The following is a 234,287-nucleotide window of genomic DNA, read 5'->3' as shown; positions in this document are numbered from 1 at the left end:
TGGCCGGCGTTCCTCAAGTAGGGACTTCCTGACTGGCTGGTTCCGAGTCAGGACGGGAGGGAGAGCCCGGGGGAGGGAGGGGAGGGAGTTGTGCTGCGGGCCTCGTGGACACCCGGCTGGGTTTGCTTTCCGTGGCTTGGGTGTGGGTTTGCGGGGGCATCGCCGGGTGCTGCGGGAACCTTGGTCCTCGTCCTTTGGCAGGTGAAAGCCACACATTCATATGGGGGGGTGGGGGGGGGAGAGGAACCCGGAGAAAAGAGGACGCGAGCCCCAAAACGCCATCCTCCGTCCGCCCCATCCGCAGCGTCACAAGCTTCGAGAGGGGGCGCGCAGAGAGGAGGAAAGGGAAGGCAGCCCTCAACTCCAAGGCGGGAAAAGCAGAATTACCTTCTCTCAAGAACTGTAAACATCCGATGGGGACACCCACACCCGGATGATACAAGCTGACCCACAGACAGATGCTCTACAGACATCACCGTGAGGGCCAGGATTTGCCCTTTACGCACGTCCGATGTGTCAGCGAAACGCTACGTTTCAAAATTGTTTATCCTCTCTCTGTGACTCACAGTCGGGTGCTGACTAAGCCCCTCTTGCTATAGACTATGTTAACCCTCGAGCTTTCTGTTAATGTTTACATTGTTGTGTCATTTTCTTTTAATTGAAACTCACGCTCACCACCTTTCCTATTTCTAGCTTTTGCTTTACCGTGATTTCATCTTAACTGTTCTTCCAATTGGAAAACTTCCTGAACATGATTTCATTGAGTGAAAAGTCCACACCTTTATGCAAACCGGTAGGTAGCATTCTTTGACCTTCTGCTTCTTGAACTGTTGCTCTCAGTCCTTTGTCCACATCGCTTCTGGTCCCACCCAATCTGAAGCAATGGTGGTTATTTAAGCACCTAGTGGATGCTGTAGGGAAAACAGATCGATATAAACCAGTCTCTGACTTCACACGACCGACAGTCTACTCCCAAGACTGATACAGAAACAAGATATTATGTAACCAAAAGAAACTTCATGTTACTGAATTGAAACAAATGTTCCGTGCCTGCCAGGGGCAAAGTTCTCTTCTTTACCCTCAAAGGAAGTTAAGGTCTTGGAGACAGAGGCAGATACAAGGGGAAGGATGAACTAGGAGAAGGGCCCGATCACTGCGGGGTTGCGAGTGTCAGAGAAAACTTTAAGGGCGGGGGTACTTGAGCAGCGGTTAAAGGAACTCTGATACTGGTCAGAAGTCTTTAGATGGAAGGGTCATCTTAGAGGTCATTTAGTTCATTCTCTCGCCCTACATAGGAAGGCTCACACAACCACAGAGAGTTTGGTGTTTTTTTTTTAAATTTTTTAATGTTTATTTATTTTGAGAGACACAGCATGTGCAAGGGAGAGGCAGAGAGAGAGGGAGACAGAATCTGAAGCAGGCTCCAGGCTCTAAGCTGTCAGCACAGAGCCGGATGCAGGGGCTCCAACCCATGAACTGTGAGATCATCACCTGAGCTGAAGTGGGACCCCCTAACCCACTGAGCCACCCAGGTGCCCCAACCTCAGAGAGTTTATACATCCTCTGTTTAAACTCTAAATAAAAATTCTCGAGGCAAACCATCCTGCTTTTTTGCACAGCTCTTAACTGTTAAAATATCCTTTCTGGGGGCACATGGGTGGCTCAGTCAGTTGAGCATCCAACTTCTGATTTCAGCTCAGGTCATGATCTCATGGTTGTGAGATCAAGCCCAAGTCGGGCTCCGTGGGGCTCCTCGGCGCTCCGTAGGACTCCACGCTGAGCATGGAACCTGCTTTAGATGCTCTCTCTCTCTCCTGCTGCCCTTACCGCCCCTCATAAAAAATATGTATATATACTTTCTGGAATCTGCTTGCTGGTAACTTCCAGCCTCTACTCTCTGGTGTTACGCAAAATAATGTCATTATTCTTTGCCAATGACAGCTCTTCCTTCAAGTATTTTAATATACTTATTATGAGCCTCCTAAGTCTTTCCTTCTCCAAGCTAAACATCATTAAACCCTTCAAGAGTCTTCATATGGCATGGTTTCACAATCTTCCGCCCCCCCCCCCCCCCCCCGCCAGGCACGGGAGAAACCATCTCTCCATGAGATAGACAGATCTCAGTTCAAATCTGGTCCCCCAGTTTCTAGCTAGTCCTTGGCCAGCTCACATCCCTCTGAAACTTTCTGCATCCAGAAGGTAGTTCTGATCACAATAATACCTTACAGCAAAAACAAGGGTTAAATAATATAACACACACAATATGCTAAGCACAGCACCTGGTCCATTTTAAGCACTGGGGTGATGGCTATTTCCATCACGTGTACTTACAGCATAAGAATGCATTCACAAAATATAATAGCCATATTACACCACTGAGTTAGTTACAGCCAACTTGTGGCAAAGTCAAACCCACAAGGCTTTTCTTTCTTTCTTTTTTTTACATAGATAATAACTTCTGTTGTCATAAGCTCATCTACATTTTCCTAACATTCAGGCTTTAACCAACCTTTATTTTTTTATTTTAATTTTATTTATTTATTTTTAAATTTACATCCCAGTTAGTTAGCATATAGTGCAACAAAGATTTCAGGAGTAGATTCCTTAATGCCCCTTATCCATTTAGCCCATCTCCCCTCCCGCAACTCCTCCAGTAACCCTCTGTTTGTTCTCCATATTCGAGTCTCTTCTGTTTTGTCCCCCTCCCAGTTTTTATATTATTTTTGCTTCTCTTCCCTTGTGTTCATCTGTTCTGTGTCTTAAAGTCCTCATATGAGTGAAATCATATGATTTTTGTCTTTCTCTGACTGACTAATTTCACTTAGCATAATACCCTCCAATTCCATCCACGTCATTGCAAATGGCAAGATTTCTTTGTTTCTTTTTTTTTTTAATTTTTTTCCCACGTTTTAATTTATTTTGGGGACAGAGAGAGACAGAGCATGAACGGAGGAGGGGCAGAGAGAGAGGGAGACACAGAATCGGAAACAGGCTCCAGGCTCCGAGCCATCAGCCCAGAGCCTGACGCGGGGCTCGAACTCACGGACCGTGAGATCGTGACCTGGCTGAAGTCGGACACTTAACCAACTGAGCCACCCAGGCGCCCCTTTTTTTAAATTTTTTTTTAACATTTATTCATTTTTGAAAGTCAGAGAGAGACAGAGCGAGAACGGGGGAGGGGCAGAGAGAGAGGGAGACACAGAAACAGAAGCAGGCTCCAGGCTCCGAGCTGTCAGCCTAGAGCCCAACGCGGGGCTCGAACTCACAGACCGTGAGATCATGACCTGAGCTGAAGTCCGACACTTAACCGACTGAGCCACCCAGGCACCCCAAAATTTCTTTCTTTTTGATTGCCGAGTAATACTCCAGTGTGTGTGTGTGTGTGTGTGTGTGTGTGTGTGTGTGTGTATACCACGTCTTCTTTTTTTTAATTTTTTTTAACGTTTATTTTATTTTATTTTTTTTTTAATTTTTTTTTTCCACGTTCATTTATTTTGGGGACAGAGAGAGACAGAGCATGAACGGGGGAGGGGCAGAGAGAGAGGGAGACACAGAATCGGAAACAGGCTCCAGGCTCCGAGCCATCAGCCCAGAGCCTGACGCGGGGCTCGAACTCCCGGACCGCGAGATCATGACCTGGCTGAAGTCGGACGCTCAACCGACTGCACCACCCAGGCGCCCCTAACGTTTATTTATTTTTGAGACAGAGAGAGACAGAGCATGAACGGGGGAGGGTCAGAGAGAGAGGGAGACACAGAATCTGAAACAGGCTCCGGGCTCTGAGCCGTCAGCACAGAGCCCGATGCGGGGCTCGAACTCACAGACCGCGAGATCATGACCTGAGACGAAGTCGGCCGCCTAACCGACTGAGCCACCCAGGCGCCCCAACGTCTTCTTTATCCATTCATCCGTCGATGGACATTTGGGCTCCTTCCATTCTTTGGCTATTGTCGATAGTGCTACAAGCCTTTATTTTCCATTGGACTACTATTAAGTCAGGTCTCTCACATCCTGTACTTGTTCAGTTGTTTCTTTTTTCTTTTATGTTTTCTTTTATTTATGAGGAGGGGAAGGGCAGAGAGGGAGACACAGAATCCGAAGCAGGCTCCAGTCTCCGAGCTGTCAGCACAGAGCCTGACGCAGGACTCAAACTCACAAACTGTGAGATCGTGACCTGAGCCGAAGTCAGACGCTTAACCAACTGAGCCAACCAGGCGCCCCAACAGTTGTTTCTTAACTATAGTACATTTGCATTTAACCTCATTCAAGTTCATATTTTTTTGTTTTGAAAATGAAATATTCATATATACAAAAGTATACATGAAATAATGTTAATGGTTAATGTTAATTGGAAAAAAGGAAATACAAATAGTATGCATCCCAGTTATTTCTACACAAAATATTTGTGTATACAAGTATAAAGCATGAACGTAATATTACGGCATGCGAATGATTTTTTATTCTCCATATATTTATTTTTCTCATAAAATTGCTTATATAAACAAGTTTATAAATCTCATTGTCATTGACATTTGTTTCTGTTTTTTAATTTTCAATTTTATTTTTTTATTTGAGAAAGAGAGCTGGGAGAGGTCAGAGGGAGAGAAAAAGAGAGAGAGAGAGAAAATCTTAAGCAGGCTCCACACTCAGTGTAGAGCCTGACACGGGCTCGATCCTATGACCCTGGGATCATGACCTGAGCTGAAATCAAGAGTCAGACACTCAACCGACTGACCCACCCAGACGCCCTGACATTTGATTCTTATAGTCTCTTTAAAAAGGAACGGATTTGTAAATGTCAGGCTGGTGAGTTTGCCTGCAAAGTTGAAAACTGGAAGGGATTATTAAACGTAAATCTTGATTGTGTCATCCAATATATTAGCAATTGCAACTGAATTTGTGTTCTATGCGAGTTTCATAAACATGCTTTCTGTGGCCTAACCCAGTAGGTTAATAAAAAAATACTGAACAAGGACAGAGTTGAAAACGGAATCCTGAAGTGACCTCTTTCCAAGCTGGCACTGTTAGCATTCTAGGTATTGATATTCCCAAATGTTCCTGCTGAGAGACACCGTGTTTCTGCCATGTATTTGTCTAATGGCTACCTTGAATTTTATAACAAATCCTGTTAGTCATTTTGCTTTAGTCTCTAGGAAGACCAAATCCAAATTGGCAATTCAAGTCCAAAAACCGATACGCATTCCTGACTCCATCTGACTTCATCGGACTATCCTGAGTATGCTCTCCCATTTTCCCTTTACCTTGACATATTTTTTGAAAAATCTTTTATCCAGGGGCACTTGGGTGGCTCAATCCGTGCAGCCTCCGACTCTTGATTTCCGCACAGGTCGTGATCTCACGGTTCGGGAATTCAATCCCTGCCTTGGGCTCTGTGCTGGCAGTGTGGAGCCTGCTTGGGATTCTCTCTCTCTGCCCCTCCCCTGCTCATTCTCTCTCTCTCTCTCTCTCTCTCTCTCTCTCTCTCTCAATAAATAAAAATAAAAGCTTTAAAAAACTAAAACTAAAATAAAATACTTTGTGTCCATTTTGAAATGTCGGGTTCATGCACGTACAACAAACATGCCATGGTAGGTACTGTGACATGCTTCCCTGCAGGAATAAGGATTTCCGGCCCCACTTGTTGGCCTCTGGGAGTTACCTCCACTAAAGAGAGGCACCTAGGCCGAAGGCACACCCGCTTCCCGGGGTCCCCTCTATCCAAGGACTGATCCCCGTGTGTCATTCCTGGGCCACCTTGAAAGAAGTTTCAATGGAGCAGCGGGGTGGCCAATAAAACGTGCATGCAGTGACTAAGGAGAGAATGTCAATTGAGGAAATAGAGACAGTGGCTACAGACAGGTCAACTGAGATTCTGCTGAGAGGGCAGCAGAGAAAAGAAGCAGCAGCTGGAGGGCTGTGGGAGGAAGGCAGAGTAAGTACTTTGCATGGAAACACTGTATGCTAATGGCAATGATCGAGCAGAAAGAAAAACTCAGCGCCGTGTGAGAAAGAGGGGACAGCGGCACTTCCGAGTTCTTGAGGAGAGAGGGGATGGGACCCAGGGTTCAAGGTGGGTATTAAAAAGGAACAGAGCCAAGCATCCTCCGTGACAAGAGGGAAGTGATTGGTACAGCTGGTCGTCCGTTACTCGTCTGCGGGAAGATGATGGAAATTCCGTCTGACTTGTGTTCTCAGTTCAGTAGGAGGCAAAGTCATTAGCAACAAATGCACAGGGAGAAAGGAAGGTTCGGGGATCTAACTAGTGGGGGGACCTCCCGTGCAGGTAGCACCCTTGCAAGCATGGTGAGCCTTCCTAGAACCTGCCAGGCTTTCTGTGAGAAGTGTGGCAAGCGCCAGCCCACAAAGTGACACAGGACAAGACAGGCAAAAGATCCTCTGTAGGCTCAGGGCAAGCGGCATAATGACAGGAAGCAGGCTGGCCACAGTGGGCAGACTAAGATCATTTTCCAGTAAAAGGCTGTAAAAGCACGAAGCAGCTTGCATTGAGGTTTGAAGGTGTTGAGACCAGATGCAGGTCTAAGAGAATGCTGGCTGTTAAGGGACACAAGCATTTCGAGGGCGCCTGAGTGGCTCAGTCAGTTAAGCATCAGCCTCTTGGTTTTAGCTCAGGTCGTGATCTCACCGTTCATGGGTTCGAGCCCCTTGTCAAGCTCCCAGCTAACAGTGGGGAGCCTGCTTTGGATTCTCTCTGCTCCTCCCCTGCTTGCTCTCTACACCACCCCCCCCCCACCTCTCTCTCTCCCTCTCTCTCTCAAAATAAATAAATAAAAACATTTAAAAAAAGATGTGAACATTTTGAACTGTGAGGAGATAAGAGGAAGGGCCCTGTGGTCCAGTTCCAATCCTCATATTTTGTTTTATTCTGAAGACAGTAGAATCTTGTGTTAAAAAAATAAATAAAAATTAATCAATTAATTAATTAAAGATATTTTTTAAAAAAATGGGGCACCTGGGTGGCTCAATGAGTTGGGCGTCTGACTTTGGCTCGGGTCACGATCTCACTGTTCATGGGTTCGAGCCCCGCGTCGGGCTCTGTGCTGACAGCTCGGAGCCTGGAGCCTGCTTCGGATTCCGTGTCTCCCTCTCTCTCAGCCCTTCCCCTGCTCGTGCTTGCTCGCTCTCCCAAAAATAAATAAACATTAAAAAAATTAAAAAATACAGGGTGGGGAGAAGTGGAGACAGGAACTGAACACACACTAGGAAAGTGTATCGGGACGAGTGAGCTGTGTCAACTGCCTACTAGATATTTCGGACACAAATTTAAAGAGAGATCCTTCACACAGGTGTGAGTTTTACCCCAGCTGTTTGACTGCAGGGAAGGAGTAAGCCGTTGGGTTTGACGATAGTTGGGTTTTTCCTAAGCAAGCGGATGGAGACAACAGCAAGGATGCAGAAGGGGTTTCCATCTCTTACAAGTTCTTACTAGTTCTGTGTCCTTCCAAGCCTTCCTTTTGCGAACATAAGCAATTACACATAAGTAAGCAAATAAATAAGTAAATGTGTGGATATACACACACAAACGCATGTCCATATTATCTTGCTTTTTTTCTTTCAAGATTTTGTTTAAATTCAAGTTAGTTAACACACAACGAAAAGCCTTTTTTCAAAGAGAGGGCACGCGCTCACTGCGTGCGCATCCCTGGAAATTGGCGGGGGGAGGGGCAAGCTTCCGCAGATTCACGCTCAGGGTGGCGCCCAACCTGGGGCTCAATCTCATGACCCTGAGATCACGACTTGAGCCGAAATCAAGAGTCAGACGCTCAACTGAGCTACTTTTTTTTTTTTTAACACAAAAGATAGCATAGTACCTTTTTTCCCACTTAACAATGAATTCTGGGAGATCCCGAGTACACAGCTTCCTGGTTCTTTTTTGCAGTTCCATAATATTCTGTTGTTTGCTTATAATGTTGCTGATCTAGCCAGTTTTCACTAAGAGACCCTTAGATTACTTTCAGTCTTTTGCTAACATAAGTAATGAAATGAATAAACATGTACCCGTATCATTTCACATGGGTGGAAGCTTATTTCCAGAAAGCTTCCAGAAATGTGAGTGCTGGGTCAAAGGGTATATGCAGATACTGACAAAGAGCCCTCCCATAGAGTGTGTACCAATTTGTATGTACGTAATCTATTTTTTCAATCTTCATTTTATTTTTTTAAAAGTTTATTCATTTAAAAAAATTTTTTTTTAACATTTATTTTTGAGACAGAGAGAGACAGAGCATGAACAGGGGAGGGGCAGAGAGAGAGGGAGACACAGAATCGAAAACAGGCTCCAGGCTCTGAGCCATCAGCCCAGAGCCCGACGCGGGGCTCGAACTCACGGACCGCGAGATCGGGACCTGGGCTGAAGACAGACGTCTAACTGACTGAGCCACCCAGGCGCCCCAAAAGTTTATTCATTTTTGAGAGAGAGAGAGAGAGAGAGAGCAGGGAAGGGACAGAGAGAGGGGGACAGAGGATCCCAAGCGGGCTCTGGTGCTGACAGCAGTGAGCCCCTTGTGGGGCTCAGACTCACGACCTTGAGATCATGACCTGAGCTGAGGTCTGATGTTCAACAGACTGAGCCACCCAGGTGCCCCAACATAACTATTAGCATATCTGTTCTCCCATAGTCTTGCAAAAGAGTGTTTTCTCAGACATTTGAATATTGGCTAAACTGATCAATGTAGGGGCGCCTGGGTGGCTCAGTCGGTTAAGCAGCTGACTTCGGCTCAGGTCATGATCTCGCGGTCCGTGAGTTCAAGCCCCGTGTCAGGCTCTGGGCTGACGGCTCAGAGCCTGGAGCCTGTTTCAGATTCTGCCTCCCTCTCTCTGACCCTCCCCCGTTCATGCTCTGTCTCTCTCTGTCTCAAAAATAAATAAACGTTAAAAAAAATAAAATAAACTGATCAATGTAAATTGAAGTACAATCTACATTAGTGCATTTACCTGATTAATGTAAAATGAGTTTAGTTTTTTTGTGTCATTTTTAGTGTCTTTTCAAAATTTTATTTATTTACATATTTTGAGAGAGAAAGAGAGTGCGAGCAGCGTAGGGGCAGAGCCAGATGTGGGCTTGAACTCAGGAACCGTGAGATCATGACATGAAGGGAAATCAAGAGTCAGAGGCTTAACCCACTGGGCCACCCAGGTGCCCTGTGTGTCTTTTTTTTTTTAAAGAGAGACATTTTGGGGATGCCTGGGTGGCTCCGTCGGTTAGGCGTCGGACTTCAGCTCAGGTGATAACTTTGAGCCCCGCATCAGGCTCTGTGCTGTTAGTTCAGAGCCTGGAGCCTGCTTCAGATTCTGTGTCTCCCTCTCTTTCTGGCCCTTCCTGACTCGTGCTCTGTCTCTCTCTATCGAAAAATGAATAAACGTTTAAAAAAATTTTAAGAGAGACATTTTAAGGGAGACATTCTATCTTTTTAAAAAAAGATTCTATCTTATTAAAATTAGAATAACTTATTAAAAAATTAGAATAACATTCTATCTTATTAAAAAAATCTTTTTTTTTTTAATTTATATCCAAATTAGTTAGCATATAGTGCAACAATGATTTCAGGAGTAGATTCCTTAGTGCCCCTTCCCCATTTAGCCCCTCCCCCCTCCCACCACCCCTCCCGTAACCCTCAGTTTGTTCTCTGTCTTTAAGTCTCTTATGTTTTGTCCCCCTCCCTGTTGTTATGTTATTTTTGCCTCCCTTCCCTTCTGTTCATCTGCTTTGTATCTTAAATTACACATATGAGTGAAGTCATATGATATTTGTCCTTCTCTAATTTCCCTTAGCGTAATAGCCTCCAGTTCCATCCACGTAGTTGCAAATGGCAAGATTCCATTCTTTTTGATTGTCGAGTAATGCTCCGTTGTATGTATATACCACATCTTCTTTATCCACTCATCCATCGGTGGACATTTGGGCTCTTTCCATACTTCAGTTATTCTTGATGGTGCTGCTATAAACCTGGGGGTGCATGTGTCCCTTCGAAACAGCACACCTGGATCCCGTGGATAAATGCCTAGTAGTGCAATTGCTGGGTCGTAGGGTAGCTCTATTTTTAATTTTTTTGAGGAACCTCCATGCTGTTTCCAGAGGGGCTCCACGGGTTTGCCTTCCCACCAGCAGTGCAAAAGAGATCCTCTCTCTCCGCATCCTCGCCAGCATCTGTTGTGGGAGAGACAATCTTAAGCAGCCTGCGAGCCCAGCGTGGAGCCCAATGCGGACTCCATCTCAAAACCTTGAGATCAGGACCTGAGCCGAAATCAAGAGTTGGACGCCTCACCGACCGAACCCCAGCCACCCCGGAGTTTAGTGTAACTTGTGTATCTCAAAGTGAGCATCCTCATAACTTCAAGAGTCCTGTGTATTCTGTGAGCTCTTCATTTGTTTTTCATTTCTCTTCATATGTTTCGCTCATTTTTTATTGGAGTAATTGTCTTTTTCTTATCCATTTGTAAGGGCTCTTTATATAGTCAGGAATTAGACCTTTGTGTACACACTGAGTTGAATTTCCCCCCAGGTGGCTGCTTGTCTTTTGACTTGATTTCTGTGATGTTTGCCTGTCTTGGCCATGCAGGCAGAAGGCTTTTGATTGCTTGTGTTGTTTGTTTGTTTCTTTTTGTTTTTGAGAGAGAGAGAGAAAGAGAGAAGAGAGCACGTTTCTTGGGCTCCTCACTGGGCGTGGAGCCTGCTTAAGAGTCTCTCTTTCCCTCTCCTGCCCCTCCCCCACTCTCAAAAAAAAAAAAGTCACATGCTCCACGACTCAGCCAGCCAGGCGCCCATGGACTTGAGCTTGAGCTTTCTTGATAAGTTTATCCCTGGTTCTGCAAAGGAACGGTGATAGCAATGACCCATGCGTAGAACCTACTGCATTAGGAGGAATACAAAGGCATGAGGACATTAATAAATAGCAAAATGTTGGTAAGGTCGATGAATTGGATGACTTGGTAGGTTGAGGAACATGGTGACAAATAGGAATAGGAATAGGAAGCAGAGTGAATGAGTGGGAAGGACGTCCCTCTGGATAATCTGACGACACAGTTTTCCCGACTCATGTTCTCTTTGGGGTCTCTAGCAATGAGCTTAACTTATGTTTTCTTTCAGTTTTAAAATCTGCTTTCCTAGAGTCCACTTCTTTTTTTTTCTTTAATTTTTTAATGTTTATTGATGTTTTGAGAGAGAGAGAGAGAGACAGAGTGTGAGTGGGGGAGGGGCAGAGAGAGAGAGGGAGACACAGGGTCCAAAGCAGGCTCCAGGCTCCGAGCTGTCAGCACAGAGCCCCACGCGGGGCTCGAACTCACAGACCAGGAGATCATGACCTGAGCTGAAGTCGGACGCTGAACCGACTGAGCCACCCGGGGGCCCCTTCCTGTAGGGAAGCTGGTATACTTGCACTGATATGAAACAAAACAGACTTTGAAACTAGATGAAGGGGACATAATGAGAAAGGAATCCAATCAGGAGGAAGCGTTACAGTTCTAACTGTGTACAATCTAATACCACAGTCTCCAAATATACAAAGTAGAGGTGACAGAACTAAAGGGGAAATAGACAAATCGCTATCATAGTGACAGATTTCAACATACCTCTGTAAGAAGCTGAGAGTACCAGTAGACAAGAAAATTCTAGAGACATAAATAGATTTGAACAATCTATTAATTAATAATTAATTAATAAGTATAATTATAATTAAAAAATTGGACCTAACGGACATAGAGAGCACTGCACTCCCAAACTGCAGGATATACCCTCTTTTTTTGCAAATAATTTTTAACGTTTATTTATTTTTGAGACAGAGAGAGACAGAGCATGAACGGGGGAGGGGCAGAGAGAGAGGGAGACGCAGAATCCGAAACAGGCTCCAGGCTCTGAGCTGTCAGCACAGAGCCCGACGCGGGGCTCGAACTCACGGACTGCGAGATCGTGACCTGAGCCGAAGTCGGCCGCCTAACCGACTGAGCCACCCAGGCGCCCCTGCAAATAATTTTTAAAAATGTATTTGTTTATTGAGAGAGAGGGAGAGAGACAGGATCCCAAGCGGGCCCCACCCTGTCAGCACAGAGCCCAACGCGGGGCTTGAACCCACGAACCGTGAGATCATGACCTGAGCCAAAACCAAGTGTCGGGTGAGCCACCCACGTGCCCCTGTACCCTCTTTTCAAGCGTTCATGGAACATCTACAAAAATTGACCATACAGTTGGCCATAAAGCCAGTCACAACAGAGTTTAAGTTTGTGCATGCAGTGTGTGTTTTCTGAGCACAGGGGTGGTAAAATGATTGTGTTCACTTTGCAGAAATCCATCCAGTTACACGCTTATGAAGTCTGGCTGTTCTATTAAACATATTTTCTTTTTAATATGACATACTTTCCCACAGCCTGTCACACGTTCCCTTCCATCAAGTTTCAAAATACCTATGCAATTTTATTTACCTTCTTGTGTTTGTTATTCATATATATATCCAAACCTTCTACATGGCAGGTACTTTACATGTGTTGTCATTAAAAAAAAAATTTTTTTTAATGCTTATTTAATTCTGAGGCAGAGAAGGAAAGAATGCAAGCAGGGGAAGGGCAGAGACAGAGGGAGACACAGAATCCGAAGCAGGCTCCAGGCTCTGAGCTGTCAGCACAGAGCCCGATGCGGGGCTCGAACCCACGAGCTGTGAGATCGTGACCTGAGCCGAAGTCAGACCAGAGCCACCCAGGTGCCCCTACATATGTTATCTTAAACTTCCACAACCGGGGACCCGGGTGGCTCAGCCAGTTGAGCATCTGACTTCGGCTCAGGTCATAATCTCACGGTTTGAGTTCGAGCCCCGCATCAGGCTCACTACTGTCAGCGCAGGACCCGCTTTGGATCCTCCGTCTCCCTCTCTCCTTGCCCCTCCCCCGCTCACAGGCTCCCTCGAAAATAAACATTAAATAAATAAATAAACTTCCACGACTATCCAGAGACGTGTTCTTTTTTTTTTTTTAATTTTTTTTTTCAACGTTTACAGAGAGAGACAGAGCATGAACGGGAGAGGGGCAGAAAGAGAGGCAGACACAGAATCGGAAACAGGCTCCAGGCTCTGAGCCATCAGCCCAGAGCCCGACGCGGGGCTCGAACTCACGGACCGCGAGATCGTGACCTGAGCTGAAGTCGGACGCTTAACCGACTGCGCCACCCAGGCGCCCCTAAAGAGACGTTTCTAACCCCCATTTTTACAGATAAAGAAAGTGAGGGTTGGAATAGTTAAAAAGTAGCTAGTGGTGACCCCTATTTAGCCTTTCCTTTTTACAGAACAACGTGCTACCCTTCAGGAGTATTAGTCCCAACTTTCTCCCCTTGCATTTTTCCCTCTGAGAGTTACTCAATACCTCAGGAAAAATTCCACGTTTATGGAAGTACCTCCTACGAACCAGGTGCTGGTTGGATTGTTGGCCACACAAAAATGGAGTCGACATAAGCAAAGAGCCATCCATGCAAGTTATCACACAGCATGAGAAGTGTGTGCCTCCTCCCTGTCCTCCTGGTCTCAGGGCCTTTGTGGAATTCAGTGATACAATATCATCTCTTATTTTCCTCCCTCCTCCTTTAGTTTTAAAGCCCTCTGGATGAGGACAGCAAGTGTCCTGCCAAATACATTCTTCTAATTCTTGTGAAATTCAAAGTAATCACAAAAGAGCCTGGAAGCTTCCCAAACAGGGGAAATGGTGAGCAGGCGCCACCACGGTGAGGAGGGAGTAGAGGCTGCTTAGTCCCCTAAAAACACCCAGCCTGGTGGGGGCAGGTGCTGAAGAGGAAGTTTGGAAAGGCAGGGTGACGCCAGATCTAGGCTACAGATTGCTCAGCAGGCCGGGCCACGATGCGTGCCCGAGCCAGTAGGCAACAAGGACTTCTTGCAAAATTATCGACTCTCGCTGATAAGATAAAATGTTATTCTTTTAATTTTTTAAATTTTGTTAATGTTTATTTATTTATTGGGGGGGGGGGGGGAGGGTAAGAGAGAGAGGAAGACAGAATCCGAAGCAGGGTCCAGGCTCTGAGCTGTCAGCACAGAGCCCGACGCGGGGCTCGAACCCACGAGCCGTGAGATAGGACCTGGGCCAAAGTTGGACGGTCAACTGACTGAGCCACCCAGGCGCCCCCTTTTAATTTTTAAAAAAATTTCAGGGGCACCTGGGTGGCTCAGTCAGGTGAGCGACCGACTTCAGCTCAGGTCATGACCTCATGGCTCGTGAGTTGGAGCGCCACACGGGCTTTTGCTGCTGTCAACACGGGGCCCACTTCTGATCCTCTGTCCCCCTCTCTCGCCTCTCTCCTACTTGCATGCATGCACGCTCTCTCTCTCACTCAAAAATAAAAGATACAAACATTACAAATTTTTTAAAGAATTTATTTATTTTTAGTTATTTATTTTATATTAGAGAGAGAGAGAGAGAGAGAGAAAGTGCACCAGTGGGGTAGAGGGGAAGAGAGAGAATCTGAAGCAGAATTCAAGCTCAGCCCGACACGGTGCTTGATCCCACAACCCTGGCATCACGACCTGAGCCGAAATCAGGAGTCAGACGCTCAGCCGATTGAGCCACCCAGTTGCCACTAAAAGATTTTATTTTTAAATGAAAAATAGTCAGTTGGGCGACTGAGTTCACTCAGGTCATGATCTCACAGATCGTGAGATCGAGCCCCCTGTCAGGCTCTGTGCTGACAGCTCAGAGCCTGGAGCCTGCTTCGGATTCTGTGTCTCCTCTCTCTCTGCCCCTCTCCCACTCACGTTCCGTCTGTCTCCTTCAAAGATAAACATTAACAAAAAAATAAAAAATAAAAAAAAAAGATTTTATTTTTAAGCAATCTCTACACCCAAAGTGGGACTTGAACTCACAATCCTGGGATCAAGAGCCACATGGTCTTGAAGCTGAGCCACAGCCACACACCCCAAGGAACCAATTGTTGTTGTTTTGTTGTTTTAAGTAAGCTGCACACCCAACATGGGGCTTGAACTCCTCACCCTGAGATCAGGAAGTCGCATGCCCTACTGACTGAGCCAGCTGGGCACCCAAAAATGTTATTTTAAGGGAGGAGCCCAGTGGAGTCTGGAAAGGAAGGCAGAAGGCAAGGGGACAGACAGCTGGTCCGCTCGAGCTCCCGGCCTCACCTGTTGAAATAGTTAGCTATGAGGAAAGGGAAGAATTTAAAAAAAAACAAAAACAAACAAAAAAAAAAACCAAAAAACTTTTAATGTTTTTTGTTGTTTTTTTTTAATTTTTTTTTTCAACGTTTATTTATTTTTGGGACAGAGAGAGACAGAGCATGAACGGGGGAGGGGCAGAGAGAGAGGGAGACACAGAATCGGAAACAGGCTCCAGGCTCCGAGCCATCAGCCCAGAGCCTGACGCGGGGCTCGAACTCACGGACCGCGAGATCGTGACCTGGCTGAAGTCGGACGCTTAACCGACTGCGCCACCCAGGTGCCCCCCTTTTAATGTTTTTTAAATTTATTTTTGAGAGAAAGAGACACAGAACGAGCTGGGGAGGGGCAGAGAGAGAGAGAGGGAGACACAGAATCCAAAGCAGGCTCCAGGCTCCAGGCTCTGAGCTGTCAGCACAGAGCCTGACTCGAGGCTCAAACCCACGAACCATGAGATCATGACCTGAGTGGAAGTCGGATGCTCAACCGACTGAGCCACGCAGGCGCCCCTGAAAGGGAAGAATTTCAAAGGGCAAAGGAATGGGTTGGAACAGCCTTATCAAGTTTATGAACCAAACAGTTAATGAGGGAGAAAGAGGAAAGATCTCTTCATGATGACCAAGCCAGGGGGCATGGTCGGTCATGGAGAGCAGGCCAGTTTACTTCCGGGGCCCTCTCTGACCCTCACCAGCTAAACTGAAGAAAGCAAATAATGTAGGTTGGCAGGCTGGGAAGGAAGCTAAAACACTAGTTTACGGTGATAGAAGATAGACAATGGTGCCTACAAAAAGATTAAGGATGGAACTGACTGCAAAGGGGCCCCAGAAAAACCTCGGGGATGTCAGTGTTCTAGATCTTATCAGGGTGGTTGTTACGAGTGAGCATACGCTTGCCAAAACTCAATGAACTGAACATTTAAGAACTGTGCATTTTATTGGAGGTAAATTATGCTTCAAAAAAAAAAAAAAAAAGAAGAAAGAAAGAAAGAAATGCTATAATCAAATTACAATATTTGAGGAGGCAAAAAAAGAACACTAGAACAGTTGAGAGTCAAACAAGGAGGGAAATTAGACCCCAGGAAAACCTTCCAAGCAGTCTGAAAAGCAAAGGGAGGTGGGTGTTTGAGAGAAGAAATGGCAGGGACGATTTGCCAGAACTTAGCCCAGACTCACATGTTTCGATTGTATCTGTAGACCCAACGCTGTCCAGCTAAGTGCAGACAGAAATGAACTGTAGTTGGGGCACCTGGGTGACTCAGTCGGTTGAGCATCCGACTCCCACTCAGGTCACGATCTCATGGTTCATGGGTTCGGGCCTCGAGTCGGGCTCTGTGCTGACAGCTCAGAGCCTGGAGCCTGCTTCGGATTCTGTGTCTCCCTCTCTCTTCTTTGCCCCTCCCCCGCTGGTGCGCTGTCTGTCTCTGTCTCTCAAAAATAAGTAAACGTTAATGAAAGAAAGAAAAGAGAAAAGAAAAAAAGAACTGAGGAAGGAAGGTAGGAAGGAAGGAGTGGAGGGAAGGGAAGGGAAGGGAAGGGAAGGGAAGGAAGGAAGGAAGGAAGGAAGGAAGGAAGGAAGGAAGGAAAGAAGGAAGGAAGGAAGGAAGGAACTGTGGTTAGCTCAGGGAGAATGGGAGAGCCATGACAGAGAAGCTGGAGAACCCAGACGAACAGATTTTGTGGAGGTGCACGGTAGGCTGTGACATGAGACACAGAAGGGCTGGGTACAGCCCAGGAGGTAGAAGGGGAGAGAAAAGGAGGGAGAGGAAGGCAAGGAATGCAGGGATTTGAAGGCGTTTCTCCAGAAACTTGAAAAATCAGAAAATTGGGTCCAACTTCCTCTTCCACCAATAAAGGAACAGAATTGTATTCTTTATTTTTTTTTAAGATTGTATCTTTTTTCATTTAAAAAAATTGTTTATTTAAATATAATTTATTGTTGGGGCGCCTGGGTGGTGCAGTCGGTTAAGCGTCCGACTTCAGCCAGGTCACGATCTCGCGGTCCGTGAGTTCGAGCCCCGCGTCGGGCTCTGGGCTGATGGCTCAGAGCCTGGAGCCTGTTTCCGATTCTGTGTCTCCCTCTCTCTCTGCCCCTCCCCCGTTCATGCTCTGTCTCTGTCCCAAAAATAAATAAACGTTGAAAAAAAAATTTTTTTTAAATAAAAATAAAAAAAATAAATATAATTTATTGTCAAATTGGCATCCGTGCAACACCCAGTGCTCATCCCAACAGGTGCCCTCCTCGGTGCCCATCCCCCACTTTCCCGTCTCCCCCCCCCCCCACCATCCACCCTCGGTTTTTCAGTATTTAAGAGTCTCTTAGGGTTTGCCTCCCTTCCTCACTGTAACTAAATATGTTTATTTATTCTGAGAGAGAGAGAGAGAGCACAAGCGAGCGAGCACAGGGGAGGGGCAGAGAGAGAATCCCAAGCAGGCTCTGAGCTGTCAGCACGGAGCTCGATGTGGGGCTCAAACTCACCAACCAGGAGATCATAACCTGAGCCGAAATCCAGAAATGGATGCTTAATCAACCGAGCCATCCAGGCGCTCCTCTTAAGTTTTCATTTATTTTTTTCAGGAATCATCCTGCCCAACGTGGGGCTCAGACTCGCAACCCCAAGATCAAGAGTTGTAGGCTCTACCGACTAAGCCAGCCGGGCGCCTCAAGGAATAAAATTTTAAGACAGCAAACTTAGGAAGTCAGAACCCTGATATGTAAATATTTGAAAGGTCTGGAAGGATATGCATCAAACTATGCCCCGCACCAGAGGGAAGGTACATACACGCTGTGTTGAGTTTTGTCAGCAAGTGTGTGTTTCCTTAACCAATTAAATTTTGTTCAATCCAGCGTGGGATCAAAGGACGGTGTTGCTAGAAGCCGGGGCCTGTCTTTGGTGTAACCTCACACTTGTAACCTGTGTTTGACACCCCTGTAGGCATGAAGGGTGACATCTGTTCAGTCCCTCACTGCCTGGAGCTGCCCTTTCCTTTCCTCAACCCAGTGACGAAGCCTGAGGGAGGGCAGGTGGGGGCTGGGGACCCGAAGGGCAGGGGCAGGGGCGGGCAAACTATGGCCATCAAGAACTAGATAGTTAAAATGTTAGGACTGGAAGAACATAGAGTCCCTGTCACAACAATGCCGCCTTTTTACACAAAAGCAGTCACAGACAACGTGGAAAAAACAGTCATGGCAGCAAGGCCAAGCCAAGCCCCAGTCGGCTGCCCTCTGGAGCAGTGGTTCTGGCCCCTGACTGCACATTAGAATCACTTGGGGTGGGGGGTTGTGAGGGGGGGGGGGGGGGAGAGGGGCGCCTGGGTGGCTCAGTCGTTTGAGCATCCGACTCTTGATTTCAGTTTGGGCCATGATCCCAGCGTCGCGGGATCCAGCCCCATATTAAACAACACTTAAAAAATCACTTCGGGGGCTCATAAAACCACCACTCCCCAGGTCTCACCCCCAAGATTCCAAATCTGGAAGGGGACCCACACCTTTTTTTTTTCTTTGTTTTTTTTTAGGTACCAACTGATTCTGATGTGCATCCTGAGCTGAAAACAATTGTTCCAGGAGAATCATCCCCTCGGGAAACTGCAGGGGGTTGGGAGGTTGGGGTGGGGACAGAGGATGCTGGAGACGGACCCAGGGCTGAAGTGAAGTCTAGATTAAGCCTGGGAGTGTTCGCAGTGCACCCGACAAACTAAGTGCTTCCAGTGCTTCGAGTAAACGGTCTTTATTTGATGCTTTTGCGCGCAGGGCACTGTAAGCAGTGCGCAAGCTGGGGAGTCAGACCCTCCACCACCCGCAGTTACGGTGGCCGCGGGGGCCGTCAGTAAGCCACCTTCTACCTAACCTTCTTTCTGGAACCATTCTCTATAGGCCCCTGCGTAGTTGCGAGCCCTGTGGAGACAAAAGGGGGAGGGGGTGAGGGAAGGACAGGCCCGGGAGGCAGTCCCCAGTCACCCCCAGCCGGCGATGCACGCCTCCCCCATACCCGGTGTATCCAAGGCCCTGGGCCAGCTGCGTGGCCTGCAAACCCCGCTTGCCCATCTGGCAGAAGAAAATGAGATTCTCATCGTCCCGCTTCGGCTTCTCGGCGGAGTACAAAGCCTGGAAAGCGGCGGGCTCCATTTGCAGGGCACTTTCCAGCTCAGACACTGGGAAGAGTCGAGGGGACAGAATGGGAAGCCGGCGGCTGGCGATCTCAGGTTCACACCGGGCCCGGCAGGACTGGCTCCTGCGGCCCGAGCGCGTCTCCGGAGCGCCCCCACACCACACCCGGTGACCACGCCACACCCCAACCTCAAGGACAGGGCAGGCCCGCCCGCGCACGAAGGCGGCCGCACACAGCTGAACGGGGGCCACCTCCCCTGCGGCGAGGAGGAGCGGCGGGCGGGCGCCGGGCCTCGGGGAGGTCAAGCGCGGAGCAGCGGGTCCGCCCCTTCCTCGCCGCCTGCGATCCGCTCAAACTGGAAGGGCCGGTCGCGCTGCCAGGATCCGCCTCCCACCAGCGCTTCTCCAGGAAGTCGGGAGGTGGGTGGGTGGGGGCGGCTTAAGGTAAGGCGGGACCCCCGCAGCCGTGCCTCCCCTACGCCGCCCTAGACGCCCCTCCTGCACGGCCTCTAGGCCACCCGCGCGGGCGTCCCCTCGGCCCCCTACCCGGGATGTTGAGCGCCCCCGGGATGGTCCCCGCTGCCGCCTCCTCCCGAGATCTCACATCGATGAGCCGGGCCCGGCCCGAGGCCAGGAGCGAACGCAGTTCAGGGAGCGAGACCGTGGGCGCTGAGGAGGGAGGCACGAGAGCCTGGAGCGGAGCGCGGCGCCCCAGCCCGGGAACGGGAGCGGGAGCGGGAGCGTGCGGACCTCCGCGCCCCCCGCCGCCGCGCCTCCTCCCGGGGGCTCCGCGCGCTCCCGGGGGTCGGGGCGAGGCCCCGCGTCTCCCCGCAGGTACCTCCGGCCATGGCGCGCGCCGCGACGGCGAGCTGCAGGAATGCGGCCCCGGGCCGCCCCCTCCGTGCCCGCAGCATCTCCCCCGCCTCCCGGAGCCGGGACCGGAACCGGAAGCGAAGGCACCGCCTCCCGAACTGCCCCCTCGGCACCTGTTCGCGCGCGGTACAGCTGATACCCGCGCTGGCCCGAGATTCTTGCGACTGCCCGGCGCGGACGGTCAGGCTTGGCCCCCACCGGGACTCAGAGTCATGAACACGGGAGTGGCACCCCACCCTAACCTGGGCCGACCAGCCCTTCCTGGGCAAAGTGCAATGTGCCCCCCCCCTCCCTTCCGCCCTGGGGCCCACAAAAAGGAAAACCAGGAGAGAAATGTGGCTCTGAACATTTTATCTTTAAAAAAAAAAAAAAAAAAACAAGAAAAGAAAAGAAAGTAAAAGAAAAACCGTCCCCACAAGGGGGAAGGCCCCAAGTGGGCCCCTGTCTGTTGTTCTCCCCGGCTCCAGAGACTTCTGCATAGGCCTTAGATGCTTGCCGGCCAGTCTCCTCTTCCTGGGGGGCAGCGGCCGCTGCTAAGCATCCTTTTCCCCACTTCTTGCTAAAGCCTGTTCCCCAGAGTCCTCAGGTGCACATCTGAGCTCCAGGGTGAGGAAGAACCAGTGGAAGAGAGCGCCAGAGTCCTGGGGCAGGCCAGAGCATCACTCGTTAGCGGACCCTCTGCTGGCACTCTAAGCGAGCACGGGGCAAGCTCCCCCCACCCCCGGTTCTGTGTGTCCAGTATCCAGCATGGAGACAGCACATGCATGCGCAAGAGGGGCACAAGGGCCCAGGGGCTGCATGGCGCGCGGCTGGGCAAGGCTGTCCGCGCCCGCCCACGCGTGTGTTTCACACCACTGCAGGCTGCTCGATCACAGGGCCTCGGTTCAAAGCCACGCCTTCTGACTCCCCCTGGTCCCACGCCAGAAGTGGGCAGTGAAGGAAAGGGGCACGGGGTTGGCCTGCTGCTCCTGGGCTATCTGTAGTTCTCAGAAAGGGGCTGTAGGGCCCGAAGCCCCGGAGTCCCCATAGTTAGTTGCTGTCGTTCTTAATGACGACCTCTACTCCGTGGTGTCGCAACTGAGCTCGAAGCAGCAGGTTCTTGTTTTTGAGATCTTCCACCTGACGCGGAAAGGAGGCGATGAGGAGAGTAAGTCGAAAAGTTGGCACTTTTCTGACCTTCTTCAGGCATCCACTAGTGAGGGGAAGAGGATGAGGCCCGCTCTATGGAAACCAAAGGAGGGAGTCCCAAACTGGCTCAGGGGCCCTGGAGTCGAGGAGGGCTGTACGGAGGACAGGGGTCTGACCTGCTGTCGAAGCACATCATTGTCCAGCTGCAGCTGGTCAAGCCCTTGCAGTTCCTCAGACAACCGGTGGTTACTCTGTCGAAGCTCCTGGATATAATCACAGGCTTTGGAGAGAATCCCACCTTTACTCTGCAAGAAGAAGCCAACAAAATGAGGACTAAGGTGCTCCCTGCCTGGCCTTCCTAAAGCACACACACCCCCTGGGCCTCGTTCTCCCCTAAGGACGGTGGCGTAACCTTTCACAAGGACACGGGGAACCTCAGAGAGAGAGAAGCACGGGTTCCTGCCACGTGTGCCCTCTCCACCATTTCTGCAGACGATACCAGGAGACAGAACCCAGGCGTCCGGCCCACTCCCGGGGCCCTCCCGTGACCTGGCCAGACTTGGTGCTCTCCATGGAGCAGTCTGGGATGATCTTGGACAGCTGCACGATCCAATTGTTGATCTTGTCTCGGCGGCGGCGCTCGACTGTGGGGCAGACCGGAGGTCAAGGTGACTCTGTGAGAGCCCCCCCCCCCCCCACCGGCCCTGTCCAACTCCCCAAGCTCTCTCGCTCAGACACCACGCCGTCCCCAATGCCATCTAGCAGTACCCACCTTCGTTATGCTGAGCCCTGCGTTTCTCATCCCGAGTGGTCCGCGGAGCTTCTGACTTCCTGACGACAGAGCCCAGGGCGGCCAGGGTAAGGGAAGGACGAGAGAGAAGATTGGAGGTGGGGTTAGGGGACGACACAGGAGTTGGCGGGGATCAAGAACACCACGGCAGCCGAGAAGAACCAGGGGTCACTCACGGGGAATAAGGGTGAGTCCTTGGGGCAATGGAGCGCTGGCTTCCTCCCTGCAACACTTCTTGTGGCGACATCATCACAAAGAATTGGCCTGTGAAGATGCGGGGTCGGTTCTGTCAGGACGTGGGACCAGGAACCTCATGGAGCTCTGAGGCCAAGGCCCTAGGATCCTCTAAGAAGGACACACTTCCTCCTGCTGGAAGGGCAGCCCCAGACTCACTGCCTGCCCGGGTCTTAGCGATCGTTAAGGGGTCATGAGGAAAGGCCCCCTGACCCCAGCCTTGTCCCTCCAGCCGCACCCTCACACGTCTCACCGGTGCCGGGAGGGGTCGCCTGCCCCAGCAGTGCCTCTGAGCCCTGCGTCGTGACAACCGCGGCCGCGCTCCCCGAGGTGGTACCCGCGGCCCCATCGCCCACGGCAGTGCTGGGGAAGTAAGTGTAGTGCGTCTCGGCAGCTGTCCCCTCGGCGTCAACCGTATCGTCACTGGTGAATGCACCCTGGATCACCGCCTGGGAAAGGGAACATGAGAACAAAGTTCAACGACAGTCAGGTACTTCCCACCGAACTACTCGCTGTACAGCTCCTATCCCCGAGAGGAAGGAGGGAGAAATATCGAGAAAGGGAGAACCTAGCACCTGGGGACAAAGCAGCCCCGGGTGCCTCACCGCCCCCAGCCCCAGCCCATGGGCTCAGCTTCATTTTCCTCCGCGGAGCTCTGGGGCCCCCTCCCCAGCCCGTACCCTGGTACCTGGGTCATGGACTGAGTGGCAGGATAGCCACTGATGGCGCCAGTCCCCTCAGTCTGGCCATCCAGCTGCCCCTCAGACACCTGGATCACCCTGTACATCACCTAGAAGCAGGAGGAAAGGGAAGCGGTGGGGAGGGAGAGAGAGCAGGAGAGTAAATGTTGGGGACCCCAGGACCCTCATAAAGCTTCTCTCAGATAATGCCCCAAAACAAGAGTGCGTCAGAGACAGAGAGTCAGCCACTCTCCCCTCTTTCCCCAGAAGTTTCAGCCCCCCCCACCCCCAATCCCTACTCCAAACCTCATCCTCCAAGCCCCTCCCCACCCCGCAGGGGTCCACACCTTCGCCCCACCCCCACCTCCAAGCCAGGTCTCCCCCTGAGGGTTCGATTACCTCCCTCAACCCCAACCCCAGGTAACACCTGCAGGCGCCTGGCCCCCTCCCTTACCTGGCCCCCATTCTCAGTTCGGAAGACGTACTTGACGTTGGGGTCAGGGAAGGTGGCAGCTGACTGGATGCTGGCAATGGCCACGCTGGTGGGGTCCTCCCCAGTTGCCACCGCTCCTGAATTAAAAGAGCGAAGGAAAACTCTGCGAGGTATGGACTTTCTCCCTCTGTTCCACGAAGGACAAGGGTGCACGGGAGGTGCGCCTTCAGGGGGGGGGGTGGGGGGGGTGGGGAGGGGTCACGATGGGCTCTGGGTCTCAGGTCTGTTTCTACCACTCACCTTCCTGAATCTGCACTGTCCCCTCTTCCGCTTCAGCTGTTTTCTGCTGCCTGTTTGTGATAGGGGTGGGGGTGGGGGGGGTGGGGGAATAAGGCAGGAAGTGAATAAAAAGCTCACTGACCCAGTTCCATGTGGCTCCCAAACTCCCATGGCCTTCCCAACAGATGCCGGGTTAGGTTAGAATAACAATCTAACTGGTATTTACTGAGTGTTTATTGTGTGTGCATAGCACTGAACTCAGCACTGAACACGCGTTATTTTAGCTCACACGAAGAACAGCACGATGAGCTAAGCAGCGTCACTTGCGTTTTGTAGATGGGGAGCCAGATCACAACACTAGCAGGTGACGGAGCTGAAACCGGAATCTAGGTCTGCCTGACTCCAGAGCCAGTGCTCTCAGCCGTTCTGCGTCCTCCCCGGCCTCCCACCTCCCGCCCCAGACCCTACCTCTTCCTCACTCACCCCTTCATCTCTCTGTAAGGGGGCACATCCAAGGAACTGGTCCTTCTTTGGAAGCCTTTGTATCTCCCGCCTCACAGGCCAGAGTGTTAAGTCCTGGGAGAAATCAGGGAGTTTGCGGTGAGGCCAAGAAACTGAACAGCCTGTTTCAAGAAGCCGGGCTCCATGAAGACTCAGCCAGGAACAAAGTGCAGTCACCTACAGGGGACAGTTTCCTCCGTTCTGATGCTGAGAGGTGGGCTACAGTACTTGAAAAAGTAACTCTACAGGGGCGCCTGGGTGGCGCAGTCGGTTAAGCGTCCGACTTCAGCCAGGTCACGATCTCGCGGTCCGTGAGTTCGAGCCCCGCATCAGGCTCTGGGCTGATGGCTCAGAGCCTGGAGCCTGTTTCGGATTCTGTGTCTCCCTCTCTCTCTGCCCCTCCCCCGTTCCTGCTCTGTCTCTCTCTGTCCCAAAAATAAATAAATGTTGAAAAAAAAAATTAAAAAAAAAAAAAAAAAGAAAAAGTAACTCTACAAATAGTGCTCCTCGGCCCTCCACGATCACTCCAAGTCATGTGGGCACTGGTGCTTCTTCCCGCTTCTCAGCCACACACCGTACCAAGAAATTTCTGTTTTCAAATCTAGGAAGGGGACACCCGAAACCCACGGCTATTGGCAAACCTCCCTGAACCATAAAGAACATCCGTGGCCCCTGGGCCTCATTCTGCTGAGCCCCTTGGCCTCTTCTTTTGGGGTGTCCAGATTTGTGTCATCTGCTAAAGACCCCAGAGTCCAAGTGTGTCATCTACAAGCCCCTTCTATTTTCTTCACCAAGCCTTCCCGTGGAACAACAGGGTTGCTAAAATGTTGCCATGACAACTCCAAATCAACTGAATCCCAGCAAGAAGGGGGAAGAAAAAAAAAAAAAAAAACCACTCCAGGCTCAAGGTTCGGGAAGGAGAGACAATGGAAAAGGAACTCATTTGCAAGGTGCCCGCCTTAGGACCCTGACACCCGGCCGGAGGGCAGGAAACACAAAGAGCGGAGAAGACAAATGTCTCCAGAAAGATACAGCTACACGTACAAAACGACAAAACGATCCCCGCACGAGAGGGTAAGCTTTTTGGTCAAAGGTCCCCCAAACCTCTCCTATCCAAGGGAAATCTTCAGCGGATGATTGAAAAGCCCGCATCGAAGGAAAGTATTGACCGAAAAGAGAAGAAAAACAACCAACCAACCAAACAAACAAAAACAAAGGGCGAAGAAAAAAAAAAGAAGAACCGAAAGCGAAAGTGTCCGGAGGAAGCAGCGCAGCGAGAAGATCCCAGTCCCTAAGGCGAAGTGGGACCAGGGTTTCGGGACCACCTACCTGTCCATCCTCAAACCTACGGAGGAAGTGCCCCTCCGAGGCTTGCTGCGCTGACTGCAGGAGGAGGCGATGGAAGAGACGGCAGGGCACAGGAGGCGTCTCTATCGCCCACAGCTGTCAGCCAGGGGCAGCCTCGGAGGACACCCAGCAACGGGGTCAGGCCGCTTATTCAAATCTTAGTTGGACATCCGGAAGCATTTCCTGAGCATTAGGGGATGCGACACGGAAACGCGGACGGGATGTTGTGGCGTGCACGCTCGGGCCAGCAGGGCCCAGCAAGAGCCCCTGCTACGTCTGGACACAAAGGGGAGAACGACCAGGTCCCGAAAGAAGTCGGGCGCCCGACCTTGCCCGAGAACGCGGCGCGTCCCTGCAGGCCCCGCAGCCAGCAGGCGCGAGCCCGCGAGCCCGGGAGCCCGCGAGCCCGGGCGGCCGCCGCGCTCCCTCGGCGGCCCGGCGCTGCGCTCGGCGGCCCGGAAAGGGCGCGGGGCTCGGCGGGCCCGCGGTCCCGGCCCCGCGGCAGGCAGCGCAGGAGGGCGGGGACGCGCGCGCTCGGGGGCGGGGAGTGCGCTCGGCCCACAAAGGGGGGCGGGAGAGAAAGAACCGGGCTCGGCCCCCTCCCGCAAAACAAAGGCTTCCTCCCCGGGAGGTCCGCCACCTGAAAACGGGAACAAAATCCACGCTGCCCTGCCCGCCGGCCCACCCAGCCCCTAGACTCCCGGCTCGCGTCCCGTCCCGAACTCACCGGCCAAGGCCGCCTCAGCCGCCGATCTCCCCCGACCGTGTTCTCCCTCTCCGGACTCGGAGAGCTCCATGGACGGCTGCTCATGCGCACTCCCGGCCTGCGGCCATGTTGCTGAGGGGCGGAAGTGTCTCTCTCTCGACCCGCCCAGGCTCTGAGCGGCCCCACTTCCGGTCGTTCCCGCTTGAGGAAAGAAGCGGTTGCGTGGGGGTGTCGCCGGGGCGTAGAAGAAGTCACTTCCTGGGGTCCGGGGAGAGTAACACTGGAGTATTTGTGGCGTTCGGCAAGAACGGAAGAAAGACGACTGATGCGTGCTTCCATCTTTCTGCTGGACAAGGCGTTTTAGGGGCAGAAGGGAGGGAGGTTGGCTTAGATCAAGGGAGAGACGTCGGACGGAGGCGCCATCTTTAACAAGGGCTACTTGGGAGGCCATCTTGGGTCGGGACGCTTTTTTGCTGTCCACTGGAGACGAAGATAGATTTGGGTATATTCCTTTGTAGTAGCGTCAGCAGTTGCTCACCCAAAGACCGCCCCCCCCCCCCCGAACTTCCAGTTTTTGTGAGGCCCTCCGTTTCTGTGAGAGGGATCTTGGTTCCCATTCCTTCTTGGTTAAGACCTACTCTTAATGGATTTGGAGCAGTGTGGTGTGATCAGAAGAGTTTAGCCTCTGGAGCCAGACAAACTCGGATCTCAAACCTGCCTCTGCCGCTTCTTACCGCTGAGAACATTGGCAAGCCTTTTGACTTAATTAGCCTCAGTTCTCTCATCTGTAAAATGGAGACACCAATACCAAACTTACCGAATCGTTATACGGACTAAGTAAAATCAAGGGTATAGATGTTACGCTCGTAGAATACCTCGCCTTTACTGGTAGATCATGAGCATTATGTAAATAGAAGTTTCTCTTCCCCATTTCCTGACCACCATGAACCCAGCTCTAGTTTCTAGCCACAGGTCTCCATGACAACAACTGAGGAAGAGCACCCTAACAACAACAGCAAGAAGACATCTTGCCAAATATGAAAATGTAATACCCGTCACCTAAGACTCTAGTTAAAAAAAACAAAACAAAAAAAAAAAAAACCACGAGGCTTCACACTGTGTAGGTATAAAAGTACAACTTTTATTCTGAGGTTGCTTCTTACTAGGATGGAACATATGGCCCCAGCCTGTCTGGAGAAGCAGTCCCAGGGCCTGAGTTATGCTATTCCCCTTCCTTGAAATAGGAGGAAGTTATTCCAAAGGAAAAAGGAGAAGCCAGGGAGGTCTGCAGAAGATCTCTCTTCCTAAAGGCGACTGGAGGCAGAGGGTGGGGATGCTGGAGAGGGAGCCAGTCCCTCCAACACACTTTGAGGACTTCAGAGAGCTTCCTTGACATGGTCCTCCTAATCTGGAGCTAGGAGAGTCAGGAGGTACCCAAGGGTCCAAGAGCAGAATAAGGATGGGCAACTCAGAAGTGTGGATGTGTGATAGCCTCTGACCTGGCCCCACCCTCCCCTCCTCCACCCTGGGCTTCCATGAAGGGAAGTACACAGCCCCAGAGGAGGCAGGAACTTAGCTGGAGTTCCCTCTTCATTCTTCACTTTGAGAAACCTCTTAAGTTTTCTGCCTACTCTTTGTTCCCTTTGACCAATGACCCCGCTCCTTGGTAACAGGATCTCGGTGACTTTCTTGGGAATATCCTAAGGGATAAGTGCTTTGTGTCTGAGACAAGCTCAAGTAAACCAACGGAGGCAATGCTTCCCATAGTGGAAAAGAGAAGCTGGAGGGTCAAAGCCTATGGTGCTGGACACTCCAGCTGCTCAGGCTGCAGGAGAAACAGCCGGTCTGGGAATCTGGAGATTCAAGACAACTTACTGTCCCCTTTGCCCAGCACTGTGGTCCTACTCACAGTCCCTCACCTCTCCCAGGGTTGGGCTGTGTTTCAAACGCATATGATCGGCGCTGGGGGGACAGAAGAGGGTCGGGGGGCTGGGGTTCCCTGGGGGGCAGACTAAGCCGACTCCGGTGTCCAGACCCTTCTGTGTCTTCGGGTGGGAGCTCCAGGCAGCTAAGTGGCCGAGAATAGGCAGGGATCACACTACACGGGGAGGTTCTGGGGATGAGGCTGTAGTCCCCACCCCCTGTACAGGTCTGGGTCCGCCGAACTCCCTGAGCCTCAGTCCTCTGGCGGTCCCGGGCCAGGGCCACAGCAGCATCAAAAGAAAGACTGCCCCCATTCCTCCAAGAGGAACGGGAGGCTCGGGACCCCCAAGCCCTTTCCCCAGGAGTCCCATCAAGCCGGCCAGGCCTCGGGCATGGGTTTGCAGGTGCCACGTGGATCTTGCTACACATCGCACTAGGCATCTTGGCAAATTGTGGTTTGGGGGGCACCACAGGCACAGAGCGGACCTGTTGGACCTGAACCAGGCTGGAAGCCAGGCGCATGCCCACACCACCAGCTGAGCCAAGAGGACAGGGACACAGGTTGCAGCCCTCTGGACCGAGCGGCCCCTCGGGCTCCATCTCCTGTGGCCGGGGTGGCTGCGGGACCGCCTGTTCTGCCTCAGAGGACTGGGGGCTGCCCTCTTCGGCACTGCCAACCGCCAGGGGCTCTGCGTGTGACCCTTCAGGAAGGGCGTCCTTCTCTACACGGTCACCTCCAGCACTCTGGTCTCCCTCACGCTCCCCGTCCCCACTCTCCTGTTCCTTGCTGACCTTCCCTGCTCCTTCAGCTGCTGCTTCAGGGCTTCTGCCGTCTTCACCACCTCCTTGGGCTTCTCTTGCCCCTTGGTTCTCAGGCCCCTTCTGTCCTTTGGCCTCGTCCTCTCTGCCTCCGTCAGCCTCTTGTCTGTGTACAGCTTCCCGGCTCCCCTCGGCAACTTGGGTTTCCTGGGCCCCGCACTCCGGGTCCCTTCTGGCTTGTACCTGGGCTTCCTCTCCTTCCTCAGCCTCTTCCCCTCTCTCCTTGCTTTCTTTCTCCTCGTCTTTACCCTGCTCTCCTCCTGTTCCCACCGCACACTTAGCTTCCTCCATACTGCCCTCCTCCTGCTGACCACGGGACTCCTCTCCCTTGGCCTCTGGCTCTTCCCCACCCCCTTCCTTCACACTGACCATCATCTCCTGGCTTTCCCCAGCCTTCTCTCCTTCCTCACCTGCTTCTCCATCCTCCACCTCGCTCTCCGGACTCCCCTCAGCCTCCTCTGGGACGTCCCATCTGCCTTCAGGCTCAGCCTCCCTGTCCTCCCCACCTTCCCGGCATGCCTGCTCTCCCTCAGCCTGCCCTGGAGCCCCCTGTCCCCTGCATCCTGCTGCCTCTTCTTCCAGGCTCCCTGGACCCTCCCAGTTTGGGTGTTTGGGCCCCAGAAGGGGACTTAGGTCATCGTAGGCACTCAGGAAGACTTCCTCCCCACTCTCCTCTTCTCCTTCAGGCCCGGGGCCCGCAGAGTCCGGGGAACAGCAGCTGGGAGCCAGGACAAACTGTGCCTCATCCAGAGACAGGTCATCCAGGGGCGGCTCCACAGAGAACTCCTCCACCTGCGGGCATAGCACCGTGGCTCAGGACCAGGGGGCCCTGTCCGCCCTCTGGCCTCCCCAGCACCCCCAAACCCAGCACAGCTCCTTCTTACCTGAGGCCCGACTCTCAGGAGCTCCTCTAGGTAGCCCATCCCAGGGTCGTCCTCCCCAGGGGAGAAGGCTGCTCCTGCAGTTCCTGCCTTGGCCACCTCCCCATCTTCCACCCCCACCCACTCGGGCTCTGAGCTGCTTGAGTCCTCTAGGAAGGAGAAGGAATCCTGCACCTCCTGGGACAGGCAGTCCTCCAGGGCAGGGGCCACGTCCGCCGGGCCACGGTCAGCCGGGGGCCCTGCGGCCGAACTTGCCTCCAGCTTCTCATCTGTTGAGAGAAAGGTAGTCCCAGGAACACACAGGTCAAGACCAGCCTTGACCCTTTACAAAATGGATCTTCCTAGCATTGCTACCGTATCGGGACCAACGCCCCCGGCATAGATTTGGCCTGTGGCCAATGCTTTCAGACCAGCATCCCTACCTACTGGCTTATCGCTCCCGCCAGGTGCCAGGCACCATCCCGTACGTTTTACAGTGCGCTGTCTTATTTTGTCCCCCCACGACACAGCCCCGTAACGTAGGGTATTTACGCCCATTTGACACATGAGGAAAGCGAGACCCAGAGAGGTCTGTCCAAGGTCACGCAAACAGTGAGTGGCACGGCCCAATTTTGAACGCAAGCCTACTTAACTCTGTAGCCCGAGTCCTTCCCCGCTGCCCTGTGCTGCCTCAATGCTTCTCCTCAGTGACACTTCAGAACCTCTGAACTAACTCAACGGCAAATAGCTTAACCTAGGTCTCCAGTCCCACCGCTGTGACGGAAGCACAGCAACAATGACGGCGTCATAAGCTCGCAAAAGAAGAAAACAAGCGAATGCCTGCAAAGTCCTTAACGCAGCACATGGCAAGCGGTAAACCTTCAATACATGTTAACGATTAGTGTTAATCCTATATTATCACCAGCATCTATTATACAGCCCCGCCTTGTACTCCGTGATCACTACTGTCTGAGTCTGACCCGGACTCCCAGTCTCGGGTACATCAGTGATCTGAAGACTGCCGGGGGTCCTCTCTCTGCGGATCTCACAGAACCTGATAATATTACTGGATTCCCCACCCCCCCCCCCCCCAACCCGGAAGTCAGGGAGGCAGCCGAAGGAGACCACCCAGAGCCTGAGGACTGAGGCGTCTGCCATTTTCAGGACAGATACCTGGCATCAGAGCTTCAGCCTGGAATTCTAGTCCCTTCTCCCAGGCCTGGGAGATCCCCGGGGCCTCACCTGGGGGGCCGGGGCCGGGGCCGGGGCCAGGCCCCGGGCCGGAGGCAGGGCTTGGCCGGGGCTGTAGGGCGGGGCACTCAAGGCCTCGGGTGAGCCTGGCCAAGGAGACGTTGGAGATGATGTTTGGGGGCACGTTGAGGATGGAGGTGATGTGCAGTGGGAGGTTGACGTTGTAGGGGTCCGAGATGTGGACTCCAGCACAGCGCTCTGCTCGGCTGCTGCTCCCAGCGCGGATCCCCGACCGGCCGGCCCGCGGCGTGCCAGGCTCAGAGTTGGTGCCGCCCAGCGCCTCCGGCTCCCGCTCCCGGTCACCCTCCGCCGCCTCCCCGGAGTCATTCTCCAAGCTGTCCTGCAGCAACGCGCTCGGCTGGGGATGGCTGGGTCCCGCCAGCCCCTCCGGCTCTGTGCGGGAGAGAGCGCAGGGCGGCAAAGGGGCCCGGACACCTCAGGAAGGCTCTGGAGAGCGGGCCCTGCTTTCTCAAGCCTGAGAGTTAGGACAGCCTGGAAGGCACCAGCCCGGCTTCCCTTGGCCACCGCTGCGAACCTCCCACAGTGACACTTACGTAGGAACTCCGCCCCCCCCCCCCCCCCCGCCCCGTCCCTCCGGCCGTCCCTGTCCCCTCCCACAAACCCACACCCCACTCTCTCCCCCTTTGTACGCTCATTTGAACACACCTGTTGATCAGATAATCAACTCACTATTGCAAACCCAACATCGGGTACTGTGGCTGGTGTATAATAAGCACTCATTACGTGTATATTTTTCTTTGAAATTAGCGAGCACACAGCCACGTGTACAGACACACAAGCACGCAGCAGTGCACACACAATGGTCTGTCTCATCCATAACACTGCTATTCCCTTGCAGAGACACCCACACACGCACACGCAGGTGTTCACCAGCCTCTGCATGCACGCGCGCACACACGCACGCACACACACACCACGTGCACACCTGTACTCACCATCACTGACCCCAGCCGCAGCACTCAGTGAGTCCATGCTCTTGGCTGGCCGCAAAGTCCCCTTATCGGATTTGTCCTCTGCAAGACATGAATGTTTGTAGGGCCAGGGTCCTGCTCGCCTTCAGCAGAGCACCCCCCCCCTCCCGCCACTACGTCCCTCCAGACTCACCTCTGTCCTCAGCACCCCGCGGAAGTTTACGCTTGGTCTCATGGCCAGAGCGACCCAGATTGAAGATAGATTTCCACTTCCTGACCTTCAGAGACCCTTTCCTCCTGGAAGGAATGGAGAAATCATTGGGGTTGGAGCCTGGCGGTCAATGTCGGGGAGGAGGGCCAGGAAGGAGACCTTACTTGTGCTCCGCAATTTCAATGATAGTGTGGTAGGGCCGTATCTGCGGGGGTCCATCACCAGCCTGCAGGTTGCTAGGCAGATTGTAGGGCAGGGACCTGGGCATAAGGTCCTCGGGGCTGCCTGATGCCCGGGCCCCTGGAAGTGATCGCCATCCACTCTCCATTTCACCACCTAGGGAAAGAAGAGGAATTGGCCGGCCAAGAACAGAGATGACAGGGCGCCTGGCTGGCTCAGTCGGTTGAGCATCCGACTTCGGCTCAGGTCATGAGCTCACGGTTCGTGAGTTTGAGCCCCACCTCGGGCTCTGTGCTGACAGCTTGGAGCCTGGAGCCTGCCTTGGACTCTGTGTCTCCCTCTCTCTCTGCCTCTCCCCTGCTCACACTCTGTCTCGCTCTCTCGCTCTCAAAAATAAATAAATATTAAAATTTTTTAAATAATAAATAATTATAATAAATAATAAAATAAACATTTTTTTAAAAAGAGTTGAAAGAGGGCCTCAGCTCCCTGTAGAACCCTCCCACCCACCAACTAACCGCCAGGCTAAGGATATACTCAGAGGTCTTGGGAGACAGACCCTCTGTGTCTGGGCTCTTCAAGAGGGTGTCCTCGGGGACAAGGGTCAGGAGATCCCAGCACACCGGCCAGGTGGGCTGGGGTAGGAATGATCGGTCACTGGCCCCGAGAGCCAGGATGGTGATTAGAAGGTCAGGCTATGCAGGAGAGGTTTGCTCAAGGACAGACTAGGTCATCACCTCTCCAGGATCTTCTCCACGTGACCACAGCTGTGAGTCTCAGCTGTCTCATCTGCAAAATGGGGAGACTGAACGAGGTGGCCTCTGAGGCCCTCTGTGACCCTGATGTGACTCCCCAGACAGACTGTGGTGGTGTGGTGGCTGGGAGGGACACTCACTGGAAAGGGCAGCGCCCCCAAAGAGCTGGTCCACATGCGTGAGGATAAACTCGACCACGATGGACTGCACCCGCACCTCCATGAAGGCTGCTGTCCCATTGAAGCCCGAGGCCTCTATGTCCTTAGACCTGTGGAGACGTGGAGTTATTCCCCTCCAGCCCCACCACACTTCCCCGTCTGAATTCTCCCTAAAAATACCCCCACCCCCCTCCCCTGCGTGCCCTTAACCTCGTCCCCACCTCTTAAACCACATGCGTGATTCAAGCCTCAAATGCCTTCCTTCAGGAAGCCCTCTGGGAATTCACTCCCGTCAGAATTCATCTCTAACCTTTGCACGCGAGGGTGCCTCGTTATAATGACTCTCAGGACTTCTCATAGTCTGCCTTACACCACGGGGGGTGATATACAGGCCAGATCTCCACTAGACCGCGAGACGTTTGCTCGACACACCTTCAACAAGGACTCTGAGCTCGGGGACACGGCACCAGAAGACACAAGGCCTCGTGTCCAGTGGGTAAGCCCCGTCCCGCTCAACGTAATTGCGAAACCCCCTGTTTCTCACCCGGCTCTAGGAGGCCCCACCCCCCCTCCCCAGGGCACCCCCACAGCCACGCCCATTCCTGGGGCAGCCTCTGGGGGCTGGGCTCTGCCAGGACCTCCCCCCCCCCAGGCCGCTCGCACATGTGCCCACCTCAGCAGGTTGGGGGCCCACACGATGGCCAGGTTGCGGGCGTGCATGTTGGTCTGAGCACTGAACGAGGCCATGTGTACCAAGTGCCGCGTGAGGAACTCCAGGGTCCTGCAGAAGGGGGGCATTGTGGGCCGGGGGTCACACAGGGGACGCCCAGGGCCGGGGTCGGATTGAGGTCTGGGAGCCGGAAGGGAAGAGACAAATCGAGGCCCCAGGGTTGCGTGGGGCGTGGGGCGGCCCTCTGGGGGGGGAGGAACCCCACACACCTGTAGTTTGGGAGAGGGAGTTCTCCAAGCACCTCGAGGATCTTGATCAGACGCTCCGGCTCCAACTGCACTGCCACGGCCTCCTGGTGGGGAGGAAGGTTCAAGAACCGGGTCAGCCGGCCCGCACCGCCCTTGCTTACTCCTCGGAAACGGCCTGTGCTGCACCCCACCCCATCCCCCAGCCCAGCTCTTCGGAAGCCACGTGATGAGCAGACAGAGCCCAGAGCTCGGGGCCCACGGCACCTGCTGCTGGGTCTCAGCCCTGCCACCCCATAGCTCTGTGACCTCGAGCAACTCCCTGCCGCTCTGCCTTGGCCTCCTCCCCCGGTGCTGCTCCGGTACAGGAATACCTCCGTGGTCCCTCCCTGCGGGTGTTCCAGGGGCCGTGGAGTTACTCCGAGGTGCCCAGGGAGGCCTGCGCCCACGCGGTCCGGCCGGCGTGGGCTGAACTGCGTGGGCCGCTGCTCCCGGCTCCTACAACCCTATCTGCTCGACAAAATGCAACTCACTGTTTAAACGCTACTGAACTCAAGAGAGCATTTTTGTCCTGCGTTCCCTCACTCAAAAGCTGTCCAGCATCCAGTCCGCTGGTGGAGGCGCGCTCCGGGACAAGTTTTGACTTCTAAGAAGGGTTGTCCTTCTCTCCCATGGAGGGAAGCTCTGGCCCAGGTGATTTCCCAGGGCCCTCTGCTCTCCACCTGGGTTCTACGTCCCCCAGCCTCATCCCTGCACCGTGCGTGAGCCGCAGGCCCCAAGGGAAAGAGGGGAGGCGAAGAGAAGAGGGGGGAGATTGGCGGGGGGGGGGTCTTTTCCTTTTCACGTGGTCTCTGTCATTCGGGATCGCCAGCACTCTGTCCGGCCGTGAACACCCACTTGGGACATCGGCGCCAGGACGATCACCCCTCAGCCTCGTCTTCTCCCCCCCCCCTCCCCCCGGCCTCTCAACTCACAGCAAACTTGTCATAGAGCCGGTAAGTGAGCAGAGGGTCTGGAAGTTCCCTGAAGTAGGCCTTTAACAGGGAAGAGACACAATGGATGTCCTGCAGGTAAACATCTCTCCGCAGGTCCGGCTTCCGCTCTGCCTCAAACTCCTGCCTGGGGAGGTGCGGAGCGTGAGGAGTGGGGGAAGGGGGGTGGGGGGGGCAGTGGGAGAGGCGGGGGCTGTGCGGGTGGGTCCGGGCAGGGTCAGCGGTCAGCAGGCTCGGGACTTGGGAGGAGGACGTTGGGGCGTGTGTGTCCGTGAGGCAGCAGACGCAGGTGCACCTGTCGCGGTGGCCGGGGGGTGTGCAGGAGGCCGGGTGGGTAGGGAAAGGGACCCGTGCGTGCGGGCACAGGGAGACGCGTCGGGGATGGAGCCGCGGGGGGGGGGGGGGGGAGCGGCAAGGCAGGGGGGCGTCCGAGCCAGTGAGGGCGCAGGGGTGAGCCTGCACGTGCTTCTGGGCTCGTGGAAAGGTGGAGGGGACGCAGATCTTGGAAGGAAACGTAAGTGTAACTCTTCGAGGTTACAGCCCACAGACTCTCAGATAAGACGTCCAAAAGCACAAGCGGCCAAAGGACAAACAGGTACACAGAGCGTCACGTGACAAACTTTTGGGCGTCAGAGGACAGTGTCACGAAAGCCAGGACAACCCACAGAATGGAAGAAAACATGTGCGAAGCACAGATTTGCTGGAGCGTTTAGTATCTGGACCGTGTGAAGAAGTCTTACAGCTCAAAGGAAACAAATAACCCAATTTAAAAACGAGCGAGGCGGGGAGGTGGGGGGAGGGGTGGCCGGGTGGCTCAGTCAGCTGAGCATCTGACTGTTGATTTCGGCTCAGGGCGTGATCTCACGGTTTCGTGAGTTCAAGCCCTGCATCCGGGTTTGCGCACTGACCGCAGAGCCTGCTTTGGATTCTCTCTCTCTCTTCCTCTCTCTCTGCCCCTCCCCGACTTGGGCTCTCTCTCTCTCTCTCTCAAAAAGTAAATGGATAAACTTAAAAAAACAACAACAACACGAGCAAGGGAGGGGCGCCTGAGTGGCTCAGTCGGTTAAGCAACTGACTTCAGCTCGCGTCAGGATCTCACAGCTCGGCTGGTAAGTTCGAGCCCCGCGGCGGGCTCTGGGCTGACGGCTCAGAGCCTGGAACCTGCTTCGGATGCTGTGCCTCCCTCTCTCTGCCCCTCCCCTGCTCACACTTTGTCTCTCTGTCTCTCTCTCTCTCTCAAACATAACTAAGCCTCAAAAAAAATTAAAAAGATCTACAAGGGAGTGAGAAGCACACAAGATGTCCGGCGTCATTGGCCGTTAGGGAAGATGCGAACCCAGGTGAAACATGACTTCGCATCCGCTGGGATGGCCGGCGGGACGCGGGGAAATTGGAGCGCTCGTGCCCGGCTGCTGGGGGTGTGAACTGACGCCCGGCCACGGAAAACGGTCCGGCCGCTCCTTAAAAAGTTCGACATGCGACCCAGCAAGCCCGCTCCCACGTGTCTACCGCAGAGAACTGAAGCCGCCCGTCGGCACCAATACCGGTGGGCGAACGTTCGCGGCCGCGCTGTTCCTCGCAGCCAAGAGGCGCACTGTCCATCGGTTGACGTACAGATGAACCAAATGCGGGCGAGCCGGAAACGGAGATGAAGTAGCGGCAGGTGTGACAACGTGCACGAGCCCCTGCAGACCCGCCACGTAAAGAAGCCAGACGCAAAAGGGTACGTAATACGGTTCCGTTTGTATGAAACGTCCAGAACGGGCGAGCCCGCGGAGCCAGGTGGTGGACCCGTGGCTGCCAGAGGCTGCGGGAAAGGGGAAATGTGGAGCGACTGCTTTGGGGGTTGATGAATGTTCTGGAATGAGTGGTGATGGGGGCATGCCTGGCCTTGTGAATATACTAAAAATCGCTGAGTCGTACGTATTTACTTTTAGTGTTATTTTTTTTTGTTTATTTAGTTTTGAGAGAGAGAGAGAGAGAGCGCGGGGGAGGGGCAGAGAGAGAGGGAGACACCGAATCGGAAGCAGGCTCCAGGCTCCGAGCTGTCAGCACAGAGCCCGAGGCGGGGCTTGAACCCACAGACCGTGAGATCATGACCTGAGCCAGCGTCGGTCGCTCAACCCACTGAGCACCCCCCAGGCGCCCTTGCGTCATACATGTTTAAATAGTGAGTTTTATGGTGTATGAATTATATCCAATTTTTTAAAACTGGGTGAGCGTATATGGGAGTGGAGACATGCACCTCCTGAGGAGACTCCAGAGTCCACGCTTCCTTCTCCCCGCTTCCCTCGCCCCTCCTGGCCCACGGAGCCCTCCCCTCCCTGCCTGACTCACCGGAGCTTCTGGATGTTGGAGGAGACCCCCGAGAGGCGGTAGATCCCATCTACTACCCCGTATTCCTCCACGAACTCTGCACAGCTCCTCAGCACCTGTGGCACTGGGGACACAGACGACACAGAGAAGAGAGATCAGCAGGTCTGGGAGGACAGAGACCGCAGGGGATCTGAGAAATGGAAGCATCGGGGACGGGGGGTTGGGGAGACTGAAGGCAGAGCTCGCGGAATAGCCACCTGTCGCAAGGAGTCTCAGAGGGCCTCAGCCCCCGGTCTCTCCGTCCATTGGGTCCAGAGCCTCTGCGAAAATCCCCCAGGTGAGGGGGGAGCACACTGCCTGTCCAGACCGCCCACTCCTGCTAGAAAGTTCTGCCTTTTGTTGAGCTGAAATCTGTCTCTCTCTAATTACTAGCTGCTACCCCAGAATCTTCGAAGGGGCAGCAGTCTGCTTGGAAGGAGACTCGGAGTAAAAGGACAGGTCTTGAAAGTGCATTTATTTAGGGGCGCCCGGGGGGCTCAGTCAATGAAGGGTCTGACCCCGGATTTCGGCCCGGGTCACGATCTCACATTTCGTGAGTTCGAGCCCCACATCGAGCTCTGTGCCGACAGCGTGGAGCCCTCTTGGGATTCTCTCTCTCCCCCCTCTCTCTGCCCCTCCCCTGCTCTCTCTCTCTCTCTCTCTCTCTCAAAGGAAATACCTAAACTTAAAAAAACAAGGAAAGTACATTTATTTAACACTCTATAGAAAATGAAGGAGCATGAATTGTCCGGACCCACAAGGCGCAGGGCTGACGGGGACTGTTGTCAAGCCAGGAGGCCAGCGCGTGCGTGGTAGGTCTGTCGTAGGAAGGCGCACAAGATGGCGGCAAACCTGCACACAGGTCGGTGCAGGAGAGAAGCAGCGATGTGCCAAGCTCTGTGCATTAGGTGTCCTAGTCCCCATTCTGCAGAGGGTCAGAGAAGTAACGAGTGCCCAGTATTACCAGCTAGCGCCAGGATTCCCATCCAGGGGTGCCAAAAGTTGGGTTCTCTTCCCCACCCTGGGCCCCCTCCCCTGTTGCCAGACCGTAAGCTCCTGAAGGACAAGATCTAAGTGCGACCGGCTCTGTGTGTGTGTGTGTGTGTGTGTGTGTGTGCACCCTCTCTGAGGCCCAAACAGAATGTTACTGATTTTGACATCCCTCATGTTTTCTTTTTTCTTTTTTTATGTTTATTTATTTTTGAGAGAGAGAGAGAGAGAGAGAGAGAGAGACAGAGCATGAGCAGGGGAGGGGCAGAGAGAGAGGGAGACACAGAATGGGAAGCAGGCTCCAGGCTCTGAGCTGTCAGCACAGAGCCTGACGCGGGGCTCGAACTCACGGACCGAGAGATCATGACCTGAGTCAAAGTCGGACGTTTAACCGACTGAGCCCCCCCAGGCGCCCCAACATCCCTCATGTTTTCTGACATGATGTCTCAGACTCGGGAAACCTCCCAATGCCCTGTGTGAAACCCTGTCTCCAGAAGGCCGTGTATTTCTCTTGCGAAAGCTTTCCCTGCCTTAAATCGTCTGCTCCATAAACACTTTGCTTCAGCCCAGTCGTCACTGCTCGGCCTACAGATGGAGGATAAAATAGAAACCCCTCAGCCTGGTGCATAAGGCCCTGCAAAGGCCGGGCCCAGCTGCTCTCCCAGCCTCGGCTCCGGTTGCCTCTCCGACAAGCCCTAGGATCCGGCTCTTGGCTGCTCCGTGATCACGCCTTGGCCCCGTAACTCGTGTCGTTCCCTTGCCCGGAAATACCCTTCCCTCTGTCTTTGACGGGTGAACTCCGATGCGTTCGCCAAAACACGCCTCAAAGATCACCTCCAACTCTGAGCCCCTTGCTTGTATCTGTATCGTGGCCCTTACCACACTTCATTATCACTACTTTCCTTTGGGTCTCCACCTCTGAAAACCAGTGACATGTTCCCCAGCATCTAGCACGGTGTGGAAACAGCAGGTGCTCAATAGTGGTGTATTGACAACTCGGCGAAGAAAGCCATCAGGTATGAGGATGACTAACATCCCCTGGAGGTTGAACTAGAGAATATTGCCCAAGACAAAACACTAAATTCGATTCACCAAGACTTTCCAGAGAAATCCCTCTCCCGTGTCAGTGTCACGAAAAGCTGTCTCTCCTCAGCCATCTGGTTTTTTTTTTTTTCCTTCTGGGCTTTATGAGTCTTAGACCTGATTATGTTCACCTCTTTAGTTACCAGGAAGCTCAGAGCCCACATCTAGAAACCATATAGAATCACCCGATACGCGCTTCTATGTTTTTGGGGGCGCCTGGGTGGCACAGTCGGTTAAGTGTCCGACTTCAGCCAGGTCACGATCTCGCGGTCCGTGAGTTCGAGCCCCGCGTCGGGCTCTGGGCTGATGGCTCGGAGCCTGGAGCCTGTTTCCGATTCTGTGTCTCCCTCTCTCTCTGCCCCTCCCCCGTTCATGCTCTGTCTCTCTCTGTCCCAAAAATAAATAAACGTTGAAAAAAAAATTATTTATTCTATGTTTTTGTAAAGTGTTAGCTTTTGGAATCATCCATGCCAAGTTCTTGGTGGGATGAAGTAATTAATTAGAGAAATATAGAATGAAGGAAATAATCAATAAACCCATTATTCACTATTGTAAACCCTCCTCATGTGACCTGGTGTCCACACCCTTTGTCCCCCACCCCCACCCCAGAGCCAGGACTTGGGTGAGACAAGGAAGGCGCAGGTGCGGAATTTACGGAAGCACCCATTCCTAGAGCTGTGCAAGTGCCATCTGTGCACAAACACGACCTTCAGAAGAGTATGGAACTCTTGATCTCGGGGTCATAAGTTCGAGCCCCACATTGAGAGTACTAAAAAAATTAATAAGTAAACTTTTTAAAAAAGGAAAGGAGGGAGGGAGAGAGAGAGGAAAGAAGGAAGGAAGGAAGGAAGGAAGGAAGGAAGAGGGAGGGAGGGAAGGAGGGAGGGAGGGAAGGAAGGAAGGAGGGAAAAAAGGAAGGTAGGAAGAAGGGAAGGAAGGAGGAAAGGAAGGAAGGAGGGAAAGAAGGAAGGACAGAAGAAGGAAGGAAGCAAGGATGGAAGAAGGAAGGAAGGAAGAAAGGAAGGAAGGTAGGAAGGAAGGAAGAGGGAGGGAGGGAAGGAAGGAAGGAAGGAGGGAAGCAAGGAAGGAAGGAAGGAAGGAAGGGGGAGGGAAAAAGAAAGGGGCATTCTGGGTGCTGTGGTGGCCCTAGGTCAAGGTCTTCCTTAAATTTTGCGCCTTGGTCACCTCTCTTGCCTCACCTTAGTCCTGGCCCTACAGTTCACCATCCATCCTTCCACGACCTGTGCCCATTTGCCAGGGCCCCCTGACCTCAGGTTCCCAGCACTGAAGAAATGGGGTGAACCCTCCTCAGGTGCCTAGTGCCACACCAACTCTCTTGGCCGCCATGTTACTCCATTGACTCATAGTCCGCTGTCACCCAAGGCCTAGGTCCTTTTCACATGAACTGCATCCAAGCCAGATCCTCCCCATCCTGCCCTTCTCTGTTGATTCTGAATCTCCAGAAAAGGCCCTTAAAGAAGGTATTAGAGAGCCTAAGGAGTCAGAGCCACGGAGGAGGTGGGTCATGGAGATGAAAGGAGAGATAACAGGCCGAGAGACGGGGTGGGGCAGGGGGAGCGTCAAGGAAATAGAGATCAGAGCCATGGCATCAGAGACGAAAGTAAGAGACAGGGCTGAGGTGATGGAGTCAAGGGCTGGAGACATCGGGGAATGGAGGTGGGGTCCGGGAGGAGGGCCCAGAATTTAGAGACTTCGAGGACCAGAAATGCTACCTGACCAGGGTAGCAAAGAGATAAACGTTAGGAAAAGAAAGAACTCAGTAGAGGTAGGGCTTGGGGAAGGAAGAGATGGCCCCCGGGGCAAGGAGCTGGGAGAGGGTGCTGAGACGGAGTGAAGACAGATGGAGAAAAACCAAGATCCTCAGGGAGGATAAATGAAGCAGAAACACAGACCGTGAGTCTTGGGTTGAAGAGAGAAGCCATCACCAGCCTCTCTCTGACCTTTCACTGTCCACCTGTCTGTGCCCAGGGAAGGGGTGGATAGGGAGAGGTGCCCCAGATCACTCCACCCTTGGGCTCAGGTGAGGTGCTGGGGAAGGGAAGGGGGTGTTCCTCTCCTCCTCTGGGTCTCACTAGGACCAGGCCCCAGCAACCTTCCAGAGAACATGCCCCTCACCTGCTGGGAATGCAGACAGGCCAGGAGGGGTATACAGGAGTGGGGTCTGGGCCGGCTGGGGGTTCCATGTTTCAACATGGTGCTGGCGGGGGCCACGGGGAAGGGCAGCCCCAGGATGAGGAGACTGAACTGAGGGTTTGCAGAGAACTGGAAGCACATCAGCCCCATTGGATCACGTGGCCCTTGCTTGGCCCAGAAGTCATCATTCTCAAGAGGAATCCCTTGTAAAGGAGTCAGCCCTGTGCTGGCAGTCAGGCTCTTCACGGTGAGAAGAGAAAGGCAGAGCAAAGCCTTTGGGACTTCAGCTCTTTAAGACTCGCTGAGGCCCTGGGTTTCCCTGAACGAAGGGAGGCCGGTGGGGATGGGGGCCCCTGGGGGAGGAGAAAAGGGGAAGGAGGTGTCTGGGGATGAGGGGGCGGGGCTACGAGCAGGAAATGAGCCGGGAACCACCATCACCCTCCCGGACTGAAGGCACCACAACCCAGAGCGGAGAAGAGGAAATGACAGATTGGGGTGGGGTAGGGTGGGGGGGTGCAAATCGTGCCCTTCTCTGGGAGGAGCTCGGAGGGGCACAAACAAGCTGGGCTGGGCCGCCGGGATACCTGTGTTCAATTTCAAATCAAGGCGAAGTTTGTGAGTGGCCATTCCATGCGGGGATGAGCCCGGAGTGGGCCCCCGTCCTCCTGGCTTCTGAGCCCCTCCAGGGAACTCAGGGAGGCAGCCGACAGGCCCCACACCCACCTCCTTGCACCCTGCACCCCTGCCCTCCGACCAGCCTCGGGGCATCTCTCTGACCCTTCCCGCAGCCCACATTTCAGCCGCTTCTGCCCTCGCCCCTCCACTCCCAACCCAAACCCGCTCCTCCTTTGCACAGGGAGAGTCACAGAGACTGGCAGAGGGAGATGCCAACCCACACCCTCACCTGCGGCCCGGCAAGGCTGCAGAGGGCCCCGAGCCCTGCGACCACGGCCCCGGGGTGCTCTCCTCCAGCCAGGAAACCCCCGTGCGCCCCAGCGCCACCCTCAAACTCTCCTGGCACACTTCTGTCCCCTTTCATTCAGACCCAAGGCCCGTCCATGGGCCCTTTCGCCATTCGTCCCCTGGCCCTGGCCCTGGCCCTGGCCCGCCGCCTCCCGTCCCCAGCAGTGATGCCTTCCCCTCTCTCTTGCCTACGCCTCTCGGTCTCCCAGCTCTCCGGCCTCCCCACCCACAGGTAGTTACACAAGGGGGCTCCCCTGTCTCCTCTGCCGCCGAGCAACATTTCCTGCCGCGCCTGCTTGACAGCCGCCTGGGCGCTGACCCCGAGCCACTGCCCCTTCGCCACGGGCACCTGGGAGCTGCCTCCGTCCCTGAGGCTGGACCGGGCTGGAGAGGCTGCGGGCCCCCCACCCAACAGCAGCCCTGAGCCACCTCCTTACCCTCCTGGCCGGAACGCTGCAGCTGCTCCTGTAAGTCGCACCCAAACACCCTCTCCTTGGAGCTGCCCTTCTTCTTCCCTTTCTGCCGAGACTTCATGGCTGGAGCCCCCAGGTCCTGGCCCAGCCACCTCTCTGCCCCCCAAGACCTTTGCCCTACCGGTCCCCCATAGGATCCCAAGCCAGTCTTCGGGCTTGGCCCGGCCCCAGGGGGCAGGGCTCCGAACCAGGGCGGGGTGGAGGGTGGCCTGGGCCACGGGCCGCAGCTCGCGCCTCTGGGGGCCCCGGCCACACGGAAGCGGCCGTGGAAGAGGAAGGCGCCAGGACCCTGGCAAGAAGCTGTGTCTCGTGGCCCAGGCTGGCACTCGCCCCTCCGGCCCTGCTCAGCCCTGGGGGAGCAGGAAGCCGTGTGGCTCCTCAAACCCGCTTCCTGTTAGAGCATCTTTGCAACCACAGGGCCTGGGGTGGGGGAGGCAGCCGACATTCACATCCTCAACCCAGCGCTGGGACTTCACTCATTGGTCAAGGGGAGGTGATGTCAGAGCCCCGGGGTGGGGTGGCGGCGCCTGGGGCGTGAGCAGGTGCCTGACACCCTCGGAGATCAGAATTCGGGGTTCCGAGGCGGAGACAGGGGGCCGGCCTGAGAGCGAGGTGGCCCAGGGCCGTGCGGAGCCCCCAGGAGGATGCCAGGCTGGGCCCCTGGCGGGCCTGTGACGAGTCACATTACCTCGCCGAGCCTGTTTCCACACATGTGACAAGGAAGGGGGTGAACTAGGTGATCTCTAATCCTTCCAGCTCTTTCCACGGAACTCATTGGAGGGCCAGCTTCTTTGTCTGGAAAGAGCGTGCACAGCATTCTGCCTCCCAGGCCCATTTTGGTGACGCTGGGGCACGACACAGGATTGACAACAGGGCGCACAAGGGCGCCGGCTGTCCCAGAAGGACCCGGGGACTCTGGGAGACGGCAGAGGGCCTGGCGGGGACACGTCTTTCCCCTTTACCTCCCAGCCACAGACACGCTCTCTCCTGCCCTACTCGGGGCCGCAGGGAGGACGATGCAGAGGGAGAATCGAGTTGTTCAAGGCTTACACAGCTCAGGGGCAAGACAGGAACCAGGCAGAACAGCTTTTATCTGTTTATTTAAAAACAGAATATCATTTTATATACAAATATGCACATATTTACACAAAATGTACACACTAGGACCCCAGATCTTTGGGCTCCACATCCAAAGTCCTGAGCTGGCCAGGGAGCAGGGGGTGAAATCCAGCTGTTTTCGGGCCAAGTGGGGTTTGGGTACAAAATCTTGGCATTCTGGCCGAGTGTGTTTCGGGTGGGCAAGGCAGCGGTGGACCGTATCTAACCCCAGCACCCCCCACACACACACTGCCAAAAGAGCCCCAAGCTAGTGACCCAGAGTTCCCTGGGGGAAAGGAGACATTCTTGCCTCCAGCGGCAGCTTTGCCCCACCTGACCCCCCCCTCCCCTGGTCTGTAATCACGACCCTTCCTCCCTCACACCACCTGTGAACCAGGAGCCCTTGTCACCCAGTCCCCGCACCCCCCCCCAAGGGACCACAAACAACTGGGGACGCAACTAAGAAAAAAGACGCAGTAGGGAAGGGACCGGGGAGCCTCTAGGGCCAGGGACCCCACCCTGTCCTCCTGCAGCCCCTGACCGAGGGGCTCACACCGTTGACTCAGACTCCACAACTCCAGGCTCCCTCCCAAGAGGCTGCCTAAATTAAAGTGTCTTAGCAGGAACACCTTTCAGAACCATGGGCGTTGGCCCCCTGCTGGGGTCTGAGCACAGTCTCTCGGGAGGGAGGTGGCTGACCAGTGGCTGACTCCCAGGGTTGTCGGCTAATCATACTCCAAGCCGTCCAAGCAATAACAAACATCCAGAGGCAGCACAAATTTTCTTTCAAAGACAATTTGAAAGAAATTCAAATTTTTGTGTCTCGTATTAAAGTATTCGGAGCAGTATTCCCTACAGAAACTCCCCCAACAGGTCTATTTATAGAAAATAGGCAGGTGCAGCAGGGCCCAGAGGCCACCAGAGGCCACCAGAGGGCCAGGGGCTTCTTCCTGAACAGGGTTAGCCTGGCAGGCCCCTGAGCTGGCCGTTCACACTTGCCCCCGCTGGCTTTCAAGTGGAGGGAGCCCAGCTCCCCAACTCAGAGGAGGCCAGAATCCAGCTCCGGCCTGTGCACCTGGGTCTGGCCCACCGTCTCCACCTCTCGCCTCCAACCTCTGCGTCATTAATACTGCTCTGGGGTCCGAGGAGATAACCTGTGCTTACGGGTAGAGGTCACGCAGCCACACGACGCGCCAGCAAACCCACCGCAGTTCACTTGGACGCTGACATGAAGCACGGGCACATCACCCCCGCACACGCACAAGGTCAGCGAACGCTCACACATGCACACGGTGATCTGCGTGCATGCACACACACACACACACACACACACACACAACAGGGAAGGACTCAACCAGCAGAGCCCCCCCCCCACCTTGGTCGAACAGAGGGGCTGGAGGAAAAGGTAGAGCAGTCGGGATGGGGAGCATCTTCCTGAAGAAATAGGGTGTTTAGAGAGCCCCCTCTCCCCGAACAGAAATCCCCAGGTCAGCAGAAGGAGCCAGGCTTAGGGGACGGAGGCAGGCCTGGGTCAGACCAGATGCCCCCGCCCATTGATGTAGATGCCATTGCCCGTGGGTTTGGCCCGCAGGGTCCCGTTCTCTTGGACGAAATGGTTCATGGCCTGTTTGATGCCTTCGTCCCGATCTTCCTCCTCCTCTGCCCGCCCGGAGCCTGGAGACAGCAGTTCAGTCTGGGTTTCAATCTCCCTCACCGTGGTCAACGTCGAGTAACTACGGCCCTCCGGCTCTTCGCTCTGGACGCCAAGGGCAGAGGGCAAGTCAGGACCCGAGGCAGGGGAGCCAGACGGGAGGGGGGCCGGGTGGGGAGCCGTAGGGTCAGAGGTCAGGGGCTCAGACACGGGGGCCAGGAATGAGCGTCAGGCGCGGAGGGGGGGGGAGGAGAGCCACAGGTGAACAAAGGCACAGCCGAGGTGCCGGCCCGAGACAGAGGGTCTGGTGAGGGGCGGCTGGCGCGCCACATCCCTGAGCAGGAGAGGGGCCTGAGGACAGTGGTGGGGACGCCGGTGGGGCCGGGGGGCCTCACCATCACAGAGCAGCTACTGTTGTCCTTGAGACTATCGGGGTGGCCCTCGGCTCTCAGCCCTACACTCTCCTCCGGCTGTGGGGCCCGGACACGGGGGAGGAGTCAGAACAGGGCTCAGCCTCCTCCGTCATCACCTCTCCCCCCACCCGACCTGTCCACCTGTCTGCCTGTCTGCTCTCCCTGACGCCCGTCCTCGCCCCCCCACCCGGCCCCACCCTGGAGCCAGGGCTGACGGCGGCTTCCCCGAGCAGCCCCCAGGGCCAGTGCTAAAGGGGGGCCAGGTGGACCCAGAGTGGACCCCAAAACAGCCCTACCCCCAGCCCAGGCCGCGAGTCAGTGGCCAGACCTGGCCGAGGGCTGTCTGTCCTCCTGGTCTGCAGAAGGGCCCCCCGAGCCCCCCTTCCCCCCACCTCTCTTCCCCACCCTTCCCCTCCCCCAACCCGCTCCCAGATGCACCCGACCTTGGCACATACCTGGCTCCTGGGGTCCGAGTGATGGGAGTGCAGCCTCCGGATGGAGTTCTCCCGGGTCAGGGTCAGCTCCTCCTCACTGGGAAAGACACGCCCTTGTTAGGAGCTGAGGGTACTGGTGGCTCCCAAGGTGGGCAGGCCGAGAGCCTATGTGAGCCGGGGCTGGAGGGTGTGGGGGCTGTGCTGTCCCCCCCCTCCCCCCCAGTGTGAGTGAGTGGCTGCAGAGCGAGCGTGAGCCCCGCTAGGGTGTGTGTGCTTGGGGATACCCGGGCACGTGGATCTGGGCCTCCCTCCCCACTCAGCTGTGGCCCCAGCGCCCCTGGCTCCCCGAAGGACCCTGCCCAGCTCCGGTCCATGATCTCCCCAGCCGTCAGCACCCCCGCCCGCCTCCCCTCTCTCCTGGGTGCCGGGGGCCCCCACCTCCCGCTCCGCCCGGCCGGCTTTGCCCCCAGCTTAGCTCCGCCCCCCCGAGCGGCCACGACTCACTATTTCTGGGTCATCTGCTGAGCCTTGCGCCGGTGGTACCGGGACATGAGCACCACCACCACCACCAGCAGGAGGAACAAGAGTGCGGCGATCACGCCCACCACCACCACTGAGGCCGACACCAGGTTCACCTGCTTCCCGGGGGCCTCCTGCGGGTCTGCGGGAGACAGGCCTCGGTCTGGGGTGGCTGCCCACACCCCCGCCCTCCCCAACCCTGCCCCCGGGTCCTCCCAACACCCCCCCCAAACCACCCCCTCAGCCTGACCCTCTGCAAAATACACGCGGTCCAGACCCCCCCCCCCCCGCCCCCGCCCCCAGCTCACCCTCTCTGTCTGTCACCGTTGCCCCTCCGGGCTCTCGGCCGGGCCCCCCCGCCCCGTGTCTGCCCCGGTGCTCACCAAGGATGTCCACAGTGACCCGGGAATCCCTCGAAGAGAGCTCGTTGCTGACGTGGCACACGTAGATGCCGCTGTGCTCGGGGGTCAGCGGAGGAAAGCCCAGAGTGTCCCCTTCCGCTCGCACCCCGCTGGGCAGAGGCCCGTCCAACCTGGACGACAGGGAGGCTGCGGCGGCCCGAGGCTGCCCCCACCCAACGTGCCCGGGCAGCTCTCCCCTCCCGCCCCCGTGACGTCACCCGAGCCGCTGGCTGTTCCCACGGTGCCCCTCCCTCCCCCGGGCAGGTCTGGGCAGAGGCCCCTGCTCCCTGCCGCCCAGGCTGACCCGGGCACCCCCCCCCACACACACACGTCACCCGGCACTGGGTACCAGGTAGACACGGTATGAGGTCCACACCGCAGGACACCCCGTCCCTCTCTGGGCTCAGACGGACTGGGAGAGTGTGACCGCACGCCCCCACACCCACGACATTGCGTGGCAGGGGACCTGAACGGAGCCCGGGGCACGCACGAGGCCACACGCACGGTTCATCCGCTCATGTGTGAGAATGTGCCTGTCGGGGGCTCACACACGTGTGCACCTGACCCCTCCCCAACCTCCTGGACACCTGAGACCCGGGAAAAAGCCAAGGAACCGGCAGAGGCGGGCGGCTGGCACTTCTAAGGTGCTTACAAGGGTCTTACAAGATCACAGCAGTGCCTTTTTGTCCTCTCCGCCTCACGTAAACATATAAAACATTAATATTTAAATCTCACGCTATGTCTCGCGTGTGAAGAGTTAGGGGGAAAAGTCAAGGACTTACTAGCTTGTTCCCTCCCAACGACCGCGTGCATCGTGGGCCCCCGGGTGCAAGCCAATCATGATATTTGGTGGCCACGCGTATTCTTGAGTGGGCCTGAACACGTGCCCCACTTTATCCGGGGTCCAGAATATACTGTCCCAGCCCCTAATGAGGACACGGTAGCCCTGCGAGGGAAGGACCCTGGCCGCAAGCGAGGCCCTCCCCCCGGGCCAGGCCCTTACCGTGTCCAGTTGTACGAGGGAGAAGGGTATCCCTCGCTCAGGCACTTGAGGGTAGCCCCTTCTCTGCCCACCTGCCACAGCTTTTGGTCTTCGAGGCCCCTCACAGAGGCCTCGGTGAGGACTGGAGTGGGAGGAGGGAGGAGGAAGAAGGGGAATGAGGCTTTCCATCATCTGCTCCTCCAGGGGCCCCCTGCTCGGGCCCCACCCTACCCTTCTCTGTCCTTCTCATCTGCTTCCAAACCCAGCCCAGCCCAGCCTGGCCGCCGGGTCCTGGCCCCCCGGCTCCCGTGTGGGGCTCTGAGCTCAGAGCCCACTGTGGTTTGTCTGGGCAACGAGCCTAGAAGTCCCTCGGCAAAGAGTCACGCTTTTTCGGAATCCCCTGTGGTCCCCGGCATAGTGCTAGTCACGGAACAGGTGTTCTGTCAATGCTCCCTGATTCTCCAAAGACGTAACGACCCTACTTGTCTGTACATTTCCTTGACAAACATTTGTCGCGGGCCTACTTGGCGCCAAATGCTGGGTTCGTGGGAATAGAAAACAGCCCTGTGCCCGGAGAGGCTCTGAGCTTAGTGCTGGGAAAACGGTATCTGCTGCGGACTGAGGACCATTCAAGCACTCGGCGTGGTGTGAGATGCTTCGAGTTCATGGTTTCTAATTCCCATCGGAACCCTGTAAAGTTCGTATAATTATACGCCTGCTGCGGAGGAAAATGAAGACGGACAAGATTGACTAACAGCCGGTGCACGGCAGAAATAGGGCTTGTCCGACCAGAACCAGGGTCAAGCTGTGGGGCCCGAAGCTGTCTCTCTTCGTGTGCGTCACAAAGTGCTTTCAAGTCTGCGTTTATACCGGATTCTCCCAATAACCTTGTGGCATAGGACAACCCCCTTGGTAAACAGGACACCAAAGGCCAGAGAGGTCTGAGTGATCTGTCAAGGTCATCCGGGACGTCCTCCTGGTCTTCTACCTTTGCACTAGGGGTCTCCCGGCCACACAAGGCCGCCTTTCACGATCCAGCCTGGCCAGACTGGTGAGTCTCTACCCAAGATCCGAGTACTCACAGGCCACTTGGAGGATGTGGGTGATCCTTTGGTCCTGCAGCAGGCCCGGATGGGACACCACGCAGGTGAGTGGCTGCCCATTCATGCTGCGGCTGGGCACCAGGTGGAACTCCGAAGTGACAGCAGCTGAGCGGGAGTGCTTGAAGGAGCGGCTGGTCGCGGTGCCCTTGACCTCTGTGTCCCAGGTCACGCTGGGGGCTGGGCTGCCCTCTGCTGTGCAGGAGGCTGCCAGCGTCAGGCCCTGGCCTTCTTCTAGAGCCGGACCAGGGTTCAGGGAGGGCAGGGGAGGCACTGCAGGGGGGGAGGAGGCAGGGGTCACGGTCTGCACACCCGTCAGGAGGCCCTGGCCCGTCCCAGCTCGGTCTTGCAAGGAAACATTTTCAGGCCCTGTTCGTTGTCTTATCTCACCAACGCGGACACCACCAGATGAGTGGTAGGCTTTCAGCTTTCTCCATTTTGATTTTTAAAATTTTTTTGACAATGAGCAGGGATCATTTTTTAATAAGAAATGATGAAGTAAATAAAGAGCTGACCAGACAACATCTCTGTCCTAATAATAATAGCCAGCACTTAGTGAGCACTTATTATGTGCCGGGTATCGTGCTAAACACTCGATCGATGTTATCTCATTAATCCTGCCGGCCTTCGGGCCAGCGAGGTGGGCATCCCTACCCCTGTTTTACAAGTCAGGACACCGGCGCGTTGGGGAGGTTAGAGGATTTGTCCCAGATGGTCAGCTGTTGGAGGATGGGGCCCAGATTCACACTCAGGATTTTCACCCCCCCCCAAGGCTAGTGTTACTAAGTTCCACGCAGATAAAGGGAAACTGAAGAAGGTTCTTTATTCCTATCTTCTTGACACGAACAGCTCAAGCACAAAATGCAAAAGCCTTAAGTAGACCATAGGTCTAGGGCATCCATCGACCACAAGAGCCCACAGCGCAAAATGGTGGTTTAAAAGAAAGGTGGGGGCGCCTGGCTGGCTCAGTCGGTTAAGCGTCTGACTTGGGCTCAGGTCACGATCTCACTGTCCGTGAGTCCGAGCCCCGCGTCGGGCTCTGTGCTGACCGCTCAGAACCTGGATCCTGTTTCCGATTCTGTGTCTCCCTCTCTCTCTGACCCTCCCCCGTTCATGCTCTGTCTCTCCCTGTCTCAAAAATAAATAAAACGTTGGAAAAAAAAATTAAAAAAAAAAAAAAAAGAAAGGTGATGGTGAGGGGCGCCTGGGTGCCTGAGTTGGTTGAGCGTCTGCCTCTTGACTTTGGCTCAGGTCATGATCTCACGGTCTGAGATCGAGCCCCACATCAGGCTCTACCCTGACGGTGCAGAGCCTGCTTGCTTGGGACTCTCTGTCTCCTCTCTCTGCCCCTCCCAGGCTGATGCACGCGCTCTCTCTCTCTCTCTCTCAAAATAAACAAATAAACTTAAGGTGATTGTGATCTCCAGCCACATTCACTGAAGGTCCAGACCAGGAAAGGTATGAGCCCCACTGGTCAGGCACAGCCATGCCCGTTGGGGGCTGGGTCCCCGTGGTCCATATCTCGGCCCCACATTTTAAAACCATGGATGGCCAGGGAGGCTGCAAAGGAGTGCCTTTGGTAGAACCACTGCGGGAACTAGTAAGTGTAGCTTCCAGAAGAGGAGACTGGGGGCTGGGGTGGGCGTGGGGAATGGCAAAGGTCCTCAGCTCTTTGAAAGGCTCGCGGACAGAGGCGAGAATGAGCCTGTGCCACCTTGCTTCGGAGGGCGACAGCGACCAGGGAGGGTGGTGCAAGTCAACAGAAGAATGTTCTATTACGTGGACTCTTCCCCCAGGCTGACCGCTGTGTGCGTGGCAAGCTGCTGAGGTCACTCGGAGGGAATTTCTGGATTGGGTGGGAGGATGGACTGCGCCGGGCTCCCTCACCCCTACGGGACGCCACCTCTTACTCCCGCTCGCCCGCTGCCCCACGCCTCTCGGCTCCCCCCACCCCTGCTCTCGCCTGCGAAGCCGCCGGCGAGGGCCTGGTGGCCCTGTGCGCCCCGCACCCCACTTACCCAGCACGCGGAGCCGCAGCCGCGTCTGGAAGCTGCCTGCGGGGAAGGTGCTGACGCGACACTCGTACTCGCCCTCGTCGGCCTGCACCGCGTTGCGCAGGAGCACGGCGCCGTCCAGGGGGCTGCGTGGAGGCGGCGGCTGCTCCACGCGGCCCTCGTAGGCCGCGCTCACGTGCAGCCCGTACTTGGAGTGCAGCAGCGCGAGCTCCCGGGCGCCCTCGCCCGCGTCCACCCGAGCCCACGCCACCTGCCCCACCTGCTCGCCGGGCTCCCCTCGATAGAAGCAGGGCAGCTTGGCGTCCTGGCCCAGCACCACGGTCACCGGGTCCGAGGTCTCCAGCTCGCCCGCCCGGCAGCGGCCTGCAGGGGGCAGAGAGGAGCAGCCTAGATTAGGGGCGCGGCGGGAGCGGGGGGGGGGGGGGGGGGGGGGGAGCACTTCCTGATGCAGACGCGGGGGGGGGGGGGAGGAGGCCACCGGAACTCCTGGAGCACTTTCTGCTTGCCAAGCGCGTTCAGTCCATTACCTCATTAGATCCACACAGCATTCCCGAGGTGGGCGTTATTATCGCCATTTGACAGATGAGGAAACTGAGGCCCAGAGAGAGGAAGTGACTTGCCTAAGGCCACGGGGACGCCGGGTGGGAGAGCCACACCCTCTCCCAGCCCAGGAGTGTGTCCTGAGCCACCGAGGGGAGAGGCGGGAGGCTGCAGCTGGAGAGAGCCAGCCTCCGCCCTCAGGGAGTTCCCAGTCCTCTCACGGAAATGGGTTTTGGGCGCAGAGGCCGGAGAAGCCCTGGGCAAACTTTCACAGAAGGTTCAACCCACCAAGGAGGGGGCGGGGGCGGGGGCGAAAGTGAACGCTTTCAGGAAGTGTGGCCAGGAGACGAGGCAGGGATGGAAAGCAGCTGGCGGCCGGGATGGGGCACGTAGGGGGCGAAGGGGCCCTTCGGAACATTCTTTTCATGGCTTCAAGATGACCGATCTGGATTCCCAGAGAGCAGGCCTTCTCTGTGGGAGGAATGGCCGCAACGGAGGCTCAGAGACAGGAATGACAAGTCACTGAAGACAGAAAGGCCCCCAGGTCAGAAGCCCAGAGAGATGAGGTCAGGGCAGACACCCAGCGACAGGGTCAGAACGGTGGCGAGCGACCCGGAATCAGAGGGGCAGAGACGGGGACCAGCAGGGAAGGGCGAGCGTTCTGTGCATCGACAAGGACAGCACGCAGCACCCAGGGGCATCTATCGGGTCACCTCGTTTTCAAAGAAGGATCCCTTTCCTGTCTTGTCCTCATGGAACCTGAGGTCTGGAGACACATTTTGTGGACGTGTGTGGAAAGGCGTGACGGTCTCTGAGTTAGTGCTCAGGGGTGTGTTGCAGGCCACTTGGGGGATGGGACAGTCACCGTGGACCCGAGTCCTGCGGGAGGGCCTCGTGCATGAGCTGGGTAGGACCAGGAGGGGGAGACCCCGGAAAGGGATTCCAGGGGAGGGACCCGGAGGGGTGGAGAGGCTGGCTGGCTCAGGAAGCAGGGCGGAAAGAACGCACCTAAGGCAGGCGGTGTGCGTCCAACAGGACAGGTACGCGTGCTTGGGCCTTGCACACCAGGGGAAGGAACTCATGGGGAGCCATCACTGCGGCAAGAGGCCAGTGGCTGTGTGCCCTCCGGCTGGAAAGCAGGGAGACTGAAGCCCCGAGACTCTCTAGGAACCCCTCACGCTGTGGGACAGGGAGGAGGGGACAGTCCTGGAGGACCCTCGGCAGGATTTGATCACTGACCAGAGAGAGAGAGAGAGAAAAGAGAGGCCGGGCAAAGACAACTCCTACCGGTTCCAGGATGAGTGACGTAGGAGGGGGGGCGGGGCCTGGGGAAACTCATGGTCCAGGAGGAATAAATAAATTCGTGGAATAAGGCATGTGAAACGCAGGGCTGGGGGCAGAGGGAGGGTTCTCTCTGGGAAGCCAAGAGCTCTCTGCCTTGGGATGTATGTATATCCAGCAACTCCCCGCAGCGCGCAGCCCCTGCCTCTGGCCACACATGCCTGGCTCACCCGGGCCCCTCCCGGGAGGCGCTCCTCCCGGTGTCTGGAGGGATGACTCCTACTCAGCCTTAGACTCCGCTTAGACAACGCTTCCTCCGCCACCCCACCCCCACCTCAGGCAGAATGAGGGGCCCTCGCTCCCTCCTGCCCTAGCGCCCTGCTCTGACCTCACCACCGTACTGTATCCCCCCTGGATTGCGTTTGGGCGCTTCCCGTCTGCCTGTCCCGCCGGACGGAGCTGCCCAAGAGAAGAAGCTGGGTCTCACATCACATAGGGAAACACGGTTTTCTGACTTAGGGCTCAGTGGCAGGTGGTCTGCCCTCTTGGCACGTAAGGGGACCTCGATGAATGTTTATTGAATGAATTGAATGCTTATTGAATGAATGTTAATGAATGAATGAATGAGAGAGAGAGAGAGAGAGAGACAGGGAGAAGAAGGAAAAGGTAGAGCGAGCAGGAATGAACCTTGGGCTGGGCTGGGCAGACAGGGAGGGGGTTGGCATGGCAGCCCGGGGTGGAGGCAGGCTGGGCTGGCTACCCGGGTTCGATGCCAGAGGGAACAGCTCTGACCGCGCACGGGGAGAAGGCCGGGGCTGGACGGGGCGGTTATGGAGGGAGGAAGTGGTCCACTCGGGTGGACCAGAGGGCTCCGGGGAGGCTGAGCATAGGCCAGAGGAAGGGGGTCCCGTGACTCTGTGAGCAGGGGCGGAGGGAGGGAGGGTGCTGTCGGGAGCTGGGAGGACCCGAACGGGACGGGACAGACCTGCAGGGCCAGATACCGGGGCCCTGACCTGCCTAAGCTGGTGTCGGTCCCACCCAGCCCGGCCTGGGAGTCCGGCTCACCACCCGCACCCCTCCTTGGCAGGGAGCAGGGCTGCCAGGGAAGGGCTGGAGGTGGGCTGGAGATGGGGGCTCAGCCCCCAGCACATCCTCTGCTTCAAGCACTGGTTTCCACAGGCACAGGGGTCACAAGCCCTGCTCCGCTGGGACACTCAGACCCTTCTACGGGACACCGTCGGATGGCGTATTTCCCATCCCTATCCCTATGCTTGCCAACCATCCGGCCCCTCTCCACAACGCATCGCCCACATTTTCCCCAACATACGTCTCCCTTAGGGCGCAACAGACCATATGCCTGCATCGCGGTCCTCTGCGTCCCTCCCCGTAAGTCCAAGATCCCCACCGCCGAGCAACAAGGCCACGCTTCGCAGGATGAAGAACCCAGCAAAACAGCAGAGCCCTTTCAGGACCTCTCCCACAGCCCCACATTGTCCTAAGTCCCCTATTCACCAGGAGCATCACAACTTCGGGCAACAGCCCCTCACACTTCACACACACACACACACACACACACACAGGGGCTGTGACAGAAGGAGGAGAGAACTTGGGCTCTAGAATCCCCATCCTGGACTAAACTGGACCCAGAAGCCCAGACTCCCAGGCCAGGGCAGGCCGGCCCTGCCTCCTACCTCTCTCCCCCACCCAGTGCCCGCCTGGCGTCAGCATGATGATGTCACCAGAGCGAAGGAGACACGCCGCCCGCCTGGTGAGGTCACCCCGCGGGCATGTAGTTGCCAGGCCGGGCCAAGCCCACGGACCCTTCTGCTTCGAACTGTTCGCCGAGGCTGGTGGACTCTCCTGGCTGGGCACTCCTCCCTCTGACCGTCCCCACCCCTCCTCCCGGGAGCACAGGACGCTGGTCAGGAGCCCTGGTGATTCAGATGCCGCCACAGAGCAGCAGGCCCAGCCACAGCCGCCACCAGCCACCACCTTGCGCAAGGAAAGAACAGGCCCAACTGGCCAGACGGGATCCCTGCCCTCGGCCTCCCCCACCCCTGGCCAGGCCCCCACGGGCCTCTTTGGGGCCCTGCCCTCTGTGTACCCCGCCCGCTCCCAGACAGGCCCTCCATTCCTGGTCTGGGTTGGCTGCCTGGGTCCCAGCTTTCCTCTGTGTGGGGGGCCTGGCCTTCGATCTCAGGAGGGGAAACTGAGGCTAGCAGCTGCAGATAACAGCGTCGTTGGGGAAGGAGGCTTTCCTTTGTGAGGGGCCTTTCTCCCTCAGTATCCCTGCATCTAGGGGTCCTGGCGACGAGTCTGTGCATGGGTCTTTTGCGTGTGAATGTCTGATGACTTTGGGAGAGGGCCTGGCGGGGTGTAAGTGAGGCCGACTGCTTGCTGAACTTGGGGGTGTTTTGCACTTCTAAGCGCTCACGTGTTATCGTTAGGAAGGTGTCTGTGCTCGCCTGCCTCCAGAGACAAGAGCCGCGGAGTGGTCTGTGTGCAAGCGTGTGTGCGGACACTGTTCCGTGTGCGTGTGTGCACACTGTTCCGTGTGTGTGTGTGTGTGCGTGTGCGCGTGCGCGCTCCCGTCCCACGGGACTCTGAACACAGGGTAAATGTTTTGATGCTGGTCCTTCCTGGCTTCCACGTGTCTGTCTGTCTTAGCTGCCCGTGGTCTGGGGTGGGTTGGCTCTGCCCCTTCGCCTCTGTGGCCCATCTGGAGCGGAGCCAGGCACCCCTCCCCACCTCACCCCAGACTTGAGGGCAGATTCATCTCAGGCGGAGGTACCCAGAGATGAGGTCACTGCCCCTCCAGGTGATGGGAAACTGCCGTCAAGGACTCCTCAGCAGAGCAAAACAGAGGCTCACCCTCCCCTGGCTCCTCAGGCTCCTGCTAGAAGGACTCCCCCCCCTCCCCCGACCCCCAACCACCTCCCTCGGCCCCCCAGGAGGCCTCTCCCTGGGAATCTCTGTCAGGCCTCTGCTGCTGCCACCACCAGAAAAACCAGCTCTAGCTCCGGGCCTGGGGTGAGGGTTGTCTGGTGTGGGTTTGGTGGGAAGGGAAGGGGGGGGGGGGGACTCCTGCTTAGGGCTAGGGGGAGGGGTCCAAGCGGTCCAGGGGCTCAGGCTCCTTTGTTAACTCTTGCCTCCCCTCGCCCCACAGTGGCAGCCTCTACCAGACAGAGCTGGAATGGGTGGGAGTGTTTGGGGTAAGAAAGAACCTGGGAGGAGCCCTGAAGCCCCCCATTCAAGACAGGTGACATCAACCACCCAGCAAGCCCTTTTTTCTTCCACCCTTCCTCCCATAACCTTGGCCTTGGAGGTGCTAAGGAGCCTGGAAAACCAGGAGACTCTCCGTCTGCCTTCATCCACGTCCCTCACTTGGCCCCCATCGTCCTAAGCCCCCCAGCTTAGTGACAGCTTCCCAACCCGGGCAAAGTGCCCACCCACAGATTAGTGTCTGGGGAGGGGGGCCACACCAATCACAAAGGCAGCTGAGAACAATGGGGGGAGGACAGGCCTTGAGGCAGCCCGGCTCTGGCCCAGACACAGCTCCCAGCACAGATAAGTCCCCTAAACCCCCCCGGAGCCAGAGTCTGAGCCCGGCTGAGTCACCACAACAGCCACACTGTGGGTGGGAGACCTAGAATTCAGCTTCTCCCAAACTCCTGAGATCTTAGCCACCCCGCACCCCTAAATCCTGCCAGCCACCTCCCCCCAAAGTGGGGGCCAGCTCTGCCCCACCCCAAATCAACCCAGCTCTCAGGACACCAGTTACAAAGGCAAGCGAGGAGGGGGTGGCCAGAAAACTCTGGGAAAAGTTCCTGGGGCCAGAGGCTCCCCGTCCCAGCGAGAGAGAGAGAGAGAGAGAGAGAGAGAGAGAGAGAGATGATCCAAACCACCTCCTTCACAGCCCTCCTCTACCAGGCTTGGTGGCCCGGCCCCAGTTCTGAACTTGACCTTCGCGTGCGGTTTTAGATTCAGCCCCTAGGCTCCTGTCCTCCCTTCCCTCCTGACTCAGCTCCCCACCCCACCCCCAGCTTTCTACTCTGCTAGCCTTTGGTCAGTGCTAGAGTAAGCTTTGGAGGCCGGAAAGCCCAGGCAGTCTCTCCTCCCGAGGCCTAGCTCTCTACAGTGGCTGTCCTCCTCAGTCTGGAGGACTCCAGGGCCCCGAGATGATGCTCCAGAAGCTGGGACGGTGTGCTGTGCCACAAACTCCTCACCACCATCTCTGTAGCCGGGGTCCTCTGAGCCCAGCCCCTGCGAAACACCCGGGTGGGACCAAGGTCACTGGGGCCACGGGGCTTCCCTTGTGATTCTCCTAGTCCCCGCTACCTTGGGTGGGGAAGCTAGCTTCCCTGTCTGGCTTCCCTGGGGTAGGGTAGGTCCTGCAGGAAAGGGCCTGCCCCCCTCTGTAAACAGGAACAGAAAAGCAGGGATGGGGGCCCCTCCCTTTCTAGGAAATTAACCTCAGGTAGAAAGCCGATCCTAATCCTTGGAGGGCACAGAATTCAGGGCAACCCCCCCTCCCCCAACACTCTGGCCCTACAGGACCCGATTGGGTCCAGACAAAGAGCTAGAAACTAGCATCCCACTGGAGGGGTGTCTGTAGATTTGAGTCCGTCGGCTGCAGGACAGGAGATGGAGGGAGTAGGGAGGGGACCTTACCCGGAAATTCATCCCATTAAGGAGAGACAAAGAACTGTGGTGTCAGGCACCTCCCAAGCCTGGGCTCCTCTCCCTGTCAGGGGTGGGGCAGGGCCCTGGGGCTCAGAGCTCTAATGGCCCAGGAGTTGGGGAGGGGGGGGCACTGATTTGCAGCAGGGCAGGGGCGGAAGGCAGCATCCGGCATAAAGCTACCTTGGTCCCCACTGAGAGATGGACCAGGACCCTTCCCCCCGCCATCACCGCAGCCAGACTGACCGCCTCTTCCTGCACCCAGCACCCCCCTTCGGGCAGCGGCTGGACAGGCACACCGCCACAGGACTGCAGAGCTGGAAGGCCCATAGAGATCCCGGGGTCCCACCTCGTGGGCTGCCGAAGTCTACGTTCTTAGTTGCCAAAGGTCACCTAGCAAATGGAGACCAGAAATGGGGCCACAACGCAAGCCTCCTGACTCCCAGCCCAAAGCTCTTTCGGAGGCAAGACCTCCGGCATTCTGGGGGCTTCCACAGAGAGGAGCCAGAAGGGGGGGCGGCAGTGGATGTGGTCGTCAGGCTGGGAACCTGGGGCCCGCGCTGCAGGCCTCAGAGCACCCTCCAGCTCTGTGCAGGTCCTCGCAGCCATGGGGGTGGGGGTGCTCACCGGGCCCCAGTTACCCCGGATAATTCTGGAGTTAGGGTGCCCCCGTAGCCATGGCACCTGTCCATCGGGCATTGGGCAAGGTTGGGGTGATGCCCTGACTGCAGGAGGTCTCCTCTCCCCTTCCCTGGGCTTCTCTTAGAACAGCCTCACGTCCTGGAAAAAGAAGGCGGGACCACGTCCTGTTTGCCACCACATCTCCAGCATTTAGTCCCCTGGCTGTGCCCCGTGCACACTCAGACCTACTAGCCTTTAACAGAGTGGAGGCTGGGAGACCCGGACAGCCGCCCTGGTCTTGCTGCTCACACTGAGTCGTCTTGAGACGTCGCTTGCCCAATGTGGGATAGCTGTCTGTAAAATGAGGCAGTTAGAGCGGTGGCCTCTCTGACCCTTTCTTGCCATGTCCTGAGACATTGTGGCTCCATTCTTCAAGGGTGGCCAGGTCCCCCAGAAAAGCGGCTGCCGAGTTCTCTGGCCCCAGCGACCAGACCCCACCCTCTGGGCCTGAGCAAGTGAGGAGGGTTGTCTGGAAGATGGGAGTTAAGGCAGGGGTGGAAAGCACAGGGGTTGGAGCTCAGGACCCTGTGACTGGAGACTGGCCGATGCCCTTGCATCCCCCCTCCACTATAAGATCAGACAGGAGCAGTGCCCCCCCACCCCGCCCCCCATCTGTGCCTCATGCTCCTGACAGCTTCAGCTGGTGACGGAGAAGGAATCCCTGCCAGGCCCTGCTGGACAATGACACTTCCTTGCTCCCGGGCCTACCCACACAGGGCTCTGTCTTCCCAGGACAAAGATTCCTCAGTTGCTCATTACTCTGGAAAGAGCCTAGGGAATCCCACTGTGGTGTCACTGTGCATACACATGCTTAGACACACGCACACACACGCACACACACACGCATTCTGTCCCCCACTCTGGAGATTGTCAATTCCTGTAATTTACATCTATTACATACACATTAGACAGGAGTGACAGAAGGCATCCAGTTGAGAAAATGAGGGGACAGGGAATAAAGAAAAGGAGACCACACCCTATCTAGAAGATACTCTACCCTAGACCTCCCCTCATCTAAGCATCACCGCCCCCATTAAATAGTGTCTCCAGGGAAAGAGCGGGGCCCGAGTGAAGGCGCCCCAGCTCCCCCCTTGTCTCCCAGCAGGTGCTCCAAAGCCGGTGCTGTAGGACCTCATAAAAAGAAGGGAACAGAAGGGCCCTGTCCACGGTCTGGGCATCAGGCTCCCCGCACCCTGATGACTGCTGACACCAGCTCCGCCCTGAGTCAGCCCAGCTCCAGTCAGCACTTCTGGAGCCCCGGGAGCTGGCGAAGGAGCCTCCAGGAAACCCTGGGGTGAGAGGGCCCCCCACCTGTGCCACCTCCCTGCCCCACCTGCACTGGGTCGACACGTCCACTCCCCGGGCTGAAGCAAGGCTGTGGCAGAGGCGGTCAGGGCCCCCAGACGCAGGGCTGTGGCCTGGGGCTGGAAGAGGGCGCAAAGGGAAAGAGTGAGGCTGGCCCTTCTGGGGGAGCCATCGGCAGTGGGGGGGTGGGGGTGGGAGAGAGAGATTGGTTGCTCAGTCCAGAGTCAAAGGGAAGAGAATGTTTAGGTGTGCGTGTGTCCGTGTGTGCGCGTGCGTGTGCGTGTCTGTGCTGGCTCGGGCTCAGAAGCAAGGGTCCCGATGGTTCGGGCAAGTCCTACCTGGAAACGATAGCAGCAGCAGCAGCAGCAGCAGCAAGGCCTCGGGTCCCCGCATCTTGGCTCCCAGGGACAGGGGCATCGGTGGAAAGGCAGAGCCGCCCAGTGTTTCTGACGGTCCCCTGAGTTCTCCCTGGGAGCCGGCTCTAGAGCTGGGTAGGGCGCGGCCCGGAAGGCAGGAAATCGCGGAGTCCTCAGGCACTGCCTCGCCTGCCTATCCCTCCGGGGTCTCTGCTGGGGACCCAGCCCTCCTCTACCCGCCCAGCTCCGGCTACCCCCGAAAAGCCGTGATCGGGAGCTCCGAGCTCCCCCAGAGCTGCTTCCCACGCCGTGGCCAACGACGACGGCAGAAACCTGGGAACCTGCTCAGCAGGTCAGAACAGGTGCGTCTCCGGGGGTTGGGCCTGGCACAAAGACGTACCAGCCACCGCCCCCACGGCCTGGGCTAGCTAATGGGCGCCAGGGAGGGAGGGCAGGAGGGAAGGACCCGGCGGTGGTGGTGGTGGTGGCGGGGGGGGGGGGGGGGGGGGGGATCCCATCGTCAGCTCCAGGCTTCACCGGGCAGTGTGGCAGGGGCTGGGGAGGGAGAGGCAGGGTGCGGGGGGCGGGGCAGGAAAAGGCTCAAAGAGGGAGGCACCAGGCCAGGAGGAACAGGGGCAAGGCCCTTGTGGGTGGGAAGGAGCCCGAGCATCCCACACCCCAGCCGGCCTCGCTGCCTCCCGGGGGCCTTGCCAAGTTCCCCAGTCTCCTGCAGGGGCTCGGCTTTGAAGCTGAGAACCAGAGAAGGGCCAGAACTGGGAAGTACAGGACTGGCCCATATACCTCTTGCTTTAGGTGAGAACAGAGGCCCAGGGAGGGGAACGGCCTTGGAGGACACACAGCTTAGGTAAGAACACGGTTTTCTCAGACGTCTGTATCCTCAGACAGGAGGCTGGTTCCAAGACGCCCGAGAAGGAGCTTAAGTGACACGGTCCCCAATGCCACCGTATATAGAAGCTGATGGACTGACCAGGAAATGAGCCCCACGGGTTCCTGCCCTCCCTCGCTGGATCCTCTCTCCACTTCAAGGCCTCCTCGTCACCTGGCCAGGAGTCCCCAAAGTGCACCAGCCCAACACTCCATGGTCATTTTACCCTCTTATCCCACGGGCATGGGACAAGACCACATGTCTGGACTTTGCAAGGTCAAGCTCGATTTCAAATACTCTGCCCCTGTATCCCTGTAAGTTTATTCCTACCTGTAAGCCCCTGGGATTCCATTCCGGATGCACACAATATAACCACCAAGTGACACAAGACCTTCCTGGCCAATGTGGGATAGCTAGAGGACGGGGGGCAGGCTCTGAACTCCCCGAAAACTGAGTGACGAGGAGCCACAAGCTCACTGTCAGACTGGGGCTAAAAAAAAAAAAAAAAAAAAAAAAAGAAATACTGAGCTAAACGTGAGGAAAGAAAAAAAAAAAAAAATATATATATATATAGGTTACAATTTGCAGCAGGACCCTTTTGTCTGGCCGGAGGCAGGAAGCGGGGTTCAAGGGGAATAAGGGAGGGTCACTTTGCTTAGACTGTGCTCTCCACACCCCACGCCCCCAACTCTGTCACAATCTTATTCATCTTTCAAAGCTGCCCTCACAGGCCACGTCTCCCGTGGGGCTTTCTCAGCGCCTCCCACCCAAAATGAATCTTCCTCTGTCCTTCCCCAGCCTCTGCTAGTCCCTTTATTATAGCCTGTGCGCCCATAATTTGTGCACATCTTATCTCCTTGACTAAATGTAAGCTTCGGTTTCAAGAAACATGCATTGGAGCCTGCTGCGTGCCAGGGATTCGGTTAAACGTGTGAAACCGGGGGCCAGGACGGGCAGCTGTAGTCTGTGAGCTCCTGGAAAGTCAGGCCTGGTTTTTTTTTGTTTTTTTTTTTTTAATTTTTTTTTCAACGTTTATTTATTTTTGGGACAGAGAGAGACAGAGCATGAACGGGGGAGGGGCAGAGAGAGAGGGAGACACAGAATCGGAAGCAGGCTCCAGGCTCTGAGCCATCAGCCCAGAGTCTGACCCGGGGCTCGAACTCACGGACCGCGAGATCGTGACCTGGCTGAAGTCGGATGCTTAACCGACTGCGCCACCCAGGCGCCCCGAGTCAGGCCTGTTTTATAACCTTTGTCGCAGTCGCCCAGGCCCGCACGGGACACACTTCTGTCGAGGGCGTGCGTTTGTGAATGAATGGATGTCAGTGTGGAAAGGGTGGTCAGGGAGGGCCAGGGAAGGGGACACCCCGACTCTCCCGAACCTGAGCCGTCACCCGGACTCTAACCCTGGCCTCAGGACCATGGCCCCAACTCTTGGCAGTGACCTTGGTAGTGACCCCTTCTTCAAGGGCTATTTCCGGCAGGCCCCCCTCAAGGGCCAGGCCAGATGCCAAAACTCCCCAGCTCCTCTCCACCTCCACCTTGGCAAACCCCTTCCCCTCTTTAGGACTCAGGTCCCCACCTGTGCCAGGGGAAGCGGCCTCACCCCGATGCTGCTTTGAGATGCAGTGTCGCAGGGGTGGGGTAGGGCCAGGGGCTATGGGAGGGGGGAGCATCCTGTATTATAATTATAATTATCACACCTCGGATCCTATCGCTCGGTTTCCTTCCCACGGATTCACCCCTCCTGGTCCCGGAAACCACCAGAGAAACTGAGGCATGGGGGGGGGGGGCAGGGGGGACAGCAGTGGGTTTCCGGTTCTGGTTCCCGCATCTCCTCAGCCTTCCCATGCACCATACGCCCCCAACCCCGCCACAGTGCAACCAGTCAGGGAGTGTGTGAGCCCCTCCTCCACTCACCCCCAGCTCCAGCCATGTGGAGAGCTGACGGGAGGCGGGACTTGCCCGAGGCGTCGCTGGGGCCCGAGGACCCAAGGTGGTCCAGCCAGGCCTCTGCTTGAAGTCGAAGTGTTGCCCCCGCCTCGCCAAACAAATATCCGTCGCCAAATCTCTCTGCTCCCTGGGCCATCTTGCGTGTCTCACCAGGGCCATGCGCTTGGGGGACAAGCCCTCATACGCAGGCCTTCCTGTCCCTCTTTGGGGATGAGTCCTGCGGAAGGCAGATTCTAGGGCTGGGGCTGGAAGAAAATCCTGGCTGCGGAAGCCTTTCTAGGCCAGTGCCTGGTTTCCTGCCCTCCGTTCTTTGCTCCCCATCGAACCCCCATTCCCCTCATGCCTCCCCCCCTCCCTTCCCCCTACCACCTTCTGGGCCCGAAGAATGGGAACAGTTCAAGCCGCGGTGGCATCGTTAACGCGCGTACGTGTCTGAGCGGCGTCACCGGGCCTGCCTGCCTCAGTTCAATTACGGACACTTAGCGAGCACCGCTGAGCACCAGGCTCCAGGGAGGGGACGGGGCCGCAGAACACACGGCCCCTGCCCACCGCGAGCCCCTCCGCTGGGGGAGGGGGCCGCGTCGGCCGGCAGACGCCACGTCCCGCCACCGTGCGTTCCCTTCGCGTCCTCCTGCACGTGCCGCCTCCAGGCTCAGGGCTGTTTCCGCGAGCGGAGCTGCGGATGCTTGCCGTCCTGTGGCCGGGCACCCGCTTGCAACTCCTGTCTGTCCCCGCGGCAGGCTGCACACCTAGGCCAAACCGGTCGGGGTGGGTCGTGCTGAAAGTTTTGTTTGTGTCAGTGGGACTGGGAGGTGAGTCAGGGAGGGACGAGGAGGGGTGGGGTGGGGTGGCGAGGTGAGTGAGAGCGAGGGTCAGGCTGAGCGAGGGGGAGGAGGAGCGGACACGGCGGTGGCGGGGGGGGGGGGGGGGGGGGAGAACCTTGGGCTTTGGGAGAGACGGGGTAGTCCAATCAGAGTGGACGGAGTCGGAGGCACGAGGGTGGACGGCGTGTCTGCGACCCAGTCCTGCCCGGCTGTGTGGCCCTGCGCGGCACCAAGCTGCTTCCCATGCGCTCGTCGCCTTGGCTTCTGCAGTTTGCACAGAGAGGCTTTGGGGGCGCTGACCGACACTGTGGCAGAGGATTCCCGACACGGGGTTCGATTCCGTCCCCCGGGACCGCGGCTCCTTCAGGTAGAGGCTTCAAGCTCACTTCTGCCCCTTCCGGGGCTGCCCCCCTCACACAGAGGGTCCCGCACAGAGGAGGGGTTCCCGGAGCTTTGCCGCCACGGAGACACCCCTTCGCCCCCCACCCCTGCAGCCGGAGCTTCGCTGTGCCCACTGTTAGGATGGTGGCACCCAGTTTTCCGGAAGGTTTCATCTAAACGTTCCATCTGGCACGTGCTCTGCTGTTCCCATTCGCCCCGTTCTGCAGGCCCAGGGATCCCGGGTACCCAGCCCCGGGCCTTCAACGACAACCACACTTCTGGTGCCTCACAACATCCCTCGGAGCCCAGGGGGCTGGGTTTGTTTGCCGCTAAAGAGGTCTAAAGCTGGGGTGACCCACCCAGGGGCGACGGCTCAGCTAGAGGCGCGCCCGTGGGCCCCGTTTCTCAGTAGGCCTCCGCGTGCACAGCCCCGCCTGCTGGCTGTCACCCCCTGGACCCCCCAAGCGTCTGCAAATACACGACCGTGAACTCCGGGACCTCGAGCATGGGGTAGGAGACAGATGCCCTTATTCTTTGACCCCCTGTCTCTGGATGGGCTGGCCCTTTTAGAAGGCTCTAGAAGTGGGTGCTGGCAGGTCTAGGACAAGAGTCGGAGCCCTCACGGAGAGCAGAGTCTTTGGAGCAGCAGCGAGAGATGTAGCAGCAAAGGAGGAAGTAGGAGCAAAGGCAGGCAGGATCCTGAGAGCGCGGACCCCAAGCGGTGCTCCCCATGCATCCTCCCAGTCTCCATCCCAACCGAGGAGGCTCCTCCCGGGAAGCCTGGCTGCCGGGAATCATGGGGGGAGCTCCCCAGGGGACAGACGGGTACCTTCAGGTGCTCCCAGCCTTTGGGGCTTCTGCTCCCCTCCAAACAGCGGCCTGGATGCCCAGGGCAGGGTGCCTGTCCAAACCAGACAGCCACCTCCCGCCATCAGCCTGAGCCCCTGTCACCACCCGGCGCAGCTGCCCCAGGGGAAAGCAAGCCTCCAGAGGCCCTGCCATCAAGTGTCCGCCTCGGACCAGGCGCTGGGGGCGGCAGGACGGCTGCAGAGCGGAAAATGGCCCCGCGAATCCAGGAGACCAGAAGGCCCAGCGCGGGGAGAAGCCTGGAAGGGCTGGGAGCTTCGAGAAGAGTGGAGAAGCCCCTGAGGGGAAAGGGGGATGTTCTCGAGGGGACACAGGAGCAGAGAGGGGCCAAAGCTGACAGAGCACGGGGGCCAAGGGGGAGCGAGGCACGGGGGGGTGGGGAGGGGGGAACGGGGAGGAGCTGGGGACTCCCCGTAATTTGAGGGCACATCTTCTTTTGAAGTTTGTTGGCATAATCTTCCTTCTGTGTGGCCTGGGAACATTCACCTGTCCGTCTTGTAAATCCAAGCTCCCTCCTCCTCTCCCCTCCAAGACCCAGGTGGCCTCAGACCTGCGGCCCGGCCTGTTTCCATGGCCAGCACTCAGCAGCCGCGTGGCTGCCCTGGTCAGAGGCCAGGACGCGTCACAGCCGTCGAGGGGCCCAGTCCCGGGCGCCCAGGTTCCGTCTTGGTCTGCGCCCCCCACCCCTCCCCGGCCCCCAGGAAGCAGGGGCCAGGACTTCCGGTTTCCGGCCGCCCTGGGGCAGCACAACTCGTTCTTGGCCTTGCTCCCACCACACTTGGGAGACCTGGACTCTATCCTGCGTCGGTTTTCAGCCCCACACACAGCGAGGTCGGGAGCTTGAGAAGTCCCGGGAGACAGAGGTGCAAGCCGAGCAGGCCCCCCACTCCCCTGCTGGGCATTCCCCGCCCCCCACAACCCCCGCACACCCCAAGATGCACGCGTGCCTTCCCCTTGCAGGCACCCCTAAGTGACTGCCCTCCAGCATCACCCCGAAGCCTTTTTGAACCCCAGTTGCTCCTTCATTTCTAGAAGTGGCATAAAAAAAGGACTAGGGATCAGGAAACAGAGCGCGAGTTCCTTCCTGCGACAGTTTGCAAGATCAGGTCCATAAAGGAAAGGTTAGAGGAGTAAAGACCGGAATCTGTCTCCGTTTGCCTGTCAGCTTCCCTCCCTGGGCCTAGGCCTCCACCCTCCAAGGTCTCCTGTGGGGAAATCCTACTCCCTGAAAAGGCCCCGGACATCGAAGCTCCCTCAGGTCCTCGTTAGTCATCAATATACCCTCTGACTGTGCCCAGGGACCCCACACTGAGTGTACAGTCTAGAGCACAGCCAAAGGGGAGAAGCCTGGTCACTCCTGGAAGGTTCCAAAGCTCCTTGAAGGAAAGTCAGATGGTTGCCTCTGTTCAGCGAGGGGCGGGGGGGGGGGGGGGGGGGAGCAGGGAGGGGCGGGAAGAGCAGACTTGGAAATGGTGACAGATCTCAAGGCACAGTGAGACCAGGTAGAAACCTGGAGAAAGAAAGGAGTCGGGGCAGAAACACACACACACACACACACACACACACACACACACACACACACACACGGAACAACGGAGGGGCGTAATTCAGAGACAAAGACACTGAGACAAGGCCTGAAGCAGAGACACAAAGACCCTAAAGAGAAGTTTCTGAATGCCTAGGTGTCCTTATCTACCTCAGTTTCAGCCACTCAACAGTGGGACCCAACGACGTTTCCTCTTCAATACCGCCAAGTCCCTTAAATATTCAAAATTTGGGGGGCACCTGGGTGACTCAGTCAGTTAAGCGTCCGACTTCAGCTCAGGTTCATGATCTCATGGTTCGTGAGTTCGAGCCCCGCATCAGGCTCTCTGCTGTCAGCACAGAACCTGCTTCAGATCCTCTGTCCCCACCCTCTCTCTCTCCAAAATAAACATTTAATTTTTTTTTTCAAAAATTCAAGATATTCCCCATCCTTACCCCATCTCTCCACCATTCTCCAGTTAGACTGATGCCGCCCCCCACCCCGTCTGCTGACAGGTCCACCTTCTCTCAAACCCGTTCCAGCTCATGTCACAGTTACAATCGGATGAGCTCTCAAGATCTGACCTCTTGCGGTCTCTTTTCCCGGCCATTCCTCTGCCTTTCTGTTTATCCGTGTCCTTATTCTCGCTGATCTGAGAGCAAAGCACCAGAATTTGGGCCAGGGAAGCAGGGAGCCAGGAAGACAACTGGCCAGAGGGAGCTGTGGGAAAAAATGTAGAAAGGTCAGAGGACAGTAGAAGAGGCAGTGCGGGCCGGCCTGAAGGGTGGCACAGCCTGGGACACATCGGCAGAAGGAACTGAGCAAGTCCTGAGCGGGCGGTTGTGTCCTGAACAATGCTGAGAACCAGGGATGGCTCCAGGGCCAGACTGAATTTAAGGGAAGGAGAAAAGAGTTTTCTGAAGACAGATTGGGTACAGATTTGGGGCTGGGACAGACATCTGAGACTGGGAAGCTGGGCAGTGGGCATCCTTGTACCGGAAATGGCCAACTGGGACCAAACTCATGGGATCGTGTCAGGACTGTGAGACTTTCAGAATGATCTGCCCTAACCCCCAGCCCTGGACAGGCATTGTCCCTGGATATTATTAGCAGGTGAAAGCAGGTCCAGAAAAGGAGGGGCCCTTCTGGCTGCCCTTCTCCTGTTCTCTCAAAGTCCTTTGTCAGGCCTACCCTTCACTTTATCCTAATGCCCCTTCAGCTTCTGGATCACTGACAGGGTCATCATAGACCACTTTAGATGCTGCTCTGGGTATAAAATAAGTCATACAAAGGCAGACTGGCTTGTGTTTTTTCTTTTCTTTCTGTCTTTTCTTTCTTCCTTCCTTCCTCCATCCCTGGCTCCCTCCTTTCCTTCCTTCCCTCTTTCTTTCCTCCCTCCCTCCCTCCCTTCCTCCCTTCCTTCCTCCCTCCCTCCCTCCCACCCTCCTCTCTCTCTTTCTTTCCCCTAGACTCTTTTCTACCTCCTCCAAACCATGGACTTGGTTCAGACTAACCAAAGGAGGTGGGAGTCCTGAGCAGCCCCTCCCCTGGGTCTATGTCTGGAACAGCAGTGGCTAAATACCTCAAGCTTCTAGATGGCCCTGGAGGGGGTACCACCAAGGAGGATGTGGGGTTCAGGCTCTACATCCAAGCGAAATGCAAACCGCTGAGGGCTCAGAGCCAGGGTGGAAGCTGAGGGAAGGAACACAAAGCTGTGAGAGAGAAGCTGGAAAGGCCCCTGGGGTGGGGAGTTCCCGGCTCTACCCAGGAGAGGCAGAAAATGACTCTGGCAAGGGGCGCCTGGCGGGCTCAGTCAGTAGCATGTGACTCTTGATCTTGGGGTTGTTAAGTTCAAACCCCACCTTGGATGTAGAGATTACTTAAAAATAAAATCTTTGGAGGCGCCTGGGTGGCTCAATCGATTAAGCATCTGACTTTTGATTTTGGCTCAGGTCATGATCTCACGGTTTGTGTGTTCGAGCCCAACGGTTGGGCTCCACGCAGGGCATGGAGACTGCTTAAGATTCTCTCCCTCCCTCTCCCTCTACTCCTCCCCTGCTCTGGAGTGCACGCTCTCTCTCTCTAATAAAGAAAGAAAAAAGAAAGAAGGAAGGAAGGAAGGAAGGAAGGAAGGAAGGAAGGAAGGAAAAGAAAAGAAAAAAAGAAAGAAAGAAAGAAAGAAAGAAAAAGAAAGAAAGAAAGAAAAAGAAAGAAAGAAAGAAAGAAAGAAAGAAAGAAAGAAAGAAAAGGAAGGAAGGAAGGAAGGAAGGAAGGAAGGAAGGAAGGAAGTTAAATTAAATTAAATCTTTGGGAAAGAAAAAAAGAAAAGGAGTCTGGCAAAATGGACATATAGGCCCACAAGGCTTAAGTGAAATGACCACCCCGCCCCCCTCATCCCAGGCAACTCCTTGCCTAAGTCCTAGCTGGTTGGAGGCTAGCCAGTCAGAGCAGTCTTAGGGAGAAGGCTGGCTTTCAGATTTCAGTCGGGGATGTTAGCAGTTGGGGATTTTCTAGAGATTTCGTTACCATGATCTGGCAAAACTGAGGATCATCTCCGCCAGACTCAAGGAAAGCTGGAATTGGGGGGGACGAGGACTTTCGAATCTCTTACTGGTTCTCGGCTTCAAGGACAAATGGGAAACGGGTCTGGTAACCTTCCAGTCTCTCCGCGCCTTCCCGCACATACTGTCGCCATGCTGTGTGCTCAGAGGACGTGTGCTCAGAGGACGCGCACCATCAGACCCGTGAATCACAGGTCCTCCCCGCCCGCAGTCCTGGTCTCCCTCGTGCCTCCATTTCTGGGGCGTGAAGGGGAACGAGCTGATGTGTGGAGACCACAGGCGACAATAGCAGCCATCACCCGCATTTGCAGCCCAGGGCTGGGGACACACGTCCGGTTTCTGTGCTGGGAGCAGAAATCTGTCTGCATTGGCTCCTGGGGCCCAAACTGCTCAGCTTGGATCTGGGCCCCTTGGTCCCTCACCGGGTCCTGGAGGGACAGAGTCAGGAGGAAGGGCAGGGGACCTGGCTGGAATTAAAGGGAGATACCAGGGAGTAACAGATGCTTGTTTTTCTGTTCTTCTCCCCCCTCCCCCACTACGCCTCCTCCAGCTTCCAGGGCTGGGCAGCTGCTGGCCTGGATCTTCTCGGGAGAAACTCCCTGCCCTTAACCTCGAGTTCCAGATGCCACAGCACCTCAGTTTCCTTGCGAGCCTATGAGGCGAGCTGAAATAAGGAATTATTCTTCCCGGGACACCGTAGTGGAAAGTTCTCCAAGTTTCAGGCATTCCCCCTCACCCCCAACCCAACCCCGCCTCCCAACGCGCGCGCGCGTACACACACACACACACACACACATACACGCACACGCACACGCACACGCACGCGCGGTGTGCCCTGACAGCAGGCTCTACCACCCTCTAGTGGCCAGAACAGAAAGGACGCTCCCAACCCAGCCAACCGGGATCTTCAGCCTCTAGCAGGGAAAGTCGTCTGCAAGACGCCTGAGACAGAAAACCCACAGCACAGTTTATAAATGAGAAAGCTGAGGGTGCCCGCGGTCACCCCGAGAGTCAGGGGCACGGCTGGGACCAGAACCCAAGTCTCCTGACTCCCACTTTCACGCCCCCTCTTCCCCTCCCCCAGACTCATCCCGGGGGAGGACAGGTGCAATTGGAAAAGGGTGTCCCTCGTCGCCCCCCGCAGAGCCACGCCTGCACCTCAAATCAGCTCGCCGCTTTGATAACGGGGGTCCGTCTGAGGACCTGGCCGCCCTCTGACAGTCTTTCAGGATTCTTCTGGACTTCGCGCAGCTCCCGTCGCCGCGGTGACAACACCGTCCCTTCCCGCAGCTAGCCGGGTCTCCCGGTCTCCACGGTAACCGGTGCTTTGCGACCTTCGGTTTGCAGCCGGTCGCGCTGCCAGTGCGGCAGTGGTTGCTGGGCGACGGCGGCGCGTGGCAGGGACCCGGGCGGTTCCTGGGGGGCAGGCGGGGGGAGGGGTCATGGCGCTCGCGGGGTCCCCGGGGGGCGCGGGCTGGACCTGGCGGCCGGTGGCCCGGGACGCGCTCCTGGCGCGGGCCTTCCATTCCTGCACTGAGCTGCGGGGACGCTTCTACCTGGTGGGGGGCCTCCCGGCCGGAGGGGCGACGGAGCCGAGCGGCGACACGGTGGTCTTCGACCCGGCGGGGGGCCAGGCCGTACGGCTGGGGGCCCGGGGCGGCCCGCGGCGCAGCCACCACGACGCGGCGCCGGTGGGCGGGCGCTGGCTCTGCGTGGTGGGCGGCTGGGACGGGTCGCGCCGCGTGGCCACCGTAGCCGCGCTGGACACGGAGCGCGGAGCGTGGGAGGCGTGGAGCGCGGCCCCCGGCAGCCGCCCCCCCGCCGGCCTCAGCAGCCACACCTGCACCCGCGTCTCCGACCGCGAGCTGCGGGTGGCGGGCCGGGAGGGCGGGACCCGCACCCAGCGTCGCTACGGCAGCGTCTACACGCTACGGCTGGACCCCGGCGCCCGCACCTACAGGTATGGCACCCCGGGCCCCGCACCGTCCCCCGTCCCTTCATCTGTGCTCTGGAAAAGCGCAGGGGAACAGAATCGCAGGCACCCCGGCCACAGCCGCACCCCGGCACCCGCCTCCCCCCGCACCCACCGTGACTACGATGGCGAGCTCGCTCTCTGCCGGTGCTGCCCTCTCTCTCATCCGACCGCAGCTCGGTCCCTGCCTCCTTTCCATGCTTGGCACCACAGAAAGGGACTGGGGAAAGGGCAGTACAGCGCTTGTATTTTCCAGAAAACCCAACTCGGGCCCGAACTGCTGCATATCCACAGCTATAAGGAAGAGGGCTGTCACACAGCCTCACGCTCGGGTCACTGCGCTGCCCTGCTCCAAACTCCCGGGCCCCGCCCAGGCCATCAGCTCCTGCTCTTTGGGGGCTGCAACTCGGCTGAACCAGAAGTGGCCGGGCACTGGAGTCCCGGGAAGCTTGGGGTACCTGTCGACTCACAACTTGTTAGGGTGGAAAGGGGCAAAAACTGTGAGGCCCAAATCCCTCCAGCCAACACCCCTTCTTTCTCCCGCAAGGAGGAACCACCTGCTGCCCCCCATCTGAGGGAGCAGCTTGCCAGGCTTGTGAGCACTGGGCGGGGGTCCCGGCAGGGGCCCCGGGGCCTGCGGCATCACTCGTGTTCCGTGGTGGGGCCCTTTGCCGTGCTGTTTGGCGGAGAAACTCTGACCAGAGCCAGAGACACCATCTGCAATGACCTGTACATCTATGACACCCGTGAGGGCCGGCTGGTTGAGGGGGGGAAGAGGGTGGGGAGAAGGTGGGAAGGCGAGGAGGAGCCCCATGGTGCCAAAACGGTACCGCCTCAAAAAGCAGCCTCTGCTCTTCCCCGACAGGCAGCTCTCCTCCTTCGTGGTTCCACTTCCCCTGCGCAGACCAAGGGCTGAAGCGCGTGGGCCATCGCACCTGCCTTTGGAACGACCAGCTTTACCTGGTTGGGGGTTTCGGTGAGGATGGCAGGACGCCTTGTCCACAGGTTTGCATCCTGGACCTTTCTGTCTAAAGAATATGCCAAGACACATCGCCAAGCCCCCGTTTTGTTGCAAACTCGCAGCGCGTTACCACCAGAGCGATCTGCCTCATTTCACCTGCTTATTAAATTTCAATCTGAGAGTCAACATTTGTCTCTGAGTCTTTTGGGGGGGGGGGGTGGGGGAGGCAGTGAATAAGGAGATACATCTTTATTTGCAAGGGAAAGGATAAAATATGGGGCCTCCTCTGAAACTGTGAACCATTAGCCTGATGGAGCCAAACCCCACAGATCATGGGCTTTTTTCCATGCCTCATGCAGATCCCGCCCCTAATATTGGGAGAAAGCTTGAGGCTGGAGCTGAGCATTCTGACCAAAACATTTAATTAACAAAAAAATATTACAATAGCAGAGAAAATAATAATAATAACAATAAAGAGAAATCAGAAGAAGTGGGAGTCAGGGTAGAAAAAAAAACGCAAAGGCCTTGGTCCCTAGGAGACCAACACTCCGGCTGAGGTGGACTTGGCCCCAGCCCCTTCGGAGTTTTCCTTGGCTGCTGGCTTGTCATCTTCCCCCATGAGACGAATGTTGTGCTTTTCCCGGAACTCATTTAATTCTCTTCCCTTTGCCTGAAGCTGCTGTGTAAGTGTCTCAATGATCTTCTGTATCTAGAGGGCCAGCGATAGGATTACATGAGGATTTCAGGAACCACCTTCCCCTACCTGGGATGGACTATAGTTGGGGGACGGGAAGGAGAGAGGACACCTGTAACCTCACCTCTTAGCAAGTATTAATAGTAGAGCCGAGAGCCTAAAAGTATGCCTTTCTCAAACACAACGGCGTATGAGCTTTAATGTACGTTAAGAACCACTTGGGCTGTTTATTTTTAAAATGCCACTCCGTGGGGCGGCTGGCTGCCTCGGTCAGTAGAGCATGTGACTCTTGCTCGTGGGATTGTGGGTTCGAGCCCTACGTTGGGCGTGGAGAGGACTTTAAAAAAAAAAAAAAAAAGGATGCCACCCCATAGGCCCCCTAGCCAGTTGTTCTGAATCAGTGGGTCCAGGCAGCTGCATTTTGGGTCAGGCCTCCAGGTGACCTGGAGGCAGGTGTCCCCGGACCACACTGTGAGAGACCCTGCTCTCACGGCCGCCTCTCCCCCTTGGGAGAGCCAGGCTTGTGAGCCAGGTCACAGAGTGCCGGGGAAGGGGCCGCCAGCCAGCAGTCCCTCCCGTGTGAGGAGTTAGACTTTGCACAGCATAAAAAGCACAGGCTAACAGGCTACGTGTGCCGTCTTCAACATGGGTGCCACCCACTTCCTCCACCACGCTCCCCCAGTCCCGGCCTCCCTTCCCTCGCCCCTCGGCGCCCAGAGCTTGTCCGCAGGGACTCCCGCTCACCTGCTCCTTGTTGCTCTCCAGGGCCGGCAACACCTCCTTGACCGTCCGCTCCACCAGCACGCCTCCAACCATGCGGTAGCACTTGCGGGCTTCGTCCACCTCCTTCAGGGTGTCTATCACCAGGCTGGGGTGGGAGGACAAGGCCGCTCGGGGAATCCAGCCCCGCTCCACGGCGGCCCGCCCTTACAACGTGGCCCGCCCGCCCCTCCTGTCTGCGCCTCCCCAGCGCCCTCACCTGTGCTCATTCAACTCCATCTCTAGCTCGGCTGCCTTGGATGCCAGACCCCGCTGTTCCTGTCGAAGGCGGTTGAAGCCAGCAATAACCTTAGAAGGTGAGAAAGAGTTAAGTGAGAGAGGAGACAGCGGGCACGGCAGAGGGTCAAGACACAACACAGGAGGGCGAGCTTTGGACGCCTCCCTTAGAAAAGGCGTAGAACCCACGTCTGCCATTCCGACCTTCAGTCTGTCGGGAAGCCATTCACCCTGCACTGAGAGCCTGCACTGTGTGAGAGAGAGCTCTGCTAGTCCCTCTCGCAGCTTCCCGTGTGGTGAGGAATAGGCATGCGTAATTCAGGATGGGGTGGAGAGCTACTGGGGCACCTGCAGAGAGGCTTAGACTTGCAGGTAAAGAAGCCTGTTCGGAAAGACTCTGTAGCGAGTTAACTCCTGTTTGGACCTGCCCAGCCGGCATTCTTCCCACAGGGGAGCCGCCCCTCCTTAGCTCAGGGGGTGCTTGTGGGGCTACCATTCACAGGACCCTTGGCCCTTGACCACAAGGGCAGTGACCTGTGGTTCTATACCAGAGTCTCTGTACAGGAACTGATTTTGGGGGTAGAGAGAAACAGGTACGGAAGACAGGTGCAGCGAAGGCAACTACTTGCCCTGCAGAGATGATCCTCCATTCCTCCTCCTGAAATCCCCAAAGCTGCCCTAGTTCTTGAACTTGGTGGGACCCAGTTATTTAACCTTTCTTTTCATTGTGTTCAGTTCTGTGAACTACCCGCTATCCTTCCAAAACACTACTTCAAAAAAGAAAAAGTTGGTCAGAGTCCATGTCTGTAGCCTAGAAACCCTAACTAACATAGGCTTCCTGAGAGACACGGCCTCAACTGAAGCCTGAAGGATGAGAAACTGGGGGAGGAAAGGGTGCAAAGGAGGCATAAGAAGTAACACACGTAAAGGCCCAGAGAAATGACTACTACCAGCTCCTTGTTCCCCAGAAACAGAGCAGGGAACCTAAAACAGCGTGAAAGCCAGACTGGGTACTAAAATCACCACCTCCGTCACTCTCAGCACAGGGCTCTGATGACTGTGTTTGGAAAGAAGTACCAGATAAAAGGCGGAAAATGTCATGAGGAAAGAAAATCGTGGGGGTGTGTGTGGGGGAAACATGGGGCCCAGAGACAAAAAACCAGGTTCAAGTTGGTCTCTGCCATATATTGGCTCTATGGCCTCGGACATTTAATCCGATGGTTCTCAACCCTGGTGACACGTTAAAGTCCCCAGGAGAGCATTTTCAAAACATGAATGGTGGGACCTCAGAACAATTACATAATCACTGGGTGAGGCCCCTGGGATCTCAGCACTTCTCACACTCCCCCATAATTCTAATGTGCATCCAGAAAGGAGAACCACCGGGTTTCCGCCTCTGGGCCTGAGTTCCCTCACCTGTGACACACACAGGGTCACCTACTTTATAGAACTGTCGTATGGTGCGGGCTAGTAGGAAAGGGCTTCGTAGGCAGGAAAAGTGCATTAACTGCTGTCATGGCCTTCTCCCCAAACCCGGGTGCCCCCTTGGCCCTTCCTGATCAGCTGAGGGCCGTGGGCCCGCCCGCGCTCTCACTCTCAGCCAGATCCTGCCCAGTCTCATGCTACTGGTGACCGCCTCATCTTTACTAGGACCTTTTATCCCCTACCTCTCTCCACAAGGCTCACCTACAGCTGATAAGACCCTGCTGGCTGGCCTGTGCCACCCCTACATCTCTTTTCCTGCTCAAAAAACCAAGAAATAAGTCTGACTAGGACGCCGTCGCCCCAGTCGTATGCTGCCTCCTCCCGGCCACCAACCTTTGATCTCCGTGTACTTCCCAGACTCATTGCAACAAACGCTTTGAAACCTAACTCCACTACCTATACCAAACTATTCCATTTATGGTTAGCTTTTCCTTCACTATCGATGTTACAGATCAAAGTAATTTCATCTATGGAAATTCCACAACGAAACCAGATTCTCGATGCTCTCCCAGCATCCAAATGACCCTCTCTTCTGGATGTATTTTGTTGAACACATCAGTGAAATCAGCTTAAGAGTCTAAAATTTCTGAGGCCTAGACTTATTTCCCTTAGTAATCAGTAGGAATCTACTTTTCAACCACCAATTTAACACAACTAAAGGCAAGAAGAGGTTTTGATTTCAACTCCAATTTTTCTGCAAACATTATTGCTAATTAACAACCCCTACTTCCTCTTGGCCCAGTTTATGAACTTTTAATCAGATGGCAAATTAAAATAAATCTATTTCGGTGTATGAGTTATCTACAGTTATTATGGAAAATTTCAGCCACTGGTGCCCTTAAAGGAAATGAAATCTCTTAGCAGCTAACCGTAACCTAACTGTAAATTAGATGCAAAATAAGCCCATAGTAACCTGCCAATGAAGACAGAAAGGCTGTGATGTATTCCCACGTTCTTCCTCTGAAAATACTTTTCTAACGGTCTTTTCCCTTATGGCCAGACTTATTTTCCTGCTCTTTCCCTTATTCCCATTCTCCTAAAGTTGCCTGGCGTGAGAAGGGATGGTTAGGTCAGTGTTGATTCCCTCAGCCCTACTAAAATCTTCATCTTACATGTAAACATCCCGACTGAAAAAGAATCCAATTAAATTAAAATACCAACTGTTTATCCTATTCAAAAGTAACTTCAATCCTGGCAACTATACAGAGCTCTTTACATTCTTGGCACAAACAATTTTATACAGGACATGGTTTTCTACCCCCGCCCCCCCCAGCTTTACTGACATAAAATTGACATATTACATTGTGTAAGTTTAAGGTATACATTATGATTTAGTATATGTATATCTTGTGAAATGATTGATAACAAAGTTAGTTAATACATCCCATATGTTAACCCTCTCTGTGTGTTCACATATAAATGCATATCGATTCCTTAAATTTTTTGGTAGAAAAGCTTTCCAATTTTAGTGCATTTCTAATTTTCAACTATGCAGGCCTGCCTTCTAATCTTTACTGTTGTCTTCTTTGAAATTTTAAATATGCAAATGCAACCTCTTTTAAAAAATTTTTTTAATGTTTATTTTTGAGACAGAGACAGAGACTGAGCAGGGGAGGGGCAGAGAGAGACAGAGGGAGAGGGAGACACAGAAACTGAAGCAGGCTCCAGGCTCTGAGCTGTCAGCACAGAGCCTGACGCGGGGCTCCAACTCAAGAACCGTGGGATCATGACTTGAGCCGAAGTCGGACTAACTGACTGAGCCACCCAGGCACCCCTGCAACCTCTTTTTAAATACCTGTTTTTTCCACAGTCCTACAATATTGCACCTTCCGCCCAAGGTTTGTAAGGAAAAGAACACTACTATATGCCAGGCACTCTGCTCGACTCTATCTCATTTAATTCTAAAACAAACAAACAAAAACACAGTATAAGACCTGTACCTTCATTTTATCGGTCAGTAGACCAAAGATGTTGGAGAGAGAAAGAGGGAGGAGTGGAGGGGAGGGAGAGGGAGGGGAGGGAGAGGAGATAGGCAGCAGGGGAGGGGACAGGCAGCAGGGGAGGAGGAGAGAGGGGAGGGAGGGGAGAGGGAGAGAGAGAGAGAATGTGTAAACACAGCAAGCTGCAGAACTGGTACCTCTACCCAGCTCTGTGGAACTCTAACGACCCTTTCCTAACTGATGTATTATTCCCAGCTTGTCATAGTCACCTCTCATAGAGGTCAAACTAGAGGGTGTCTGGCTGAGACAGTTGGAAGAGCATGTGAATCTTGACCCAGGGATTGTGAGTTCAAGCCCAACATTGGATGGAGAGATTACTTAAAAAATAAAATCTTAAAAAAAAAAAAGTCAAACTAGTTTTGTATGATTTATTTGCCTGTTTTATTTTTTCTTTCTTTTTTCTTTTGTTTAATCACTACCGTATAGTTTTGGTAACTTTACAAAAAATCTGCAATCAATACCTTTATCCCCAAAATGTCCTTTGGTCTTTTTTTTTTTTTTTTTTTTTTTGTCCTTTGGTCTTCTTACCTACATGATATTTACTCTTATTGGTTCACTGAAGAATAGAATAACAGGTCAAGAATTACGACTGGATGCGTCTGGAAAAGCATTTTATAGGGTATCACTCACTAAATATCTTCTTTTCAGTTCAGTGCCCTCTTTTCCTGACAAACATACTCAGCTGTCAAAGAAAACTTCTTTGACCTTACTACTCCAACAAATAATGGTTCTAAGCCCTTCTCTTCATCTTTTTTTTTTTTTTTAAAGTAGGCTTGCCGCCCAGCATGGAGCCTGTTGCGGGCCCCAAATCACAACCCAGAGATCAAGACCTGAGCTGAGATCCAGAGTAGGGCACTCAACTGACTGAGCCATGCAGTCGCCCCTTCATCATGTTTTTAGGACTAGTCTATACTCACTGCCTCGACTTCCTCGCCTCCCATTCATTCCCAGCCCACTTTAAATTGCTTTCTATCTATACTAGTTATTAAACTATTACTATTTATTAAACTAACTTCTCAAAGATCGTGAATGGCCTCCCGCCTAACCCAACAATTTTTTCTCAATGTTCACTCTGCTGCTTTGAAACTCTCTTAAGTAGCACACGGTAAGGTGGAACTAGCCCAAACTTCTGAGTCTATGGTGGACGGGTTCATATCCTAGTGTTTTGCTGTTTACTTGCTGTATGACCAAGCTACTTAACTTCTCTTGGTTTCCTCAGTTATAAAATGGAGTTAATACACCATAAAGCAGGGTTTCTAAACGTCAGCACTACTGAAGTTTTGGGCAGGAAAATACTTTCTTATGGGGGGCTGTCCTGTGCATTGTAAGATATTTAGCAACCTCCCTGATTCCACCTACTAAAAGCCGGCAGCAACTCCTACTTGTGGCAACCAAAAATGTCTCCAGGCAATGCCAAATTTCTTGGGGGGGGGGGGGTCCCAGCAAGCGGAGAACCATGGTCTCAGGGTAGCAATGAGGACTGAACTGAGAGGCCCAGTGTAACGTACATTCTCTTCTCACTTTTAGCTTCCAGGACCCTTCAGTTCCTTGGTTCTCCAACCTGTCTTAACACTCCGTTCCCCTTCCTGAAGTTCTTCCTCTCATCCCAACAGTGGAGAAGGATCTAAGATTCTTTTCACAGCACTTCTCCCTTTATTACCTATACTATTTCAACTGGTATTCTTAGCTACCTCTGTGGTTCCAACAACTGCCTTCATTTGACTGCCTGCAAATCCAGGCCTCAGAAATTCTAGACCCAAATTTCAAGTTAGAGGAAGGCATTCGGAAGTCAGTCAGAAATGGCTTCAAAATCTGTGAGCGAGTTACCCCTTTTCTGAATCTCAGTTTCTCCACCAAGAACATAAAGGTAATATCAGTCTCCTAGCATGTTTGTGAAGATCAATTAGTTACATCAAGAACTTAGGACAGGGGCGCCTGGGTGGCTCAGTCGGTTGAGCGTCCGACTTCGGCTCAGGTCAGGATGTGGCGATCTGTGAGTTCGAGCCCCGCGTCGGGCTCTGTGCTGACAGCTCAGAGCCTGGAGCCTGTTTCAGATTCTATGCCTCCCTCTTCCTCTGACCCTCCCCTGTTCATGCTCTCTCTCTCTCTCTCTCTCTCTCTCTGTCTCAAAAATAAATAAATGTTAAAAAAAAAAATTAAAAAAAAAAAAGAACTTAGGACAACATCCAGCAGAAAACAGATTGTCACTAAATGGTAACAATTAGCACGGAACACTTCCACTTAAATGTCCTACGGGTACCTTCAACTCGGGTCATTCAAAGCTGAACTGATCATCTTTTACCCCGTTTTAAACTGTTCCCTTTTCTTGTCTCCCCTAGTTCTGCTAATGACACCACCCTGGCCCTCCAGGTAGGAAACCCTGGTTTCATCTTTGAACACACCTTTATCGCAACAACTGCCAAGTTTATTGCATCAACCTCAGCAATTTTTCTTTGGCTCACTGACATCACCCTACTTCGAGCCTTCATTATCTCTTGTCTAAACTACTCCTGTCTTCTAAATTATCTCCCTAGTTTTGGACTCTCCAAATTCATCCTATACGCTGCTGGTAACTTAATTTTCCTAACACTTGGATGACACAGCAAACTGTTCGTGACATATTAGGCTTACAATGCAGATTGCAAAATGGTATATACTGTACAATGCTATTGTACTGGACGAATATTATAAAGTATGCAAATATGTAAAGAACACACATCCTCCCTTTCCATCTACACATGCATATACAAAAACATAAATGAGCGGGAGAAACCTCTTTTGGAGCATATCAAAGGATATACTCCAAAATGGTAATAATAGTTATCTTTTGGAAAGTAGGCTCATGGGTAAATTCACTTATTTTGTACTTTTTCCTGTGTTTCCCACATTTTCCATAATAAACATGCCTTATTTTAGGTAGCAGAAAAAAAAAAGAAAACAATAGTATACCATATATCCTTCTGTGACTCGGGCACTGCTTACATTAAAGAGTTCCAAATTCTTGGGGCGCCTGGGTGGCTCAGTCAGTGGAGCATCTAGCTCTTGATTTCAGTTCAGGGCATGATCTCACAGTTCATGAGTTCAAGCCCCCGCATAGGGCTCTGAGCTGACAGTGCAGAGCCTGCTTGGGATTCTTCTCCCTCACTCTCTGCCCCTCCGCTGCTCGCTCGCACATGCTCTCTCTCTTTCTGTCACACACACACACTCTCTCTCTCTCAAAATAAACTTAAAACAAAAAAAGGTTCCAAATTCTTTGCCAGGCAAAGACTCAGCTTGCTTGAAGCACCACAACTTTCTTACACCTTGTGACTTAGCTAAACTAACCACTCACTGTCAGCCTGTGCTTTCCCTAGGTCTCCTCCATCTCATCCTATTCCCTATATTCTATTTCCATTACCACCTGTTCAAATCTATCCAATCCTTCAGGCCCAGCTCAAATAGCTTTAATACGGTCGTGGTGTAAATGGAAAAATAGGTCTGTCTGATTCTCAACTCGCTCACTCAGTTAAAAGCCCCACCCTTCCAGTTACTGACTTTGGGTGAGTTACCCAAGGTCTCTGAAACTCAAACGTCCTTACCTACAATATAGGTAGGTAAGGTACAGGAAGACAACATAACCTACCCAAATGGCATAATAAATTAACAGAAGATAAAACAAATGCCTAGTACAATGTTACTTCCTTCTATCTTGTTTATAAGGGACCTATGTAGCTCACGTTTGCAGCAGTGATAAATCACACACACACACACACACACACACACACCCTTTAAAGTAAGCTCCAGGCCCAACGTGGGGCTTGAACACATGACCCTAAGATCAAGAGTCACGTGCTCCACCTACTGGGCCAGCCAGGCGCCCTGATAAATCTTATGTTTTTTACCCAGTGTTCTCTCTAGAACACAAAGACCACAGAACGTTAAGCAAGAACAGCCTCCGAACTCAATTATCACAACCGCTCAGCCCTCTTTGAGGGGTTCTTTTCTTCCTCCACAACCCCTTAAATATTGGCTCCACCCTCGTTCTGCTTCTTTTCTCACTTTCTGTACAAACCCTAGAGGATTTCACCCACAACCACGGCTTTGTCTACCGTCCATAAGCTTGTAATTCTCTAATCCGTATCTCTGATTCAGGTTTCCGTAACTCAAGATTCATAAATCAAACCAACTACTAGATGTCTCTACTTGACCGTCCCACAAGAAACCCAAACTCAACCCCCTAAAATAAACGTATTTTCCCTCCCAGACATTTCCGGTCTTCCTACATTCTCTACGGCACCAGCATCCGTCAAAGACAGAGATCTGAGAAATATCCCAGATCCCTCTCTATCCCTCTTTCCCCACATTCGAGTCTTGCACCCCATGCTATACTTTGTCTACCTGCACCCTAAACATGCCAGGCAGTTTTATGCCTTGGTGCCTTTAAGTGCCTTATTCCCTCTACCTAGGAAATTCCCCACTTCCTTCTTTGCCTGACTAACTCCTCTCATCCTTTAGAACTCACTGGAAGGAATATCTCTTCCAGAAGGAGAAAGAAGAAAAACAAAACAAAACAAAACCTAGCATTTATTAAGCACATGCTATATTCCAATCACTGTGCAAAAACACTCTGAATACCTTTTTTGACTAATAATCAAAATAGTGATGAGGTACGCACCATTATACGTAATTTTTATTTTTATTTTACAGCGTGTGCACATGCGGGACAGAGGGAGAGAATGTTAAGCAGGCTCCACGCCTGGCACAGAGCTCGACTTGGGGCTCGATCCCACGACCCTAGGATCGTGACCTGAGCCAAAATCAAGAGTCGGATGCCCAAGAGACCAAGCCACCCAGGCGCCCCTGAGCCATTATATTTTTACAGGAGAGCAAGGTGAAAGAAGTCACCTGTACAAAATAAAGAGCAGAAATGTGATTCAAACACAGATCTGCCAAACCCAAGTGCACTTCTTACGCTCTTAGCCACCCCACTACACCACAGCTTCCCTTTCCCACCCGTTCCTCGAATCTCATAACCTCTTGCTAGGGGATCCCTCCTTTAGCTACCATAAAGAGGGGCCCGTGTGGAATACTGTACATTGAGTCTGTGAGCTAACTTGAGAACAAGATCTAGGTTTCCCTATACACAGCAGAGGGCCTGGCACAAGGCAGACCCTCAGAAAGTATTAGGTTTCTTTTCCCTTCCTTTCCACCTCTCTCCCCCCTCCCCCACAGAAACTCTTTCTACCCCCCCCCCCCAAAACCCCACAGCACTTTATACCTGTTAGAACACTCACCTTCTGCCTCATATTAGCATTTTGTATGTGTTATTTCACTACGGGCTCTTTGCATGGGGCAATTTGAAAAACCCTTATGCAGATACCTTTGCCTGTAGCAACTGTTCCACAAATAAATGATAAATGAACCTGTAATTAGAAGAGCTCTTGTTTATGTTTCCCTTTCTATCATGGAGATTTCTTCCCACTCCCATTAAAACACTAGCCTCACTATTAGCAAATGGCTCCCATGCCACAAAAGGCTTTCGGAGTTATTTATCAAACATCTCGCGATGCCAGAGACTGGGGGAAATGCAAACTCGGGTTAGGAAAGGGTTTCTGGTCGCTAAAGAAATTCAGTCTTACAATGAGGCCCGAATCAAAACAGTATGGAACACTAGACTGTTCGAGTATGTGAGTCACGTGGCTCTGCAGGGTGAGGGCGACTGTCAACGTGGTTTCAGGGTCACGTAACGGACCACATACAACCAGCCCGTTGACTAATCCCCTGGGATTCGTTACGAGCTGCCTTGCCCAGCCTATCCTGTTTGAGGGTGCGGAGAAGTGGGGAAAGTGACGACCTATCTCCCCTCACAACTGTGCATCCTCCCACACCCCCATCTCCGGGCTCTCGCCTCCTGCTGGCTCACCCAACACCCCCAAGGGAGGCGTGGCCTTCACCTACCAACCCTTTGGCTCTCTCCCTGGGGGCTCGGCCAGCTTCTCCAAGGACCCTCCCCTCTCTGGGCGGCCTCGCAAAGGTGGGACTGGAGTGAGGCCTGCACCGGCCACAGGCTCCCCCCCCTCTCTCCGCATCGACTTCGGACCCGGCCTGGCTGCCCTCCTTCGCGTTCTCCGCTCCTCACCTGCTCTGCCGACACCGCCCCTTTCCCCGCGCCGCTGCCGCTGCTCTTGCCGGCGCGACCGCTGCTCTCCGCCATCTTCGCCGCCTGCTGGGCTTCCGGCCTGCGCAGCCCCGCCCCGCCGTGCGTCACATCCGGTCTGGGAGTTACCGCCCACTCGCCCCGGTGCCTCTGCCTCCAGGCCGCTCTTCGGTTCGGATCCTGCGGATGGTTTTGGCTGTGTCTTCATGTAGGACCTACCGTCTGCCCCGCAGGCCGCGGTGAATTCCGCCTGCGGTGCTTTAACTTGTGCAACAGAGACACTGCCCCTGGGAGAGGGGCAGAACCCTTTCGGACGGGTTAACCGGAGAGTGGGGGCGCGGGTTGGGATCTGGGTGCCAGTGCCCTCTGCCCAGCACGGGGCGGTGGGAAAGGAGGGAAGGTGAATTTCCCCTCAGAGATTCCGGGGTAAGGGGGGGGGGGGCGGGGTATGTGTTTTGAGCAGCAAAGCTGTGCAGGTGTGCAGTCAGGAAGAGAGGCTGGGAAAAACAAGGAAGTTTCATGGAGATGACTTTCGAAGCGCGGATAGGTTTGGCTGAGGAAAATGGCTTCAGTTTAATATGAGATCACTGGAAGTCGGGGTATTCAGGTGCCCAGTAAAGCCCTTTCCTCCATCTTCCCACTTTATGATCTCTTCCTGTAGCCCATAATTACTTACAGTAAAGAGTCTTTTGAAGACTTAGGGGGTGTTACTGGCAGGGCCCTGATTCGGCCCCACAGTGTGAAAAGTCGGAGAAGCCTAGAAATGTACTCCTTGAGGGAGGGGCCGGTGTCCTGATTTCTCACCATCTTCAGGCTGGGCTTCATCATCAGGCCTCCTCACCAGCTCCTGTCCCTTCTTTTGTGTCCTGGACTCCGGATCCCTCGACCGTCAGTACTTTGTGCACAGCCCAGGTAACACGTTTTGTTCTGTCCTCAGTGCCTCAGTAGATGCTCAGTAAATGTTTGTTAAATGACCATATGGTGGGAAACACTGGGGTACCAACCATCCACAGAACATTTCATCAGTGGGTGGTTGTGCCCCGTTAAGAGCACAAATCCAAGGGCAGTCCAGCCCTCCCGCCTCCCCATTTGAGACCCTTATCATTAAACTGGGATTTTCCCGTGCTGGGAAATCTTGAGTCCTGCCTTGTGCCATTCACAGGCCCAGAGCCATGGCCATCTTCTCTTCTTCCTGGGAACTACCGCTGGTGGCTGTGTGCCAGGTAACCTCAACCCCAGACAAGCAGCAGAACTTTAAAACATGCGCAGAGCTTGTTCGAGAGGCTGCCAGACTGGGTGCTTGCCTGGCTTTCCTGCCGGAGGCATTTGACTTCGTTGCGAGGGACCCTGCAGAGACGCTCCGCCTGTCTGAGCCACTGGGTGGGAACCTTTTAGGAGAATATACCCAGCTTGCCAGGTATCAGGGCAAGGGGGAGGAAAAGGTAGTTTCTTTGTTGGGCACTTGTCCCTGAGTGGCCAGGTGGGAGGGCAGAACCTTGAGAAGAGTCGTCCGTGTCGCCTCCTCCCCCTGCCCCCCTCCTCCCCCAGGGAATGTGGACTCTGGCTGTCCTTGGGTGGTTTCCACGAGCGAGGCCCGGACTGGGAACAGACTCAGAAAATCTACAATTGTCATGTGCTTCTGGACAACAAGGGTGAGACTTCAGAACTCTCCAGCCTCCCTCTTCCCAGGCTTTGCTGCCTAAAGTAAGATCCTCCAGAACTGTTACGCAACTCTTTGCTTGGTCAAGGGGCATCTGTACTTCGCATCCTAGCTTATTAGCTAGCTCCCTGGGAGGAGAGGAATGAAGTTGGGTGCTTCTAGGGCACCAGCACTGAGCACTCCTTCTCCATCTTGCTCCAGGGTCAGTAGTGGCCACTTACAGGAAGACCCATCTGTGTGACGTGGAGATTCCAGGGCAGGGGCCTATGCGTGAGAGCAACTCTACCATTCCGGGGCCCAGTCTTGAGTCTCCTGTCAGCACACCAGCAGGCAAGGTGGGAGTTGTGAGAGGAGGAGATGTGGGATCAGGAACACGAGGGAGGAGAGTAGGAACACTCTGAGGTGGTAGCAGAGGCTGGAAAGGCCTACGGAGCGGGGTAGGGAGGTAACGACTAGATGCCGTGACGAACCGAATAGGGGGGTCAGGCTCTTTTTCATTGCAGATTGGTCTAGCGGTCTGCTACGATATGCGCTTTCCTGAACTCTCTCTGGCATTGGCTCAGGCTGGAGCAGAAATACTTACCTACCCTTCAGCTTTCGGATCTGTTACGGGCCCAGCCCACTGGGAGGTAAGAGACCCTCCCTTCAGAACCCAAGGGCCTCCTCTAAACTTCCTTCTCCACCCTTGGCCCTACCAGCCGAAGAAAAGATTTTCCTCCCCTTCCCACCCAGGGGGAAGCATTCATTCCCTAGATTGCTGCCCTTCACGTTAGAGAACAGGTAACAGTAAAGCATTCCTAGGCAGTTATCAGAATGGTCACAAGGAGTAGACTGGCCTGTAACACCCGTCACCTATCAATTCCCCACTGGACGTTCCATGTACGTAAGTGAACTCACGTCTCCTCATCCCCAGGTGTTGCTGCGGGCCCGTGCCATTGAAACCCAGTGCTACGTCGTGGCAGCAGCACAGTGTGGACGCCACCACGAGAAGAGAGCAAGTTATGGCCACAGCATGGTGGTGGATCCCTGGGGGACAGTGGTGGCCCGCTGCTCTGAAGGACCAGGCCTCTGCCTTGCCCGCATCGACCTCAGTTATCTGCGACAGCTGCGCCAACAGCTGCCTGTGTTCCAGCACCGCAGGCCTGACCTCTACGGCAGTCTGGGCCACCCACGGTCTTAAGACTGACTTCTGTGAGCTGACACTCCCATCGTGAGCTGGCGTTGCCGTGACTTGATGGCGGGACCCAGGCGCGGCTCCCCTCACTTGGAGAAGCTCGACTGCCTTGGCGGAACACAGGCTCAGCTTCTTGAGAAAGAAGAAACTTTCGCCTGAGCTCCCATTTCAGTTTCAGAAAGGTGGAATTTTCTACAGTCACTGTTTATTTCATGAAAACTGAAGTTATGCGGAGGGCTGAGCAGCACTGGCATTGAAAAAAATAGAATCATCAGAAAGTCTGTGTCTGGACATCTCCTTTGGGAGCTGAAAAGGGGAGGTGGGGTCGTACCGGCCGGACGAGGCTCCGGTTCTAGGCCTTCTGGCTCCTTCGACAAGCCTCCCTGCCCCGATCAAAGTGCGACACTCAGTGCATGTCCCGGCCCCACGCTCCCAAGCTTGAGCGTGGGAGTGGGGTAGAGAGTGGGGGAGGAAAAAGGAGAGAGGGGTGGGTACTGAATGACTTCGCTTTCACCTAGACTGCCCTTCGCCCAAGCCAGAAGAAAGCAAAGGGGAAAGGGCTGCAGGGTACATGATTTATTTTCACTTGAACATGGAAGGGAAGTCTCACACTCCCCCTTCCCCTTTCCAGGGGGAGTGTATTTTTATCAGCAACCCCTTTGCCATCCGCCCTGTGCGGGAGCAGGGAACTAGGCTGGCCTAGTCCTCTTACCTCAGACTCCCTTTCGGAGGGTTTGACCAAAGGGGGAAAAGGAAGGCGCCACACCAGGCAGAGGTTTCAAGCCATGGAATGGAGGAAACGAGGCAGAGAGGAGCAGCACCAGAGGCCGGCAGAGAGTGGAAAGGGCCACAGCTTCTTTGTTTTTTAAAAATTCTATAATTTGGGAGAGGGTGGTGATTAGTTTCCAAAATACGCTTCAGAGTCCCACCTTCCACACAGCTCCCTCACTCAGCCCTTTGGTTTTTGCAGACAAAATTTAAGAGCCCTCAGAAAGCCAGAAGTACTGATGACCCCGCAATGCACCCGGAAGCAGTGTTCACTTCGATCCCCTACAAAGACTATGTTCTATAGACTTTGCTTCTCCCTCTACGTTTGTCTTACGGCTCAGTGGCAAGGTGGCTGTAGACGCACATCAGGAGGAGGGGACGTGGGAAAGGGAAACAGGGGAAGCCCAGGCACGTGGGTGCAGGGAGGGGTGGGGAACACCGCTTCCATTTTCCTTTGTCTTTTCCTTTAAAAAAAAAAAAAAAAAAAAAAAGGCAGGGGTGTGATTGGTCGGAAGGGTAGAGAACAAACCCCAGAACAGTATGTGAGCTCCAGAGGTGGGCGGGGGGGAGCAGTCCCCCGAGAGGTGAGAGGTGAGAGGGGAAAGGTCAGGGCAGTGCCTGCAGCATCAAGTTCCTCAGGAGTTTCTGCCGGCCCAGCTCGTAGTCCTCCTCGTCCACATTCACCAGCAGCTTGATGGCTTCGTGGCCCACAGCCTGCTTGAGGGAGTCTGTGATAAAGACACCTTTGAGCGCCTCTAGTAGCGAGCCGTTGATGTAGTCGCGCCAGAAGGCGTCGAGGTAGGTGAGCTCGGAGAACTTGATGTCACAGATGATGGAGCCCAGGTCCCGGGACTTGAGGATGGTGTTGGCCTGGTTGAAGCGCTCAAACTGCCGCTCCAGTGGGTCCTGCTTGTTCGAGAACACGTTGCCTTGCAGAGCGGTCTCGTGCTGGCAGTATTCGGCCCGAACCCGCAGTCTGATGTCTGTGGGGAAGACAAGACACGCACAAGCGGTTGCGGAGGGGGCGCGGCCAAGCGGGCGCGGGAGGCTGGAAGACCAGCGGAGGAGCAGAGCTGGGAGCGTCACCTGACAGCTTTCCTACCTCTCCCCCGGGACCAGTTCTTTTCCAAGCACCTCTGAAATCCTCGCCTGAACACACGAGTTTCCTTTAAACGGGCCAGGCCCAGGCCAGATCACTGCCATCCCTCACAAGGAGCACCCTGCTTCTAGGCAGTATGTTCCTAACAGGCACAAGTTCATTTAATTGTTTTCATTTTGTTTTTAATGTCTTTTTTAAATGCTTTATTTATTTTTGAGAGACAAAGAGCGTGAGCGAGGGAGGGGCAGAGAGAGAGAGAGAGAGAGAGAGAGAGAGAGACACACACACACACACACACACACACACACACACACACACACACACACACCTCAAAGCAGGCTCCAGGCTCTAAGCTGTCAGCACAGAGCCCGACGCCGGGGCTCAAACCCGTGAACCTTGAGATCATGACCTGAGCCGAAGTCCAAGGCTTAACCGACTAAGCCACCCAGGCGCCCCCAGGCACACGAGTTCATTTTAGTATTCGATCAAAACTTGGTCCATCCTACAATAAGGATGTTGTAACAGCATCTCTTTGATCTCGTATTAACTAGAAAGACGTGAATTGGACTCTGCCACAAAGACAGAGGAATTCTCTCCCCACAGATGAGGCCGTTCAATCCCACTAAATCATTCACCCATTCCATGCGAGCCTCGCACTAAACAGCATAAACTGCCCGGGGTCTCAGCACTTCTCTGTATTTCCCCCTCCCATCTGCTCCACCTCCAGAACCCTTAAACTTCCTCACCACATGTCTGCTTTTCCTTGGGATCTGGTGTTACTGACTTCCGGCGTTTTCGCTGGCTCCCGAGTGTGGCTCTCCCTCGAGCTGGCCGCTTGCTACACATCTGAGGGCCCGAAGTGGGGCAGCACACCACAGGATAGTGGGGAGGCACTGGCCAGAGGGGAAAAGGGGAAAAAACATAGGAGGGGAAAAGTAGAAATACAAACCGATCTCTTGGAATGAGGAAGGAATCACTTAAGACTTAGCACTAAAAGCCTACAGGACCTGAAAAGAGGACACACGATGTGGGGACAATCACAGGACCCAGGTGAAGCATTAACACCTCACCTAATTTTTATAGGGCCAGATGCTGGGGGGAGCGGGGGTGAGAGAGACCCAGTGCCCTTTCAGGCAGGCTGGCGAGGCTGGAAAAATGACGAGTTTAGGGTCTTTTTTTTTTTTTTTTTTCAAGTGAGCGCTATTCCCAAAATGGGACTTGACCTCACAACCCCAAGGTCAAGAGCGCACGCTCCGCTGACCGAGCCAGCCAGGAAAATTCAGAGGAGTTCCTATCTTCTTACCTGTTTTAGGGGATTGGGGAGGCCTCGGTTCTGGATCGCTGAGGGCTCTGGGGGTCACGTAGCGAATCGACGTCTCCTCCAGATACTTGTCTACAAGATCGGGGCACACTATAGGAGGGGAGGGGGTCCTTCAGGAAAAGATGCCCCCCCCGCCCCCGGTCCAACCCTCCCACGGGCCTCCTAACTCCTCCTAGGTAGCCCCCAGGGTCATCGCCTCCTCCCACGCGGGCTCCTGTGCTGCCGGCTCCAGGCCTCCCACGACTGGTCCCCGGGCCCTGCGGTCTGGCCCCTCGTGCACCCTCACCGGCCCGTCTCCTCTTGAGGGTGACGTAGGGCAGCAGGTCGTGGCGAGTGATGATACGCAGCAGCTGCAGCACCTGGCGGAAGTTACTCTCGTCACAGCGGCCCTGGCGCTCCAACGCCAGCAAGAAGTCACGTCCGTTTCGGATGAGGCCACGCTCGTGGTCATCGATGACATCGACAAAGAGGAAGGAAAGGACGCGCACGTCCCTGTGTGTCAGGTGGGCGCCCACGATGTCAAACATGCGGTGCAGGCTATAGAGCCCGTGCTCCTGCTCGCCGCGTTCTTCGGGCCACACCTGGCCGGCCCGCCGCTTCAGGCCCGCCATGCCGGGGGCTCAGGTGCGCGGCGCGGTCCAGAGTCCCCGCTCGGCGGCCGCGGGCCTCGCTACACTGTAGGGACGAGGAAACAGAGCCCGTGAGCCACCCGGTGGAAGAACTGGTCTTGTTCGCTCCCGAACCCCCAGTGCCTAACGCCGTGCCTGGCGCACGGCAACACTGAGGGTTTATCACGTTTTCAAAAGTGATTATTGCAAAATAAAGCCCAGAGCTCTCCACATCCAACGGCTGTTACCTTAAGTCCAGACCCTACTGGAGAAACAGGGTCGCGTTCCCTGAGAGTGTTATATGCAACTTCAGGCTGCAGACTCAGCAGGAATTGCTGTTAGAGGTTACCCCGATTCTTCCCCTGCCCCCCAAATACTGCTTTTGGTCCCTTTGTGCTCTCCCTCCTACCCCCAACCATCTCACCTCTTAAAGGTAGGCAATCCTGAGAAAAGTAGAGAAATCACTTTCTTTTTTTAATGTTTATTTATTTTTGAGAGAGAGAGACAGAGTGTGAGCCAAGGAGGGTCAGAGAGAGAGGGAGACGCAGAATCAGAAACAGGCTCCAGGCTCTGAGCTGTCAGCACAGAGCCCGACGCGGGGCTCGAACTCACAAACTGTGAGATCGTGACCAGAGCTGAAGTCAGATGCTCAACCCACTGAGCCACCCAGGCGCCCCAAGAATTCGCCCTTAACTAACATGGAAGCTGCGGGAGACAAACCTACAGACGGACAGTAGGGAAACTGAAAATCTTTAGATAAGACCCAGTTTTCATTCTGCCTGTATCATTAACAAGCTAGCTGTGTAGCTGTGTGACTTCAGGCAAGTCACCTCACTTCAAAGTCGCACTGTCCCCCATCTACAAAACATGGAAGGAAAGAAGCTACTCCTCAGACTTGTTAAGAATCCAATTAGAAACTACATGCGAAACCGCTGGGGCGATGATTGTGAAAGAGATTTCAGAGCGATAAGCACCCCTGACCTCTGCAGCCCGGAGCCACCCCCTCCCCCAACCTTATCCTCATACTTCCTGCCATCCAACCAAGTTCAAAAGCCTAACTGCACAGGAGGCTAACCAATAATGTTCACCCAAACTCATGGATTGACATCAGCGAACATTACTGCGGTGAGCACGCTCGTGACCCTCCGCTGCCAGGTGAACTCACCAATGATGTTCACACACCACTTGGACATACGCCCCTTCTATTCCTTCCTCGTAGTTGTCACTTCCCCACCCGCTCGCAGTGACCCACAGCAGCCGACACTCGTTCTATAATTTGGCATTTGCGGGGTTTCTTTTTTAATATTCATTTATTTTGGAAGAGAGAGAGCACGAGAGAGAGAGAACGAGGAAGAGGGGCAGAGAGGGAGACAGAGAATCCCACGCAGGCTCCACGCTCAGCAAAGAGCCTGCCGCGGGGTTTAATCTCACAGTCGTGATCGTGCCCTGAGCCAAAATCGAGTCAGACGCTCACCCGACTGGGCCCCCCCAGGTGCCCCCATAATTCAGTGTTTGGTTCACCAAGTTTCAGCATCAAGCTGGGTAATGTCAATGACCTGTGACCAAGCCTGAAGTCCACAGGCTTCCACATCCACACTTGTCACACGCACGTGCTGCCCAATACTGTTCCACCAAACCACAGCTCCAATCACCTGATCCATTATATATTCCTATTGAAGCCACTTCTAAATATGTCTCCAATCACCTCCACCGCCACTGCCCTGCTTCAGGTCCTGATGATCCCTCACTTGGACTATGGCAACAGCCTCTCGAGGGCTCCCCTGCCCACCAATCTTAACCCACCTAAGTCCATCCCTCATATCCAGCTGAATTCGCTATCTAAAACGCACAACTGAGGAGCGCCTGGGTGGCTCAGTTGGTTAAGCGTCCGACTTCAGCTCAGGTCATGATCTTGCAGTCTGTGAGTTTGAGCCCTGTGTCAGGCTCATGCAGACAGCTCGGAGCCTGGAACCTGCTTTGGATTCTGTGTCTGTTTCTCTCTGCCTCTCTCCCACTCATGCTCCGTCTCTCTCTCTCTCAAACATAAACATTGAAAAAAACATTTTTTGGGGGGCGCCTGGGTGGCTCAGTCGGTTAAGCATCTAACTTCAGCTCAGGTCATGATCTCACAGTCCGTGAGTTCGAGCCCTGCATCAGGCTCTGTGCTGACAGCTCAGAGCCTGGAGCCTGCTTCAGATTGTGTCTCCCTCTCTCTCTGCCCCTCTTCTGCTCACGCTCTGTCTCAAAAATAAATAAGAACATTAAAAAAACCCCACATTTTTAAAAATAAAATGCACAACTGACCACATCACTTTTCTGCTTAAGACCTATCTACAGCCCCCTCCTTACCTAGAACACTCCAGACTCCTCACACCACACACCAAGCCTTCTGAGATCAGGCCCTGCCTACCTTTTCAACCTCATAACCCACTTTTGATTCTCTGCCGTTATCAGTTTGTTTATAACTCACATACAGCAGGCAGTTCACTTCTCTGTCCCTTTCTTAAGGCTACTGCCATTGCCTGAGTGCCCCTCTCCCTTCTCTGTACCCTACCCCCCTATACCACTCCTCTTTTTCACATGGCTAACTCCTACTCGTCCTTTACGAGTCAGCTCAGATACCATCTTCAAATTCATTCTCCACACCTCCATGCTGGGATACGTAATCCTCTTCTGTGCTCCTGTGGAACATCATACGTATTTCTTTTAAACCCCATTTGTGTATTTATCACCCCAGCCCATCTTAGGCAACTCGTGGAAATGGACGAAGTCACATTCACCTTTATATTCTCAGTGCCTAGCAATGCATAGAGGTTGGTACACAGTACTCACAACCTACTGAACTGAGCTCAGTCTCCAAGAGATCATCAAAAGCAGCATCAATTAAGAAACAAACCCACACAGGGGCGCCTGGGTGGCTCAGTCGGTTGAGCATCTGACTTCGGTTCAGGTCAAGAGCTTGCAGTTCGTGAGGTCGAGCCCCACGTCGGGCCCTGTGCTGACAGCTCGGAGCCTGGAGCCTGCTTCGGATTCTGTGTGTCCTTCTCTCTCTACCTCTCCCCCACTTGCACTCTGTGTCTCTCTCTCTCAAAAATAAATTTAAAAATTAAAAAAAACACAAAAAACAAAAAAACAGGTACACACAGCCTGGTTACCACGCATACACTCTAGCTAGCCGTAGCCTCCCCTACGTTGTGTGGAACTACCCATACCACGGCACCCTACTAAGCAAGAAGATTGGTGGTCCCGTTTCATACACCGAGACACTGAGGCTAAGTTACAAAAGAGAATAAGGTGCACCAGGGTGGCTCACTCAGTCGGGTTAAGTGACCGTCCGACTCTGGATGTCAGGTCAGGTCATGATCCCACGGTTTGATCAAGCCCCGGGTCAGGCTCTGCGCTGACAGGATGGAACCTGCTTGGGATTCTCTCTGCCTCTCCCCTGCTCACAGTGTGTGTGTGCACGCTCTCTCTCGCAAGATAAATAAAGTTTAAAAGAGAGAGAGAATAAAATAAGCCACTTCCAAAGAGCCAAGTTGATGGGGTCTTAGAAAACTGCAGAGCAAGTGAATCCAATCCTCCCTTCCTCAAGAACCTAAAAGGGAAGCAGAGACTCATACCCATAAGAAAAGGGGAGCTCCATCCCGCACTCACTTAGCCCCCAGACATGAGTTTGATATACGGACAAGAAATATGGCTCACAGCTACTTAGGAGAGCCCAGATGCCCCCCACCCCCCACTCGCCTGCTGAGCATGGGAACAGCTGGGAAAACAGCTACCCAACTACAGGGTAGTTTTCTCGTATCTTCCTCTCACCTGTTGTACTTACTGGGTACAAATGGGGGCGGGGTGGGGGGGGTGCTGAAGGAAAGTAACTCCTTGCTCATAGCAGGCAACATGAGAAAACCGAGCCTCCTTAGGCGTCTCCCTGTTCCCTGTCCCACCTGTTCCTCTTGGCCAGCTGCTGATTATGAGGATCTCAGAAAAAGCAGATGGGCAGGTTTCACATTCAACCAATCCTAAGAGCAGGTTGCTAGAGAGCTCCCTAATTCAAAGTGTTCTGACTTTAAGTCCCCGGAAATGAAGAAATATGGTCCCTACATACCTCGCCCCTGGAAAATGAGGCAAAATGCAGGAAAGCATTATGGTCCTAATGATTATATATCAATGGATGCAATTCTGTAATAGACCTCAGTCCTCTGAGGGTTAACTCCCTAGATAGGAGGGAAGAAACAGCCACCTTAAGTCCTAGACCCCAGGCTGGATCATTCAAAGTGCCAGGAATTATCAGCGCTTCTAGGTCAGTGGTTCTCAACCACGGAGGACGCTGTTCCCCCCCCCCCCCCCCCCCCCCGGACATCTGGCGATGTCTGGAGACATTTCAGACTGTTATGACTGGAAGGGGTAAAGGACTGTGCCAGAGGCATGCAGTGAGTAGAGGCCACGGATGTCTCTAGACATCTTAGAATGCCCAGAAGAGCCCCCACAACAAAGAATTATCCAGCCCCAAATGTCAATAATGCTGAGGATGAGAAACCCTGTTCTCGATGGACCATGACACAAAGGGGCCAAAGAAGAGAGACAGTATGTCACCTTCCCCCCTAGATCTGGAGACGGAAGCCATTGGGTCCCTCTGACCCAAACCCATCGAACAGTATTTCAGAAGAAAAGCAAGGCCGGTCAGACACAGACTATAAACTCCTAAGTCCAACGAACCCGAAGGAGTCCCACCCACTCCAACCCTGGCTTCTCTAACACCTGCGGCTGCCATTCAGGTGAGCAGCAAGCGGTGGGCCTACACTCTCTTCTCTTCGGCCCCATCCCAGGAGGTCGAATGTGACCCAGTTCAATCTGGATCTCTATGAAGAGAAGAGAAATGCCATCCTCTGCAAGACAAACAAAAAGGATCCCGCCCTTAGGCCTCACAGCCACCTTTCAAGTCCTGAACCTAGAGTTGCAGACCCTTCCTTATTTGACTGCTGATCAGACCTCCTGCTTATTCTATGAAGCAAAACGTAGAAGAGGCTAGAGTTTCCCAAGGCCGTGTCCTTGAGAGAACTGTCAGGAGGCGGACGGGCAAGCTAATACGCAGCCCCCCCCCCCCAACTTAATTATCATCTGGGATGGTGAGTTCACTCAGTTAGCAATCCAGATGGGGTTCCAAGAATCGATCTAACTTCAGTGCTGAAAGAACATGCCCAACTTCCTCGTAAACCAAAATATCCTCGGCTTTCTGTGGCAGTGAAGCTTGGGAACACAGCTTAAATTATACAGAGATCCTAGAGATATCAGAGTCGTGAGGAGAACGTACCCCCTCTAAACAGCAGAATTAAGAGACCTTCTGAGTCCCGGTATCTGAAATATTGCCAGGTAACAAGAAACAGACCGAACACTCCGCTCAACGAGAGTCCTGATCCCGCGGGCTGCTTCGAGTCCACTTGAGAACCTAACAGGGGTCCCCCCGCTACAGTTCCCCAAGAATAATTCTTTATTCCGAGGAACGGCCGCATTGCCTGGAGCTGTCGTTTTTTGCTAGTTTGTTTTCTTTAGGGAGGCCCAAGCCAGCCCAGGGCCAACAGACCGTGCCTATATACCTACAGAATTGTCTATCTGGTTTCTACTTCCAGGCAAACTCTAGTCTCATCCCAACCAGGAATGACATCCGTATTTTTTGAGGTACTTGGCTCTCTCAGAAGCCCTTAGAGGACAGTCACGTGGAGGCAACAAAAAAGAATGATCTCTTGAAAGGAAGACACAACTCTGGTATCATCACAACAAGGATGACATCTGTATTTTCGTAGAGCTAGAGGTATTTGACTCTCGCCGAAGCCCTGAGGGACGAAAGTCATGTGGACGAACTGAAAGAGTGAGGTCTTGAAAGTTGGAATGAAAACAGCATGGAGAAGCCTGAAGAGTGCAGAAAGAGCTTTCCTGCTGGTGGGATAGGGAAAATGTAACCAAATATCTGGAAGTCAGAATTACACAGTATGTTTCCAAAAGGAAGATTCCAGGAACCCTGAACAACGAAAAGACAAAGGTGAGGTGCCTCAGCAGCCCTCCAAGAGTAACATTCAGAGGCACTGTACTAGAGTACTAGTTCCGTATGTTAAAAAAAAAAAAATGTGTTTCTCGAGCTCACCAAGAAGACTAGATAATGACAAACCAAAGCTGGGGGCTTGCCCCCAAACACCTGATTTCTGCTCTCTTTTTCCTCCTACCAATTTCCAGTTACCCAGAGACACAGGGACTGCAACAGGTCTTATGCACTCAGCTGGGTAGGTGAAAACACACGGTCCCTGGCCTCGAACCCCTTACTGGGCTCAACCCCAATGCATTTCTCTTGCCATTCCCATCCCCTTCCATTGTTCAAACAACAACAACAACAACAACAACAACATAAAAAGTTCCAGACTTACCTTTGCAAGAAACTTAATTTCCCAGGTCTCTTCCTAGCACAAGGTTGGAAGCCAGCAGCAAAACAAAAACAAATGAGGGGGAAAGAGTCAATTTTCAAGCCCGATTTTGAAACATCAAAGGCCCAAAGAATTAGTCAGTCCCAGTTCCAAAAATACACAGACACACCTAAAGCCATTTCGATTAAAATGATCCACTGTGAGCTAAAGGGGAGAACTCACTCCCAACCAAGTCCCCAGGCCTCCCTAACGCTCTATGGGCCAATTCACGAAACAATACCAACTCCCAGAATTTCCAGCCCGGGTGGCTCATGACAAGAAAGGTCCCAAATGCCACAACTTGCGGGAAAACCAATCATCCTCTGATACCTTCTCACCGGACTCCTCAACGCCTTAGGAGACCCACGTATTTCGTTACATTTTTGTTACATTTTAACACTGACTTTCAACTTTAGGGAGACCTGGAGACAGGGAAATGGTTACAGCCAAAGAAGGCACTTTCTATCCCTTCGCTCATCAGACCAGAGCTAGCCTCCAAATTCTGTCTTCACCCTTTCCCTTTGCACACAGTGAAAACAAAATATCCACTGAGGCCCGGCTTCCTGATACATCTACATTTCACCAGGGAACCTTTCCTATATGTGAACGCTGACCCCTCCCTCTTAGCACTTAAACAGAAGGGAAAAAAAAAAAAAAAAAAGAAAGAAAAGAAAAAGTCTGGAAACTAAAGCAATCATTTAATTATCCAGGCTGCCCAGATGCCATCCTGTTTTCTGTTCCCTTTCTCAGACTTCCAGAGCCTCCACCCTGGCAAGTAGGGCTCCAAACCAGCATGGCTGTTTCCCCTTTCTTACACCGCTAATTGCTAGAAACTAGAAAAGTCCTTTACTCCTTCCACACTTCGGTGGCGGTGACACCGGCTTCCCCGTTCTCCCTTCTGTCCCTAACCGGGAAAAACAAGGGAGCAGTAAGTCAGGGAGCCTCCGGAAAGCAAATCCACTCGAACCCTCATCCGTTCTCCAAATTCCCTAATTCTCCCAATTCCCCATTTCTCCAAACCATTCCCTTCTGCCCTTCCCACCCTATTAAAAGCTAAAGGCCTGGCAATTAGAATTGGTTGCAACTGAGGCTGCTTAACTCTGCTCTCCCTCCCTTTCCACGGGGAAAGGGAAACCCCCAACCTCTATCCCCCGTGCAGCTCCACTGTCCTATCTCCCAGCCCATTCCCCTTCCTCCCAAACTTTCCTCTTAGTCTCTCACTTTCCCCATTACCTCGTCACACCGCCCCGCTCTCCATTCCCCCCAATCTCCGTGCTCTCCTTTTCCACCCAAATGCTCCCCTAGGCCCTTCCCCCTCCCACCTCCAATTTCACACTTTCAAAACCGCCCCCCCCACACGTCTGAAGTCCCCTCCTCACCCTCTCCCACCCCCTCCCGAGACCGCTCTCCAGAGTCCAGTCCCTCCCACCACATGCCACCAGCCTCTTCCCCTCCGCACCCTCGGCCGCTCCCTCCCGCGCCCACCGCCCTCAATCCGGCGGGATCGCAGCCTCACTCCCACCTCGGCCGCGCCAGCACCCCCGGCCGGGCCCGGCCCGGCCCTTGTTTACGCCCCTCCCCGCGCCCAATCCCCCGCCTCGCCCCTGCTCTCTCCCACAGTTGCCACCTCCCCCGCACGCCCCCTCGGCCGCTCCCCTCCCCCACCTCGCAGCGTCCCGTCACCTCCCTCTCTCGAGGTTCTCGGGCTGGACGTCGCCTCCGCCTCCCCCTCCACTTTCCTTCCCCTAGCCCTCCGCGGCCCCGCCCGGCCCCGCCCCGTCCCGCTCGCCTCCCCCTCCCCACCCCGCCGCCCCGCCGCCTCACTCTCGGCTCAGGCTCGGCGCCGCCATGTTGGATCCATCCGCGCCGCCCTCCCGTGCCGTCGCACGCCGCCGCATCCGGGCTCCGGCCGCCGCCGCCGCCGCCGCCGCCGCCGCGGGCGCGGGGGAGGCGGGGAGGGGGGGGCGGCCGCGTCCGGAGCAGCGCCTCCCGGAACCTGGCCGGTTAGCGGCGGCTTCGAGACCATAGTGAGGCATGAGCCGGGGTGGCCATGCTAGGTGTGGGCAGCCTGGCAGCGGCATTAACCGGGGCGTGGATAGCTTCACTTTGGGTCGAGAGACTAGAGACTGGCAGCCATCTTGCTTTGGGGCAAGCGGGCAACGCAAGTTCTTCCCGACGGCGGCTTCAGGGCCGTCACGAGGAGGGAGTGCGGGTTGCGTCCTCGAGTGTGAGGACGTTGGCGGCGCCGGAGCCGGCCGCTGTCGACTTCAAGACCCATCGAAAGACTGGGACTAGCAGCCATGACTCATAAGGGCGGAATTTAGCAAGGGTCGGACTGCCCCGCGAACTTCGGGAAAGGTTCACGATCGGGATTTGACCTTTGCCCTGAACTTCCGGTAAATCCGGACTTTCCGTAAACCTGAGTCCGGAGCCGAGAGCGCTGCTCGGATGCCCCCTCGGATGTCATTCTTTGAGCATTTGCCTTTTAAGCGCCCGCTTCCTGAAGGAAGTGTCGCCAGAGCCGAACCTTGGACTGGTGGGAATTGGGGCTGGGGGGGGGGGGGGGGGCCGGATTCGTTCTGGAGCTGTCAGCAGCCTGTGGGTGAAAGGAGAGGTAACAGAGGAGGCCTGTGAGAATGGGAGGGGCCGATTGCGCAAGGCCTTGTAAATTAGTTGATTTTATCCGAAGGGCCGTGATTTTATTCGAAGAGCCTTGGCCGAGAAGGGAACAATTGTGTTTGCATTTTTTAAAGATCGCTGGTTGCAGTAGGGAGAGTGGATAGGAGGGAACGAAGTTGGAGGCAAGGAGACCAGTTGGGAAGTTTTTTACCCAGGCAGGAGACGGGGGTGGTCCGCCCTAGAGAAGGGCGACTGCAGGCGGAGAAAGCTAGATCGGAGATGGGGATGAGGCCGAGGTTATTTCCCAGTGCTCTGACTTGGACAGCTGGGGGAAAGTGATGCCATCTTCTGTTTTGTTTTGGCGGAGAGAATGAGTTTTCGGTGCCTGTGGGATGCCTATCAGACAATTGAATATTCGGTAACGTGGATCGGAAGCCCGACGGCAAAGTGTGAGGTGTGCGTGCGCGCGAGCGAGCGTGTGAAGGTCGATAGTTGTTGAAGCCGGGGAAGTGGAGAAGACGGCCTGGAGAGGGATGTCTGCGTCTGAAAAATGAGATGAGGGAAGAGAACAGGAAAAGGGGGGCGTTGAGAAGGGGCAGACGAGGGGAAGAAGGAATCCAGGAGAGAAGTATCAGGGAACCTGGTCAAAGTGATAAACGTCAGCGATTAGGTAAACGTGGACTAAAATGTGACCAGTGGGTATCGCAAAATTGCCTTTAGTAATTTTGAAGCACCTTGTTCCAGAGATGCGGTGGGATAGGACCCAGAGTAAGTTGAACTGAGCGACTGGAAAGGGACAGTGTAGACCGTTTTCTTACGGTGTCGTCTGTAAAAAAAAAAAGGGGGGGGGGGGCTGGCAGTCGAGTGTCGCCCGAGGCTGAATTCCAAAGAAAGGGAAGGAGTTTGCGCTGCCTGTGGGATGGCCACAACTACCAATGGCGATTGAATCTACAGATCTAAGAGTAGAAGTAAATTAAATGGAAATTACTACCTGGGGAAAAAAAAAGCAATGCCAGAAGAGTCCACACGGCACATTTACACAGGCATTAAAAAATTGACCATGAAGAGTGTGGGCCTGCGCAGGGTGGAATTTATGCTTTTTATTTGAGATCCGTCTTTACTGTTTGAATTTGTTTTCCTTTTTAAAAAATTTTTTTTCAACGTTTTTTATTTATTTTTGGGACAGAGAGAGACAGAGCATGAACGGGGGAGGGGCAGACAGAGAGGGAGACACAGAATCGGAAGCAGGCTCCAGGCTCCGAGCCATCAGCCCAGAGCCCGACGTGGGGCTCGAACTCACGGACCGCGAGATCGTACCTGAGCTGAAGTCGGACGCTTAACCGACTGCGCCACCCAGGCGCCCCTTGAATTTGTTTTCCTATGTACATATGTGGTCTTTACAGAAAACTACTTTTTTTTTTTTTTTTAAGCTTTAGTGATATATAGGTCAGAAATTCGGAATTACGAACATTTCAGTGGCAGTTGAAGCTATAGGTTTGGGTAAACTACAGCGAACAGCAGAGGGCTAAGGAGAGCGCTTTGGGGAGAATTCCAGCATTTAAGGTACAGGTAGAGGGGCACTGGATCGCTCAGTTGGTTGAGCGTCTGACTTCAGCTCAGGTCATGATCTCGCGGTTCGTGGGTTCGAGCCCCACATGGGGCTCTATGCTGCCGGCTCAGAGCCTGGAGCCTGCTTCCGATTCTGTCTGTCTGTCTGTCTGTCTGTCTCTCTCTCTGTCTCCCTTCTCTGCTTGCTCTCTCTCAAAAAATAAACATTAAAAAAGAATTTTTTTTTTTTTTTTTTTTTTAATTTTTTTTCAACGTTTATTTATTTTTGGGACAGAGAGAGACAGGGCATGAACGGGGGAGGGACAGAGACAGAGGGAGACACAGAATCGGAAACAGGCTCCAGGCTCTGAGCCATCAGCCCAGAGCCCGACGCGGGGCTCGAACTCACAGACCGGGAGATGGTGACCTGGCTGAAGTCGGACGCTCAACCGACTGCGCCACCCAGGCGCCCCGAAATTTTTTTTTTTTTTAAGTCCAAGTAGAAAAAGAGCCCTCGGAGAATCTTTGAAGAGGAACAGCCAATGAGAAAGAGTAGAAATGGGGTGATAACTGTTGTAGAATCGGAGGGAAGAGAGGGAGTGTTTCAAGAGGATCACAGTTGTTAAAAGTGTCAGATGTCCTCAGAAAGGCACCTAACGGGAAGCGTGCTTTTAGTTCCAGACCTGCTTTTTCTGGAAGCTTGGCACAGAGGTCACATGCAGATCATGAACCTTCCCCCACATATGTGGAATCTGATCCCTGTGCTTTGCACCCTTGCGCATCATGGCTGCCAGCCCCATCTCAGAACCCGGTTCTGACACCACCCATGTTTCCACACTCAGCAGTGCTGCCTCTCCCGTTCCTGGCCATGGCCCTGAAGCTGCTCTCCAGAAAAAACCCGTGTTGGGGCACCTGGCTGGCTCAGTGGGTAGAGCATGCGACTCAAGAGTCTCAGCGTTGTGAGTTCAAGCCCCACATGGGGTGTCGGGGTTACTTAAAATTGGAAGTGGAGGGGCGCCTGGGTGGCGCAGTCGGTTAAGCGTCCGACTTCAGCTCAGGTCACGATCTCGCGGTCCGTGAGTTCGAGCCCCGCGTCGGGCTCTGGGCTGATGGCTCGGAGCCTGGAGCCTGTTTCCGATTCTGTGTCTCCCTCTCTCTCTGCCCCTCCCCCGTTCATGCCCTGTCTCTCTCTGTCCCAAAAATAAATAAACGTTGAAAAAAATTAAAAAAAAAAAGAAGGTTGAAAGGAATGGGGTGGGGCGCCTGGGTGGCTCAGCCAGTTGGGCCTCCGACTTCGGCTCGGGTCATGATCTCAGTCATGTGAGTTCAAGCCCCACGTTGGGCTCTGTGCTGGCAGCTCAAGGCCTGGAGCCTGCCTTGGATTCTGTGTCTCCCTCTCTCTGCCCCTCCCCTGCTCATGCTCTGTCTCTCTCTGCCTCTAAAATTAAATAAATAAATAAATAAATAAATAAATAAATAAATAAATAAATAAAATATAAAATAAAATAAAATAAAATAAAATAAAATAAAATAAAATAAAATAAAATAAAGAAGAGGGGCACCTGGGTGGCTCAGTCGGTTAAGCATCCGACTTCGGCTCAGGTCATGATCTCCGCAGTCTGTGAATTCGAGCCCCGCGTTGGGCTCTGTCCTGACACCTCAAGGCCTGGAGCCTGCCTTGGATTCTGTGTCTCCCTCTCTCTGCCCCTCCACTGCTCATGCTCTGTCTCTCTCTGCCTCTAAAATTAAATAAATAAATAAATAAATAAATAAAATATAAAATAAAATAAAATAAAATAAAATAAAATAAAATAAAATAAAGAAGAGGGGCACCTGGGTGGCTCAGTCGGTTAAACATCCGACTTCGGCTCAGGTCATGATCTCCGCAGTCCGTGAGTTCAAGCCCCGCGTCGGGCTCTGTGCTGACAGTTCAGAGCCTGGAGCCTGCTTCAGTCCTGTGTCTCCCTCTCTCTCTCTTTTCCTCTCCCCCTCATGCTCTGCCTCTCTCTCTCTCTCTCTCTCTCAGAAATAAACTATCAAAAAAAGAAGGTCGAAGGGAAGAGGTCTCCCTTAGAAAAAGCCAAAAATTTCTACCCCACTCATTTCCCCCCTTGAGCCCATGGGAACTCCTCCTTTGTAAACAGCCTCCTCTCTCACCTCATTGTCTTCATAGATTGCTCCCTCGCTTTCCCTCGAGGGAGACTCATCAGGACATAGGTAGCTGTGATGTCGGGGTGGGGGGGGGGTGCCCCCTAAGACATAAGTCCCCCCCCCCAAAAGAAAAACAGGTCTACTACTAAAACTAACCTCACGTTCTCTTCATACCCACATCCTGAAAGTGGCTTGGCACGCCGGCGATGTGGACGTCATGGCAGTAATGCCTCTCCATGAGCCCACCCGTCGTCTCCAAACTTAGCGCAACCGCATTGAGAGGATCAGAGAGGAAATGGCGTGCCGAGGACGGCCTTCTCCAATAGTGTGGTGTCCAGTGTGCCCATTGAAGCCTACGGGGGAGAAACCACAGTGCCTCTAAGCTCAGACTGGAAAACGGAAGGGAGGCCTGGGGCTCCCCTTCAACTTAGCAACTGAGCTTTACAAATCCCAGGGCCTGGCCGGCTGTCCCTAAGCTAAGTCAATCCATTGGTGGCTGCCATCTGTAGGAATGTTTTGTTTGGGGAGCCTTGGAAGTTCACTCTCTCGACATGAAGCCTTGAGATGTAATAGGTGTTGAAGAGGTCGTAACGGCCACATCAGAGCTGAGCAGATTTCCTGAGATGAACTGTAAAAACGCGAGCTAAAGCAGAGAGACCCGTGTGGAAACGGGCACTGTCACACCTGTCACCTGAAAAAGTGCTTCGAACACATTAAGGTTTTGTGTTAGCCGTAGCTAAACCATTTCCCCCTTGGCTTAACCTCTCGATCATCTCTACAGTGAAAGCAACAACTTCGTCTCTTGCCTTATGATCCCTTTCTATCCCCTCCTTGCTTCCACTAGAAATTTGGGGAAACGGGCACCTGGGTGGCTTCGTCAGTTAAGCATCCGACTCTTGGTTTCAGCCCAGGTCATGAACTCGGACAGTCCTGAGTCTGAGCCCCACTTTGGGCCCTGTGCTGACAGTGCGGAACCTTTTTGGGATTCTCTCTCTCCCTCTCTCTCTGTCCCTCCCCTGCCCGTGCTCTCTCTGAAAGTAAATAAACTTCAAAACAAAACAAAACTCTGGGGCGCCTGGGCAGCTCACTCAGTTAAGCGTCAGACTTCAGCTTAGGTCATGATCTCATGGTTCATGGGATCGAGCCCCACACTGGGCTCTGTGCAGACAGCTCAGAGCCTGGAGCCTGCTTCCGATTCTGTGTCTCCTCTCTCTGCCCCGTAATGCACATGCACTCACTGTCTCTGTCTCTCTCTCTCTCTCTCAAAAATGAATAAACATTAAAAAAAAAAAATCCTCTTGACTCTTCCGGGACCACTCTGATTCCTGTATCCCTGCCTGGGCTTTACTCTTGAATGTTGGCCCTTCAGCGACTTGTGGACCTGACAGTTCTCTCTAGTTCTTGGGTCTGTTAACTGCAATCTGTTCATGTTCTTCTTTTTCAGCCAGACATCTTGTTAGCTCCTAGTTTCATTTGAACTTCAAACCTGACTATAAGCCCTTAGCTAGAACTCCAGTATCTCCTGGCTTCTGAATGGGACCACAATCAGTCATGAATCCTAGTGACCTGTGTAAAAATCTCCTTAATCTGTTCTCCTTGCTCGTTCCCTGCTCTGACTCACTGATAACGACTTTGGGCAAGTTCCTTCGCTTCTCTGAGCTTCTGTAAAAGGGCAAATATAACATCCACCCCATAGGTCATTGTTTTAGTGATTATATTAAGTTAATACATATGAACTGTTAGCATAGGACCTAGCCCATGGTAAGTGCGCTATCAATGTTACCCAGTATTTATGGATTAGAATTTTCAGCCGGTTTCAGAAATCCTTGGGGTTCTTTACCAGTGCTCTCTGCTGCCCCCATGTGGATTACTTTTTCTAAGCCACTGGGTATCCTACAGGCCATGACCCAAAACGGCCCTGTTAAACCAGCCTCCCCAGCTAGCTAATTAGAGAATCAATTCTTTGGTTGATTGGTTGTTCAGTCAAATAAAAATGCTTCTATATTCTAGCCCATTCTCTGTTTAAAGGAACATGTCAGGAAACCTATGTTTTTCTGAAAGCAAGATATACCATCGGGGTGCCTGGGTGGCTCAGCCGGTTGAGTGTTGCCCGACTGTCAGTTTCAGGTCATGATCTCACAGTTTTGTGGGTTCGAGCCCCGCATCAGACTCTGTGCTGACAGTGCAGAGCCTGCTTGGGATTCCCTCCCTCCCTCTCTCTCTGCCCCTCCCCACTCATGCTGTTTCTGTCTCTTTCAAAATAAATAAATAAACTTGAAAAATTAAAAAAAAAAAAGATATACCGTCTATGACATTCGCCTAGTTTGTAACAAAGTAACACGGGCAAAGAATGTCATTTAGATTTACTTAACTTGGAGCGCCTGGGCTGGCTCGGTGGAGTGACTCTTGATCTCAGGGTTGTGAGTTTGAGCCCCACACTGGGTGTAGAGACTATTTGAAAATAAAATCTTTAGGGGCGCCTGAGTGGCTCAGTCAGTTAAGTATTCACCTCTTTGGTTTCGGCTCGGGTCATGATCTCACAGTTCATGAGATCAAACCCCACGTCAGGCTCTGCTTAGGAGTTTCTCTCTCCCTCTCTCCCTCTCTGCTCCTCCCGTATGTGTGTGCTCTGTTCTCTCTCTCTCAAAATAAATAAAACATTTCTAAAAATACTAAAATAAAATCTTAAAAAAAAGACACAGGTAGGTCTTCATGGAGCTCACTGTTTACATGAGCATACAGACACTAAGGAAAGGAAATAAATATTCTAAATTGAGAGAGGTGCTAGGAACGAAAAGAACAGAAGTCTGTGACAGAAAAATGAGTGATCAGGAAAAGTCTCACTCTCTCTCTCTCTCTCTCTTTAAATGTTTATTTATTTATTTTGAGAGGGAGAGAGTGAGAACGAGCAGGGAGGGGCAGAGAGAAGGAGAGGGAGAGAATCCCAAGCAGGCGCCACACCATCAGCACAGAGCCCGATGCGGGGCTCAAACCCACGAACCGTGAGATTAGGACCTGAGCCAAAACCAAGAGTCTGACGCTTAACTGACTGAACCCCCCAGGTGCCCCAGGGAAAGTCTCTTTTTGAAGAGGTGACTTGGAAACTGAGACCCAAAGGCCACAAAGCAGCTAACCACCCTGGAGAGAATAGGATACTCCTAGGCTGAGGATACCTAGGCAAGAGGACCAAAGGCGAGGAAGCCTTGACATCACCTAGTGGATTGCGGTAAACAGCTGTAGGCATCTGGGGACCACAGCCGCCTTTTCTCAGTGTGCATAAATCACTTTTTTTTTCTTTTTTAGTTGACATGTAATGTACTAATGATTTCAGGAATCGAATTTAGTGATTCATCACTTAACATATAACCCCCAGTGCTCATCCCAACAAGTGTCCCCCTTAATGTTCCTCGCCCAGTTAGCCCATGCCCCCTCCAGCAACCCTCAATTTGTTCTCTGTACTTCAGAGTCTCTCACAGTTTGCCTCCCTCTCTGTTTTTATCTTCTTTTTTCTTCCCCTCCCCTATGATCATCTGTTGTATTTCTTAAATTCCACCTATGAGTGAAATCATATAATATTTGTCTTTCTCTGGCTGACTAATTTCACGTAGCACAATACACTCTAGTTCCATCCACATTGTTGCAAAGGCCAAGATTTCATTCTTTTCAATCACTGAGAAATATTCCAGTGTGTGTGTGTGTGTGTGTGTGTGTGTGTACATATACATATATATATATATATATATATATATATATATATATATACACATATACCCCACATCTTCTTTATCCATTCATCATGTCCATATCCTTGATGGACATTTGGGTCTCTCCATCCTTTCGCTATTGTTGATAGTGCTGCTTTAACATTGGGATGCATGTGCCCCTTGGAATCAGCACTCTTTGGACAAATACCTAGCAGTCCAGTCGCTGGGTCGTACGGTTGTTCTATTTTTAATTTTTGGAGGAACCTCCACACTTTTCCAGAGTGGCTGCACCAGTTTGCGTTCCCAGCAGCAGAGAGAAGTGTTCCTCGTTCTCTGCCTCCTCGCCAACATCTGTTGTTCCCAGAGTTGTTAAGGTTAGTCATTCTGACAGGCGTGAGGTGATATCTCATTGTGGTTTTGATAAGCCATTTTTGAATACACGTTCTAGAATTTTACTAAGAATCAATCATCTGTTTTTCAGTTTCCAGAATTCACCATCTAGAATGTCACCCTTTGAAAACGTGGACATTTGCTATATTGTGAGCTCTTCAGATTATGTAAAGGGGACAAAATTTCACTTACATAATACTTCTGATTTCTAGAATACCATGTGTCCAGGGGCTGAACTCATTTAAAATGCTAAGGATCCTGTCATTTCAAATGCCAAGGATCCTAAAATACTGTTTTAGTTGATCATTAATGAATTTATAACTAACCTAAAGAATTTTCCTCACTACTCATCTTACATCATTTCTTCACGTTCCAAGCTTTAGCTATTTATATACGTTTCCATACCGTTAAAATAATAATATAATTAGCATTATTACAGAAGATATCTTATGTACCTAGATCACTCATGAGAATCAACTTTAAAATTACAGCAAATAATAGTAGAATTTAGTAGAGTGGGAGGAAAGCAACATGTAAAAATAAATATCCTTTATATATATAAACACTAAGTTAAAGATGTAATTAAAGAAAAGACTCCATAGCAACAAAACAGATAAAATGCCTAGGAATAACCTTCACAAGAATGTGCAAGATCTGTATGAATTTTAAAGTGCTACCCACATAAAAGAAAACTTGAACAAACGGAAAGTAACATCATGTTCTTGGATAGAGAGAATATATAATGATGTCACTTTTCCAAAGTTGTCTATAAATTTAATATGATCTGTAAGAAAAATATTGGCAGGAGTTTTTTAAAATTAAACAGGCTTATTTTAAGTTTACATGGAGAAATAAAAGAGGATTGAAAGGAAAATCCTGGAAAAGTAACAAAGAGAAGCTGGCCCAGCCGGATTGAAAAAATGTATTATAGGGGCTCCTGGCCAGCTCAGTCCATAGAGCATGTGACTCTTGATCTCGGGCTTGTAAGTGTGAGCCCCACACTGGACGTAGAGATTACTTTAAAATAAAAATCTAGGGGCGCCTGGGTGGCGCAGTCGGTTGAGCATCCGACTTCAGCCAGGTCACGATCTCGCGGTCCGTGAGTTCGAGCCCCGCGTCAGGCTCTGGGCTGATGGCTCGGAGCCTGGAGCCTGCTTCCGATTCTGTGTCTCCCTCTCTCTCTGCCCCTCCCCCGTTCATGCTCTGTCTCTCTCTGTCCCAAAAATAAATAAACGTTGAAAAAAAAATTTAAAAAAAAACACAGAAATTAAAAAAAATAAATAAATAAAAATAAAAGTAAAAAAAATAAAAATCTAGGGGCCCCTGGGGGGCTCAGTGGGTTAAGTGTCTGACTTCAGCTCAGGTCACAATCTCACAGTTCATGGGTTCGAGCCTCACATCAGGATCTCCGCTGTCAGCTCAGAGCCTGCTTTGGATCCTCTGTCTCCCTCTCTCTCTCTGCCCTTCCCCCTTTAACACTCTCTCGAAATAAATAAGTAAACATTAAAAAATAATACAATTAAAATCTTTAAAAAAAAGAAAAAAATATTATAAAGCGACAATAATTAAAGCTGTGGGTGATGTCCTGTGTGTGAACAACTCTATGGAACAGAATAGAAACGAAAAGAGACCCAAATACATGTAGAGATTTTGTATTGATAAAGGTTTGCATTATTGAATTCATTAATTACTTTTTAAAATGTTTATTTATTTTGAGAGAGACAGAGACAGAGAGCGAGCGGGGTAGGGGCAGAGAGAGAGGGAGACAGAGAATCCCAAGCAGGCTCTGCAGCTGTCAGCACACAGCCTGATGCGGGGCTCGAGCTCATGAGCCAGGACATCATGACCTGAGCCGAAATCAAGAGTTGGATGCTTCACCAACTGAGACATCCAGGCGCCCCAAGAATATGCGTTATTTAATGAGTGTTAAATAACTGAATCAACTGAATCAACTGAATGCAACTGAATCAACACCTAGGGGGAAAATGTTGGGTCCATACCGCATACCCTTCAGCCAAATCAATCCCGTATAGATGAATATCCAATCATAATTAATGGAAAATACTAGAAGCTATCTGCGCTTAAGGGCACAACAATGCTGAAGTAAAAGAACGGAAAAAGGCATACCACGCAAACATAAACCGAAAAGAAAATTATGTGAAGTAGATATAGTAGACTTCAAGGCAAAAAGCATTACTAGAAATAAAGAAGGGCACTTCATATCAATAACTCCAACTTACCAGGAAGCTGTAAATTTGTATATATTTAATAACAGTCTCGGGGCGCCTGGGTGGCGCAGTGGGTTAAGCGTCCGACTTCAGCCAGGTCACGATCTCACGGTCCGGGAGTTCGAGCCCCGCGTCGGGCTCTGGGCTGATGGCTCGGAGCCTGGAGCCAGTCTCCGATTCTGTGTCTCCCTCTCTCTCTGCCCCTCCCCCGTTCATGCTCTGTCTCTCTCTGTCCCAAAAATAAATAAACGTTGAGAAAAAAATTAAAAAAAAAATAACAGTCTCAAATTACGTACAGCAACAGAGCTATAAGGAAAAAATGGACGAATTTATAGTCATAAGAGGAGACTGAACTCACCTCACTGTAAACAGCAAAGCTAAACTGATAGAGAGTATCTCTTTCAGAATCAGTAGACCCCCCCAAAAAAAAATCAGTAAGGTAGAAAAAAACTCAAATAATATGAGGATCAAATGGAATTCAGCAAGCATGTATAGTCCACTATACCTAACGACTGCAAATTACAAATTATTTTCAAGCACACTTGGAACATTTTATTACTATTATTTTTAATGTCTGTTTGGGAGAGAGAGAGAGAGAGAGCATAAGCAGGGGAGGGGCAGAGAGAGAACGGGGGACAGAGGAGCAGAAGTAGGCTCCATGCTGACAGCGGTGAGCCCGATGCCGGGCTCGAACTCACCAGCTGTGAGATCATGACCTGAGCCGAAGTCACACATGAGATCGTGATGTGAGCTGAAGTCAGACGCTCAACTGACTGAGCCACCCAGGTGCCCTGCAGTTGGAACATTTAAAAAAGCGACGGTATTGTGCTGTAGAACAAATTTCAATGGATTGAACGTATACACAGCATGTTTTTTGCTGTCATTGCAGGTAAGCTAGAAATCAGTAACAAGGTAACTATAAATTCTGTTTTACAAATTAGGAAATAGCTTCCGTTACGCATCCGACTTTTCATCTCAGCTCAGGTGTTGATCTCACGGTTCTTGGCATTGAGCTCCATCGGGCTCTTCACTGACGGCACGGAGCCTGCTTGGGATTCTCTCTCCCTCTCTCCCTGCCCCTCCCCTGCACTCTCTGTCTGTCTCTGTCTCAAAATAAATAAATGACCAAAAATAAAATCTTGGAAAAAAACACCCAATTATAATTGGAGTTAGAGGATAATTTGAACTGAATGATAATAAAAATAGTACATGCCAAAATTTACAGGATGGGGCTGAAGCTATGCTTTACCGAGGAAATGTATACTAAATGCATATATTAGGAAACAAGAAAAGCTGACGATGGGTGAGCCTCGTGTTATCTCAAAAACCTAGGAGTAAATGAAACCCAAAGAAAGTAGAAGAAAGAAAGTGTGCGTGCAGAATGTCGGGAAGGACATATACTCAAAATAATAGAAGTTTTTAACGTTTATTTATTTTGGGGACAGAGAGAGACAGAGCATGAACGGGGGAGGGGTAGAGAGAGAGGGAGACACAGAATCGGAAACAGGCTCCAGGCTCTGAGCCATCAGCCCAGAGCCTGACGCGGGGCTTGAACTCACGGACTGCGAGATCGTGACCTGGCTGAAGTCGGACGCTTAACCGACTGTGCCACCCAGGCACCCCTAGAAGTTTTTAATCTCCTGGGTTGGATTTTGAATTAATTTCACTTTTCTATATTGTTTAAATAAGCTACAACAAACAAAGCCATTTTCACGTTACGAAAGAAAGTAGTAGAGGAAAACACAGGATAATCCTTTTGTTGTTTTTTAAGTAAGCTCTACACCCAGCGTGGGGCTTGAACTCACGACCCTGAGATCAAGACTTGCGCCCTCTGTAGACTGAGCCAGCCGGGTGCCCTGGGTTTTTGTTTTTTGTGGGGTTTTTTGCATACATCTATTTTTTTAATTTAATTTTTTATTTTTTAAAATTTACATCCAAATTAGTTAGCATATAGTGCAACAATGATTTCAGGAGTAGATTCCTTAGTGCCCCTCCCCCATTTAGCCCCTCCCCCCTCCCACCACCCCTCCCGTAACCCTCAGTTTGTTCTCCATATTTATGAGTCTCTTCTGTTTTGTCCCCCTCCCTGTTTTTATATTATTTTTGTTTCCCTTCCCTTATGTTCGTCTGTTGTGTCTCTTAAAGTCCTCATATGAGTGAAGTCATAGGATATTTGTCTTTCTCTGACTAATTTCGCTTCGCATAATACCCTCCAGTTCCATCCACATAGTTGCAAATGGCAAGATTTTGTTCTTTTTGACTGCCGAGTAATACTCCATTGTATACATATCCCACATCTCCTTTATCCATTCATCCATCGATGGACATTTGGGCTCTTTCCATCCTTTGGCTATTGTTGATAGTGCTACTATAAACATGGGGGTGCATGTGTCCCTTTGAAACAGCACACCTGTATCCCTTGGATAAATACCTAGTAATGCAATGGCTGGGTCGTAGGGTAGTTCTATTTGGTTTTTTGAGGAACCTCCATACTGTTTTCCAGAGTGGCTGCACCAGCTTGCATTCCCACCCTGGGTGTTGTTTTTATAAAATAATCTAGACTCTTGTAGCGACATACCAGAAGCCATATAAGCAAAAAGACTGGTACATTCCACCTCATGCCTGAACATTTTCTAAATGGTTAAAAATGCTGTTGAGAACAGCAAAGACTGACAGTAAACTGGGAAAATTATTTATAACTCATCACAAATGTCTAATTGCTTTCATACAAAAAAGGAAAGAAAGAAAACAATAAGCCTTCACATAAATCACTACGAAAAAAATGAATGGTAATTTAAAAGAGGCAAAGGCTATAAGGATTCACAGAAAACGAAAAAGGAAACACAAATGAACGCTAAGCTTATCAGAAGACATTTAGCTAACGGCGCCTGGCTGGCTCAGTTGACAGAGCATGTGACCCTTGATCTCAAGATCCTGAGTTCAAGCCCCACATTGGACACAGAGCTTACTTAAAAAAAAGAAAAAAAAATCAGCCTCACTCTTCATAAAAGAGGTAGATGGACATTAAAATTGTTCCGAGATTCCACTTCAATCACGGAAGTAGCAAAAACAGCTCTTTCGTTAACCATGACCTGTTTGGGGGTGGGGGGCGGGGGAGACCTTGTTGTTTCATTTATTGCTAACGGTACTACAAATTGCTTTAATCTTTCTGGACGGTAATTTGGCAATATTTAGCAAAACTTAAAATGCACACATCTTTGGAGGCAGCAGTTCCATATATGAGTGTTTATTGCACATGTACAAAATGGTGGATAGACCAGGCTAATTAACCGCAGCACTGTTTGCAACAGCAAAAAACTGAACACAATCTAAATATCTCTCCATGAGGGTCTGGTCGGAGAAGTTATGGCGAATCCCTACCATGGGGGGGTATTTCCTAAAGAAGAAGAGGGGGAGAGAGAAGGAAAAGAAAAATGAGATAGTTGTATATGCATTATATTAATAATAATTATATATTATGATATATTACTACATTATATATTATTATTATATTATAATATATATAATAATAATATATATGTAACTAGCTGGAGGAGAGGGCCCCTAGAGAAGGGAACTAAGCTGCCAAGGAATGAGATACGAGGGAGACTTAACGTTTGACTCTACATCCTTTTGTACCTTTTGAATTCTGAGCAGGTGCATGGATTAGCTATTCAAAAGCAAATGTTTTGAACTCCGGGTATATAAAATTTTGTGTTCTGATGTTTGTCTCATAACTATTTTCATATAGCATATCGCATAGAATTAATATAATATTAATGGTTCCTACGAGCATTCTCCCCCTTCCGTGATAATGATCTTTCCTCGTGGCTTCCTGCCTTACTGGTGCTCTTGGTCTGCCTAGAACGCCATACCTCCCCTGCTCTCTCCTCGCCTGCACGTCCAGGGGATTCATCCTAAGAGTTGGGGTTCAAAGGCCATCAGCCTTACCCTGTTCTCTCAGGCATTGTCGCTTAGACAGTACTTTGTACACCTGGGGAACAGAGACTCTTTTTGATGGTAATTGTCTGCATATTAGTTTCTCCTCCCCAATGAAAAGAGGTCTTTTCATCTCTGTTAACCAAGTTCCTATGCGCACCTCAGGGGGGCCCACGCGCTCGTCAGCCCGTTCCAGGGAAGAGGTTGGTGGTCTCGTACGTGTTCCTGCAGTTCTGAAGTGCTTGGTTCAGAACCACCAGACTCTCTGTATGCAGCCTGAGCAGGATTGAATTCCAGCTCTACCATTTACTGGCTATGTAATATAGGGCTTTCTTTTCTTTTTCTTCCTTCCTTCCCTTCTTTCTTTCTTTTCTTTCTTCCTTCCTTCCTTCCTTCCTTTTTTTCAAAGTTTATTTATTTTGAAAGAGAGAGAGAGAGAGAAAGTGAGCGTGTGCAAGTGGGGGTAGGGGCAGAGAGAGAGAGAGAGAGGAGAGAGAGAGAGAACTCCAAGCAGGCTCTGCACTGTCAGCACAAAGCCTAACTCGGGGCTCGATTTTACAAATCGTGAGATCATGACCTGAGCTGAAATTAAGAGTAGGACTGACTGAGCCACCCAGGCGCCCCAGGGCTTTCTTTCATGGAGGCTGACTGTGCCTCACTTTCTTCCAATGTAAATGAGGACAATGAGAGTACCTGCCTTGAGGTTGTGGCCAGATGTAAGGGAGTTGATTTTGCAAAATGCTTAGGACACTGCCTAGCACATAGTGAGCACTATATAAACGTTAGTTGTTATGGTTCTCCTTACCAAGTGCTTCTAAGTGCGGACTCGATTTTTCCCACGGCATAACGGAGACAATGTTATCCCACGGCATAACGGAGACAATGTTATAATTTATGATAATTCTTTGCCAGGCAATAACAGGAAAATTTCCAAAATTGGCTGCCCATCTGCACGTATCCTCTTTAGGGTGGCTCCCTCCCTCTAATAGAGCCAGCATTCCCTTCACCATTTTGAGGTGTCTTCCAGCATATTGGAGTCTGGACCAACCCCATAAAGACCAGAGCAGGGAAAACTTTCAATTTCTTCTCTAATCCGTGGTCTATTTCTCCTTCCGTCCAGGAGCTACCTTTTCCTACGATGGCTGACAATGGGACTTTCAACTACTTTCGGGGCCTCCCTTATATACCCAACTGTACTATCCCATCAAAATAATGGTCTCACATCAGTGAATGTTCTAGACTTGAATTATCCAATCAATCCTGATCAATTCTTTTCATAGCTGTTTAGGGTCATTTCCATGAGGACAAGGACTCTGCCTGCCTTGTACATGACTGTATTCCCAGTGCCTGGAAGTAATAGGGACTCCATAAACATTTGCTCATGAATGAGTTCTTCCTGTGAAAAAAGAAGTTCAGGCCTGCATACTCTCAGTTTTCTAGGTCCTAGCTTCTCATCACTTACCAGAATTACACAAAGCAAGAATGAGCTTAAGTCCATAATTTAAAAATAAATATTTCACAAAAGTAAATATACCCTACAGAGTTGCAACTATGCCTACAATAGGGATGGCTCTTTGTACTTTCATACACATTATGAACTCTGCTTTTTACTAAATGGTCTAATAAGGTAATTCTCCAACACAATTAAACAAAAATAAGATTCAGATTTTAAAAGACAACTTTTTTGGTGCTTACCTTACCCACTAAGATTTTCATTCATTTTATTTATTTTTTAAATATTTATTTATTAAGAAATCTCTACACCCAACATGGGACTCAAACTTATAACCCCAAGATCAAGAGTCACATGCTCTTCTGACTTAGCCAGCCAGATGTCCCAGATTTTCATTTATTTTTAAAAATACTGATTGAGCACCTACTTTGTGACAGGCACTACAGTACATTATTACATTTTAGAAATACAGCAACGAACCAGATAGACACACAGTCCCTACCTTGAACTCCCAGTCTTTTAGGACAATTAAACAATTGACAAAGTGTGATGAGTCCTTAACATAGAGGAAGTATTCTAAGGACTAGAGGTCTGGCTGCAGTTGAGAGAGGGCAGGTCTGCATTGATCGTTTTTGTATTTTGAGATTCCAACTTAAGATTTTGTTTGTAAATTTGGCTCTGCTACTACAGAAGGTTTGAAAATTACTGCTATATATTTCATCTGAATTTCATCCTGAAAGCCTATTATGTGAATGAATGAATGAATGAATGAACAAAGAGACATTGCATTTATAGTTACAACCCTATAAGCAGTACTATCCTCCTTTTAAAACATTTTTTCTTCAGGGGCACCTGGATGGCTCAGTTGGTTAAGCATCTGACTGTGGCTCAAGTCATGATCTCACAGTTGATGAGTTTGAGCCCCTTGTCAGGCTCTGCTTCAAATTCTGTGTCTCTCTCTCTGCCCCTCCCCTGCTTGTGTGTTTTCTCTCTCTCTCTCTCTCAAAAATAAATAAACACTTAATAAAACATAGCAACAGAACTGTAAAAACAACAACAACCAATAAAACTTTTTTTTTTCAGTTTATTTGTTTGAGAGACTGAGAATGGGGCGGAGAGAGGACAGAGAGAATCCCAAGCAGGCTCCTCTCAGCAGGAGCTGGGATGCAAGGCTCAATCTCACAAATTGCAAGGTTGTGACCTGAGCTGAAATCAAGAGCTGCAGGCTTAACTGAGCCATCCAGGCGCCCCAGTACCCTCCTTTTACACGTGAGAAAATACTGTTCGCACAATTACTCTCCAAAATCTTTTTCCCCCAACTGTATTGAGGAGTAATTGACAACTACTTTTGTATATATTTAAAGTGATGATTTGATATACATGCATGTATATCTATCACAAACATATACATACACATGATGATTATAAACACATATACATTGTGGAATGATTACCAAGATCAAGATAATGAACACATGCTTCACATAGTTGACGCACATAGTTAATTCTTTGTGTGTGTGTGTGCGTGTGTGCAAGGGTGTGTAGTGGGAATGCTTAAGATCTACTCTCAACAACTTTCAAATAAATATACAATACCATATCATCAACTACAGTTATCATGCTGTACATTAGATCCTTGGAATTTATTCTTTTTATTAGAAAGTTTGCATCGGGGCGCCTGGGTGGCACAGTCGGTTAAGCGTCCGACTTCAGCTCAGGTCACGATCTCGCGGTCCGTGAGTTCGAGCCCCGCGTCGGGCTCTGGGCTGATGGCTCAGAGCCTGGAGCCTGTTTCCAATTCTGTGTCTCCCTCTCTCTCTGCCCCTCCCCCGTTCATGCTCTGTGTCTCTCTGTCCCAAAAATAAATAAACGTCGAAAAAAAACTTTAAAAAAAAAAGAAAGTTTGCACCATTTAACCTACATTTGCCCATCGTCCCCTCACCCCATCACCAAAGTCATATGACAATTAAATTGCAAAGCCTCATTCCTAATCTCTGTAATCTGTACCACTCCACAGTGCCTACACCCAAAAGGGAATAAATCTTTACTTCCCAGAGAAGAGAGGCTGCTAGTAAAGTATTGCAAGGCTTTGCCTTAGCTTTATCCAATATGTAATGTTTTTTTTTTTAAGAAAGAAATATATGGCATGCTAATAAAAGACAAAAATCACATTATCGTCCCAATGAACACATATAAAAAAAGCATTTGGAAAAAATCCAACATCCATTCATGATAAAAAACCCTCAACACCACAGTAGAAGGGAACTTTTTTAACCTGATAAAGGGCCATCTATGAAGAGCTTACAGCTAACATCATAATGAAAAAAGCCAATGTTTTTCCTCCTAAAATCACAACAAGGCAGGGATGTATGCCCTCAAAACTTTTATTCAACATTGTATTGGGAGTTACGGCCATTAGAAATGAAGATATAGCATGCTTATAATTAAGATATAGCTTTGTAAATGGACGCTAGAATTTGACGAATCTGATTCAAAATTACTGCCACAGGCTGATTAAAGGAGTAAACATGATATGTAAATTAAAGCCAAAATTGTGTTTGGGTTGAAAAGCCAACAGGAAGATACAAAATTCTGCAAAATACAGATACCTACTGTGTGCCATGCACCAGAATCCTTCCTGGGTGATTTAAATCCAGATCAAAAAAATGTCTAGGCTAGACTAAGGCAAGTTTTCCTGCGATCTTTAAACTGATTGGGCACTTATTAAGAATTCTCTAATTCGATTGTGTTAATTCTTCAGGACCGAGGGTGTGTATACTTTGATTCTCCATGGTTTCCAATCATTATCACGAGTTCAATATCCTTCTGTTGGATGACTGCTTTGCCCCTGCTACCTGAACCGAACTACATGGAAGCTAAGGAAGCTTATCCAAACACGTGAACAGCGCGTTTCAGGAAGACAGTGCCCCGCACGGTGCCTACACCAGCCTGAAATTCTAACAACTCTCCCAAGTTTGGGAAGGCGGCCGAGTTTTCTGAAACTCCTTCTCTGAGCATGAGCGGAAGTCACCCGTTGAGCAATCTGCGGGTTTTTTAAATAATAGGTACCATATTAAGAAGCAATCCGTTACGTTCTCTTTTTTTCCGTTGCACCCACAAGCAAGTGACCAGGTGACAAATTTGTCTTCGTTACAAGAAAATAAAGACCGCACTCAAAGAAGTCCGAAGGCAGCCCAACAGCCCATCTTCCCACAGTAAAGATGGCGGCCCCCTGAGTGTAAACTGCAGGCAGTACCACTTCCGCGTTTCTCTGGCGCCCTCGTCCAAGATGGCGGACGAGGCTACCCGGCGTGTGGTGTCTGAGATCCCGGTGCTGAAGACTAACGCCGGACCTCGAGATCGTGAGTTGTGGGTGCAGCGACTCAAAGAGGAATATCAGTCTCTTATCCGGGTTAGTTGTGCTTCTGCGGCCGACCGCGTCGCCGAAGGGTTGCGGGTAATCGGGTGTCCTTGGGAATACGCTCCGTGTGGAAGCCGCTTCCGGTTATAAAGTTTAAGTCCCCAATTCAGAGAAACTGGACGATTGTGGGGCTGGGGGCGCTTAGGAAGGTATGGTGGGGAGGGGGCAAAGGAAACTCATTTTGGGAGCCCAGGCGGGGCCAAAGCAGCAGTTGTCTTAGGGATACGCCTCCCCGGAAGGTGACGTGTCCCTCCTGGATGGAGGGGAGGCAGTCAAAAGGTGTCCCCCTCCTGGATGGAGGGGAGGCAGTCAAAAGGGATTCCTGGGGCTCCAAGTCCCTGGCTCATCGCTCTGCTCCTTCCTTCACTCTTCCTGAGGGAGGCACAGGCTAAGGCTGAAAATTCAGGCGTTAGTTGCCAAGAGTTGAGGAGTGAAGCTCACAGTCAGGAATGAGCTATCTTCCCGGCTCATCTCCCTTCTGTGGAAAAGGAAGAAAGTTTGTCTTCCTTGCCGTGGCCTCTGTTTCAAAGGGCAGCAGCACGTTATTCGCTAAAAAACAAACAAACAAACAAACAAACAAACAAACAAAAACCCACCACATTTATTGTAAGCTAGCACCTAGGAACGGGATCCAAAGCCGAATAGGCTGGAGCCTGCTGAGATGGATAGAAACAAACCATCACAATTCGTTAAGGGGCGGCAGAGGGGGAGGGAAAGATTGCTAGGATGTTTTGAGAGCAGAAGGTGAGATACCTAATCCAGCTTGGGTCTTGTCCGGGAGGGCTTCCTCGAAGAGGCAGTGCTTGAGCTGAGACTGAAAGGGTAAACATAATCTGATCAACATGAGGATAAGAGAAAGATGTTGACGGGAAAAGAAACAGCATGAGCAAAAGCATAGAAGCTAGAAAGGGCACGATGCCTATGAAGAAACATAGAAATGGAAGCAGTTCAGAGTTGCTAAAGCGTCAAGTGTATGGCGGGGAATGGTAGACAAGGCTGGAGAGATCGGCTTGAGCTCTTGAAATTTCTGTTGTAGGCACTGGGATGCCTTTACAGTATTTTAGGCTGAGGGATGGCATGGTCAGATTGGGGTTAGGTCAGTCACAATGGCAGTGGAGAGGAAAATGGAATTGAAAGAGATGAGATTGAAGGGAGGAAGCAAATTTAGGAGGCTGTCATTAATCCAGGCGAAAGAAAGGTGATGATCTAAGCTGGATGGGTATAGTTAGGATAGAGAGAAGAGGTAGATTTGAAGAACCTTCAAAGGGTAAAATCAGCAGGACATCGTGAAGGTCTGGGGAGAGGAGAGGAGAGGAGAGGGAAGGTCAAGGATGATTCCCAGGGTTTGGTTTGCATGACTGAGTGAATGCGGTCATCGAAATTGGTGCAGTGGAGAAATGGTCTGAAGGACCGGGGGAAATGCTGAGTTTGAGGTGCCTGTGAAGGGAAAGTAAACATTTCAACTTACAGGGGCACCTGGGGGGTTCAGTTGGTTAAGCTTCTGACTCAGGTCACGATCTCATGATTCATGGGATGCAGTCCGAGTCAGGCTCTGCGCTGTTGGCGAGGAGCCTGCTTGGGATTCTCTCTCTCTCTCTCTCTCTCTCTCTCTCTCTCTCTGCCTTTATCTCTCCTCCTCCCCCACTTGTGTGCATGCTCTCTCAAAATAAATGAGCTTTAAAAAAAAAAAAAGTTGGGTACACACTAAGAAAGTAACCACACACTTTTCTGTTGAGGGAAGAAGGCTGCCCTTGGCCTCAACTCCCTCCTCAAAGACCTCACTCTCTGCTTTTAGTACGTGGAGAACAACAAGAATGCCGACAATGATTGGTTCCGACTGGAGTCCAACAAGGAAGGGACTCGGTAGGCAGACCCTCTTGGTCGTTTGGGGGAGTGGGAATCTTACATGGCTTGAGCACTTTAATGTCCCAAAGCCCACTGCCAGGCCTTCCCTGCCTCCTGTTAGCTGTCTCCCGCCCACAGTCCAGAGTGCCCCAGTTCCCATCCCATGAGTCTCCCAGGCTGATCACCTAAGCCAAGAAGATGTTATTTGAGCACGAGAAGAATGGGCAGATTGGACTGAGGTTTGGTCTTTGTTACAGGTGGTTTGGAAAATGCTGGTACATCCATGACCTGCTCAAATATGAGTTTGACATTGAGTTTGACGTAAGTCTGATGGAATGGGAAATATGGAAGTTAGTGGATGGGGAGGGATTAGGTGGCTGTTAACAAGCTAACCTTTCTTGGAGGAACCAGAGAAAACTTTCAAAATGGGAGGGAAACGCTAAGGATTGGAGCAAGCATAGAGGACAGCTACTCCTCTCCATGTCCAGCATCCCTGCGTCGGCATGCTGCTTGGGGGGTTTGTCGCACATTTCAGTTCAACCAAGAGATACGTGTGATTAGATTAGTTCCTTTCTATCCCGATGCTTGTGTCATTAAGGCCTTATATTTCCTCCAGATTCCTATCACATACCCCACTACTGCTCCAGAAATTGCAGTCCCTGAACTGGATGGAAAAACAGCAAAGATGTACAGGTAGGACTCAAAAGGAGACGAGAAAAGGTCTAAGAGGCCTTAGGGAAGACCTCTGGGAGACAACAATTGTCCTAGCGCCTAGAAGGCCTCCAGGCTCCCCTCTACCGCACCTGGGCAAAGTACTCAGCTAACCTTGGGCCTAATTCTGATCACTGGCTATCATCTTGTGCTTCCAAGAGGCTGCTATGCTTTACGGTAAACCTTGCATGTCAACACCTTCTTCCTCCTGTCCCTCTCATAGGGGTGGCAAAATATGCCTGACTGATCACTTTAAGCCTTTGTGGGCCAGGAACGTGCCCAAGTTTGGACTAGCTCATCTCATGGCTCTGGGGGTAAGTTTGGGATATTTGGCATATTAGGGGAGGGAGAGGAATTAGGCACTGAGCAATGTAAGAAAAGCAACTGAGAGTAAACAGGGAATAACAGTGTTTTCCGTGGGCACGCTCATAAAAATCTGTCTAGGAAGGAGCTTCTGATGGGACAAGAGGCACTGACTCGGTGGTAGTAATCTCACAGGGTCTCCCTTGTGTTGCAGCTGGGTCCATGGCTGGCAGTGGAAATCCCCGATCTGATTCAGAAGGGCGTGATTCAGCATAAAGAGAAAGGCAACCCATGAAGGATCAAGCCACTGAGGCAGGACAGAGGGACCTTTGACGGGCTATGTTCTGTTCCTGTTTCTGTGCCTCACTCCTACTCATCCGCCTGCTTCCCCCCCAAGCCCCTCCACCCATAATTGTTACTAAGCAGCCGCATCAGGCATTGCTGAAAAAAATAAACAACACCATCGCCACTGAATTTCTAAGGCTACACAGGGAGGGGAAAGACGGGGGCTTTGGAAAACCAAGGCAATTCATATCCCTTCCCCAGGTGGAACAATGTGAGATCCAGGAAGGATGGGAAGCAGGCTGGAAAGTGGGTGCATAGTCTTTTTGGTCTCTGGAGATAACTCATCAATAAAAGCTGCTTCCTCTGATGACCCGTGGTTCTCTTTGGTGACTGTGAAGAGACGGTGAGCCGGCTGAGACCCAAGGCACATGTACGACGACCTCAGTGTGGAGGGAGGGGAAGATGGGGGGTGCTGTGGTGAGGAGCTGGGAAATGAAAGGAAATCTTGACTGCTCTCCCTCCTGCTGAGATCTGCTTGCAGAGATCTGCTGGTGTCCTTTAGCGGGGTGCCTACTGCTTTGGTCTGCAAGATGCCTGAGGAATGGTTTTGCAGGACCAGCGTTCCCCGCCCTCCAGGGATCTTCCCATCCCTGTGTGGAGTGCTGGATGCTTCTCCGCCGGTCTGCGGGCCGGACCCAAGCATCGCAGCTTCCCACACTGGCACCCGGGCTCCCCGGCAAGGATCTGTCTGCAAGCCTGCGGGCCATCCTACGACCCTCGGATCTTCATCCCTATGGTCACAGGACCCCTATGGCTGCAGGGACTTGCTTTGGAGAGACGGTTTAAAAACCATTCAAAGCAGATCTGGGAACCGGCGGTCCTAAAGTTGGCTGCGTTTCCATGGTGTCGGCGGCGGAGCCAAGGGGGCGGGTTCACGCAAGCGCCGAGGAAGGAGGTGGGTGGATTCCGAGTGTGGGTGCGCAGGCGCCGTGAGAGGCGGTGAAGCCGGTGGCCGGTGGCCGGGCGGGACCAACAAAGATGGCGGCGGCCCCTGCGGCGGGAGAGATCTGGGCAACAGCTGCAGCTAAAGCTGCAGCCCGGCCCTCGGGGGGGCTGCACGGGGGTAGTAGGGGGTGGCCCTGAGCTGGGGCTTGGCCCCGGCTGGCCTCCCCCGTCGCCTCACCGGGGGACAGGTACGGGCCGGGGCGCTACGGCGTGGGGGGGGGGGGGGGGCCGCGGGAAGACCGCTCCAGACCCGAAAGGACGCCCTCCACAAAGGCAGGGCGCGGGGGGCCCAGCAGGCCTGGGGGATCCGGGCTGGAGGGACAGCATCCGTGGACCGCAGGGACTACGCCGTCGGACCCCGTAGCCAATCAGCGGCCTCGGCCTTTCTGCCCTCGAGGGGGGCGGACCCGGCTGAAGCCCTGCCGTGGTGGGAGAGGTGCGGAGATGAGGGTCTTGTTCGACCTCCCTCCCCGCCACTGCCCCTGAGCCCCAACACCTCGTTGCAGCTCAGAGGTGGGGGAGGGAGTGATTCGCAAGGCACCCATTTAGTCCGCTTCAGTGCAGCCCGGAGGGCAGGCAGGGGTTTGAGGGTGGGACGCTGTCTTTGGGGCTGTTTTCCTTACATCCACACCCTCGTTTGTCCAGAGGTTCTAAGTGACCCAGGGCACCTCCCGTTGACTAGCCGGGTATGGGGGCCCTCGTCATGAGCGTTTAGATCATAAAGACCGCCGAGATCGAGACTATCCTTGGCTTTTCAGTCAAGCTGTGTTCTGCAGGAAGGGGACGAGGAATACAGAAAGAGCCAACGCGGGGGGCTGCTGTCATTCATTCACTTACTCAACGGATACTGAGTATTTACTTTGTGCCCAATACGATGCGAGGTGCTGGGGATACAGTGACTGACATGACAGACGGGGTTCCTGCCTGTGGAGTATGTAGAAGCTAGTGTGGTAACCTAGGTTCCCACCTCCCTCCACGTGCAACTACTGACCCTCTCTTCTCCTCCCAGGTCCAGCCTGTGGTGTCCACAATGCCCCAGGCCTCTGAGCACCGCCTGGGCCGGACCCGAGAGCCACCTGTTAATGTCCAGCCCCGAGTGGGATCCAAGCTACCATTTGCCCCACGGGCCCGAAGCAAGGAGCGCCGAAACCCAGCCCCTGGGCCGAACCCCATGTTAAGACCTCTGCCTCCCCGGCCGGGGCCCCCTGAGGAACGGCTCAAGAAACTGGAGCTGGGACGGGGTCGGACCTCAGGCCCTCGCCCCAGAGGACCCCTTCGGGCAGATCATGGAGTTCCCCTGCCTGGCTCACCACCCCCGACCACCGTGGCTCTGCCTCTCCCTTCCAGGACCAACCTAGCCCGTTCCAAGTCTGTGAGCAGTGGGGACTTGCGGCCTATGGGGATTGCCCTGGGAGGGCACCGTGGCGCTGGGGAGCTCGGGGCTGCGCTGAGCCGCCTGGCGCTCCGGCCTGAGCCACCGGCTTTGAGACGCAGCGCTTCTCTCCGCCGCCTCGGGGGCTTTCCCGGTCCCCCAACCTTGCTCAGTATACGGACGGAGCCCCCTACTTCCCATGGCTCCTTTCACGTCATATCGGCCCGGCCCTCTGAGTCTTTCTACTCCGATGACAAAATGGTGAGGACTTGTCCGGCACCCGTGGCCTTCCGTGCCCGTGCTCCTCTGTGCCTCCAGCTTTCTTGCCATCAGGTGGCTTTCCTTTCCCTCTTTTCCCCGAGTTCCTTTCCCAGCCCCTCATTGCAGCAGCTGGGACTCTCCTCTCCCTTACTTAAGTACCCTCGAGCCTCGCAGACCTTTTTTTCGGGGTTGTCTGTGAGTCCCCAGCACGGTGTGCCATTTCAGTCCCCAGAGAATTAACCCAACCATTTGGAATTCTTCTCTGCATCCCCGGTCCCCGGGCCCTTACTCTCCCTTGCTTCCCCTTCTCTCCTAGGATGCTGCCTGGGCCTAATTAATCTCTGGAGCTGAAGAGAGGCGGGCTCAGAGCATCTGAGTTAGGGTGGTTGTCCATTTCCCAAGCTAAGTGAGCTAGGTTGACTGCAGTTGTATCCATCAGGAGAGGGCTCAGGAAGGGGCCCCGGGGGGGCGGGAGTGGGGGAAGCCTTGGGGGAAGCAAGGTGGGCATGGGGAGCGGCTGGGCCGCCATGCCCGTGCTTGGGGAGCTGCCCCAGGAGCGGCAGCGCCGGCCAGCTGGGCAGGCGAGTAAGTGGGGAGCAGGTGGGACAGCCCTGGCCGAGTCCGTGCTGCGCGCAGCTGTGATGGGCTTACATGCTCATGGCCAGTGAGGTAGGGGAGCCCCCAGTACCCGGTGGGGGAAAGAGGGTGGAGCTTGGGGGTGCGGTGCAGGGGTGGGGAAGCGGTGGGCGGCATGCTGTTGAAAGGTCCGAGTGCTGGGCGGGATAGATGGGAAACCGCTGACTCCACTCTGACCTTCCAGGCTCATCACACGCTGCTCCTGGGCTCTGGTCACGTTGGCCTGCGAAACCTGGGGAACACGGTGAGAGCCAGCCTCCTGTCCTTCCTCCCTAACGGGAATGAGAAATGGTGCGGGGTGGGGGTGGCGGGGGGGGGGCCGACCTGGGGGAGGTGGGGAAGGAGCGCACTGAAGCCCTTCTAGGCGTCAGGTCAGTGGTCTGCAGCAATGATGGCCGTGTCTCTCGCGCCTCCCAGTGCTTCCTGAATGCAGTGCTACAGTGTTTGAGCAGCACTCGGCCTCTTCGGGACTTCTGTCTGCGGAGGGACTTCCGGCAAGAGGTGCCTGGAGGGGGTCGAGCGCAAGAGCTCACTGAAGGTAGGGCAACACCTCTTGCTCCCCCCTTTCCGGGTCCTCTCCCCGACCTCTGGGTCCGCCTGCCAGTCGTGGCGGCCCCGACCGTTGCATCTGGCCATCTGTTTTTCCTGCTGCCTGCTTCCCTAGAGGTGGTTCTCTGCCCTCTGAGCCGCCCCTGGCCCGCCTCTTCTGGTCACTAACCTTGGTCTCCCCACGCCTGCCCCGACAGCCTTTGCGGATGTGATCGGTGCCCTGTGGCATCCTGACTCCTGTGAAGCTGTGAATCCCACCCGATTCCGAGCTGTCTTCCAGAAATACGTTCCCTCCTTCTCTGGATACAGGTGGGAGAGCCGGAGGGGAGGAGGCTCCTCTCTGGGCCGAGCAGGGGCCCTGGCGGCGTTGGTCGGGGCCCTCGGATGTCCTTCATCCGAGAAGTGGGGACCGACGTGCGGGCGGGGGGTCGTGTCTGGGGACCAGGTGGGGGTCGGTGGCCCACACCCTGTTTCTGGCCGCAGCCAGCAGGATGCCCAAGAGTTCCTGAAGCTCCTCATGGAGCGGCTGCACCTCGAAATCAACCGACGCGGCCGCCGGGCTGCACCCATCTTGGCCAGTGGTGCAGCTGCCTCTCAGCCCCGCCGCGGGGGGGCTCTGCTAGAAGAACCGGAGCTGAGGTGAGGTCACTCTCCCTCCTTCACCTTCCCGTACACGCTTGGCAGCCTTCACCCCACACAGAACTGGGCTAGTCCAGATGGAGGATGTAGGGTCCAGGGAACCGCTTAGCCCGGAAGCTGGTTTGAGAAGCAGCGAAGAGGTCGGAGGAGGGAGGGAGGCCAAGGGTACGGCCGGAGGCAGAGGGCAGTGCTGGGATGGCCCTGGGTTGGGGCAGAGGGGATAATTTACCACCAGGGACCTAAAGCGTTTCAAGCCAGGTGAAGACAGCTGTTCTTTCCCTGTCCTTCCTTATTCCCTTCTTTTCCCTCACCTTGGATTTCCCCGGAAAGCCGTCTGAGCCTTCTGAAGCGTTACTCCTTTGACCTACTCCTTTGACGCTTCTTTGAAATGTAGAGAAGGAGCTGGGGGTGGGTGGGGTGCGGGGCTGCGTGAGTCGTTTCCGTGGTGTTGGGGGGCCCCGGTGTCCCCGCCGTCTCATGGGTGCTCCTCGCTTCCCTTGACCTGTGGCAGTGATGATGACCGAGCCAACCTAATGTGGAAGCGTTACCTGGAGCGAGAAGACAGCAAGATTGTGGGTACGGAAGCGGGCAAAGCCACGTGGGCAAATCAGCGCGGGGGAGGGGTGCAGGCTTGGGAGAAAGCCCGATACCATGAAGGGGTGTGGGAGCGAGACTAGAGGGTTGAAGATGCAGACGAGGGGCGAGGGGGTTAGGAAAAGAAGGGTCAGGAAGAGGGGTGGGAAGAGAGGAGGGGCCAAGGGAGCACCTCTGGCATCCCAGAATGACTGTCTGTCCCGCCTCTTCGCTTCTGTCTAGACCTGTTTGTGGGCCAGTTGAAAAGTTGTCTCAAGTGCCAGGCCTGTGGGTATCGCTCCACGACCTTCGAGGTTTTTTGTGACCTGTCCCTGCCCATCCCCAAGGTGGGAGTCCGGAGGATTCCAGGGTTGGATGGGACATGGGTTCTGTGACCCGTCCCTGCCCACCCCCAGAGCGTGGGAGGGAACCCTGTGGGTGTCTGGAGAAGCACTGAAGAAGCCTGGCTTGATGGAGACGAGTTGGAGAAGCAAATCCAGAACATGCTGACCTCTCATTCCTGTTTCCCCCCCCCCAGAAAGGATTTGCCGGGGGCAAGGTATCTCTGCGGGATTGTTTCAACCTTTTCACCAAGGAAGAAGAGCTGGAGTCAGAGAATGCTCCAGTATGTGGGGTTCCACAAGGGATACAGTAAGGGTGGGAGGCCTGGGGAGGGGGCCCATCTGAGTAAAAGGGGTCGCATGATGCTTTGATACGGGCATAATATTTGTATGTCTGGGTTTGTGTTGGGCTCTCAGATACGGCCTAGGAATCCTAGGGCGCAGGGGAGTGGCCCCGGGGTGAAGGGAGTAATGGGAAGTCGTGGTAAATGTGTGAGTTAAGGTGTCAGAAAAGCCGGCTGAGGGGCAGAGCACATTAACAGGACGTTATTTGACATTCATTCAGGTGTGTGATCGATGTCGGCAGAAAACACGAAGTACCAAAAAGTTGACAGTACAAAGATTCCCCCGAATCCTCGTGCTCCGTATCCTAATCTTCAAGTTCTTATTTGTCCCATCCGGTTGGCCCCCCTCATTTTCCATGTCTGCCGACGCTGGACGTTTGGCAATCGAGTTTTCCTTAGGAAAAGCCTGCCACTCCGCCTTTTCCTGCCCTGCTCCCAGAGGGGAATGGACAGCATTCAGTCCCCTTCAAATGCCCTCTGCCCCCCGCACCCCCCCCCCACCGCCACGCACATGCTCCTTAACCAGGGCTTAGATCTTAATCGATTCTCTGCCTCCCGAGGCTCCATCAAGAAAAGTTCAGTAGGTGTAGACTTCCCGCTGCAGCGACTGAGCCTAGGGGACTTTGCCAGTGACAAAGCCGGTAAGTCTGGAAGGGAAGGTCCTGAAGAGCTCCTCTGAAGGGGAGGGAGAGCGGGCGGAGCGGGCCCAGCTCTGGCCCTGGAATGTGGTCGACTCTCACCCTACAGGAAGCCCCATCTATCAGCTGTATGCCCTTTGCAACCACTCGGGCAGCGTCCACTACGGCCACTACACGGCCCTGTGCCGGTGCCAGACTGGCTGGCACGTCTACAATGATTCTCGGTGAGACCCGCCCCCCCCCCATTCCTGCCCCATCCCCACCGCCGCTCCCCTGTCCCCCATGTGAAGCCCCAGAAGGGCAGGGTGCTCTTCCTAGATGCCCCAGGTTGATCTTGCGGGGAGGAGGGAAGACCCAGGAGCGGTCACAAGCCCCGTCCCCTCTCCCCTCCTCCCAGTGTCTCCCCTGTCAGTGAAAACCAGGTGGCGTCCAGTGAGGGCTACGTGCTGTTCTACCAACTGATGCAGGAGCCACCCCGGTGCCTGTGACACCCCCTTTACGCCCTGGCACCTGTGACGCCCTTTCAACACCCTTAAGCCCCAGGCTCCCCATTTACCTCAGAGACGTCTATTTTTGTGTCTTTTTAATCGGGGAGGGGGGAGGCGGTGGTTGTAGCTCCCATTATTTTTTTTATTAAGAAGTACCCTTCCACCTGGAGGCTCCCTCGTCTCCCAGCCCCATGTACAGAGCTGCCCAGGTCCCTGCCCGTGTACAGCCCCCAGACCCTCTACAACCTCACTTTTTGTGAATAAATTTATTAAGAAAAAGTGATGTCCTTCTCTGTATTTGTGCTTAGGGGGCAGATAAGAGAACCGGCGGAACGGGAGTCCCCCTGGGACTCAGTTCCTTCTCTGGACAGACGGGGGCGCTCTCGGGCGGAGGTGGGGGTGCCGGCCCCGGACACGCGGGTGCCAACATGGGGGCAAAGAGGGAACGCACACCTGCGACTCGTGAAGCTACGGGGAAGCCAGTGCAAGCTCAGGGCGCCGTCTTCTGCCCGGAACGGGGCTGCCCCTCGAGGGCGAGGCACCCGAGGACCCCTGTTGACAAACACGGGGCGCGTTGCCGGGCGGCCCCGGCTCCCGTAGGCCCGGGCTGTTGCTAACATCAAGGAGCTGTTTACGGAGCCTCCTCCCCACGGAGCGGCCCGTGTCCCTGTCCGCTCTCCCTGCACCCAACGCTCGCCTCTCTCCCATCCCCCCCGCCTCTGGGCTGTCACCGTCGCCGGGCCTGGGAAGCCTGAGCCGGGGCCCGCTGACCGGGCTCCAGCCCTCGCCGCCGCAGCCCCGGGGGAGGGCAGGGCCCGGCCGACCGCCCTCTCCAACTGGCACCTAAGCAGTTAACCGCCGCCCGGCGCCGCAGCCTCACGCAGGGCCGGCCTCCGCGGGGCGGGGCACGGGCGGGGAGGGGGGGGGGGAGACACCTCCGGCTCTGTGCTCTCATTGGTGGGCGTGATCCGGGGCCTCCCAGGGCCCGCCAATCCGGAGGCGGGAGGGAGTGGACGCGGAGTCGGAGGGCCCGAAGGGGGCGGCCGGAGCGGCAGCGCCCGAGCCGCGGGCCTGGGGCCCCTCACGGCTCCGCGAACCCTGGGCGGGCAGATAGCGCGGGCGGGGTCCTTATCCGCCTCCACGCCGGGCGCCGGCCGGGGAACCCGGAGACCTCTCCCTCCAGCTCTCTCGGCCCTCTCGCGGGTGGGTCCTGGGCCCTGGGCGGGGACCTCACCGGCCCCACCCCGTCCGCGGGCTCTGCGGGTTTCCCCTGGAGCAGCGGCCCGGACCGGGGGTGGAACGTGGAACCTGGGGGGCTGCCGCAGAGCAGGTGCAGCCCCGTCAGCCTGTCCGATCCCCCTCCCCCACCGCGCCCCCTACCCAGGCTACGCCCAGGTTTCCTAATGGGCCGGACCGTGGTCGTGCTGGGAGGAGGCATCAGCGGCTTGGCCGCCAGTTACCACCTGAGCCGGGCCCCCTGTCCCCCCAAGGTGAGTGCCCCGTCGCGCCAGAGGGAGGCTGCTTTAATACCCTCCTCCCGTTTCCAGCAAAAGGGAGTGCGCTGCCCTCTTCCCCTGCAGACCATTTACCCCGAGGCTATGTAGGCCGTGCCGCCCTCTTGTTCCCAGGTGGTCCTGGTGGAGGCCAGCGAGCGTCTGGGAGGCTGGATCCGCTCAGTCCGAGGGCCAGGTGGTGCTATCTTTGAACTTGGACCTCGAGGAATTCGGCCGGCGGGAGCCCTGGGGGCCCGGACCCTGCTCCTGGTGAGAAGGCTATGGAATGCCTAGGAGGGCTTGCGGAGGGCCCTTCACTAGAGGACAGGCTTGGGAGGGAGCATTGGTGGGCCAGTCCTTTCCTTAGTTTCTCCTCTTCCTGAGGATGTGTGGAGAGCAGGTTTCTGAGCTTGGCTTGGACTCAGAAGTGTTGCCTGTCCGGGGAGACCACCCAGCTGCCAAGAACAGGTTCCTGTACGTAGGTGGCGCCCTGCATGCGCTGCCCTCCGGCCTCAGGTAACGCCTGTCACCTCCTTACTGCACCCCTGCCCGCCTGGCTCTCACCCCTTCCACGACTGCATCTCCCAGTCTGTCAGCCCTCCCGGCAAGAGGAGCCAGATGCATGGAAATGACTATGCCTTCCTCAGTGCAGGGGGCTCTTCCGCCCTTCACCGCCCTTCTCCAAACCTCTGTTTTGGGCTGGGCTGAGGGAGTTGACCGCGCCCAGGGGCAAAGACCCTGATGAGACTGTGCACAGTTTTGCCCAGCGCCGCCTTGGACCCGAGGTAAGGTGGCCCCAGAGGCCCCGAAACCCCTCCCCTCCTAACCAGCTGCAGAGCCCTCCACTCATACCTGCCACCTAGGGGGGGTCTTCTGTAGGGCTTAGGGATGCCCCCTTCTCTTCACATCCAGTAGTCCTCAGAACAGTCGGGAGTGGATGCCCTCTGTTGCTTCCCATTGTTTTGCTATAGCGGGACTGCTCCCCAACCGAAACTCTACCCCACCCCTGTTCCCTACCTAGCAGGGCCAGCGGGAAGTAGGCTGTGCGGCTTCTTCCTTGGCCTCTCAATCCTGGTCTCACCCTTAAGGTGGCGTCTCTAGCCATGGACAGCCTCTGCCGAGGAGTGTTTGCAGGCAACAGCCGAGAGCTCAGCGTCAGGTCCTGCTTTCCCAGTCTCTTCCAAGCCGAGCAAAGCCATCGTTCCGTTTTACTGGGGCTGCTGCTGGGAGCAGGTGAGTGGGGATTGGTTCAAGGGGTGAAGATATTAAGGACCGCCAGAGTAAGGGACTGGAGGCCAGGGTGCTGTTTTAATGATTCTTCCCTGCCTCCTCCTGTGCAGGGCAGAGCCCGCAGCCAGACTCCGCACTCATTAGCCAGGCCCGAGCCGAGCGCTGGAGCCAGTGGTCCCTCCGAGGAGGGCTGGAAACGTTGCCCCAAGCCCTTAACACCCACCTGACTAGTAGAGGAGTCCGTATTCTCAGAGGCCAGCCCGTCTGTGGGCTCAGCCTCCAGGCAGACAGGCGCTGGAAGGTAGGAGAGGCCCCTGGTGTGGAATGCGTGTCTAATTAGAGTTTCCATCTTTGCCTCTATGTTTTAACCAGGCCGGGGTGGGCCAGACTAGTTATTCGTGGGTTTCCTAGATGCTGTTTAAGTACGGGCCACCCCAGGGTCCTAGACTTTATTTGTAGAGCTTCCTCCGAGATCTGCTTGATCCAACTCTAGACAGAAGTAGTGCTTGTAAGTGGCTTAGATAGGGGAAGGGCCAGCCCAGCTCCATTACACATCTCAGAGGCCACGCTGGCTTGTCTGGTCTGCTTCCTGGAGTAACGGGGTGGGGGAAGGGGGGGCGGGGGTTCTGTGCTGATCGCACAGTCTCTTCATCCTGGGTCAGCACTCAGTCTCTCCTGCCCGTTTGGTGCCTGGGAAAGTGGGGCAACATTCCCATTCTCTCTGTCCCTCAAATGTTTTCGTCCCGTCAGGTGTCTCTAGGGGACAGCAGTCTGGATGCTGACCACGTTATTAGTGCTGTTCCAGCTTCAGGTAACGAGGTAGCCACCGTCCCCTTCCTCGGCGGGGGTGAGGCAAAGTTTAGCTTCCGGGACCCACGGGACCATCCTGTGCCCCCGAACTGGTCATCGCTGTAGGGGTCTAACCCCGGGGAGGGTGGGCGAGACTGGTGGGAAGGCTTCCTGACGCGGGCCTCCGCCTGCTCTTCCCGCAGTGCTCGGCAAGCTGCTCCCTGCGGAGGCTGCGCCTCTGGCCCGGGCCCTGAGCGCCATCACTGCGGTGTCTGTGGCTGTGGTGAACCTGCAGTACCGAGGAGCCCGTCTGCCCGTGCAGGTAGCTGTGACACAGGAACGAGAGGCATGGGCTCAACCGGAACCTCTCCTTCCTGACCCGGTCTCCTCCTCGCCCCAGGGATTCGGACATTTGGTGCCATCCTCAGAAGACCCGGGCGTCCTGGGAATTGTGTATGACTCGGTTGCTTTCCCTGAGCAGGACGGAAGCCCCCCTGGCCTCCGAGTGACTGTGAGAAGCGACAGCTTTGCTTGGCGGGGGTTTCCAGAGGGCTCCTCCGTGCCCAGCGCAGGTCAGGCCAGGCTGCTCAGTGCCATATCCTCTCCCTAGGTGATGCTGGGAGGGTCCTGGTTACAGACACTGGAAGCCAAGGGAGCCGTCTTATCTCCAGAGCTGCTCCAACAACAGGCCCAGGAAGCAGCTGCCACCCAGTTAGGACTGAAAGAGCCACCCAGCCACTGCTTGGTCCATCTACACAAGGTGAGTTGAGCAAACGCTCCTCGACTCCCACCGAAGGCAGGAGGCGGTGGATTTGTCACCGTCTACCTGGGCTTGGACATCAGCAGCAAAAATTTCCCCGTATCCCCTCTTCTCTCCCCAGAACTGCATCCCCCAGTATACACTAGGCCACTGGCAAAAACTGGGTGAGTTGGGAGAGCGAGTGTGCTGAGGAGGGCAAGGAGACCAGACCCCCAGCTCTAACCGTCCTTTCATCTTTTCTTTCCAGAGGCAGCTACGCAATTCTTGGCTTCGCAGAGGCTGCCCTTGACTCTGGCCGGAGCCTCCTATGAGGGGGTTGCCGTCAACGACTGTATAGAGAGCGGACGCCAGGCAGCAGCCCGGGTCCTGGGCTCGGAACCGGACAGCTGATCCCCAACTCCCACCTCGTCCTGGCCCCGCTGGTGGCAGTTCTTGACCCACGAGAATAAAAGTTGCTGGAGCCTGGCTGGATCCGGTTGTTCTGTCACCTCCAGGCACGAGGCGGCAGGGGGGCAGGTCGCAGAGACAGGCACGAGGTGCCTGGGAGGCAGCAAGCGGGAGCAGAGGCAAGACAAAGTCCTTTATTAGAAAATATATCAAAATCCCAGCCCCCTGCGCCAGGTCCAGAAGAGGAAGCTACTCCAGCACTGGCAGAAAAGTACCCAGGGAGGGGTTTCCTTCACCAAACGTTACTTCCTCGGAACCATAAATAGAATAAATATTCACAGAGGTCCCAGGAAAAGCCGGATCACTCTTCTCTCCTGGAAGAGGAAGGGACTTGGGGTCCAGCCCTGCTCTTACCCCTGGGGCCGGGGACTCTCAGGAGTCATCACATAAAATCATGACATCAAGGATTCACAGTCATAAGCCCTGGCAGGTGACCCTAGAAAGAGGGACCCCCGGGTCTAAAGGAGCCCAGCTCCAGTCCAGCAGTGAGGAGAGGCCCTTGCCTCCAGCCCAGCACTGGAGTTCAGTTCCCCCACGTCCCCTCTGAGAGCAGTGAGGAGCCGAGGGCGGGGAGAATACGACCCCTCGGATTCAGTTTCATGATTGAGGTGGGCAGGAAGGAGGAGTCAGTGTGAGCCCTGGGGGGCTGTGTGGTTGGCAGTAGGCAGAGGGCCAGGCCTGGCTGGGGGCCGGCGCTGCAGCATCTCTTGGCGGAAGGCCTGGGAGGAACCAGGTGGGTAACGGGGCCCAGAGGGAGTCCGGGGACCCCGAGGGTCAGTTCCAATGTCTGCTGTGATGTTGGTATAGAGAGGGCCCAGTTCTCGAGCCAGCAGTCGGTATGTCAGTGAGTTCATCCCATCTTGTGTCCAAGAATTCTGGGTACGGACCAGGAGGTCAAATCTGAGGGTCAGAGGTTGGAGAACTAAGGCCCAGAAAGAAACAGCCGGGGACTTAGGGACCTCTAGGCGTTTCCTGGCTGGGATGCAGAACCCTGAGGGCCCAGTCACCGTTCGCGGGCGGTCCTCCCTACCTGTGGGGGTTTTCCTCATTTCCCTTGTCTCCTCGGTGCTTCACCATCTTATAGTGCCCCACGGATGTCGGGGGGCGCGAGATCTTCATCCCAGCCAGACGTACCCTATGGGAAAAGTGAGGGCACCGTGGAGGATCCGGAGTGGAGGAAAGCTCCTGACAGGCCAACAGGAGCTACGTCCGGCCAGCAAGGAAGCGATTACGTGTTTCTGTACACAGAGAGCCACTCTCACCGGTTAGGCAAAAAAGTGCCACGTACTGGAAGGAGAGAGAAAGTCAAAGAGAGAGAAGGAAGTGGCACAAGAGAACGTAGAAGCTGGATGTAACCAAAGCCTGGGGCTGGTGCCAGTGCATCCAAACCCTGGGGCCTCGTTCAACGACGGGCAGAGGTGGGTTCGCACGTCCCACCTTTTGCTCTCTACGTGGCTAACGGGAAGCGGCCTGGCAGTCCAGGAAGGGCAGGGAGAGGAGCCATCTGATGAAAAGGACAGGGCGAGACCGAGAGTCGCGGACCCAAGCTCAGCAACTCTTATCTAGAACGGCAGCCGAGCTGCCTCAACTCCCTCACCCCGACCCCTCCACCTGTCCCCGTCATTAGGAAAAGAACGGAACCAAATAATCAGGACCTGGAGAGAAACAAACCCCATCTGGGACACACAGAAGCAAGACCTGAAGATGGCCTGGGAAGGTACTGAAAGCACACGTACGTTTAGAAACCGCTGGGTCCTTCACACACATACAGAGGACAAGAATTCAGAGAGCTCGTCCCGGAGGGGCCAAGGGGGGAGGGGACGCAACGGGTCTAGCACAGCAAGCCCAAATCCTCACGCCACAGATAGGAAACTGGGTCAGCTGAGGCTGAAGGTCAAAACATTTCACAGGCTAAAAATGAGCTGGCACCGTGCCAGTGACACGGACTCCAACCAACAAAGTGGTTCTGGGCTCTATGGAGCAGAGCCCCTCCTCCCCTGCCCCACCGGAAGTGGTCTGGATGCAAGCCTGGCGGCAGGCAGGACTCAAGTGTCGCTAGGCCCTCTTCCGACTCTGGAAGGAATCCCGTGATACTGTAGCCTCTTGATCTCATCGTCTCTCCCAGAAACCTAACTCATCAGGATCTAGGAGACCGGGGGACGACAGAATGGAGACCGGCACGCAAAGCCTGACCCGGGTGGACTGAAAAAGCTAAGGGAGAAGAATGGGCACGGTGTGGGTCCGGCTCGCTAGAGTCAGGCGTGCTCTCCGAGGACAGGCCCCCAGGCTGAGGTGGGGGTAGGGAGTGGTGGCAGGAAGTCTGACCTGGTAGCAATGTCGTCATCCTCACCGCCCCAGCCCCAGTATTCATTGGGGAAGCCATTCATCTTCAGGTACTGGTCAGGAGTGAGCGCCGAGACTCCTCCAAAGTACTGGGGGTACGGGAGGCTAGGGAGAGAAAGGCGCCTGGATTCCACAAGTCTTTTGGGGAGACATCCCCACCCACATCCCCTTGGCTCTCCTCCCAGTGGACGGTGGGGTTCCCTACTTCCCCGCGCCCTCTCGTGCCCTCTATACCTGTATCCGAACTTGTTCATGGCGACGGCGACGTGCCGGGGTCCCCGGGGGTCACACACATACAGATTGTGGTCGTTCTCGGGCAGCAGGTCCACGTCGTGCAGGAACAGGCAGTCCCATTCCTCGTCACGCAGGGCCTCCCGCACCCCAACGTTCAGCAGCTTGGCCCTGTTAAAGGTCCCATTGCCAGCCTGGAAGGGGATGGAGGAGAAGCAGACCGTGTCTGTGGGCAGCATGGAGAAGAGGGGCCCAAGTACAAAAATGAAAGGAGGGAGATCAAAGGCGGGTGAAGGGAGGGTGGCGAGCAGAATGGAGAGAAAGACAAACGTTCATTTTTCATTCAGCAAATACTTGTTGAGCATCGGCATGTGTCTGATACTTACGTGCCGCTGTCTAGCATTTTCATCCTGACAACCGATAGCCACGGAAAACAGGTGTCTATTAGTTTTCACTCTTTGCCTCATTTTAGGGGGTTAAGAAACTTGTTCAAGGTCACGTGTGGGACAAATGGCAGAACAAACTTTAGTCCAGGTCTGGCCGGTGCCAAACTTGCACCATTGCAAGTTCAACGAAGGAAGAGATCACGGAAGACCGTGGGAACAACACCCTAAACAGAACCGGGGGAGTTACGGGGCGGACAAGCTGGCCGAGCAGTGCTGCGTCTTTCCCCACCTTCAACGGTCTGACCCCCTCAGAACTGTTCCAGGGACCTACTACGTGGGAGTGGGGGGGCAGGGACCCGAGGCTCCGTCACAGAGAGAGCCGGGCGGGGCCCGGGTACCTGGTGGATGACGTAGATGCCGTAGGCGAGCTGCTGGCGCTGCAGGAAGGGGTGCAGGTGGTAGAGAAGCAGGCGCAGGTGGTGCTCCCGGGCACGGTGGGGCACAATGATGGCGGTTCGGGAGCGGGGCTCACACCCTGCGGGGCGGTACCGACCCCCCGGCTCCACCCGGGGATTCCTCTCCACAATCTCCGCCAGGGACGGCACTGGGCTAAAGGACACGGACACAGGACCCACTGCAGGGAGAGAACGGCAAGGTCAGGGATTCGAGGGGCGATGAGAAAAGGACCCCCAGGCCTGGGAGCGCCTCTGGCCCTGGCAGTCTGGTGCCGGGGCTCAGCTTTCCCGAGGGCTCGTTAGAAACCTCACAAGCCTCGCGTATGCCGTCACTGGGACAGCTTTACAAAGTCTGGAAGGTACAGGCTCTCCACCCGGCCTGCCTCTTTTCACGCTCCCTCTCTCCTGCCTCGCTAGGCTGGAGGCTACCGTTAGAAGATGGAGAACACAGGACTTGCAACTAACTAAACCAGAGCTCATCTACAAAGGAAGCAATTCCCAGCCCAAGGCAGGGAGAGCACGAGAATGGCCAGGCGATGGAAAGTTGTGGCTCAACCCAGGAGCCCAATCTAAATTCCAAATTCAGAACGGGCTCCACGTCAACCTCAGCCCACCTGTCAGGTACTTTAACATCATCCAAGCCCCACTCCTGCCGCCCTAGCCCTGTCCCCACACCTCGGCCTTCCCTTTACTTCCTCCTCCTTTCTGCACTCACCTAAGAGAGGAGATCGTTCTGGACAGTAGGGCAGACCTTGAGGAGCTGGAGGACCCCCTGGGGCAACAGGGGCCCCAGGTAGGTGACTGAGGTTACTGTAGACATCATGGGGATGAGAATAGTCAAATGTCGGCCCCTGCTCTCGGCCAAATAGGGCACTGAGGCTTCGGAAGCCCCCCAGGGACAGGTACATCATGACAGCCAGCTGGGAGCCCACAAGCAGGGCCAGTGTGCAGGGCCGCTCCAGCAGCCTCCGCAACATCCTGGGGTGAGGTCTGAGGAGGGAGAGAGGAGAGTGCTGGGGGGCAGGCAGGCAACGAGCAAGCCAGCAGAGAGATCCTCAGTTAAGAATGAAGGCGGCGCGGCGAGTTAAGAGGAAGAAGAGACAAAGAACAAAGTCGCAGAAGGGAGCACACAGGTGAACGGTCAGGCACGAAAAAGAAACAGAATGTAACCGCCAGCAGCCCTACCACCTGCCATTTCCAGCCCAAGTTTCACTCTCCTCCACCTCCTCCCCAAACCACTCAGCCAACTACTCTCGGTCCCCACCCCCAAGAATGCTTACATCATTCAGGTCCCATGTCCCTTTCAAAGGAGTCCCTGGAGAACCTCCCTTCCAATTTTAGAGGGGGACAGACTCACCTAGGTTCAAGCCGTCTTCTTCGGGATCATGGGAGCTTCGGGGGGTCCCGGCGGGGCAGAGATGTGAGGCATTATCTAAAATTGGAAATGTCACAGAGGACAGAGAAGGGCTCCATCCAACACTCCAACAGCGATCCTGGGGCCAGCTGTAACACAAGTGGTCAAGGATAACCACCCACCCAGAGGGGCAGAGCTCAACATCAGGGTGAAACTGGGAAGCGAGGGAAAGCGGTTGGAAAGACAAGGGGAGGAGCCAGAGATCGTAGGTCCCTGGCCTCTGCCCCGGCTGCCCTAGAGTGTCGGGTTCACGCTTACTTAACCATACCCCACCCCAACAGGACCAACCTGTTTGGGGAGTAGGGACAAGGCAGCTAATGGAGCCATTATTTTCGCCAAGGGGTGAGGCAGTCACGACAGGATTGTGGAGTGGCCTCAGGAGGACCAAGGGCGGAGTAGGAAACAGGCTCCTTTCCGTTCTTCACGTGCCTGGGAGCTAGCTCCGCAGGTGCAGGCAGCGTGACCACCTGGGAGCTGCAAGCAAACAGCCCCGGAGCGCGGCGGGGAGGAGGGTGGGGGTGGCCTCCTCTACCTTTTCTACCCCATCCCCGTCCTAGCGGGGGTGGGGAGGAGGGTTACGGCTAAAAGTGAGGCAGGGAGAGGGAGGGCTGGGCAGAACCTGTCGGGGATACCTGGCCCGGCTCACCGAAGGGGCGTGGCCAGCGCGCTGCAGAGGGTCACAGACCGGTTCTTTCCGCGCACCCCCATCCCACCTCAACCTCCTCTTGCATTTGCAACGTGAGCCCACCGGCCTCTGTCCGAACGTCCACCTGGGACGCCCCCCCCCCCCCGCTCAAGCTGGTCTCCAGCCTTTGCCCAAAACTTCTCAACGCGCCAGTCGCCCGAACCTTTCTCCCGGGCCTCTCGCCCCATCACCCCCAGCCCACATACCTGCTCTCCAGCTTCCCGTCGTCACCGCCACCCGGACTGCCTGGCAGGCATCGCCGCCGCCATCTTGGAAGCGGGCGCCGCGGGGCGGGGCCTGGCGTCACGGGGCGGGGCCTGGCGTCACGGGGCGGGGCCTGGCGGGCGGGGCGCCCGAGACAGAGGGGGACAGAGGCCGACAGAGGCCGGCAGAGGCCCGAGCGCAGGCGGGTGGGGCTGGGGCGCTCCGAGAGCCGGCGGGGGGGGCTCTCCTTCCTGGACGCGCTCCGGCCCGGATGCCATTTCCCACCCCTGAGGCTGGGAAGACATCAGCTCCCACCAGGGCTCTCTTGCCGGGCCGAGCCTGACCCAGAGGCCAGTGCGACAGTTTCTGGCGCGCCCCAAGACCTGTCACGGCGGGCCAGCCCCTTCCCGGCGTGTCCGTGGTGCCCCTGCCACTTAGTGCCACTTAGTCTCACAATTGTTTCTTGCTCAGGGTATCTCGTTGCGACTGCTCAGGCGCATTTTTGTATCCCCAGGGTGTCGCGCGACCTTGAAATAGAAACGGTTAGTTAATAAAACAAGGAAACATTGAGTGAAGAGGGAAGCGCCAGCTTCAGTGTAAAACTGCGTTTTCCCAGATATTAGAATAAAATGGACGCTCCATTAGTACCCAATATGTTTATCTTGCGGCTTCCACTACCCTCTTAGCATGTTATGTTCCTAAGAAGCTGCTGTTCAGAGCCAGGAAACTGGGAATAAGTCACGATGTCTGCCTCAAAAAGTTCATGAGCGTGTATGGGAGGAAGGGAAGGATATAAACAATATAGCGTGATAAACACGATTGCCCAGAAATTGCAACCCATTCTCACGTAGAGACTCGGGAAACACTTCCCAGAAGTGACGATCCTGCTGCTGCCTTACGAGATTCTGTTTCCATGGGAACTATTTTACAACTCTGTAGGTAACTGATCCGACATGCAAATTTTGCCCCAATATCAGGTTCAATTAACCCCCTATTCCCCACATCACACAAAACAAACAAACAAGCAGTTTTCGCCTCCATTTTCATATTCAATTCTGTACTCTTGATCTGTAAATGTCTGTTCTTCAGATTTTCTTTTAAACTAGCTGTACCATCTGCCAGTTCCCTCCGTGAGTTAAATAACATCTTTCACACGTGTTCATTTTTATTTAGATATTGACAAAGACTCTCCTCGACCAAACTTCAGACGGGCGCCTCTGAGGTTTCTTTTCAAATAGGCCTCATCCTTGGACCACCAGCCACTTTCAGCAAGAACCCTGCTAAGTCAGTTTAGCCAGGATCTCCTTATCCTTGATGTAATTTTCCATCCACTGACCCTCTCCTACTTCTCATTGGCTCTAAATAGCCCCTTGTCCTTATTGTACCCAGAGTGGAGCCCAACCTCTCTGACTGGGATAGTCTTTACGCTTATCACAGTGGTCCCGAAAAAAGTCTTCCTTACCATTTGAACAACTGTCGTCAGAATAATTGTTTCTTTAGCAGCATGACCGGCAGCATTTTACCTTTTTCTGAAAACTGTATTTTAAAAATTTTTTTTAAGTTTATTTATTTATCTTGAGAGAGATCACACGACCTGAGCTGAAACCAAGAGTCACATGCTCAACCGACTGAGCCACCCAGGCGCCCCAAGACTCCCCGATTTCTCGTGTGGACCGCTGGGCGGATGGTGGCATCATTCAGTAAGAAACAAAACTTAGAAGAGGCACGTTGGGGCGAAACAGTAGAGATGACCAGTTAAACTTTGGACTTCATGAACTGGAGATGCCTGGGGAGGTTCAAAATGAGATAATGGTGGGTTTCAGCAGAATCACCGGCTTTTGATCATACACGCCCTGGCTGTGTGATGTTGAACAATACACTTTCTAGGTTTCATCTATAAAATGAACCCCATCTTAAGGGGTTTTGTGATACTGTGAACTAGGGAACAATACCAGCAGAAGTAGATATTCAGTCTATCTGAATTTTGAGCACACAGTAGGAACAGAATAAAAGCCCTGATTGTTTAAGGAGTTCACGGTGTAGTGGAAAAGACAGACTCCTAGAGAAAGTGGAAATGTGGTTCACTCACAGGACCCTTCCCCTGAGCCTCTCTACTCCTCCATGGTGTTCAGTTTTTGAAAAACTGAACTTCATCGTCTATCCCACATCTCCACCTGCCATCTGCTGCACTTCCCCTGCATTAATTCGCAAGCTTCATTTTCAAGACCTTGCACCTCTATTCCATTTCACCCTGGCCACACTCCAGACTTGATCATCACCTAGAAATGCTACGTCGCTGAAAATGTAAATTCTAATATTGCTGGTTTCTACCACAGTATCCTGTCTTTCAGTGTTCTGAATAAATTCTGGGAGCTCAGTTGGCAAAGGATCGGACTTGTGTTTTCGCCTCAGGTCATGGTCTCGAGGTTTTGTGAGTTTGAGCCCGGGGGGCTCCATGCTAACAGCGTGGAGCCTGCTTGGAATTGTGTCTCCTCTCTGCCCCTCCCCCACTCGCACAGTCTCTGTCTCTTTCAAAATAAATAAATAAACTTAAAAGATAATAATAATACAGACTTCAAGCTGTATTACAAAGCTGTAATCATCAAGACAGTATGGTATTGGCACCAAAACAGACACTCAGATCAATGGAACAGAATAGAGAACCCAGAAATGGACCCACAAACATATGGCCAACTAATCTTTGACAAAGCAAGAAAGAATATCCAATGGAATAAAGACAGACTCTTCAGCAAGTGGTGCTGGGAAAACTGGACAGCGACATGCAGAAGAATGAACCTGGACCACTTTCACCACACACAAAAATAAACTCAAAGTGGATGAAAGACCTCAATGTAAGACAGGAAGCCATCAAAATCCTCGAGGAGAAAGCAGGCAAAAACCTCTTTGACCTTGGCCGCAGCAACTTCTGACTCAACAGGTCTCCAGAGGCAAGGGAAACAAAAGCAAAAATGAACTATTGGGACCTCATCAAAATAAAAAGCTTCTGCACAGCGAAGAATTCAGCAAATCTAAAAGGCAACTGACAGAATGGGAGAAGATATTTGTAAAGAACATATCCGATAAAGGGTTTGTAGCCAACAACTATAAAGAACTTAACAAACTCAACACCCGAAGAACAAATAATCCAGTGAAGAAATGGGCAAAAGACGTGAATAGACACTTCTCCAAAGAAGACATCCAGATGGTCAACCCACACATGAAAAAATGCTCAACATCACTCATCACCAGGGAAATACAAATCAAAACCACAATGAGATACCACCACACCTGTCAGAATGGCTAAAATTAACAACTCAGGCAAGGACAGATGCTGGGGAGGATGAGGAGAAAGAGGAACCCTTTTGCACTGCTGGTGGGAATGCAAATTGGTGCAGCCACTCTGGAAAACAGTATGGCGGTTCTTCAAAAAACTAAAAATAGAACTACCCTACCACCCAGCCATTGCACTACTAGGTATTTATCCAAGGGATACGGGTATGCTGTTTCGAAGGGGCACATGCGCCCCAATGTTTATAGCAGCACTATCGACAATAGCCAAAGTATGGAAAGAGCCCAAATGCATCGACAGATGAGTGAATAAAGAAGATGCGGTATGTATATACAATGGAGTATTACTCGGCAATCAAAAAGAACGAAATCTTGCCATTTGCAACGACGTGGATGGAACTGGAGGGTATTATACTAAGCGAAATTGGTCAGTCAGAGAAAGACAAATATCATGTGGCTTCACTCATGTGAGGAATTTAAGATACAAAACAGATGAACATAGGGGAAGGGAAGCAAAAATAATATAGAAACAGGCAGGGGGACAAAACAGAAGAGACTCTTAAATATGGCGAACAAACGGAGGGTTACTGGAGGGGTTGTAGGAGGGGGGATGGGCTAAACGGGTAAGGGGCACTAAGGAATCTACTCCTGAAATCATTGTTGCACTAGATGCTAACTAACTGGGATGTAAATTAAAAAAAGAAAAAAATAACAATAATAAAAATTTTAAAATCCTAGGGCCCCTAGCGGTCCAGTCATGACACACAACGCAATAGAAGAAATCTGGTCTCGTTTTCAAAATGAATTTAAAGGCATATAAATCTCTATTTAGTTTCTCAAGGAAACATCACAGGCATTGGGAGGAGACGGCACGGACCAGGAGCACATTTTATGGAACAGCCCAATGTCTTTAAAATCTTCGCTCTCCCATTCAACGTTGTCCACTGAGATGTAGCTTCTAACCCCAACCACCCCTTCCAACCCTACTGGGCCACTTACAATATTATCCTTTAAAGCTGTTTTACTTCTCTTTGGTTTTGCATAACAGAGAAGAACCCTCGAGCTGCCCTCCGGAGCAGAAATTCTTTCTTCTTCCACCACCCGCTTACTCTCCTTGGGGGCCCTACAGTCTCACAGCCTTCTAGAAGGGGAGGCAGACTCCTCCTCCAGGAACACTTGTGGCCCCATCTTCTATGCTAGGTGTCCCTCATCTCATGGCATCTGTCACGGGAGTCTGGCATTTTGGTCTTACTTGACTGTCTCAGCCACCAGACTGTGAACTCCAAGGACGGGGACCATGGCTTCCTTTTATCATCCCCTAAACGTAACCAAGAACTTGTAGCACAAATTCTACAAAATAGCCCATCTTATATCTGACCTAGACAGTTCCTCGGCATACTTATTTTCTCATGCTAATACAGGAGTGGAAAGAGGGGGCAGGCAAAGGAAGAGATCTGAGGGGAAGAGAATCAGCATGTACTGACACTTACTAGAAGCCAGACACAGGGCCCAACACGTACACCATTATATTCTTCTTTTTTTTTTTTAATGTTTATTTATTTTTGAGAGACAGAGAGAGAGAGAGAGAGCAGTGGAGGTGCAGAGAGGGAGACAGGGAGAGGGAGCATCCCAAGCAGGGCTGGAACTCACAAACCGTGAGATCATGACCTGAGCTGAAATTAAGAATCAAACGCCTCACGACCGAGCCACCCAGGCGCCCCTGCCATTATATTCTTAAGTTCTGACAACCTCTCCATAAGGCAGGTAGTAGTAATACCCACTTTACACCTTAAGAAACCGAGGGTCGCCGAGATCAAGGAATTTCAGATCACATCATCACGTGTGAGTAGCAAAGCTTAGATTCAGTCTGACTCCAAAACTCGGTGTCCTTTCCGGATGCCGTGAGAGCGTGATTCTGACTCCCGTTCATAACCCGACGGCTTAGTTACTGAACAAACGGAGAAACAGTCAGTTCTCGGTAGGAAGTGATATTTCAATTAATATGTTTTCCTCTGACCCGCTTTCAGGCCAAAATTCTCATATTTGCAGCTTCTCGATGCTTGTACGCCTCTACGTTATCGGGAGGATGTGCTGATACGTCTCTGTAAAGCTGGACAGGCCAACCTCAGGGTACGTCCCTGGGTTTGTAGGGCCGGGTGCTGGTTTCCCAAAGACCGTGAGGGATGTCTTAAACATGCTTCCTCTCCTCCCTTTCCTTCCGAAGGCTAAGTCCTCTGGGCCTGTCCCTATACAAGGTCCTTTCTGGGGAAATTGTTCAGTAATTCCTCTCTGCCACCCCCCCCCCCCACCCTCCCGCACCCCTCGGGCTTCCTCTGAGCATTTTTAGAACTGGTGGTTTCCCTCAGCTGTCAGCTGGTTGAGTCTTGCTGCAAATGATTTTGGCTTACCCCTCTAGCAACAGTCAATGGGGAAAGTATTCAATTGGTTCAGAAGCATCCTCTTAGCCAATAAAATGTTAATACATCGAATTCCACTTTCTTCCCCCTCCTTCCCCCCCAAGCCCTGACCAATGAGCTGCTGGGTTTTGTCACTGTCAGTCTGGTAGTTTAGAAGGCCAAATACTGTAATACTACGTGAAGATTAAAGAAGAGGGGCTGGGGCTGGGGTAAACGTGTACGTCAGAGCATCCCAGAAACCTGGCTTTCTCACCCCCCACCACGAAAATCGTGGCTGGACAAATGCCCGGATTTCCTCTGCTCTAACCGCAGAGGTGGAGGATCTGAGGGGCAGAAAGAGCTTTAAGAAATTGGCTCGGCTCACAGTTATTGTTCAAGCCCCCAGCCCAAACACACAGGCACAGCACTTACCACCCCATAAAATGGTTGTCCAGGGGTGCCTGGGTGGTTCAGTCGGCTAAGCGTCCCACTTCGGCTCGGGTCATGATCTCACGGTCCGTGAGTTCGAGCCCCGCGTTGGGCTCTGTGCTGACGGCTCAGAGCCTGGAGCCTGCTTCCGATTCTGTGTCTCCCTCTCTCTCTGACCCTCCCCCGTTCGTGCTCTGTCTCTCGCTGCCTCAAAAATAAATACGCGTTAAAAAAAAAATGGTTGTCCAAACTCTGCTTGAACTTCTCCAGGGACAGGGAGCTCGCTGCCCTCGTCCTCCCACGGTCACAGACTCCCTTGCATCAGCTCACTGTTGTTCTCGCTTTTTCCCTCTAAGACCAGATACTGGAGCTCGGTGTGCGTAACATAACTTCCTGATATTCCTGTTTCTCCTCCCGATTGCTCGCCCACAATGTAGCACAGGCCCAGGAAGGCAATAAGTAGGCAGACTGGAGAGACGAGAGCCCATCTGGCTCTTCCAAGAAGGTATGAATTCCCGCCATCCCTGGCAAGAACTCGCTGGACCCCCGAGGGGGGCATCAGGCCAGTCTATAGCCGAGGTAGGGGAAGGGTGGGCTGGAGAAGAGCGTTCCAGAAAGGGGTCGGGCCTCGCCCGGGGTTGAGGGCCGTGATGCCCACTACTCGTCTTTGAGAGGCTAGCTCTCTGTGTCCTCCGCTTTTGCGCCCACCCAATCACAGACATGGTCCCTAAGCTCATTCCCTCTCTGGGAAAAATTGCGTAAGTTGAAACCAAAATGTTTTGTAATGTTTTATTTATGTTTGAGAAACAGAGAACAAGCAGGGGAGGGGCGGAGAGAGATCGGGGGGAGGCGGGCAGAGGATCCAAAGCAGGCACCACCGTCTGTGCTGACAGCAGCAAGCCCACTTCGGGGCTCAAACTCCCGAACTGCAAGATCACGCCCTCTGAGGCGGGAGTCAGACGCTCAACTGACTGAGCCACCCATGCACCCCTGAGAAAAGTTTCCTCTTTATGCCAGGCAGAGCCCGACGCGGTGAGGGAAGAGCCTCCTGTTAAGAGGCTGCATGTGAAGGTGACTTTCAAAGTGTGAACTATGGCGAGCAGGACGGAAAGGCGAGAAGGCCGTCAGGGTGGCCCTCTGCTCAGCCCAGCCTGAGACTCACCCTCCTTACCCCTCACAGCCCACTGAGTCTGGGCTCAGGCTCTATGGCTTATCTGGCCCTTATGATGCAGAGCTTTGCAACGTCCTGTTGTTTCCGATGGGTGAGCCCCGTCAGTCACACTGTGTGTGTGTGTGTGTGTGTGTGTGTGTGTGTGCGTACCTCGCACGGACTTCGCACAGGGCTCTGCCTATCATTCCGATGCACCTGCCACCCCTTTTCCAACCGTGCGTCCTCGACGCACACAGGGTTGTCCCGGTTCTTTCTTAAGCAAGGGCACCTGCTCGGAAGGAAAAGTACAACTGTGTCTGGTGACCTCCTGCCCCTCGAGTCTGTGTTCCCTGCGTCGACCTCCAGGGAACACCTGGCTGTCCGCCGCCCCCCCCCCAGACCCGCCTCCCCGCCATTCTCCTTGCCCGCTGGACTTCCCAAACCATGCCCTGCCCTCTGTTAAATGCTGTTCTACCCTCACCCCTTCAGAGACGTCTGGTGTGTTTGCCCCGGTTGATTCTGGGGGCCCCTGTCCTAATCACTCAGTAGTCACAAGGGTAACCTCTCACGCGGTTCGGCCTTTGCTGTTCTGAAACTGTGGTTATCAACTGTTTCCAGAACCCGGTGGGGACGGGTATTATCAGCCCCCTGACGCATAAGAGCCACCGAAGGCTCAGCACCAGTGACTTCCCCAACACCACTAGCCGGTAAGACTGAACCCCAACTCAAATTCACGCCCGGGGACTCCCTCTCCAGTGCCCTTCCTACAATGACATCCCCACCAGACCCCACGAGGGGCTCTCAGTCCTAAGTGCCTGTTGGTGCGGACGGAGCTGTTCTTGTTTTCCTTTGCGCCTTCTTGTTCTTATCAACTGTGTCTGGGGTCGAGCATTTATTATTCCGTCTCCATTGACTGGGCATCTCCAGGGATCAGGGACACAGCCGTCCTTTCTCTGAGAGTCCCTCCGAGTGCAGGACGGCGTTCTGCCCACCAGAGGAGCGTGGCCTGGGGCTGAGGGTGGGCACCGCTGACGTGCTCTCCGCCACCTCCGAGCCCCTGGACGCCGGAGGCAGGCAGAGCGGCGGTGACACCAACCAGAGGCAGCGGCCACCGCAGAGCACTTGACCCAGCGCCGGGCACGATGCTAGTCCTTTATTTACATGACTTAGTCCTCACAACAATTTCCAAGGGAGGTATTATTATTGCCAACTGAGGAAACGAACGTTCGGAGGTGTGGAGCCGGGGTGCAAACCCACATGTGTCTGACTCCCAAAGGAGCACATAAATAGCAGAATTCAATATATATTTAAAAAATATGATAATCCCTTACTCCCTGAAGGCCTATCCTCCCCTTGACTCTCCCTTTCCCAGAAAACAAAGTTCAGGGAGGAGAAAGCAGGGCAGGATGTACCTTATACGTGAACACACACACACACACACACACGCACATGCACACACACACACACACACACACACACACGGATCAGTTATGCCTATCACCACCACCCTGGATTTCCTAGCCGGGGTGAGGGTTATGAGGGGCGGAAGTCAGTTTCCCCAGGACCCTAGCCCTCGTCCCCTTCCCTGGTGCTAAATAAAAGTGAATAAATACTAAATAAATACAACTGCCTCCCCCGGCTTCCCCCTCCCTCCTGTGACCAGCAGGGTGGAGGGGGCAGTTTAGATGGAGGACTGTCCCCAGCCCCTTCCATCCACCACCCGTCACTGCCGTCCAGGGCAGGAAACCAGGGCAGGGCCAGCCTGCGCATCAGGGCAGGGGAGGAGGGCAGGCCTCACAGTCTCAGCCCCTCCCCGCCGTGGCAGCGTGAGGCAGCCGCGGAAGCCCCCTCTTTCTCTCTCCCAACTCAGTCCGAGGCCCCGGTGCCCGCAGAGGGCAGCGGGGACGATGAGGTTATTTCCTGCCCGCCCAGGGGCGCCGCCGGAGGATCTCCAGGATCTGTGCCTTGCGGTGCAGCCAGTCCTGGGGGGTGGGACGCGGCGTCGAAGGGGCCGGCTGGGGCACAAAGAAGCTGTACCGGAGGCGAGCGTTCTGGGGGTTGCTAGCCACCAGGACCTGCAGCGTTAAGGGCTGGGCCAGCGGCCCGTGGCCTGACAGTGTCTCCGAGGCCGCGGTGGCCCCGCTGTAGCGTAGACTGACCGCCCCGGGCAGCACCACATCCGTGGCAGAGGGCATCAGGGTGTATTCACCGTTGAGGGCGTAGGAGCCGTCCTGGAGCTTCAGGGCCAGGTAGAGGCTGCGGACACCGGGGGCCCCCTGCTGCCGGACAAGGATATGCGTGGCCCCCGCGGGGATCGTGACCACGTTGTTGTACCCGTACCTGCGTGGGAGGAATAGAGGGGGAGCTCAGCATCTTCCGGAATCCCTCCAGCCTTTCCGAGCTGTGTTTGTACAGCCGTATGTGTGAGTATGTGTGCAAAGAGGGTTGTCCCCCTAAAACTGTGTAAGGGGTCCGCATAGACCTGAGATCCGATAGTCTCAGGTCTGTAGGTCTGAGCTGTGTGCAAGCGTGCCCTCCCCCCTCTTCTCTCTAGACCTTTGCATCCGGTGCCCCCTCACTGAGGTGCCCCTCGAAGCCCACCTCTTCGATGCCGGTCCGATTCCCCCTCTCCCTCCAGGAGCAAGTTACCTCCTGGGGAAGCCCTCCCTGAGGCCCACCAGGGCCCTCACAGCAGCCCAGGCTGCCACCTGCTCAACAGGTGGAACCCTGTGCTGTACCTGGCTACTCATCTGTCTCCCCTGCGAGACAGGAAGCTCTTTGAGGGGAGAAACAGCGTTAAGTTCATCCTGGCAACCCCAGGGGCCCGAGGGGAGGAAATAAATAGCGGACGAACCTGAATTTTCTGAAGGAGCCGGACTGCTTTCGGCAGCCGGAACCATCCCCCCCGCACACCATGCACTTGTCAAACTTCTTTTTGGAGCCGATGACACGGTCACAGCCGGCGTGGATGCAGCGGCCCTGCACACAGACCGAGGAGCTGTCCGGGGAACAGGGCGTACCGTCTACCACCTGCCAAGAGAGGGGCAATGCCAAGTCAGGAGGGATTGGGTGACGCCAGATCCCGCCAGGAAGGGGCCGTCGTAAAGGCTGGGCAGGGGGGGACGTGGACGGGGTGCGGCGTGAGCCCCGCCGCTGTAAGGGGTGATGAGCGTGGCGACAACAGAAATTTAAAAATCTACCGTTTTCAGAATACTCCCTATGGACCAGGCACTGTGCTACGTGCTTTGTAAACAAGAATGCAAATCTCACAAGCACTCCTTGAGGTTTCCAGAGATGGAACACTGAAGTTTCAGAAAGATGAGTGCACAGTCTCCCAAAGGGGAGACAGCTGGCAAGCAGAGGGGCCCAGGCGGACACCACATGTCCGTCCGTCCGTCCGAGTCTCAACGCCAGCCCTGAACCTCTCGAAGGCAGCGACCCACATGGACGCTAGGGGGCGGCCGACGTGTACAAGTTTTCCCCGGGGTAGGGGTGAAAAATCTGCTAGGGCTCCTCCCTTCGGCCTTCAACAAACCGCCCTAGCGCAGGGAGGGAGTGGGGAGGCGCCCCTGTCTCCAAGAGGCCTGTCCAGTGACGGACTGGCCATCCGCGAGCTGAACGAGGCCACCCCTGGAATTCAGAGAGGAGCCCAAGGAAACGGGGTCAAAGACTTGCCCAAAAGGCCACATCCCTTCTCACGAAGCAGAGCCCAGGGAGACGGGAAGAGAGAGAAAAAGAAACCACAGGAAACTTATCTAGAGTCTGGGGCTTGTTTTCCCGATACCCGGGGGACAGAGGAGCCTGACCGAGCCCGGGCTGGCCCGGCACGGCTATGGGCTGCTTTGGGGGAACTGTGCCATCTCAGCAGGTAGGGGGGGCCGCGGGAAAGACCGAGAACGCACAGCGCCCGGGGGCGTCCGGCCCTCACCCGTGGCTCCAGCACGTAGTAGTAGCCCAGGGCCCGGGCCTGGCAGGTGAGTTTGCACTGGTCCCGGGGGGCCACCCCCGTGTATCGCGGGACCCAGTCCATGGGCCCCGGAAAGCTCTTGAAGAGGTCGGTGCGGTGGTTGTAGGCGGCGCACTGCTCTTCGCGGAAGGTCAGTGCTGTCGGGGTAAAACGGCCGGTCAGGGTCCTCTTTCCTTACCACGTCCCACCGCAGCCCCTCCGTCCCAGCCCCTCAGGCCCCTGCACGGCGTGGCACCGCTCTCCCCCCACAGACTGCCAGAGGAGGTCCCTGAACGGTGAGGTCTCTCCCCTCAACAGCAGGGGACGGTCCCTACACTCAAGGGACGACCGCCTCAGCCCCACCGTCCCCGCCCGAAGGCCTCTGTCCCTCCCACTCCTCACCTGACCCCGTTGGGCAGTCCTGGGTGTTGCAGGAACGGAAGCGGGTGCGGCGGCCCTCGCAGTACTTGCCGCCGTTGCGGGGGACCGGCCGCGTGCAGTCCCGGGAAGAGAACTGGACGCCGCCCCCGCAGCTCCGAGAGCAGCCGCCCCATGATCCCCAGGGACCCCAGCCGCCAGCCTGTGGGACCTGCAGAAGCAGAAAGGGTGCTCTGCCAGTAAGTACAGTCTCCCAGGCCCAGGGCCAGTCCCCACTCCCCCTGGCCCCCTGCTTGCACCCCTGCCCTGGGACCTCACGTTGAAGTCCTGAAGCTGGTCCACGTGGAGGCAGCGGCCACCCATGCAGGCCTGCGCCGGGCCGCAGGGGGTGCCATCGGCCCAGGGCGAATGCTTGGTCTGGCACATGGCATGGCCGTTGAGATGGCCGGAGCACCAGAGGGCAGCACAGGGCGGAGGCAGCTGCGGACAATGGCGTGAGTCAGGCCCGAAGGTCAGCTGGCACTGGCGATCAGCGTCATAGTCCTTGCCGGGGAAAGTCACAGGCAGACGCAGGGGCGCCTCTGGCTTGTCTAAGAGACAGTGCCCTGGGAAGGGGGTAGGGATGTGAGGTCAGCAGCGGGCTGAGGGAACGCTCTAGGTTGCCGGCTGAAAGCTTGGACTCCCAGGGGCCTGAGGGGTCCTAGAATCCAAATCCCGAGGCCAGAGAAAGCTTTCAGCAGCAGAGGCAATTGACCGGGTGCTTGTTATGTGATGAGCCTCGGCTCAACGCCTGAGCGACGCTCTCTCGTTTAACCGAGAGACCTGCTTTACAGACCAGACACACAGACGCGAAGAAACTTACACTCACACATCTACGCGTGTCTAACGAACAGCATCAGGACAGGAACCCAAAGCCCTGAGTCTTCCTACCTGCTCTAAGCAACTACAGGGCTCTGGAGTCTGCTTCTTATCAGCAACCTGCCGAGTAGCAGGCCGTCCCGCAGGCTTGCACACCTCAAGTGACGGGCGGTCACCTCCCTCACAGCGGGCCCATTCTAGTGTGAACAGGGCTGACCCTTAAAAGGTGAGATCTAATTCTACCGCACCAAAAGTTGCCTGCCTTGGCTGTGCTATTTATTCTAGAGGAAGTGGGAACCACGCAAAGACAGAAGCATTTCTCACCCCATCCCACACTGCAGAGGAAACACATTTGAGGGAGTCAACTGGGCCCATGCAGAACGTAGCAGAAGAGAGAGTATGGTGGGGGGTGGGGGGTGGGGCAGGAGCCCAGAGCCGAACAGAGAAAGGGGTGAGCCATCTGCTTACCATAGCCATTGTCCAGGAAGTCAGTGATGAAGCGGGCACTGCAGGGGGACCAGGGCTCCTCGGGGTCCACGTGAGCCATCACAGGAGCCATGACATGGCGGGAGGTACTTCCAGGCCCATTCAGACCAACACATGACTTTGAGTTGTCATGGAGCATGTTGAAGACATGGCCTGTGAGAGCAGAGGCCTGGTGAGGGCCCAAGGGTCCCCTCTCTGTGCCCTCAGGGGGCTTCAAGCCCATGATAAACCTGGTTCCAGCTGTGGATGGTCAGATTCTCCCCGCATCCCACACTGCCCCGCCCCTGTCTCCTTCTGGTGCTCCAGGGTTCCTCCATATGTAGCCCCCATTTCTCTGTCTCCCCTTCCCCCCAAACACACTCAGGGCACCTCCCTACCCTCTTTTCCTTGTAGCCAACGTTCCCAACATTCTATCGCTGACTCTGACGAATAGTATCTCTCTCAATATTGTGCCGTCCCCACACACACACACACACACACACACACACACAGAGTTCACGGTAAGTTTCCACACGCTATCTCATTTAATAGAAGAAGCTAAATGTTTGTCTACATCCACAGCAGAGAAGGATAATGGCCCTGGGCCTAGGCCGGGGGTTGGAGGTCACCTTGTGACCCCTACTCGCATTCTAGTGAGCCCATTGTCCCCTTTCCCCGGGCCTGCTACCTCTGTCATCCATCCCGGGTGCCCCACAGCCCCACTCCCACATTACCCAGTTCGTGAGCAGCGGTGAAGGCTGACTGGAGCCCATCGTCCTCCACAATAGCACAGCTCCGAGCCGGGTCACACACGGTGCCCACGTCGGCCATGCCCAGAGTGTCGCAGGTGGAGACCCCACACAGGTCCTGCGGAGAGGGGTCACAGAAGACGCATGAGGAACCAAGACCCCGGGGCCCGCCGGGACGAGAGATCTAGGTTAGCTGGGCCCCCAGCGCCGTCGGGGCCTGGATGGCCTCGGCCGCGTGGCCGGGGCTGAGGCGACACGTCGTGCGGCTCCAGGGGCGCCGTTTACGGCACGGTTTCCACAGTGCCGCTGGTTGGTTGGGGAGTTAACGCAGCACGTGGCCCGTGGGGGCCGACTGGGGCCTCACCTGCCGGGTGAACAGAATGGCTGTGTCAAAGTGGGCCGGGTCCGAGTCCTCGGGGGTGTTGAGTCCTCGCTGCCAGGCGCAGAAGCTGCGCAGGGTCTGGGCGGCGCTGGGTCCCACTTGGGGCCCTTCCTCGCCTGGCCCCAGAATCACGAGGCGAGTCACCACCAAGCTGACGGGGTTGCGGATGCTTGGGTGCTTGAAGGCCTTGGCCGTTGCCGCCATCACCGTCAGCAGGTAGCGCTTTAGCCCCGCGCCGTGAAATGCTGCCATTTTGTCGTCGGCCACCACCAGAGTCTCCACAAATCTACTCAGTGAAGCGAAGCGCTGGATTGGAAAAGATGGGGGGGGGCGCCCTGAAACAGCCGCCCAGCCCCGTGGATCACTACCCCCCATCCCCCTTACTTCCTGGGTCTGGAACTCAGCAGAGCCAGCTGCGCCACACATTCCCCACGGGTCTCGCCTGGGCCCTCCCCCCAACCCCAAAGTCCCAGGGCTTTTGTGGTAACTCTGAGAAATCAGCTGTCGGTTCTGAGAAGGGGAGGGGATGGGAGGGGGGGGGGATGCCACGTCCCAGGGCTGCGTGAGCCCCAGAGGCGAAAGCGCAGTGAGAATGCCTCTGGGAGGGGTTTGGGGGTCCCCCAGGCCTGAGTGCGACGGGGCCTGCAGGCCTGGAGCTAGAGGGCCGGGCTGCAACGTGTCTGCCCTGTGTGGTTGGAGGAACAATTCAGTCAGCAGCTAGGGCCGGGGCCAGATCTCAGCGTGGCGGGTGTGGAGGGAGAGCGGTTGGTCTGGATTAAAGCGAGAGAGGGAGGGAGGGGAGGGGGGGGGAGGCCGGCAGTGGGAGGGAGGGAAGGATGGAGACTCAGGCCGCCTTGCAGTCAGTCCGAAGTGCTGGAAGGGGACTGACCAGGTACGGGGCGCCTTTCCTCGTCCACTCCGGCCCTAGTTTGCACTTTGCCAGAACTATCGTGAAGGCGGCACCAGAAGCCAGAGGCCAATCTTCACGCCTTTCAAACCTCTCACTCCTTTATAGTTGGTGGGGGGGGGGAGGGGGGGCGGGTAGAAATCAAATTTGGGGCGCGGAAAGTTTGGGACGGCCAAGGGGCCATCAGGATAGCCTTATCGCAGGAGATGGTACCAGCAGGATGCTGTGGCCAAGCGGGGTTGGGGTGGCCAGAGGGGAGGTCACTCCCGGCAGAGAACCCCGAGAGCCCTCCTCGGGTGGGACCAGCAGTCCGGCCGGGAGAAGGGTTGGGGCAGGGAGAAGCCAGAGCCTTCCCAAGAAGGGAGGCTGGTGGAAAGAGCAGAGGCAGACAGAAGGCAGGGAAGCAGCAGAATGGCCAGCAATGGAAGTGGGTGGAGAGGGCGTGAATGGGGGTCAGTAGGCCAGACATGGCGGGAGGGACGCTGCAGGACACAGACTCCAGGGCTTGCCTACCTTGGCTCTTCGGGGGCTGGGGCTGGGGTCCCCGGGGGGAGCCTTGACGTTGCACATGGGGCCCTGGCCGCTGGCAGGACTCTTCCGGCGTAGGATGTGAGCCCCGGGGCCCCCGGCAGAGTTAGGGGTGCCTCCCTCCAGGGGCTGGATGTGGAGCTCGGTCCCCCGATACTGCAGCACCCCTAACAGGGCTCCCCCGTCCCAGTGCAGAGATGCCACCGACTCTGGGTCTCCGTTGACGGTGCCGGTGAGGTAGGTGCCCGGCTCTGCCCCTCCCAGCAGCTCAGGTGCTTGGCCCAGGTACTGCACCGTCAGCCCCTCGACCCGCACGCCGGGGTCCTGCTCCAGCTCAAGCAGCAGCGTCTCCCCAAAGGCTGGCAGGCGGTACAGAAGCCTGGCAGGGGCGCCCAGACCCGGCAGGATGCTGCCGTTAAGCTTCTCTGGAAACACGATCTCCTCCTCCCGGGGGAGGGGGCTGGCCGGCCGGGCCGAGGGCAGGAGGGAGGCCAGCAGTAGCAGCGGCGGCAGGGAGACGGGCGCAGGGGGGAGCGGCAGGCGGGGTCGGGCTCCCCACGGCCAGCACCCCGCCAAGCCCCTCCTGGGATGCCGGTCCGTCCTGTTCATGGCACTGGTGCCGCGGCCGGGAGGGATTGAGGCCGTCTGGGCACCAAGTCCTCCCCGCCCTGGCTTTGGAAAGCTCCTCTCTGCAGCCTGGGGGCTCGGACTTGTGCCAAGGTCAGAGGCAGAGTTTTCAGAGGGGCCGGGGCCGGTCAGAGGAGATGGGGAAAACTTGGCCCTTAGGCTTAGGAGAGGCGCCTAGTGGCCTGGCTTCCCCCAAACTCTCCTCTCACACCCCCTCCTCTCCTATGTCTTTGTCTCTCCCTGCCCGTGTCTTCTTTAGCTCCTCTGGCCTCTCCTTCTGGGCTCCCTCAGACTGTCTGGCTTTGCCTCTGTGCCTGCCCTGTCTCTGGCTCCTTCCGCTGTGCCTTTGTCTCTGTCTCTCCTCCTCTCTCTCCCGTGTCTATGTGTCTGTGGGTCTCCCTGTGGGTTCTTCCCAGCCTCTCTCCGCGCGCCGGCTCTTTTAAGCATCCCGAGCTTCGGCGATTGGCTGAGCTGTAAGCCATTCAGACAGGAGCTGGGTTGGTGGAACTCAGATGGGTGTCTCATTGCTTCCCAAAAATCCTAGTTTTTGTTTTCCTTTAAAAAAAAAAAAATGGGACTTGCCCAGGGGAGGGGAATCTCTAGCAGCCGGATGGATCATAGGCACCGGGCCAGCTGATGACATAGCCTTTCCCCAAACCCCACAGTCGGCTCTCAGCTGTCTCTTTCCCTTTTTGGTGGGCCAGAGCCCCAGGAGGGGTAGGAAGTCAGGGAAAGGGCCTGGTCAACACGCACAGAAAGGCCACGGTCCCGGGAGAATTCTCGCTCCCAATCTCTCATCTGGCATGGCCTCCCTTTTCTCAGGGCTCCCTCATGAGCTGCCCTCTGCCCCTAGAGACTGCTTTCCAGAGCTGAGGCAACTGAGAGACCTGCCCAGGGGGAGGCAGTGGGCAACAGGTAAGGAAGCACCGAGAGGGCAGAACAAAGGAGGTGGCCGGCCTTTGGCTCAGGATGGGAACAAACAGTGGGAGAGAGGCCGGTCGGCCAGGCGGGAGATGGGGCAGGCAAGGAGGCAGCCATCAGGGAATTTACTGCCCAAAGGTAGGATGAGTCGGCTTGGAATGGGCATGTGGAGCAGGCAGAGGATAAGGCAGGAGGGGTTAATGACTTTTCCTTTTATAGAAGGAGGATCCAGGGTGGCACCTCCTCTTCTCTAACACTCCCTCTCTCCCTCGGGCTCCCCCGTTCCTGAGTTACCACTACCCACACCCTCCAAAGCCCGGAACAGCCATTCCGCCTCCATTCCCCCCAGGGCTCCCCCTCCCCACTTCCTGGCTCCCCATTCCCCTGGCCCAGCTCCCAGTAGCTTCCCCCAGGCTCTTGGCCCTGTTCCTGCCCACTCCCAACTGCCCTAAAACCCTCCCCCAGCCCCAAGTCAGCCAGCCCCCAGCACAGAAAGACTTGCTGTCTCAGGAACCCAGATGCACCCAAAGTCAACCCATCCTAGGGAATCCCCCCACCTGGCTCCCTCCTTTGGCCTCACATTGCCCCGAGAACACAACTGTTCCCGGAATATCTAGTAATCTTTTATTTCTCACTGCCCATGAGACACGGACAGGACAGGGTGGAGGCAGGACTGTGTGTATAGGGAAATTAGGGTACTGAGAGGAACAGGAACCCAGTGCCTGGGGTGGGGAGAGTGCCTGGGGAGGAAGGGGCAGCATTCGGAGAAGGAAGTGGTTCTAGACGGGAGAGAACTCAGCAAAGAGGTCTGGGGGGGGGGGGGGGGTGGACTCTGGAGGCAAGGAAGCAAGGGGTACAGAAGGAGGGAAAATTTCTGCCCACCCCATGCTGTGGCCACTCCTTTCCCCAGGATATCCCCAGGAAAGAGAATGCAGTCAGCCGTGCCTTTCCTTTCCCAGAGGCAGATCACCTGCCCCTGCCCCCATTCCCCTATCCACTCTCTGCCTTGTCACCTCCTGTCTCCCAAATCATATCCGCCAGAACACTTCCTTTCCCCCTCCCTTCCTGCTCAGGTCACTAATACCTGCCCTGGTGCCCACCACTTCCGGAGTCGCCCACCACATGCCCTGACTCTGGCCCTAACTCTGGAGGGGGTTGGGGCTGCAGGAGTCAGACAAAGGACAGGAGACCAGAGGGGGCAGGGGCAAGAGGAGCCATCACCAGAGGACTCTTACTGCCCCCTTCCACCCCCCATCTGAGATGAGGACAAAGGGGGTGACTAAGCAATGAAAGACAAAGGGCCTCAGAATCAGAGCAGCAGCGTGTGGGGGTGTCGGCCGCAGGGAGAGGGCACAAAAGATGTAGTGTCCTAGGTAGCCCCCCAGGAGCCCTCACCCCGGTGCCAGCTCAAGTTGCCTCCAAGGCCAAGCAGCCCAGACTCGACCCTGACTTCTCCTGGGGCTGGATTAGGGTAAAGAAATGCAGTTCCCCCCCAAAACATTCACTGTGTCCAACTACAGGGGAAGAGAAGGCCCAGGGAAAGGGTGGGGGGGGACGAGGGAGGCAGAGCCTCTGCCTGGCTGCCCAGTCCACCCCGGGGCCACACATTCACTGTGTCCAACTACAGGGGAAGAGAAGGCCCAGGGAAAGGGTGGGGGGGGACGAGGGAGGCAGAGCCTCTGCCTGGCTGCCCAGTCCACCCCGGGGCCGGGCCCAGTCAGTTCCCACAGCCAGGGATGTGGCCCCACCCTTTGGTATGGTTCCCATTAGGTCAACTCCCAGGCTAGAAGTCTGGCTTTCCTCTCTTTCTCCACAGCTAAGAATTCCCTGCCTCTGCCACTTTCCTGGTCCGTCGGCCCCACCCTGCTGCACTGCTGGTGGGCTCTCAGGGACCCTGGTGCGGGGAGGGGGAGAGATTTGGGGAAGGCCTCCTTCCAGGCTCAGAGTGGGAGGGATGTGCAAACTCAGCGGGTGGCCCAGCGGGAGCTGGGTTTGGAGGCACAAGGAGAGAACAGAACCGGCCTCCAAGGCTGCAAAACGCTTTGTCTGTTCCATACGGGGCTGGGATCGGACTCCTGGTGGTACTACATCTCTACGCCGTCGCCAGGGGCCAGGACTAAGGCGGGGTCGGAAAGACCGGAGGGAAAAAGGGCTGACCCCCAGGGAAGTGGGGTGTGAGGCATCTCTCAGGTCGCTTCCCGGGTCTGCCATTCTGCAGCTTCTGGAAGCCTGGCAGGCATCAGGGTCACCCACAGGGGGCCTCCCCGCCTCTTGGCCGAGGTGGCTCCTACACACCCAGCAGCCCACTCCAGTGCTGGTGGCCTTGGCGTCCTCCTCGGTTTTCATTGGGGTTTGGCGGGAGCTCTCGGGCCCGCCCAGCCCCGCTTGGGCCCCCTCTTCCCTAACCCACTCAGGCCGTCTGGAAACGAGCTGGCTTTCCCCGCTCCGAATCTCTTGGCAAAGCCTGGCGCTGCCCCGGGAGGGCCGGGCTCAGAAGCCGCCATCGGGAGCGGGGCTCGGGCAGGGGGCGGCCCCGGCGGGGCGCAGGGAAGCACCCGGGCGGGCGGGAGAGCGAGGGAGAGCCGGGCGGGCGGCAGGGCACACACAGAGGGTCCCGCGGGGGCCGCAAGCTGCTCCGGCTCCCGCCTCGGCGAGTCAGCCACGAGCCGCCAGGTGAACCGCGCCCCGCCGCCGCTCTGAGAGCGAAAGTGAAGCCCTGGCGCCGAACCCGGATGTAGTCGGCGGGCGCCCGCGACCCTGCCAGCTTCCAAGAGGGCCGCCCCGTGGCGCCAATGGGCGGGAAGCCCGCGAGGCGGCGCGCAGGAAGCACTTCCGCCCGTTCTCCTTCCCGCAGTCCGCGGCGGGGCAAGATGGCGGCGCTCAGGGCTCTGCGCAGCCTCCGCGGCGTCGCGGCCCAGGCGCTGCGGTCCGGGGTCGGGGGCCGGCTGCCCGTTCAGCCCAGCAGGTGAGACTCCGGGCAGCCCTCGACGCGCAGCCCTCGAGGCCAGGGTTTCTCGGGTCTGGGGTCTCCGCGGGCCCTGTGACCTCCCCCGCCCCCCCCTCCAGGAAAGAATGACCCGGGCCGGTGACCCCCTCGCCCGGGCCTTCTGTCTCGGGCTCCAGGATGCAGTGGCGCCCGCCCTGGCCGAGGGAGGAAAGAGGGTCTCGAGCTCTTTCTGCCAGGGGTGAAATCAGCGGAGGGGCGCCCGTGCCCTTGAACGTTAGTGATAGTGTCACCTTCCCCCTGTGCCTTGCTGCTTCTCCCGAACCTCATCACGGGTGGCGTGTGACTGCTGAAAAGTCTCGTTAGACGAGAAGAGGGAAGCACTGTTGCTGGAGATAAAGGAGGAGCACAAGCCAAGACACCTCCCTTGTCCCCGCGTCGGTCCCAGGGCATCCCTCGGGTCTTACCTGGGCCGAGCCGCGGAGCCAGCATGCCCCTCCCCCGCCATGCACCGGCCCGGGAGACCTCTTAGAATAAGCACCTTTCTAGCGTTCATATTCACCAAGGTGGAAAGAAGAATATGATGAGAAGTGGAAGGAATTAGAATCCCTAACCTTGCATGCCCAGGAGTGACCAGGAATTAGGCCGTTAGTAGCAATGGGGCCTCTAGAGGTCCAGCTCGTTCTGCCTAAGCTACGCTGTGTGTCAGTCACTTGGCTTTGGAGAAGCCCAGGCACTTCCCTGGGCCCACCTGAGAGTGAACGGGAACAGAGGAACCAAGCCCTGTTGAGGCCCCTGTGTCCAGGATCTGCCTTTAACTCCCTAGAGGTTCTCGGCAATGGCAGCCAGATATGGAATGGGCAGAGCAGTTTGGGGGAGCGGTCATGTACCCCACCAAGGAAACGGCCCACTGGAAGCCTCCGCCTTGGAATGGTGAGTTCCCAGAGCTCCTGTCCCAACTCAACACCCATCCCTGCCCCACGCTGTTTTCCAAATGCTCTTGAGCTCTCTGTCAAGGCAAGTTTTAGCAACCCCCCTGCCCCGTGCCATTTTTGCTGATTTTACTAGCAATGCCACAGACACGGTAACAGTGATAGGAGGGCAGGTATCTGTCAAGCAGAGAAGGAAAGGAAGAACATTCCGGGAGAAAAAGAGTAGGTCCCAGTCAACCCTTGAAGGTCCCTACCAGATTTATCTTTCTCCCTGCAGCTTTTTTCCAGAGGTTCAGTATATTTCCATGTCCCTTGGTAGCCAAGGTGGTTTTTCAAACCTTCAAAGGCACTGCTGGTTGCTTTTCAAAAACGTCACGGTAACAATAGCTGAGTGCTTCCCAGGTGTCAGGAGTTTTGTATGACTTCTTGCACTTAGTCCTTGCGACAACTCCATGAGAATGATGCCAGTATTGTACCGCTTTGGAGGAAATTAGGGCGCAGGGAGACTAAAACTTGATCAAGGACACATAATTGGATTTGTGTCTGGGTCTGTGCGACTCCAAAGCTCATGGTGAAGGGTTTGCGTTGCAAAGTTAAGCTCTGGCTTCAAACCTCAACTCTCCATGTACCAGTGAATAAAGCGGCTATCTCACCGCATCACTGTAAGGATTAAGTGAGATTGTAACGTGGACCGGTTAGTGTAGTGACTGGCACATGGTAAGTTCCTCCGTAAGTATTGTTATTAACGGATACTGATAATTGAGCCACTACACCCTACTGCCTGCCAGCACTAATCTGTCTCTGTGTAGGTGAGAGTTTCACAGATACTTCCTTGTTTCTGAGATTTGATCTTTGTTGATTCCATAGCCTGGGATGCTCTCCTCTGCCTATTTGAATCATTCCCTGTATTTAAGAACCAGCTCTTGGGGCGCCTGTGTGGCTCAGTCGGTTAAGCCCCGCGACTTGGGCTCAGGCCATGATCTCACAGTCCGTGAGTTCGAGCCCCACATCGGGCTTTGTGCTGATAGCTCGGAGCCTGAAGCCTGCTTCGGATTCCGTGTCTCCCTCTCTCTCTCCGCCTGTCTCCCACTTGCACTCTGCCTCTTTCTCAAAGATAAATAAATGTTAAAAGTTAAAAAAAAAACACAAAAACCAACCCTAAAAACCAGCTCAGATCCTGCCTTCGTGAATTCTTCACAGTATTCTTTTCTTCCTTTAAATGTTTAACAGCTAAGCCACTTAGTTGGTAACTCCGTTACTGGTTTCTCACGTGTACTTATTTCCCAAATTAAATTGTATGCTTTTTGAGGGTAACAGCTGTCATTCGGTGGTAGCAAGAACTAAATAGACATTTCCTGAGTAGTTGGGCATTCATCAGATAGATTTGGAAGGCAGGGTATCGTGGTGGTTAAGAGCGTGGACCCCGAGGGGCGCCTCAGTGGCTCAGTTGTTTGAACATCTGACTCTTGACTTCCGCTCAGGTCATGATCCCACGGTTCGTGAGGTTGAGCCCTGCGTCAGGCTCTGCGCTGACAGCGTGGGATTCTCTCTCCTCCTCCTCCTCTTTCTCTCTCTCTCTCTCTCTCTCTCTCTCTCAAAATAAACACACTTAAAAAAAAAAAAAAAAAGCTGAACGAGCTGAGCTAAATCCTGGCTCTGCCACTTGCTAGCTGTCTGAGAAATCATTTAGCTTCTCTGGCCTCAGCTTCCCCAATAAGATAAAGATAATAATAGAATGTACTACTCGTATGGTTATTAGGGGAATTAAGTTAATGAAAATCAGTGAAGAGCTTAGGTTGGTGGTTGGTACCCAGTAAGAGCTATACAAGTGTTATCGGTATTATCTTTAAAAAGGTCTGGCGGGGGGGGCACCTGGGTGGCTCAGTCTGTTAAGTGTCCGACTTCGGCTCAAGTCCTGATCTCACGGTGCGTGGGTTCGAGCCCCGCGGCAGGCTCTGTGCTGACAGCTTAGAGCCTGGAACCTGCTTTGGATTCTGTGTCTCCCTCTCTCTCTGCTCCTCCTCTGCTCGTTCTCTCTCTCTCTCTCTCTCTCTCTCTCTCTCTCTCTCTCTCTCTCAAAAATAAATAAACATTAAAAAAAGAAAAGGACTCTGGGAAACATGGAAGGGCGAGATTTGGGTGCCTGGGTGGCTCCGTCGGTTAAGTGTCCCAACTCTTGATTTCGGCTCAGATCATGATCTCACAGTTGGTGAGTTCAAGCCCCACATTGGGCTCAGTGCTGGCAGCATGGAGTCTGCTTGGGATTCTCTCTCTCTCTCTCTCTCTCTCTCTCTCTCTGCCCCTCCCCCACTGGTGCCTTCTCTGTCTCTGAAAAGTAAATAAACTCTAACGGAAAAAGAAAGAGCAAGGTTTGTGCGTGGTCCCCCCTCATGAGAAAAATCTCGATCTCCCTTCCCGTTTTTCCGTGTGGTGGTCTTCTTCCCCGTTATGTTGGCAGTTGGGAAGTTAACAAGGTGTGGATTGGTGAGGTGAAAGAGGCTGACTCCTTGCTGTCTCCGGGGAGTCACCATTTGGCTCTGAACTATTTCCTACTTCTCAGATGTGGACCCTCCAAAGGACACAATGGTGACGAACCTGACCCTGAACTTTGGGCCCCAGCACCCAGCAGCCCATGGAGTCCTGCGACTAGTGATGGAGTTGAGTGGGGAGATGGTGCGCAAGTGTGACCCCCACATCGGGCTGCTGCACCGAGGAACCGAGAAGCTCATTGAATACAAGACCTATCTGCAGGTGTGAGGGCGAACAGGGGCCTGCCGACGGGACCTAGGCCTGCTGTGGCCTGGGGCATTGCCAGGTTGCTGCCCCCAAAACCCCCGGGGGAGGAGGGTGTTGAGGATGCAAGGACCGTTTTGGTTGGAGGACGGAGGGACGTGGCAAGGGATGTTTGAAATCCATCCAGATCTGGTTTATCCAGCAGAAATGCTTTGGAGCCGGAACTACACCACCGGCTTTTCTCCGGCTGACTTAGCTGACCCCTTTGCCCTTTTTCAAGTGCCTCAGTTTCCCTGTTCTTATCATACCAATACGTCAAAGCCGCGATCCCTGGGGGCAGGGAAAGGGGGGAGAGACGTCAGTTCCCTAGGACGAACAGCCGATTCTCGTATCTTCCGGCTGTCTTAAGTTTGTTTTTGAAACACTCAGTGAGTCAGAGTGACCGAGAGAGAGTTTGTGGCAGTGTGCCATGTTTCAGGAGAGCTGTGTGACCCCCAGTGGTGAGGGTCAGGTTTGAAGGAGTCGGAGCTGGGGTGAGCATCTGAAAGTTTTGTCTTCGTGTCATGAGGAGAGGGCTTGATGACACAGGGTGACGGGGTTAGCACAGAGCCAGCTGACTAGACTGCGCTGCCCCCCGAGAGTCCAGGCACTGATGGTTTCTGGTCCCAGAGACCGTGGAGCTAAACGGTGCGGCACTAACCCGCGTCACAGTGACATCAGGACAAGAACTGGCTGTCCCCGAGAGGGCCGTCGTAGCCCCGCCCCCTTCCTGGAAGCTGAAGCTGGTTCAGTGGTTCGGCAGACAGCTAGACTTGGCTTTCTTGGTGTCCCGGGGAAGGAACCCTTTCTCCCCAACTGTTCCCGCCAGAAGCCAATCCAGTCCTTCTCAGGGCCCTGTCTTCCTGAAATCTCTCACTCACCCGATCACTCTGGCAGACTTGTGGGCCAGAGGAGCGTTGGCTGTGGTGTGCCGGGGCCAGCTCAAGCCTGCTCGCCAGAACAGAGTGTTATGTTTCCGGGCATTTTGTGAGCCAGTTGTTAAACGTAGCCATTACTGAAAATTAAATGATCTTGGCTTACACTTGATTGATTGATTGATTGATTTTTTAATAATTTTTTTTAACGTTTTATTTATTTTTGAGACAGGGAGAGACAGAGCATGAACGGGGGAGGGTCAGAGAGAGGGAGACACAGAATCTGAAACAGGCTCCAGGGGGGGCACCTGGGTGGCTCAGTCGGTTAAGCGGCTGACTTCGGCTCGGGTCATGATCTCACGGTCCGTGAGTTTGAGCCCCGCGTCGGGCTCTGTGCCGACAGCTCGGAGCCTGGAGCCTGTTTCGGATTCTGTGTCTCCCTCTCTCTGACCCTTCCCTGTTCATGCTCTGTCTCTCTCTGTCTCAAAAATAAATAAATGTTAAAAAAAAAAAAAAAATTAAAGAAAAAGAAACAGGCTCCAGGATCTGAGCTGTCAGCACAGAGCCCAACGCGGGGCTCGAACTCACGGACCGCGAGATCATGACCTGAGCCGAAGTCGGCCGCTTAACCGACTGAGCCACCCAGGCGCCCCTTGGCTTATGATTTAATAAATTATATCAAAAGCCAGGGTAAGAAGTACTCAAAGCTCATCATTTTCTTATTTGACTCCTCTGTGCTCCTAAGTGATTTTATTGTCTCTGCATGGCAGAGACTGTGCTCCCCTGCCCAGTGCTGTGCTCAGTTATGTAACGTTGGTAGCTTAAAGCTGGCCCTGCTGGAGTATTTTCACCGTGGAAATGGGCACACGCAACAAATCACCCCTTCAGAGATTTGACTTTTCAAGAAACATTTACCAGCATGCTGCTGGATATCGGGTGCTGCCTTGTTTAGCTCCTGAGACTAGAAGGCTAATGCAGCGTTGACTTTTGATGCCCACTGAGAGCGATGCTTTTTGGCAGGCAGTCTGAGGGCTCCTGGCCTGTCAGGTGTGACCCAGGCTCTTCCTTCTCCCCAGGCTCTTCCGTACTTTGACCGGCTAGACTATGTGTCCATGATGTGTAATGAGCAGGCCTACTCACTGGCTGTGGAGAAGTTGCTCAATATCCAGCCTCCGCCCCGGGCACAGTGGATCCGAGGTATGCCCGTCTCCTTCCTGTGGCCCCGCTGTGAGCGCAGCCTAGTGCCCCTCCCGCACCATTCCCATCGTGGGAGCATCCAACCCAGGCTTAGTTTGCAGACCCTAGACGCTGCCCAGAACTGCTGTGTCCACTCGCTGTCGATCCTCCCGCTGTCTTCCTGTCTCTACAGTGCTGTTTGGAGAAATCACACGGCTTTTGAACCACATTATGGCTGTGACCACACATGCCCTGGACATTGGGGCTATGACCCCTTTCTTCTGGATGTTTGAAGAGAGGGAGAAGGTAAGAGAAGGAGGAAAGGATAGGATAGGCAGGGAGGTACAGGAAGTGGAGAAGGTAGGAAGGAGCCAGGGGATGGAAAGGAGACAGACGAAGAACATGTAGAGGAAGAAGGTGTATTTAACTTGGGTTCTGTCCTTGAGGAACTCTGTGTCGTGAGGGGTTGGTTGCGCACAAGAAGGCAGAGGGCAGGGGAGCGGACCACCATGTTGCTGGACTTAGGGGCCCAGGACTTTGTCACTAATTCCCAGTGTGTCCTATCAAGATGTTTGAATTCTACGAGCGCGTGTCTGGGGCTCGGATGCACGCTGCCTACGTCCGGCCAGGAGGTGTGCACCAGGTGAGCGGACTCCCCTGCCTTCTTGAACTTTCAGTCCATGCCTGTATCCTCTGTGGCCACTGGAGGGCAGCCCCGGCTGATGGAAACGCCAACCCTGTAGCCCTGGGGCAGGGAGGCTGAGCTGTACTCTCTGTCCTTCTCCGTTTGGCTTCTAGGACCTACCCCTTGGGCTTATGGATGACATTTATGAGTTTTCTAAGAACTTCTCACTTCGGATTGATGAGTTGGAAGAGGTAAGGTAGGAACTGGTGGGAAGAGTCCCTCTTTTCCTCTCAAGAGAGGCTTGTGGGCTTTAGTGTATGTGCTGCCGAAGCAGCTTGTGGGTTTTAGTCCCTAGTTGTAAAGAGATACAGAGGCGTTTATTTGGAGGGAGGTGTGGAGGGTGTTCACGCGCCGGTTTTCTTGATCGATAGATGCTGACCAACAACAGGATCTGGCGAAATCGGACAGTCGACATTGGGGTCGTAACAGCCGAAGACGCACTTAACTATGGATTTAGGTGGGAGGAATGACTTCTCTCCTTAGGGGGTGCCGGGGGGCGGGGGGGCTCGGTCGGCTAAGCGTCCAACTCGGTTTTGTCTCCAGTCACGATCTCACGGTTTGTGAGTTCGAGCCCCGCGTCGGGCTCTGCACTGACAGCGCGGAGCCTGCTTGGGATCCTCTCCCTCTGCCCCCTCCCCTGCTCTCTTGCACACTCTCTCTCTCTCTTTCTCTCTCAAAATAAATATTTAAAAAAAAAAAAAAAAAAAAGACTTCTCTCCTTGGGCACGGGGTAGTTCCAGCCTGATATCTTGGCTTCGGGAAGGTGTGGCGCCTTCCGGGCCAAGCTCCGAGCGTGGGGGCGGAAGAAAGCGCGCCTCCTCTCTTGGTCTGTGGAAAGTGACCCTTGTTCCCATCGTGCCCCACAGTGGCGTGATGCTGCGGGGCTCAGGCATCCAGTGGGACCTGCGGAAGACCCAGCCCTATGATGTTTACGACCAGGTGGACTTTGATGTTCCTATAGGCTCTCGAGGGGACTGCTACGACAGGTAAGGCCCATGTCCCCTCGGCTCATGTTCTAGCTGCTTCCCCTCGTCTGACTTGTCTCTTGGCTACTTTCTTTATGCCCATATTTTCCCATATCTGCTAGAGCTCTTGTGTCTGTTAAACAAGGTGGTTTTTTGAAGCACCTTCACGGGTGTACATCTCATTTTGCCCTCATCCTCGTGTTTTTTTTATTTTATTTTATTATTATTTTTTTTTAATTTTCTTTTTTTCAACGTTATTTATTTTTTTGGGGACAGAGAGAGACAGAGCATGAACGGGGGAGGGGCAGAGAGAGAGGGAGACACAGAATCGGAAACAGGCTCCAGGCTCTGAGCCATCAGCCCAGAGCCTGACGCGGGGCTCAAACTCACGGACCGCGAGATCGTGACCTGGCTGAAGTTGGACGCTTAACCGACTGCGCCACCCAGGTGCCCCCTCATCCTCGTGTTTTAGATGGAACTAGTTTTGGCTGAGAAAGCCGAGGCATAAAAAAGGGAGCGATCGGCCTGGATTATCCTGTTAGTGGGGGTTGAGACTAGAATCCTCCTGACCCGGGGCTCTTGCCACCAGAGTCTAAGCTTCACGTTCCATTCTTGTTTGCTGACCCTGAATGAGATTTGCTTGTTTTCTTTTTGAGTCAATTTGGCCCTTACCCATTATGCGGTCCAAGAAGTGTCTAAGAGGGCAATTGAAGAGGGAAGTACTGCAGGGCACGGTAGGGGGAGGAGATCAGGAGAGGACAGGGGGCAGGAGCCAGTACCAGAACCAGAAGACTGTAGGTTTTACCTGGGGCCAAGCCAAGCAGAGATCCCGCACTAGGAGAAAAGAGGAAGGGGAAAAAGTCAGCCAGCCCTTTGCGGGTCAGCCACGGGTGTCCTTCCCGGCCTCACGTCCCGTGCCCTGACCGGTCCTCTCTCGCTCTGAGCCTGTCTCATCCACCCCAGGTACCTGTGTCGGGTAGAGGAGATGCGCCAGTCCCTTCGAATCATCTTGCAGTGTCTCAACAAGATGCCTCCTGGGGAGATCAAGGTCGATGATGCCAAAGTGTCTCCGCCTAAGCGAGCAGAGATGAAGGTTGGCCCCGGGAAGAGGGCAAAGGGAAAGGGGCCAGCATCCAGGGAGGGGTACCTTCAGATGACCTCCTCCTCCTCAGTTTTCCTTTTTGGAAGAATTCGCCATATGAGTCTCAACCTCCCGTAGCCTCCTCTGTCACTCTGTCTTCTCTGCTTTCTCGCTCGCTGTGTGGGTTTTAGTTTCCCCGAGGGTAGAGGTTATTTTCTGTGCTGGGGAGGGGGAGGCCCGGGAAACCTTTGGACCGGCTCACCAATGCTCCCTTTTTCCTCTTTCCAGACTTCCATGGAATCACTGATCCACCACTTTAAGTTGTATACAGAGGGCTACCAGGTTCCCCCGGGGGCCACGTACACCGCCATCGAGGCTCCTAAGGTGAGGAGGGACAGGGAAGGATAAGGCTGTCTGTGCGCTGGGGGACCGGAGACAGATGGCCAAGTAGCTGCTTGGTCACCAGCGCGAGAGAGGACACGCGGGCCAATAGAGAGGTTTTCTGGGCAGAGGGGAGCGTTCTTCCTGTTAACGGAGGCAGCGACCTTTCTTCCTTGGACAGGGAGAGTTCGGGGTGTACCTGGTGTCCGATGGCAGTAGCCGCCCTTACCGATGCAAGATCAAGGCTCCTGGTTTCGCCCACCTGGTAAGAACCGACCCCGGTGACTCTCCCTCCAGTAGAGGAGTCCGTGATCTCTGACCTTGGTTGAGATTTTCACTCGCTTTCCTTGCTTCTCCTCCCACCCTGCTGATCTTGCCTAACGCGGCTGCTGTCTCAATCTCTCCAGGCCGGTTTGGACAAGATGTCAAAGGGACACATGCTGGCGGACGTTGTTGCCATCATAGGTACGCGGCCTGTCTTGTAACAGACATGCCACAGACGAGGGAGTTCGGGACTCTCATTGGGGGCGGAAAGCGAACACTTCCTGTTCGGCACAGACAATGGGCCCAGAGCCACATCCTCAATCTCCTGGGCACGGTGATGGGTTCTGGATTTTGGATAACACCGCGTTTTTCCTCCTCCCGTCGGTCTCTTAGGTACCCAAGATATTGTGTTCGGAGAAGTGGATCGGTGAGCAGGGGAACAGCGTTTGATCTCCCTGCCGGTCTGCATCCTCCTCGGAGCCTGGCCGTCTCTGGAAAGGGACTCTGTGTGTGTGTGTGTGTGTGTGTGTGTGTACACGTGCATGAACATTTAGCTGTCAGGCTTTCCGTGCATGTACCAGAAAAGGAGAAATTATAATAAATAAGCCGCCTTCCGGCCCCTGTGCCCAAACTTCTGGTGTGTCTTCCTCAGTATCTTCCTGCCTTTCACTTTGCTAGGAAACTCAAGAATGTTAATTAATTAACCCTGCTCTTCTCTCTGAGACTCGGTTCTTGGCAGTCTTTCCTGTTCCTCGCCACCCCCTTCTCTGACTCTTGTCCTTCCCACTTCTCCATTCCCCGTTTCCTCTTTTCCCCTCGGTTCCCCCCTGCCCAGAATTCGCTGCCTACACAAATTGGTAAACCCCTCTGCCTCTGCCCAAGTCCTGGGTCAAGCGTCCTGTGCAAGGGAAAAGGCTGTGGTGGGCTCTCAGGGAATTTGAAGGGACGGTTTATTCCAGATGTATCTGAACAGGGCGGGGGTGACGGCGGGTGGACGCGGTCTTTCTCAAGCGCGGGAGTCCCCCTTTCGCCTGGCGGCAGGGGCCTGGTCGCTGAAGGCCTGAGGCGCGAGAGCCCGTATCGAGCTCCCTCCGTCGGCCCTTCCGGGAGCCGCCCGGGCTCTAATGCAGGAAGGGGAAGGGGCCGAAGCTGGGGGAAGGCGGGGCAGGAAGGGGGGAACTCTGTGGTCAGGGAGCCACTCGCTGAGCACAGCTGCACAGTGCTGGCAGCGCGTCCGATCCCCGGCTCGCCGCCCTTCAGCTCCGGCCCAAGATGATTCCAGCCGTGCTCTTGATCGTCCTCCTTTCGGTGGAACAAGCAGGTGGGCGGGTTTGGTGCGGGACCGCGAGCCGGGCTCCGGGCTGGGAGTCGAGGGCACGCGTCTGGGGGCCGAGGCAGGGGCAGAGGGGGGCTGGCGGCGGGCAGGTGGGCGCGGGGCTCAGATGGACACCAAGGCCTTGAGGCTGGTCCCGTCTGGTCCCCATCGGGGTGCGAGAGTCCTGGTTCCCTCCGTCGTGGTCTGGACTTCTTCAGGATCGATAGCGGGCAAGGCTTCAGCGTGGCAGGGAATGGTTGTGTGATGTAGGGCCGGTCTGGGGAGAAGCTCCCTTCCCCATGATCAGCATTTCCTGTGTGGTGTCTTTGGGCCGGTCCGCTGGGAGGTGATCTCTAGCTGGTTAACGATACCGACAGAGCCCCTTCAGGAAGGCGGGAGCCCGTCCTTAGGCTTGGGAGTGAGGCAAGGACAACCAAAATAGACCCGTGTTCTGCCTCCGTGGGCCATCTCTGGCGTAGACCATTCTGCCAACAGCCGCCATGAGTGTGGGCAGCACTCGATGCCCGGCTCCGGAGGCCTGAGCACCGGCCAAGAGATGGGGGCAGATGTGGGGAGTTCTCAGCAGCTCTAGGTTTCCGGTCACTCAGTGTTCGTTCTTTCTCTTTCTTTCTTTCTTTCTTTCTTTCTTTCTTTTCTTTCTTTTCTTTCTTTCTTTTTTTCTTTCTTTCTTTCTTTTTTTCTTTCTCTTTTTCTTTCTTTAATGTTTATTCATTTTTGAGAGACAGAGACAGAGTGTGAGCAAGGGAGGGGCAGAGAGAGAGAGGGAGACACAGAATCTGAAACAGGCTCCAGGCTCTGAGCTGTCGGCACAGAACCCGACGCGGGGCTCGAACTCACAAACTGTGAGGTCCTGACCTGAGCCGAAGTCGGACACTCAACCGACCGAGCCACCCAGACCTTGTCACTCAGTTTCTTGATCCGCCACCCCTCGCTCGCTTTGGGCCGCCTGTGTGTATGGTTTTTGAAGAGGGTTGCCGCTGAGGCTTGGGGGGGGAGGGGGTGAGTGAAACGTCAGGGAGATGGGACATTGAAAGATTGGGGGGGGGGTGTCCAGCAGCGCCCCTGTGCAGCAGAGGGAGGGAGGGATTCCGTGACTGCCAGCATGCTGCCATGAGGCGAGAACGGAGCAGGGGCACTGAGGCAGAGGGAGGGGCACGAGCTCTGACAGCAGAGAGCCTGGAGTTGAGCTCCAGCTCTCTCCCTTCATCCTCTGGCCCTCCAGGAGTTAACTTAGCTCTTCCCAGCCTCAGTTTCTTCATTCATAAAATGGCAACCACGATGTCTCTCCCCCCCCCCCCCCCCCCCACGGGGTAGTTTTGAGATTTAGGCGGTATTGCGTGAAAGCGCGTCGGGGCATAGAAATTCCTCCACTGACCTCACTTGTGTGCCCACGAGCCCTTCAGGTAGGGGCTGAGGGCAGACGGGGGCTGGTGCTCAGACCCTATTTGTTTCTTTTAAGTTTTTATTATGTATTTTTGAGAGAGGGAGACACACAGAGCATGAGCAAGGGAGGGGCAGAGAGAGAGGGAGACACAGAATCCGAAGCGGGCTCCAAGCTCCGAGCGGTCAGCACAGCCCGACACCGGGCGCGAACCCGCGAACCTTGAGGTCATGACCCAAGCTGAAGTCAGACACTTAACCGACCGAGCCACCCAGGTGCCCCCCCACCTTGTTTGATTTTTGTTTTAAGTTTCTGTATTTATTTTGAGAGAGAGAAAAAAACCCAAGCAGGTTCCCCACCACCAGCACGGAGCCCCTCGCAGGGCTCAAACTCCCCAACCGCGAGACTGTGACCTGAGCCGAAATCAAGAGTCGGAGGCTTAAGTGACTGAGCCACCCAGGCGCCCCGCTGTTTGATTTTTTTTTTTTTTTTTGATTGCACAAAACTTCCTCTCTCCGCGGCCCAGAGTGAGTGAGTAACAGGGCAGAGTGTCCGGACTCGGAATCCAGCCTGCAGTCATCCCGCCGAGGCTGGGCCGAGACGCTCTCCCGGCCGTGCGCAGAGCCATCGGGATCTGTGAGGCCTAGGAGAGCAGACACCTGTTTTTCCACTTCGACGTGTCTTGCAGTGGGCCCGAGGGTGATGAGGCTGGGGCTCAGGGATAACCAATAGCTGCCTTCCCTCCCTTCCCCGGCTCACATCCTTCCTGTCCAGCCCTCAGCCACAGGTCACAGGACTCAGCAGAGACACTCCTGTGGTTTCTTCAGTGAAATTTGTCACCGCCTGTCCGTCACCCTGCCCCTCTGGGCTGAGGTTTCGGTCTCAGCCCAGTGAACTCGGATAAGTCCCTTGAGGGCTGTGAAGTGCTCAGTGGCGCCTGAGGAGCCCACAGCGCGAAGCCAGGGGGCTCGGCTCTTAGCGCCTACCTGGAGGGCGCCATCGAAGTGGTGCCCTCCGTGCTTCCTGTCCTAGCCCTGCCCTAGTGCGAGGGAGAAGAGGGTAAGCCGAGAGGAATAGGATCCAGAGAGGAAGCTCCAGTGTCTCTCTCCTCGGAGCCTCCCCGCCAGGCCCCGTCCTACCTGCCGGAGCCCTTTCCCTTACTGTCCCCTGGACGCCAGACCTTCCCTGATGCCCCGACCCCTCGGGCCCCCTCTATCCCCTCAGCCGCCCTGGGAGAGCCTCAGCTCTGCTATATCTTGGATGCCATCCTGTTCTTGTATGGTATCGTCCTCACCCTGCTCTACTGCCGACTCAAGGTAAGGCTGGGGGAGGCTCGGAGGGGGGAGAGGGCTGGCAAGAGGCATGGGAGGGCCGGCCGAGCAGCAGGGCTTTGAGGAGCGGGAGTGACAGGGGCTCCCCAAGAAGTTAGGAGGGACGGGGTTGGGCCACTAACTCTGCCGTTACTGATTACCTTTCCCCCACTCCAGATCCAGGTGCGGAAGGCGGCGATAGCCAGCTATGAGGTATGGACCCTTCCACGCGTGGGGGTCGGTTTGACGGCCTCTCGGCCTCGGGGTCCGCGGCCTCCGGGAGGGCGTGAGTCTCGGGTGCCGACCGGCACGAGCTTCAGAGCCCCCGCCCCCACACCCCATCCCTAGCCAAGTCACGAGTGGAATATTCGGCGGGTGACAAGGGAGGGTCACGTGGAGAGTGACCATGAGCACGGGCGGGTTGGATGTGGTGTGTTATGTGCGTTGGTGGCCATGTGGGCACGTGGCGTTCCTGCCCTGGAGTGTCGCTGCGAGGACCCTCCCGCCCCGGGAGCCTGCCACCTCCCCGGGAGGGGACGACGCTGCCTCGGGACCCTGAAGGAGGGGGCGGGTCTCTAATGCCTTTGCCCCTTTTGCCTCCTCAGAAATCAGATGGCATTTACACGGTGAGTGACCCTGTCTCCCTCCACCCCAGCCCCGGAAGTCGGCAGAAGAGGGTGGGATTTTGTGTGACTGTTGGAAGACACGGGGTCTGTGGGGGTGGGTGGGAGCCCTGACCATCCTCTGACCTCCCACCCCAGGGCCTGAGCACCCGGAACCAGGAGACTTATGAGACCCTGAAGCATGAGAAACCACCCCAGTAACTTTAGGACAGGTGCCCTTGGCCACATCCTTCCGCGCCTGTTCTCCTAGCCCTCATGGTCGGCGTCACACATGCCTCCCGTTAATGCCAGCTGACCCCGTCTCTGCAATGATGCTATGCCCGCCCCCCCTCCGCGCCCCGCCCCCCCCCCCCCCCCCCCCCGTTAATGTGCACACTGGTTCTTCCTCCCCGTCGAAGACCTGTGCTCAGATGCTAGTCATGAACGTTTATATTTTCGCCTCCCCTTCTTTCCTCCCCCTTCTCTTTCCCGTCTCCAACCCCCACTCGACAATGACAAGAGAGGACCACCAATAAAGCCGCCACAGACTGGACCCTATTTGTTCATTTACCACGTATTTATTCAGCCTCCACTGGGCACTAGGCTGGGTTCTGAAGATACCATTTTTAAGTAAACAGCCCCCCTTACAGAGCTCACAATCCCACAGACATCAGGCTGACCCTTGCCTGGTCAAAGGGACGAAAGCTGACTGTGGCGGCTGGGGCCGAGGCCGGGGGGTGGGCAGGAATGAGACCCCGGCCCCAGGTTCTCTGGCACGGAGCTCGAACAGGGAGTGAAGTGTTGGGAGTCTGGGCCCATTTAGAAACATTGGAACCCAAGAAACGACGCCCGCACCTGCTTTCCGTGTCTGGCAACTGAACCAAGGTCGGGTCGTGGAGAAGCCTGGCTGTCCAACCCTCCCCCCGCCGCCCCCCTCCCCCCAGATCGGAGTGGGCTTCAGGGAACAGCGTGGGGACCACCCGCAATGCACACATACGCGGGCAGTGGCATGGCTGAAAAGCCAAAACCAAACATGCAGGATAATGGTGTGACAGAGCCTTGGAAGGTTTCACGGGAACAGTGGGTTTTCGGCGCGTCTGGGGCAAGAGGGACCTCAGAGGGCCGGGCCGGGGGTGCGGGTGGGTGAAGCAAAGGGGAGCAAATTGGGTCTAGATGGGGGGAGGGCAGCTCCTCCGAGCACGTAGGCGGGTGGCCGGGGCCTCACCCTTGTCAGTCCCCGTCCTGCTTGTGGCTGTGCCAGGAGGGCAGGATTTCCTGTGGTGTCTGAATCCCACCAGATGCTGCCACTCCTACCTGTGACCCGGAAGCCCTGTCAGAGTAGGACTACCCTGGCACCCCCCGTGTTGGGGAAGACTGTGCACCACGCAGCGACTCACCCTGTTGAGAGTGTTTCCCAGCCTGCTTGTAGTATTTCATCTGGTCAGTAACCCGGTGGGGGGGGGGGGGCGGGGAGGGGGTTCAGGCTCTTTGAAGGTAATTAACCTGGCCGAGGTCATCCTGCAAGTGACAGACTGAGACCTCTTTGTCCCCACACATCTTACCCCGTGAGAAAAAACCAGAAACTGGGAAAGACAGGGAGCAAAATAACCATGAGTGGTGAGGGCCTCGAAGGCCAGACTGAAAAGGCTGATCAAGCCGCAAAAGAACGTGCAGCCAGCGCGGGCGTCTGGGGAAACCGTGATCTCAGAGGAGATGCGAGAAATGAGCCACGGCCGGAAGGTAACTGTTTTGCACGCAAAGTGGGAGCGAACTTTTATTGGAACGTGCCTACTTTTCGTTGCCCTGCATTCTGGTGTGTGAGTGTCCCCCGTCGGCCCGGCCCGATTTCCACCCCATTTGGATTTAATCCAGGAGACCTTAGCTGGCTATCCCGTCTGCTAGTTTCAGTTCTGGCTACCTGGCCAGTTCGGTGAACGGCACCCGGGTAATAGTGGGGGGAGGGGTTTGGAAGGGCTGTTCCCCAGACAGGGGGTCTAGGTGAGAGATTTTCAGCGGAAGGATTGGAGCACTTTGGGGGGGTGAGGGGGGGGCAGGGGAGTGAATCCAGGCATTTTCTGCAGGAGTATTCCCCTGGCTGAGAAGGGAAGGGAGGGTGTTGGGTTCATTTTTGGGAAGCTGTCTCCTCTTCATAGAATGGTCAAGAGGAAGTTCTGGCGGGGGCAGGGTAGGGGGCAAGTGCCCTCTTTTCCTGTGACCGCCAGGAGTCTAGGGACTCAGTTTGTGACTCTTGCCTGCCTTTCACCGTCCCTTGTGCGATGCAGAGGCTCTTCTGTCTGCTGCAAAGCAGTTCCCAGGCTTGGGGGCAGAAGAATCCCAGACAGAGTGGCCCCCCCCCCCCGCCCGCCCCGCCCTTTGTCTCCCTCTTTTGTCTCTTCAGCCCTCCTCTCCTCTCACCGAACCCCTCTCCCAGTGGGAGCCCATCTCTCTGTTCTCCCCTCACCGATTCCCGGTCTCCCAAAGCACCAGGCTCGCACCTGACCCCTTCAATATTTATTGTAGAAAAGAAGGGGCGGGTTGGGAGAGGGCTCTAGGCCTGGCCAGTGGGAGTTCCAGGGCCCAGCAGGGGGTGGAGGACAGTGGTCTGGACACCTCACTGGGTGGCAGGCTGTGTTTTCAGGTCCATGAAGTTGTTCAAGAAGTTAATCAGGTCAGTTCCAGCCTTCTTGACCAGGGGAGTCAACTGCTCCTGGGTCTTCTCGAAGTAAGCCCTGTGTATTCAGAGGATTAGAGGTCAGTGTGAGAGACCAGGGGCCTTGTGGGTGGTGGGAGATGAGACCCAGCTCCCCAGACTTTAGTGCCTGGTCCATCCTGTCATGACCACCACACTCGGAGGAGGAGAGACAAGCCCTCCCCTGGGCAGAGGAACAGACCCTGGAAATTGAAATTCAAAGCCTGTCCAAGAGGTCCACGGGACCTATGCGGTGGTGAAGGAATCTTTCCGTCCCACTTAAACCCCCTCCTCCCTGGGGCGCCTGGGTGGCTCAGTTGGTTAAGCATCTGACTTTGGCTCGGGTCATGATTTCACAGGTCGTGAGTTTGAGCCCCACGTTGGACTCTGTGCTGACAGGTCAGAGCCTGGAGCCTGCTTCGGATTCCGTGTCTCCCTCTCTGCTCCTCCCCTGCTCGCACTCTGTCTCTCTCTCAAAAATAAATAAACAGTAAACAAAACAAAAAATTAATCCTCCCTAACCCCCACCCTTGAGCTCAGTCTTCTGTGCAACCTTTGATCTTCCCTTCTTTCTCTCTATAGCTCCCTGGTTCCTGACCACCACCACCCCCTCCCCCCTTTTTTCTTTGCCTTTCTTTCTTTCTTTCTTTCTTCCTTCCTTTCTTTTTTTTTAAAGATTTTATTTATTTATTTATTTTTATTTTTGGGACAGAGAGAGACAGAGCATGAACGGGGGAGGGGCAGAGAGAGAGGGAGACACAGAATCGGAAACAGGCTCCAGGCTCTGAGCCATCAGCCCAGAGCCCGACGCGGGGCTGGAACTCACGGACCGTGAGATCGTGACCTGGCTGAAGTCCGACGCTTAACCGACTGCGCCACCCAGGCGCCCCTAAAGATTTTATTTTTAAGTAATCTCTACACCCAATGTGGGGCCTGAACTCACAATCCAGGGATCAAGACTTCTTGCATGCTCTCCTGAGTCGGCCAGGTGTCCCCTGAACCTTTTTCACTGAAACTTACTTTGCCTGGGCCTGAAGCTCTGGGCCCTTGGCCTTCTCCACCAGGTCCTTGCCATAGTCAGTCACCGTCTGGAAGTACTGAGAGACCAGTCTCTGTAGACTCAGCTCCTCCGCCTGTCTCCTCACCAAAGCCCCTGCACGCACGGAAACACATGCACGAGCACATACCTTCTTAGCTGGATACCCATCAAGGAGCTCTCAGGCCCCTCCCCAAACAGGTACCCAGCTCCGGGAGCTTTAGAGGGGGAACGATCTATCTTCTGAGCTCTCTGGTGGCTAGAGCGGGGCATAGGAGCGCAGCCAGACGGGTAGCTACGACCCCCAGCACCTTCTCCTTCTTTGGGACCCCTCTCTGTACCACACCCACCTTCAAGGCTACAGATGGTGAGGAGTAGCACAGCCATTGCCAGCAGCTTCATGGTGGTGACGGTGGGGAAGGTGGCCTGGAAACAGGTGGGGGTAGGGGAGGGGCTGAAGCAGAACGAGCTTCATTCAGTTTCAGCCCCTCCCCGGAGATGGCTACTTAAGTACCCACTCCGACCGGGTTCCCTCCCTTCCCACAATTAAAACCTGGCCTTTGGATCCCGACCACACCGCTTGCTCCCTTACCCTACCGGGTCAGTGTGTGTGTCCTCGTTGTCTGTGCCTGCTGACTGGGGAGACAGGGGCTATATATACGGCTGCTTCCCCACGCCCCCTGTCAGGTGATAAGGACTGTGGAAGGACCCGATGGGGCAGGGGCCATGTTGGAGTAAACAAGTCAGAGAAATGGGGGAGGAGAGGACAAGCACATGGGGGACTCATGGTGAGGGGGGGGCGGGGCATGGGGAGGCAGGCCTTAGTGGAGTCCAAGGGGATACACTCCAGGCTTATTCAACATTCACTCTTTTGGGGTCTGGGGCTGGCAGTCCTCGGATTTGAATACTGCAGAGGGGGCCCTGGGTGGCTCAGTTGGTTGGGCGTCTGACTCCGGCTCAGGTCATGATCTCGCCGCTTGTGGTCCCGACGCCCACCCCCGAGTCGGGCTCTGTGCTGACAGCTCGGAGCCTGGAGCCTGCTTAGGATTCTGCGCGTCCCTCTCTCTCTGGCCCTCCCTCCCTCGTGCTCTGTCTCTCTCAAAAATCAACATTACAAAAATGTTTTTAAAAAATGAATGCTGCAGGAAGGGTTCCTAGTCTCCCCTGGGAAGCCCTGACATATGAAGCCCGCAGCAGCCGTTGGTAACTTTGTCCCATTGTGGGTAGATTTTCTCTCCCCAGAATCATCCCCTTCACTGTGACTTGGCAGAGCGGAATTGGGAACAGAAGAAAGGAGAAAGGAGTAGAAATCAGGGGATGGGGTGAGGGGAACGAGGATTAGGAGAGTCCTGTGACGGGCCAAAGGGCAGGTATGATCGCATCTCTCCAGTGTTCAGTTAATGTGTGACAAGAAGGGAGAAAACACGAGAGCCCAGAATGACCCTCCCGAGTGCTGATAAATGAGGACACCCCACCCCCAATAAAACAAATTCAGAAAGTAGCCTCTGCCTTCTCCTTCCCAAACGGCGGGCCCTGGCAAGAAAGGAAGTGAACGAGAGTCCTCTACCAAGGATAAAGGTCGAAGTTCCCTGGTCATTCTCAAGTGGTGGTCAGCCAATGAGTCAGCAGGGGCCACCCATCCCTCTGACCAAGGCCCCAGCCCCCGTGCCAGCTCTGATTGTGAGGGAGGAGAGAAGGGGTCGGAGAGGTGAGGGCTAGTGGGGGAAGTGACCGGGGGCCCCAAATTCTTGCTTCATCTTCAATTATTTCTCTGTGGAATGCCTAGTACTTGAAGAGCCCTCCATGGACTGTCCCTGGCTGTGGAGTGGAGTTCATTTGGGGACCAACAGATTTTATCTGCCAACAACACCTGGGCCACAGGGGGGGTGGGGGGGGATTAACCCATAAGGGGCAGCTGTTTTAGGGAATAGTTGTTTTTTTTTTTAATTTTTAAAAATGTTTTATTTGCTTTTGAGAGAGAGACAGAGACAGAGCGTGAGCGGGGGAGGGGCGGAGAGAGAGGGAGACACAGAATTGGAAGCAGGCTCCAGGCTCTGAGACATCAGCACAGAGCCCGACGCGGGGGCTCCAACTCACCGACCGTGGGATCATGACCTGAGCCCGAGTCGGACGCCTAACTCAGGAAATGGTTTCGTTAGTACGAAGGCTGCAGCCCCTGCTCCTTCCACCGCAATTCCCACCCATTTCCCTTCCGCCAAGAGAACTAGAAGGTGAACTTGAGGAGGTGTAGACCTCCAGGTGTGGGGCCGTGTTCCAGGGAGAGCAGTACTCGCGAGCAGTACTCATCTGGAGGTGCACTGTGTACTGTGCTGTACTGGGGAGGGTTGTCAGGAGTCCCTAGGGGTTCGAGGTGGGGGCACCCAGGAGCCATAGGAACCAGGGTCCCAATGAAGTCCTCACAATCATTCCGTCCTCCGCCCTTCACAAAACGGGTCTCCAGGCCGTAGGGTGAAAGTGGCCCAAGTTCCAAGATGCTCCCTCTAGTGTCTTGTACGCTCACAGCTTTTCTCCCCCCGACCTTGTAGACGCCGGGCGATCTAAGGCCATCCACTTGAGTAAGTCTAAGGAGCTACCAATCAAGTCCCGCCCGCCTCTGCAGTGCCTGGGTTGGAGCTCCCTGGACCTGCGTCTGCCACTCCTTCGCTTCCTCCTCTCCCATTGGCCGCGGGGAGAGGGAGGCAGCTTTTTTTTTTTTTTTTTATCGATTGGGCGGGGCCCAATCAAGGGAGGGTCGGTCGGATCTTTGATGTCTTTTTTTGCCCGATTCCAAGATGGCGTGGATGACCACGCTGGGAATGCAGCGTGAAGCCGCAGTTCTGCCATCACTCAAGATGGCTGCCCCCATCAAGATGACCGGGGTGTGCCGGGGGAAAGGAGGCAGCAGGATAGTCTGAGACGGTAAGAGCTACTGCTTCATTGCAAGCCTCGCCTTGGGGCCTAGGAATGGAGAGCAGAAAGACTGGGAAGCTGGGTGAGGTCTGTGTGGGAGCTAGGGTTAGAGAATGGGGGAGGGGAGGGGGTGACAGGTGGGGGTGAAGGATCAAAGATGGGACGGGAGTGTGGGGGTGTCTGGGGTTCAGTCTCCCCACCGGTGCCCTCTCCCCACTCTTCCTGTTCCAGGTGTAGCGTCGGACCATGTGGAAGTTTCTGGGACTGGGGAGTCGGATGATGGGGGGTGGGGCCCGTGGGGGGTAGAGGGAGCAATAGCGTCCTTTCTCAGGCTAACCCCGGCCCCTCCCCTGTCCTCTGGACTGAAATGGGGAACACACTGGGCCTGGCACCGATGGGGGCTTTGCCCCGCCGGAGCCCCCGGCGAGAGGAACCTCTGCCCAACCCTGGGAGCTTCGATGAGCTGCACCGGCTATGCAAAGGTGAGAACTTGGCATGTGGGTGTCTCAAGTTGAAGGGGCAGAGCAGGGGAGGGTCCTGAATGCTGGGTGTCCAGTGATGGGAGCAGGAAAGGGAGATCACAGCCGGGGCATCCAGCCCCTGGGAGGATCCCGTGCCTGAATGGAGTGGAGCATTTCGTGATAGGACTCGAAAGGAGGTCAGATCCTCCAAAGTGCTTTCTATGGGATTGGAAGGGGAGACTTACCTCTGGGGGTAGGGGTGCCTTGTCTGTGCTTATTCCTCCCCTTCCCCTCCCCTCCACCCCCTTCAGATGTGTTCCCAGCACAGATGGAGGGAGTGAAGCTCGTTGTCAACAAGGTTCTGAGCAGCCATTTCCAGGTGCTCCCACTTCTCTGGCCCTCCTCACTATCCCTCCCCGCCTATCCCTGGATCCTCCTCCTCCTTGCCTTTGTACTCAAGCCTTAAGCAGGCTCTATGGGACAAATGAGGGAGGATGTGGGCTCTCCCTGCTTCCCTTGCCTGTGGGACTTGTTGCTTTTTGTCTGGTGTTGGCTATGTGGAATCTTTGGGATTCTTAAAAGGCCATCTGGCTGGGGAGCAGCTGGGGGGGAGGGGGTTGAAATCGGCAGGAACGCTTTCCTCCAGTGACTTCTCTTTCCTCAGGTGGCTCACACCGTGCATATGAGTGCTCTGGGCTTGCCAGGCTATCACCTCCACGCGGCCTACGCGGGGGACTGGCAACTTAGCCCCACAGAGGTGAGGACTCCTCACGCCGGGGTCATCGCCCTGAAAGCCCAGCCGGGACTCGGGCCTAGAGGAGGAGGAAATGTGTGTGTTACGGGGAAGAGCGTACAGGGCACCTGCTTCTCTGTGTTTCCTCTGAAGGGGAGAGAGTGGGGAAAGGTGGCGCGAGAAGAAGTCTATCTCTGTGGCTCCACCAGGGGGCGCTGGGTACTGTTAAAGAAATCCTAGCGAGTTGGATGGAGGCGGAGCGGTGCCCCCACCAGCTGGGTCTTACTGGGGACCCTCTCCAACAGGTGTTCCCCACTGTGGTAGGGGATATGGACAGCAGCGGCAGCCTCAACGCCCAGGTCCTGCTCCTCCTGGCAGAGCGGCTCCGAGCCAAGGCTGTCTTCCAGGTGACCCATGGTCCCGACCTCTATCCGCTGAAGCCTGTCCTCCTCCACGGGTGTCCTGCTCTGGGGGCTCCAGCGAGAGGAGCGGAGGCCCCGGTGACCGCAAAGGAGGAGGAAGGCTTCACTCCTTTTTCTCCCCGCTGCAGACGCAGCAGGCCAAGTTCCTGACGTGGCAGTTCGATGGCGAGTATCGAGGAGATGATTACACAGCTACTCTGACCCTGGGGAATCCTGACCTGATTGGGGAGTCGGGTGAGGAATTGGCACAGGGTTCTTTTGATCTTGGCTGATCACTTGCTAACGTTGGCTAGGCCTCGTCGTCGTCGTCGTCGTCGTCTGTGCAGATCGGTTACCGGAAAGTTCTTGGGTGGGCCGGGGCGGCGGAGCAGGCCCGGACGTTGTCCCTGTGACCGATGCCGTGTGTCTCCACTACCCCGCAGTGATCATGGTCGCTCACTTCCTGCAGAGCCTCACCCATCGGCTGGTGCTGGGAGGAGAGTTAGTTTATCACCGGCGGCCAGGCGAAGAGGGGGCCATCTTGACCCTGGCTGGGAAGTACTCGGGTATGGGGTGAGGGGGGAGCAGCGACAGGGAGGGGAAATGCCGGCCTTGGCGAGGGCTCCTGGCCCGTGTCCTGCTACAGTAACGCCCCTCGTCCCCTCCCCTTTGGTTTCCACAGCCCTGCACTGGGTGGCCACGTTGAATGTGGGATCAGGTGGGGCCCATGCAAGTTATTACCACAGGGCCAACGAACAGGTGAGATTACCGACGCCATCTTCCGCCCCCGCAAGTCGGTCGTGAACTCTGACCCCTCCAGACGGCCACGGGCCCTGCTGGCCTACTGTTCTTCCTACCCACACGGCACAGACGTTGCCCCCCGCCTGCCTTCATCCCGCGGGTCCCCCGTCAGGGCTCCTCGAGGCCTCACTGAGACAGACCCTTCTCCCACCCTTGCCCTGCTTCTCAGGTTCAGGTCGGGGTGGAGTTTGAGGCAAACACGAGGCTACAAGACACAACCTTCTCCTTTGGTTACCACCTGACTCTGCCCCAGGCCAACATGGTGTTTAGAGGTGAGGGTCATTCGGACGGCATTCGCAGGTGCCGAGGGCTGGGGGGGCCCGAGGGAGGGAAGGTCCGCCTTACTTCTGACCCCTTTCTGCAAGCCTGTTAAGTAACCCGGTCCAGGGGCACTTGGGGGTGGGAGGGGCTCGGTCGGTCAGGCGTCCGACTTCAGCTCAGGTCATGATCTCGGGGTTCTAGAGTTCGAGCCCCGCGTCGGGCTCTGGGCTGTCAGCTCAGGGCCTAGAGCCCGCTTCGGATTCTGTGTCTCCCTCTCTCTCTCGCCCCACCCCCCCCACCAGATAAATAAACATTAAGAAAAATTAAAAAAATAAATACCTAACCCGGTCTACATTCCGTTCCCCCACAGGCTTGGTGGACAGTAACTGGTGTGTGGGTGCCGTGCTGGAGAAGAAGATGCCCCCCTTGCCTGTCACCCTAGCCCTCGGAGCCTTCCTCAACCACTGGCGCAACAGGTTCCATTGTGGGTTCAGCATCACTGTGGGCTGAGGTTGTCCCAGAGCCGGCACCCGCTGAAGCTGGAGCCTCCGAGTCAGGTGCCCGAGGGCCAGAGACTAGGCCCCTCTCCAGAGCCCACCCTGCCGGGTGACCTCTAGGTCCCAGGAACAGAGTGGGGGACAGGGCCGTGCCCTCCTCAGAACTGGGGCTGCCGCAGGGGCGGCTGCCGAGGGGCTGGCGTGAGGCTCCGACCTCTGCCACCAGCCCCCCCCCCCCCCCCCCCCCGGCGTCCTCTTCCCGTGCTCTTGTGGCTCTGGACCGAGGGAGAAGGATTAGGGGGTCTGTCTGGCTGACTTCTCTCCCCTCACTACCCCCCCCCCCCATCTCCCTGTCGATTAAAGCTCCCAGCGTCTTCCTCTTCAGAGCAGAAAAGTCTGCATGGGATCAGCTCCCCGTCCTGTTTTCCATCCCGGAGTCTCCCGAGGGCTGAAGGGCTAAATCTTTGCCCTGGGAAAGTGGGCCCCCCCTCACTTCCCGGAAGGCGCTTCTTTACCTCTTCGCCCCGAGGCTCCCTCCTTCCTCATTTTCTGTGCTTCCGGAGAACAACTCTGTCCCCGTGGTCGTCCCCCACGGCCCCCAAGACTGCATGAAGAGGCAGTTACCGCTTTGGTCTTTCATTGCCACCACTGGGCTCCCTTTCTACCGGTCCCAACCTCTGGCCCCAGTATTTCCCCCTTCCCCAGTCCCGTGTGTCCACATGGGCTGGGGCCTCAGCTGCAGATCTCCTGGAGCAGTGGCATCATGGCGGCCAGCCCCCGGATGTGCCGAATTTGGTAGCCAAAGGCGTTGTTAATGCTCCGGAGCTCGGCCAACAGGCCCAGCAGCTTCGCATACAGAAACCTTTGGAGGAAGCGGTGGGGTCACCAGGGAAAGAGGAGGAAAATAAGGTAGCTGAGAGTCTTGCCCTGACGTCCTGAGCCCCTGAACTGTCCCTCGGCGAAGCTAGGTCTGACCCCTAGAGAAAATCACGCTCTAGTAGGACAAAGTTATCCAGAATTCCAAAAGGTCCCCGAGGGGGTCCTCTGACACTTTCCTCTCTCACCATGCCGTATTTCTTGAACCCAGAGGTCTGAGGGCCAAGTGTGAAGAAAGCCCCAGATGTGGCCAGGACGTCACCTGTGTGGAGTCTGTGGATCGGGTCTTCTAGAGCAGGTTCTAGAAGGTGGGTGCGTCCTGTGGTGTAAAGCATCCCTCTCCTGGCCAAACCGGCTCATTGAGGAACAGCCGAGAACAAGGGGAGTGTCCCTCAGAGCCTGAGTAGATCACGGACTTTTGGGCCAGGGGACCGGCCTGGGCCATGAAACTGAACGACCCTGACTTCACGGGGGAATGAATGAAACATTAATGGGCCCAACGGAGCGAAGGGGAAGGGCCAAGGAAAGAGAGCGAACGAGAGACTTGGCCGGCTGCTTGAGCCTGGAGAGTGGACGGGTGAGACAGTGGATGTCATCAATCTCAGGAATGCTGTTATACAGAGCCTGCCAGCTCCTACTTTGCATCTCTACCGAATAAAAAAAAAAAAATCTGGAAAAAATCAGGTGAAACGCCCGTAGGAGCACTTTGGATGCCAGAACTACACGAGGCACGAGGGAAGGACTCGAGCCCCGAGGGACCCGGTTTCCCAGAGGAAGGGACAGTAAAAGCATTCCCCCTGAGCTCAGCGTTTCCCTGGCCTTCGTGCCCTGGCGTAGCCTCCAGCCCCCCCCCCCCCCCCCCGGCGCCCCCCGTACCGACTCCCAGGCCTTGGCTGCTGGCCTTCGATGTAGCTCTGCAGGGTCAGTGCCGTCACCTCTTGCAGACGATCAATCTGTTCCCTCCGGGTAACCCCAGGCCTGTCTGGAAGGAGGTGGGGGTGGCGGGGAAGGACGGGTGGGGTCGGGCGCGGGCCTGCCATGCGGAACGGGCCCAGGCTGGGTTTGAAGACAGAGCCCCGGTCGTGGGTGGGTTCACGGGGCTGGGAGCGGGGGCAGAGGCGGAGGCGGCCCTCTGGGCTTTGGGGACGCTCACCGGGAGAGAAGAGGGCCATGGCGGCCATGAGCACATACTCGGGCTCCTGGAGCTGGAGTCGTCTCAGGGTCCCGTGGAAGCGGAAGAGCAGCTCTAAAAACTGTTCCTGGAAGCCCACTGTGGGAGACGCCAGGCTTAGGACCCGTCGGGTCACCTGGCCGCACACCACACCTCGAAGGGCACGTGCCCTCTGCGGTTCTAGCGCCGTCTCACCGTGGGCTCCGTCCTCTATCGCGTAGTGGAGTGGCCCACAGAGGAAGTTTTGTGTTTGGAGGCAGAAGGTGGTGTTGAGGGCGATATGGCACATCTCTACAGCCGCTCCCTTGAGAAGGGAGATCTGGTCCTCCATGGGCAGGGACCTGTGGGGAGCAGGGGACGAGAGCACCTCAGGCTCCACCCTGAACTTCAGACAGGGAGAGGAGCCCCCCCCCCCCCCCCCGGTTCTGAGGGAGATACTTAAATTTTTTTTTTCAACGTTTATTTTATTTTTGGGACAGAGAGAGACAGAGCATGAACGGGGGAGGGGCAGAGAGAGAGGGAGACACAGAATCGGAAACAGGCTCCAGGCTCCAGGCTCCAGGCTCCGAGCCATCAGCCCAGAGCCTGACGCGGGGCTCGAACTCACGGACCGTGAGATCGTGACCTGGCTGAAGTCGGACGCTTAACCGACTGCACCACCCAGCTGCCCCCTGAGGGAGATACTTAAAAACAAAGCTGGGGATTCACGACCTGGTGCTCAGACAGGATGCAGGGTGGGTGAGGGGGGTCGATGACTTTTTTTTTTTTTTTCCTTTGGTGTGCGTCTGGGGATTATGACTTCCTGGAGTGTTTTCTTCCTGAAGGGTAAAGGGGAGGTCACGTACCGGAAGAGGGGCAGATCCTTGGTGAACTTGATGATTTGCTGCACCATGAAGGTGTTGATCTCTGCGAAGTGCGTCAGCAGAGGCGGTACGGGGACCGAGACGGGCAAATGCTGGTGGCGGACGAACAGATGAGCGGGAGGCTGCAGAGATCAGAGCCTCAGTGAGAGGCTCTCTTTCGGCCGCTCCGGCCCTGGCTTGGAAGGGCGCTGGGCTGAGGCGTCTGTCTACACCGGGGGTTCTGGAGAAGTCTCGTCCTCCGAATCGGTGCCTGGAACACAGCCCCCTCCCTCGGGTCAGCCCCCCTCGGGCACCCTTGTGGTCACCTTCCGGCCCGAAGCCTGTCAAGGCTCACCCTGAACTGCACAAACTGGTCAAACATGGTGCCCACGTGGCGGGTGTGGGCCCCCAGGAGAGTCCGGACCAGCTCTTTCTGCTTGTCGCTCAGCTGGCTGGGTGCTCGCTGCGCGCGCCGCTGGGCCTGCTTTGCTCGCCGCAGCGCCAAGGCCTCTGCCGACAGGATCACTGTGTCCGGGGAACACAGATGACAGAGCCACTGAGACCAGCCCAGAGCACCTGTCTCTGCCAGCCCCACGTCCGGGACCCCTCTGGTACCCAGCAGGGTGAAGGATGTGGGGCGGGAGGGCTTGGCTGAAATCCTCGAGGCTCCGGGCCGCAGGGGATTCCTGGACACTTTTCCATCCTGCCAGGCCCTGCGGCAGAAAAGAGGGCATCGCGGCGGAGAAAGGAAGGGTGGAGGGTAAGAGGGTCGTCGTGAAGGGAGATGTTTGGCTTCTGAGCCAACACTGACGAGGGAGGGCCCTGGATGCCTAAAACGTCACCGTATGTTTCCATATAGCACTCTCATTTCGAGGGTTCTGAGGTTAAATCTCCCTGGATGCAGTAACCCTCTGGGTAGACAGGGCGGGTGTTATTATCCGTGTTTTTCAGAGACATGAGCGGGCTGGCACCCCAGTGACAGGTCCAAGGTCACAAACGCTTAAGTGACGGAGCTTGAATTTTTTTTTTTTTTTTTTTTTTTAACTTCCACGGTTTCCTTTCCACTGCTCCGTATGGAAAAGTCGTGTGATGTCATGGAAAAAGCGAGGCCTTGGGAGTCAGACAGAAGAGATTAAATACAGATGGTGTAGCTTTGTAGCTGAGCGAACCCGGGGTACGTCGACTTCTGCGAGCCCCGGGGAGACTATCTGTGGGGAGCATAGCCTGGGGACCTGGCGCGGAGGAATGACAGCAAGTGATTAACGGATATCCAGTACCTACTGAGTGACAGGCACTGTATGTGAAACATACAAGAGAAAGGTCAAGCCACGTGAACATCTGGGGCAAGCAGATTCCTGGCGGAGGGGACGGCAAATGCCAGCACACGGGTCCCGAGGGGTGTGTTTGACTCAAGCACTGTGTGGCTTGAGCGCGGCCGTGATGGGCTGAGCCAGGCGGAAAGGGTAGGAGGGAGAGGATCGTGGGATCACGGACCGTAAGGCGGACGAGGAGCCGCTGGGGTTTTGGGCGGAACGGTAGCATCGTCGGACTTGTTTCTACTCTTCTTGTGTGACGTACGCGCTGTGGGACCAAGGGCAAGGCCGAGAGACCCGGCCCATGGATGCTCGTGTTGGGAGGGGCCAACTCACTGTCCTTTTTCATGCCAGCATCCAGGCACTTCTGCAACCTGCAGGCTGGGCAGTGACGTCTCTGGGTCTTGTTGACCTCACAGCGTCCGGCAAAGGGGCAGGTGAGACCAGTGCTTCTGGTGACGGTTCGTCTGTGGGAGACAGAGACGTTTGGGAGGGCGGGCGGGGATGGCAGCGAACGGGGGGCGACGTGAGGGTCTGAGATGACGCGGTCTAAAAGGATCGGCGGTGACGTAGGCTAATCTGAGCTGTGCCCAAGGGTCCCTGGGGGGCGGGGGGTTAGGGTACAACACAAGCATCTCCGTAGGGCCCGGGATCAGCACTCTCGACTAAGGGGTTGTGTCCATAGCACAAACCCTCGGCCTTCCCTCTGTTATCGTCTCGCCTGTTGGCTCAGTGTTGAGGTTGGCAAGATAGAACATGCTGGCCACGGGGTAGTCGGGCTCTGGGATGCAGGGGGGTTGTTGCTGGACAAGCTCGCGCACGTGCCGGGGCTTAAAGGCCGCCCGGCGGGCGGTTTGGGAGGTTGTTTCTACGGGGAGGGGGGCTCTCACCTGAAGAAACCCTTGCAGCCCTCACAAGTCAGGGCATGGAAGTGGTAGCCTGTGGCTCGGTCCCCGCACACCGCACAGTTCCTCGGCTCGTCTTCCCCACTGGCCATGGCTTCAGACGTTGGAGTGGCCGTCACGGGCCCCTGAATGTGGGAAGGGTCAGCGGTCAGCTCCTGGTGCCCTTGACCCCCTTCGCCCCCTCTTAGAGACCCCCTTCCCGAACCCGCCCTGGATCTGACCCTCTGCATTATCTATACTTTATTGCTTTTATGTATTTATTTTACATTTACGTATTTTTGAGAGACAGAGAAAGACAGAGCACAAGTGGGGGAGGGGGCAGAGAGAGACGGAGACCCAGAATCCGAAGCGGGCTCCAGGCTCTGAGCTGTCGGCACAGAGCCCGACGCGGGGCGCGAACTCACAAACCGGGAGATCGTGACCTGAGCTGAAGTCGGCCGACTGAGCCCCCCGCCCCCCCGCCAGGCGCCCCTGTACTTTATTGCTTTTAGACTCTGCCCCCCCTCAAAGATGTCCTACCTGCTACTCTTGGGCCAGTCACCCGCAGGGCTCAGCATCTGGTGTGGGACACCTCTCCCCAAACTCCCACGCTGCCAGTGTTTGGAGTTAGGGAGTATGGCCCTCCACGCCTGGAAAACAAGGCACTTCTGTTGTGGGTGGCCTCCAGTGGGTCCCAGCGACAACCTAGATAGGGCGCAGACTCTGGACCCAGGGCAAAGGCCTGGGTGGGAGGTTTTCCCAGCATGCCCAGGGTGCAGATAGCTGGCACATGGGGCGGGACGCTGGTGGGGGTGGGGACACTCACGACTTGCTGGAAGCTGCTTCTCATCAGACCCGAGGAGATCTTCCTTACTAGCTAGCTTCAGGCTAGATCTGTAAGCCGCCCCTGAACGTGGATCTTGGACAAACTGGGAAGGGAGAGGGAGAGACAGAGCACGCTTTTTCACGGGCAGTATGACGATGGGAAAAGAGTGGGCGTAACGGTGGCACAAGGCTCCCAAAATGAAAGTTCTTAAAAAGAGATCAGGGTCTAATGAAGTGTATGCAAAGAGCTAACGAGGTCCACGCTTCCTAACTAGGGAGGGCTGAGAATCAAATCAGAGTGGCCCCTAACACATTAGAGGTAGTAGTTAGGGTTGATTTGAGGACCCTTGCACCAGAGCTGGCTTCATGGGCATGCGACCTGTGCAGTCACACAAGACCCTGGGCTCAGAGGAGCCTTGGGTTTGGTTTAACACTCTGCCATTGCTTGAGATCTTAATGGTCTCATCTTGAGATTCTTAATGATTTTTGAACAAGGGGATTTGCATTTCTGTTTTTTAGTGGGTCCTCCGAATTATGTTTTCAGTCCTGTCTGGGAGAGAGCATGTGAGCAGGGGGAGGGGCAGGGGGAGGGAGAGAGAATCCCCAGCAGGCTCCACGCTCAGCACGGAGCCCAATGTAGGGCTCAGTCTCATGAGGGTGAGATCAGGACCTAAGCTGATCTCGAGAGTTGGATGTTTAACCGACCGAGCCACCCAGGCGCCTCCAGATGAAGGACTTCGAATTAATAAGTTTAAGAATCAAAAGTAGGGGCCAGTTCCACCTCTGGGAACCTGCCCACTCTCCCACCTTGAATATATTTTTTGCTTTAGTAAACTGCTGTGTAAAAAATAAATAAAAAAGAATCACAAGTTGGAGCCTTCACTGGAGTTGTCTGGTGCTCCGTCAACATTGAAGAATGTTTTCGGGGCACCTGGGTGGCTCAGTCGGTTAGGCATCTGACTTCGGCTCCGGTCACCATCTCACAGTTTGTGAGTTCGAGCCCCGCGTTGGGCTCCGTGCTGACAGCTCGGAGCCTGGAGCCTGCTTCGGATTCTGTGTCTCCCTCTCTCTCTGCCCCTCCCCTGCTTGCTCTCTGTCTCTCTCTCTTTCTCAAAAATAAACATTAAAAAAAACTTAAAAAAAGAATATTTTCACAAGTGTGAACAGTGTGTGTGTGTGAATATATATATGAATAAATGTATATGTATATACACATACTCCCAAGATCTATGATGACTGAGATGTTCTGTCCTCATGGAATTTACATGTGCTAGTGAGGCAGACAGACCCTCGCACAGATAAAGCGAAGCGTAGTCAGAGCAAGGACGGCGCTGTGCACAGAGCATATGGGACCACAGGTGAGGGGCACCTAAGTCCGCTGTGGCAAAAAGGTGCTGAAGAGGAGGCAGGAAAGGTTTCCTGGAGGCGTGACAACTGAGCCGATTTGGAAAGGGGACCGAGGAGTCAGGTGACAGCAAAATGCAGCTCAGGCAGAGGGCGCAACCTGCGGAAGTTCACGAAGCCAGACACAAAAGTGGGTGTGGCTGAACCTCAAATATCTCCCTCTTGCAGGAGCCTAGCCCTTCAGATTGGAGGTGGGAGGAGAGAATTCTGGAGAGGTGGGCTGGGAGGCTGAGATACAGGCAGGGCCAGTTTGCAGGGGACCTCCTGTCTCCAGACTAAGCAGCTTGAGTCCGCCAGACAGCTTGAATTTGTTTGTTTGTTTGTTTATTATTTGAGAGAGAGAGAGGGAGAGAGAGAATCTTAAGCAGGCTCTGCGCTGAGCCCCGACATGGGGCTCGATCCCACAACCCTGAGCTCATGACCTGAGCTCAACCAATAATCAAGTGTCAGATGCTCAACCGACTGAGCCACCCAGGTGCCCCGAGTCCATCAGAAAGCTTTTATTTTATTTTTTATTTAAAAAAAATTTTTTTTGGGGCGCCTGGGTGGCGCAGTCGGTTAAGCGTCCGACTTCAGCCAGGTCACGATCTCGCGGTCCGTGAGTTCGAGCCCCGTGTCGGGCTCTGGGCTGATGGCTCATGGTTCAGAGCCTAGAGCCTGTTTCCAATTCTGTGTCTCCCTCTCTCTCTGCCCCTCCCCCGTTCATGCTGTGTCTCTCTCTGTCTCAAAAATAAATAAATGTTAAAAAAAAAAAATAAATAAAAAAAAAAAATAAAAAAAATTTTTTTTGAACGTTTATTTATTTTTGGGACAGAGAGAGACAGAGCATGAACAGGGGAGGGGCAGAGAGAGAGGGAGACACAGAATCGGAAACAGGCTCCAGGCTCTGAGCCATCAGCCCAGAGCCCGACGCGGGGCTCGAACTCCGGGACCGCGAGATCGTGACCTGGCTGAAGTCGGACACTTAACCGACTGCGCCACCCAGGCGCCCCCAGAAAGCTTTTAAAGGGGAAGCCGAGAAGTGACATTAGGCTATCTATTCTGGATAGATCTAGCTTATTGTAAATATCTTTCTTTGCTGGCTGTTTGGAAGATGGATTTGATGGGGCTGGACCTGAGGCGAAGAGACCAGTAAGAAAGCTATTGTCCCGTAACTGGGAGAAGATTACGCCTGAACTAGGACAGTGGGAGGACGTAGAGGAAGAGAGCGTTTTGAGAAATTCCCAGAGGTGCAATCATTGGAACTTGGTGCGCTAGACTGTCTGCCCGGAGAAAGAGGAGGGGGAGTTCAACAGAACTTCAGGTTTCTAGCACCAGTGATGAAATGGATGCTGATTCCACCCACTGGGAAAGAGATGGCTGGAGGAGGACGGGGTCCTGCGTCCTGGGCCTCTATCCACTTCTACAGCTGGAAGCTATTAAGTGCCCACTCTGTGGTGACACTTTATTGGGACGGACAAAAGAGAAGGTCCCTATTACTGAGGAATGTATTGTCTAATTATGGAGCGTGCACGAACAAATTGAACTCCTACATCTTACAGGAAAGAGTCGAGCTCTAAGTTGTGTGATAAAAATGATATAATAGGCTAGGCATCCATCGCTCCATTAATTTATTCTCAGTGAGCGTTAACTCTACCAGATAATATCACCATTTTAGGGAAGAGAAAACTAAGCCTCAGAGAGTTTAACTTACAGGAGGATCAGTAGACCCACCAGTTTATTAGATGTCTTTATTTGGGTGTCACATGGGCATCTCAAATTCAATAGGTCTTACAATGGAGCTCTACGATACCCAAGGCACAGGCAACAAAACAAAAAAATAAATAAGTAGGACTATGTCAAGCTAAAAAGCTTCTGCACAGCAAAGGGAACCATCAGTAAAATGAAAAGGCGACCTACACAATGGGAGAAAATGTTTGCAAAGAACACATCCCGTAAGGGGTTAATATCCAAACTATATAAGCAACTCAATAGAAAAAACCCTCAAATAATCCAATGAAAAATGAACAAAGGACCGAGATAGACATTTTCTCAAAGATCAAAGAAGATATTTAAATGGCCAACAGGTACATGAAAAGGTGCTCAGCATCACGGATCAACAGGGAAATGCAAATCAGAACCACAATGAGGTATCACCTCACACCCATCCGAGCCAACATCGAAAAGACAAGAGACAACAAATGGGGGAGGGAATGTGAAGAAAAGGGAACCCTTGTGTGTGGGAATGTAAATTCACAGCCACTATGGAAAATAGTATGGAGGCTCCTCAAAAGATTAAAAATAGAACTAGCATATGAGTCAGCAATTCTATTTCTGGGTATATAGCCAAAGGAAACAAAACTACTGTCCTGAGGGGATACTGCACCCCCCCTTGCTCATTGTAACATTACTTACAACAGCTAAGACAAAAAAGGTGTCTATCACTAGATACATGGAAAATGATGTGAACACACACACACACACACACACACACACACACACAGTGGAATACTATTCAGCCATAAAAAGAAGGAAATCTTGCCATTTGTAACAACATGGAGGGAACTTGACGGCATTATGCTAAGCGAAATAAGTCAGAGGAAGACAACTATAGGATCTCACTTACCTGTGGAATCTAAGACAAACTCATGGAAACAGAGATCAGATTTTTGGTTGCCAGAGGTGGAGCGGGGGAGGTGGTGTGGGAATTGGGCGAAGTTGGTCAAAAGGTACAAACTCCTAGTTATAAGATAAAAAAAATTCAAAGGATGTAATTCACAGCATAGTGACTATAATTAACCATATGGTACATTTGAAGGTGGCTCAGAGAGTCGATCTTCAAAGTTCTCATTACAAGGAAAAGAATTTAGAACGCTGTCAGGTGAATCATTTCACCATACGTGTACGAAGAAATCACGATGTTGTGCACCTCAAATTTATACAATGTTATCTGTCAATTGTATCTTAATAATACTGAAAAAAAAAAGAAAATCATTGTCGACTCCCACTAACTTCTAAATTTTTTTTTCCACGTTTTTATTTATTTTTGGGACAGAGAGAGACAGAGCATGAACGTGGGAGGGGCAGAGAGAGAGGGAGACACAGAATCGGAAGCAGGCTCCAGGCTCCGAGCCACCAGCCCAGGGCCCGACGAGGGGCTCGAACTCACGGACCGCGAGATTGTGACCTGGCTGAAGTCAGACGCTTAACCGACTGCGCCACCCAGGCGCCCCCGACTCCCACTAACTTCTATGTTCCCTAACTTGGTGGCTATCCCAGCAAGAGAAAGTGACAAGAGCGTGAGTTTGGGCATCATAAGACTTAGGTGCAAATTCTGACTAGGCTCGTGCTGAGTTACTTTTGTGATCATTTGACATCACTGAGACCCAGCTCCATGAGAGTCTGAATTCATCAGGCTGGGCCAATCCCAGACAAGGGAAGGGAGGCTGACTTCCTCCTCCTGGATGGGTATTAGATGCTTAGGGAGGAGTTCAGGCTGGTGGAAGGATGCTCGGGCCCAGGGCTGCCCCTTCTCCTGGGGCCCAGGGACCACCCTGAGCCCTGTTCTTTTGACAGTTGCCTTGGGGACACACATCTCTGAGCTTGGTCTTCTATGAACAGAAGTCGCTCCCAGCCTTGAGGCACCTGGCCGTCTCAGTTGAAAGAGCATGTGACTCTTGATCTCTGGGTTGTGAATTTGAGTCCCATGTGGGGTGTAGAGATTACTTGAATCAATAAAAAAAAAAAAAAAGACGTGCTCCCAGCCTTGGGGCACCTGGCTGTCTCAGTTGAAAGAGCATGTGACTCTTGATCTCCGGGTTGTGAGTTTGAGTCCCATGTGGGGTGTAGAGATTACTTGAATCAATTAAAAAAAAAAAAAGAGTTCTGCTGGCTGTGACCTACTGGGCTAAACTCTTTGAACTTCAGTCTTCTTATCTGGAAAGGGGGGTTAATAACGCCCACTCGCCAGGCCTGTTGTGAACATGGAAGGACGTTGACCCATAATCGTCCTCTTCCCCTCCCTCTTTCCTTCCTCTCCATTGCCACCTGCTCCCAGATGCCAAGCCAGAAGCTGGGGAGTCACCCAGCCTCCTTTCTCTCCCTCCCTCCCTGAAAATGATCACATGCCGTGCCGGTCATTCCTGTCTCTTGACCTGCCATGCCCACTACCTCGAAGCTGAGCTCAGACCCTCATCACTTTCTACTTATCACTGCGGTAGCCTGCTAAATTATTCTCCTACACCCAGTGCCATCTCCTTCTGGCCCATCCTCTGTGCTGTTGCTATTTCTAAAATGCAAATTGGATCATGTCTCTTTCCTGCTTAAAATTCTCCATTTGCTTCCCATCACCTTCAGGATAAAAGCCAATCTCTTTAGCATGTCACACACAGTCCTTTGCGATCTGGCCCCTGTTTGTCACTCTGGTCTCATCTATTCCAACCCCACTTCCCTCTCCTGATCTAACACATCACGTTCTGGCTCTAGAGGTCCTTGAACACTTAGAGATCCCTGAACAAGCTGGGCTCACTCGCCCCTGAACACGAGCCCTTGTTATTCTGTTTGGTTGGAGTTGCCATACACACCTCAGCTTCCAAAGCATCAGCGTCCCCCCCCCCCCACCCCCACTTCCCTGATCCTCCCGATCCGCGTGGCCCTTCAGGCCCCCGAGCACAGAAGATTGCCTTTGGGAGACTGCGGGTCAGAGCTACACCTCTGCACACACTTATCTGTCACACCACTTACACATTGCTGAGCAATTGTTTCTTTCAGATTCTGTCAATCAACTGTGAGTCGCTGTGAGGCCAACAGCGGCCTCTTTCTTTCGTTTTTCAGACCCTGAGGGTTTGTATGCGCCAGGCCCATATAATAAATGCTTATGGGATGAAGAAATAGGGTATGCATTACGGTCTGATTCCAAACTCACACTCTTTCCACATGTTATTATTGGTGACTGCATTCACTTAGCAGGTATTTAATGGGCACCCACCTTATACTAGGCATTTTCTAGCAGTACAGGTTCCATGATGTCACCTGGACACATTCCTGTTTCCCTTTTAGTCACCGTCTTTTACAGCTAATCATCCTTTGCTATCCTGGTTCTCCGACGGGAAACTCATTAGGCTTCTAGTCTGATTCCTGACTCCCTTCTGGCTTCTGAGCCGTTCCTACCTGCCATGTTCGCAGCTGACATGTGGCTGACCTCACTCAGGTGTTCAGGTTTGAGCCAAACCTCCAGTCTCAGTCTGCTGTATTCTGTTTGGTCCCCCAGGTTCCGGTTCAAACACTTCCCTTCTCTTCTGTCGCTTTCCCTACACTCACCCAGACTCTTATACTTTGTCCAACTGCAAAATCCCCATCTTGCTCTCCCTGCTCCTCACCCTTCTCTTGCCAGATCAGCCCTGTTCCCTCTGGAAGAATAATCTAAAAATGCTGTTTGTACAAAGGTCAGGTTTAAGTTCCTTATTCTGATATTCAAGGCCCTACACGTCTCCTGTAGCTTCCCTATTCACCAACCAGTCTTTTTTTTTAAAAAACAGACAAACAAACATGCCACTGAGGAGTTTTCAAAAATGTTTATGTTTATTTATTTATTTTGAGAGAGAGAGAGAGAGAGAGAGAGAGAGAGAGAATCCCAAGCAGTCTCCTCACTGTCAGCGCAGAGCCTGATGGGCGGCTCAGTCTCACAAACTGCGAGATCATGGCCTGAGCTGAAATCAAGAGTTTCGTGCTTCACTGAGTCACCCAGGTGCCCCTCATCAACCACAGTCTTATTTCATTATTTTTCTCTTGTTAACACCCAGAGGCCAGATAGATACATCTTTTCTTTTTTTTCCTTCTTTCCATTTCCTTCCACTATTTGCCTAAATATTATCCTTCCCTTGAGGCCCAACCCAAATCCCATTTTCTGCAGGAAGGTTTTGGTCTTTTGGTCCTGGACCATGTCTATCTTCTTTGATCTATTACTATTTACTATGATGCAACTTACTGTTGTACACACTGTTGGGCATGTAATCATCTAAGTAAGCCAGATCTGGCCTCCTGCCTTTTTTTTTGCAGAGCCTATGAGTTGAGAATGGTTTTTATATTTAAACTTAAAAAGAAGAAAAAGAATATTTCACGACACGTGAAAATTACGTGAAATTCACACTCCAGTGTCCACAAATAAAGTTTTATTAGCATAGAGCCACCCTTATTGTTTATGACTGCTTTCAGGCGGTGGCGGGAGACTTGAATCATTTTAACAGAGACCACGATGCCTGCAAGGCTTACAATATTTACTCTCCGGTTGTACAGAAAAAGCATGCTGATGATCTCTGACCTAGGACCTTAAATTCTCTTTGTAATCTTTGCAGAGCTGTTTAAGAACTTGGGAGAGGTGTGCTTCGTTACAGGCAATCTTTTCAATACTAATTAACCATTCATTAGAAAGGTGGGAGTAGCCAGAGGAGCAGGTTGCACAGAGTGAGTAGGAGCCAGCCTGGTTAGAAACTGGGTAACTTAGGCAACCAGATTCCCATTGGTAACTGAGAGTCAGAGGATCTCCCGTGGATGGGGGAAAAGACGTGGTCTTTCCCCCTTCTTCTCTGTTTCTGACCTAGCAGAGAGGGTGTAAAAGCACTTTGGTCATGGATAGAATTGTTGAATTGTACACCCGAACCTAATATAACCCTGTATGTTAACTATAATGGAATTAAAATTTTTTTCATTACCAAGCAATAAAAAAAAAAGTGAAAATGTGAAAGCACCGAGGATCCAGCTAGAGAAAGGGTATTGAGGTCTTCTCTGAATCTGGTTGTTGAAAAGAGATCAGTGGTTCTCGGCTGAGAGTAGCCCAGCTATAATGACTCAGTTGTTACAGGCCATGAGGGTGTCAAAAGGGTGTCATATCAAAAGGGTGTCATAGCTGAAGCTGAGAGAGTTTGGTTTTGGCACACTGAAACTCTATGGAGGCTTTACATGCGCTTAAAAGTTTCTTCAATGGCTTTACAGTGCCTAGAAGTATCTAGGCAAGAGGATTTGGAGGATTTCCTTAAAGCAGAAATGAAAGCTAGATAGTTAGATAAAAGGGAGTATCAGTGGAAGTTCTTGGGGAGTTCATGACTCTCGCCTCTGTGTTTGACTTCCCTCCATCCTGCTCAAACCGTATTTTCCCTCTGGAACTTAGACGACATAATTATTGAGTAAAATTCCATCTTCTTGAAAAACCGTCTATGCAGATTGGACCGTGGGCTTCATCTTTCACATCTGCTCCCTACACCCCACTTGGCTAGGGGACTCTGGTACTCAAACAGGAACCACCACATGGGCAGCTACCTAAATTGCAGGAAGACACAGGCTAACGGGACTTGCATGTTGAACCCTATTTCAATGGCACCAATAGGGGCAAAGTCATATTAAGTGTGTCTCCTTTTTTTTTTTTTTTTAATGCTCTCAGCATCATGCCTGATACAGTGGAGGGCACATCGTCAGACTGAGACTGAATGAATAAGCAGTTGTAAATTCACTCTGTGGGGAGCTCATTACCTATTCAAGTGGATGCTTAAGGGACCTTTTTTTTTTTTTTTTTTTTTTTTTTTTTTTTTTGCATTATATGGGAGGTAAGACAGGTGAATCGTAAACTTTCTACTCCTAAGATCTAGAATATTCTCAAACAGGCACTTCCCAGCTCTTTGCCATGGAATACGGTCCACTGGCTTCTGTCTCTGAGTCTCTCCTCCCCCCTATCTCTCCCTCTCTTCCTCCTTTGTTCCCTTTTCTTAATCAGACTGCCGTCCTACGACCAAATCTTAATCTGCAACAACTCTTGGCTCTACCCCTTTCATTCGGATACCCCCTTGATTTCCTTCCAGTTCTTTCTCCGCTGTCTCGAACTCCCGCACTCCTTCCTTCCCTCTCCCTCCTCCCCTCCCTCGTGTACCACTCCCTCCTCTCCCTCCTTCTTTGCTCCCGCGACTTCACTTTGCGCGCTCGCTTCCCCCGACGGTCTCCCCCTCCTTCCCGCTCTCGGACCTTCTTACCCTAGTTTGGAAATGCAGCAGACCGCTGGGCCCGCCACCATTGGGTGCGCCGCGCCGTCACTCTGCGGCAGGAGGCGCTCCTATTGGTCGGGCCGGAGGCGGGTGCGGCGCCGACTATAAAAGGGGCCCCCGGCGGAGGCGCGCGGAGCGGCTCCGACAGGACGGGGTCGGGAGGGGCCCGGGCGGCGGGGAGCTGGTCGCCGAGAGCCGGGGTGCGGGTTCCGGAGCAGCGGCCCCCCCACCTCCCCGCGCCAGCCTCTGCTCCGCTCGTCGGCCGGGGCTCCCGCCTCCGAGCGCCGCCACCCGCGGCCGTCGCCCGCGCAGCCCCGAGGGCCCCTCGCCTCTGCTGCACGTGCCGCGCCCCGTCCGGCCGCCGCGATGAGCGAGGTGAGCTCCGGGCGAGCCTGCGGCGGGGAGGCCGCGGCGCGGGAACCCGGGAGCGAGGGAGGGCGCGGCAGCCCCGAGTCCCCGAGCCCTCCGGGGGCGCCCCACTGCCCCTCCGGGGAAGCTCCCGCCCCGGGCGCTGGGAAGCGACTGCAAGACGGAGGCTTTCAGCCCGGCGCTTTGGATGGAGCTTTTGGGGGGGGGGGGGGGCGGGCGGGGGGACTGCGGTCTCGGGTGATAAGTCGCCTCCTCGGGATACCGCTCTCTGCATCTGTCTTAGCGCTGCGAGGTCACTCGGGCTTCCCTGCACTCCCCGGACTTCGGAGAGAAAGGCTCGCCTGTACCCTCCTTCTCCAGGCTGTGCTGCACTCGCTCCTTAGGTAGCATTCAGCCACAACGCCAGCCCTCGCCCCCTGTGGGCGTCACCTCCCCCCTTTGGAGAAGGTGGCATCCCCCCCCCCCCCCCCCCCGCCCCATTCAGACAGGAGCCAACCATTGGAGGGACCGGTTCTGCTATTCAGAAGCCCCTGTTGTGGGGGCACGTCCACTCCTGGAGCCACGTCCCCTTCCGGAGAGGTCTCCCTCTGCAGTGTTACAGCCTAGGTCTTTCTGGCTGGCTCCGTGGCATCCATCTGAGACAGAGCCAGTCCATCAACTGGGATTTTCTCTTTTCCAAGGACACTGTCCCTAGGTGGGGGTCAAAGCAGAGACTTGGAAAGCCCTCTCCCATTGTTTGAATGCATTTGGAGGATCCAAAAACCAGGATCTCCCTTCCCAAGTGAAGTCACTATGGGCTAAGTAGCATCGCAGGCTTGCCCTCTGCAACCCCCTTTCCTAGTACCCAGGATCTTGTGATAAATCCAGCGTCTCAGCCACATGCCAGGGCCCAGCCCTACGACTTCCTAGCTATGTGGTCTTAGGCAGGTCACTGGATCGTTCTCTGCTTCGTTGTTTGATCTGTAAAATTGGGGTAATACGGATCGTTCAAGCGATTAAATGAGATAATAATATGCAAAGGACTTAGAACAGTGGCACAGAGGAGGTCCTCAATCCACATTAGCTATCTATCGTTACTGTCTCCCCGTTTCTGTTTTGGAATATTACAGAAAATGAGCGCGAGAATTCTCAAGAATACCAGGGTAGTGAGGGGACAGGACCCTGGAACCTAGGTCTCAATTTAGATCTTGATCTCTAGTAGGAGCTCTACTAAAAGTTGTCGTCCGGGGAACCAATTAGTGCCAACGGCTGTGTTGTGTTGGTTGCTATGTCCACTGAGTTTATCCTGGAAAATTCAGCTAGTCTGGGGGCTGCAGATGAACCAAAGTGGCTCCAAGTCCCTCACCTAGTTGTGACTGTGACCAGGGCAGCCTTTCAGAGAGAGAAGGAAAGAAAAATTGTTCAATCTTCTTTCCACTTCTTTCTTTTTTTTTTTTTTAACATTTGAAAAAATATTTATTTTTGAGTGAGAGCGCACAAGCAAGCAGGGGAGGGGCAGAGAGCGAATAGAGACGCAGAATCCAAAGCAGGCTCCAGGCTCTGAGCTGTCAGCACGGGACTCGAACCCACGAACCGTGACATCACGACCTGAGCCAAAGTCAGATGCTTAACCGACTGAGCCACCCAGGCGCCCCCTTTCCTCTTGCTTCTAATGTGAGCAGCCCTGATAGGAGAAGAGAGGTTTCCTTTGCCCTCTTTTCAGTGAGCTCTGGAGTTCAAGGCCCCCTCTAGTGTTTCTAAATCTGAAAGTTGCAATTCAAGCCGTCCCCTGGGAGATTGTGACCTGAAGGCTATGCCAGCGTGAATATGTGTGGTTAGCCTGTGCTTTGGGGGGGGAAGTGCGCAGACTCTCTGTAGGGCACGCTACAGGGGCTGGCATTTAGGGTGGCATTTGGTGGAGGAATGAAGCTGTTTCGGTGACCAGGAAGACCGTTGGGTGTGTGAGGGGAAAGTCAAGCCTTGACTTGGTGGCGGAACTTGGCTAGCCTCACTCAGGAGCTCGCTCCATAGAATGATGACTGTAGGATCCTCGGATGGGGACTAGCTGTGTGTGTGCGCAGGGGTGCCCAGGCCGTCAGAGTGAACTGGCTCTAACTAGCAATTTAGTTCTCAAGGCTGCCTTCTAATATGGAGCCGAGCCTGGCTTCAGGCATGAGTATTTATAAAATCCAGAAGCAGCCACCTGGGTCTACGCAGAGACTAGCTCTTTCTGAACCAGATCCCCAAGGGGTCTCTGCTCCCTGAGAGGCCAAGACCCGGCCTGTTTTCTTCCTCTGGTAGGAAAAAAAAAAAAAAAAAAGACGATAAAAAGCGGAAGTATTGCCCAGGGCTCTGGAGCTCCAGGGAGATGCCAAACCTCTCCACCTCTCCCTGGGCAGCCCCAAGGCTCTCCACCTCGGGCTGCCCAGGAAAGCCCCGTGCACCCTAAATCTTATATAAGCTTCACCCCACCCCCCACCCCACCTGTTTATTTTCTTGCTTCAGAGAAACTGCCTCAAACGAGAGGATTTGGGATCTCCTTACGAGATTCCCATTTCAACTGAAGAACCAAGACCGGAGAGCAGTCTTCAGACGTAGTGCAACCAAGGAGCAGGGGTTCCGGTGGGGCTGCTGGGGACCATCTCCAGCTCCTCTTTGCCTCCGTGGCTGTTTGCTGTCCCTCAGTACTGCAGCAGAGTGTTTCCCCATAAACGTACTTGTGTGTGTGTGTGTGTGTGTGTGTGTGTGTGTGTGTGTGTGTCCATGCACAGGGGAGCTGCAGGGGACTCAGCTCCAGCTTGCTGTATTCACAGCTGCAGGCAGGACTTGATTGGTGTGAATCACAGTCTATCTCTTAGTTTTGTAACTTTTCGCTGGTTTCAATGAAGGATGGGAATGGGAGATGCACGCCATCCCTGGGGGCTCTGTCCCATAACCCCTCGTGACACTCCTACGGTGTAGCCGGCTGCTTACAGCACAGATGCAAGTTCCCCTGTGATCCTGTCGCATTTTTCAACTGTGAGGAGCCCAGCTGGTGCGATCCCTTGGTGTGGCCGTCATTCTGTTGAAACGGGGGTCGTGGATGCCTGGGAACTGTGCTCACAATGTCTGTCTTGTGTTTTGGCTGGCAGGGGCCAAAAATCCGTTAAACCTCGCTAGGAGAGAGCTCAGAACTGGTACTCCCTCCTTTATCCTCCTGCTGGCTCTCGTCTTAGGTACTGGGAATGGGATATCGCATTTGGGAGATCACGTTCTCGTTCGTGTGCATATCTGTCAGAGTCTGCAACCTTCCCCACGACGGAAGCTTGGGCAGGCTGATACCATTCTGTTGTCTTCTGTGAGCCAGTTGTTAGGGAACCTGGAGGGGACTTGGAGGAAATCCAAGTTTCTCTCTCTCTTCGGTATTTTATTATAATTATTACGGTTCTATTGGACATATAAAATAGAAGGGCTAGCTACTTAATATTGGAATGCCCTCCCACCTCTGAAAATAATCTGTCTTCCAAAGCGAGGGAAATCAGAACTTGGTTCCAGAACTTGCTTTCTCAGTCACCCATCCAGGTCGTTGGCTTTAGCTGCTTGAGTGGGAGCCTCTCGCTGGTAAAAGTGGATGACTGTTACCTTCTAGCCAGGAATTGGGACGACTGTTTTTCCTAAGCCGCAGCTGTGACCTGTTGCATCGTAGAATGTCACGGCTCTATAAGGGCAGGCACCCATAAGCAATGTGGCTGGAGTTGAAATATGCAAACCTGAGGCATCTTTCCTGTCTGTCTGTGGAGGGTCTTCAGGAATGCAAGTGATGGAGATAGGGTTGAGGGGGGAGAAGAGGAAGAAGGGTCAGGTGAGTGAGTGTCCTTTCAGAGCAGTGGTTCTATGAATGCCTCTCCCTGTTTTCTGTTTCTCTATAGTCCCAAATTGCGCTTCATGAGTTTCTTTTCTCATGGAAAAAAATTTTGGGTGCTCGGGTGGCTTGGTTGGTTGAGTGGCTGACTCTTGATTTTGGCTCAGGTCATGATCTCACAGTTTGTGCGTTCAAGCCCTGTGTTGGGCTCCACACTGACCGCACAGAACTTGCTTGGGATTCTCTCTCAAAATAAATAAACTTTAAAAAGAAAGAAAGAAAGAAAGAAAGAAAGAAAGAAAGAAAGAAAGAAAGAAAGAAAGAAGCAAGCTTGGTTTGCAAAACATCTTCAAGATAGAAATACAGATATATCTTTCACCAAGAAAATCTCAAATAACCAAACATTTTATTACTTAAAAAACGTTTTTGTAACTAGGCTTCATGCCCAGTGTGGAGCCCAGCACTTGAACTCACAACCCTGAGAGCAAGACCTGAGCTGAGGTCAACAGTCAGATGCTTACCCGACTGAGCCACCCAGGCATCCCTGTCCAAACGTTTTAGTGATATGATTTTAGAAATGTTAAGAAGCCCTAAAGATCATCTGATCCCATCTTCCTATCTTAGAGCTGAGCTAAGTGTACATAACACTAGAACCAAGACTAGGGCACAGACTGCTCATTCCAGAAGAACTGTCCATATGAGCCCTTTAATATGTTACCCCAGCGAGCATAGAATGCTGTGATTTATATGCAACCTTTAAGGAATAGGTCACAAGTACTTTCTGCAGGAAATCTAAGCAACGTGATTTAATACCTGCTGAGCAAGAGGGTGGAGGGAGACGAGAGATCCACGGGAGATCATATTCATCGACAGGGTACATTTTGGTAGGATACCAGGCAGGGCAACTACTGTCCCTAATGCAGGATGTGCAGTCGCCCTGAAAATGGGTGCAGTGAATGTGCTCAAGTGGCTCAGGCAAGCTAACAGGAGAGACGGTGAGGGGAAACCTGGAGGCCCCCTTTTCCTGGGTTCCTAGTTTCTGGTGTCCATCATCGATCCCTGGAACTGCAGAGCATCAAGGGCCAGAAGGAGCGGTTTTCTGTCTGAAGAGAAAGAAAGGAGAGCGATTCTCTGACGTCTGGTGAAGTTTCGACTTGGAGGGCCCAGTGCAGGACAAAAGATCTTGCAAGAAAATTGGTGTGCCTGCTAACCAAACAAGGTCCCTTTCATTTGGGCCACTTGACTTCCAAGAAGAGTAATACAAAGGCTGTGGGAGGAAAAGTCTAAGAAGGGGGAAAGAAGAATGTGTTAGACCTGCAAAGTAAGTGTTAGCAGCCTACTAGGATTCCAGGATCCGAAGCGCGTGCTTTTCGAAATCCATGCTCCAGGCCGGCTGCTCAAAATGCCTTGACTTGCCCCAGAATTGTTTTACCCGAGGGAGTAAGCCAAGGCGGAGGCAGATCCCAAACCACTTTTTCCAAGAGCCCTGCATCCCTGCGGGTGCCCATGAGCAGGTGCCCCAAATCCTGGACCTTGTCACATTCTCCTCCCTGAAGCCTCATTATTGCTTCGTTCTAGGCTGACTCCCGAAGGCATGGCCACCTGGGTTTCCCAGCAGCGCCCCCCCCCCCCAACACCCCAGGGAAAAGAGGTGCCATTTCCCACTCTGTTGTCCTTGGTGCTGCCTCCCTCCCACACAAAGCCCTCCAGCTGAGTGTTTGCTTTGTAGGCTGTGGGGGGATTAATACGTTTATTTTGGGACATTAACGCCATGGGTGGGATGCACATTGAAGATTACAGTAATAAATGATGCCTGGCGCTGCTCGCTCTCCCCCACCCCTACCCTCAGTGTGGGGTAGAAGGCACAGCTCCAAGCTGTGTGCAGGGCACCGCAAAGAACCGCTCATTAAACTGTGGCAGCCCATGCTGGGGGGACGGCGGGGCTGTTGACTCACCGCATACCATGAGCTAGCCTGGCCCGAGGAGTTCTGCCTCTGACTCCGGTGGGGGGTATGCTATTCCAGGCACCGGGGCTGGGGTGTCTGAGGGGCCGGGGGCAGAGCAGGGGGGGGGGGGGGGGCTCGGGAGCTCCGAGCGCTCAGGTCCAGTTCCTGTTTTAGGAGGCATCTGGGTTCCAGGATATTTGGTTCACATTCCTTATATGAGGAGAAGAATGTGTGTGTGTAGGACCTGAAGTAAGAATTCCCAGTTCTCCTTCTGTTGTTATCTTGAGGGTGACCTTGAACGAGTCTTTCAGAGGCTGTTTGAAGACTGCAGCTGGTTGCTGCACTGAAGGAATTGAACCGGTTCCAACAGTGCTCCCAACAGCAGGCTAGGGTCTCGCAGAGGCACCCGGACATCCCACGGGCCTCTCTGAAGTCCTTCGGCAGCGACCTTCATCTAGCATTGGGGGAAGATACGTCAGCAGGGGTCCAAGGGTCCCTGGGGACCCTCTTTGTCACCACTTGGAAGCAGCTGCACGAACTCCTGTCTCCCGTCCCTTTCTGCACCTCTAACGCAGGCGGGGAGCTTACGGAGCCTGGGATTTATGTCTATACCAAACCAAGGAAGGGGTAGGGGTCTTCTGGGGGCTCCTGTTTTGGAGTTTGACGATTCAGGCCCTGTTGAGGTTTCCTGCCCTGGGCTGTAGGGCAGGATGCTGAGTACCTGTGCTTCTTCATCTGAACTCTGCGATTCCAGCAGCACGAGAATGTGTAGATGATGTGTTTTCATGTGCAAAGCATCCCAGCCGGATCATGCAAACCCAGGTAGGGTGAGGAATTCTGTTGCTGCCCTGAACAACCTCTTTCAAGAGCCCAGTGGGAAGAGGAGTGCGGGGAAATCTGGGTAGTTTACCTTCTCCAAGGTTGGCTCTAACTTGCTGCTTGGAGCAGAGGGGGTGACACTGTCTTGCCTATTCTGGTGACAGTGGTTGCCGTGGCAACACCATTACAGATGAAAAAGACAAAGAAAGGAAGAAACGCAGCCCTTGAAGGAGGCAGAGGGAGTCAGGCCTAAAGTGATGAGGTACCTATTCCCCAGTGGTGTCAGGAGGGAAATGGCACTTAAGTCACCACCGGTTTGACTGTTCTCAGGCGTTTTGCCAAGACAATACTAACAAGCCATCCTTCTGATTGAGCAGATTTGCAATGAACAGATTTGCACAATCATCGTTTGGATTAAAAAAATAAAATGCGTGTCTGTGTCTTAGAGGTTTGGGTTTTTTTTTTAAGTGTATTTATTTATTTTTGAGAGAGGGAGTGTGTGCGTGCACATATAAGCTGGGTAGGGGCGGAGAGAGAGGGAGAGAGAGAGAATCCCAAGCAGGCTCCGCACTGTCAGTGCAGAGCCCAACACGGGGCTCAAACCCACGAACTAGAAGATCATGTCCTGAGCCAAAATCAAGAGACTGATGCTTAACTGACTGAGCCACCCAGGCGCCCCTAGAGTTCTTTGAAATGAAACGTGACCAGGGGCACCTGGGTGGCTCGGTCGGTTAAACGGTTAAGCGTCCAGCTTTTCGGCTCAGGTCATGATCTCCCGGTTTGTGAGTTCGAGCCCCACGTCGGGCTCTGTGCTGACAAGCTCGGAGCCTGGAGCCTGCTTCGGATTCTGGGTCTCCCCCTCTCTCCGCCCCCACCCTGCTAATGCTCTGTCTCTGTCTCTCAAAAATAAACAAATGTTAAAAAAAATTTTGAAATGAAACGTGAACATTTATGGAGGTGCCATATAGGACCCCCTTCCTGTGTACCCGGGAGTGGCTCCAGGAGTCCCCAGGACTGCAGACCTGGGCAGCTGCTGCATGGAATACAGTTTCTGTCCACGCAGACTATTGTTGGGCCCTTTATCAGAGTTTAGAGCCATCGTCAGCATTTCTGGGGACAAACATTGGGAAGATGGAGATTTTGATTTCCAGCATTGGTTTAGAGTAAAAAGAGCTCCGTTACGAAGGTCCTGTGGTTGGAGAATAAGCCTCAAGTCCCCTTAGACCAATCCTGGCATAGTCTTCGGCCTTCAGTTCTCTTTAGGGAAGATAAACTCTGTAGCAACTTTTAGTCCTTGATTCCAGGACTTGAACCAGGCAATTCCCCAGTAACTTGACCTATTCTTGTATTTAACCCAGGATTATATTACCTCAAAATACTAACTATTTATTTTAATACATGCTAGGCATTTTACATACATTTTCTCTTGTTCTTTTCACCCTTCAAAATAGATACTGTCTCTTTTCTGCAGGTGAGAGGTCTGAGCACAGCAAGGCTAAGTGATTTACCCAATGTCACACAGCTGGGAATGGCAGAACTGGGGTTTTTTTTTTTTTCTTTTTTTCCAGAGAGAGCGAGCGAGCGAGCAAGTAGGGGAGGGGCGGAGAGAGAGGGAGACACAGAAACCGAAGCAGGCTCCAGGCTCCGAGCCGTCAGCACACAGCCCGACGTGGGGCTTGAACCCAGGAGCCATGAGATCATGACCTGAGCCGAAGTCAGACCCTTAACCGACCGAACCACCCAGGCGCCCCAGAACTGGGATTTGAAGATTGTCAATGCAGACCCAGGATATGAAACCAGATCTGTCTAGCTTCACCTAATATGCCATAGCACTCCTTCCGGGAATTTGAGGCTTGAGGAATTTTTAATTCACATAAATATCTGTTGGGTCCCTCTTCTGTGCAAGGCCTAGGTTGCAGTTACTGAGACAGATAAATGGTAAATACGGACTTTGCTTTCGAGGAAGTGGAACCTGGTAGGTGGTAAGGGTGGGGGAAGGGAAGCCAAGTGCACGGTAGCTGTTGTACAGGCAATAGGAGATACGCTTCCAGACAGGTTCTCCTTCGTCCTCAACTCCTTTTCGGGCACAACGTACCGACTCGAGGAAAAGCCGTGACCTGGCTCCTGATACTCTTAACAGCCTCTGAACTAGCTATAGAGTGGAGGCCCTCAGCCAGCTGAAAACAAATTCAGAAATCTAGATGAAGTGGCAAATAGAGCACAGTGGGAACTCTTTTGTTCATTTGACAAATCCTGAGTACGTAAAGGCCTTGTGCTAGACCCTGGGGGTAGGGTAGTGAGTAAGGCAGACACTGCCCCCACCTCGTAGGAACTCACACCCAAATGGAGGGGACGTACATTCGATATTTGACCACAAAATTATGATTTAGTTACACGAGTGATAAGTGCTACCAAGAGGAAATCCTGGGCGCTAATTAAAACATAATGAGGGGCGCCTGGGGGGGCTCAGGCAGGCGTCCAACTCTTGATTTCAGCTCAGGTCATGATCTCACGGTTCGTGGGTTTGAGCCCCGGGTCAGGCTCCACGCTCACAGTGCAGAGCCTGCTTGGGATTCTCTCTCTCTTTCTCGCTCTCAAAATAAATAAATCAACAACAACAAACATAACGAGGGCCCTGGCCAAGTCTGGGTAGCCAAGAAGAGCCTCCCGGAAGAAGGACCCCTTGAAGAGAGCTCTGAAGGATAAGCAGGAATGCATTAGATAAGGGAGTAAAGATAAGAGAATCCTGCGCCAAGGTCCTGAGGTAGGAAGGCATAAGGTATGTTCCAGAGATGAGGTTACTGAGGCAATCAGAGGCTGCATAATATAGGGGCCTTTTGACCACAGTAATGGTTCTATTCTTCATCCTAAGACCATCGGTAACCACTTGGGCTATTGCAGTGGCCCACCTAGGAAGCAACTGCATTAGGGCAGTAGCGATGGAAAGAAGTGACGGGAGTGAGAAATCCTTAGGAGATAAAGTTAACAGGCGTTCACACTGAATCGGACACACAGTGTGACGGAAAGAAGGACAGTCATCGGGGACAATTTCCGGGTTTCTGGCTTGTGCAACTGGATGAGATAGAGAATATTTGCAGAAGACAAAGTTGGGTAAATAGGATTATGAGTCCGGTTTGAGATGCATAGAGTTTGAGGTTTCTGGAGGCCATCCGGTGGAGGTGTTTTGAAACCCACAGGAGGGCTCTGGGACAGAGATATCCATCGGAGTCGGCAGTGGCCGTTCAGAATGGCTGTTCAGAATGGCAGCCACTAGGCACATGTCGCTCTTTAACTTATTGAAGTTAACCAACACTTGACAACTAACGCTTAGCTTAGGAATTAAATCAAGTTATACATTTTATTCCTCGGTTGCACTGGCCACATTACATAAGTACTCAACAGCCACATGGATGCCGTATACCAGACAGCACAGATCTAATACATTTCTATCATGGGGCGCCTGGGTGTGGCTCAGTCGGTTAAGCGTCCGACTTCAGCTCAGGTCACGATCTCACCGTCCGTGGGTTCGAGCCCCATATTGGGCTCTGTGCTGACAGCTCGGAGCCTGGAGCCTGCTTCCGATTCTGTGTCTCCCTCTCTCTCTGCCCCTTCCCCGCTCACGCTCTGTCTCTCTGTCTCTGAAAAACGAATAACCTTTTAAAAAAATTAAAAAGAAATAAAAACAAAACATTTCTATCATTGCAGAAAGATCTGTTGCAGTTCTATGGCAAACTTTTTCTATAATGGGCCAGATACTAAATGTATTTGGCCCTGTGGACCATATGGTCTCTGTTGCAAGTACTCAACTCTGCTGATGCAGAGCCAAGGAGCCATAGACAACATGTAAACAATCGGTGTGGCTATAAAACTTTATTTACACAAATAGGCTACAGATCAGATTTGTCAGGGGGACTGTAGTCTGCCAACCCCCATTCTCCGGGACGGTACGTAAATGATGACTGAAGTCAGAGGTACGGATATGATCCTCTAGGAAGAGAGAACAGAAGGAGAGTCTGGCTCCAAACCTCGAGAGTCTCCAATACTTAAGCATTGGGCAGAAGTGCCCAGAAAGGAGAAAAACCAGGAAAAATCATGATGTCCTAGGAGCCAGGGCAAGCATGTGGATCGAGAAAGGTGAAACGATTGCATGTCGAATGCCTCAAGTCAAGCCAAATGGAGTTGGCACCTTTGCATTGACTTGGTATCATAGAGTCATTGCTTGTCCGAAGAGTCATTTCACTGGAGTAGGAGGGGCAGAGGAGGGGTTGAAATGGGTTGGAGAGTCTGGAAGGTGAGGAGACGGAGACAGTAAGTGTTCAGAGAGCCCTGCTGTGAAGAGGGGAGCTGTGAGAGGCCCTAGGCCCACCCCTCCCCCTCCCCCTCCCCCTCCCCCTCCCCCTCCCCCTCCCCCTCCCCCTCCCCCTCCCCCTCCCCCTCCCCCTCCCCCCAGTCTGTCTTACTACCATGCCTTTTTTTTTTTTAATGTTTATTTATTTATTTATTTTTTAATTTTTTTTTCAACGTTTATTTATTTTGGGGACAGAGAGAGACAGAACATGAACGGGGAAGGGGCAGAGAGAGAGGGAGACACAGAATCCGAAACAGGCTCCAGGCTCCGAGCCATCAGCCCAGAGCCCGACGCGGGGCTCGAACTCACGGACCGCGAGATCGTGACCTGGTTGAAGTCGGACGCTTAACCGACTGCGCCACCCAGGCGCCCCAATGTTTATTTATTTTTGAGAGAGAGAGACAGAATGCGAGCAGGGGAGGGGCAGAGAGAGAGGGAGACACAGAATCCCAAGCAGGCTCCAGGCTCTGAGCCGTCAGCATAGAGCCCGACACGGGACTCGAACCCACGAACCGTGAGATCATGACCTGAGCCGAAGTCGGACGCTTAACCGAGCGAGCCACCCAGGTGCCCCCTACTACCCTGCCTTTCTAAGTGCTCCTTCTCAGTCCTTGCTAGCTTCTTGACCTCCCCTTAACCTTTTTCCACACTGAAGACATTAACATAAAATTTCTACGCAGTAAAATGGACCCTTATCAGTGTGTAGGTCTGTGAATCTTGACAAACACATGTGGTCATGAAACCACCACCACAATCAAGATACGGGTCAGTTTCATCATCGCCAGATCCCTCCTTCCCCTTTGTCACCACCCCTCCCGTGACCTCAGCCCCCACTGAGATGATCTTTCTGTGTTCCCTATAGTTTTGCCCTTACAAGAAATGTCCTATCGTTAGAATCATACTATGTATATGTAGATTTTTGGGACTGGCCTCTTTCACTTAGTCTAACGCTTTTTTTTTTTTTTTTTTAAAGTGAGCTCTGTGCCCAACTTGAACACAAGACCGTGAGATCAGTAGTCACACGCCCTATGGACTGAGCCGGCCAGGCGCCCCCTAGCCTAATGAATTTGAGGTTCATCCATCTTGCATATCGTTGTATCCGTGGTTTATGCCTTCTTTTAACTGCTGAGTAGTATCGCAGCGCACGGACGGACCACGCTTCGGTTATCCCTTCCCCACGTGAGGGACGTGGGCTGCTTCCAGTTTTTGGTGATGACAAGTAGGGTTGTTACAGGCATTCGCTTCCAGGCGTATGTGTAGGGGTTTTCACCTCACTGGGAAAAATCCGTAGGAGGGGGATTGCTGGGGTCAGCAGTGACGGTGCCTGAGAAACCACCAAGTGGCCGCGCCATTTTGCATTCCCAGCAACAGTAGACAGCGTTCCAGGCGCTCTGGGTCTTTGCCAGCACGCCGTGTGGTTAGAACAAACGAACGAAACGAAAAAACCACGAGAGGAGTGGCGTGTCATGGTACCTCGGTGGGGTTATAATTTGAATTCCCCAAACGGCTAATGATGTTATGTATCTTCTCCTGTGCTCATCTGTCACCCATGTATCTTCGGCAAAGCGTCCAAATATCTTGCCCGTGTTTACAAATTGCATTCACGTTACCGAGATTTGAATGTTGTTTATGTACGTGGGATATAAGGCGTTTGTCAGACGTGTGATTTGCAGACATTTTCTCCTAATCTGTGGCTTGCCTCTTCAGTCTCTTAGGAGTGTCTTTCTAAGAGCAGTTCTTACTTCTTTTGTTTTAATGTTTTATTTATTTATTTTTGAGAGACAGAGAGAGAGAGAGAGAGAGAGAGAGAGAGAGAGAGAGAGAACACAAGCAGGCAAAGGGCAGACAGAGAGGGAGACAGAATCTGAAACAGGCTCCAGGCTCTGAGCTGTCAGCGCAGAGCCTGACGGGGGACTTGAATCCACAAACCGTGAGATCATGACCTGAGCTGAAGTCGGACGCTTAACCCACTGAGCCCCCCAGGCGCCCTTCAAAGAGCAGTTCTTACTTTTGACGAAGTCCAATTTATAATTTTTTCCTCTTATGGATTTTACCTGTGGTATATCTAAGAACTGTTTGCCTACCCCAAGGTTGGAAAGATTTTTTTCCCTATATTCTCTTCTAGAAGTCTTATAGTTTTAGGCTTTATGTGCGCTTGGAGTTAATTTTTGTCTGAAGTGCAAGGTACAGATGGAGGTTTTTTTGTTTTTCGGGTTTTTTTTTTTTGCAATATTTGTATTTGTCGAAAAGATCCCTCTGAGTATCGGGGTTCCTCCAGGCATGGTCCTAGACCTGCTGCTTTTCCCTCGAATGGTAGTTGAAGAAAGAATTCAGCTCGAGGAAGTCTTTTTTACCCCTTTTTTAAAGACAGGGAGGGTTTTTCTATATAAGAGAGTGAGGGGAGTTAAGCGTAAAGACTCCCGAGAAAGAGAAAGGAGGAAGCTAAATGGAAGAATCGGGATTCATCTGAATGCTAATGAATGCCCCGGGAGGAGGTATCACACTGGGAAAGGGAGGCTGTTGCCTTGGCAGAATCCTCTCTGCGGTCTCAGAGCCCCGAGACCCCTAAGCTAACAGGCCTGGCCTCTCCTTTTCCTCCTTTCCCAGGGGAAGGGAGGGCCCACAACTTTGAACTGCAGAGGAAACAAGAATATACTCATGGGGAACTTGGCAGCTACCGCCAACGTGATAGAATGGAACTTGGGAGTTCGTCAGGCCCAGAGGTGAGGGGAAGAGGAGTGCAGGGAGGTAGGCGAGGAAAGAAGCGGGACCCTCTGGGGAAAGGCGAGAGTTGATGGCCTCACAGTTGCCAATTAGCGTTTGGTGCGTGTTGAGAAGTGAGAAACATTTCGTCCTGGTGTGGGCACGGAGGCTGAGCCGAGCCCAGCTCTAAGCGCACGGGAAACGGGAAACACAGAATCGCGGATTGAATGTAGGCGGGGGAGTCCTTCGAGACGGAAACCAGGGCGATGGCCCCACACGTGGAATTCTCGGCATCTGAAGGGTCCGCTTCACAGCGTCACCGCGAGTAGAGGGCGTCCGTCGGGTTATAGCTGTCCCCCAGAGGTCAGCCTGCTGTGTGTCAGGTGGCCCACGGAGCACACACTGAGATAAAAGCCAGCATCGGGGTGGTCAGGTCAACTGGCAGGGCTGGAATCTGAGTCAGTACGCACGCTCTGGGAGCAGGTTGCTAGTAAGATTTCCCCACAGTAGGAGGGGGGGTGGGGGGACGCGCCTGGGTGGCTCAGTGGTTAGGCGTCCACCTCTTTTTTTTTTTTAATTTTTTTAAAATTTTTATTTATTTCTGAGACAGAGAGAGACAGAGAGAGACAGAGCACAAGTGGGGGAGGGGCAGAAAGAGAAGGAGACACAGGATCTGAAGCAGGCTCCAGGCTCCGAGCCATCAGCACAGAGGCCGACGCGGGGCTTGAACTCATCAACCGGGAGATCATGACCTGAGCCGAAGTCGACGCTCAACTGACTGAGCCACCCAGGCGCCCCATAGGCGTCCACCTCTTGATTTCAGCTCGGGTCACGAGCTCACGTTTCGCGAGTTCGAGCCCCGTATTGGCCGGCGCGGAGCCTGCTTGGGATTCTCTCCCTCTGCCTCTCCCGGCCTCAAAACAAATCAACTTAAAAAAAAATAAAGATTTCCCCATGATGGGAGGACATGATACTGTTCCCCGTGTTCCCTGTGGAGAGTACGTGAAGAAAGTGCTGGGGCCCGCGGATTGAGAGACTGACCTTGACTATGGCTGCCTGTGGGAATGATTAGGATTTTCCCTCCCACTTTCCTTCCTTGGCTAGAGACGGGAGAGTGGCGTTCGCGGCGTGGTGTTCGAAAGCCTGGACTCTGGAGTCAGACTGTCTGGATCCACGTCCTCCCTTTGCTACTTCTTAGCTGGGTGCCCGTAGGCAAGTCACTCTCTTGACCTCAGTTTCCTTCTCTGTGAAATGAGAAAGGCAACAATAGCCATCTGGTAGGGCTGTTATAAGACCCCTCGTGTCCATGCTCATAACGTGTGTAGAAAGGTGACTGACACGGAGTAGGTATGACATATGTGACGACCGGTAAGGCAGGGTGACGTGATGCGGTCCTCGATTTCTCCTCGCTCTCCTGCTGGGTCCTGTAAGGGAGAGGATTCGCTAAACCATTTCATTGCCGTTACCGGTCGGAAGAACTCAGGATTGAAAGAAAGAGAAGACCACCCGAGAGTTTGTCGCGCATCCCTGGCCGGGATGTGAGGTGGGCAGAGGCTGAGAAACGCTCACCTGTCACAGCTCTTGTGGCTTAGCAGATGTGAGTTCTTGGGAGAGAGACTCTTACAGAGCATGTGGTTTCTGGTTCACCCAGAGTGGACCCCTCCCCCTCCCCGCCACGCCTCCCTGGTTTATCTGAAATGCAGTGAGTCACCCTTCGTGCAGGTGACCTTGACTCATCGAAAATTGCTGGGATTCTGGAGAACAAACAGGGGAGTTGGGGCAGAGACCAGGGAGCAGGAAAGGGCCGAGTACCGTATGGAGTGGGGGAGCTGACAACCTGCGATCTAACTGCCCCCACCCCCCAAGCTCAGCAAATCCCAAAAAGCGAAGTCGAGAAATCCAGTGTTCAGAGCGGCTCTTTTGAGAACTGGCTGGAAAGGGCCGAGGGAGGAGGCCAGGAGGTGGGAGACTCAGCACCCTGCTTCTCAGCGGAAGGTTCGAGGGGGCCGTTGGGAGTGATAGGGCCTTTCTCCTCCTTAGAGCAAGCACCCTCTCCTGGTCTCCCCGGTGACCCCTCATGAATTGAAGCCGCACGGAGCCGGGAACCCCTGGGGGACCAGACAGCAGCTGAGCCACGGCCGCGTCCCAGGGTCGGTCATCTCCGGAGAGACTGAGGCAGGGCAGGGCAGAGGGGAAGCAGTGGCCTGGCCGGTGTGGGTCTGTCCCCACACTTATTCCCGCTCAGAGAAAGTTCAAGAGTCGCCAAGATGAGAAGCACAGTAGAGGAAGAGCTAGCCATCTGAGGAGAGATGTTCAACATATGGCCCTGACTGTCCTCCAAAGTGGGGAGGGGCTAGGGTGAGAGAACTCTAAGGGAACAGGCTTAGAGTCAGAGGGATAACAGTTAAAGCAAGGATCAGAACCGGGGATTTGCTGGCGATAGAGAAAGTAGGATTTGAACTAGGAGGTCATGCACTTGCCTCTTGACCCATGCATGACCCTCTTGCCTGGACTCTTGACTGTTATCCTGTTACCGTCCCCGCCCTGCTTTTGCAGTGTGGACGAACCGCTCGTGATGACGGCGTACCAGAGGGCAACGTGTCACGTAGGCGACTACTGGGCCATTATATTGATCGTGTGCAAAAAGATACGGACATGAAAAATAAATTTGACCCCAGGAAGATCATGGGGAAAGAAAGCAGTGACTGGCTGTTCCCCCAAGAGTCTCAGAAACAACGTTTCTTTTCATGGGCCCTTTCTTTTGGTCAAAGGGGGACTAGCCAAGGAGTCCCTGGCTGGCTCAGTCAGTAGAGCACATATGACCTCAGGGTCGTGAGTTGAGTTCAAGCCCCGTGTTGGACATGGAGCTTACTTAAAAAACAAAACAAAACAAAACAGGGGCGCCTGGGGGCTCAGCCAGTTAAGTGTCAGGCTCTTGATTTCGGCTCAGGTCATGATCTCACAGTTTGCGGGTTCGAGCCCTGTGTCTGCCTCCATGTTGACAGCACTGAACCTGCTTGGGATTCTCTCTCCCTCTCTCTCTGACCCTCCCCTGCTTGTGCTCTCTCTCTCTCAAATAAATAAATAAACTTAAAAACAAAACGAAAGGGGAACTAGCAGGAATTCTGTAGAGTTTCAGGAACACTTTTGTGAATGTTCTTCCAGATTTTTATGATTTTTATTCATTATTATTAAAATGTTTTAAGCATTTATTCATCTTTTGAGAGAGAGAGAGACAGGGCATGAGTGGGGGGAGCGGTAAGAGAAAGAGGGAGACACAGAATCGGAAGCAGGCTCCAGGCTCCGAGCTGTCAGCACAGAGCCCAACGCGGGGCTCGAACCCACGGACCGTGAGATCATGACCTGAGCCAAAGTCGGACGCTCAACCGACTGAGCCATCCAGGCGCCCCAGCAGTCTATATCTTTTACAAAAATTGGACCATACCAAGTTATAGCCTCCTTTTAAAACATGTCTTAGTAATTTTTGTTTTACTTCAAATTATGATTTTCTTATTTCCCCCTAGCTTTTTATTAGAAAAAATTATCAGAGTTGAAAGAACAGTTCAGTGTGCATCTATGTGCTTTTCACCCAGATTCGGTCGACGTTAGCATATTGGCATATTTGGGCCAGCGTGTGACAATATTCCATCCTGTGGAAACAGCAGAGCCTGGTGGTTGAACGTGGAGTCTGCCACTCTGGGTCCCAAAGCCAGTTCCACTGTTTCCTAGCAGTGTGGGTTGACCTTGGACAAGACCTTTAACTTCTCTAAGCCTGTTTCCTCAACTATAAAATAGGGATGACTCCTCAGAAATTTCAGAGGATCCAATGAGATCATGTTTGGCACGTAGGAAGTTCTCAGTAAATACCGTTTGGGTGCTCTTCACTCAGCCTGGAAGCTGGGGACACTATCTGAATTGGTTTCATTTTATTTTATTTTTTAAAAAAATTTTTTTTAACATGTATTTATTTTTGAGACAGAGAGAGACAGAGCGTGAACGGGGGAGGGGCAGAGAGAGAGGGGGACACAGAATCCGAAACAGGCTCCAGGCTCCGAGCCATCAGCCCAGAGCCCGACGCGGGGCTCGAACTCACGGACCGCGAGATCGTGACCTGAGCCGAAGTCGGACGCTTAACCGACTGAGCCACCCGGGCGCCCCTTGTTTCATTTTAAATCCGTGTCCATTAACCTCAAGTGGGCCCTTAGTGCTGCGTGGTGACCCTACCACATCTCATTATTCACTCCCTTACTTTCTTACGTGGTTATGTCACTCCTTCTCCTTTCTCCTCAAACCATTACTGCCTTGTGGCCCTTCTTCACTCTTAGCTGACAACCGTGCTTCTTGTTTAACCGAGGAAATAGAAGCAATCAGAAGAGAACTTTCGCGAAGTCCCATTACAGGTACCGTCTCGCTTGCCTCCGTACCCATGTTCGTTGCCTTCATCCCTGTATTATGGACGGACTGTCTATCTCTCTGAGGCCAACCCCTCTCCTTGTGTGCTAGGTCCATTTCCTTTTGCCTGTTCAAGGCACCGTTCTAGCGACTATGCTCTCTCTCTTCTGCATCATCAAGTTTTCCTTCTCAACTCACTTGCTGAAACACTCTCCCACGACTCCGCATTCTTCCCCACCTTCTGTCAAACTTCTCTGCTGCTCTTAAAGCAGAGCTCTTCGAAAGAGCTGTCGTTACACACACATCCATCAGAAAGTCCCATGGATCCTACCATGAAAATTGTCTCCAGTCTCAATACTTCTCATCACCTCCAGGCCTCTCCCAAACCCCCATGATCTGGCTTCTCCACTCACTGGCTTATCGTCCTCATAATTCTTTCCCCTGGTTTCTCTCTTGCCTCTCTAGGGCCTGTTCTCTGAGCAGCAAAGTGATTCTTTAAAAATATATCAGGCCATGGTTCCCTGCGCCCCGAACTTTGTAATGCCTTTCCATCAACTGAAAAAAAAAAAAAAATCCAAAGCCTTTGCTCTGGTCCAGAGATATTCATATTCTGGCTCCCCCCCAGCTCAATTTCTTCTACACTCTCCCTCATTCACTCGGCTCCAGCCTTGCTGGTTTTCTTACTCTTCCTTGAACACAGAAGGCACAGAACCTGCCTCGGGGACTTTCCACCTGATGTTTCATCCGCCTGGAAGGTTCTCTCCCACACGTTCCCAAGGCTTGTTTTTATATGTCATTCAAACTTCTGCTCAAATGTCACTCATCAGAGAGCCCTTCCTAGATACGCCGCTTCACTTTCCTTCTTGGAACATGGCATAAGTGTTCAATGGGTTCAGGAGCTTTATTTTTGCTCACCGCTTCATCCCCAGTGTCTAGAATGATGCTTGGCATGTATTAGGCAGTGATACGTTTCTTGAGTAAATGAATCTTGTGTTTCTTCTATACTCCATCAGGGCGTAGAATCAAACATCAGTAAGTGGTTGATAAATATTCATCAAAATAGGGTATAAATGGCATGATCTACGTGCCATACACTGGGTTCTTTCTATCCGCTCTTAAAGCAGAGCCCTTCCATCCGGCAGTCATTCAGCGAAGGTTTGCATTTGCTAGCATGAGGGATAATACTGGAGACTCCACTGAGCTAGCCTACGGATGAGATGGCAGAACCTTCGTGAAAGCACTCGGTTCCTGTATTTTGGGAGCTATCAGGTATTCGATTTGGAAATGAGCCCACAGACTCCAAGGGTACCCAGGAGCGCACAGGCATGCCTCTGTCTCAAGATGAATCGTACCTTGCGATAGGAATGTCCAGATGAAGCAGCCCCGGTGACATAATTCTGAGGAAGGGGAACTACTATTATTTTGAATTCAACTCTCCATCTGGGCAGAAAGGCCAGAGAAGAGCACACGTATCGTTGACTGATCTTATTTCAAATTCATGTCCTTGGCCTTAGGAGGGGCCCCAGTGCTTCCCAGCAATGCTGTTACTGTTTCCTACTTCAGTCACTTTCCTGCTTCCCTGGATGAGTATCTCATACCTTCTTTCCCCCGCTTCCTTCCTTCAGTACCTCTTCCCTCCTCCTCTTGGATGATGACCATGTTACCTGTTTTACTTCAAAAACAGACGCAATGAGAGGCACCTGGATGGTTCGGTTGGTTAAGTGTCCGATTCTTGATTTTGGCTCAGGTCATGATCTCGCAGTTCGTGAGATCGAGCCCCGTGTCAGGTGAGCCATCAGCCGCTTGGGATTCTCTCTCTCTCTCTCTCTCTCTCTCTCTCTCTCTCTCTCCAATAAATACATAAATAAACTTAAAAAGAAAACCCAGAAGCAATGAGAAGAGACCTTGCAAATGTTCCCACGTGTTGCCTCTGGACCCATAAGCTCTGCCTTCCCTCCAGTTCACCCCCTGTTCAGGGCCACCTCTACTTACGCACTAGATCTCATCCCCTTTCTCCCTCTCCAGCCATGAGGCTCTTGTAATACTGTAGTGTGTCCTTCTCTACTGAATTATTTTCATAAAAACACAAACATTCTGTCATTTCTGCCATCTTAAGGCAGATCTTCTCGTGAGCCGTATCCCCCTCAAACCACACACCCCCATCCCCATTTTTTTTGCAACGCCTTCTGCATTTGCTGCCTCAATCTCTCCTCCATTTCTTTCACGCACCCACTATAACCAGACGTCTGCTCCCTTCCTCCACTGTGACCCTCTTGTCAGGGTCACCAGGTCAGCCCCCGTCTTCATCTTACTTGGCTGGCCTGCAGAATTGGACACGGTTCATCACTCTCTCCTGCGTGAAATCGTTTCTTCACAGGCCTTCTAAATTACTATAATCTCGGGGCGCCTGGGTGGCGCCGTCGGTTGAGCGTCCGACTTCAGCCGGGTCACCATCGCGCGGTCCGTGAGTTCGAGCCCCGCGTCGGGCTCTGGGCTGATGGCTCGGAGCCTGGAGCCTGTTTCCGATTCTGTGTCTCCCTCTCTCTCTCTGCCCCTCCCCCGTTCATGCTCTGTCTCTCTCTGTCCCAAAAATAAATAAACGTTGAAAAAAAAAAGTCTCTTATAAAAAAAAAATTACTATAATCTCTCGGCTTTTCTCCTACCTGACTTCTTCTCAATTTCCCTTGCTGATTTTTCCTTAGTTCTACAACCTCAAATCACTGGAATGTCCCGGGCTTTGACTGTGTTCTCTTTATCTGATGGTGCTCTCATGCAGTCTGACAGCTTTAAAAAAAATTTTTTTTAATGTTTTTATTTATTTTTGAAGGAGAGAGAGAGGGAGACACGGAATTCGAAGCAGGCTCCAGGCTCTAAGCTGTCAGCACAGAGCCCGATGCGGGGCTCGAACCCACAAACAGTGAGATCATGACCTGAGCTAAAGCTGGACGCTCAACCGACTGAGCCACCCAGGCGCCCCTGACGGCTTTAAATGTCATCCCTATGTTTAACAACTGCCCAATTTATACCTCTGGGCCAGGTCCTCCTCTTGGACATCCAGCAGCTCATAGAAGAATCTCCACTTGAGTAATTAGTAGACCTCTTGGACTTGTCCGAACACAAGCTCCTGACCCTTTTCCTGAAATCTGCTCCTCCTGCCGCCTTCTCCACTGTGGGAAATGACAACTCCATTTTCCTCACTTCTTCAGGCCACACACTCTGGAGTCATCCTTGACCCCTTTCTCAGAAGGCCACTCATCCAATCAACCGATCCCTTGGGTCATAACATGAAAATATACCCGGGATCGAACTCCTCACCACCCTGACCCAAGCTACCCCTATCTCTTGCCTCATTTTCTGCAGGAACCACCCCCCCCCCAGGTTTTCCTGCTTCCTCCCACGTGCCCCTTTGTGCCTTCTCATCTCACCTATAAAAGTGAAAATCCTTAAGAAGGCTCCCAAGGCGTGGGCGCCTGGGTGGCTCAGTCAGTTAAGCGTCTGACTCTTGATTTCGGCTCAGGCCATGATCTCACGGTTTGTGGGATCGAACCCCGCATAAGGGCTCTGGGCTGACAGCGTGGAGCCTGCTTGGGACTCTCACTCCCTCTCTGTCTGCCCCTCCCCCCACTCTCCCGCGAAATAAATAAATAAATAAAACATTTTAAAAAAAAAAAAAGCTCCCAGGTCCCCCCCATGGTCGACCCACCCCAGTTATCTCTGGCCTTGTCTCCACCCCCCTTTCTCTTGCTTCCCTCCTCTTGACGGCTCATCTCACTTCCACTCCACAGCCATTGGAGGGTCCCTTATCTCCTTCAGCTCTTGGCTCAAACGCTACTTTCAGAGAGGACTTTCCCGACCACTCTGCGCACAACTGTGTCTCCCCATTCCCACCCCGGCCCTCACTAGCCCTCTGCCTGTCTTCTGTCTACAGCACCTTTGACCGCTTAGCATACTAGTGTAGTAGGCCTATCAGTGCACGAGGATGTAAACCCCATGAGCACAGAGCTAGTCTGTTTCGTCCTCTACGACTTCCCTAGCGCCAGTAAATGCTTGTTGAACGAGTCTTGACGACTTTTCTCCCTCTCTCCGATCTTGAGACCCGCTTCTTCAAAAGCCTAGGGGAAAGTGCTTGGTGGGAGGACCTCAAAGTGTTGATAAGGAGTCTGAGGGGATGGCACCTTAGTGCTTCTGTGAACATCTAACATTCTGATTTGTCTTTTCCAGCTTAATACCAAAACGTCCCCAGCAACCAACCAGGCACCTGGCCCAGAGGAAAAGGGTGAGTGGGGTTGGGCCAGGCGATCTGTAGAGCGGGTAGATACACGGACATGAAGACGGGTGGGGCTGGAAGTCTGGAAGCTCCCGGAGTCAGACGTGATCGGAATAGGAACGTGGATAAGTGAAACAAAGCACTAGGTTAGAAATCCTTCCACTTTTTCCTCAGAAGGAAACCTACCGGCATTGCCTCTTTGATTTTAGAAACTGGCTCGGGAGTGCTTGGGAACAGGCACTGTGAGAGGAAGAAACTCGCCAGGTAATCGGGTCACTGTGTCAATGAGAAATTGAGAACAAGCTGGGGACAGTGAACATGCTCTGGGTATGAAGTGCGGGCTTTAGGAATGAGTGGTGACCGAAGACATTTGCCATCTTGGTCTAAGGGCAGCAAAGCTCCGAAGTAGCTAGAGAGAGCTCTTAGCCTCCGTCCCCTGACTCAAGTTTGCAGGAGACTTACCGGGCGTCCTTAGTCCTAGCAAAGACTGGAGAACCCCACAGAGCCCAGCAGGAAGTGGACCCTAACCGCTGCATTTGGGGGCCTGGAGAAAGGGGCGGGGCCAATGCCCGTGTACCCACTTATGAGTCTCTCAACCCCCTGCAGGGAAGGCCAACAGTGCCAAGAAGGCTGAGGAGGAAGAGGAGATTGATATTGATCTGACAGCACCGGAAACAGAGAAGGCCGCCCTTGCCATTCAGGGCAAGTTCCGGAGATTCCAGAAAAGGAAAAAGGATCCTAGCCCCTGAATAACCAGGCTTGCCCTCCCCCCGCTCCCTTCTCGCCCCTCCTCCACAGTTCCCACTCCTGTGTGTCCCTCTCGCCTCTTGTCGAGGCAAGTTCAACCCTTAGACATTATTTTCTCTGATCGCCCCCTCCAGCCATCGCCGCAGTGGAAGCACGAGGAACATGGGGAAGATGGAGAACCCAGTTGGCAGCCACCTGCCTGAGGTGGACCGGTTTCTCCTCGGGATAAGCCTCCTTCGTCGGTACCTGTGCCTCGCCTGTGAGATGGAGGGGCAAGAGGCTTTGAGGCTGAGACAGGGGCCCCCGCCAGCGTGGGAGGGAGGGGAAAGCCTTCAGAGCAGGGCGCCGAGGGGGGGCACCAGCACGGTTCTGCCAGCTACAACATTCACACTTCAGGTAACGGGTTTTGCCGCTCACATCCTTCTGGGCCACCGCATCCACCCACCCTCTTAGGAGCTGGGTGACAGTGGGGACTGGAGCCCCCCCCCCCCCAGGGGGACCCAAATCAAGTACCTTCCACGTTATTGCATGCCGAGTAGAGGAGTTCCCAGGAAGGGACCCTTCATCATCCAGTCTGCGACCATAAGAGGCAGAGGCAGAGCGGGTTCAGAGGGTCAAGGGCAGGGAGACGGGACTAGAGCCGATCTGGAGAGGACAGGAGCGTGGGGGAGGGGGGCCTTCTGGAGACTACTGCTGGTAGATGTGTACCCAGATGAAGGATTTCCGGGACTTTGCTAACCTGCCTACCTCTAACCTCCCACATCTGGCCATCCCTGAAGGCGGCCAAACCAAGTGACCCCTGGAGTCCCCACCTACCCCGCCGTGGAGTCCGAGCGGAAGTGACATAGCTCCTCTGTGTGATTTTAGCATGTTTAATGATGATTAAAGAAAAAAACAAACCCTCCAGTGGGGTCATTCGACCTCCACTTCTGTCTTTTCTTGGAGGGGACGTGGCGCGAGCCTGAGCTGGCCTGGGGGCGTGGGGGTTGGTGACGGAGAAGGTGCAAGGATTATGCGCCGTGGCACAGGAAGTCAACGCTGCCTGAGCAATGAGACTGAGCCCTCCTCCCCCGCCTTCTTCCACCTGACCTCGCCCTCACCTTGATTCGCCGCCCACACCGGCTCTTTCTCTGCTGCCGTCACCACCCCCGTGCACACCTGCAGGGTGCTCGCCTCCCTCCCTGTCGCCTTCCGGCTCAGAGCGCACTTGGGGTCTATCCCTGGGAGAACAAGCCCGGCCTTCCTTGCTGCCCATCCCCAGGTGACCTACCCTTGCTGTCCCTCCCACATCCCCCCTCCCTCCCACTGTGTGTCTAACTTAGGGGCCGGAGAGGAAGGCTCTGGCTCAGGAGAGACCACCGCTGTCGCGCTGCAGATTCCAAACCATGAATTAAATAAAGTGATGGCGCTGAAGCGGGCTTGCCCTGCTGAGAATTAACCTCTACACGCTGAAACCAGAAGCTGCGTGCCTGAAGGTCAAGCCAGGAGGGCTCGATCTCACACTCTCTGTTCACTTAGTATTCATCCCCCCCTTTCTTGAGTCCATAATACAGAAGCTTGGGGCGCCCGGGGGGCCCAGTCGGTTAAGCGGCCGACTTCAGCTCAGATGATGATCTCACGGTTTGTGACTTCGAGCCCCGCTCGTGATGCGGAGCCTGCTTGGGATCCTCTCTCTCTCTCTCTCCCTCTCGCTCTCTGTCTCTGCCCCTCCCCCACTTGTGTGTGCTCTGTCTCTCAAAATAAACTTAAAAAAAAAAAAAATAAATGGCTTCACAGAAGAGACAGGCTGAAAACAGTCAAGGAAGAAAGCAAATTCAGTTACCGCACCTCGTTCCCGGACATGCCTCTTGGCGCGTTTTTGGCCGTGTAGGGGTGTAGGGAGCGGTGATAGAGCCGGAGGGGAGCCCTGCCCAAAGTGCAAGAGGTTCAGGGATCTGAGCAGGGGAACCTTCGGAGGACGTTCCCAAAGCCCAGACTCGAAGGCGAAGGTTTTGCGAGAAACGGACAAGGCTCCAGCTTCCCGGGACCAGCTACTTAGAGGGACTTGATGTCCTTGCTGGGTGGGACTCTTGACCTCTCCTTGACCTTGCCCGGGAGGGAGGCAGCCTTCCCACTGTCCTCTCTCACTCCACCCTCTTTGGGGGGGTCGCCCTCCCCGCCCACTTCTGCCCCCCTTGCCCTTGCTGCGGTTCCTTTATTTCCGGGATCCTTTGTGGGGGGCAGTGGCTCCTGGCATCGTCTTTGCCCCTGCTGTTCCTGGTCCCTGAGACCCAGCCCTCCCTGGAATCGCTGTCCAGTGAGCCGCTGGCCTCCTCGTCTTCCCCTGCCCCAAAGCCAGCCGGTCTGCTGCCTGAGGGCCGGGGAGAGGGGGAGGGGATCAGGAGGTTCCTTTCTCTTCTGGTCACTCGGGAAGCAGCTCGGGCTCCGGGTCTCCAAAGGCCTAGACCCACAGTCCACAGGTGGTCGGAAAGTAAGCCTTTTGCCCGAGTTCACAGCCCTCCCTCTTCCTTCCAAGATTCCGTTTTTCCCTCCGTGTGAGGATGGTGACGCTGGTGGGTGATCGCGATGGTCGCGATCGTGATGACTGGCCTTTCTTGCTCCGCAGTCACCTAGATCTTCGCGAGCCGCCCACGGGGCGCCGCGTCCGCCACGTTAGCGGCGAGCGTTCTCTCCTGTGCAGAAATGAACTCCGTCAGCTTCGGCCTCTTCATAGTTGGGGCCTTAGGGATGCTCGGCCCCCACGTTGGGGGAACTTGCTGGCCTGATGCTCCCTGACGGGCATGAATGGTGGTGACGATAATGATGTCTAAGATTTGCAAAAGAGTATGTGCACTGTTCAAAGCACTTTTACATATACATATAATATAAATATATAAATATAAGTGTATATACATATATAATAGAGAGAGTGAGTGAGCATGCATGGGGGAGGGGCGGGGAGGGAGTGAGAGAATCCCAAGCGGGCTCCATGCTGTGAGCACAGAGCCCCGACACAGGGCTCAGTCTCACCGTAGATCATGACCTGAGCCGAAATCAAGAGGTGCCCGGGTGGCTCAGCCGGTGGGGCGGCTGACTTCAGCTCAGGTCATGGTCTCTCAGTGCGTGAGTTCGAGCCCCGAGTCCGGCTCTGTGCTGACCCCTCGGAGCCCGGAGCCTGCTTCGGATTCTGTGTCTCCCTCCCTCTCTGCCCCTCCCCCGCTCATGTCCCGTCTCTCTCTCAAAAATAAATATTAGAAGGAAAAAAAAAAGAGTGGGCTGCTTAACCGAGCCACCCAGGCCCCCCAACACTTTTACGTATATCAACTCATCTGACTCTTGGGACCCTATGGCAGGGCTACTATCATTATCCTCATTTCACACACGAAGAAACGGAGGCTCAGAGAGCCTAAATAACCTTCCCAAAGCAAATAGAATGGTTGAGCCAGGACTGGAACTCAGGAGTCTAGCTCCAGAATTTGTGTTCCTTGTACCGCCTTAACAAGGGACTGGATGAGCGAAGGCGGACAGCTTGGAAGGCAGGCATGTTGTCCAGCCAAGTTTGAGGGCAAACTTAGCTGTGCTCGGGCGTACCTGCTGGGGCCGTTGTGGCCACGCGGGAAGGTCTGGGTCCCGTCTGGGCCCCATCCTTCCAGGAAAGGACCAGGCCTAGCTTTCCCCGACTGCTCTGCCAGACTCCTTCCAGAATTCTGTCAGTGCCTGGTCTCCTCCAGCTGCCTCCCCTCGTGTTCCAGGAAATGTGTAGGCCGCCCGAGGCGAAACGGGTAGAGAACTGGGGGGGGAGGGCCGATATGTGGGCCTAGAGAGGAGGGAGGGTCAACAGGCCCACGTCAGGTACAAGGGTGAATAGATGTGGGCTTCATGAAAGGAAACCAAACTCTTCCCCAACTCCTGGGAGGGCTCCGGGTCACATTTTGTCGCCTAAGCCACTTCTCAACAGGGGGACGTACTGCCCTCTAGAGGATGTTTTGGAAATCCGTGAGGGTAATTTGTGGTTATTTTAATATGTTGGGGGGTGGGGTGGGCAAGGAGGTGGTATTATTTATTTTTTCCCGGGGTCTCGTGGCCAAAGATGCAGCACATACTGCAGTGACCGGGACAGGACTGCACAAAACGTCCCACAGCCCACCTGCCTTGGAAAAGTCCCACTGGATGCCAACGTAGGTGAAAAACCCGTTCTTGTCTGCGGGAGCCCAGAACGCCACTTAATTTTACAAACGAACACAAACTGGGTTTTTTTTTTTTTTAATCATTTTAAACACCGAATTTGCCAGAAATGCAACTGATGTGTAGATTGAAGGAACTTATCGTTTGTTTTGTTCAGGGCTTTGCCAAGAGCTGCTCCCCTTTCCAGAAATCCGTGTCCTCTGAAACACGCCTATCCATTGGCTCATTTTGCTGTTGTGTTCACAGTGATTCTATATTAAGTCCAAGGCTCTGACTATTAGATTAGATGTGTAGCCATGCCTGCTATTACATATTAAAATATTTTCTATGTTATTATAAATTAATCTTTTGTTTCACCTTTATCATATCAGAGTATTAAACTTACTTTTTGAAATTAGGTATATAGTTTATATCGCACATGAATATCGTTCAGGAGAGTGAAAGGGGCACCGGACCGAGGGGGTTGGGAACTGCTGCCCTGAGCCTTTGGAAAGCCAGGCCCAGCGCCAGCCTGAGGATCTGGGAATCTGCCTTTCTCCCGCCTCCACCCCTTTTCTCTCTAAAAGAGACCCCCACACATTACGGCCAGGCTGTGAGTCTTTACAATGGGCTGGCCGCTCAGAGGGGGATCCCAAGGTAAATAATGGGGGCTCAGCCAGAGCCATACTTAATGCCTAGAAAGGAAAGCATCTTCAGGACAAAAGGATGGTCGTGAAGCAGCCAGTGACAGATGGAGATCCAGACCAGTGGACAGGGAGTTAGGTGTCCTGCGGGAGAGTTCCCCCACTTCCTTCAACTGAAAAGAGGAAGAAAAGGGAGGGAGGTAGAGATGATGAGGCACTAGCATGGATAAGGCTTCGACTCCACGCAAAGTGCCTAGTGACGTGGTTTACCCATATTCTCAATTTCTTTTTTGGAAGACAGCTATGCCAACCACTACGCCACCAACGCTCAATTTCTTCTTTGAAATTCACCATAGGTTGGGTACTACGTTAACAAAGCTCCAGGTTCTGAAGTCAGGTAATTTGTCCTAGATCACAGAGAGCTACAGCAGGAATTTAAACCAGGTCTGGTTTGACGCCTGTTTTAGGGTCTCGCCAAAAGCAGGGGTGAGTTCCTTCTCCAGGCCATTCCTAACTTGTGGTTCTTTCAGAATAAGCAAAGAGATATAAGTGCATCAGCTCCTGCCGAATCGTTATTTTACCCTAAAGCATTACTAAACAACATTCACACACTAGAATCAACCCTTTACTTATGAGATTGCTCTTTCTCTCTCTCTCACTGTGCACGCATGCGCACACGCACACACACGCGCGCACACACACACACACGCTCATTCCCAGACTCCCTACTCTTGTGGGGGAAGCACGGCCATTTGGCTTCACCCACACTGGATAACTGCTTCCTAAGGAGGTGTTCTGATCGCTTTTATTTCCTGAGTGTGAATAACCAGGAGTGAGGAGATCCAGTGAGAACTCCACTGTCTTGGTGGAGCCTCTGGCTCAATGGACAAGACACTGCTCCTTAGCTGTAATTTCTCACAAGGACTTTGCAAGCATTGCATGTTCCATTCATTTCAATTCATGGAAACTGTCTTCGGGGAAGGAATATATAACATAGATTTTGACAGAACTTCTTTTTTCCAGATTTTTTTGACATACAATTGGCACATTACATTGTATAAGTTTAGAGGATACAACCTGCTGATTTGACACATTTCTAAATTGCAAAATGAACACCATAGTATTAGCTACCACCGTCATTTGATCACATAGTTACCATTTCCTTTTTGTGGTGAGAACATTTAAGATCTACTCTCTTAGCAACATTCAAGTCTATGATACAGTATTATTAGCTAGTATCACCATGCTGTACATTAGATCCCCAAACTTGTTAATCTTATACTGGTGTAACTTCTATTGCACTACTAGGTATTCATCCAAGGGATACAGGTGTGCCGTTTTGAAGGGGCACAAGCACCGCAATGTTTATAGCAGCCCTATCGACAATAGCCAAAGTATAGTTGTGCTATTGACAAGAGCCCAAATGTCCATCGATGGATGAATGGATAAAGATATGGTATATATATATATATATATATATGGGGACGGTATATATATATATATATATATGTATATATATATGTACGTATACACATATACATATATATACATATACACCCACACACACACACACACACACATACACAATGGAGTATTACTCAGCAATCAAAAAGAATGAAATTTTGCCATTTGCAACTACGTGGATGGAACTAGAGGGTATTATGCTAAGTGAAATTAGTCAGTTGGAGAAAGACAAATACCATATGACTTCACTCACATGAGGACTTTAAGAGACAAAACAGCTGCACAGAAGGGAAGGGAAACAAAAATAATATAAAAACAGGGAGGGGGGATAGGGGCACCTGAGTGTCTCAGTCAGTTAAGCGTCCAACTTTGGCTCAGATCATGATCTCGAGGTTCGTGAGTTTGAGCCCCGAGTTGAGCTCTGTGCTGATGGCTCAGAGCCTGGAGCCTGCAACAGATTCTGTGTCCCTCTCTCTGCCCCTCCCCCACTTGCACTCTGTCTCTCTCTGTCTCTCAAAAATGAATAAATATTAAAAAAAATTAAAAAATAAAAATAGGGAGGGGGACAAAACATAAGAGACTCTTAAATATAGAGAACAAAGTGTTGCTGGAGGGGTTGGGGGGGATGGGCTAAATGGGTAAGGGGCATTAAGGAATCTACTCCTGAAATCACTGTTGCACTATATGCTAACTTAGATGTAAATTTAAAAATGAATAAATAAATTAATTAAAAAATAAATAAAAATAAAATCTTTAGGGGCACCTGGGTGGTTCACTTGGTTAAGCGTCCAACTCTTGATTTTGGCTCAGATCATGATCTCACAGTTAGTAAGTTCAAGCCCTGGGTCGGGCTCTGCGCTGGCAGCACAGAGTCTCCTTGAGATTCTCTCTGTCTGCCCCTCCCCTCCCGGTGCATGCTCTCTCTCTCTTTCTCAAGAATAAACATTTTTAAAAACTAAAATCTTTAAAATAAATAAAACCTTCTAGATGACTCCAAAGCACTTTCTAAGGAAAGAAGCTGTTATGGAAGGCTTTTCTGATTTAGGCTATAATTCCTTTCATTCTAACACCAATCTAGTAATCTGACATTCAGTACATCTCTTGTACATGTTCTGTTCCCAATTCCAGAGGGTTTGTTTGTGTGTGTGTATGATTTTCCCACACCACCATGCAATTCTCTGACACTAGCTGGGCATCCTACAATTCAACTCAATTCTAACACTGTCTACCCGGAGATAATGTCAGACCCACAGTTTATAGGCTTGGTCCTACAAAACTGCTCCTGACCCCCTTCGGATGCCCGTTGGGAGTTCAAGGTTTTTACCTGGGCTTCTGACCCACCTGCTATGTAGGTCATAGGTTTCAATAACCTCCTCCTTGGATTTGATTAATTTGCTAGAGAAGCTCACAGAATTCAGAAACATTTTACTTACTAGATTACTGGCTCATTCTAAAAAAACATCATGCTAGAACAACCAGGTAGAATAGATACATGGGGCAATGTATGGGGAAGGGACAAGGAGCTTCCGTGCCCTTGCCAACTGCACCACTGTCCCCACACTTCCGAGGGTTTCCCAACCCAGAAGCTCTCCTTGTAGTTTTTTATTTTGTTTTGTTTTTAATGTTAGTTTATTTTTGAGACAGTGCAAGCTGGGGAGGGACAGAGAGGGGGACAGAGGATCTGAAGCGGGTTCTTCACTGACACCAGTGAGCCCAATGCAGGACTCAACTCACCAACTGTGAGATCACGACCTGAGCTGAAGTCGTGTCGCTCAACCCACTGAGCCACCCAGGCGTCCCTCCTTTTAAGCTTTTATGGAGGTTTCATTCCATAGACATGACTGATTAACTCATTGGCCGCTGGTGATTGATTCAACCTTGAAGCCCCTCTCCCCTCTCTGGAGGTCAGGGGGATGGGACTGAAAGTTCCAAACCTCTAATCACTTGGCTGCTTCTCCCAACCCAGCACCACCTTTAGGTTAAGTAGAGCTTCCCTAACTTTGCCTCATTAACATAACAAATGATACCTTTATTGCTGTCATCAGGAAGTTCAAGAAACAGGACAAAGACCAAAGATGTGTGGTTTCTTTTAATTTTTAAAAATGTTTATTTTGGGGCGCCTGGGTGGCTCAGTCGGTTAAGCGTCGGACTTTGGTTCAGGTCATGATCTCACAGCTTGTGGGTTCAAGCCCCACGTCGGGCTCTGGGCCTGGAGCCTGCTTCGGATTCTGTGTCTCCCTCTCTCTCTGCCCCTCTCCCACTCATGCTCTGTCTCTGCCTATCAAAAATAAAGAAATGTAATAATAAAAACAATTTTTTTAACGTTTATTTTTGAGAGAGAAAGAGAGTACACGCAAGCAGGGTAGGGGCAGAGAGAAAGGGGGACAGAGGATCCAAAGCAGGCTCTGTGCTGACAGCAGGACTCGAACTCCCAAACTGCGAGATCATGACCCCAGCCGACGTCGGACGCTTAACCGACTGAGCCACCCAGTCACCCTGAACCAAGTGTTGTTTAATCCACTTAGCCATAAGATTGGGTATACACAATATCAGATTACCATTAATGGAAACTATATATAAAAAAAACAAGCTTTTTTTTTTTTTTTTTTTTCCTCCAGAAGGTAAGTTGTATGAGCAGGAAGTTCAAGATCCTTTCACACTGTTCCTGCTGTATTGCTTCTCTTCCTCAATGCTTGACCAGTTGACTGAATTAAAAACAAACTTCAGCCTGGTTTATATGTGCTGGTAGTGCCCCAAAGCAAAGAGCTATAGGGGTGCCTGGCTGGCTCAGTTGGAAAAGCATGAGACTTTTGCTCTTGGGGTCATGAGTTTGAGCCCCACATTAGGTGTAGAGATTATTAAAAAAAAAAAAAAATCTTCAAAAGGGAAGAGCTATACCATTACAGCCCCACTCAGGAGTGACACTGAAGGACAATGGTAAAGGAAAATTCTCTCAGTGAAGGAAAAAGACTAGTCTTGGTGGCCAGTACATTTGGTTGTTCACTGTCAGCAGTGAGCAATGGCCAGAGGTATAGATCTACCCTGACTCAAGGGCAGTTACTAATGGTTTGGCTGGATGGTCAGAGACCAGAAAGCACAGGGTTCTAACACTGGTGAAAGGAAGCCTGGGGAAGAGATGTTCCAACGGAATGCTGAGAATGGGCTCAGACTGTGTGTGTCCACCAAGGGCCTCTGTCCTTGCTCACCCCGGTGCTTGCTCAATGGTCTCTTGAATAAAGTGGCCATGTTGACAGACATGGAGGCTATGAATGAGCTCAAAAACATAGATTTCTCTCTACCAAGGCTAATCTGGTTAACGCTATTGCTGAATGCCAATATGTCAACTGCAGAGACCAACACTGAGTCCCTGATATGTACCATTCCCTGGGGGAACCAGCCAGACATCTGATGGCCGGTTAATTATACTGGACTTCTTTCATCATGGGGGGTGGTGGTAGCATATACATGTGTCCTCACTGGAATAGTCATATTCTGGACGTGGATTCGCCTTCTTTGCTCGTAATATTTCTGGCAGCACCACGATTGGTGAATTCACAGAATGCTTTACCCATAGTTGTAGCACTCCCTATAGCATTGTGTCTAATCGAGGAACTTACTGCATGGCAAAGGAAGGCGCAGTAATGGGATTTAAGTGGAACTCAGTGGTCTTACCACATACCCTACCGTCTGGAATGAAGTGGTCTTACCATATCCCCCATCACCTGGAAGCCGATACCTGTTTGAAACGTGGAAGGGCTTACTGAAGACAGCAACGGTTGGGAGACAACACCGAAGGAATGGAGTTCTGTCTCACAAGACGCAACCTACGCTTTGAATCAGAGACCATTATATGGTGTCGTCTCCCCTACAGCAGAGTATGTGGTTCCAAAGTCAGGGGTGGAAGCGGGGTGGTTCTTTCACTGTTACACCTAATAACCCCCTCACAGAATTTTTGTTTCTCTCAGCGACTTCGGGCTCTGTTGGTTTGAAGGACTTTGTTCCCAAACGGAGAATGTTTCCACCAGTGAACACAATGGGTCCATTGAATTGGAAGATGAGACTGTCACCTGGTCATTCGGGACTCCATGTACCACTGAACCAAGAGGTCCAGGGATTACTCAGCTGGCTGGTGTGGTTGATCCTGATAACTTGGGGGAATTTGGGTTGCTGCTGCCCACTGGGAGCAGCAAGAACTATTTCGGAGAACCCAGGGGATTCTCTAGGCACCACTTAGTACTTCCATGCCTAATAGTAAAGGTTAATGGAAAAACATAGCAGTGGAAAAAAAGGCAGGACAATTGAGGGCTCAGACCTTGAGCCGGAAATGGAAGTTTGGGTCACTTTACCAGGTAAAGAACCTTGACTATCTGAGATTCTGGCTGAGGGCAGGGAAAATACCGAATGAATGGGGGAAGCAGTTCATAAATATCAATTATGGCTTCTTGATCAGTCACAGAAATGAGGACTATAGCGATGTGACACATTTTCTATTTGCTTGTTTTAGATATATGTTGGTCTAAATTAGCCATTTTATTCTGAGGAGTAACTAATGTAGCCAGATGAGCATCGTGACGGATGGCCTGTTTGAGGAGCCGTGAGGAGTGTGTGTAAGTCTGTGTGTGTAAGTCTGACTGCAGCCTCCCTACCCCACCCTCGCTCCACACATGAATAGTTGTCCAATTTCTTAGGTGTTTTAAGGCAGGGTAGCAAATTCATACACTAAGAGTCGTCAGGCAGGTAGGGAAGTGAGCAGTGAGTACGGAGGCCTCACTTGAAGTGGGGGGAGGGGAAGCAATATTCAACTTGAGATGATTGTTGCCCTGTGACCATCAAATGTAGCTTTAATTTGGATAAACAAATAACACATCATGTGGGACAAACAAAAGATGTCTTCTAGGTTGCTTCAATCTCTACTTTAGGACGAATTCATGATTTCTCAAATAGGGAGGAGAAACACGAGGATAGTGTTTCAAGGAAGCCAAGAATTGGAGTGGTACCAGAAAGAGGAAGTGGTTGATAATGTTGAATGTTGAGAGACAGGTGCATATGAGTGGGGGGGTGGGGGCTGGGGAGTGGAGGGGTAGGACAAGGGGAGGAGGGGCAGAGGGAGAGAGAGAGAGAAAGAGAGAGAGAGAGAGAGCGCGCGAGCGCTCGTGCACTCAAGTGGGGGAGGGGTAGAAGGAGACAGAGAGAATCTTAGGCAGGCTCCACGTTCATCATGGAGTCCGATGCAGGGCTCAATCCCACGACCCTGGAATCATGACCTGAGCCGAAATCAAAAGTTGGTTCCTCAGCTGACTGAGTCACCCAGGCGCCCCTAGTTTCATTTCTAATATATTGTTCCGTTAAAGTGGTTGAAGATTTTATGTGCTTATTATAAGATTTCTGAACTTCCTGACTTGCTTAAAGGACTTCCTCATCTGGAGATTAAACAAATATTCTTATACATGATGTGTTATTTGTTTATCCAAATGAAAGCTACATTTGATGGTCACAGGTCAACAATCATCTTAAGTTGAATATTGCTCCCCCCCCACTTTTGATATTTGTATATATATATATATATATATACACACACATATATATTTTTTACATTTGATTTTAATTTTGAATACAAAACGATAAAGATCTCACTTTGTTTTCTTCCAGACACACGTGTCAATTATGCTGATATCTTTTATTAAATAATCCATTTATTTACTACTGAACTAGAATGTTACTTTCATAATAGAATATAGCCTCACACTTATTTGCATGTTTCTGGACTCTGTAGCCTGTTCCACTGGTAAGGACTCTTCAGCTCAGACTCTCAACTTCATTGAGTTGTGACTAAACTTCTTCTCGCCCCCTAAAAAAGCTATATGGCCTCTATTAGCTTTGATTTTCCATTTTTTTTGGCATTGTGATAAAATACACTTAACATAAAATCTACCGTCTTGGGGCACCTGGGTGGCTCAGTCGGTAGAGCATCCGGAATCCCGATATCGGCTCAGGTCATGATCTCATGGTTCAGTTCCTGGAACAGAGCCCCGCAATGGGCTCTGTGCTCAGAGCGTGGAGCCTGCTGGGGATTCTCTCTCTCCCTCTCTCTCTGCCCCTCCCCTACTCACTCTCTCTCTCTCAAAATAAATATATATTTATAATATAAAAGAAATAAATACACTTAAAAAATTTACCACCTTAACCATTTTTTTGTACACTTCAGCGGTATTACGCACATCTGTAATACTCTGCAACCATCACCATTTTCCGTCACCATAACTCTTCGTCTTACAAAACTGAAACTCTACACCTATTAAACAATAACTCCTCTGTCTCCTCTTCCCTCAGTCCCCGGAAACCACCATTCTGCTCTCTGTCTGGATGACTGGGACTACTCTAAGTACATATCCTATAAGTGGAATCACACGAGAGTTGTCCTTTTTGTGACTGGCTTATTTTACATAGCATAGTGTCCTCAAGTTCAATCATGTTGTAGCGTAAGTCAGAATTGTCTTCCTTTCTGAAGAATAGTCAATTGTATGCATATGCCACATTTTGCTTCTCTGATCACCCATCCACAGACATTTGGGTTGCTTCCACACTTTAGCTGTTGTGAATAATACTGTTGTGAACAGGGCTGTACAAATACCTCTTTAAGGCCCTGCTTGCAATCCTTTTGGGTATATATCCAAAAGTTGAATTGTTGAAGCATATGGTAATTCTGTATTTCATTATTTAAAAAATCTCCATATTGTTTTCCCCAGGGGCTGTACCATTTTACATTCCCACCAACAGGGTACAGGGCTTCTAATTTTTCCACATCTTCTCCAGCACTTGTCATTGTGTTTTGTTTTGTTGGGTTTTTTTAATGTTTATTTATT

At 53.7% G+C, this 234,287-nt stretch overlaps 19 protein-coding genes and 2 long non-coding RNA genes across 55 annotated transcripts; 11 read left to right on the top strand and 10 right to left on the bottom strand.

The window, feature by feature from the left end:
• Positions 1 to 18,881: 18,881 nt before the first annotated feature.
• On the bottom strand, positions 18,882 to 20,257 carry TSTD1 (thiosulfate sulfurtransferase like domain containing 1). 2 transcript variants are annotated; one of them, XM_047839817.1, is made up of 4 exons: positions 20,116 to 20,257; positions 19,824 to 19,946; positions 19,159 to 19,321; positions 18,882 to 19,064 (listed from the first exon to the last, which is right to left on the bottom strand). In XM_047839817.1, exons 1-4 carry the CDS (start codon positions 20,189 to 20,191, stop codon positions 19,013 to 19,015), a joined length of 414 nt encoding a protein of 137 aa, XP_047695773.1. In that variant the 5' UTR covers positions 20,192 to 20,257; the 3' UTR covers positions 18,882 to 19,012. The 2 variants fall into 2 exon arrangements, with proteins under 2 accessions (XP_047695773.1, XP_047695774.1); XM_047839818.1 differs by lacking the exon at positions 19,824 to 19,946.
• A 229-nt stretch (positions 20,258 to 20,486) lies between these two features.
• On the bottom strand, positions 20,487 to 26,418 carry USF1 (upstream transcription factor 1). 6 transcript variants are annotated; one of them, XM_047839812.1, is made up of 12 exons: positions 26,270 to 26,418; positions 25,525 to 25,818; positions 24,178 to 24,270; positions 23,716 to 23,765; positions 23,437 to 23,552; positions 22,991 to 23,092; positions 22,556 to 22,751; positions 22,245 to 22,332; positions 22,051 to 22,109; positions 21,828 to 21,922; positions 21,455 to 21,583; positions 20,487 to 21,371 (listed from the first exon to the last, which is right to left on the bottom strand). In XM_047839812.1, exons 3-12 carry the CDS (start codon positions 24,183 to 24,185, stop codon positions 21,180 to 21,182), a joined length of 1,035 nt encoding a protein of 344 aa, XP_047695768.1. In that variant the 5' UTR covers positions 24,186 to 24,270; positions 25,525 to 25,818; positions 26,270 to 26,418; the 3' UTR covers positions 20,487 to 21,179. The 6 variants fall into 6 exon arrangements, with proteins under 6 accessions (XP_047695768.1, XP_047695769.1, XP_047695770.1 ...); XM_047839813.1 differs by having other exon boundaries at positions 25,525 to 25,725; positions 26,270 to 26,406; XM_047839814.1 differs by lacking the exon at positions 25,525 to 25,818 and having other exon boundaries at positions 26,270 to 26,412.
• LOC125155028 (uncharacterized) lies at positions 22,661 to 24,562 on the top strand. The gene is made up of 3 exons (XR_007148031.1): positions 22,661 to 22,792; positions 23,403 to 23,585; positions 24,031 to 24,562. It is a non-coding gene; the product is annotated as an uncharacterized LOC125155028 (long non-coding RNA).
• A 951-nt stretch (positions 26,419 to 27,369) lies between the features above and the next one.
• ARHGAP30 (Rho GTPase activating protein 30) lies at positions 27,370 to 43,468 on the bottom strand. Of its 2 annotated transcripts, none has more exons than XM_047839809.1 (12): positions 43,227 to 43,468; positions 37,582 to 37,684; positions 35,227 to 35,371; positions 34,277 to 34,359; positions 34,011 to 34,118; positions 33,320 to 33,447; positions 32,409 to 32,580; positions 32,227 to 32,330; positions 32,058 to 32,135; positions 31,093 to 31,494; positions 29,875 to 30,140; positions 27,370 to 29,782 (listed from the first exon to the last, which is right to left on the bottom strand). In XM_047839809.1, the coding sequence occupies exons 1-12, from the start codon at positions 43,321 to 43,323 to the stop codon at positions 28,154 to 28,156; spliced, it is 3,315 nt and encodes a 1,104-aa protein (XP_047695765.1). In that variant the 5' UTR covers positions 43,324 to 43,468; the 3' UTR covers positions 27,370 to 28,153. The 2 variants fall into 2 exon arrangements, with proteins under 2 accessions (XP_047695765.1, XP_047695766.1); XM_047839810.1 differs by having other exon boundaries at positions 30,046 to 30,140.
• Positions 43,469 to 44,345: 877 nt separating this feature from the next.
• NECTIN4 (nectin cell adhesion molecule 4) lies at positions 44,346 to 61,176 on the bottom strand. 3 transcript variants are annotated; one of them, XM_047839806.1, is made up of 9 exons: positions 60,701 to 61,176; positions 51,879 to 52,238; positions 49,843 to 50,133; positions 48,782 to 48,902; positions 47,761 to 47,909; positions 47,363 to 47,519; positions 46,880 to 46,955; positions 46,407 to 46,481; positions 44,346 to 46,116 (listed from the first exon to the last, which is right to left on the bottom strand). In XM_047839806.1, exons 1-9 carry the CDS (start codon positions 60,777 to 60,779, stop codon positions 45,892 to 45,894), a joined length of 1,533 nt encoding a protein of 510 aa, XP_047695762.1. In that variant the 5' UTR covers positions 60,780 to 61,176; the 3' UTR covers positions 44,346 to 45,891. The 3 variants fall into 3 exon arrangements, with proteins under 3 accessions (XP_047695762.1, XP_047695763.1, XP_047695764.1); XM_047839807.1 differs by lacking the exon at positions 60,701 to 61,176 and adding an exon at positions 55,388 to 56,583; XM_047839808.1 differs by lacking the exon at positions 46,407 to 46,481 and having other exon boundaries at positions 60,701 to 61,169.
• A 9,419-nt stretch (positions 61,177 to 70,595) lies between these two features.
• KLHDC9 (kelch domain containing 9) lies at positions 70,596 to 72,823 on the top strand. 2 transcript variants are annotated; one of them, XM_047840706.1, is made up of 4 exons: positions 70,596 to 71,675; positions 71,982 to 72,141; positions 72,235 to 72,433; positions 72,553 to 72,823. In XM_047840706.1, exons 1-4 carry the CDS (start codon positions 71,158 to 71,160, stop codon positions 72,717 to 72,719), a joined length of 1,044 nt encoding a protein of 347 aa, XP_047696662.1. In that variant the 5' UTR covers positions 70,596 to 71,157; the 3' UTR covers positions 72,720 to 72,823. The 2 variants fall into 2 exon arrangements, with proteins under 2 accessions (XP_047696662.1, XP_047696661.1); XM_047840705.1 differs by having other exon boundaries at positions 70,596 to 72,141.
• Positions 72,824 to 73,053: 230 nt separating this feature from the next.
• PFDN2 (prefoldin subunit 2) lies at positions 73,054 to 84,074 on the bottom strand. Its single transcript, XM_047839997.1, has 4 exons — positions 83,942 to 84,074; positions 74,322 to 74,410; positions 74,087 to 74,210; positions 73,054 to 73,357 (listed from the first exon to the last, which is right to left on the bottom strand). Exons 1-4 carry the CDS (start codon positions 84,014 to 84,016, stop codon positions 73,181 to 73,183), a joined length of 465 nt encoding a protein of 154 aa, XP_047695953.1. The 5' UTR covers positions 84,017 to 84,074; the 3' UTR covers positions 73,054 to 73,180.
• A 2-nt stretch (positions 84,075 to 84,076) lies between these two features.
• Positions 84,077 to 87,074, top strand: NIT1 (nitrilase 1). 4 transcript variants are annotated; one of them, XM_047839990.1, is made up of 7 exons: positions 84,077 to 84,167; positions 84,773 to 84,871; positions 85,122 to 85,376; positions 85,508 to 85,611; positions 85,821 to 85,954; positions 86,123 to 86,248; positions 86,533 to 87,074. In XM_047839990.1, coding segments are annotated over exons 1-7 (987 nt in total). In that variant the 5' UTR covers positions 84,077 to 84,165; the 3' UTR covers positions 86,800 to 87,074. The 4 variants fall into 4 exon arrangements, with proteins under 4 accessions (XP_047695946.1, XP_047695945.1, XP_047695947.1 ...); XM_047839989.1 differs by having other exon boundaries at positions 84,081 to 84,198; XM_047839991.1 differs by lacking the exon at positions 84,077 to 84,167 and adding an exon at positions 84,174 to 84,359.
• A 946-nt stretch (positions 87,075 to 88,020) lies between these two features.
• DEDD (death effector domain containing) lies at positions 88,021 to 99,005 on the bottom strand. Of its 3 annotated transcripts, none has more exons than XM_047839993.1 (6): positions 98,866 to 99,005; positions 97,006 to 97,038; positions 90,268 to 90,656; positions 89,964 to 90,071; positions 89,407 to 89,553; positions 88,021 to 88,544 (listed from the first exon to the last, which is right to left on the bottom strand). In XM_047839993.1, the coding sequence occupies exons 3-6, from the start codon at positions 90,590 to 90,592 to the stop codon at positions 88,168 to 88,170; spliced, it is 957 nt and encodes a 318-aa protein (XP_047695949.1). In that variant the 5' UTR covers positions 90,593 to 90,656; positions 97,006 to 97,038; positions 98,866 to 99,005; the 3' UTR covers positions 88,021 to 88,167. The 3 variants fall into 3 exon arrangements, with proteins under 3 accessions (XP_047695949.1, XP_047695950.1, XP_047695951.1); XM_047839994.1 differs by lacking the exon at positions 98,866 to 99,005 and adding an exon at positions 98,707 to 98,806; XM_047839995.1 differs by lacking the exon at positions 98,866 to 99,005 and adding an exon at positions 98,564 to 98,602.
• Positions 99,006 to 99,120: 115 nt separating this feature from the next.
• UFC1 (ubiquitin-fold modifier conjugating enzyme 1) lies at positions 99,121 to 122,005 on the top strand. Its single transcript, XM_047839996.1, has 7 exons — positions 99,121 to 99,577; positions 117,835 to 118,485; positions 120,290 to 120,357; positions 120,597 to 120,660; positions 120,956 to 121,032; positions 121,274 to 121,364; positions 121,568 to 122,005. Exons 2-7 carry the CDS (start codon positions 118,363 to 118,365, stop codon positions 121,646 to 121,648), a joined length of 504 nt encoding a protein of 167 aa, XP_047695952.1. The 5' UTR covers positions 99,121 to 99,577; positions 117,835 to 118,362; the 3' UTR covers positions 121,649 to 122,005.
• On the top strand, positions 121,956 to 128,763 carry USP21 (ubiquitin specific peptidase 21). Of its 2 annotated transcripts, none has more exons than XM_047839972.1 (13): positions 121,956 to 122,041; positions 123,653 to 124,276; positions 125,097 to 125,156; positions 125,330 to 125,450; positions 125,659 to 125,770; positions 125,945 to 126,100; positions 126,612 to 126,676; positions 126,917 to 127,020; positions 127,212 to 127,298; positions 127,580 to 127,658; positions 127,892 to 127,999; positions 128,106 to 128,220; positions 128,394 to 128,763. In XM_047839972.1, exons 2-13 carry the CDS (start codon positions 123,674 to 123,676, stop codon positions 128,482 to 128,484), a joined length of 1,701 nt encoding a protein of 566 aa, XP_047695928.1. In that variant the 5' UTR covers positions 121,956 to 122,041; positions 123,653 to 123,673; the 3' UTR covers positions 128,485 to 128,763. The 2 variants fall into 2 exon arrangements, with proteins under 2 accessions (XP_047695928.1, XP_047695927.1); XM_047839971.1 differs by lacking the exon at positions 121,956 to 122,041 and adding an exon at positions 122,117 to 122,831.
• A 724-nt stretch (positions 128,764 to 129,487) lies between these two features.
• PPOX (protoporphyrinogen oxidase) lies at positions 129,488 to 133,227 on the top strand. Of its 9 annotated transcripts, none has more exons than XM_047839978.1 (13): positions 129,490 to 129,687; positions 129,869 to 129,974; positions 130,113 to 130,247; positions 130,378 to 130,493; positions 130,630 to 130,762; positions 131,066 to 131,210; positions 131,318 to 131,508; positions 131,958 to 132,018; positions 132,200 to 132,318; positions 132,397 to 132,507; positions 132,607 to 132,756; positions 132,878 to 132,920; positions 133,004 to 133,227. In XM_047839978.1, exons 2-13 carry the CDS (start codon positions 129,888 to 129,890, stop codon positions 133,144 to 133,146), a joined length of 1,434 nt encoding a protein of 477 aa, XP_047695934.1. In that variant the 5' UTR covers positions 129,490 to 129,687; positions 129,869 to 129,887; the 3' UTR covers positions 133,147 to 133,227. The 9 variants fall into 9 exon arrangements, with proteins under 9 accessions (XP_047695931.1, XP_047695929.1, XP_047695930.1 ...); XM_047839977.1 differs by having other exon boundaries at positions 130,345 to 130,493; XM_047839975.1 differs by having other exon boundaries at positions 129,488 to 129,687; positions 130,363 to 130,493; positions 132,200 to 132,507.
• Positions 133,228 to 133,317: 90 nt separating this feature from the next.
• On the bottom strand, positions 133,318 to 139,063 carry B4GALT3 (beta-1,4-galactosyltransferase 3). Of its 5 annotated transcripts, none has more exons than XM_047839986.1 (9): positions 138,924 to 139,063; positions 138,321 to 138,506; positions 137,976 to 138,121; positions 137,334 to 137,608; positions 136,562 to 136,797; positions 135,781 to 135,971; positions 135,529 to 135,651; positions 134,234 to 134,338; positions 133,318 to 134,103 (listed from the first exon to the last, which is right to left on the bottom strand). In XM_047839986.1, exons 4-9 carry the CDS (start codon positions 137,593 to 137,595, stop codon positions 133,830 to 133,832), a joined length of 1,191 nt encoding a protein of 396 aa, XP_047695942.1. In that variant the 5' UTR covers positions 137,596 to 137,608; positions 137,976 to 138,121; positions 138,321 to 138,506; positions 138,924 to 139,063; the 3' UTR covers positions 133,318 to 133,829. The 5 variants fall into 5 exon arrangements, with proteins under 5 accessions (XP_047695942.1, XP_047695944.1, XP_047695940.1 ...); XM_047839988.1 differs by having other exon boundaries at positions 137,976 to 138,050; XM_047839984.1 differs by lacking the exon at positions 138,321 to 138,506 and having other exon boundaries at positions 138,924 to 139,061.
• LOC125155134 (uncharacterized) lies at positions 136,084 to 152,633 on the top strand. Its single transcript, XR_007148052.1, has 3 exons — positions 136,084 to 136,224; positions 143,978 to 143,979; positions 152,620 to 152,633. It is a non-coding gene; the product is annotated as an uncharacterized LOC125155134 (long non-coding RNA).
• Positions 147,323 to 155,755, bottom strand: ADAMTS4 (ADAM metallopeptidase with thrombospondin type 1 motif 4). The gene is made up of 9 exons (XM_047839970.1): positions 154,383 to 155,755; positions 152,945 to 153,268; positions 152,566 to 152,698; positions 151,835 to 152,005; positions 150,827 to 151,113; positions 150,533 to 150,719; positions 150,113 to 150,288; positions 149,039 to 149,214; positions 147,323 to 148,524 (listed from the first exon to the last, which is right to left on the bottom strand). The coding sequence occupies exons 1-9, from the start codon at positions 155,004 to 155,006 to the stop codon at positions 148,098 to 148,100; spliced, it is 2,505 nt and encodes an 834-aa protein (XP_047695926.1). The 5' UTR covers positions 155,007 to 155,755; the 3' UTR covers positions 147,323 to 148,097.
• Positions 155,756 to 155,822: 67 nt separating this feature from the next.
• NDUFS2 (NADH:ubiquinone oxidoreductase core subunit S2) lies at positions 155,823 to 168,651 on the top strand. Of its 2 annotated transcripts, XM_047839982.1 has the most exons (14): positions 157,619 to 158,910; positions 159,716 to 159,822; positions 162,382 to 162,572; positions 164,545 to 164,665; positions 164,838 to 164,950; positions 165,213 to 165,287; positions 165,443 to 165,520; positions 165,701 to 165,786; positions 166,196 to 166,315; positions 167,258 to 167,387; positions 167,664 to 167,759; positions 167,938 to 168,021; positions 168,164 to 168,221; positions 168,414 to 168,651. In XM_047839982.1, exons 1-14 carry the CDS (start codon positions 158,738 to 158,740, stop codon positions 168,449 to 168,451), a joined length of 1,470 nt encoding a protein of 489 aa, XP_047695938.1. In that variant the 5' UTR covers positions 157,619 to 158,737; the 3' UTR covers positions 168,452 to 168,651. The 2 variants fall into 2 exon arrangements, with proteins under 2 accessions (XP_047695939.1, XP_047695938.1); XM_047839983.1 differs by lacking the exons at positions 157,619 to 158,910; positions 159,716 to 159,822 and adding an exon at positions 155,823 to 155,939.
• Positions 168,652 to 169,182: 531 nt separating this feature from the next.
• Positions 169,183 to 173,202, top strand: FCER1G (Fc epsilon receptor Ig). Its single transcript, XM_047839999.1, has 5 exons — positions 169,183 to 169,341; positions 171,962 to 172,053; positions 172,225 to 172,260; positions 172,653 to 172,673; positions 172,809 to 173,202. Exons 1-5 carry the CDS (start codon positions 169,293 to 169,295, stop codon positions 172,869 to 172,871), a joined length of 261 nt encoding a protein of 86 aa, XP_047695955.1. The 5' UTR covers positions 169,183 to 169,292; the 3' UTR covers positions 172,872 to 173,202.
• A 1,981-nt stretch (positions 173,203 to 175,183) lies between these two features.
• Positions 175,184 to 178,962, bottom strand: APOA2 (apolipoprotein A2). 2 transcript variants are annotated; one of them, XM_047841014.1, is made up of 4 exons: positions 178,796 to 178,962; positions 176,725 to 176,800; positions 176,359 to 176,491; positions 175,184 to 175,378 (listed from the first exon to the last, which is right to left on the bottom strand). In XM_047841014.1, the coding sequence occupies exons 1-4, from the start codon at positions 178,799 to 178,801 to the stop codon at positions 175,261 to 175,263; spliced, it is 333 nt and encodes a 110-aa protein (XP_047696970.1). In that variant the 5' UTR covers positions 178,802 to 178,962; the 3' UTR covers positions 175,184 to 175,260. The 2 variants fall into 2 exon arrangements, with proteins under 2 accessions (XP_047696970.1, XP_047696971.1); XM_047841015.1 differs by lacking the exon at positions 178,796 to 178,962 and adding an exon at positions 176,972 to 176,987.
• A 197-nt stretch (positions 178,963 to 179,159) lies between these two features.
• On the top strand, positions 179,160 to 184,186 carry TOMM40L (translocase of outer mitochondrial membrane 40 like). Of its 5 annotated transcripts, none has more exons than XR_007148346.1 (11): positions 179,160 to 179,293; positions 179,516 to 179,766; positions 180,057 to 180,124; positions 180,410 to 180,502; positions 180,784 to 180,885; positions 181,029 to 181,134; positions 181,323 to 181,445; positions 181,562 to 181,638; positions 181,850 to 181,952; positions 182,312 to 183,347; positions 183,526 to 184,186. XR_007148346.1 is itself a non-coding variant. In XM_047841393.1 (11 exons), the coding sequence occupies exons 2-10, from the start codon at positions 179,652 to 179,654 to the stop codon at positions 182,449 to 182,451; spliced, it is 927 nt and encodes a 308-aa protein (XP_047697349.1). In that variant the 5' UTR covers positions 179,160 to 179,293; positions 179,516 to 179,651; the 3' UTR covers positions 182,452 to 182,498; positions 183,526 to 184,181. The 5 variants fall into 5 exon arrangements, 4 of the variants coding, with proteins under 4 accessions (XP_047697349.1, XP_047697345.1, XP_047697347.1 ...); XM_047841393.1 differs by having other exon boundaries at positions 182,312 to 182,498; positions 183,526 to 184,181; XM_047841389.1 differs by having other exon boundaries at positions 182,312 to 182,417; positions 183,526 to 184,178.
• Positions 183,171 to 188,215, bottom strand: NR1I3 (nuclear receptor subfamily 1 group I member 3). The gene is made up of 9 exons (XM_047841388.1): positions 188,065 to 188,215; positions 187,531 to 187,670; positions 186,977 to 187,107; positions 185,683 to 185,852; positions 185,331 to 185,470; positions 184,681 to 184,826; positions 184,468 to 184,584; positions 184,191 to 184,296; positions 183,171 to 183,300 (listed from the first exon to the last, which is right to left on the bottom strand). Exons 2-9 carry the CDS (start codon positions 187,635 to 187,637, stop codon positions 183,171 to 183,173), a joined length of 1,047 nt encoding a protein of 348 aa, XP_047697344.1. The 5' UTR covers positions 187,638 to 187,670; positions 188,065 to 188,215.
• A 9,695-nt stretch (positions 188,216 to 197,910) lies between these two features.
• Positions 197,911 to 222,093, top strand: PCP4L1 (Purkinje cell protein 4 like 1). The gene is made up of 4 exons (XM_047840648.1): positions 197,911 to 198,137; positions 220,381 to 220,435; positions 221,033 to 221,128; positions 221,308 to 222,093. The coding sequence occupies exons 1-4, from the start codon at positions 198,129 to 198,131 to the stop codon at positions 221,400 to 221,402; spliced, it is 255 nt and encodes an 84-aa protein (XP_047696604.1). The 5' UTR covers positions 197,911 to 198,128; the 3' UTR covers positions 221,403 to 222,093.
• The last annotated feature ends 12,194 nt before the right edge of the window (positions 222,094 to 234,287 follow it).

Source organism: Prionailurus viverrinus, chromosome F1 (genome assembly GCF_022837055.1).
Source record: "Prionailurus viverrinus isolate Anna chromosome F1, UM_Priviv_1.0, whole genome shotgun sequence".
NCBI lineage: Eukaryota > Metazoa > Chordata > Mammalia > Carnivora > Felidae > Prionailurus > Prionailurus viverrinus.
Note: the sequence above shows the minus strand (reverse complement) of the source record. Positions and strands in the feature narration are given on the sequence as shown.

Coding starts and splice junctions, on each gene's coding strand:
- TSTD1 (XM_047839817.1), bottom strand. CDS start 20,191: ATGCTGCGGGCACGGAGGGGGCGGCCCGGGGCCGCATTCCTGCAGCTC. Junction 19,947..20,115: donor GGCGCGCGCCATGGCCGGAG/GTACCTGCGGGG, acceptor CTCCCTCCTCAG/CGCCCACGGTCTCGCTCCCT. Junction 19,065..19,158: donor CAGGGCCTTGGATACACCGG/GTATGGGGGAGG, acceptor TTGTCTCCACAG/GGCTCGCAACTACGCAGGGG.
- USF1 (XM_047839812.1), bottom strand. Junction 22,110..22,244: donor AGGACTCACCCTTATTCCCC/GTGAGTGACCCC, acceptor CTCTGTCGTCAG/GAAGTCAGAAGCTCCGCGGA. Junction 21,372..21,454: donor ATGATGTGCTTCGACAGCAG/GTCAGACCCCTG, acceptor TGGTTTCCATAG/AGCGGGCCTCATCCTCTTCC.
- ARHGAP30 (XM_047839809.1), bottom strand. CDS start 43,323: ATGAAGTCTCGGCAGAAAGGGAAGAAGAAGGGCAGCTCCAAGGAGAGG. Junction 35,372..37,581: donor TCCAACATCCAGAAGCTCCG/GTGAGTCAGGCA, acceptor GCACCTCCCCAG/GCAGGAGTTTGAGGCAGAGC. Junction 32,581..33,319: donor TGGGGGCGCTGCCCTTTCCA/GTGAGTGTCCCT, acceptor TTCTTTCCCTAG/GTGGTGAAATGGAGAGTGGA.
- NECTIN4 (XM_047839806.1), bottom strand. CDS start 60,779: ATGCCCCTGTCCCTGGGAGCCAAGATGCGGGGACCCGAGGCCTTGCTG. Junction 50,134..51,878: donor GCTGCGGCTCCGCGTGCTGG/GTAAGTGGGGTG, acceptor CCCCCCCTGCAG/TGCCTCCCCTGCCCTCCCTG. Junction 47,520..47,760: donor GGTCACTGTGGACATCCTTG/GTGAGCACCGGG, acceptor TGTCTCCCGCAG/ACCCGCAGGAGGCCCCCGGG.
- KLHDC9 (XM_047840705.1), top strand. CDS start 71,158: ATGGCGCTCGCGGGGTCCCCGGGGGGCGCGGGCTGGACCTGGCGGCCG. Junction 72,142..72,234: donor GGAGTCCCGGGAAGCTTGGG/GTACCTGTCGAC, acceptor TTCTCCCGCAAG/GAGGAACCACCTGCTGCCCC. Junction 72,434..72,552: donor CCTGTACATCTATGACACCC/GTGAGGGCCGGC, acceptor CTTCCCCGACAG/GCAGCTCTCCTCCTTCGTGG.
- PFDN2 (XM_047839997.1), bottom strand. CDS start 84,016: ATGGCGGAGAGCAGCGGTCGCGCCGGCAAGAGCAGCGGCAGCGGCGCG. Junction 74,411..83,941: donor GGGCGGTGTCGGCAGAGCAG/GTGAGGAGCGGA, acceptor TCACCTTCTAAG/GTTATTGCTGGCTTCAACCG. Junction 73,358..74,086: donor TGGAGAGCAACAAGGAGCAG/GTGAGCGGGAGT, acceptor CTGGCCCTCTAG/ATACAGAAGATCATTGAGAC.
- NIT1 (XM_047839989.1), top strand. CDS start 84,146: ATGGTTTTGGCTGTGTCTTCATGTAGGACCTACCGTCTGCCCCGCAGG. Junction 84,199..84,772: donor CGTCTGCCCCGCAGGCCGCG/GTGAATTCCGCC, acceptor CACCATCTTCAG/GCTGGGCTTCATCATCAGGC. Junction 85,955..86,122: donor TCAGCACACCAGCAGGCAAG/GTGGGAGTTGTG, acceptor TTTTCATTGCAG/ATTGGTCTAGCGGTCTGCTA.
- DEDD (XM_047839993.1), bottom strand. CDS start 90,592: ATGGCGGGCCTGAAGCGGCGGGCCGGCCAGGTGTGGCCCGAAGAACGC. Junction 90,072..90,267: donor CCTCAAGAGGAGACGGGCCG/GTGAGGGTGCAC, acceptor CCCCTCCTATAG/TGTGCCCCGATCTTGTAGAC. Junction 89,554..89,963: donor TCCCCAATCCCCTAAAACAG/GTAAGAAGATAG, acceptor CCCTCTGGCCAG/TGCCTCCCCACTATCCTGTG.
- UFC1 (XM_047839996.1), top strand. CDS start 118,363: ATGGCGGACGAGGCTACCCGGCGTGTGGTGTCTGAGATCCCGGTGCTG. Junction 118,486..120,289: donor AATATCAGTCTCTTATCCGG/GTTAGTTGTGCT, acceptor CTCTGCTTTTAG/TACGTGGAGAACAACAAGAA. Junction 120,358..120,596: donor TCCAACAAGGAAGGGACTCG/GTAGGCAGACCC, acceptor TCTTTGTTACAG/GTGGTTTGGAAAATGCTGGT.
- USP21 (XM_047839972.1), top strand. CDS start 123,674: ATGCCCCAGGCCTCTGAGCACCGCCTGGGCCGGACCCGAGAGCCACCT. Junction 125,157..125,329: donor TGCGAAACCTGGGGAACACG/GTGAGAGCCAGC, acceptor CGCGCCTCCCAG/TGCTTCCTGAATGCAGTGCT. Junction 127,021..127,211: donor TGTCCCTGCCCATCCCCAAG/GTGGGAGTCCGG, acceptor CCCCCCCCCCAG/AAAGGATTTGCCGGGGGCAA.
- PPOX (XM_047839973.1), top strand. CDS start 129,888: ATGGGCCGGACCGTGGTCGTGCTGGGAGGAGGCATCAGCGGCTTGGCC. Junction 130,248..130,344: donor GGGCCCGGACCCTGCTCCTG/GTGAGAAGGCTA, acceptor TCCTTTCCTTAG/TTTCTCCTCTTCCTGAGGAT. Junction 132,508..132,606: donor CCCCTGGCCTCCGAGTGACT/GTGAGAAGCGAC, acceptor TCCTCTCCCTAG/GTGATGCTGGGAGGGTCCTG.
- B4GALT3 (XM_047839986.1), bottom strand. CDS start 137,595: ATGTTGCGGAGGCTGCTGGAGCGGCCCTGCACACTGGCCCTGCTTGTG. Junction 134,339..135,528: donor GATGACGACATTGCTACCAG/GTCAGACTTCCT, acceptor CTTTTCCCATAG/GGTACGTCTGGCTGGGATGA. Junction 134,104..134,233: donor AATGAGGAAAACCCCCACAG/GTAGGGAGGACC, acceptor TCTGACCCTCAG/ATTTGACCTCCTGGTCCGTA.
- ADAMTS4 (XM_047839970.1), bottom strand. CDS start 155,006: ATGAACAGGACGGACCGGCATCCCAGGAGGGGCTTGGCGGGGTGCTGG. Junction 152,006..152,565: donor CACCGCTGCTCACGAACTGG/GTAATGTGGGAG, acceptor CTGCTCTCACAG/GCCATGTCTTCAACATGCTC. Junction 151,114..151,834: donor CTTCCTGGACAATGGCTATG/GTAAGCAGATGG, acceptor CCCCCTTCCCAG/GGCACTGTCTCTTAGACAAG.
- NDUFS2 (XM_047839982.1), top strand. CDS start 158,738: ATGGGCGGGAAGCCCGCGAGGCGGCGCGCAGGAAGCACTTCCGCCCGT. Junction 158,911..159,715: donor CTGCCCGTTCAGCCCAGCAG/GTGAGACTCCGG, acceptor TTAACTCCCTAG/AGGTTCTCGGCAATGGCAGC. Junction 168,222..168,413: donor GGACGTTGTTGCCATCATAG/GTACGCGGCCTG, acceptor TCGGTCTCTTAG/GTACCCAAGATATTGTGTTC.
- FCER1G (XM_047839999.1), top strand. CDS start 169,293: ATGATTCCAGCCGTGCTCTTGATCGTCCTCCTTTCGGTGGAACAAGCA. Junction 169,342..171,961: donor CCTTTCGGTGGAACAAGCAG/GTGGGCGGGTTT, acceptor CTATCCCCTCAG/CCGCCCTGGGAGAGCCTCAG. Junction 172,674..172,808: donor AATCAGATGGCATTTACACG/GTGAGTGACCCT, acceptor CTCCCACCCCAG/GGCCTGAGCACCCGGAACCA.
- APOA2 (XM_047841014.1), bottom strand. Junction 176,492..176,724: donor CACCATCTGTAGCCTTGAAG/GTGGGTGTGGTA, acceptor CCGTGCGTGCAG/GGGCTTTGGTGAGGAGACAG. Junction 175,379..176,358: donor GAGCTTCAGGCCCAGGCAAA/GTAAGTTTCAGT, acceptor CTGAATACACAG/GGCTTACTTCGAGAAGACCC.
- TOMM40L (XM_047841390.1), top strand. CDS start 179,652: ATGGGGAACACACTGGGCCTGGCACCGATGGGGGCTTTGCCCCGCCGG. Junction 181,135..181,322: donor TGACCTGATTGGGGAGTCGG/GTGAGGAATTGG, acceptor ACTACCCCGCAG/TGATCATGGTCGCTCACTTC. Junction 181,953..182,311: donor GGCCAACATGGTGTTTAGAG/GTGAGGGTCATT, acceptor GTTCCCCCACAG/GCTTGGTGGACAGTAACTGG.
- NR1I3 (XM_047841388.1), bottom strand. CDS start 187,637: ATGGCCAGTGGGGAAGACGAGCCGAGGAACTGTGCGGTGTGCGGGGAC. Junction 185,853..186,976: donor TGCTGGCATGAAAAAGGACA/GTGAGTTGGCCC, acceptor CCCCGGACACAG/TGATCCTGTCGGCAGAGGCC. Junction 184,827..185,330: donor AAGGATCTGCCCCTCTTCCG/GTACGTGACCTC, acceptor TGCTCCCCACAG/GTCCCTGCCCATGGAGGACC.
- PCP4L1 (XM_047840648.1), top strand. Junction 220,436..221,032: donor ACCTGGCCCAGAGGAAAAGG/GTGAGTGGGGTT, acceptor AACCCCCTGCAG/GGAAGGCCAACAGTGCCAAG. Junction 221,129..221,307: donor GGCCGCCCTTGCCATTCAGG/GCAAGTTCCGGA, acceptor CGCCCCCTCCAG/CCATCGCCGCAGTGGAAGCA.